We start from the raw sequence: 288358 nt of genomic DNA on the forward strand, positions 1-288358 counted from the left end.
ACCCTTGTGGGGAAAGACAGACCTTGCTGCCCGGGCAGGAAGAGCAGAGGGGACAGAAAAAGTCCTTAAATGTCAGGAATCAACAGCCGAGAGGACACGAGTTCAGCAATCGAGAACCTAGACCAGGAGCGCCCAATCTTTTGGTTTGGTTTCCCTGGGCCACAATGGAAGAAGAATTGTCTTGGGCCACACGTAAAATACACTGACATTAATGATAGCTGATGAGCTAAAAAAAAAAAAAAAAAAAATTCACAAAAAAATCACACGATGTTTTAAGAAAATTTACTAATTTGTGTTGGGCTGCATTCAAAGCCGTCCTGAGCTGCCTGCAGCTGGTGGACCGCAGGTTGGACGAGCTTGGCTTAGATGTTGCTGTCACACGTAACAGAGCTCAGCACCCATCAGCTCAGCCTTCTGAGGGAAAAATGCTGAAGGGGAGTGGGGCAGAGGCAGAGAGATGAGACATGGCCTCTGGAGGAGAGGTGAGGGCAGGATAGTACCCAGTAGCCGAGGAGAGGAGAGACAAATGGGACTGTGAGCCAGGGATGGAGACGCAAAGTCGTGAAGTGCCCCCATCGCCTCTGGGAGGATGGCTGGTGTCTCCAGGGGTGAGCCCGCCTGAGGACATGAGCCAGCGGAACCCAAAGATAGAGCCTCTGGAAAAACTCCAGCCATCCCAGCCCCAGGCCAAGGCCTGGCTCACCTGTGGCTCACCTAAGCCCCAGGCAGCCCCAAGAACCCGATCCCAGCAGCAACTTCGTCGCCACCAGCACCACAGCCGCCATCTTTATACTTAATTTGGATGGACTCAGATACATCAGTTTTTCACTTTATTGTTTGTATTTTTGGGGAATGTTGTTGAAGTCTTTCCCCAGCCCTAGGCCACAAAGTTACCTCTTACATCTGCTTTAGAGTGTTACTGTTCACTTTATTTTATTATTATTATTACTTTTTTTTTTTTTTGAGATGGAGTCTTGTTCTGTCACCCAGGCTGGAGTGCAGTGGCGCGATCTCCGCTCACTGCAAGCTCGGCCTCCCAACTTCACCCCATTCTCCTGCCCCAGCCTCCTGAGTAGCTGGGACTACAGGGGACCGCCACCTCACCCAGCTAATTTTTTGTATTTTTAGTAAAGACGGGGTTTCACCGTGTTAGCCAGGATGGTCTCGATCTCCTCACCTTGTGATTCGCCTGCCTCAGCCTCCCAAAGTGCTGGGATTACAGGTGTGAGACACCACACCTGGCCATTTATTATTATTTTTTCTTATACTTTCAGTTCTAGGGTACATGTGCACAACGTGCAGGTTTGTTACATATGTATACATGTGCCATGTTGGTGTGCTGCACCCATTAACTAGTCATTTACATTAGCTATTTCTCCTAATGCTATCCCTCCCCCCTCCCCCCACCCCACCACAGGCCCTTGTGTGTGATGTTCTCCACCCTGTGTCCAAGTGTTCTCACTGTTCAATTCCCACCTATGAGTGAGAACATGCGGTGTTTGGTTTTCTGTCCTTGCAATAGTTTGCTCGGAATGATGGTTTCCAGCTTCATCCATGTCCCTACAAAGGACATGAACTCATCCTTTTTTGTGGCTGCATAGTATTCCATGGCCTATATGTGCCACATTTTCTTAATCCAGCCATTCTATCATTGATGGACATTTGGGTTGGTTCCAAGTCTTTGCTATTGTGACTAGTGCCGCAGTAAGCATACCTGTGCATGTGTCTTTATAGCAGCATGATTCTGAGGCCTCCTCAGCCACGTGTAACTGTAAGTCCAATTAGACTTCTTTTTCTTCCCTGTCTCAGGTATGTCTTTATCAGCAGTGAAAGCAAACTAATACAGTAAATTGGTACAAGTAGAGTGAGGCATTGCTGAAAAGATACCCTGAAATGTGGAAGCAACTTTGCAACTGGGTAACAGGCAGAGGTTGGGATGGTTTGGAGGCTTCAGAAAAAGACAGGACAATATGGGCAAGTTTGGAACTTCCTAGAGACTTGTTGAATGGCTTTGACCAAAAGCCTGATAGTGATATGGACAATAAGATCCAGGTTGAGGTGGTCTCAGATGGAGATGAGGAACTTGTTAAGAACTGGAGCAAAGGTGACTCTTGTTATGTTTTAGCAAAGAGACTAGCAGCATTTTGCCCCTGCCCTAGAGATTCATGGAACTTCAAACTTGAGAGAGATGATTTAGGGTATCTGACAGAAGAAATTTCTAAGCAGCAAAGCATTCAAGAGGTGACTTGGATGCTGTTAAAGGCATTCAGTTTTATAAGGGAAGCAGAGCATAAACGTTCAGAAAATTTGCAGCCTGACAATGTGATAGAAAAGAAAAACCCATTTTCTGAGGAGAAATTCAAGCCTGCTGCAGAAATGTGATGAGTAATGAAGAACCTAATGTTAATCCCCAAGACAATGGGGAAAATGCCTCCAGGGCACGTCAGAGGTCTTCACGGCAGCCCCTCCCATCACAGGTCCAGAGGCCTAGGAGAAAATGGTTTCATGGGCTGGGTCCAGGGTCCGTATGCTGTGTGCAGCCTAGGGACTTGGTACCCTGTGTCCCAGCTGCTCCAGCTGTGGCTGAAAGGAGCGAACATAGAGCTCAGACCGGGGCTTCAGAGGGTGCAAGTCCCAAGCCTTGGCAGCTTCCACCTGGTGTTGAGCCTGCGCGTGCACAGAAGTCAAGAATTGGGGTTTGAAACCTCTACCTAAATTTCAGAAAATGTAAGGAAACACCTGGATGACCAGGCAGAAGTTTGCTGCAGGGGCAGCTTCTCATGGAGAACCTCTGCTAGGGCAGTGTGGAAGGGAAATGTGGGGTCGGAGCCCCCACGCAGAGTCCCTACTAGAGCACCACCTAATGGAGCTGTGAGAAGAGGAACACCATCTCCAGACCCCAGAATGGTAGATCCACTGACAACTTGCACTGTTTGCCTTGAAAAACTGCAGATACTTAATGTCAGCCCAAGAAAGCAGCTGGGATGGAGGCTGTACCCTGCCAAGCCACACAGATGGAGCTGTGCAAGCCCATGGGAACCCACCTCTTGCATCAGAATGACTTGGATGTAGGACCTGGAGTCAAAGGAGATCATTTTGAAGCTCTAAAATTCAACTGCCCCACTGAACTTCGGACTTGCATGGGCCCTGTAATACCTTCACTTTGGACAATTTCTCCCATTTAGAACAACTGTATTTACCCAATACCTGTAGCTCCATCATATCTAGGAAGTAACTAGCTTGCTTTTGATTTTACAGGCTCATAGGCGGAAGGGGCTTGCATTGTCTCAGATGAGACTTTGGACCGTAGACTTTTGGGTTAATGCTGAAATAAGTTAAGACTTTTGGGGACTGTTGGGAAGGCCTGATTTGTTTTGAAATGTGAGGACATGAGATTTGGAGAGGCCAGGGGCAGAATGATATGGTTTGGCTCTACCAATATCTCATCTTGAATTGTACTCCCAAAATTCCCATGTCTTGTGGGAGGGACCTGGTGTGAGATAATTTGAATCATGGGAGTGGTTTCCCCCATATTGTTCTCGTGGTAGTGGATGGATAAGTCTCATGAGATCTGATGGTTTTATTAGGGGTTTCCCCTTTTGCCTCTTCCTCATTTTCTCTTGCTGCCACCCTGCAAGAAGTGCCTTTTGCCATGATTTTGAGGCCTCACCAGCCATGTGGAACTGTAAGTCCAATTAAACCTCTTTTTCTTCCCAGGCTTGCGTATATCTTTATCAGCAGTGTGATAATGTACTAATACACCACATTTGGTGGGTCCCAAGTTCTTTTCCCGCATCCAAGAAGAATGAGATTATGCTGACAATCAAAGGGTAAGAAGGATTGAGAAGAGTTTTATTAAGAAACAAAACAGCTCTCAGCAGAGAAGGGATGCAAGGGTGATCCCCCACCCAAAGTAGGGTGGTCTCTTCCTCACTGTGGCTTGATCCAGGGCTTTTATGGGCTCTGAATGGGGGAGTACATGCTGATTGGTTTTTGAGTATGCAAAAAAAGGCTAAAACAAAGGCACCATTTAAAGGTGGGCACAACAGTATAAAAAAGCATTTAGGGAAGGGTAGATATACATAAAATAGGTGAAGGGTGGGGATCAATTAGAGGAAAGTGTGCCAAGTGGGCAGAGAGGTTCTCAATCCAGTCCATGGATTTGACTTGTAGCTTGGCTTTCAGGGTACAAACTGCCTGTGGCTTGAAGGTGGGATTTCATCAGTGACTCACCCCTATCTGCCTAGGCATTTGACTACCTCCTACTGCTATCATTTCTATTGATGTATGTAGCTATAGTTAGTTATTCCAATTGTTGTATAGTAATTAATTGCATAAGTATACTTCAGTTTATTTATGCATTTATTTTTGATGGAAATTTGGGCTGTTTTCAGTTTTTGGATATTACTAACAATGAGCCTTCTTTTGCATATTTCTTATACCAGCAAGGGTTTCTTTAGGGTATTTAGCTAGCAATGGAATTGATGATTCCATTCATATGCATGTTCAATTTTGCAAGGAGATACCAACCTATTTTCAAAAGTGGTTGCAACAGTTTACATCTCCTGCCCCCAGTAGTGTATAAAAGTTCCTATTGCTCTACATTCCTGTCAATATCAAGTGTATTAGTCCATTCTCATGCTGCTAATAAAGACATACCCTAGACAGGGTAATTTATAAAGGAAAGAGGTTTAATTGACTCACAGTTCAGCATGGCTGGGGAGGCCTCATGAAACTTACAATCATGGCAGAAGGGGAAGCAAACATGTCATTCTTTACATGGCAGCAGCAAGAAGTGCCAAGCAAAAGGGGGAAATGCCCCTATTAAAACCATCACATCTCATGAGAACTCTCTCACTATCACAGGAGCAGCATGAGGATAACTGCCCCCCATGATTCAATTACCTCCCATGAGGTCACTCCTATGACACATGGGGATTATGGGAACTACATTTCAAGATGAGATTTCAGTGGGGACACAGCCTAACCATATCATTCCACCCCTGGACCCTCCCAAATTTCATTTCCTCATATTTCAAAACATAATCATGCTCTTCCAACAGTCACCCAAAGTCTTAACTCATTCCAGCATTACCTCAAATGTCCAAGTCTAAAATTTCATGTGAGACAAGGCAAGTCCCTCCTGCCTATGTGTCTGTAAGATCAAAACCAAGTTCGTTACTTTCTAGATACAATGGGGGTACAGGCATTGGGTAAATATACCCATTCCAAATGGGAGAAATTGGCCAAAACAAAGGAGCTGCAGGGCCCCATGTGAGTCTGAAATCCAATAGGGCGGTCAATAAACCTTAAATTTCCAAAAAGATCTCCTTTGACTCCATGTCTCATATCTAAGTCACACTAATACAAGAAATGGGCTCTCACAGCCTTGAGCAGCTGTGCCCCTGTGACTTTGTAGGGTCTAGCCCTGCTCCAGGTTGCTTTCACAGGCTGCTAAGTGCCTGTGGCTTTTCCACATGCACAGGTGCAAGCTGTAGGTGAATCTGCCATTCTGGGATCTGGAGGATGGTGACCCTCTTCTTACAGCTCCACTAGGCAGTGCCCCAATGGGGACTCTGTGTGGGGGCTCTGATCCCACATTTCCCTTCTACACTGCACTAGCGGAGGTTCTCCAAGAGGGTTCTGCCCCTGCAGCAAACTTCTGCCTGGACATCCAGGTATTTCCATACATCCTCTGAAATCTAGGTGGAGGGTTCAAAATCTCAGTTCTTGACTTCTGTGCATGTACAGGACCAACACCACATGGAAGCTGCCAAAGCTGGGGGCTTACATTCTTTGAAAGCAATGACCTGAGCTGTACGTCGGCCCCTTTTAGCCATGGCTGGAGCAGCTGGGTCACAGTCTCAAGGCTGTACACAGCAAGGGGGCCCTGGACTTGGCCCAGGAAGCCATTTCCTCCTACCAGGCCTCTGGGCCTGTGATGGGGGGTATAGCTGTGAAGGTCTCTGACATACCCTGGAGATGTTTTCTTTATTATCTCAGTGATTAACATTCAGTTCCTTGTTACTACTGCAAATGTCTGCAGCCAGCTTGAATTTCTCCCCAGAAAATGGGTTTTTCTTCTCTACCACATTTCCATCCTCAGGCTGCAAATTTTCCAAACTTTTATGCCTTGCCTCTTCTTGAATGCTTTGCCACCTAGAAATTTCTTTCACCAGATACTCTAAGTCATCTCTCTCAAGTTCAAAGTTCCACAGATGTCTGGGGCTGGAGCAAAATGCTGCCAGTCTCTTTGTTAAAGCATAACAAGAGTCACCTGTGCTCCAGTTCCTAACTAGTTCCTTATCTCCATCTGAGACCACCTCAGCCTGGACTTTATTGTCCATATCACTGTCAGCATTTTGGTCAAAGCCATTCAACAAGTCTCTAGGAAGTTCCAAACTTTCCCACATCTTCCTGTCTTCTTCTGAGCCCTCCAAACTATTCCAACCTTTGCCTATTACCCACTTCCAAAGTCACTTCCACATTTTCAGGTGTCTTTACAGCAGCACCCTACTACTCGGTAGCAATTTACTGTATTCGTATATTCTCACACTGCTAACAAAGACATACTCAAGACTGGGTAATTTATAAAGGTAATTTATACAGTTCAGTATGGCTGGAGAAGCCTCAGGAAACTTACAATCATAGTGGAAGGGGAAGCAAACACGTCTTTCTTCACGTGGCAGCAGTAAAGAGAAGTGCTGAGCAAACGGTGAAAAGCTCCTTATGGAACGATCAGATCTTGTGAGAACTCACTCACTATCATGAGAACAGCATGAGGGTACCTACCACTATGATTCAATTACTTTGCACTGGGTACCTCCTGTGGCAAGTGGGGATTATGGGAACTACAATTCAAGATGAGATTTGGGTGGGAACACAGCCAAACCATATCACCAAGTATTGTGAAATTCTAAAATTTTGCCAATTTGATGGGCATATTATTGTTCCTTTAATTTTATTTCTCGAGTTACTTGTGTGTTTTAGCATCTTTTCATATGATTATTAGCCAGGCAGGTTTCTTCTTCTGTGAAGTGCCTATACAATTCTTTTTTCCATTTCCTTTTTGGGATATTTGTCTTTTGATACTGATTTATCCTTTACATATTCTGAATAGTAATCTTTTGTCAGTTGTCTATATTGAAAATACATTGTCTCACTTTGTGTCTTTGTCACTTTCTTAATAGCATCTTTCTATTAATTGTAATTCTTAATTTTGATGTGGTCAGAGTTCTCAATCTTTCATAGTTAGTGCTTTTGTGTCCACTTTAAGAACTCATTAGTTTCCTTGAGGTAATAGAGATATTTTTATATATTATCTTCTAGGATCTTTATTATTTTGCCTTATACATTTAGAGATATAATACATCTGGAACTAATTTTTGTGCAAGTGTGAGGTGAAGGTCAATTTTAATTTTTTATATAGATATCCATTTTTTCAGCTTATTTATTGCTTTTATACATGTATTTATTGAAAAGATGTGCTTTTTTCTCTACTTCTCTGTAATGCTGCTTTTATTTATTTATTTTTTTTTACAAAATCAGGAGTCTACATATGCTTAAGCTATTTCTGGGCTTTTTATGCTAGCCAATTGGTCCTTTTTGTCTTTTTTAATGCTAATACCACACTTACCTTAAAACAATAGTTTTATATTAACTCTTGATACCTGGTGGAAGACTTCCTCATACATTTTTCTTCCTCTTAATGGATGTTTAGGTTATTCTTCACCTTTCCCATTTTCGTATTTCCATTTTAGATCCAGTTTGCTAAATTTATGCCCTACCTCCACTCCACATACACACACATACACATAAAATCTTTTGATTTTTGCAATGATCTTATTAGATCAATTTTCAAAGAATTGATATTTTTATAATATTGAGTTTCCAATTATTAAGATGTCCCTAATTTCTCTCAATGTTTTTTATACATGCTTATGAAAGCTTTATGCTGTATACCAAATTTGGAACTGAGAAATTTTATTTGCAGTTTCAATTTCCGGAAGTATTTTTTCAAGCAAACTAGAATGGGATCCAAAGAACTGACTGAGATATGTAATTCAATAGAATCTCTTTCTCTCTCTTTTTTTTTTTTTTTTTTCAATTTTTAGACAGAATCTTGCTCTGTCACCGAGGCTGGAGTGCAGTAGTGCAGTCATGGTTCACTGCAGCCTCAACTTCCTCTGCTCAAGCAATCCTCCTGCCTCAGCCTACTGAGTAGCTGGGAGTACAGGTGAGTGCCACAATGCCAAGCTAATTTTATTTTATTTATTATTTTTTGTAGAGACAGAGTCTCACTTTGTTGCCCAGGCTGATTCCACATTCTGGGTTCGGGTGATCTCTTTGCCTTGGCTTTCCAAAGTGCTGTGATTACAGGTATAAGCCACCATATCCAGCCCCTGATAGGATTTATAATTATAGTTTTCTTGAGGTATAATGTATATAACTTAAAATTCACTCAATATATCCAATGACTTTTAATATTTATAGAGTTGTGCAACTATCATCCATTTTATTTTAGATGATTACTATCACTTCAAAAAGTTTCCTTATGCATGTTTGCAGTCTTTGCTCCCCCTCCCAGCCCGAGGCAATTATTTATCAACTTTCTGTCTCCATAAATGTACTTATTTTTGGAAATCTCATATAAATGAAATTATATAATATGTAGTATTTTGCATCTGGCTTCTTTTCACTTGGCATACTATTTTTTAGGTTTATCCATGTTGTAACACATATCAGTATTTCAGTCCTTATAATTGGTGAAGAGTATTCAATAGTATAAACATACCACATTCTGTTTAACCTGAACTGGTTACTGTGGATAATGCTGCTATGAACATTTGTGTAGAAGTTTTTGTGTGGATGTATGTTTTCGTTTCTCTTAGGTAGATTCCTAGGGGTGAAATAGTCAGATAGTATGTTATAGAGGATATAAAACTTTTCCTCTACCCTCTTAAGTTCAGTGGATGGGAGGCCTCTGTATTAAACTGACAACATCCAAAGTACCATTAGAAATAGTATTTTTAATTTAAAAAAGCAAACTGACAACAGATTAACAGGAGAAGAGATATACAAGTTAATTAGTGTTTAATTTTACATGCATGAGAACATCAGAGAAACAAGAGAATACCCAAAGAAGCAGTGCGATTTGAGAGTTTATATGCTATCTTTTTCCCTCTAAGGGAAAAAGAAGAGAGAAAAGACTTTTTTTTTAAACTCTTTATATTCTTTTTAATAATATTTAAAATATTAGGATACATATCAGGCTTTCTTTTCCTAACTAAATAAAGAATATTCCTTTGATACTTTTATTATTATTATACTTTAAGTTCTAGGGTACATGTGCACAACGTGCAGGTTTGTTACATGTGTATACATGTGCCATGTTGGTGTGCTGCACCCATTAACTCGTCATTTACTATCCCTTCCCCCTCCCACCTCCCCACAATAGGACCCAGAATGTAATGCTCCCATTTCTGTGTCCAAGTGCTCTCATTGTTCAATTCCCACCTATGAGTGAGAACATGCGGTATTTGGTTTTCTGTTCTTGTGATACTTTGCTGAGAATGATGGTTTCCAGCTGCATCCATGTCCCCACAAAGGACATGAACTCATCCTTTTTTATGGCTGCATAGTATTTCATGGTGTGTATATGTCACATTTTCTTAATCCAGTCTGTCACTGATGGACATTTGGGTTGATTCCAAGTCTTTGCTATTGTGAATAGTGCCACAACAAACATACGTGTGCATGTGTCTTTATAGCATCATAACTTATAATCCTTTGGGTATATCCCCAGTAATGGGATGGCTGGGTCAAATGGTATTTCTAGTTCTAGATCCTTGAGGAATCGCCACACTGTTTTCCACAATGGTTGAACTAGTTTACAGTCCCACCAACAGTGTAAAAGTGTTCCTATTTCTCTACATCCTCTCCAGCACCTGTTGTTTCCTGATTTTTTAATGATTGCCATTCTAACTGGTGTGAGATGGTATCTCATTGTGGTTTTGATTTGCATTTCTCTGATGGCCAGTGATGATGAGCATTTTTTCATGTGTCTATTGGCTGTATGAATGTCTTCTTTTGAGAAGTGTCTGTTCATATCCTTTGCCCACTTTTTGATGGGGTTGTTTGTTTTTTTCTAGTAAATTTGATTGAGTTCTTTATAGGTTCTGGATATTAGCCCTTTGTCAGATGAGTAGATTGCAAAAATTTTCTCCCATTCTGTAGGTTGTCTGTTCACTCTGATGGTAGTTTCTTTTGCTGTGCAGAAGCTCTTTAGTTTAATGAGATCCCATTTGTCAATTTTGGCTTTTGTTGCCATTGCTTTTGGTGTTTTAGACATGAAGTCCTTGCCCATGCCTATGTCCTGAATGGTATTATCTAGGTTTTCTTCTAGGGTTTTTATGGTTTTAGGTCTAACATTTAAGTCTCTAATCCATCTTGAATTAATTTTTGTATAAGGAGTAAGGAAAGGATCCAGTTTCAGCTTTCTACTTATGGCTAGCCAATTTTCCCAGCACCATTCATTAAATAGGGAATCCTTTCCCCATTTCTTGTTTCTGCCAAGTTTGTCTAAGATCAGATGGATGTAGATGTGTGGTATTATTTCTGAGGGCTCTGTTCTGTTCCATTGGCCTATATCTCTGTTTTGGTACCAGTACCATGCTGTTTTGGTTACTGTAGCCTTGTAGTATAGTTTGAAGTCAGGTAATGTGATGCCTCCAGCTTTGTTCTTTTGGCTTATTTTAGGAGAGTAGATGGGAGATAAGATAGTTTGTGACAATCTGGATGTGGTGCTGACTTCTAGTCTCTTTCTTGTGTAATACGAGTCAATCCTCACTGGTGGATGAAACTCTCGGGGAGAGAATTTATGATAACCGGGGTTGGTTGCTTTGTTTGAGGGTTTGTTTTTAGGGAGATAAGGGGAGGTTATAGGAAGCTTCTTTCTGCATTTATTGATTTTCAAATGTCTTCAGCTCAAAATAGTCCTTATTCTGGAATGGCATATTTTGGGTGGCATACCTTGATTTCCTACAATGTTAAATTTATATTTAAGTTTTTAAAAACTGTTATGTTGTTTTCCAAAATAGCTATATTTTATATTCATGCCTACAATGTGTGAGGTTCTAGTTTCTTCCCATCTTCATTTATACATGTTATTGTCTCATTTTTTATGATAGCCATTCTTGTGCATGTGTATTGGTATCTCATTGTGGTTTTAGTTTACATTTACTTGATGACTAAGAGCTTTGAGCACCTTTTCCTATGTTTATAATTCATTTATATGTCTTCATAGAAGTGTCTATGCAAATCTTTTGCCACTGTTTAATTTTACTCTTTGTCTTCTTATTTGTTATGGAGTTGAGTTCTTTATGTATTCTTATATAAGTCCTTTATATAATTTACAAACATTTCTCTTTGAGACAGCCAGGTGGCAAGGGGTCCCCAGGGAAACTCCAACCAGCCTGCACACTGAGAGGAATGTGCAATGGGGTGGAGCCACAGAAGTTCGTGCAGTTTGCAGTTGGGAGGAGTCTGGCCCCTCCTCTTCCTGGGTGGAATCTGGAATTCAATCTGTGAGTGGGAAGCACACTAGCAGGGACTTCGGCTGTGTGGAGACTCCCTGTTTCCCTTTTTTTCCGTTTTGCCCAATAAATTCTATTATTCTCACCCTTCGAAGTGTCTGTGAGCCTAATATTGGCCATGTGACAAGGACCTGGCTCTTAGCTGAACTAAGTAGGAAATCCTACAATATCTTGTTGACCTAAAAGAAGAAACTGAGGCAAAATGTAGGGATAGGTTGCATTTTTCCCTTTTCTGTTCTTTGGCATGAAAGGAATGAGGGGTTATGAAAAACTTGTTCATGGGGGAAGACCAGATTCCATCAAGAGACCCCATATAAGTGGAAGTTGCTGTTGCAGGCTGGTATTGATATTGCATAGCCATCTATAGGTGGAATCTTTGTGATGTGGAAGATATAAACTTAATGAGAACATTAAAAAGGTAGAGACCAAATATTAAAAGAAGAATGACAAGGAATAAAGGTATAAAAGAATGGAAGAAGCCATGTGATTTCAATAAAGGTTTTGGTCCAGTCTTGGTTACTTTGGAAAAGTGTGTGTATCAGTTTCCACTTCTTCAGATACATTAATGTAGGTGCAACAAATTTTGTTGATGACAGCACAGATTCCTCTTTGTTCAGCTAGGAGGTAATTTTGAGCTTGTCTATTATGAAAAGCTGTTGCTGCTAGTGAGTCGAAAGACTTTTCTATCACTGATATACTTGTGCCAGTTTTTGCTAAGGCAAAAGGGAGGGAGTACATTCTTGTAGTGTGATTTCATGGTAAGTAAAACCTCCAAGTGGCAAGAGCCAAGATAGTTCCCACAACTATGGCCACAGTACATTCTAGGGCCCTTTTTTTTCTAGAATGAAATACTGAATTGGAGTTATGTTCAAGACAGTGATTTGGGTGGGAGCTATTGTTCCCAAAATACAATCACCATAATGAAGAGAATTATCAAGGTGGCATAGGGCCAAAGTTTGAAAATGGTTTAAATAATTATTGGTGGTACCACAAAACCATAAGATTCCAGGAGGGGCAAGTAATACAGCTTGAGGCTTTTTTGGACTAAGAGGTCCACTGATGCTAAAGCTTTTAAGCAGGGGGCCATCGCTGGGAAACCAAGTCTAAAGTTTTGAAAAATATGTTATAGGGCACTTAGAGAGCCCCAGATTTGGGGCTAAGACACCCAAAGCAATTCCCCTTCATTCATGTACATACAAAAGCAAAAACTTAGTCAGATCTTTTAGGGCTAAGGCTGGGCTGAGATTAAAGCCTGTTTTAAAGTGTTTAGAGCAGACTTCATATCATTAGTCCCTGATAGAGGTTGTTCCTCAGTTCCCTTGAGGGCTTCATATGAAGGTTTTGCTAATAATCTGAAGGAAGTAATCTATATTCTGCAAAACCCAGCCATACCCAAAAAGGACCAAAGCTGTTGTTTAATTACAAGGGTTGTCATTTTAAGGTGAGATCTTTACTGGCACTAGAGAGGCTCATTGACTGGGGGTTAAACTAAGGCCCCAAAATTGAATGCTTTGTGCAGATATTTGTACTTTGGAAGAAACTACTTTGTACCCATAGTTAGCAAGTTTATTTAGTTACTAATACTGTATTTTGTTCTGAAACAGCCTTGTTAGGACTACAGATTGGTAGGTCATCCACATACTGGAGTAACTGCTCTCTGGGTGAGGCTGCAGGGTAGACAGGTCTTTAGCTATGGCCTGTCCAAAAAGGTGGGGGCTATCTCTGAATCCCTGACACAGAACTGTTCAAGTTAACTGTTGAGTTATTTGAGTATCTGAGTTTTACCATTCAAAGGTTAAAAAAAAAAAATTGACTATCTGGGTGTACAGGAATGCAGGAAACAGTGTTCTTAAGATCAAGTACAGTAAACCAAGCTGTGGTAGATGGAATTTGTCCACAAATGGTGTAAGGGTTTGGGACAATAGGGTGAATAGGAATAACAGCTTCATTAATAATTTTAAGGTCCTGTACTAGTTGGTAGGAGCCATCTGGTTTCTTTACAGCTCAAATAGGAGTGTTGCAAGGTGAGTTGCATGAGCTCAATTATCCATGGGCTAAAAATTTTGTTATTTCAGGCTTTAAGTATTTTCATGCTTCTGGTTTCAAGGGATATTGGGGGATTCTGGGGAACTCACTGGGATTTTTAAACTGAATGATGACAGAAACAGCTGATATTGAACGCCCAGGAGTAGTATTCCAAACCTCAAATGGCATTTGTTTTTGAATGTGAGGTTCTATTGACTGCAGTGGCTCTTTTGGTGAAGTGTGAGTTAATACAGCTAGAAGGTAAGGTTTTAACTGTAAATTCACTTGTAATTTTGTGAGTAAGTCATGACCCAATAATGGAACAGGGCAGCTTGGCAGGACTAAAAGGAGTAGTTAAAGGATGAGTTTTCCATTTTACAAGGGAGTGGCAATATGAAACAGCTTCGTTGGGGTTTTCCTTCAATACCCATGAGGAAAATGAAGGACTGGCACATTGGGTTATAATAAATGTTTAAAGTTGGACCCTGTATCTATGAGGAACATTATTTCTTGCTCAGCCACAATTAGATTTCTCTGAGGCTCATCCATAGAAGTGGAAAAGATAGGGGCCTGGATAGCCTCATGGCCCCATCAGTCATCTAGAGGATGACTTTTGAAGGCTCGATCATAGCCCAGGAATAGAGTTAGAGGTGCTTGTCCTTGCCCTTGCCCTACTCCTCGTTCTGCACGAATTTCTCATCAGGTAGGTTGGCAAGGTTGTGGCTATGACAGCACAGAAAGAAGAGGTGGTCCCCTCTCATGAGGGAAAGAGGGACAATCACTCTTCCAATGACCCTCTTGTTTGAAATGAGGACAGGGTCCTGAAAGCGGCTTGTAACCCAGAGGTTTGGGACATTCTCTACTCCAGTGTCCTGGATTTCTGCAGCAATGGCAGGGCTCCATACTATTAGTATTATAGGGATGAGCCTTGGGGTTGTTAGCTAAGGAAAAAGAATGTGCCAATGCTATCACCATGTAATTAGCTTGACAACAGCATTTTTCCTACTCCAGTTGAGCCTTTTTTATTTTTGGTGTTTCCTCCCGGTTATTGAAAACCTTAAAGACTGTATTTAACAACATAGGAAAGGGAGTTTGTGGACCTTGCTCTAATTTTGGGAGTTTTTGTCTGATGTCTGGGGAAGCCTGATTTATAAAATGTATGGCCAGAATGGATTGGCCCTTAGGGTTTTCAGGGTCTAAATTTGTATATTTATTCATAGCCTTCACTGGTCTAGTTTGGAAAAGGGCAGGGTTCTCAGATGGCTCCTGGGCGATTTCTCGTAATTTAGAAAAATTAACAAGTTTTATTACAGCCTTTTTCATTCCTTCCAACAAGCAAGTTATCATATAATCTAATCTGCCCCACCTCTGTTTGGGCCGGCATTGGCATCCTAGTACTGCCAGCTGGATTCTATGTTGTGGACAGCTTCTGCCCTAGCTCTATTATCATTAAGATTACAAGCATGAGCTTCATCTGCTGAAGCTTGAGCTAAGACCATATGCATGATTTTTATTTTGCTTATTTTTTTTTCAGGAGTTTATAAATTTTTTTTTATTTTACTTTAAGTTCTGAGATACATGTGCGGAATGTGCAGGTTTGTTACATAGGTATACATGTGCCATGGTGGTTTGCTGCACCCATCAACCCATCATCTAGGTTTTAAGTCCTGCTTACATTAGGTATTTGTCCTAATGCTATCCCTCTCCTTTCACCCCACCCCCCAACAGGCCCTGGTGTGTGATGTTCCCCTCCCTGTGTCCATGTGTTCTCGTTGTTCAGCTCCTACTTATGAGTGAGAACATGCAGTGTTTGGTTTTCTGTTCCTGTGTTAGTTTGCTGAGGATGATGGTTTCCAGCTTCATCCATGCCCCTGCAAAGGACATGAACTCATTCTTTTTTATGGCTGCATATTATTCCATGGTGTATATGTGCCACATTTTCTTTATCCAGTCTATCATTGATGGGCATTTGGGTTGGCTCCAAGTCTTTGCCATTGTAAATAGTGCTGCAATAAACATACGTGTGCATGTGTCTTTATAGTAGAATGATTTATAATCCTTTAGGTATACACCTAGTAATGGGATTGCTGGGTCAAATGGTATTTATGGTTCTAGATCCTTGAGGAATTGCCACACTGTCTTCCACAATGGATGAACTAATTTACACTCCCACCAACAGTGTAAAAGCGTTTATATTTCTCTGCATCCTTGCCAGCATCTGTTGTTTTCAGACGTTTTAATGATCACCAGTCTAACTGGTGTGGGATGGTATCTCATTGTGACTTTGATTTGCGTTTCTTTAATGACCAGTGATGATTAGCTTCTTTTTTTCATGTTTGTTGGCTGCATAAATGTCTTTTTTTGAGAAATGTCTGTTCATATCCTTTGCCCACTTTTTAATGGAGTTTTTTTTTTCTTGTAAATTCGTTTAAGTTCCTTGTAGATTCTGGATATTAGACCTTTGTCAGATGGATAGATTGCAAAAATTTTTATATACATGATTTTTCTTCACAGGAACAACTAGTTAGTAACACGATAATATCTTGCCAGGTTAAATCAAAGGCAATAGTTAAAGCCTGAAAATTTTTGAATGAATTTAAGAGGGATCCTGGCTAAATGAACTCAACTTAAATTGAATTTGTGAAAGATCAGACATTGGAAAAGAAACATGAACTCGAGTTGTTCCCGAATCTCCATTTGCCACCTTGTGGAGAGGCAAAATATTTTTGGGATTTTCTGAGGACTCTGTACTACTGGTGGCATATGTGACTCCTGTGTGAGTATTGCATGTGGAGGAGGTTGGGGGATGGAACAGATGAAGAGGACATAAGTGCAGGGGAAACATGCTGAGGGGAGTGTGATAGACAAAATAAATGATCATCTAAGACATCAGAATCAGGGAGAGAGGAAGTTCCTTGGAAGCATACACGGTGATTTTTATGTAATTTTGGGTTTTGGGATAAAGCTAAACAGACCTGAACATCAAGTCAGAGGTATGGGACCCCTGATTACAAAAGAAAATTATACACTTCTTTTTTTGAGAGTTTTTGGGTTAAAATGGGACCAATTTTTAAGACTGCAACCTAAAAGCAAGAAGGAATGAATTAAAGAATAAATTGAACCCATGTTGGGTTTTGGTAAGGGACTATAAGATCCCTGAGGCTTTCCTGAGGGATTTGGATATCCCTTTTCCCTTCGACTCACTCTATTTGGGGGCATCCCACCACAAATAGAGGGCCTGTCCTTTCCTGGATGACCAGTCCAAGTGTGTCCTTGTTTGAGTGGTCAGCTCAAGCCTAATGTGCCTGTGATGAAGTAGAATGCAAAAGTGGGTCGGCAACCTGTAGAGTGTCTGTGCAGTGTTCAGATCGCTGCTGCTCATTTCCAAGGCACAGTTTACAGAGTGTTAAAAGTGGACTCGCCACCCTGACAGGTAATAGCGAATTCACTCCTTTGTTATGCCTTCGGGTAACACCAGTTCGGGTAATATGAGGGAGTGCCCTCAGCCAGAAACCCTCAATTGCCAATGAGTACTCAAGCTGGTTCACTGGCAGTCCAAAAATAGAAAAGAAACCTGGCTAGTCCCTCACCCCTAAGGACAACAATAAAGTATAAGTATCCCTTCTCTAGTGCTTCAAGATCCCAGCCTTGGCCAGGGGCCTTCGGTTCCCAAGTGAACCAGACCACTGAGGGAAGTAGGGAAGAAAAAGAAGGGGGAAATCCCAGTAAAGTTCCCATATGGGCCAGACAAGGTGTCAGAGCCCCAGCATTGGGAGGAGTTTGAATCACAGGTTGGTAAAAAGAATTTATCAGCACCAGTATAGGTTTGAAAAAGGGAAGTTTATTAGAAAGAATGTGGCAGAGGAGTGCAGTGGGGTGCCTCAGTGAGAGGACTGAGCATGCTGTGGCGGATTTTTCTCTGGAGAAATTATGGACCTTACAGCAGGAGCGTATGGAGAATTTATGGACCTTAAGGCGGGAGCGTAGGATTGTAAAATGTGTTTCCACATGGCATTCCAGAGATGTATAGGAATTGTAGTTACTTATAAAAGTTGAGAGAGACCTGGAACCACATGCTGACTTTGGCTACCAGGGAAGTTTAATTACTTCTAATTTTCCCCAGATAAGGAGTTTTGCCTCTGGATGGCCTGTTTGATAGTCACCAGGTGGTCTTTGCTCCCTTCTAAATTCCTCAGATGAGGATTTTTTGTCTCCAGGGCCTGTTCAATGATGACCACGTGATTTTGCTCTCCCCAGTGGGTACATGCCTGTGTTTATATATTGTCTACATGGTGCCAAATTGATTTATGAATAAATTAGCATTTATTAATTAAGCAAATAAGCCCAAATGCTTTTGAAGTTCAGTATTAAATATAATTCAGACATTTTCACCTAGGTTTCTTGGTGAGACATATTTATACTCTTTCCACTAGATTTCTTAAGGTAACAGAGTTTGGTGAACAAACACTGTGGTTGCCGCCTGTAATCCCAGCACTTTGGGAAGTCAAGGCTGGAGGATGACTTGAGCCAGGAAGTTTGATACCAGCCTGGGCAACATAGTGAAACTTTGTCTCTATAAAAACAAACAAAACAGGCCGGGCACGGTGGCTCACGCCTGTAATCCCAGCATTTTGGGAGGCTGAGACGGGCGGATCACGAGGTCAGGAGATCGAGACCATCCTGGCTAACACGGTGAAACCCCGTCTCTACTAAAAATACAAAAATTAGCCGGGCATGGTGGCGGGTACCTGTAGTCCCAGCTACATGGGAGGCTGAGGCAGGAGAATGGCGTGAACCCAGGAGACGGAGCTTGCAGTGAGTGGAGATCGCACCACTGCACTCCAGCCTGGGCAACAGAGCGAGACTCCGTCTCAAAAAAAAAATAAATAAAAATAACAAACAAACAAAACGAAAACAAAGACACATACAAAAAACAAACAAACAAACAAAAAAACCCGTTGCTTCTGCGATTCTTTAAATTTTCTTGATTTTTTTTTTTTTTTTTTTTTTTTTGGTGAGATAGAGTCCTACTCTGTTGCCCAGGCTGGAGTACAGTGGCACAATCATAGCTCACTGCAGCCTTGAACTCCTGTGCTCAAACAATCCTCCTGCCTCAGCATCGCAAGTAGCTGGAACTACAGGTGTGTGTCACTATACCTGGCTAATTTTTAAATTTTTTGTAGAGACAGGGTCTCCCTACGTTGCCTAGGCTGGCCTCAAAACCTGGACTCAAGTGCTGCTTCCACCTTTGCCTCCCAAAGTGCTGGGATTATAGGCATGAGCCACTATGCCTGGCCATTTCTGTGATATTTTTGATGCTTGATTTGTCTTTGAGCCAAAGCTCTGAGGGCTGGCTGTTGGGCTTCCCTGAAGCCTTGAACATATCTTACTGTGAGCTTACATCTTTGATTTTGAGCCTTTAGATTCTGGGGTCTAGACAGGTGGCCATGGTGAAGCCTGAAGACATACATATGTCCACAGTGTCTAGGCTGCCAGGTGTAGGGCAAACCCAACGTATCCTCCCTGGCCAAGCTATGCCTCCTGTTTATGTTGGGTAGGGTCGGACCCTCCAGGCATCCTCTTCATAGCTCTGCCCTCTCTCCTAAGCTCTAGACCTGGTATGTAAATTCAGGACCCAGATGAGCTCCACCCTTTACAGCCATCCTGGATGCCATGTGGGTACTTGGGACCCAGGATGACTGAGAAGACAATAGAGAGAATTCCTGTGTTATTTTAAATTTATGCTGTATTAAATTAATAGATAATCATAAAATGTCAGAGTCATTTCTAAGCAAGTTAAAATACTGAAATATTAATCACTAAACATAAGTTTAAGTTTGTCTATTTTAGCATCTTGTTTTTATGTGGTATAGAAAAACTAATTACATTTGTATCTGTTAATTTAAAAATTTATCTACAAATACTGATATAAAACAGTTCAAAATTACTTTCTAGGTTTTTCACTAGAAATTAAGGTTACTAAGAGTTAAAATTATAATTAACATACGTAATTAAAATTACTAGATATAAGTGAAACAATTGTGTATACCATGTGTAAGAAAAATAAGATGTATTTTTGGTTGAAAGGATTATGAAGGAGGCATGAGAATGTGATTTTTGTTAAAAAGAAAGCAATTTTGTTCAGAGGTTTTTAAAGGTTGTTTTAAGTTGAAGAGATTAAAAAAATGATAAAACTGAATGGATATAGAAAACTGAGGAAAGAAAGAAAATTGAAAACAATTATAAGAGTTTATAAAAGGTTTATAGAAATGTTGTGTGGTGAAAGCTGATTGAGAAGAGATGAATTAGCATTTCCATTGTGCATACTACACTCAGACTTCCAGACTGGTGGAATGCACAAATGGGAAAATAAAAAATCAATTGGCAAAGGTTGCAGAAACGTCTTATCTTCCTTGGCCTAAGACTCTTTCATTTGCTTAGCTTAAATTCTACCCTGCTTGAAATACATCAGGTCTCTCCCATTGAAGTGATAATGAGAAGTCCCATGCCCCCTGAAAAAAGGAGCCTACAAACCAGCTCTCCTTAAAGGTGGTTTTCTAAAAAAAAAAAAAAAAAAAAAAAAAAAAAGGTGGTATTTTTAATTATTGCCAAGGCCTTATAAGCTTCTCAATAAAAATTCTAAGTTAACTGAGGATTCTGTTAACAGCTAGAGACATCAAAGATCATGGTGTCCAACTTGGAGACTTTGTTTATTGGAAAACACCATCAAATAAAGCACTCCTTCCAACCACATCGAATGGACCACATCAGGCAGCCCTGTCTGCATGGACATCTTCATCATCGGAGATCTTCAACACCTTGTTCTTCAGACCAGGACAAGAAGTAGATGAAATATTTATTTGGTTACCTTCAGGAACAGGAACACTTTTCAAATTGTTTTGTTAATAATTGTCCTTATTGTTTATCATATTTTTGATACTTAAATTGATAATACCTTATATTTCTGGATGCCTAAGGTTAACAACAAAAAAACCAATCATGACTTAAAATTTTCCAACATAGTGTGGTTCCTTTGTCAGCAGATGGACCTCATGGAGATTCCCTTGGTTTATCCCTTTGTGTTGCCAATGAATTCAGTCTTGGGACCTCACTTTGATTCCTTTTTTATTTTAAAGATGGAGACTCACTGTGTCGCCCAAGCTGGAGTGCAGTGGCACCACCTTGGCTCACTGCAACTTCTGCCTCCTGGGTTCAAGTGATTCTACTGCCTCAGCCTCCCAAGCAGCTGGGATTACAGGCGTGTGCCACCAAGTCCAGCTAATTTTTGTATTTTTAGTAGAGACAGTGTTTCATCATGTTGGCCAGGCTGGTCTTGAACTCCTGATCTCATGTGATCCAGCTGCCTCGGCCTTGCAAAGTGCTGGCATTACAGGCATGAGCCACAGTGCCTGGCTGACCTCACTTAATTCTTAAGCCACACTCCCTTCCCTTTTTCCCTTGACATGGGGCAGATTACCTGGAAATTAGCCTTTCCAGCAACATGGAAGAAATTTAAATCTAAAATATTATGATCAATGCTTTCAGAAGAGAAAGATCTCTATCAAAAGGGGGAAATGAAGAAAGAAACATACTTCAGAGCAGTCTGAGCTATATGAGGTTTGCAAAATGTATCAGGCCCAAAGAGACATGAAAAACTTCAGTCATACCCCCCTTCCCCCCCACCCCCCCACTCTCTCTCTCTCTCTCTCTCTCACATACCCTGAGGGCAGTTGTTTAAAGGCATTTTGATCGTTCTTTTCTTCCCCATAGTTTTCTGAGTAGCTGTCTCATCTATTATCTTCACGTTCCTGGAATATATGATACAAAGAATAATGTATAATCAATCAATAGCTTATGTTATTTTTATATAAATTATTTGTAAACAACTTGACAACTACCTCTTTTTTCCTTTAAAAATCCACTTTTAAGTGGGGCACAATGGTGTGTGCCTGTAATCCCAGCCACTTGAGAGGCTGAGGTGGGAGGATTGCTTGAGCCCAGGAGTTCCAGGCCAGCTTGGGCAACATGGTGAAACCCCATCTTAAAAAAATAATCCATGTTTTACTGCTGCTAACTACAGCATATATTTAAGGCACCTTGAATCTGTGCTCCCAAGTTGTAGTACTCAAATTTGGCCCAAATAAACTCTTTACTTACATTAATTTTGCCTCAGTTTCTCCCTTAGGTTGATTCTCTCAGTGTATGGTTTGTCTTTTCATTTTCTTAATTCTGTCTTTTGAAGCTCAAATGGTTCTAATTTTAGTTAAGTGCAATTTATTTATTTTTTTTCTGTTATGGCTTGTGCTTTTGGTGTCATGTCTAGAAACTATTTGACTAATCCAAGGTTGAGACCATCTTTGCAAAAATTATGACAGTGAGAAAAATCTAACATGACTGACTCTATCTTGCTTCTAACTTCACAAGGTGACCATAGCTGTCTTTGCTTTTTCTTGGGCTTAGGCCAAGCTTACTAATGGAAGAATTTAGTTTGTAGTTTAACCTTAAAGCAAAGATGATAATAGCCCCTTCGGTCCCTTTGGTTCAGGGACCAAAACACCCTTTGTAAAAACTAATGAAAAGCCATAGAATTAGAATTATGGAAGAGGCCTGAATTCTGCTAACACATATGCATAGTTAAAGATAAGTAATCATTGTATACTGCTCAGGAGTCACATGGGGTGGTCACAAGATTGGTAATTTCCCTAATTGCCCCTATAGATAACATTGTTATTGTAAAACCTGAGACTGGTGTTTGAAATATTTTTCAGACTTTGCATTCCAGTGGAACAACTGATGCCACCTGGACTGGTGACCCACACCCAGGAACTGTCTCTGCACAAAGATAGTCTCAATACCTGTCTGATATCCTCCCCAACACAACCAATTAGCATTCCCCATTCTGTAGCCCTCTGCCTGACAAATTATCTTTCAAAAACCCTAGCCTCCAAATTCTCAGGAAGATAAACTTAAGAATTATCTCCTGTCCTCTCACTTGGCTGACCCTGTGAGCAAACTCTTTCTTTGCTGTGAAAATCTGCTGTTCTCAGCGCATTGGCTTTTCTGAGCAGTGGGCAAGATTAATTCCTTGAGTGATTACAAGGTCATGAAAATTTTCTCCTCTAACTTTTTTTTTTAGTGAATTTAGAGTTTTAGTTTCTATATTTAGGTCCATGTAACCCATTAGGGTTAATTTTCTTTTGTATGATGTGTGGTGATGATAGTGGCAGAAGGAAGACAAATCCTAGGCAGACATGGGGTGGGTCCCTGGTGAAACCTGACCTTCAAGCTGAAGACAGTTTAAAGCCCAGCTACAAGTCCTGGGTAAATTCACAGACCAGATTGAGAGCCTCTCTTCCTGTTTGGCATGCTTTCTTCTGATTGATCTCTGCCCTTCACCTATTTTATATATACCTACCCTTCCCTAATTGGTTTTTTACACTGTTGTGCTCATCTGGCCTTTTTTGCATATTCACAAACCAATCAGCATGCACTGCTCCATTCTGAGTCCATAAAAGACCTGTACCCAGCCACAGTGAGAGAGAGACCACCTGACTTTGGATAGGGGACCACCCTTGCATCCTCTCTCTGCTGAAAGCTGTTTGTAACTCGATAAAATTCTTCTGCACCCTCCTCACCCTTTGTCAGTGTAACCTCATTCTTCTTGGACATGGGACAAGAGTTCAGTACACACTCAACACAAGTACAAAGAAGGCTGTAACACTGTGGACCTCTGCCTTCCACTGGCAGAGGGTAGCCTCCCCATGCAATGGTAAGCAGTGGTAGGGCCAAGCCAGCCCTGGAGCCATGGGGCTGGAGCCGGCCAACAGAACAGGGCTGACAGAGCTGTTAATGTACTGCCATCTGTTGGGCTACAGACGGCAGGACTAAAAGAGCTAATTAGCATGCTGTAACATCCCCTCTGGGGCTTTGGGGTTGTGGGCACCACTGCCTGGATGCTACTGTGTTCCCCTCAGTTCAACACACCTGGTCCAGCAACAAACCCTGCACAGAGCCCACTCCTGTGCTGGTGCTTGGAACAGCTGTCCTGACCCCACACGTGCTCACTCACAAACCCCCTTCTTCCAGGGGCTAAGCACCTAGTTGTGGTGGCCATAGGATCCATGCCAGGATGCAAGTCAGGTGTGGCACAGCAAGTCAAGTAGATGGGGCATCTCCTGTGGCAAATCCAGGCCTGAGCAAGGCCTGGGAAGGGGTATTGCTGGCTGGAGGTCTCTGGCTGGCAAAGTGATGAAGAAAAATCTGGCATCAGTAAGGATGTAAGTTCTTCTTCTTCTTCTTTTTTTTTTTTTTTTTTTTTTTTTTTGCATATGAATATCCAATTGCCCTGGCACCAGACCCCATTTTTTGAAAAGACTATCCTTTCTTTGTTGAATTTTCTTGGCACATTTGTTGAAAATCAATCAATCATGAATATAAGGGTTTATTTCTGTACTCTCATTTTTATTTCATTGCTCTATATGCTTAGTTCTGTGCCAATACCACACCATCTTGATATCTTGATTCCTGTAGCAGTGCATTAAGATTTTTTTTGTTTGTTTGTTTAGTTTGTTTCTGTTTTTTTTTTTTTTTTTTTTTTTGAGGCAAGGTCTCACTCTGTTGCCCAGGCTGGAGTACGGTGGCATGAACATGGCTCACTGTAGCCTCAATCTCCTGGCCTCAAGCAATCAAGCGTTCCTCCCACCTTAGCTTCCCAAGTAGCTGGGACCACAGGCATGTGACCCCCTCATCCTGCTAATATTTTTTTCTTATTAAAAAAATTTTTCATGGGTAGAATTGGGGTCTATGTTGCCTAGGCTGGTCTTGAACTCCTGAGCTCAACCAATCCTCCTGCCTTGGCCTACCAACGTGGGGATTACAGGCATGAGCCACCACAACTGGCCTATTTTTATTTTTTTGTAGAGACAGGGTCTCAACATGTTGCCCAGGCTGGTCTCAAACTCCTGAGCTCAGGCCATCTGCCCACCTCAGCCTCCTGAGTAGTTAGGACCACAAGCATGCACCACCCGGCCCACTTTTTAAATTTTTTGTAGAGATGAAGTCTTATTATGTTGCTTAGGTTGGTCTTGAACTCGTGAGCTCAAGTAATCCTTACTCCTTGGCCTCTCAAAGTGCTGGGGTTATAGGCGTGAGCCACCTGCCTGACCTAAATTTTTAAAAATCTCAAAGTGTAACTTCTCCAATTTTGCTTACCTTTTTCATAAATCTTTTGGCTATTCTAGATCTTCTGCATTTCTATGCAAATTATGGATTATCTTGTCAATTTCCACTAAAAAAGTCTAATAGTATTTGCCAAAAACTGAAACTTCTGAGATTTTTACCCTATTGCAAGCTAATACGTTTCAGAAAAAAAGTCTTCAGACCTCTGCTTTACCCTAACATTCCAGGTCCTTATGTTTCAATTTAAATCTACTTTTCTCTTATTTATTCCTTTTAATTGCTCATTGTTCCCCTTATAAAGATACTTACTTTTAGCTATTTGTATGTCTTTGATGGTCTCTCCATAGGAATATTCTTTGCTATTATCTACTTATGTATGAATCCTATTCTTTAAGGCCCACTTTAGACATCATTCCTTTCCTTTCCCTTTTCTGTACTTCCCTGATCTCTTCAGTTAGAAGCATTTTTTTGGTATCAAATTTATCAAAATAAATAAAAATAAGTAATCTTTGTCTTCTCAAAAATGAAAAAATAGAAATAAGTAATCTTATGTCTGGATGCAGTGGCTCATGCCCGTAATCCTGGCAATTTGGGAGGCTGAGGCAGGTAGATCACCTGAGGTCAGAAGTTCGAGACCAGCCTGGCCAACATGGTGAAACCCCATCTCTACTAAAAATACAAAAAGTTAGCTGGGCATGGTGGCACATGCCTGTAATCCCAGTTACTCAGGAGGCTGAGGCAGGCGAATCGCTTGAACTAGGGAGGCAGAGGTTGCAGTGAGCGGAGATTGCACCACTGCACTCCAGCCTGAGCAACAGAGAGACTCCGTCTAAAAAAAAAGATCTTCATCTCTGTCCTCCCATAACACATTATTTCTACCTTTGACCCAACTTAATTTTCCTTTTATTTAGTTATACATCTTATTTTGTCAGAATATGTATAATATCATCTGAATCTCTTAGTATTCTTTTTTTTCCAGTTTTGTAGAGAAGCCTTGCTGTGTTGCCCAGGCTAGTCTCAAACTCCTGTCAAGTTATCCTCCCGCCTCCCAAACTGCTGAGATTATAGACACGTGCCACAGTGCCCAGCTCTTTTGGTATTCTTACACAGGGTCTTGATTAATAAATGTATTTGCTGAATAGGGTTCAAGTTATTTTTGCGGGTGATTTTCCTGTTCCTGCCATTAGATGGCAGTGCTCAAACTTAGTAGTGCAAAGAAATACCAGGTTTTAACAATTAAAAAGGATTCTGGGTCTGTGGTCTTATCTGCTTTGAAACAGTATTGCCTTAGCATGCTATAATACAAACTACCAAATGATCTTGTTTATTCACTACTACTATATGAAACTTCTCTTTCTGTATTGACCTCTTTGGTGTGTGGAAGAAAGACTTTCATTAAAGTTCTGAACCTTAGCCTATGCAGTCAGCTAGCATTTACAAATCATTATGTAGAGCAGATTTGTGATTGTCTAAATTAATGGCATTACCTACCAAATGTGTAACTGTTACTAGTGCTACTACATTAATATTTGAAAGATTATCTTTTTTTTTTTTTTGAAAAGGAGTCCTGCTCTGTCGCTCAGCCTGGAGTGCAGTGGCACAAACTCCGCTCACTGCAAGCCCCGCTTCCCGGGTTCACGCCATTCTCCTGCCTCAGCCTCCTGAGTAGCTGGGACCACAGGCGCCCGCCACCACCCCGGCTAAATTTTTTGTATTTTTAGTAGAGACGGGGTTTCACCGTGTTAGCCAGGATGGTCTGGATCTCCTGACCTCGTGATCCATCCGCCTCGGCCTCCAAAAGTGCTGGGATTACAGGCGCGAGCCACCGTGCCCGGCTGGTTAATTCTCTTTTAGAGCAAAGAACAGTAGAAACTTTATTAGATTTTATATTTTCTCCCAACCCCTATTCTCTTTTTTGAAGAACAGCAGAATGAAATGAGCTCCAGGACCCATCGAAGTAGGGTATGATGGTTTGAACAGATTCCAGTATGGAACAAAGTATCCATATTTTGCCTGAAGTCTTTCATTCATATGATTCTTCTAATGCTTCCTGGAAAATTCCAAGAACTTGATGTGAAATTATGCTTAACAGAGCACCCACTTGGCCTATGACAGGTACATTAGTCCATTCTTGCACTGCTATAAAGAAAAGAGTTTTAATTCGCTCACGGCTCTGCAGGCTGTACAGGAACCCCGAGGGCTTCTGCTGGACTTCTGGGGAGGCCTCAGGAAGTTCAGAATCATGGCAGAAAACCAAGGGAAGTAGGCACGTCCTATATGGCGGGAGGAGGGAGGGTGGGGGAGGCGCCACACACTTTTAAATAACTGATTTCACCAGAACTCCCTATCACCAGAATGGCAAAAATGGGGAAATCTGCCCCCATGATCCAACGACCTCCAACACTGGGGATTACAATTTGACATGAGATTCAGGTGGGACACAGATCCAAACCATATTAGCAGGGTTAGAATAACTTTTTGTTTTCCTACTAAGTGTTGGGCTTATTTGTAGGGTGAGTAGGGTAAGCCAAATAAAACTATAGTATACATCGTATTTTTCATATAGTATACATATTATTTTATATGTAATTATATGAAAATAATGTGTCTAAAGGAAGGTGAGTGGAAACTCTACAGCAAAATACCACTCTTTCTTTAGAAGAGGACGGCTTCTATTTTGATATAAGAAAATGGTTCCTGTTTGACGGACCACATTAGCCCTAACTTGGACTACAGAATGACTTCTTTTGAGCAGAGCTTATAGGAGAAAAGTTTGATAAGTCAAGACTGATGACGTTTTTGTTTTTTGCCTGAGAATTTTCTCAGTTTCTCTGAGAAACTGTATCACAAAATTACTATTAGATTGGTCTTATGTAGACAACTTGAAATTATTGGCAATTTCCAATTTAGCAAAATGTTGGCTATAATAACTTAGTGAATTATGACAACAACCTGTTTCTCTTAGCTTTCTGACATCTAAGGGTTCTTACAGGACAAAGATGAAGCTGTAATTGTCCAGCTCAACTGCTCATCTCCTTAGCATAAACACTGATTTGGAAAATACTTTGCGTATCACACGGTAGGAGCCTGGGAATGTTCTCATCCAAACTAAACAGTGGTTAAAGGTTTTTCAACAAAGTTCTTGCTCCAATATCTGTTTTCATACCCAATTACTCAAAGCAGATCCTCTTCCTCTTTGCTTCCTCTCCTTGCAATGCCCTTCCCTCTCTTCCCTAAACTGGAGAACTTACTTATGCTCAAGATTCAGCGCAAGTGTCACTCCCAGGTGAAGGCTTTCTCAACAAGGCCGCGGGGAACAGCCGGTTACTCCCTATCTCCTCCCAGAGCTCAGGCAAGCAAGCAGCTCGGCTTTTATCAGAGAATAATGGGATTATCTACTTTCCTGTAGGTCTCGCCCCGAGGGTGTAAGCTTCGAGGGCGGAGACTGTGTCTTTTACAATTTTTCCCGTTTTTATTGTCCAGCCAGCCCATGCAGGTGACTCTCGATGTTTCCTAGGCAGCCAAACTGAAGGAGTTTCAGCTGGCATACGGGTTCCCGCCAACCCGAGCGTTTAAAAATAAGCAGCGGGGTACGCTACGGAACAGAGGGTGTCCCTCACGACTACCGACTCTCATCGGTTCCAGCTGGTCCACGCCGGCAGAAGCGATTTTGGAGTTTGCTTTGATGAGGAAAACGCTTTCCCTGAAGAGTCCCTGAGATATTTCTCCCACTCTGTGACCGAGACACTGTCCGCTTTTCTCTAACGGTGACAGGAAGTCAATGGGAAAACGTGGATTTCAAAGGTTTGAAGGTAACAGCCCTCAGCCACTCGGGATCCAGGCTCGCGGTTGACCCACGCTGATGTCTGTGAGGAGAGGTCGCGCTGCGCCTTCCTCTCCGCGCCGCCAGCCCACAGGCTGAGATCCCACCGGAGGCCGCCACTCCCTCAACAGCCTTGTCCCTCGGTACCCCGCCCACTCCTGGGCGGAGAGCACAGTTCTCGCGAGAACGCGGCTGGCCTCGCCTCTTCGGATTGCGCGCTCTCGCGAGAAGAGGCTGAGGAACCGGCCTGCAACCTGCCAGGGCGGCTCTGCTACGCGCAGCCGCCTCAGTGGCAGCTTCCACAGCCACCTCTGGAGGGATCTGGCTGAGGAGGAAGTGGCGGTGTCACTGGCCTCGGCCTTTGCCCCAATCTTCTGTGGGCACTGAAGGGGGACTACAGGTTCGACAGTGAGTGGACTCAGCTGGGGAACTCGACGGGGGCGGCGCGGGAGGCTGGGCTTGGCTGGGGCGAAAGAGGAAAAGGGCGGAGGGGCCAATCTGGGCGTGAGAGCCAGGCTGCTGTGGCAGTGGTCTGGGCGACCGGACCCTGCTCGGGGACTGTGGGTGGCGTTTTGGGCTCCGGCCACGAGCACCCAATTAGGAGAGGCCGGGATAAGACTTGAGTTTTGCGGCTGCTGCTTTTGGGTTGGGAGTCCAGAGGCCTTTCCCCGGGGATGAAGGCGATACCCTCATCCCTTTCCAGGGCAGAAGAACCCCGTGCCCCGCCCCTTTCCTGTCATCTCAGACGAACGCAGTGACATCCTGAGGAGGGCGCATCACAATAGGGAATAAGGTGGTGGGCAGCCTCCCTCTGGGTGAAGAGGAGTGATACCCCACTAATGTGCTGCGTGGTTTTATGCTGTAACCGTTTTACGTGTGGTAAAGCTTTGTTTTCTTAAAACTTGCACGGAAGAGGTTCTGGTCTTTCTTCTTCAGATGCAGGTGCCCTGACACCCTTATCTTTGGGAATGGGGCGGGGGAAGGTGAGACATCGGTTAGTAATTTGTTAGTGTGGGCCAGTGTGACTGTTCCTGGGCCTCACAGATTTCAGCTTCTGCTTTCTCGTCAGTATTGAGTCTGTGATGAAGAGTCAGTAGTCCAGACATGCTGAAAGATAGAGCTTTACTTGCTTGTGGCTTTGTGCACTTAGCAAACGAGATTATTTTACGAAGATTTATTATCTTTCAGAGTTTTCATGCTTTTTATTCAAATTAGCAATCTAAATGAAACAGCACAGGATATTAGTTGTATTTGTACAACTGAGTTCCTTCCTGCCCCTATCCTCCCAACCCCCGAAGTACACAAATTTGATCAAAATGTTTTAGAGAGGGGGTTAGGGATAAATTTTCAATGAAAGAGACTGTAGAAATCGGAATAAGAGATATAATAAAGAATGCAGCCATAAGGGCCAAAAGAGTTTCTGTGTTAGAGAGCCTGTCCAGGATTGAAGTTTAGGCCTGAAACCCAGGTCTGAAGTTGTCATTTGAATATAAAGCAGAAAGCAGTAGAAAATACTTGGGAAGGGATTTGAAAATGAACTAAGACTGGTTAAAAATAAAAAAAAAAAAAAAAGTAAGAAGAATTATTTCTGATGATATAAATGTGTTTTATAAATTTTTCCAACATTTCTCAGCGTGTATGACCTAACTGCTATTATATTAATACATACAAAGTAGGAAGGAAGGTTCTAAAGCGTGGAATGTGGTAAGGAACCACCAGAGAGTAACAGTGTTCAGACAGAAAAGCTTTTAGTGTTTCAACAATGTTTTTGTGTTCTTTCATCTTTTTTCTCACTCCCAAAAAAGCTTTCAGATGGACTTTTAACCCTATGTAATTATGTTACCCTTCCACCAGTCTGAATCTTTCTCACTCCTTCTAAGCTGTGTGAATTTTTAAAATTATTAACTATGGAGTTGCAAACCACTGTGGTCTGCTTTTGGCTTTTTATAGTAGGTGACTTAGGGAAGTATGGAAGTCATATGGAATATATTATGCACCTTTCAAAGCCATAGCAAGAGCAACAAACTCACATGCCTTTGGGTACTAGTTAGATAATGAAAATGAGGGAAATGCACTATGCCTTATCAGAGAGACATCCAAGTCTGAGGTCCCCCTAATCAGTGCCATATATGAATATGGACCCCATCTTCAGCATTCTCAAGAGAAACCAGAAATCTAGATTTTTACATTCAGTGTCTTGCGTCTTAAAAATATTGGCAACTAATTAAAACCATTAAAAATATCATGTGGCTGAATCAAATTCAAACCTGTCTATAGTTGCATTCTCCTTTCCAGTTTAGAAGCTCTGTTATAGATTAAAATTAATAAATTTTATGACTGGAATAAAAGGAGGTTTAAAGCAAGTTTGGAGTTTCAAACTTAAGGGGTCTTGGGAAAAATGTCACGTCTAATTGAAAACAGTAGTTAAATTTAATAGCCTTTAAGTATGGTAGGGCAAATTGAACTGGTATTTACTATAAACATTCTAACTGTGGAAATAACTGAAGAAAAAACATCTCAGTATTTATGGTTTAAGAACTCAGAGTTCTGAGCATAGCTGATTTATAGGTATCTTATACAGAAATTGGATTATTTAGAAGCTCTTTATTGTACTTGCAGCTAATATATAAAATTAAATACAAAACACCATCTATAGTCCATTTCAGGATTTGAATGTTTATTGTTTGCTGTGCTATCCCACATTGTCTTCCTAGGCATTAACTTTTACTGGAAGAAGTACTGATCCCTTGGATTTTATTCTATGCCAGATGGAGATTGGAGGGGTTTGGCAACAGGGTGGAAAGAAGTGGGTGGAGAAATTGTGATGTGAAGCAAACATTCTTGTGCCCCTTCCTTACATTGTTTAAAGGATTGATTTGTGTTAGTTTTTCTTGTAAGAAGGATAGGTACATTAATTGATTAAACTTAGTGCCTTATACATAGTAAAGTATAATGACATGTATGGAGTTGACCTTTGTGGATTAAGCCTCATTTACCCATTAATGTAAAGTAATTTAATCACACAATCTGATTCATACCTAGTTGAGTTATGGGGAATGGAGTGCTAGAGGTCAAACCTAAGTAAGAGGTGGTTTTTAGGCATATAGAGGGCAAGTTGAGAGTCTTCACTGGGGATAAGGGTGAGAGAGGAAGTTAGGTAAGGGAGAGAATTTTGAAAAGGTGGGTGAAATGATTAAGTACCCATTTGTGTATTGTGCAGTTTTACGAAGAGGTCTGCCTTTTGTAGCTAAATTTATCATAACTTGTGCAGAGACTACATAGAATACTGCTTTTTAATCAGGACTGCTTTGGGAATTTGCAGACTTGATTTTCTTCATTTTAGCTCAGTCATCTCAGGCCAAGCTAGGCTAATATCTGTTCATTCAATCTTTGCCTCTCTCTGAAATAGGAAATGAAAGAAGAGGAGATATATATTGTGTTTGTGAGATGCTCCTGTTGAAGAGCACTACTTCTGAGGAATTTGTTTTATATTTGAGAAGATTGTGCTTGTTGAAGGAGGAACCATTATTTTTGTCTCTAGATGTTTCTACCATGACTCATAAAGTAGGAAGTTCTTTTTTTGGAAATAGCTTTCAGCTTCTTCCCATCCCCTGAGTGGCCGTCCCAAAGGAGGATTAGGGGAGGCTAGGGGAAGGGATTGAGTATACTTTTGTTCAATGCCTTATGATTCAATTTTTGGGACTCTCAATTCTTAGGCTATACATTGTCTATTCATTTGTATGTTAGGCTTATCTGAGCAGGCTGGACTACTAATACTATGAGGGAGAAGATAATGGAATGCCTACAGTTCTAACTGGGTAAGTTTAATTTGCAGTTGAAGTAATAAGGGTTTTTGCACATTGGATTCAGTTATATTTTTATCGTCATCTGTTTGGATCTTTTATTTTTTGTTGATTCTGAACCAAAAGTAAGGTGGGTCAGGAAGGTACAGATGTTACCTTGTTTTGTTAATGGAGAAAGAACTATTAAAATATTTCCTCCTTTTTAATAGAGTCTTCATCAGGGTTCAAGTCAATGTTGCATTTCCCTTAATATATCTTATTCTCGTTTACTTTGAGATCTTTGAAACTGAGACCTAGTTTGCTAAAGAATGTAGCAATCAGCCAGCCAGGCGTGGTGGTTCATGGCTCACATCTGTGATCCCAGCACTTTGGGAGGCTGAGGTGGGCGGATCACAAGGTCAGGAGTTCAAAACCAGCCTGGCCAACATGGTGAAACCCCATCTCTACGAAGAAATACAAAAGTTAGTCGGGCGTGGTGGCAGGTGCCTGTAATCCCAGCTACTCAGGAGGCTGAGGCAAGGTTGCAGTGAGCTGAGACTGTGTCATTGCACTCCAGACTGTACGACAGAGTGAGACTCCATCTCAAAAAAAAAAAAAAAAAAGAATGTAGCAATCTATAACTTGAAGATGGAAGGTGAACAATCAATTTAAAAAGATGCTCTCTGAAAGGATTGAGAAATTGTCAGGTAATTGGGAATACAATGAGCTGAGTATTTGAAATAGTAGAAACTTGAACATAAAGAGGAATGATTTTAATTTAAATATGTAACCTTATGTCACAGTAGATTTCTGAAGATTGTAAATTATCGTTGCCAATAAAAGCATCTTTCTGGCCAGGTGCAGTGGCTCACACCTGTCATCCCAGCACTTTGGGAGGCCGAGGCAGGCGAATCACGAGGTCAGGAGATCCAGACCATCCTAGCTAACATGGTGAAACCCTGTCTCTACTAAAAATACAAAAAATTAGCTGGACGTGGTGGCATGCGCCTGTAATCCCAGCTACTCGGGAGGCTGAGGCAGGAGAATCACTTGAACTTGGGAGGTGGAGATTGCAGTGAGCCAAGATCATGCCACTGCACTCCAGCCTAGGCGACAGAGCAAGACTGACTCCGTCTCAAAAAAAAAAAAAAGGAAAAAAAAAAAGAAAAATCTTTCTGCACCCTGTTAATAGTTTAATTATGTTATTCTGTTTAAATGTAAGGTATTTGATTATATGGTGCTTATTTTTGTCTTTGTAGTTGAAATGAGTGATCTATTAGTAATTTTGGTGACAACTTGAAATTATCGTTTAGTATTTAGCTCGGAATAAAAGTCTGTTATAGTGAATCACTGATTTAAGTACTTGATTAGAAACTATGAAAAATACTTTTCTAAGGTTATTTTATTTACTTATTTTGTTTATTTTTCCCTCCACCCACGGAAGCTGTAGGAACTAAGGTCATTTTAAATTGTAATCATACCTTTCTGCCTGAAGTGTCTTATTTAGCATCATTTAGATCTGAGTTTAAAGCCCACTGTTAGCTCTATGACAGTAATGTTCACCTCTCTGAGCCTTTATTTCCTCACATGAAAAATGTATATAGAACACAATGGTCAGGGATGTTTCTTGTTTTTGTTTTGTTTTGTTTTGTTGTTGTTGTTTTGTTTTGTTTTGTTTTGAGACAGAGTCTTGCTCTGTCACCCAGACTGGAGCGCGATCTCGGCTCACTGCAACTTCCACCTCCTGGATTTAAGCAGTTCTCCTGCCTCGGCCTCTCTAGTAGCTGGGACTACAGGCTCACACCACCTCGTCCAGCTGATTTTTGTTGTTGTTGTTGTTTTTTAGTAGAGAATGGGTTTCACTGTGTTGCCTAGGCTGGTCTCGAACTCCTGAGCTCGGGCAGTGCGCCCACCTCGGCCTCCCAAAGTGCTAGGATTACAGGTGTGAGCCACTTCACCTGGCCAATTGTCAGGGATTTAAGGATGAAATGAAATAAAAGTATATAAAAGTGCTATTATAAATAGTAAAATGATGTATACATTGTTAGCACTTTTTTCCATGTTTATGCTCGGAAAATAGCATGCTGGCATCATTGCCTCCTCCTCCCACCTCTCTATCGCCAGTGATCTTGAAACACTTCCATTAGTTAGATTTACATTCACATCTGACTATCTCACTTGGAGAGGACAAGTTCAACTGACTATTTGCAGCCTTGCCAATATCACTCCTCCAATGAAAATTACAAAACTTTTTCTTTTTTCTTTTTACTTATTCTAGTAAGCATTGAACAATAGGAAGCTCTTTTTCTTGTTTTTCATATTGGCATCTATTGGCTGATATCTGGTATTCTGTGTAATATGAATGCTAGTTAGAAAAGTAGGCAAAAGGGAAGAGATTAGAGTGAAGAGAGAGACTGTGTGGCATTTTAAAAATTGTCTTTTGGGATACTGTTATCTACCTTTAAAAAAACCATTTTTATTAATTTAGATTATTTTCCTTTAGCATATTTGACTATTATTGCTTGTAGCACATGAGTAGAAAATTATCTTGGGTTTTCTATTTGTAGACTACATGAAATGTCAGCTTAAAAATAAATGTCATCCTAGGAAATCAACTAGGTTTGGAAAAAAATAAAAGATAAAATAAATTTTAGTGCTCAGATACCTGAGAAAGAATCTTGGGTACAAAATTGTACAAGTGTTGTTATGATTTTCTTGTTTTTGGGTGGCATACAAATAGTGCTGGATTGTTTTAAAGGTAATTACTTCATTCAGGACAATTTTATACAGTGCAGGCTTGAATTTGATTTTTCTCACATCAAGAAAGCAAGCGATATGATCTGTTTCTTTCAGCTCTTCATTTGTTCATTTAGAATTTTCTTGGAGAAGACCATAACCTCCTGTAAGATGGTTAACTGCGAGACATTCTTGTTTCTTCCTTAATTTTCCAAATTGTTGGAGTTTCTCTTTTAAAGGAGAAAATTATTAGAGAGACTAGTGGGATTATGAAACCATAATACTGAAAGTAACTTTAAAACCATTAATACTCCAATTTTTGGAAGAGAAAACTAAAGTGCAAATCAAGCCCCTTAACTGATTTTCATCAAAGATATTGGCAGGCAGTAAGACGCCTAAGACTAGAATACAAATCTACAAGTCTCCTGATTGGGAGTAGTTTGTCCAGTGATCCCACTAGTGGGTTGCATGTGCTTCTGGGGATATATGAAAAACTTGTTCATTGTGGTGTATGAAGAAAATGATAGAACTTCTGTTTATTTTTTACCGTATCCTTTTTAAGTTTCCATTTCATGTGTGTATGTACTATATACATAATACTGGTGTGATAGTATATGTGCATTGTTTATAAATATACATATATGCAGCTGTCCGTGTTACTCGAACTCAACGTATTAAGAAAAGGAAAAACTGCCATATTTTAAAGTGGTATGGCATCTTTGATCATCTTTGCTTCCCTAGTGAATGATATTATTTGACAGTAGACTGGAAGAGTTTTTTGTTTGTTTGTTTGTTTGGTTTTTTTTGAGATGGGGTCTCATTATGTTGTCCAGGCTGGCCTTGAACTTCTGGGCTCAAGTGATCCTCCCACCTCAGCCTCCCAAGTAGTTGGGATTACAGGCACATACCACCACAGCTTGAATGGCTGTTAATTTTGAAATTGTTTTTTAATGAGTACTTTGAAAAATTTCCTATAAAAATAGATTTCTTTGGAGTAATTTCTTTCTGACTATAAAAGTAATGTGCATTATGTACAACTGGGGACATTTAGCAAAGGGCAAAGAAGAAAATGGTACCATAATCCCATGCCTCAATGATAATTGCTTCCAGTCACAAATATATGTGTGTACACAGATACATACATACACACATGAATATTACATACACCCCTTATTTATTTATTTGAAGTATGTAAGTCATTACATGGTTCAGATAGCTAAAGTATATCAAAAAAGAACTCAGAAGTCTTGATTACATCCCTATTACCTTCACCCCAGTCCTACTCTGCCCATATAGGTAACCATTTTGATTAATGTCTTATTTATACTTTGAGTTTCTTTTACAAAAATAAATACATGTATATTTGTCTTTGAATATATGTACATATTTTAAAATTTCCCCTTTATGTCACAAAAGGTAGTACAATGAATATTGCTTGTTCTGAACCTACCTGTTTTTTGCTGTTGTTGTTTAACCTAACAGTGTATTTTTGGATATTGATCTAGTATTCTATTGTGTGGATGCACATAGTTTATTCAGTTAGCTTCTTTTGATGCACATTCAGATTGTTTTAGCCTTTTCCCATTACAAATAATACCACAGTGAATATATTTGCCGATATTTTGTGGAATATTAGTGGACTTGTATCATCTTTGAAGTAGGACTAGTAAGTGTATGTGTAATATTGTTGGATATTACAGAATTCCTTTCTACAGGGGTTATATAATTTGTGTTTTTCCTTTTATTTATTTGTTTATTATTATTATTATTTTTTGAGACAGGGTCTCACTCTGTCACCTAGGCTGGAGTGCAGTGGCATGATCACCCCTCACTGCAGCTTCAACCTCCCAGGCTTAAGTGATCCTCCCACCTCAACCTCCCGAGTAGCTGGGACTACAGGCCTGTGCCACCATGCTCGGCTAGTTTTTATATCTTTTAGTAGAGATGGGGTTTCACCATGTTGCCCAGGCTGGTCTCAAACTACTAGGCTCAAGTGATCTGTCCACCTCAGCTTTCCAAAGTGCTAGGATTATAGGCGTGAGTCACTGCGCCAGGCCGTCATTTGTACTTTTCATTGGCAGTGTATGCCAGTATTGAGAATGCTTCTCCACAGCTTCACCAGCAGAGTATATGGTCAAACTTGGAGGTGTTAATTTGCATTTCTTTTATGAGTGACGTTGAACATATTTTTATGTTTAAGGCCATTTGCCTTTATTTTTCTGAAGATTGCCCATTTCTTTGTGCATTCTCTGTTTTGGAGAAGAGAAGTTGTCTTTTTCTTTCCTTCTTTAAGGAGCTCTTTATATACTATGAAATTATTCCTTTAAAAAAAATTACTTGTTTTTAAAACTTTATTTTTTTCTGTGCTTTTTGCAAGTAGTGGTGTTTTTCATAGGCAAATAGGAAAGGCTTTCTCTCCTTCCCGGTTGTCAGTTAAATCACCCATATTTTTTCTAGTATTTGTATGGTACCAGTTTTAACATTTATATAGATGATTCATTTGGAGTATATCCTAGTATGTGGTATGAGGTATGAATCCAGTTTCATGTTTTCCTGAATGTTTATTCCGTTGTTTCAATGCCATTTATTAGTGTCTGTCTTTTCTCGATGACTTGAGCTATCACTTTATCATATATTGAAGTTCTTTATGTTTTAGGGCTCTGTTTCTGGGCCTTTAATTCTCTTATATTGGTTGGTTTGTCTATTCATGCACCACAGACTTTTAGTTATTGAAATGAGCCTTAATTCAAAGATCTTTGAATATGAGAACATTTTTAATTTTATTAAAATGGAACACTGCCTATAGTACCAAGACACAAAGATGTGTAAAATGTTTCTTTGTGAGCAAGTATTTTGTCTCAGGGCAAATTTTAGATTCCTTAAACTTTTCAGACAGTGCAGACATAGAACATGTCCATTATCACACTGTTGTGATAATGGAAAGTCCTATTGAGCAGTGCTGCAGTCTGGCACTTGAATCATATTTAATAGAGCCGTTACTAGCCTGTTGAATTGATGGCTGATAGGCAAAAATCTGAAAGGAATGGAAGGTAAAGGGAATAATGAATAGGTTAAAATGGAACAGCATAATAAACATTATATGAAAAAACATAAAAAGGCATCATGGAAGGAAAAGTATTGTTTAAAATATTGTCTGACTTTGTTTAAAGGGTGTTGCTTCTTAAGAATTGACTGTAATCTCATTTGATTTAGGCATCAGCTTCAGGAGCATTGCCTGTATTAATTGATATTATGTCAAGATGGTTTACTTCAACTAAGGTGTTTCTGGTTTTGAAGTCAACACTTTTTGGTCATAGTAGAAAAGTAAAACATTGTTATTTCTTTAGGATATTAAAAAATACGCCTTTTGAGTTTTAAGAAGGTAGCCTATAAACTAAACAACGTCTAGTTACTTACAATGCTAATCATGTAATGTAGGTACTTTGTAAATGCTTAAAACATGGAAAGATTTTCAAACATTTATTGAGCTATTTGTGATGGGAAAGAAACAAACGAGTAACACTTCATTTACTGAAGTGTTAATGCCTTAATTAAGAAGTCAGCAAAATTTGAATAGAAATTCTATAAAAGTGATAAAATCAATTAGCACAAAGATTTTATATCCAAATCACCTCTGGAACATCAAGGGTTGACTGAGCTGACTTTGGAAGTCTTAACATCTTGGTGAATTAGAGATCATCCTTTAAATAGACAACAGGGCTGGGTGTGGTGGCTCATGCCTATAATCCCAGCACTTTGGGAGGCCGAGGCAGGAGGATCACTTGAGGTCAGAAGTTCGAGACCAGCCTGACCAACGTGGTGAAACCCTGTCTCTACTGAAAAGAATACAGAATTAGTCAGGCGTGGTGACACACGCCTGTAATCCCACCTACTTGGGAGGCTGAGGAAGGAGAATTACTTGAACCCGGGAAGCAGAGGTTGCAGTGAGCTGAGATTGCACCATTGCACCCCAGCCTGGGTAACAAGAGCGAAATTCCATCTCTAAATAAATAAATAAATAAAAACAAATAACAGATCCTAATTTTAATGGGAATACCATGCAGTTTTATTAAATCTGTTTGTTGGAGTCTCCCTAGCAGTTATCAAAATACCTGAAAGGTGCTAAGTACTCAATAAATAGATTTTGAATGAAAGAATAAATTAATTTTATTTTATTTTTTAAAATCTTTTTAATTTTTAAATTTAATATAATTTTTTATTTTTAGACTTGGGGGTCTCGTTTTGTTGCCCAGGCAGGCCTTGAACTCTTGGGTTCAAGTGATCCTCCTGTCTTAGCCTACCAAGTAGGTGGGATTACAGGTGCATGCCACCATACCTGGCCACTTTAATTTTATGTGGTGAAATTAGATACATACAATTCAATCGGTTACAAAAATACCCTGAATAAAGTTCTCAGCTAAGCTTGTCTTGTTTTAACTGTAACAAATCAGAAAAGGACAAGCCTTAACAATTGAAAGGGCTTCTGTGAGATTTAAATAGGCACATCTTTGAGGAATGTTTCGGGGAAACTTAGGACTTGTTTGGTAATATCTTGAAAACTGTTTTCAGGGATGTGATATTTTCTCTCTTTTATCCCCACTATCTTGATATGCATTTCCTGAGAGCATTAGAAATTGAATTGTTACAGGTTTTGCTTATTTGAAAGTAAGATTCACGTGATTGGTGCTCTTTGCCATAACTAAAACATGAGTACAGGTATATGACAGTATTCTTTTAAGACAAACAACTAAAAGTTAAAGACTGCTTATAAATCTTTGTGATTCTTATTTCCTCTGCACTAGTAAATTGTATTAAGTGAAATGTCCGTCAGTTTCTTTCTTCTTCTTTTTTTTTTTTTTTTTTGTTTTTGAGATGGAGTCTTGCTCTGTCGCCCAAGCTGGAATGCAGTAGTGCGATCTTGGCTCACTGCAACCTCCACCTCCCAGGTTCAAGCGATTCTGCCTCAGCCTCCTGAGTCGCTGGGATTACAGGCGCCCGCCAACATGCCCGGCTAATTTTTATATTTTTAGTAGAGATGGGGCTTCACCATGTTGGTCAGGCTGGTTTTGAACTTCTGACCTTGTGATTCATCTGCCTTGGCCTCCCAAAGTGCTGGGATTACAGGCGTGAGCCACCGCACCCAGCCTCTTTCTTCTTAATGTAGTTAACATTTTGTAAAAGCTTACATACAAATTGTACTAGTCTGAGGGGACACAAACCTGAATCATACTTTGTTCTTGCCCTCAAGGATCTTATAGTCTAATGGGGGACATGTGGCAGAAACATATTCTGTCAGTGCATGTGTAGTGCCTATATTTAAGCAATCCTAAAAAATTTACAAAACTGCACTTAAGCAGTAAAATTAAACAAGGAAAAAAATTTCTGTAACACCATCACCTCGAAACACTTTTTAATAAATCTTCCCCAATATTATCATTGTGAAAATAATATGTAGAAAATTCAAATACTATGAAGAGATACAACAAAAAGTAAGTCTCCTTATTCCAGCATTTCCTCAGAGGCAACTAGTTTTAGTTTTATATGATATTTCTAGACATTTTATCTTAACATATACAAGCATGGATGAGTGTGTGTGTGTATGTGTATTTAATTTTTTAATTTTCTTTTTTCTGTTTTTTTGTTTTTGTTTTTCTTGTGTGTAAATATGGGATTACATAATGCATACCTGTATCTTGCTTTTTAGCTTAACAATATATTTTGAAATATTTTCCGTAACATCATCTATATATCTCATTTTTACTGGTTTCATGATATATTGTGCAGATTTTTAACCTCTTAACTTGATGAACATTTAGATTGGTTCTAGATTTTTCTAGGACAAATAGTACTGTATATCATGTCAGGGAGAGAAAGGAGATGTATTCATTTTGTATTAGTGTAGTGGTATGTGTAATTAAACAAGGGCTGAGCAAAATCTTAAAACCTTTAGGCATGAATGAACTAATGAAATATACACAAAATTTATATTAGGTTGCCTACTAAAGAGAGTAAGCATTGTGCCTAGCACTGTGTTACATAAGGTATCCTGTCTAACACTTTGGTGGTTAAAATAATAGTAGATTTTAACCACCAAATAATGAGAATTGTGTTATTTTCTTCATTTCACATTTAAGGAAATTGGGGTCTTGAATGTCAAGAAACTTTTACAAAGTTATACAGGTTTTTTTCTGATTCTAAAACCTCTTCGTTACTCACTATTGTGGCAGAAGTAGAAATGAAAACTCACCAGTTTTCTTTATCCAAAGTTTATGTATGTCGTTTGTGGCAGTGGAAGGATGGCTGTATGGTAATGGGACAGTGTGATTGGGGTTTTTGATCAAAAAGTGGTTTCATTATGCCTTGCTAATATATTTGATGCTTTAAAGTATTAATTAAAATCATCCCTGGTTTTTTCTTTTAAAATTTAAATGCAATAAAATTATTTCTTTCTGATATACAGTTCTGTCAGTTTTGATAAAAGCATACAGGTGTTTACCACTACCACAATTAAGGTACAGAATAGTTCATCATTCACCAAAATTACTTTGTGCTGTCCCTGTGTAATCTCTTCAGCCTTAACTCCTGGCTGATCTGTTCTCTGTCTTTATAGTTTTGCCTTTCAATGAATGTCGTAGAAATGAAATCATATGGTATGTAACCTTTGAGTCTGGCTTCTTTCACTTATCTAATGCTTTTAAGATTCATTCATGTTTTGTGTGTATTCAGTAACTTACCTACCTTTATTATTAGATACTGTCCCTCCTGTCTCCGAATCTCTTTTCAATTTTCTTCAGTCTTTCTTGCTCTTTATTCTGTGGATTGGTTAATTTCTATTGATCTGTTTTCCAAGTTCCCTGATTTTTTTTTTTTAATCTCCATGTGCCATTGTATCCATCTAATTTTTCATTCTAGTCATTGTTCTTTTCAGGTAAAGCTGAATTTCCATTTCTTTTGACAGTTGCCACCTCTCTACTGAGATGCCCTTTGTGTCAATCATCACGACAGTGCTCTTCTCTTAGTTCTTTGTACAGACTTTTTCTTTAATTGTTTGAATATATTTATAATAGGTGCTTTGAAGTCTTCGTTTGCTAAATCTAACATCTGGACCAACTTGGAGTGAGTTTCTGTTTTCTGCCTTTTACTGTTTTTAATTTTTTGCATGTCTCATAATTTTTGGTTGAAACCTGGGCATTGTAATATTTTTATGAGGATTTGTTGTTGTTGTTTTGTTATTGTTTTAGAGAATGTTAACTTGCCTGGATTCAAACGGCAAACTTGTTTCCCCTGCAGTGTATAGCAGCTGCCATCTGTGCTTATTTCTTACTTCTTCCAACTACTTATTTTTTTAGCTTGTTTTCCTGGGGATCAGGGCAAAGGGAAGGCTTTCCTGCACCTCTGTAATTTGGTGGTCAGCCAAGAATTTGGACAGAGATTATACTCACATTTTGGAATTCACCCTCTTTCTGGGTTCTTCTGGGAGTTCCCTCTTAATCTCCAGTTTACCTGCTAGCAGTGGTCTTTGTCCTCTGATACCCTAACCAGTAAGGGATTCAGCTTTCTGCTGCTGGAAGTGTATACAGTTGGGGAATACATTCAGCTTAGAAAACATCAAAATCATGTCTTGTGCCATGCAGCTTTCAAGGGTAGAGTTCTCTACGGTCTCTGCCTGCTTTTTCTACCTGGTGTCTCTCCCCTACCTCCCGTACATGTGTATTTTAGCTATCAAGTCGGATTTGAGCAGAGTTTATGCTCAGATTTTGGGCCTCACCTTTCTTTGTTTCCTTCACTTCCATTATGTCTACCTGAAATTTCAGCTCTGAGGTTTTCTCTGCCACTTTGAGCTGTGTGGCTGTCTGGTTTCCTTCACCATATTTGTGAGGGATGGGGAGGCCACTCAGCAAAAAAACTTCGAACTGAACTCATGATTCTGTTGCTTCTAGTTGTAGTTTTTCAAGAGTAAGCTCTTTTTTCACTGCTGTCTGCTTTTGGACACTTTCCAGTGCCCTTAAATAGTTGTTTTTTATAGTGTACCCCGATTTAAATAATTGCTTTCTGTTGGAGGTGTGCATGAGCACTTCACCTGGCTGTGTTTGCAAGAAGTTTCTTTCCATCTGTCTGATCTCCTTTTCTTTTAAAAGTTGCTTCCACCTTTTCTTTGTCCTACATTATTATCTGTGATAGTTTGCAGTTCCTCAAGCTCTTTCAGTTCTTGATGTTGCTAAAAATGACTGTTCAGTTCTCTGTCAATTAATTTTTGGATTTATGTTACACTCCATGGGAGAATTTAGAGTAGATTAGCAATCAAGAGGAAATTATAAACATTTTCATGATGGTTATATCCATATCATACATTTTCTGTGTTTTTGGTGGTACAGTCTTTCTTTTGTTCCTAAGGATAGAAGCTCATCAAGTGATCTTTAAGTTTCTGGTCCTTAAAATTCTTCCTTCATGTAGACCCCTCTAAGGCCTTCTTTGTAGTTAGAACAAAATTAACTTTGTGAACATTCAGGTGTTTGCTCTTTTGTCTGCCAGTATCAAGTGATTAATTTGTTCTTTAGGGCTATCTCTCCTCCTTTTGGTCCTTTCCACATAGAGAATGTCACTTTAGGTCATTTAGCTGACTCAGGTGTCATCTTGGCTTCCTCCTGGTCAGTATTTACCATCCACATATTTGGATATTTGGACTTCTGTAGCTGAAGGCAAACCTTGTTGTCTGATTCTAGTATCACTATGTAATTCTATCCTCTTCACTATTCTCCCTCTCTTATCTATCAGGTCTTTCTAGTAATGGCTGCCCTTGAAATATTTTGTCTGCAAAGTTTGAGAGATAAAAATAATTTTACATCAATAGAAAAGCTGTTGCGTAACGACACTATTTAGAGTATGCTATGGTTTGACTGTGTCCCCAAGAATCCATGTGTTGGAGACTTTATCCCTATTGTGAAAGTACTGGGAAGGGCCCAATAAATGTTGATTGGATCATGAGGATGGAGCCCTAATAAATGGATTAATGTAGTTAATTTCAGGGGTTGGTCAGTTATCAAGATAGCTGGTTATTATAAAAGTGAGCCCAGCCCTTCGTGTTTTCTCTTGCCCAAGTTCTCTTGCTTTTCTACCTTTTGTTATAGATGACACAGCATGAAGGCCCTTGCCTGCTGGTGAATTGCTTTTGGACTTTCCAGCCTCCAGAACCATAAGCTAAATAAATTCCTGTTCATTATAAACTACCCAGTGTCAGATATTCTGTTACAGCAACGGAAAATGGACTAAGAGTAAGATTTTAATAGGACGGATGAAGCCACAAGATGGCTGAGGTTTAAAAGGCACATTGTTGGTAATAAGCAAAAATACAATTCTTTTTTTTCCCTTTAAACTCTATTGGACTTGAAAAAAGTACCAATTTTTATATACCTTGCTTGGTACATTGGAAATAACATGGGCTTTTTGTTAGAATGGAATTTTAATCTTATCTCTAAGATTTCCTCATATATGAAACAGGATAATAATATAGAGTTGTTTTAAGGTTTAAATAGGAGAAAATATATAAACTTCCTAGAACATCGATAATGAAAATAGAATAAGTGGTCTCCATACACTGTGCATTTGTCTTTGTTCTTGCATATATCATTACCATTAATTGATACTATCTGGAAATAGTGTCCCAAGGAGCAATTATTTATTTTGTTACTGTAGTTTTGAAGATTCTATCCCGCAACCCCCACCTCCTGTTTGGACAGAATGTCCAAGAGAAGGGGAAGTAATTGCATCATCCTTTTCTCAGTTAACTTTTGGCAGTCTCCTGAATGCCTGCCCCTAGCCAACAGGCCGAGTGGTTCCAGCCTCTGTATAGATGATGTCTAGATTATTTTGAATTTAAATTTATTTCTATCATGCCTAAACGTAGTAATGAATAGTGAGATATTTTCATTTTGTTTTCAGTAGTCTGGTAATTTTGTTTTCAGTAGTCTGGTAATTATTTTTTGATGATTACAAGATCCAAACAACAATAAACTTTAGTTTGTCTAGACATTAGGGATTCAAGTGCCAGATTCTGAGGGACCTTTTTATAGTAAGGAGTGTAGATATAGGAAATGAGGAGCCATTCAGTTTTTAGGAAGGCCGTTCTGATTACAACAAAGCCAGTATGAAATTGAACGGTGGTAAGGAGGTCAGCCAACATTTTTACTGATAGATGATAAGGGCTTAAATAAAGGCAGCAGTCGTATGAATGAAAGGGAGAGGAGTCAAAAGAAGATTCTAAAGTAGACTTGGTATGGGGAAATGAGAAAGAAGTAAAGGATGATTTCAAAGTTTTTAGCTTGATGAGTAGAAATGACATTAATTGATGTGATAGGCCAAGATGATGAGACTGACCATTGAAGTTGGGGTGCCTATTAAAGAATTCAGATAGTAATAATGCAAACATAGATTCTATGTAGTGTATAAATCCTGATGTTTGCAAGGGTTTGGTCCTCATTTCTGTTTTGTTTCCTGTCTCTCTTGACCCAGCAAGTAGAGAAGAGAGGAAGATGGAATCCTAATGAACGCCAAGATTTAATGAGGGTGAAGGATGAGGCAACAGTAGAACTTGAATAGAAGTGCTACAGGTGGGAGAGAGATGCAGGATATGGAATCATGAGAGGAGTCTTTTTTCCCCTTTCCAGGATGAGTTTTTTGAGCACAGGAATAATGTCTAACTTACTTCACCACCTTGCATATTGGCATATTATAGTAAATGCTTGTAAGTGCTTGACTGAATGAATGAATGAATGAAATCAGACAAATATATTGTCACTGAATATGGCACAGAGGATGGTTAAAAATGAAGAGATTATTAGATATTATAAAATAGTATATAACATGTGCCAGTGGCCTTTCAACCATTTACAGTTATAACGTAGCTTATTGATAAAATTTTAAAACACTAGCATTTTTGTGTATTTTTACACAAACATAAAACACGTTATGTTTGTGTAGGCAAACATAGGCATAGTTTTTCCAAACATCTCAACTTGAATTTCACTTATTTTTTTAGTATGCTTGTAACCCTATGACTGCTGGGAGTGAGGGCTGGGGAAAAATCTTTCACGTGGTAATACCTAAGTTTTATTGACAAATGAAATGTGAATATGATTTTTCAGCTGATTTTTGAGCACTTTCATCTGAACATTCTTTACTTATGGCTTGCTGTGAAATACATGCTGATTACTTTAAGTAGGATTGATTAGGAAAACATATAGGTATTTCCCTCCTGCCACCTGTTTACCATCCAGTGTAATAGTGGTAGAAAATCTGAATCTGAATTTGCCTTGTTTATCTGTTCCTCGTAGTTAGCTTTTTGGTCACTGCCACCCATGGTTTAGGATCATTCTTCCCTCAGTGGACATCTGTGGCTATCCTATTCAGAAGAATATCTGATAGTTAAGGATAAGGAAGAGATAAAATGCTCTTCAAAGATATGTTAGTCTGTATTCCCAGATATTCTGGAGGCTGCATTGGGAGGATCACTTGAGCCCAGGAGTTGGAGACTGCAGTGAGTTATGATTGCATCATTGTACTCCACTCTGGGTGACAGATGGAGACCCTGTCTCGAAAGAAATGGCTGGGGGCGGTGGCTCATGCCTGTAATCTCACCACTTTGGGAGGCTGAGGTGGGAGGATCACTTGAGGCCTAGAGTTCAAAGAAAGAGTTAAAGAAAAAAAGAAGAGGAGAGAGAGAAAGACAGAGAAAGAGAGAAGAAAGAAAAGAAAACTTAATCCCTGAAATAGTTTATACTTGAGGATATGTAGAATAAGGAAAAATGTTCTAAATCTCATTCTACAGAATCTACCAAACTTCTACCTCTTATTTTCTCTCATTGTTTCTTTCTGCTATCTTTATACCTTTTGTATCTCATTTGGTGACTACTTTTTTTCTGACTTTCTCCTTTGTTTCTCTGATTTGTTCATTCTCCCCATTTTCTTCTCTTTGACCTCATCTCTTCAGTACGGATAACTAGTCATAAAGCAAAATTGAGGTTTTTAAAAGTTTTTTTGTATTGAATACATTTTTATTTTTATAATCTAAAATTCAGATGAGATCGACATACTTTTATGTACAAAATAATTCATGGTTTTTATATCATCTAATACCTGATTGATTTATGATACAGTCATTCTTAAGGAAATAACAAATAGGAAATAGGGTTCCTTTTCCAGGAGCAGGCAGCAAATAAACTATGTGGCATTTGCTCAGGAATTTGCATCAGTCATTGATTCAAAGGAAGAATTTGAATCAGCAGTTCTTCCTGTCTCCGTCTTTTATTTTTATTTAACTCATGGATCTACCTATATATTTATATATTTATTATATTAAATGAGCATTTAATGAGCATTTAATATAATAAATATATAATTTCTTTGTGAAATTTTACTGCAATACTACATAAAACTCAGGAAAGCAGGCCGGGCACGGTGGCTCAAGCCTGTAATCCCAGCACTTTGGGAGGCCGAGACGGGCGGATCACCAGGTCAAGAGATGGAGACCATCCTGGCTAACACAGGGAAACCCTGTCTCCACTAAAAATACAAAAAATTAGCCGAGCGTCCTGGCAGGCGCCTGTAGTCCCAGCTACTCGGGAGGCTGAGGCAGGAGAATGGCGTGAACCTGGGAGGCAGAGCGTTCGGTGAGCCGAGATCGCACCACTTGCACTCCAACCTGGGCGACAGTGCGAGACTCCGTCTCAAAAATAACAAAAAACTCAGGAAAGTATAGTATTTTCCCAGTTTTGGAATTTCCCTTTGACTTTTATGTACAACTCTACCTCACCTCCCCCCATCAAATCCAGCTTGGAAAAGTATATAGAAGGTATACAGGAGTGGGTGTCAGGAAACCTGAGTTCCAGTCCAAATTGTATAACTTTGTTTAAATTGTTTAACTTCATTTGGTTTCTCTTTTGGTGTCTGCAATTTCTGAAAATCAAATCATCTATTTCCAAACAAATACTTTAGTCTCAGCATTTTTCAAGATCAAGATTTTGTTCTATATAGTGAATTATCATTGTTCTTTATAATACCGTTTAGCAGCATTGTGACCTTTGGCAAAGTTACTAAAATTCTGAGGCTTTCTAGTCTGTATATGGGGATCATAATGCCTACCTTGCAAGATGATTGTGAAGATTAAATTGGATAGTGAATGTGGTTTAAAAGTGTTTAGCTCAGGTATTCTGTAAAGCTGTTGTTAAGTGAGTTTCCTTATCATTTCATTTGACTGTAGTAGAAATAGCAGTTACAAGCCTCACATGTGAAAAGGCATGAAGTATATGAATTGAATTGATAAAAACATTTTTATGGTTATTGCACTATAAGGAAACATCAGAATGTTTACATACATTTATTTTTGAGTAAAAATTAAATTTCTATTCAGAGTTTTTAACTTCATTAAAGAAATAATCATTAAAGAAATAATAACATTGGTTATTTGTTTTTACTATATGCTTTCCTAAGCATCTTAAGCTTTTAGTAATTAGGAAATGTGTTCCAAGTGAAATTTTGTCTAAAAGAATCATTCTGTGAAATTGTTTTTGCCTTTTTGGTACCATAATGATATTTGGATACATGAGGTACCTATACAGCAGTTGTTTAAGTATATTTACTAAATATAAATAGCACATTATTAAACTGTTACATAGTGGTAGCAGATTTAATAGACAAATCAAATGAAAAGTACCTAAAAAGACCTCTGGTGTTTATTTTAATTTGATTTGTGGCATTTGTGTGGTTAGTATTTTATAATCTATTCATCACTTTAAAAATATATCACAATAATAATAATATCAAGTCTGTACAATTCTATGACTATTTTATTCTGCATGGAATAGATTTAAAGGTCAACACTGCTCTTTTATGTAGGTTATGGGTGCTACATGTGTGCTTTCAGAGCAGTAGTGTGAGGAAGCTTGGAGTGGGATGGCAGGACGGCCTCATCCCTATGACGGTAACTCCAGTGATCCAGAGAATTGGGATCGGAAATTGCATAGTAGACCTCGTAAACTTTATAAACATTCAAGGTAGGTAGAAAATATGTATTTCGCGTATGAAAACTCTGCTGAAACTGATTGTAAGGAATACTGCTGCATTTGGTTGTGGCAATTCCTGTCAGAGGATGGAGGATATTTTACAAAACATTATGAATGTTTATCTGTCTCCATAGATAACTGTTGGAGAAACATTTCTTTTTAATTTTTTAATATTTGTATTTCTGTCTCTAAAGATGGTAAAAATCTCCCTAGTTGACCCCATGAATAAATGCTATAATTTACTTAACTGGGGACTCTCACATGACAGGCTAGTTCTTTGTATTTAAAACTCTCTAATAGGAATGTATTTTGTGTCTAAATACATTGTATACCTTACACAGGATAATATATAGATTTATGTCAGTGTTTGCTTCCTACATTTTTAACTATCTGAGTTTATATTGTGTTGTTATCCTTCTTATTAATGAGAAAAATTAATCTTTCTGGAATGACTCCACTGGTTTATTTAAAGTTTGCTGCATGAAATAAAATTCATTTCAAGTTTCAGCCCATCTATCTATTATTTTTAAAACTTTCATTTTCTGCTGTGTAACTTAATGAGGAATACCTCATTTTATACACTTTGATCTGAAATTTTAAGATGTTAATTGACAACTCAGAAACCTCACATATTACAGGTATGTAAGCATGTTTTCATAAAGCAAAATCTTCTATGAATATTATTTAGGGCATATTATTGAGCATTTAACTTACTTGAATATAAATTTCTCCTTACCACTGATAACAAATACCAGCTTTCTTGAAAAAAAAAAAAAGCCGTAATATTGTAATAATGAAATTTTGTGATTTTAAAGAAATAGTTCAGATACTTCATACACTATAGCTAGAAAATTTGAGTGATTGGTACTTTTTAAGTCTCCTGATAATCACCTTTATTGTGGACTTTTAATGTGATGAGGTCTAAAATGTTAGTATTAAGTTGACTTTTTTATAATTCATAAGTCCATGCCAAATGGTATGGGTGTTTTTTTATTTTTTTATGTTTGTTCATTCTGTGTGTGTGTGTGTGTGTGTGTGTCAGCATCCAAACTGGGGCTTTTGTTCTTTTTCTCTATTTCATAGAAATTATTTTGTCATTTAGATTAAAGAGATGTTGGTTTTACCAGGTGTGGTGGTTCATGCCTTTAATCCCAACACTTTGGGAGGCTGAGGCAGGCAGATCACTTGAGGTCAGGAGTTTGAGACCAGCCTGGCCAACATGACAAAACCCCATCTGTACTAAAAATACAAAAATTAGCCAGGAATGGTGGCATGCACCTGTAATTCCGGCTGCTTGGGAGGCTGAGTCATGAGAATTGCTTGAACCTGGTAGGCGGAGGTTACAGTAGGCCAGTGCATTCCAGCCGGGGTGACAGAGTGAGATTCTGTCTCAAAAAAAAAAAAAAAAAAAAAGTATTGGTTTTATCACATTAAATGTGGGGCTGTATTTATATCTACTATGTTATATATATATGTGTATTTTTTTCAAGTGAATTATATAGTATTCATCCTAGTTCTTGCTGTTTTTCTGCTGAGGTATAATACTGCATTATATAATGAAGAGGTGACAAGGGAGAAAATAAGCCATTGTTTTATAAAAGCTACATACATAACAGCAGGAAAAATTTATAAAAATGAACAGTACATTTTTCATTATTGTTTCATTGTCAATAACAAATACCAAAGCTCTTCTTGATAGCTGTAACATCAGTAACTTTTTAGTGCTGTTTTTACTTTTTTTTTTTTTGGAAATGGGTTCTCACTTTGTCAGTCAGGCTGGAGTGCAGTGGCACCATCTCAACTTACTGCAACCTCTGCTTCCAAGGCTTAAGCAATCCTCCCTCCTCAGCCTCTGGAGTACCTAGGACTACAGACATGCACCACCACCACAACAAGCTAATTGGAGCTATTTTTAGGTAGACTGCAGCAGTATTTAGGGTTATTTGAGTGAAGAACATTAAAATAAAATGGAAAATAAATACCAGTGAATTGATTTTTTTTTTAATGCAAAGACTATGAAGTCCTTTAAATGAGTTTATTTTAGCCTCATTCATGGAAAATCTGCTCAAGGAAGAACTTTTAGAGACCTCCTGTCCCTATATGCTTAGGAACGTATAACTTAGGACACTTACAAAGTATGATTTGACTTTTTTAAAGTGTTACTTTTTGAATTATTAGTAAATTAATTGAGAGGTTTTAAAAAGTAATAGCAGGTATTAATGAGAACTTGCCTTCAGTTCAGGAGAGATTCAAAAGTGTACTGTTATGGAATGGTTTAGTGTCAACGTATGGAACTATTAGAGGACAATAAGTCACTTAAACTATGGTAATGAGTTGTAAAATAAGGGTTCAGAGAAGGAATCATTATCAGCTTGAGTAGGTGAAAATGAGACTTGAGCTAATCCTGGATGATTAGAGTATTAGGTAGATGGAGGACATTTCTGGCAGGGATCTTCAGATTACCTTGCCTGGAACTGAAGGTGGAGCTCTGTGGATAGTATTATTGTTCCCATTTGGCAAATGAAAAAAAAAACGAAATTAGTAAACTTGCCCAGGACCATCCAACTTGTAAATAGCAGAGCTGGGATTTATAAACAAGTTTCTCATTGTTTTCTTTTTCAAATTTTAAATAGCTTATTATGGTGTATTTTAAATACATGCAAAATAGAACAGATGTAATGAACCCCTGGTATTCATCACCTAGCTTTAAGTTACCAACTCATGGCTGATTTTGTTTCATCATGCCTCTCCTACTCTCATTCCTTTTTTGAATATTGTGTATTTTATTTAGGTATGTTTGAGTAAAAGAAAACAAGACTAAACACTGGCTGATGTTAGGGGTTTATTTTTCTTTTATATAAGAAATCCAGAGAGAGGCAATGGCAGATGCATGTTTAGTGGCTTAAGGATGTTAGGGTCAAAAATCTCTTATTTTCTTGGCTTTCCTCTCATTATCACAAGGTGGATATTATAGTTCCAGATATCATGTTCACTTTCTAGACAAGAAGGAAAAAGGTTACAATGGAAAAGGGCTTCATTTATATCAGGAAATTAAATTTCTCAGAAATTTCCAGCAGATATCTGCTTATAAACCAGTCATTGGCTAGAATCATGTCATATGGCCATCTCTGGATCAGGGAGACTGAGAAATACGGTTTTTAAATTGGGCACATTGTCACCTTGAACAGTTGGGCATTTAAATCTATAACGTAAGGAAATAAGCATACTTTATTGTTTGGTTTTTATAGATAATCTAAATTTTGTCTTGTTGAAATTTGTGTTTTGTTCTTTTTATGTTTTGGAATAGCCAGACTTTTTCTAGTCTTGTACTTTTGATTTTTTCCCTACTTTTCCTTGCTGGCTAGCATAAAAATAAATTTTTTGATTTATAAAAGTAACAGCAACAGTTACTATCTAATGTGTATTTACCATGAAGGTTTGAGAGTTTGGGAGCATTGCCTTGTGGTTTCTGTTCTATCTAAACAACTTTAGGTACTTTAAAAAATTATTTAAGTATTACATTTTACTTTTGATCATTTTCTTTCTTCTTTTTTCAAAAGATTAAAAAATTTAAAAAACTGGCACATAATCGTGTATATTTATGGGGTACATAGTGATATGATTTGTGTATCATACAGTGATCATATCAGAGTAAGTAGCATGTCCATCATTTCAAATATTTATCTTTTTTTGTGTTGGGAATATTCAGTAAAAGGTGCTTTCTTTTTTAAACTTTTCCTTTGAATGTAGGTATATATCTCTTTAAAAAATTTGTTTACAGTTAGAGAAACTAATCTGAACATGGATGGACTTTTAGGGTGCCTGTGGTCTCTCAGCAGGTCTATATGATTGAATTTGTGTAAGATTTACTGAATTGGTTTAAAATTAGTTTTAAAATTACTGAATTTGTTTATAAGTTGCTCAACTTATTTCTGGGTGAGTAGTTGTATAGTTATATAGAGAGTGCATTAGTTGTATACTTGTGTGATATCTATATAGAACAGTTTGATAGCCTGCTGAAGATGTTAAAGATCATTTCAGTTGAAATGTATTTGGTCTGGTTTTGTGACAACTTCTTTTTAAATTTTGAGTTAGAGGAGTTTTTGCTATTTAAAAAAGAAAAAGAAAAGCACTTTTTCTGTATAAGGAGGTTAAAATGTCTAGATAGATGTTACACTAAAAGCTCTTATATATTTGAATTGGGTGGAATATGACCATATAAAACTCAGGTCTGCAGTCCACTCAGGTTACTAAAGATAAATGGATGATACATTGAGTATGGACTATGCCGCAAGGTTTCATTCCCACATGGAAGTACGCATGCTCGTTTCTCCTGAGACTGCATAAAGTCTGAACGTTCCAGTTTCCCTTTTAAATCACTTCATAGCCCTAGCAGCAGTTTAGAAATGCAAAAGTTTGGTTGCTTTAAAGAATAGTTCTTGAGTGGATTCTTAATTAAGTACAATAATATTTTCTCTTTGATTTTAAAGAGCTTTATTGTCCAGAATGGATACCCAATAAAATATTGAAAGGAAAAAGAAAGTTAGCTGTATCCTAGTTTTCTAAACCCTGGCAAGCTGGCAGAGCTAGAATTAGCTTTACAGATGGCATTTGGCAACATATCTACATATCTCTAAGCCCTCAACTCCTGCGTTTTGTTATGCCTGTCTATCAATTACAATATCCAATCACTGCTCAGAGATGGAGAAATGGGACGATCACAGCTCACACGATGCTGTTTTGTTAGAAACGTCAGTGCTGCACAACCCACGGCTGAGTCAGTGTCTGTGAGAAAATAAACTGAATTAATATGTAGAGGGGGTTGTATCTCTGAACATTTAACGCCTAAATATTGCAACAGCATTATTACACAGTAGAGGGAGGAAGCTAAAGGAAGTCTATGGACAGGTGAGGTAGGGGGAGATTGGGGAATTTTCTGATTGTTCAGAGGAATCTTGAAGATGATGGAAATATCAGATGTGCTAAAGTTTCCTAGTAATGCCCAAGGATGCTGACCTGGCTTTCAGTGCTTCATTGTTTGAAAGAGCAGAGTCCCTTTATACTCTGATTTCAAAATTTTTTTCTTGTTTTTGTGTGTCTACCTTGGCATATACTAAAGGAAGGTGTGTATTCATTTATTACATGATATCTCTGGGTTATAATTATTTACATATATGAATTTGAAAGAAAGATTGAGAGGGATATGTGTGACCTTTGTTTTATTATGATCATTTACATGACTAAAGATAAAAGATCATATGTCTGATTTTCAGTTTAATGACAAGTTACTTAAAATAAATGAAATATGTTTTTATTGTTTTCGTGGGTTTGATGCATTGTGTTTGGTGTTGTTTTTTATGAATATCATTAAAAATTTAAGGAGAGAGTAATTTTGAAATAATATTTTTGATGTATTTGAAAATAAATTCAAGATAAATAAAATAATTGAAATAATTTTCTAAAGAAGGAATTGAATATATTTTTACATTTGGATGAACTAAGGGTTAACTGAACCATTTATGTATAGTATTTTACAGAACTGAATGTACTTAAATGATAAAGCTCTAATTAGTTAAAATGACTTTCTTTCAAGTCAAAGAACCCAGAATCTGAATAGATGATCTAACTACTGCCACTGAGGTTTTGGATTAGTGAATATTAATTTTCAACCAGACAAAATTTCTAAATAAGGATAATGGTTTTTCCTGTGAGATTTTAAATCTTAACAGATGATATTGCTCACTTTATTAGGAAATTTTACAACAATTTAAAACATTTTGAATAATGGTTTTATTCCTTCTGTCTTTATTACCCTTATCCTGCTGATCCTTAATTTTATATGGACTTTTGGGATATACAGCATTTTACATTTACTTTGTTTTTAATGTATTTAAATGGTTTATAACATTCTTTCCTTGAAGTGTAAGGAAGTTCTTTTAATTTCCCCCATTTAATTTCTAAAAGTTTGAATGGTCATCTTATGGTTGTCATGACTTATTTATATAGTTCTGTTCGTGGTATGTTGTATTGACCTTTTTTGTGGCTTAGCGTCTAGAAATGTTTTTCTAAGCTTGTTAAATAGAGTTTTAAAAGCAGAATCTCAAGCCAGACCTTTTAATCTTATACTTTGTAGGATACTTTCCCCTGGTTCTGCTGATTCTTTTAAGATAATAATGTCTGTCTTGTTGTGAAAATGGTACATATTCATTAGGTAAATTTGGTAAGCCCAGAAAAACATATAGAATAAAATGAAAATAAGTTTTTCTATTGTCAAAAGAAAACTAAATATTTTGTCATATAGCCTATTTTTTCTATGTATATATGAAAATATAAAATAACACATATGCACTTAAAAAGACATTACTGTAGTACTGTTATGTAACCTATCCTTGAAAAAAAAGAAATTTAATTATGAACATCCTTTAGTCATGAAGTGATCTTCTATTGCATAATTTTAAAAGATTACATAGTGTTTTGTACATATATATTTTGTAATTTATTTCACCAATCCACATTTTTCTGATAATTGATCAGAGAAAAGATTAGCATGATTTCACAGCATAAATATCTCCAAAAAGAAAGAATGTTGTAAGGAGTTAAGTAAAAATATAATTTTGATTAGTTTTCTGACAGAGAAAGATCTTCAGTGTCGTTACACAGTGAAGCCTTTAAAGACATACCCATTACTTTTAAAACAAAGCAAATAGTAAGATAACCATAATAAAGTATACAAAATAAATAAAAAATCAGGAAAACTAGAGCTCAGATGAACTGAGACTTCAGAAAAATGCCAAGACCACCAAAAAAGTTTTCTTATATTACATTTAATGTAAGAAGAATAATCAAGGAAAGTATAATAATAATGCATGACAATGAGGGGGAAAAATCTTTAGCTCTTGAAGCTTCTTTGTCAAAGTCGAAGAGGAAGCCACCCCCATTTCTAACAGAAATACAAATAAGACAAACATTGGTAGGAAGGACATAAAGACCAATATGAGTATAGAGGTAAAGAATGCATCTGATTAAGTGAGTTGTCTTCTGGGCTATTTAAAACATCTTATAAAAGGAACTGCATGCAACACCTTAAAATTATTGTTATTATGTGTGATCTTTGAAGATTTTCTGAGAATACAAGAACTGCTAAGAGATGGGAGATTCTGGGCTTGATTTTGAAACAGGTAGGAGATTTTGGAATTAAAAATGGAAAGGACTCATTTATGACTAACTTGAAGAAAAACAGTTTAAAAATGATTAGGAATAGGTTTGTTAAAATTAGATTGTCAGACCAGCTTAGATTTTTCTCTGATGCAGTTAGTAGACTAGCAACGCTATGATATATTTGGACTTAAGCTTAACTTTTGGTAAAGTCATTTTGATATCCTTGAGAGTAAGGTGGGGGAACAATAAGTTAGCTACCAGCTGATTGTGATAATTAATTACACCAATTCTGACTTTAAATGATCCCATCCAGAGACTGATTAATCTTGAAAGGTGGCTTTGTTCTTTGCTTTGTCATATTGCTTATATGGAGAAAGCAAATTATCAAATTTATCAGTGACAATGAGGAGTGAGCGATAGTAAATAATACACTAAATGATCCAAAATAATTTTTGAGGCTGAGTTGTACTAAGTTTAGATGAACTTTTTGGGAGTATATTCGTAAGGCCTTTAAAACACCAGGATACATTAAGGTAGCACTGCTCTACAGCATCACATATGAAAAAGACCTGAGGGTGGCTGTTGGCAGTAAACTAGATATAAGACAAAAGTACCATATGGCTTCCCATCTTCTTCCTCACCCCTCCCCTAAAAAATCCATCTCAATTAATGGAAAAGAAGAATAGAGTAACTGTGCTGAATACCAAAGTATTATTATTTTTAGTTCTGTGTATATTCAAAAGGAAGGATGTGAAAAAGTTGGATCTGTTGCCAGTTTAAGGAACTAACAATTTAAGAGAAATCTTGGGCTGTGCGTGATGGCTCACACCTGTAATCCCAGCACTTGGGGAAGCTGAGGTGTGCAGGTTGCTTGAGGCCAGGAGTTTGAGACCAGCGTGGACAACATGGCGAAACCCCGTCTCTACTAAAATTACAAAAATTAGCTGGGAGTGTTGGTGCACGCCTGTAACCCCAGCTATGTTGACAGGCTGAGGCACGAGAATTGCTTGAACCCAGGAGGCAGAGGTTGCAGTGAGCGGAGATCACGCCACTGCACTCCAGTCTGGATGACAGAGTGAGAATCTTTTTCAAAAAAAAAGAAATCTTGTGACAGCTCTGGTTGGATATTAAGGAATGTCATGATAAGAGCTGTCTTCAGATATTTTAAGACTTTTCCTTTGAAAAGCAGTTAGACATGGTTTGAGTCAGACTTGTTTGAAGTTAGGAGCATGAACTCTGAAATTGAACTCCTTGGGTCACATCTCAGATCCAGCACTTAATTAACTATATGATTTCAGGCACCTTGCTTTGCCGCTAAGTTTCCATTTTCTCAGCTGTAAAATTGGGATTGTTTTGAGGATTAAGGTGCCCAGTATTGTTCTAAATGCCCAAGTGTTAGCATTGTTGTTGTTTTTATTTGGTCCCAGCAGGTAGAACTAAGGCAGTTGTTTTCAGCCCAGGTGATTTTATGTCTTCCAGTGGGCATTGGCAATGTCTAGGGACATTTTTGGTTAGGGAGCTGGAGGAAGTACTAGCATACTGGTGGATGGAGGCCAGGGATGCTGCTAAACATTCTGTAATGCAAACAGCAGCCTCTTTACAACAAAGAATAACCTGGGCCAAAACCCTGAACTTGGGTTAGGTAAAAAGGTTTAAGCCTTAATGTTAAGGAAAAACAGCCTAAGAGTCAGAACTTTCCAAGTCTAGAATGAAATTTTAAAAAGAGAAAAGTTCCCCTTCCCTGTCATTAGCAGTAGGTCAGCCAATTCGAGGACACTTTCTAGGTGAAGATTCAGGAATTAGATAAGTGTTTGGACTAGATTTTCTAAAGGGTTTTTCCTAAACTAAGGTTCTGTGTTTCTGTGGATATTTCTTAGGATAGTTAGACATACTGAATTACAAAAACATCAAAGGGCCTCTGATAGAAATTCTCTTAGTCTTTAATTTCATCAATCTAATTACATTATAGATTTTTAATTTTTATTTTGATATTTAGGATTGAATAAAAGGCATAATGGAGAGAATTTAATAGAAAAAGGTTATGTTTTCAAAGGTCATTTGGAAGGAGTGATTGTGGGATGGCTGTGATTTGTCTTTAGAAATCTGTTTTGTGGCTGGGCGTGGTGGCTCACGCCTGTAATCCCAGCACTTTGGGAGGCCAAGGCAGGCAGATCACAAGGTCAGGAGTTCAAAACCAGCCCTGTCAACATGGTGAAACCCCACCTCTACTAAGAATACAAAAAATTAGGCAGGTATGGTGGTGGGCACTTGTAGTCCCAGTTACTTGGGAGGCTGAGGCAGGGGAATTGCCTGAACCCGAGAGGTGGAGGTTGCAGTGAGCTGAGAGTACGCCACTGCACTCTAGCCTGGGCGACAGAGTGAGACTCCATCAAAATCTGTCTGTAAAAGTAATTTATTAAAATATTCACAATCATTTGATAAATATTTTAAAAACTGAGTCTTGTATTTGTACTTCATATCTTTTATACTCCAAAAGTTAAAGAAATTATAATATTTAAAAGCATTGCTTGAAAAATATTGGTTGTGTATGCATGCATTATAATATTCTTCTCAATCATTAACAGTACCAAGATCAGTAACTGGCACAATGTAGTTGCTTAGTAAATATTTATTGAACAAATACTCTTCAGCAGATACACAATAAACCTGTTCAACCATTAATTTAGCTTTGAACAATTTTTAATAGTGGCTAGCTATTTAAAAAAAAATTTTCATGCTAGGAAGTTGCTGAAGAATGTTAAGTAGTGACTGCCAACTCCCAAATTTGTATTTCTAGCCTAGACTTTTCCCCTGAACTTTAGACTTATGTGTCCGTAAGTATACACAGACTTATGTACACTCAGACGTGTAATAAGCATCTCACTTTTAACATGTCTAAGACATACCTACATTTCTAAACCTAGTCCTCTCACCCTCTCACTTGCATTCAGTAAATGGAACTTCCATTCTTCCAGTTGCTCAGGATAAAATCATGGAGTCATCCTTAACTCTTCTTTTTCTCTCACCTCCTACATTTCATCCATCAGTAAATTTCAGAGGCATATTCTTCAAAATATATAGTCTAGTACACTCTTTAACACGTAACTCTGCCATAACACTGGTCCAAGTCACTTTCAGCTTTAGCCTGATTATTTACGGTAACCTCTGAAATGGTCTCTTGGTTTTACCTTTGCCTCCTTTCTCCTATTCTCCCATGGTTTGCTTTGCAGCTAAAGTGATTCTGTTAAAACGTAAATTAGATCATTTAATTCACACTTCATTGCTACCCATTTCACTCAAACAAAAGCAAAAACCCTTTAAACATTCCTTCAAGGCCTGTCATAATCTTGTTCTAGTCTTGCCTAAGAGCTACCTTTTTAACATGGTCATTCTTATTTTCTATGCTCCAGCAACCCTGGGCTTCTTGAATGTCTTGAAAAAGCCAGGGATGATTCTTACCACAGGGCCTTAGCATTTGCTATTCCCTTCTGTATTTCATAGTTCTATTTCTTACATATTTAGGTCTTTGTTTAGACATTTCCCCCTCAGAGAGTTCTACTTTGACCATTCAAAATGGTGACACTCTGTTTTTGTTACCTTTATTTTCCCTTATAACATTTATCACCTTACGTTAGTATCTGGGTCTTCATGTGACTTCAGTTGAAATTTGACAAGATACTCTTAGGCCCTGCTACTGCTACTGCTGCTGCTGCTGCAATGGGATTTTAGGAAGAAGGGAAAGATGTCAGGATTTAGAAATAGTATTAAAACTATTTTTAGGTTATATATATTTCTTGCTGAAGTTGTCTTTGTGGGGGTAATCTGGGATTTAAGTATCATTTGAAAAATATTTTTATGGGAAAAACATATCCAACAACAGACTTACAGGTGATCTTTGAGAATTTAACTAATTCTTCAGTTGAGAACTTCCCTTTTCCATTATTAAGCCTTTGTTCCTTGGGAAACTGACCATATATTAAGCAGAAGAGCAGAAAGTTTATAGAAGGCTAATTGACCAAAAAAAGGAAATGAGAGAGAAATTGTTATCAAATCTATTTAGAAGTTTGATAGCATTTTTTATATTATAGTTACTGACATTTAATATAGGGATCAACAAACTTTTTCTGTATAGGGCTGGATAGTAAATATTTTTGACTATGTTGGCTACAGTCACCGTCCTAATCACTCAACTTTGTCATTGTAGCATGAAAACAGCCATGAACAATAATCATGAATAGACATGGCTATGTTCCAATAATACTTTATTTACAAAATCAGGCAATGGGTAGAATTTGGACCATGAGCCATAGTTTGCTAAATCCTGACTTAACACATTAATGATCCTTATAAAAAGCAAATCAGTTGCTTCAAAAATATATTAATATAAAATCATTTAAAAGCTTTAGTTTAAAAAACTGCAACAGGGGCTATGGTATTTGTTAGAATAGTAAAAAAAAAAAAAAAAAAAAAAAAAGGTCAGCTAATTTTTCTCCCAGAATAAAAATAGGATATAAAATATTGCTTCTTTATTGAGGTCCGACTAATTCAAATGGATAGGAATATTGTCAGTGGAAAAAAAACACACTCAAACTCCAGGGTATGGGGCAGGACACCTTCTGAAATGAGGGGCCTATGGCCTATAAGCAAAGTAGGTCAGGGGATTTCTTTATGGTCAGCTCCATTACAGAAAGGCAGGGGAAGAGTAGAATGTATTTTTAGTTTCTAAGGCCTGCCTTGGAGAGAAAAAGGAGCCATGAAAAGAGCGCAGGTGAAGGTCAGAGAGAGAGATTCTGTTTTCTGAGGCCTAAAGTGCCCCCAACATTATAACAAGGGCAATGGGAGTTATGAGCCAGGAAACATGGACAAAAACATGTATATAGCCTTTTATGGAGACATACATGGTTTTTTACAGAGCTATGTATAGTTTTTTATATTACAGTTTTGTGTATTTGTCAACAGTTTTCTGATATGAGTGCTACTTATATCAGCTACTTATGGAAATTTTTCTTACATTATTTCCTTGAAAATGTGCTCCTGTCTATTTTCTCTGTTCTCTGTAGAACATATGTTAGTTGAATGTTGACCTCCTTCATTAGTTCTCTTTTTAAATGCTTTCTTATTTTCCATTTCTTTGTATTTTTGTTCTTTTAAGGATATATTCAATATTTTCTTTCAACCCTTCTAGTAACCTTGTAAAAATTTCTGCTATTATTTTGAATTTCTCAGAACTTTTTCTTATTCTTTAATTTTTTTAAAATTGCAGCATTCCTGTCCTTATTTTATGGATACCTTTTTATGTTCCTGAATTTATCATAGTTTAGTGTTTTTTTGTCTCCACATTATCACCCCTTTTGTTATATATATTAAGCTTTTTCATTGTGAAATAATTTTAGATTTACAAGAAGTCACAAAAAATCATACTGTGAGTTCCCAGGTACTCTACTCAGCCTCCTTCAATGATAACATCTTACATAACTTTAGTACATTATGAGAACCAGGAAACTGACATGGGTACAATACTAATAACTACATTATTGACCTTTCTTGTATTTTATCAATTTTTACATGCACTTTTTCTTTTTTCTGGTACATAGTTCTGTGATATTTTATCATATGTATAGATTCATGTAACTTCCACCACAATCGGGATATAGAACTGTTCTATCACCACAAAGAAATTCTCTTATGTTACCCCTTTATAGTTACACCCTCTCTCCAACTCTGACCTGTGGCAACCCCGGATTTGGTTCTATATCCCTATAAGTTTGTTGTTTTGAGAACATTATATAAGTGGAATGATATAGCGTATAAACTTTTGGGTTTGGGTTTTTTCATTCAGTGTAATGCTTTTGGATCCATTCACATTTGTTGTAGATATCAATAGTTTTTTTTAAATTGCTGAATAATTTTCTATGGTATGACTGTACTACAGTTTACCCATTCAAAAAATGGCTTGGTTTTTGTTATAAACTTTGCAGTACTGTTGGATTTTAAAAACTCTGTACGTATTAGTTTAGTATTATAAACTTTTTCCCCTTGTAGGAGTATCTAGTTTCATTGAACGAGACCCCTATGTTTTTCTTCAGTTCTTAGGAACCTGCCTGCCATTGAAAACTGTTGCTGTAATTAGAATTTTTAAACAAATTAGGTGACGAAATCATATGCAGAAGTTCATACCAGATTTGCATTCTAAAGTTTGATGTGAATAGATATTTGCTTCTACACTTGATCTTAGTCAAAAGGCCGAGAAGCGATAGATACTTGCTTCTGAGAGTGACCATTTTAATAAGATTTAAAGGTTTTTAGAAACTTTACTGCCTGTTGATTCACCTTATGCTTCAAAGCATTATTTTGAAACAAAGTGAAAAGTTGATAGTAAAGAAAACAGAAGCATTATTAAGTCGTAAAGCTGCAAAATTTAAAAATGGAAATATTTTCTTTTTTGTTTAAGGTGGATTTGTTTGTGTAACTAGAGGTGCTTGGAAGTGATTGATATTCCTCAGTTTAAGAAAATTGTGATCTCAGAGGATCATGATTAAGGGTTCTGATTTGGGCTTTGGTAGTAAGTTTACTGGGTAGTATACGTTGGTTTGTGAAGTTTTCAAGTGGTGATCAGTTGGTGATGGTAGATGTTTTTAATCTGATTGTAGAAATGCTTTTGGTTTCTTGGGACCATGGACCATATTACAAGAAGAGGATGCCAGAATCTATATAGATTGGTAAGAGAAGGAATTTAGTGCACTCTGCTAAGAAAAGTGTGAAAAGAAAGGACTATTAGAAGAAGAAAGGCATGACTTTTGTTACTTAAGTGTAATTGAAATGGTTAAGTATTTGTTTTCTATTATGGTATTCTCAGGCAGCTGTGTTTTGGCCAAGAGGTCAATTCTGGTATACAATTTGGTACATATATATACACCCATAAAACCTTACCATAATTAGGATAATGAGCATATACATCACACTTAAAAACTTCTTTGGTGCCCTTTGTAACCCTTCCCTTTGAACTCTTAATACCCCTTTTTTGTGAAACCACCAATATGTTTTCTGTTGCTCTATACATTATTCTGTATTTCCTAGAATTTTATATAATTTATTTTTTGGGGGTGGGGAGAGATCTGGCTTCTTTCATTCAGTGTAATTATTTTGAGATTGATTCATGTTGTAACTTGTGTCAGTAGTTCATTCTTTTTTATTGTTGAGTAGTATTCCATTGTGTGGATATATCGCAAATGGTTTATCCTTTCACTTGTTCATAGACATTTAGGTTACAAATAAAGTTTTGAGCTGTTACAAATAAAGCTGCTAAGAATGTTTGTTTACAAATCATTTTTATGGATAATGTCTTCTTTTCTTTTGGGTAAATACATAATGGAATGACTGAATCATATGGCTAGTTTATGTTTAATTTCTTAAGAAACAAACTGTTTTTTGAAACAGTTTCTAAAATGGTTGTACCATTTTCCATTCCTACCACAAGTGTATGAGGGTTCCATTTCATACACGTACTCATCAACACTTGATATAGTCAGTCTTTTCATTTAGCCACTCTAATGTGTAATGATGTAACAGTGTCATTTTAGTTTGCATTTCTTTAATGACAAGTGACGCTATCATTTGATGTACTTATTTTTTTATCTGCGTATCTCACATTTTTTCCCGTTATTTTGAGAGTTCTTTATATAGCTTACATGTCAGTCCTCTGTCAGATATATGATTTGCAAATATTTTCTCCCAGTCTGAGGCTTGTGTTTTTAGTCTCTATTATTTATTAATTTTTTTGAAACAGCATCTTGCTCTGTTGCCCAGGCTAGAGTGCAGTAGCATGATGACCATGACTCACTGCAACTTCGAACCTCTGGTCTCAAGCAATATTACCACCTTGGCCTCTCAAGTAGCCGAAACCACAGATGCCTGCCACCACTCCTGGCTAATTTTTAAAAAAATTTTGTGTAGAAATGGTCTCACTATGTTGCCCAGGCTGGTCTTGAACTCCTGGGCTCAAGCTATCGTCCCGCCTCAGCTTCCCAAGGTGCTGGGATTACAGGCTTGAATCACTGCGCATAGCTTCTTTTCATTCTCTTAACACTGTTTTTTGAAGATCAGAAGTTTTTGATTTTGATGAAGTTCAATTGTCGGTTTGTTCTTTTATGCATTGTGGTTTTTATTTCTAGAAGTTCTATAGTTTTAAGTTTTAGATTTAGGTGTGTGGTCCATTTTGAGTTAACTTTTGTATATGATGGGAACTATTACGCAGAGTTCCTTTTTTTTTTTTTCTAGAATTGTTGAACGTGAAATACCTATTGTATATTCATTTGTTCCAGCACCATTTGATGAAAAACTCTTTCTTCTCTGAATTGTGTTTGAGCCCTTGTTGAAAATGAGTTGTCTAGATATGTATGTGAATTCTTTTCTGGAGTCTTTATTCTGATTCATTGATGTATGTGCCTGTCATTATGCCAGTAGCACATTTTACTCATTGCTACAGCCTTTTAATGAGTCTTGAAATCAGATCGTGTTAGTCTTCCAACTGTTCTTTAAAAAAAGTTATTTAGGCTATTCTAAGTCATTTGCATATGCATATGAATTTTGGAATCAACTTGTCACTCTTGACAAGCAAGCCTACTTGGTTTTCCATTGGAATTATGTTGTATCTAGTAGATTAACTTACGGAGAAAATTGACTTGTAAAGATGGTAGGTTTCTCCATTTGTTTAGGTCTTCTTAATTTCAATAATGTTTTATAATTTGCAATGTGTGAGTTTTTCACATCTTTTGTCATATTTATCCCTAAGTATTTCAGGTTTTGGTGTTATTTGTAAGTGGTGTTTTTAAAATTTCAATTTCAGGTTGCGTATTCTTGGTATGTAGAAATAAAGTTCATTTTAAAATACTGCTTTTGTATTCTGCAACCTTGCTGAACTTACTGGTTCTAGTAACATTTTTTTTTTTTTTTTTACTAGAGTCTACAATAGATGATCATGTTTTCTGCAAATAAAGATAGTTTGACATCTTAATCAATCTGAATGTCTTTTCTTGCCATATTGCACTGGCTAGAATCCTCAGTACATTGTTGAAGAAGAGTGACAGTGGACATTCTTATTTCTGATTCTTGTTTCTGATTTTAGATGGAGAGCATTTGGTCTTTGATTACTATTCTTTTTGTATGTATTGCTGGATTTGATGTATTAAAATTTTGTTTAGAATATTGATATTTGTGTTCTAAGATTTGTGGTTTTCTTCTCTTGTAGTATTTTTTCCACTTTCTTTTACGTCAAAATTTTCTGATTTCCTTTTTGATTTCCTTACTGCTCTGTGAGTTGTTTAGGTAAAGGTATTATTTAATTTCCAAGTATTTGGGAATTTTCTAGATATTGGTGTCTGGGCAATGTTGGTCTCATAGAATGAGTTGGGAAATACTATCTTCTCGTCAATTTTCTGGAAGAGCTGTGTAGGGGTAATATTATTTCTGTCTTAAATGCTTGGTAGAATTTGTCAGTGAAGCCATATGAGCCTAGAGTTTTCTTGGAGGGAATGTTTTAAACTACAAATTAAATTTCTTTAGTAAACATAGAGCTATTCAACCTTTTCTTAAGTGAGCTTTTTTGTAGGTTTAAATTTGTCCATTCTGAGTTGTTGAATTTATTGGCTTAAAGTTGTTTACAATATTCTTTTATTATTCTTTTAGTATCTGTAGCCTCTCTTATTTCTGACATTGGTAGTTTGTATCTTCTCGATTTTTGTCCCAAGCAGTCTGGGTGGAGGTTTAACAATTTTATTGACTAATGTCATTTTTCTTAGACCTTTCTTCTTTTCTAGTATAGGAATTTAATGCTATAATTGGCCCCTAAGTACTGTTACAATGTCATACCATGCCACAAATTATGGTATTTTGGGTTTTTTCCCACTTTCTTTTAGTTCAAAATTTTCTAATTTCATTTATTGCTCTGTAAGTTGTTTAGGTAAAGATATTAATTTCCAAGTATTTGGGAATTTTCTAGATATCTCTATCTTTGAATTTTGGTTTAATTCCATTGTAATCAGAGAACATACTTTGTATGATTAAATTCTTTTAAGTTTATTGATACTTGTTTTATTGTCCAAAATATGATCTATCTTGATAAATGTTCTGTGTGCACATGAAAAGCATGAGTTTTCTGCCCTTTTTGGGTGTTCTGTAAATGTCAGTGAGGTCAAGTCAGTTGATAATGTTATTCAAATCTCATCAATCCCTACTGATTTTCTGTGTAGTTTTTCTGTTAAATATTGTGAGAGAGGTGATGAAATCTCTGATGATAATTGTGGAATTGTCTAGTTCTCATAGTTTTATCAGTTTTTGCCTCCTGTATTTTGAAGCTCTCTCATAAGGCAGAAAAACATTTGGATTGTTATGTGCACTTAATAAATTAACCCCTTTATGAAATACATTAGTGATATTCTTTGTTCTGAACTCTGCTTTGTCTGATATTAATATAGCCACTCTTGCTGTCTTTGAACTAGTGCTAGCATAGTGTATCTTTCCTCATTCTTTTATATTGAATCTCTTTGTACCATATAGCATGTAGTTGGACCTGGCTTTTATTATTATTATTATTATTATTATCATTATTATTATTATTTTAAGACAGGGTCTCCCTCTGTTGCCCAGGCCGTAGTGCAGTGGTGCAATCTCTGCTCACTGCAGCCTTGACCTCCGAGGCTCAAGCGATCCTCCCACCTCAGCCTCCTGAGTAGCTGGGACCACAGGCATGCACCCCACACCCAGCTAATTTTTGTATTTTTTGTAGAGATGAGGCTTTGCCACATTGCGAAAGGCTGGTTTCGAACTCCTGGGCTCAAGTGATCTGCCAGGCTGGGGATCTAGTTTTTATATCCAATCTGATAATCTTCACCTTTTATGGTTTAGACTGGTTACATCTAAATGCTAAGACTCTCTGTATTTAATGTGATTATTGACATGGTTAAGGTTAAGTGTTATCTTGTTATTTATTTTCCGTTTGTCCCATTTGTTCTTTTTCCTTCTTCCTCCCAATCCCTTTTTTCCTTTGCCCTCTTGGATTAGCCAAATCTTTTTTTTATGATTTTATTTTATCTTCTTTTTTGGTATATTAACTATAATTTTTTGTTTTCTTATATTAGTGGTTGCTTTAGTATTAACAGTATACATCTTTAACTTATCACAGTATACCTTCAAGTGATGTTATACTGTTTCTTGTGTGGTGTAAAAACCTTACAATAATATACTTCGATTTCTTTCTCCCAGACTTTGTGCTGCTGTAGTTATATGTGTATGTTATAAACCCCTTATTCTATTATTATTATCATTATTGTTTAATCTTTTATAGAGATTTAAACAATTAGAAAAAAATTATATTCTTCCATGCAGTTAGTTTTTCTAGTGGTCTTCATTTTTTTGTGTAGATTCATATTTTCATCTGGCATTAGCTTTTTTTTTTCTCCCTGAAGGACTACCTTTTAACTGCTCTTGTAGTGCAGGTCTTCTCATGATGAATTCCTTTGTCTTTTTTTGCCTGAAAATGTCTATACTTTCTTATTTTTTTCCAACAAATCAGTACAGATCCTTCTTATTTTTGAAAGATGTTTTTAGTGGCTATGGCAAACCTAGGTTGACAGGGTTTGTTTTCATTTTTTTCTTTGAAGTATGTGTGGAATTTGTTGTGCATATTGAATCTGTGGGTTTGTAATTTTTGCCAAATTTGGAGAAAGTTCAGATATTACTTTCCTTTTTTTCCTTCCCACTTCCTTCATGGACTCCATTTATACCTATATTAGGCCACTTGAAATTGACCTGCAGCTTACTCATGCTGTTTATTTTTCTGTTTTCTCTGTCTTTTTTATTTTGAATATTTCCTGTTGCATTGTCTTCAAATTTGTTAATCATTTCTACTATAATGTGTAATCTCCCATTAATTCCATTCAGTGTGCTTTTCTTTTTTAAAGTTATTTTTAATTGATGTGTAACATGTAATAATTATACATATTTAGAGGTACTGAGTGATATTTCAATACATGTATACAGTGTGTAGTGAGCAAATCAGGGTGATTAGTATATCTATCACCTCAAACATTGATCTTTTTTTTTTAAATTATTTTTTGTTATTATACTTTAAGTTCTAGGGTACATGTGCATAACGTGCAGGTTTGTTACATATGTATACTTGTGCCATGTTGCTGTGCTGCACCCATCAAATTTTAAAAAAATGTCGGGAACATTCAAAGTTCTGTCTTCTAACCATTTGATAATATATAGTAAGTTATTGTTAACTGTAGTCATTTTAAAGGGCCATTTAGTATACTTTTTATCTCACATGTAAACATTTTTATCTCTGGAAGCTTGATTTGCATCTTTTTAATCCTGTGTGTCTCTACATTTCTTTTTGGAGGGCTATGGTTATAGTGACTTTTTAATATTTTTAGTTCTCATTCTAACATATGTGTCAGTTCACGTTTTATTTCACTTGATTTTTTTTCCTCATGGGTTATATGTTCTCACTTCTTTGCATGCCTGATAATTTTTGATTGGATGCTATACATGGTAAACTTTACTTCATTTGTGTGTTTGATATTTCTTATACTTACAAATATTCTTGAGCTTTGCTTTAGGATTTAGCTATATGGAAACAGTGTGGTCCTTTTGGTCTTGATGTTAAAATTTGTTAGGGGAACTGGAACAGTGCTCAGTCTAGTTGTAATTATTTCCCATTTTAGAGTCTTCTAATTCTCTTCCCAATGCCCTAAAAATTATTAGGCTTTCCAGTCTGAACTAGTGGGAACAGGACTTATTCCTGGCCCTGTATGAGTGCTGGGCACTATTTCCTCTAATCCTTTGAGTTGGTTTTTTCCCCAGCTTTTCATAGTGTCCTCACATGTGTGACTGGTATCCAGCTCAGTACTCAAGGAGGACTCTGCAAATTTCTGAGGTTTTCTCTCTGTGTTACTTTTCCCTTAGAACTCTAGCCATCTCTTATCCCAGTGTCTCAGCTCCATGTCTTTCACTCACAGTCCACTGGGTTCTGCTTGTGTTTTCCCTCTCTGTGTTTACTTTGCAAATGCTCTCAAGATAGTAATTTGGGACAATTGTTGGGCCTATCTCATTTGCTTTCCATTTTTCAGTGATTGCTCTCCTTCATTGCCTCATGTGCCGTGTCTTGCAGACTATTGTTTCATATATTCTGTTTGGTTTCTTGGGTTGTTTCAGACAGGAGTATAAACTCAGCCCTTGTTATTCTATCTTGACTGGAAATAGGTATTAGGGCTAATCTAGTCTTCATGTCCTTACCTATCCTTAGTTCATGAATCCCAAATGCTTCAATGCAGCCTGAAGCAGAGCTTTCCCCTCTGAACTTGCTCATCCTCATTTTCTTTTGTACATATTAACTGTTTTTGCCTTTAGAGTGCTTTCTTAATCTAAAAGTATTGAATTAAATATAGTAGGACATAATTTGTCTTCCATGACATCTGATTTTGAAGGTCTGATTCAGGGTTCGGTCTATGTGGGAATTAAAAGAAAATATGAAAGTGTATTATGACACCTTTTGAATTCGTTTAAAATCTAAGTGTTTTAGAAATGAAGCCAATATTTTAGCAGTGTCTAGTCTTTCAGCTACAGAGATGTCTGGTGAAAACGCTTTTTTAATTAGTCAGTCTGCTTGGCCCTTACTCACACTGAACATTTAGCTTGTATTTGTCTTACTCGTAGTTGTGCTTGTACCTTGTCCATTAAATTACCAGAGTCACATTTAGATAATGTGCTTTCTTATAGTTTGAAAATGATGAAAACTTAGCCGCCAGAATAATTTGAACAGCTATTTTTTCTATATATGATCTTTGTTCTATTTAGTGTGGATTCCTTTTTTTTCCTACTTTAGAAAACAAGCCAGAAATTCCAGTATTCCTACTCTAACGATTTTTTAAAAACATGAGTGCAGTAGGATCTTTTGATTTGTTCTGTTTGAAAGAAAAGATTTTGTTCTATTGATGCAGCTGTACTCTGATTTTTTTTTTCACTAGAATGAAGGTGGGAGTAGAATTTTTCTCTGTAGGTTTATGAGAAACAAATAACTGATAAAGGCTGTTAGGTTGCCTTTATTTCCCTAGAAGTAACTTTCAGGATAAATACAAAGTCAACTTTATCTTCTGTCCTTGTAGTCTGTTACAGCAAGGTGATGACTGATTTTTGTAATGAAAGAAACCACCAAAATAACAAAAAATATTAAAGCTAATAAAATCAACCAAAGAGATGACCCAGAGACACCGAAAGATTTTGCTTTCTGAATCACCAAGATTAAATTTTAACTCATATGGTTTTGCTAAAGGAGACCAGTATAATATTATGAAAGGGGCACTGGAATGAATCAAAAGGCTTAGGTTATAGTGTTATTAGCATTTCTACTAAATACTATGTGACCCTGAGCAAGTCTTGCAGTTCTGAACTTTAATATCCTCATCTGTCATAACTAAATAAACCAACATTTCTTGAGTAATTATGTTGTGCCAGGTACATTGCTGGTCAGCTTACTTATTATACTTCATTTAATTCACCTATTAACCTTAGAAAATAAATAGAATCTACATTTTACAAATGAGAAACCTAAGTTTCCAGAATATTAAGTATCATTCAAAATGTCAAGCAATAAGCATTAGCCAACAATTTTACTTTAAAGCCATGAAGTTCCTTCTGTTTCTAAAAAGTACTTTAATATTTTTAAACCATAGTGTATGCTAACATAGCAAATTTTCAAATTGCTTAAACCATAGTATATGCTAACATAGTAAATTTCCAAATTGCCTTAGGTCTGGCTTTATTACTTTTACCATCAGTTTTCTTATTTGCAAAATGTACTCTAATTATTGAAATTTTATCTATTTGTCAGGAGCTGGACACTAGTGATACACTAGTGGCCACTCTATAGCAATGTCTTTTTTCTTTGAGATCCTAAAGCATTTATTATCTAATACCCATTTAGTAGTTACGTATTTGGGAACTGTTTAGTAGTTTTATATTTGGAAGTTGGGATAACTCTTGAATTGTTTAAAGTTCTGCATGTTCATCTATTACTGCTACACTTAGAAAACAAGCTCCTGAGGAAGCTTCTTTCTGTTGGCATTTAACATAGCATTGTACATATAGTATGTGTAACTTAATACATAATTGTGTTAAAATATTCTGTAAACTGGACTATTTTAATCAACATTCTGAGTTTTTCACTTCTGGTGGAGAAGTTTATTATATATAAGATATTTTTAAGTTTTTAAAAATTCTGTGACTTTATGTAGTCAGAGTAGGTAGGTTTGTTAGGTTTTTCAGAGAAATACTTTTCTTTCCTTTTTTTTTCCCCTGAGACAGAGTCTTGCTCTGTCCCCCAGGCGGGAGTGCAGTGGCGTGATCTCGGCTCACTGCAACCTCTGTCTCCCAGACGATTCTTGTGCCCCAGGCTCTTGAGTAGCTGAGATTACAGGTGTGTGCCACCACACCCAGCTAATTTTTGTATTTTTAGTAGAGACAGGGTTTTGCCATGTTGGCCAGACTGGTCTCGAACTCCTGACCTCAAGCGATTCATCCACATTGACTTCCCAAAGCTTTGGGATTACAGGCATGATTCACTGCGCCTGGCTGAGAAATGCTTTTCAGAAAAACTTTAAAAAAAAATCATAGTGTTTTGAAAAGACTCAACTCAAAGTTGGTTGATTGAAGTTAGCATGTAGACTTATTTTGTTTGGCAGGGAGACTAATTTATTTGCCCCATTCCTCAGTTTTTTAAGAGTTCCAGAAGCTCTTGCCTTCTCTTTTCCCCCACAATGAAGGAAATCAAAAGAACATTTGAGTAACATTTAAGATATCTGGGTGATCTACTACTATTACTACAACTTCTACTAACTCATATGTTAGTTAACCTTTCTAAGCTTTAGTTTTCTCGTTCAGAAAAAACTGAGTTCAACTATGCAGTCTTCAAAGACACATTCCAGAATTTTTAAAGCCTACAAGTTTGAAGTAAATTAGGTTTCAGAATTAGAAAGTAGCATTTCATTTTTGCACTTCAATATATTAGTTTTATGTTACTCGGGTTTTTCTTTTAAAATGTTTGCAATCTTACGTTCTGCTTTTATGGTTAATTTTCCTTTCTAACTTATCAGTACATCCTCGCGTATTGCTAAGGGAGGAGTCGACCACACCAAAATGAGTCTACATGGTGCTAGTGGGGGTCATGAGAGATCAAGAGATAGACGAAGGTCAAGTGACAGATCACGAGATTCATCTCATGAAAGAACAGAGTCTCAACTCACTCCTTGTATTAGAAATGTGACTTCTCCAACACGACAGCACCATGTTGGTATGTAAAATCAACTAACCTTCCTAACAGTTCTTAAAAACATGCATTTACCTTTTTAAAGTAGTAATGACATTGAATTGTGCCTAATACAGCAGAGTGTAATTAGCTTCTTCTATTCAGTTGTTTCTGTTTTAGTTGAGCTTGGTTCTTGCTGTGAAAGAAAAAACAGCTTATTAAATGCAAAGTGAACGTGAATTTTTTAACCTCCGGTACAGTCTTATAAAATAAGTAATTTGAAAAGCCTTTGAAACTGTGATATATAGATTTTCAAAGTTCTCAAGTTAATTTTTGTCTTATGAAATATATAGCAATAGTTTGTAGTAAATTATTGATAGGAGTTTAGTTATTATCATGCTAACAAAGGACCTGAAAGGTAGAATAGCCATTATGTTATTTATTCTGATTTTTGACAATATCTCAAATTTAATAATAAAAATAGATGAAAGGTGTGATGTGTTTTACTTTGTTAGTAACTAGCTCAGGTCTTTCCCTTCCTTCCTATTCATTATTATAAATGACCGTTGTTATCCCAGGTGAACACATGGTGTGACTATAAAACACCAGCTGAAGAAGAGGTACCTTAGCATGTGAGCTTGCTGATTTTTATTTTCTCCCGCAGAAGGGACAAATTAAAACTTTGACTTACTATATGCAGCAGTAGTTTCTGATAATCTGTTGTAAATAAGAATCATTAATATTAGGGTCTAATTATGAGAGAAGTTGTCAATGTTTCAGTTGATCCTTGAAGTCAAACTAGCACTTACAAGCCAGACAGCAACAAAAGTATAAATTAGAGTTGACAGTTTGTTACATGAAAAAGTCAGTATCTGGGAGTAGAATAGCAGGATATGATACATTATTTCATTAATACTGCTTTAGCAAATTTTGCTTTTGGGATGCTACCAGTATTGTAGAATCAGGCAATAAAAGGGAGGCGTCAGAGTATCTCTGGAGATATGTCAAACCTAATTATATAATCAATAATGCTGTACAGAGTGTTCTAAGTAGTTTGAGTCATAGAGGAATTTGGCAAAAGCTGATGAAACTGATGAGATGGAGGTACATTTTTAGGTCACCTTTAAAGTTTAGCGATCTAGTCTCTAAGTGAAACATATCACAAAATCTTAGTTTTTATTTCAGACTATAATTATAGATCATAAAATTTGTAGCAGTGCTTTATTCAACAAACTTGAGAATGAGAAGAAAACAATATATCATGAGCTACTAAAGCCACTTTATTTGGTAGACATAAAAATCATTAAAAATAAATAAATACTTCTTACTGCCCTTAGTGAATTTCTTTCTTTTTTGTGGGGGATGGGGGCCTTCTTTTTTTGAGATAAGTTGCTGGTTTTAGAATGCCCTTATTAACATGGTGAGATTCTAAAGATTGTACTTTGTGTTCTCAGAATAGTGTTATCCCTTTTAGTAATTAGGACAGCTTAAATTGGTATTCTTATTAATCTTTTACTGTAATAACTTTCAAAGCATATTTATTTTACTTGTGAGAATATTCGGTTCCTTGGGTTTCTATTTTTAAGTGGAGTAAAAATATAAAATTTTCCTTAATCTTGATGTTAGTTTGGGTTAGCATTAGTCAGCTATACATCTTTTTTAAAAGTCTACAACTAAAGATTTTAGAAAGCATTTTGATGTTTTGGGTTTTATTCCTGGAACTAAATGAATGTTTATGGTGTTCTGTTAACATGTTATTTGAAACTGAAAAGTAGAAATGCTGTGACTTAAAACAACTTTTATAAATCAAACATTTAAAAAGATATATATATATATAGATCTTGAATTTTTAAAAGAAAATTTCCTAACTTTGTCTAACATCTTTATTTCAGAACGAGAAAAAGATCACAGTTCCTCTCGTCCAAGCAGTCCGCGTCCTCAAAAAGCATCCCCAAATGGTTCCATTAGCAGTGCTGGGACCAGCAGCAGAAACAGTAGTCAGTCAAGTTCAGATGGTAGCTGTAAAACATCTGGGGAGATGGTGTTTGTATATGAAAATGCAAAAGAGGGAGCTCGGAATATAAGAACGTCAGAACGAGTGACACTAATAGTGGATAACACTAGATTTGTTGTAGACCCATCCATTTTTACTGCACAGCCAAATACAATGTTGGGCAGGTTTGTATTATTGCAGTTATTTGCATTACTAATTATAAGGTGCTTTTACCGCCATTATTTTTTCGTTTAAGTTTTACAGTAATTCTCTGTTGAAATGCAACATTTCTGTTTTACAGATGAAAGAACTGAGCTTTGGAGGCTAAATTACTTGTCCCAAGTTAATATAGCTAGAAAGTGATAGAGTAAGAACTTGAACTTGGTTTTATTTCTAGTGTTCTTTGTAGTACCAGTAGAAAATAGCAAATATATTAGTTATTGAAGTCAGGATACTAAAATGTCTTTACGTATTGAGACTGTAAGTTTAATCTAACCAGGTGAATTTAGCAATGATAATATGTTTCCTGCACTTGAGTTCCCATTGAATCACAAAATACAAACAATCAGCATTGTTTAAAGGCAGAAAAAAAAAACCAATAGGTTGTTTAGCTGTAAAGTCAGCATGAATTGTCGGTTTGATGTAGATACTTAAAAAAAAAATAAAAAAGGAATGTCAACAAGTAGTTAGCAAAATGAAGGAAATAATTGTCATCTTCTGATTTGTGCTGGTCCAGAGTAGTAGATCTATTTAAAGTTTGCAGTTACGGGAACCACAGTCTAAGAAGGATATAGACAATAGAGACTTGATTTTTCCCCATGTCCAAACTATACCTTTTAATTGTAAAATCAGTATCTTTGGTTACACTACTATCAAGTGAAAGGGCATGTGCATGAAATAGAAATTTATATGAGATAAAAACTTGTACTTTACTAGATTGCATATGCAGTGTGTGTGTGTGTGTGTGTGTGATTTATCATTGTCTCATAATACAGAATAAATGCTGCCGTTGTGATATTGTATACATTTTTGAGTAACTAAATATTTTCCTTCAATGTTAACACTATGCTTTATATCATGAAAAAAATATCTTTGAACTATAGGCTTTTTTTGTGTTTTTAGTGTTGTAGGGGAGGATTATCGACAAATTATCAGGAATATGACTTGACACTGTTAATAATACTTTATATTTTTACATCAGATATATAGAAAGAATAAAAAGTACATATTTGAAATTTTGGCTGTTGTATTTTCTTAAAAAAAAAAAGGTTTTTAAGTGTTCATATTGATGTGAAAAGAGTAGCTTTCCCCTTTTGTAAAAAGTTTAAATCATGACATTTGATTCCTGAAAGACTATCTTCTTTTTCTTCTTTTTCAATTAGCAAAGCCTTCTTTTTATGCCGATTGACTAAAGTGTGTCTTTGGGAATGAAAATTAATATTCATGGGAACTGTAAAAAGCAGTTGGCATTCTTTTGGAAACTTTGACATAAAAAAGCTTTGTTGTTCATAGTTTTCTGTGTTACAACGAAAGAGAAAACTATTTGAATTAGGAAACTATTAAGTAGAATACTTAATTCAACCGTACCATAGGATCTAGAGGTTCACCTTTCTTTAATCATGATTTTTATAATTCCTGGAGAGTACTAGAGTACATTTTTTATTGTTAAGGACATATTTTGGAAATTGCACTGTTGAAGGGCCAACAAACATGACTTGAAAAAAACATAAAGTCATTTGTATTTTCTTATGTAAGAGCTTTTTTTTAATTTTCTTAAACTTGCCATTGTCCTATTTCTTAATTCCTGTCTATCCCAGCATTTGATTGCTTGTTTTTCAGTTCCAGGATGCAAGTCTAATAATTTTGAGTAGGATTTGTTACATTTATAGTTAAGATTGTGAAATGTAAAACAACCTGACTTGTCCTGTATCATATCACTTTGTCTCAGGTTAGCCTGCTATTATGTGCTGCATTATGGCATTAACTGTACAATGAAAACAGCAGTTTTAAGGAAAAAGCACAGATAACATGGTTTCCCTTTTTTTTTTCCTCCTGATAAGATTAGTATTAAAAACTCACCTTTTTCCCTTGATTAATTGATTGGTGTTGTTTTCTGAGGAGAAGTGGTAGGAAAGCTCTTTAGCTTCTGAATTTTGTTGTTTATTTTATTGTTGCTTAGAGAAAATCTATACTAGTGTTCCCTACCATCAAAAACAAAATGTTTTTAATATTCCTTCTTTTATGATGTTTGCCAGAATACATTAATGATAAAAATTCTTGACTAATTTAATGATATAATTCCTTTTTACATTTGTACATGAAATCTATTTTCCCTTTTGAAGGAAGTATTCTATTGACATATTTCTCAATTATTTACTATCATAGGATGTTTGGATCTGGCCGAGAACATAACTTTACACGACCTAATGAGAAAGGAGAGTATGAGGTGGCAGAGGGAATTGGTTCCACTGTGTTTCGAGCTATTCTGGTGAGTATTGACTTAATCATAAGACCCCTTCTTAGTAGGTACTTGGATTAGAAGCAGAATTCTATTTGAATATCTCTCTGGAGTTATTCCAGGATATTGTTTTTCCTTAAATACCATTTAATTCATCTTTATTTTATTTTGTTTATATTTTTATTTTGCAATAGGGTCTTCTTGCTCTTTCACCCAGGCTGGATGGAGTGCAGTGGCACAATCATAGCTCACTGTAGCCTCAACCTCCCGGGCTCAAACAATCCTCCTGCCACACATTCCTGAGTAGCTGGGACTACAGGCACGCACCACGATGCCTGGCTGATTCTTTTTGTTTTCCTTTTTTATAGAGACGAGGTCTCACAGTGTTACCTAGGCTGTTCTCAAACTCCAGGGCTCAAGTGATCCTCCCGCCTTGGCCTCCCAGTGCTGGGATTGCAGGCATTGAGCCACCATGCCGTGTTCTCATCTTTATTTTAGTACATACAGATAATATAATAGAAGCAAATGAATTTTATGACCTTCAGGATGATAGGATAGGGGATTATTAATCTCTTAGGTTTGCATATGCAGTTCTTTCAGGTATTTAGTAACATTTCTGGAGTCATATTTACTTCTCTTTCTCTTAAATGCAGTAAATCGATCATTTTTACTATCTGAGAATGAATATGATTACTACTTGATTCTATTATTTTATTGCACATAACTAGCAAACTTAGAAACATTAAAAGTCATCTCCAAAATGTATTTGTTAACATCTTTGGTTTTTTGTTTTTTTCCCCAGACAGGGTCTCACTCTGTTGCCAAGGCTGCAGTGCAGTAGAGTGATCACGGCTAACTGGAGCCTCGACCTTCTGGGTTTAAGTGATCATCCCACCTCAGCCTCCCTAGTAGCTGGGACTATAGGCATGTGCTACCACACCCAGCTAATTTTTTGTATTTCTAGTAGAGATGAGGTTTCACCATGTTGTCCAGGCTGATCTTGAACTCCTGAGCTCAAGCAGTCCTCTTGCCTTGGCCTCCCAAAGTGCTAGAATTACAGGTGTGAGCCACTGTGCCCAGCTGATGTCTTTGTTTTAAAATTTTTTTTGAGGTTTTAACCGGTCTTTTTTTTTTTTAATATTTTAATTTATCATACAGAGCCCCTACTTGTAATTTAAATTCAGTGATTTTGGCTCATAAGGCTGGATGCAGTGGTTCATGCCCATAATCCCAGCACGCTAAGAGACCAAGACAGGTGGATGGCTTGAGTCCAGGATTTCAAGACCAACTTGGGCAACATGGCAAAACCCCATCTCTACCAAAAGAATATATGCAAAAATTAGCTGGGCGTAGTGGCACGCCTGTAGTTCCAGGTACTTGGGATGTGACGGTTACTACGGGACTGAATGAAGGGGGATGAATGCAGGGATGAAAAGAAAGACAACATAATCTGATTTAAAGAAGGGGCTGGGGGCTCCTTGTTTCTAGTGAGCAAGGACCTTGAGCTTCCACAGCCCTTTGTATTTACTGGGGACAAAGAACCGGGAGAAGGCGCTGTTGGTTAGCTGCTTGATTTATCACAGGTTCACATGATTGCTAACAGACTTCAGTTGTGCGTAGACAATCACAAGAAACACTGCATCTGGGGCGTGACTGTCCTCAGCATTAGTTCTGGGCGGCAGATGCAGTTTCAGTTTGCCAGCAACCTGCTTTCATGAGAACAGTTTGCTGTTTGCTCATATAGCCTCCAGTGTATACTGAGTCGGTCACTGCCCTCATTCTTTCGGCCTCCAACACTTGGGAGGCTGAGGTGGGAAGATCTTTTGCGCCAGGAGGCGAAGGTTGCAGTGAGCTGAGATCACACCATTGCACTCCAGCCTAGATAACAAAGTGAAAACCTGTCTCAAAAAAAAAAGAAAAAAAAAGGTTTGATAGTTTGTGACAGTTTGTGCCACAGCCTGAAAATACCGTTTTCTTAAGTAGTTTGAGTGAAGGGAGGATTCTGTGATGGAAGACAGATCGGGAAAGTAGTTGATCTTGATCAGGTGAATATTCATACAAGTACCAGAAGATGTTTCACTTCCATTGAAGCAGCAACCTTAGAAATTGTGTTACTGGTTACTTTGGTTCTGAACCTCAGGAAACTTGAGACAGATCTTTTTGTTTGTTTGTTTGAGATGGAGGCTCGCTCTGTCGCCCAGGCTGGAGTGGAGTGGTGCGATCTTGGTTCACTGCAACCTCTGCCTTCTGAGCTTAAGTGATTTTCCTGCCTCAGCCCTTTGAGTAGCTAGGATTACAGGTGTGCGCCACTATGCCCAGCTAATTTTTGTATTCGTAGTAGAGACAGGGTTTTACCATGTTGGCCAGGCTGGTCTTGAACTTCTGACCTCAGGTGATCTGTTCGCCTCGGCCTCCCAAAGTTCTGAGATTATAGGTGTGAGCCATGGTGCCTGGCCGAGCCTGGTCTTAATTTTGGGGAAAAAGTGCTTTTTTAGCTGTCCATATTTCCCCTTGTGGAATTGAAAAGAATTTTTGTCACTCATCTCTGAAGTAACTTATCTGTGATTCTGGGGTCGTCCTTTAACAACCTGTTACGTAGATTTTCGAAATAATTAGTATTGCTTGTCATCATATGGAATCACCAAAGGGTAGTATTAGAAGAAGAATATCTAATGGTATGTCTTATTTTACATATTTTAATACCTGAATAGGACTATAATTCTGTACTAAAAACCTCAAATTTTGTTAAATTATCTAGGTAGTATTTAAGGTAGCATAATATATCATTCAATTTCCTTACTTTTTTAAAAAAATTTAAAACTTTATGATAGTTTTATAGAAATATAACTTGTAGAAGAAAAATACATATGCATTGGTATAATGCCATAAAGAAGACGTGAATTAGGTAACAGGGAGCCCTACATTCAAATCTTACCTTTGCTTTTAAATAATTGTATGACAGGGTCAGTCGATGAATTCATTTGGACCTGAATTTTCCTTATAGGTAAAATGAAAAAGTAGGTGAACGGAGGTCTCATCTAAGATTAAACTTCCACATTTCAAAGATGTCAGAGTTCTTTACTGTTTCTGAAAATGTTACCAGCTCTACCTTAATAATAAGTTTTGGCTACCTTGTTCTCCAGATATTTTATGCTTTTCTTACTTTTCTTTTTCCAGGATTACTATAAAACAGGAATAATCCGTTGTCCTGATGGCATATCTATTCCTGAACTGAGAGAAGCATGTGACTATCTTTGCATCTCTTTTGAATATAGTACTATTAAATGTAGAGATCTCAGTAAGTATGATGTTTTGTGTGTAAGTGGTTTGTATAATTAGAATATATTGGAACAAAAAGCCTGAAATTAGTGCTATTTACCTAGTTAGACTTAAAGTATTATTTGAATTATGAAGCATTCTAGATTATTAATGAAAGTTTACAAAGACCTTGATAATCTCCTTGTGCAATTTTCCAAATATTTTTTTCAATTTTAATAATTTTCTTTTTTGACAAACCCAGATTTCCTCCTAGACAGTTTTCTATATTATTTATTTGTTACCAGTTTTATCTCCTAGATTTGGATCCTTGGCTTTGGTCAAGTGTGGTCATTTGGCTTCATTTCTTTGATCACATCATCCAAAAATTTATAATTTTTTGTATTACCACATATGATGATATGAGCACTATGGAAAACACAAATAATTCTCAAAAACAATACCTATCATTAAAGATCCTAGATTGAATGTCTATCCCTCATTTATGCATAGGATTAAATGACTTCATCCAAGAACTTCAAATATAGTCTCAAAGCAGTGTGTAGAATGTTGTAATCCCAACTCTGGTTTTCTTCTCTCACCATTTCTTCAGCACCCCTACTCTGATTGTTACGCCAACCCTGAGAAAAGATGTGATTATGCACAAAAAAGTCAAAATAGTGTATGAGAAGTATCAAATGTTGATATTTGATATCAATATTAAGTACCTAGATACTTAAGCCAACACTTAAGTGGTTGGAGAAGTTCAGAGGAAGGGGAAGTCATTGTGGGCTAGAGGACTGTGGAAGAGTTTAGTGGAAATAGGTAGTAAAGAATGAACTGAATGATTTAGAAAGAGTAGATAGTATTGTTTTGGGGAATTATTTGTGTCTTCCATAGTGCCCAGGATATCATCCTACATGGTAATACAAAAAATTCTAAGACCTGAGGTTTCTGGAGTAAAGATGTAGTAGGTATACAGTAGATCCAACATACAACTGTACATTTGAACAACGTTGCTGAGTTTTTGTTGTTGTTGTTGTTTTTGAGATGGAGTCTCGCTCTGTCACCCAGGCTGGAGTGCAGTGGTGCAATCTCAGCTCACTGCAAACTCCGCCTCCTGAGTTCAAGGGATTCTCCTGCCTTGAAGGGATTCACTCGCCACCACACCTGACTCATTTTTTCGTTTTAACAGAGACAGGGTTTCACTATGTTGGCCACATTGGTCTTGAACTCCTGACCTCAGATGATGCACCCGCCTCGGTCTCCGAAAGTGCTGGGATTACAGGTGTGAGCCACCATGCCTGGCCAAAATTGCTGTTTTTTCACATCTTAAAAAATGATTTTAGGGGCTGGATGCAGTGGCTCACACCTGTAATCCCAGCACTTTGGCAGGCCAAAGCAGGCGGATCATGTGAGGTCGGGAGTTCGAGACCAGCTTGACCAACATGGAGAAACCCCATCTCTACTAAAAATACAAAATTAGCCAGGCGTGGTGGCGCATGCCTGTAATTCCAGCTACTCTGGAGGCTGAGGCAGGAGAATTGCTTGAACCCGGGAGGCAGAGGTTGTGATGAGCCAAGATTGCGCCATTGCATTCCAGCCTGGGCACCAAGAGTGAAACTCCATCTCAAAAAAAAAAAAAAAAAAAAAGTTTTAGTTGAAACCATGAGCATTATAGATCTCTGATTTCAAGTTTTGTGTCTTTTCATATGACCATTTAAATTAATCTTTATATAATTTGATGTTGAATTTTGGTGACTGGCAGAGATAGGAAAAAAACTAGAATTTTTTACAGATGATGTGAATCTCTTAGTTCTGCAATCTTTTGTTGTGCATAGTTTACCTTGTCTTAATACTAAGTATCTTTTATTTATACTTAATACTAAGTATCTTTTATGTAAAATATGTGTAATATGATTATCCTAGACTTTTAGCTTTTCAGTAATATTTGTAGTTGTTTTTAGATTACTTGTAATATATGTTACTAAAAATTTAGAGATTCCCAAAGATGTTTATAAAAAAACTACATAGAATTTGAAGAGATGGATATGATCTTTTAAAAATGATCCAAAAGTAAATTTTTTTTTCTTGCTAATATATGCCCTTGCTGAATATTTGGAATGACACTTTGCACTAAAATATCTGGGCTTATGTCTTAATTTAAGAAGAAATTATACAATTTGCTCGCATGTTCTCTCTCTCTGGTTGAGGCACTCTTTTTCAGTTTGTGGCATTAAACTAGTTTGGACTTGAGGGCAGAGACTATATCTTTTTGACTTTGTGTCTATGGTGTGTAGCACATCCTAAGGACTCAACAGAATGTTTGCTGAATTAACAAATTATTGTATTCTCTTGTGTGTTTTTAGGACCCTCTTCCACTGGTTGTCCTCTCTGGTATCATCAGTCTTTCCCTTTCTCTGTGTAGTAAACCTCAGGCTCAAACATACTCAAATCTGACTTATGTCTATTCTAGATGTTCAAAAACATTCTCATTAAAAATAACTCGAACTTTTCATTGGAATCCTTTGAAGTTAACTTTTCAGAAGAATTAACATATAGCTCCAAATGCTGTCTTCCCATTTATTCACACTTTTGTGTCTTTAAGTAGAGTTTTATCATTTTCTTCATATAGCGTGCTCTGGTCTTGTTAATATTTTGTGTTTTTATTATTGCTGTGTGTAGAATATGTTTAACTTTTCAAACTGCTGACTTATAATAAAGTTACTGAATTTTGTACATGTAGCCACCTCATAGAACCCTGTTTGTTTCTAATGATTTTTTACTTCATCTTCCTATATGCCTCATAGTTAATTGACTGTGTTACAAATAACACTTTTTATGTCTTTTTTTTGTCTTGTCAAATTGGCTAGAAGATTTTGAACAATGTTAAGTTTAATGGGAATTCTGGCATCTCTGTCTTTAAAGGCATTTCCCTGGACGTGGGGCTAATGTCTATATTCCCAGCACTTCGAGAGGCTGAGGTGGGGAGGAGCACTTGAGCCCAGGGGTTCAAAATCATCATAGGCAACATAGTGAGACCCTCTCTCAAGAAAAATAAAGTCATTTCTTTTAGGCGTAATTATAATGTTACTCATTTTTTTCTTGACTCTCCCTTCCTTTGGCTTTTTGGCATCCTTCTTCCTGATCCTTGGAATGTGGTTGTTCTCCTCTGTTAGCTACTTTCTCTCTCACAGAATCTGCACGTATTCTAAGTGGTGCTATTCATCACTGTGGTGTCGAATATTATCTTTATACTGGGGATTTCGACCTTTTATCTTTAATTTCTAAGTGTCAGGTTTAATTTTTTTTAATTTTTATTTCAATTGTTTTTGGGATAGAGGTGGTTTTGGGTTACATGGATAAGTTTTTAGTGGTTATTTCTGAGATTTTGGTGCACTCATCACCCGGACAGCGTACACTGTACTCAGTATGTAGTCTTTTATCCCTCACTTCCTCCCAGCCTTCCCCACCGACTTCCCAGAGTCCACTATATCATTCTTGTGCCTCTGCGTCCTGATCAACTATTCATTTCTAGTTTACCATTTAACTTGTCCTTTTGTCCCCTCTTCCTTCTTAATCAAGCTTTTTATGAGTTTCATGCGTATAGTACCTATAGTAATGAACAAAGACAGACATTGTCCCTGCCTTTATGGAGTTTATAGTCTAGTTGGGAAGACAGACATTTAACAAGTAATAAAAGCTGTGAAAAATGCAGTGAAGAAATGAGATATTATTAGAAGTGTATGACAAAGGGTCTGTGGAGAATCATTATCTAAGTGCCATTAAAGCTGAAACCTGAAGGAGTGGCAAAGAGTGGGGGAAAGCTGACCATACAAGCAGTAGAAATGATATGTGCAGAGGTTTAAGTAGTAAGGAATATGACATATTTAGGGAACTCAAAAAAAGGCACGTGTGGCTAGAGCAGAGGAATGGAGTATGAGTGGTGAGGAATAAGGCCTGAGAGGTAAAGAGGAAACAAAATTTATTAATTGAACAAATATTTAATGGCTCTACTCTGTACTAAGCACTGTTCTAAGTTTTGGGGATTCAGCATGAACAAACCAGGCAAAACTTTCTGTTCTAATGGAACATACACTCTATTGGGAAAAACATGTGATAAACAAAGTAAATAAATCATATATGGTATGTTAGTGATAAGTGCCAAGGAGAAAAAAGTGGAGAAGTTACTTAGAGGAGCCAGAGAAACTTTCATTGGAAATAAAAATTTAAATTCCAAGCAGGGGTTGCTAGTGAATGCACACAATGAAGGAGTTTGTCTCGTATATTTGAGAGCAGCAGAGAGGCCAGGATAGTTGGAGTGGAGTGAGTGAGAGTGTCAGTAATATGAGATGTGGTCAGAGAGGTAACAAAGCACCTAGGTCAAATAAGGCCTTTATGTTTTGGCTTTTACTCTGAGTGAGATTGGAAGATATGGGAGAGGTTTGAACAAAAGAGTGATATGATCTGTAAGACTGTCACATTGTACTATTTCATGGGAGCCCTGTTCACACAGAAGTCCATGTAGAGTTGTTAAGTGTTATAATCCTGACCTGACTTAAGGTTTAAAAGAATCACTTCTGCAAATTTTTGCAATCTACTCATCTGACAAAGGGCTAATATCCAGAACCTACAAAGAACTCAAACAAATTTACAAGAAAAAAACAACCCCATCAAAAAGTGGGCAAAGGATATGAACAGACATTTCTCAAAAGAAGACATTCATACAGCCAACAGACACATGAAAAAATGCTCATCATCACTGGCCATCAGAGAAATGCAAATCAAAACCACAATGAGATACCATATCACACCAGTTAGAATGGCAATCATTCAAAAGTCAGGAAACAACAGGTGCTAGAGAGGATGTGGAGAAATAGGAACGCTTTTACACTGTTGGTGGGATTGTAAACTAGTTCAACCATTGTGGAAAACAGTATGGCGATTCCTCAAGGATCTAGAACTAGATGTACCATATGACCCAGCCATCCCATTACTGGGTATATACCCAAAGGATTATAAATCATGCTGCTATAAAGACACATGCACACGTATGTTTATTGCGGCACTATTCACAATAGCGAAGACTTGGAATCAACCCAAATGTCCATCAGTGACAGACTGGATTAAGAAAATGTGGCACATATACACCATGGAATACTATGCAACCATAAAAAAGATGAGTTTGTGTCCTTTGTTAGGGACATGGATGCAGCTGGAAACCATCATTCTTAGCAAACTATCACAAGAACAGAAAACCAAACACCGCATGTTCTCACTCATAGGTGGGAACTGAACAATGAGATCACTTGGACTCGGGAAGGGGAACATCACACACCGGGGCCTATCATGGGGAGGGGGGAAGGGGGAGGGATTGCATTGGGAGTTATACCTGATGTAAATGATGAGTTGATGGGTGCTGACGAGTTGATGGGTGCAGCACAGCAACATGGCACAAGTATACATATGTAACAAACCTGCACGTTATGCACATGTACCCTAGAACTTAAAGTATTATTAAAAAAAAAAAAAAGAATCACTTCTGGCTGTTGTGTTAAAAATGGACCAAAAGGGGAATAGTGCTAGAAGCAAAGAGATCAGTTAGGAAACCATGATCAAAGTCCAGGTATGAGATGGTAGGGGCTTGGATTAGAGTGGAAACAGTAAGAACTAGTCAGATTCTGGGTATATTTGATGTTCAGGTTACCAGGATTTCGTCTTCAACTGAATGTGGAGTGGAAAGGAGAGGAGAGCTTTAACTGGAAGTTTGAGGTTGCCATTAATTGAGATGGGGGAGACTTCATGAGGAGCAAAAATCTAAAAGCTTGATTTTGAACATGTTAAGTTTGAAATACCTGTTAGATATCCAAGTAGAACTGTTAAGTGGAGCATTGGGTATACATGTCTAAAGTTCAGCAGAGAAATGTGGGCTAGATGTAAGTGGGAGTCATCAGTATATGGATAATTAAAGAAAATGTATTAAAGGATTGATTCTACACTCTGATCTGTAACATTCTTTTTCACATAGCAGGGCTTTATGTACCAAGTTGAGGATTTGAGACTTATTTTGAGGATAGTATAAGTCATGAGAGGGTTAGACTAGCAGAGACAATTAGATTTGGCTGCTGTGGGGAAAATGAAATGCAGAGAGGCAAAAGCAGATGTTGGGGGAATGTAATCAGAAAGATTTTGTAGTAGTTTGGGTGAGAGTTAATGATGAACAGAACCAGAATGGAGGCAAGGGGATGGAATATGTTGGGTTAACTATTGCTGTGTAATAAACCACCTCAAGTTTAGCATAAACTATAACCATTTTATTACTCTCATTTGTTCCATGGGTCAGGAATTTATACAGGGCACAGCAGAGGTGGCTTATGGCTGTATCACAATATCTGAGGCCTCATCTGTGAAGAATTGATGGGCTGGGGTGGCTCACAAGGCTGGAGGCTTTATTCACATGTCTGGTGCCAGGACTGGGATGACTCAAAGGCTGGACTCAGCTAGGAATGTCAAACAGAATACCTATGTGTAGTCTCTCCATATGACTTGGGCTTCTCAAATCCTGTAGGTTGCATTCAGAAAGGAAGAATTTGAAGAACAAGCATTCCAGAGAAACCAAGGCAGAAATTGAAAGGCTTCTTCTGACTTAGCCTCCAAAGTCATGTGCTGTCCCCTCAGCCATGCTCCTCTGGTTACAAACAAGTTTGTATTACCAGTCTAATTAAAGGGGAGGGGAACTAAATTCCACTTTTTGGGAAGAGATGTCAAGGTCACCTTGCAGAGAAGTATGTGGCTTAGGAGATTTTGCAGCTATCTTTGGTAAATATCTGCCAAAAGAAGGAAATAACACAATTCAAGTATGTTTAAGAAGACTTGGGGAATTATTTGAATTAGGAGGTAAAGGAGAAATCCAGGATTTATTCATTTAGTATACTAATATTTAAGTTCCCATTTTATGCCCAGCACTGTACTGAGATGGTTCTGAAAACTTGGGTGGATAGTGATGCCATTTACTGATTTGAAAAATACTGTGGAGAGAGACAGAGATGGTAAGTTAAATTTTGGATGTATTGAGTTTAGGGTACCTCTGAGGTTACATCCAAGCGGAAATTTCCAGAAAGCAGCTGAATAAAATGCATCTCGAATACAGAAGACTAAATTAGTAGAAATAAATTTGGGAATTATCAGCATAGGATAAAAGAAGAAAAGAACTTAAAATTGTCCTGAGAAATACCAGTATTTAATGAACAGCTGGAGAAGGAAGAGTTGGCAAAGGTTACTGAGGAAGAATAGCCAGGAGGAGGGAAAAAAAACAGGGATAATGGTATCAGAGATTCTTAGGGGTGAGTATGTTTCAAGAAAGAGTGGTCCAGTGTAGGAGATTTAACTGAGAGGTCACATAGGATCAGGACCAAAGATGATTATTGTCTTTGACAATATAAAGGCCATTTGGAGACCATAGCAAGACATTTCTGTAGTATAGTGAGAGTAGAAGCCAGATTGGAATTGGTTCAGAAGCTGGGGAGAGAGAAGGTGTTGAAATATAGGTATTTGTCTATAAAGATAACTTTTTAAAATGACAATGGGAAATAGCCAGCCTGGAGAGAGGATGGCTAAGTAATAGTAATATAGATTATTTAATTATCTAATCAATTATAATAATTATATAGTATTTATTATATAATTATGGAGACATTTTGTAGGGAGGAAAAGCTCTCCCTTGGGAGACTGTAGGTTTGAGTTCTAGTGTACTCCTTCATCCCGTCTCCAGTTCTCCAGTTTTTACAACACACACACACACACATTCTCTCTCTCACACACACACACACACACACTCTCATGTGTTGCCATGGTTGCTTCTCTGACTTTGCTCTCCATGCTGATGCAGTAGCAGTAGTTCTTGAGATGTTGGCATCTTCAATAGGGAGATAGGACATTGCCAATCAATAGGAATAAAAGAAAAAAGCAGTGCAGGTGAGTTAGTGGCTGTGCATTTAGGAAATTGAAGTTGTTCATTATGTCTGTGCTTAAGGAGGTTGAAGTCTTATCTTTCAGCTCTCTCACTTCTAGTATCAAGTTTGCTGTGGAATTCCTGCATCATGTTGTATTTTGCTTGACCTTTTGCTTGCCTTATTCTAAAGACTGTTGACCCTTTTCACCTCACCTCTCAACTTGCACTGAAATATTAAATTGGTTTGCAACTTTCTGAGAAGCAGAGCATGCAGGAAATGGAATATAAGAACTATTTCAGTTTATGTGGATAACCTGAAAAGTATCTTTAAGATATACCTTAAGACATACTGCGTATACTGATGGAAGATAATATGGTATAGTGAAAAATATGCTAGGCTAGGGATAGGGTTTTAATTCTGACTTTGCAAATTAGTTTTGTAATATTAGGCAAGTTATTTCATGATGTGTAAAATGACGGGGCCTATGTAGGATGCCTTTAATTGGCCTTTCTTATTATAAGATTCTGTATTTCTAAAAGAAGTCTTTTTAGGAAAAGTTTTGGTAAGATATTTTTGTGGATTTCATTTCAGGTGCCCTAATGCATGAGTTATCAAATGATGGTGCTCGTAGACAATTTGAATTTTATTTGGAAGAAATGATCCTCCCTCTCATGGTAGCTAGTGCCCAGAGTGGGGAACGGGAATGTCATATAGTGGTGCTTACAGATGATGATGTGGTTGATTGGGATGAAGAATATCCACCACAGATGGGAGAAGAATATTCACAAAGTAAGTATTCTGGCATGTTTTCTTTCTCCTGAATCATCACAAATTATTTCTTGTGTGTGTAAAGAAAGAGCTCTTCTCATAGACCAGCAAACTATAGCCTGGGGGTCAATCCAACCCATCACCTATTTTTATAAATTAAGTTTTGTGTATTGCCTATGGCTGCTTTCATGCTACAGTGGCAGAGTTGAGTAGTTGCAGCAGAAACTGCATGGCTCGCAATGCCCAAAGTATGTCCCTGTGCAGAAGAATATGCCCCACCCATGCCATACACACATAGTTAGTTATTTGTTGACTCTCTGGAACTTGATAGATTTTTTTTCTTTGTATTTAAAAGCATTCAGGAGAACTAGTTCCTTTATAAAAATAGCTTTTTAAAAAATGAGTTTTTGTTTTTATATACATTTAGAAGCTTTAACTCATTGATTTTGAGGATAACTTGAAGTTCTAAGGTACCCTTTTTAAAAATATCATATATGTTCATCAAGGATACAGTGACCCTTCATAAGCCTTTGTACTATAGTTCTTTTGGGTATTTCTGACCAAAATGGCCTGTCTTGAGCAACAATCACTAACATTTTTTCTTATTTTTTTGTTATTTTTCTTGATGAGCCCAATATTAGTATTTTTGACCAGTTTAATAAATAAGGAAGAATTGAAAGAATGACTCAAGGAATTGAATAAAATAGCCTAGCATCTTCTTCTGTACTATATAGTCTGTTGTCTTGGTAAGGATTAGGGTTTAATATAGAAAGTACCAAAACATTTTGTCTCTGATTTTTCCATTTTACATATGCTTTTCTAAAATCAAAACAAAGCAGACTCCAGATGGCATTCTTTTTTACTTCTAAAGGAGATTTTTGAAAGATTATTTTAACACAAGTTATGGTAGCACTTTTCAGAGTTTGCACTGAGGTATTTCTTTTGCATGATGTACTTAAATGAGTGTTGTGATTCCTTTGTGGATAGTTGTCGTAATAGACATTTCTGTTGCTATTTCCTCAGTTCTAGGCTCTTTGCTGACAATGTTTTTCTATAATATGTGGAATAAAAAGTTGAACAAACCCCAAGAAAAATGAAAGGTTGTCAAAAATAAAAGAGGTATACTAAATTATTTTCTGTTAAGGAAAAGGAATGAACAAGCTTATAACTTATATTTTACTTTTCAAAAGGTTTGACCCCAAGAAAGTACAGCCAACCATAGAACATAGAAATGATATGATGGTGACAAAGGAATTATAATAAACCTGGTGTTTTCTTTTCCATTGTTGAACTTTTCACTTCAATATTTTTTTATTTTCTTGTTTTTTATCTTAAAGCTTAAAAGGCCTGAAAACATTTTTACTTAGTTGTCTAAATATGTATTATTTTGTATCAAGATGATCCAATATAAAGAAGATTCATTTGAGGAGCTAGAGATAGCCTTTTGGCCTGATTTTTCCACATGTGACTTTATGACATATATTGTCTTTTCTAAGATCTAAAATAATCTTTTTCTTAAAATACCAGTAAATCTTAAGGATGTAGTAATAATCACAGATTTACCCCATGAGTAGAGTTTATATACGTATTTTCCTTTTATTGGCTCTTAAACCAGCATGTTTGGTTTGTGAGTGTGTTTTTCTTTTTTTGAAAAAACCTTTGCAGTTCACCTTTTAAGGGAGATAACTCAACCTGAAAGAGAGAAGGCGAGGAATGTCCATCAGTCTAACTCCCTGAAGTTCTCAGCACATTTGGAAGACTCAACATGTTGTCAGTGGAATGTCTGTCCTTTGCAAAGCCAGTTTGCTCTAAACAGACTAACCTGGGCAGAACTTGCTCGAATCTGCCATTTTTAACATCAGTATTAAATGGGGCTGTTCGCCTGAATGGAAAACAGTTTGTGGGGAGGGTCTTTGCCTTTTGGGAAATTATTAATAGTTGCTCAATCCATGAAATGTAAAATGTATCTGTTGTGTACTCTTTGACAAGGCAGTTTTTCCCCCTCTAGACTAGGCCTTGTAGACTTCTTAGCAAAGTCCTTTACTTTGCTTGATAATGATGCGATATTGATATCTTCTTTGGATTATCTTATTTAAAACTTGGGGCAGATCCCATTCCAATAAATGTGTAGGTGATGTATCTTTCAGAAGGAGATTCTTCCTGTGGATTGGGTTTTCTGATTGGTTGTCAAAGCTTTTCTTGTTTCCACTTAAGTAGACATTTGCTTCTACATTAACTATACTGAATACTGCCCTGTCATGTTGGCTAGTCATCCTTTGGCATTACTGCATCCATTATTTGGGCTTTTAGAACTGTTAGGCCCCTTTGATGAGCAAGATAAATTTAAGTTCATCTCTAAATCCTTTAATTTTAATACAATAACATTTTTGTCTTTTTGTTTCTAGTTATTTATAGCACAAAATTATATAGATTTTTCAAGTATATTGAAAACAGAGATGTGGCCAAGTCAGTTTTGAAGGAGAGGGGTCTTAAGAAGATTAGATTGGGAATAGAAGGTAAGACATTTTCATTATTTTCTATTAATTTTCTTTTGAAAACAAAAAGGTTAAAAACAATTGGATCTTATTTAGAATACAGTTGGAATACTTTGAGAAAAACTCTGACAAATGATTAGCACATGCTTATGCAGTAGACCTATAAATAACAAAAATAAACTGCACTTAGAAGACAGATAAAAGGCCATTAGAAATTGTTATTCCATAAGATTCTCTAGTGATAGAGATATGTATTTGTCTTTTTCTGCCCTAGTTTGCCCTAATTCATTTTTGACAAAGCCCATGTGGTGTGTGTAGACATGAATATATGTACATTCCCATAGGATTGGCAGGACTCTTTGCATAGTTGTGGTCATTGAAGCTCAATAGAATTAAAAATTACTTCCTGAAAATTCATGTAACAGCAGCACTACTAATAGCTTACTTAGGTCTTAAAGTATAATAATAGCTTATTTTCAAGGTAAAAACAAATTATGAAATTTCTTTCATCTTATGTAAATGCATAGAGTTTTAGATAGCTTACTTTATGAATTAAAAGAATTTTTCTGCAATGTTTTATCAGATGCCTCTTTTATTTTAAAATACGCTTAAGAAGAACAAAGTGTCTTAATTGATATAGCATGACAATGTAAAGAGTAAAGGCTCTGGAGCCAGATTACTTATGTTCAAATCCTGTGACTTAATAGCTGTGTGACCTTGGCCAAGGCACTTAAAAATTCTGTGCCTCAGTTTCTTTCCTCTAAAATGAGAGCATTAATGAGTACTTTATAAGGTTTTCGTAAGGATAGAATGAATTAATACGTGAAAAACACTTAAAACACTGCCTAGTACATAGTAAATTCGCAGTATATGTTTGTGATGGTGATAATGAAGATAATAGTGTTGATCATTGACCTACCTGGTTGAACTGCTGGAGAATAGTAATGGGCTGCTGAGATACATAGGAAGAATAACCAGAAACAGGATTTTTGTGTGGGAAGGGCCAGAGACTTTGGGCTTAAAAAGCAGTGGAATTGCTGATATATGAAGCATTGGTCTAGTGCCCTAGTCCATTACTTTGTAAACAGTGAGATTTAGCTACTTGGTCTTAGAGCTAGAGAGAAGGCACTGGGAGCTACTTTAGATTGGGAGGACAGGGAAGGCCTCTGAGGAGAGGACACTGAAGGGGAGGCCTGGTGACAAAAATGGCTCTAGAAGGAGAAAATAGCAAGTGCAAAAGTGTTGAGGTAGTAATGAGCTTACTATATTTGTGGTACAGAAAACATACATATGTCTGGTATAATAAATGAGGAGGAGATTTGAAGAGATATAGTTGGTCTGAGAATTAGTAGAAGAGATAAAGTAGGATCAGAAGATGCAGGGTCTTATAGGCCATGGTAAGGAGTATACTGACCAAGTGTCTTAAGGTAAGTCCCTCAGCCTTTCTGAGCATCAGTTTCCTTTATCTTGGTAGTGAGTATAATACTCTGTATATCTTAGAGGATAGTTGTGATAATCAAATATTATTTACTAGAAATTCCTTCTTTCCCACTCTACTTCCTCTTTCTTTTCATGGCAACTATTATTCATCCTTCAAATCCTCTGAAACCTTCTTGGAACTTCTGTGAAATTGTTCCTAAGAATAGTTTGCTATAATATACTCGGTTCAGTCATAGACTGTGAGCTCCTTGAGAGAAGTCAAGTTGCATATTGTATACCTAACATGTGGCCTCGTTCCTAGGTATAGGTGGTTCTCAAATAGTAAATAAAAGATTTATGGAAAAGCTATATGTAAATTAGTTACTGAAAGTGAGGACTTCTTTCTCTGTCACAGGGAGAAAATAGCAGTGCTCTAAAGCATTGAGCCATAACTCTTAAATGAATTTTCATATAATTGTAAGGACCTAGTAACAAGTACTATTTACTATTAACCTCATATAAAATTCATTTAAAATAGTACACTATATGTGTGTGTATATATTATGTAACATATATATCTGTGTATATATATATCTGATATATATGATATTTCACTCCTTAATATTTTAATATGCAGCTCTAAAAAATATTTTAACATACCCTACAAAATTAAGAATACTTTATTTGAATCAATCCACATTAAAATTTCTCAGTAGTCTCCCCAAATTTCCTTTTAGCTGTTTTCTCTAAACCAAGATTCAGTCTAGGACCACATCTTATAACTAACTGCTTGTTTTGTCAAATTTCTCAATCTAGAGTAGTTATTTATGATATTGTCCTATTGAAGAGTCTGGGCCAGTTGTCTTGTAGAAGGTCCCACTTCTGGATTTGCCCTATTATTTCCTTGGTGTGTCCTTCAGTTTAGTAATTTCTGTGAACTGTAAGTTAGATTAAAGGCTTAGTCCGTGTATTAGTCCTTTTTCTCACTGCTATAAAGAACTATCTGAAAGTGGGTCATTATGAAGAAAAGAGGTTTATTTGATGCACACTTCTGCAGGCTTACCAGGAAGCATGACTGGGAGGCCTCAGGAAACTTACAATCATGGCAGAAGGCGAAAAGGAAGCAAGGACCTTCTTCACATGGTGGCAGGAGAGAGTGAAGAGGGAACTGCCACATACCATCAGATCTCATGAGAACTCATCTCATGAGAACTCACTATCACAAGAACAGCAGGGTGGAAACTGCTGCCATGGTTCAAACACCTCCCACTAGGCCCTTCTCCTGACACGTTGGGATTACAATTTGTAATGAGATTTGGGTGGGAACACAGAGCCAAACCTATCTGTGGGTGACAACCTGATCTCTCTATTATAAGATTAAGCTGTTCCTTTGTGCGGTATTTTGACACTAAGAATGTTCAGCTCCCTGCTAATCATTACCTAAAGGTTTTAAATACTAGTTGATAATTTTTGCCTGAATTTGTAATTTCATTAAAGATTGCAAAATGATAATTTTCTAATTTATCATTCCTTTTACATTTATCAGCTGGTATTTTGTAAAACAGAGCTTTCCTCTACCTAATGGGGTTATTTGGTTAGCTATCACTGTCTCTGTTTTTAAAGAGAAAGAAGCTAAAGCTTAAAAGGTTAAATACTTATTGAAGTTTTTTTGGGAATAAATAGCAGAGCCAGGTCTTGAATCCAAGTCTCTGTGATTTGAGTCTGTGAGTGGTTTTGAAATATTATTTTAAGTGGAAATTTTTAAAATTTAAAATTTTAAATTATTTGCCTGTGTACCACAATCTGTGATATTGGGCTTGACTTTGGCAGGACGGTAACTAACCAGGCTCTTCTATTCTTTTTTTCAATAACTGCTTCTATGTACTGAAGCACTCTTTCCTTTCTCAACTAATATGTACACCAATAACCGTATTTTCTCATCAAGTCTATTCCTTTTTCCTCTTGAAAAAATAAGTAGAATAGTCATAACCCCGGCAGAAGTGTTGAGACTTTCTTGGGATGAAAGAAAAAAAAATGAGATTTCCAAGGTAGCCATTTTGTTACTATCCTCCCCCACCATTGCTGTGCCCCGGCCATACCAATCCCAAGTCCCTTAAAAGTAGTTTATTAGAATATTAAATGTGTTGACTTTTATGGGAGCTAGATTGGGTTGGTGTACAAGAGACATGAGGAGGACCAGAGAGAACTTGGATGTGTGAGAAAAGATGATGAAATATAAGGCCGGAAGTATTCAAAAAATAATTTTAGTTCTGTGGTCCCATATTCATATTGAGAGACTGCTATAGTCAGGCCTCTTCTACTTAATTTTAAGCAGGCTTTTTGGGTTTATTGGTGTTGTTAAACACAAACGTGTCATGGGAAAGCACAAATAATTCTTACCTAAATCATTCTTCACACCACAATTCCACCAAAAGGCACGTCTTTGGAGTTTTTCCATTTTGTTTCACTTATCCTTTAATGGAACAGCATCTCTCAACCTCCTAGGGCTGGGTTCTTAAGGCAGTTTAGGATTACTGCTACCCCATCTAGCAGACCATATTGGATGTGGCCTTACTCCCATCATTAGTCCTTGTTCCGAACTCAGTGGAAAGCTCTCTTCTATCAGAGTAATTGGCCGAGACTTAGAAAAGAACCAGAAGTTTAAGATTACAAACTCTAAAATAATTGTGGAATTACAGTTCCCATAGAATACAGGAAATGCGAGACTAAGTAATGAAGTCTTTAATTGGATGGGATTGTGAATTATTCTACCCTCCACATCCTGGGCAGGAATGGCAAGACAGTAGGACTGGCTCTTATCCCTGAAAGTTCACCTATATACAGAACCTCTGATTTCCCAATTCCATGTTTCTGGAACTGCATACAAAATTTTGTTCTCTGCAAGATTTAAACAAACTAAGCTTAAAAAAATCTGAGCTTCTCTTTTAATAAAGAGTATAATTTACTCTTATTAAAGAGTAGAATCTACTCATGGCTGTCCTCCATTTGACCATAATCTGTCTTCTAATGTTACCTCCAGCTGTTTCCCAGTACACTTTTTGTTCCAGTCATACATGTGTTAGGGTCTCCTAAACCATCTTCTGTGTTCCTGCCTCTGTAGCTTACCTGATGCCATTCTCTCCTTAGAATGATACTCTCTCTGCCTACCTTGTGCTCCCCTTGTTCTTGCCCATCCCAGTCTTGCTCATCCATTAAGATTAAGGAAGGCCTTCAAGAAGCTTTTTCTATTTTAGTCCATTGGAATCTCATTCATCTTCTGAATTCTTTACGCTTCCACTATTGCTCTAACACTTTATCTTATGTACATATATTTTGTTTGGAATATTCTTTGACTTTATGAACAATTTAATCACTCTCAGCAGACCATAAACACCTTTAAGGTAGCACTCTGGCATTACAATTCTGTGATGCAGTAACTGCTAAACCCTTAACTGTTGACTGAATAGGTTGGTAAATCTGCAAGTCAGGGGCAGGCTCTATCTATCTATCTATCTGTCTATCTATTTATCTATCTATCTATCTATCATCTATCTATCTTATCTATCAGAAGGAGTCTCGCTCTGTCACCAGGCTGGAATGCAGTAGTGCAACCTCGGCTCTCTGCAGCCTCTGCCTCCTGGGTTCAAGTGATTCTCCTGCCTCAGCCTCCTGAGTAGCTGGGACTACAGGCGCACGCCACCACACCCAGCTAATTTTTATATTTTTAGTAGAGATGGGGTTCACCATGTTGGCCAGGATGGACTCGATCTCTTGACTTCATGATCCGCCTGCCTTGGCCTCCCAAAGAGCTTTTACTTTATTTTTAAAGGAAAAAATGTTCTGAGTAAGATGGATATTGGAAGAGGTTATTACTTGTAACTGGCATGTCCTGGTAGTTCATTCACTCTTTGCTCAAATATTTGCTTAGCACCTGCCGTCTATCAGGTACTGTGCTAGGCACTGAGGATACACCAACAAAGACACTGTCTTTGCCATATAGGAACTCATTATTTAGGTCAGAGAGTCAGACATACAAAAAGGTAATTACAGTTGGGTTCTGTTATGTATTGTTAACATATGGGAGTGCTATGGAACATAAGAAGTGAACGATTAACTGTGTGGAGAATCTTAATGTTTTTGCCAGGGATAAAAGAAGGTGGAGTTCAGGGGTAAGGAGGCTGAGAGGGAACAGGCAGCAGAACAATTTGTGTAAAAGTATGTTTCGGGAAAGCTTAATATGGCAGGTGTATTTAAGAACTCTAGAGTTAGAGTGTAGTATGATAATAGATGACAGTAAGTAGATTGGAACCAGGTTGTAAAAAAGCCTTGTATAATATTCTAAAGAGTACAGACCTTCCCATTAAGCATGAGGAAACCATTGGTAGTTTTTAAGCAAGGATTGTAATATGATTACATTTGTCTAGAGTGGTGATTTTGTGTGGAGGACAGAATACAAGGAGATGGGAATTCTAAAGTCTTTCTAATAGTCCAGGAGGAATCAAGGACAAGGGAATGGAGATGGAGACCTTTCTGATGTCTGGTGCTGCCTTCAGAGGCAATTGACCAAAAGTATGAAATAAAGACATTCTACAGATTTTTAGATTTTTAGCTTTGTTCACCCGCTGCACCTATCTCACCCCCACCACATACACACATACTCCACACATGGCTATTTGTACTAGCTACCAATGATGCCTACATGCATTCCCTATGCAATAATCAGTAATTGATCCCCTACTATGTGAGACCATTCTGTTTTTTCTAACTATGGTCTAACTTTGGCCTATGGGCCAAAATCAGCTCCTTGCCTGTTTTTTATAAAGTTTTATTGAAACATACACATGTGGCTGGGCACAGTGGCTCACGCCTGTAATTCCAGCACTTTGTGAAGCCGAGGATCACTGGAGGTCTGGAGTTTGAGATCAGCCTGGCCAACATGGTGAAACCCCATCTCTACCAACAATACAAAAATTAGCTGTGGTGTGGTGGCAGGCGCCTGTAATCCCAGCTACTCTAGAGGCTGTGGCAGGAGAATCTCTTGAACCTGGAAGACAGAAGTTGCAGTGAGCCAAGATAGCACCACTGCACTCCAGCCTGGGTGACAGAGACTCCATCTCCAAAAAAAGAAAAACATACACATGCTCATTTATATACATATTCTCTGTGGCTGATTTCACTTTACAGTGGCAGAGTGAAGTAGTTCTAGTAGAAACCATGTGGCCTACAAGCCTGAAGTATTTACTCTGGCCCTTTACAGAAAATGTTTGCCAATCCCTGGTCCAAACTAGTTAATTCTTACTAGAAGAAAGAAGGGAAGGTGTCTGTAATAGTTTCTTAAGGACAGTTTATCTTTGGAGAAATAGCCTTACTAGTAAATAATTTTTTGTTTTTTTGTTTTTTTTCAAATCTAGGGTTGTCCTTCCTTTTAAGTGACTATGTTCCAAAAGAGGAAGGTAATATTAGGTATTATTAATCAGGGAACGCTGCTTTGGAAATGTGACTGTAAATTGAATGCTTGGTTTTTGGGAGTAGTAATGTTAAAAATGATATGGGAGGTTAAAATGTTGGCCTTGCTGATCTAGATGCAGAAGTATCAAGAACCACCTGGAGAGCTGTACAGCTTTTTCTTTTAATGAAAAAGGGAAGAAAAAAGTCAGAGCAATATAAAGATGAGATGTAGGTTTAAGGAAACTAGAAGGCTAATGTGTGGCATAATTTGCAGGCCTGTAGGCCAGGTAATCCTGTGACGAGAATATAAGGATACATAGCTAGAGGCCAGCGCGGTGGCTCGCACCTGTAATCCCAACACTTTGGGAGGCCGAGGTGGATCACTTGAGGTCAGGAGTTCGAGACCAGCCTGGGCAACATGGTGAAACTCCCTCTCTACTAAAAATACAAAAATTAGCTGGGCATGGTGGTACATGCCTGTAATCCCCGCTACTCTGGAGGCTGAGGCAGGACAATTGCTTGAACCCGGGAGGCAGAGGTTGCAGTAAGCCAAGATTGCACCATGGCACTCCAGCCTGGGTGACAAAGTGAGACTCCATGTCAAAAAAAAAAAAAAAAAGATACATAGCTAGAGACCAAGATCTGCTCCATACTATTGTACTGAGGACTCATCTCCAACATACTCCTACTTTAAGAATTTTTTTTTTTTGATGGTGGATATATTGAGTAATTGAAAGAATGATAGATTTTGTGAATTACATCAGTAGGGTTTTCATCTCTGGCTCATGAACTGATGAGTAGGTGGATGGAATATTGTTTTCACTTCTTTGTTTTAATTTCTCTTTCTTTAGGATCTATAGCACAAAAGCTTTCTAAGGCAAAATTGGGTGAAAGGTCTGTGTGTGTTTCCTCGGTTTTTAAAATCTTTCTTTCTTTCAGGTTATCCTACCTACAAAGAAAAAGTAAAGAAAAGGCCTGGAGGCCGCCCAGAAGTGATCTACAACTATGTCCAAAGGCCCTTTATTCGAATGTCCTGGGAGAAGGAAGAAGGAAAGAGTCGGCATGTGGACTTTCAGTGTGTAAAGAGTAAATCTATCACCAATCTTGCAGCAGCTGCAGCAGACATTCCCCAGGACCAGCTGGTGGTCATGCACCCAACTCCGCAAGTGGATGAGCTGGATATTCTCCCTATCCATCCCCCTTCTGGCAACAGTGACCTCGATCCTGATGCACAGAATCCAATGCTGTGACGCTGATTTTCCTTGAAACCATAGCATGCTACTCTTCACAGTGACGTTGTACTCTCCTCATTCTGCACTGCAAGGCCACTGTTCTTCATTGTGAGATGCACATAACAATGTTTAGGATATTGCAGTGTAGGCTTTTTTAAAGACCAAAGGTAGCTGAATGGTTTTTTAAAAAATGAGTACAACTCTAGCATTTTGAAGTTCCAGTTATATAAATGTATTTGTTTACCAGTAGGTTTGTGAAATTGGTTCTTTGTATGGGGGACGGTCCTTTTTCACACATCTAGGTCTTTTCAAAAGTGGTGGAAATTGGCAGCTGGAGTACTTTCAGTTTGGATTGATAGCCATCACACCCCAGATAAAATGCAGAGTATTCTATAGTTGCACTTTATAAATGGTGGTTAAATGGAAATGTTCAAGCCATTTTATAGTTGTGATACACAATATAATTTAAGTGCTTCTGTCAAAGTATTCCTCCAGTAAAAATTGTGTAGTTTGCTGCCCGTGATGAGCAAAAAGTATTTATCTTGGGTTTATCTGAATGATCAGGATGAGATTTAATGCCCGTATCTTACCAGTGCAGTTATCTCCAGGGCCGGTTCACCCTTTAGAGTGAGTCACATGCAGGGAGTGTGAAAGTCAGAGGTGGTTTATTATCCAGTCTGCCTTACCCTTAATCTGTTCACAGATATTTATTTACTAATGCTTTTTTTTTCTTAAGAGTTATGGGATAGGAAAATGAAGTGTTTGCTCTTCATTTACTAAATGATTGTAAACTTGAGTTTTTCATCAAAATAAAATTCCATTGTTTTAATGTTTCTGACCAAATTTATAACCACGTTGACTAGATTTTTAGTCTCATAATTTCCCATCCCCTGGTATAAGTATTATTAGAAATAGTAGCTCAAGGAACTTTAACTTATTATATGTGTGATGAGGCATTTAAATTCCCTACTAATTATAAAATATACTATAAATCAAAACAATATTAGAGCTGAAAAGAGTATTTTCTAGTCCAACTTGATATGAAGGGCAAAATGACTTTACTAGTTCATATAGTCACCCTAAGTTTCAGAGCCAGTTTCTCATACTAGTTCAGTGCTTTTTCCATGATACCATGCTACTTTGCTTAGCAAATTATTTATGCAAATGTTATTCTAAATATTCTGTGGTCCAATTCAAGAAGGAATCAAATATTTAGGTGCCTTAGGACTGGGGTCACTTACTATATAACTGAAGTAGTATTAGAAAGGTGCAGCATTAGAAAAGCCAATGTGTTAAATATAATCTTGAATTTATAATTTCAGAGGATTCGATGTTTGCGTGTAAGCAGTAACATCTTTGCTCTCACATAAATTAAAATTGCAACAATTTAGAAATGAACTATTTTAACAACACAGCTAAGCTAGTAGCATGGGGAAATTATGCAAGCCCAGAATTGCTATGAAGGCCAGAAAAGCACCACAAATTTTACTGGCGTAGATCATCCTTGAACATCCACTGTAGAAACTCATAATCCAGCCCTGCAACACATAGGATTTTTTTTTTCTAATTATTTGAAGTGTGAACAGTATTTATAGAACAAGGGAAACATTTATTAAAAATATTTAACTGTCTAGTACGTTATACTTTAACCCATATTTATAGTAAAGGATTCTTACAAGGAAGAATAAACGGCTTTATGATACAATTAGTATAAGAAATATCCACATGGGGGACTTCTTTGTAGTGTAAAAACACCATACATCTGAAATGACCATTTGCATATAAAAGCTACCAATGATGCTTCTGTGCACAATGATTAAAAAATTCAACACAAACAGAATCCAAAATATACAATTAATGCAAGCTATCCACAGCTAGCCCAATAATCAATGATGAGGAAACACTGGAGCAGGCTTAGTTCCACTTTGTCTGAAGTTACACATAGTAAGATTGACTTGTATCAATGGCTCTGAGATGGCTTTTATGAAGTCAGTACATAAAAGCTATTCTCTCCTTATCCAGTAAGCTTCACAGACTGTAAAACTCCACCAGTAATGCACTTTGATACTATAGCTGTTGCCAAAGCAACATGTAGGGTTTACAGTGGCCATGGCAAGTCACTAAAGTCAACAGGGCCACCCAGTCCAGCATCTGCTTCCAAGAGGCTCATGATGACAGCCATTGCTGCCTCATCATTACTGGGACTACTTGATCCTTGGTCGTTGTCAATCATGTCTATACCTATGTGGGGGTTCTCACCTGTGGGAGGAGATAAAGACAGGTCAGTGATTTTTTTTTTTAAAAAGCGGATTAAGTAAGCAATTCCTAAGCACACTTTTAATAAGAAAGTTACATTTAATGGTAGAGTGAGAGGCTGCTTTTTGGGCTGCATGGCTATCTTTTTTTATATTGCTGTTTTTCAGAGGAAAGAACCAATTTTAAAAAAATACATAAGACATAAGTGGGGTTAAGCTGTGAAGAGACACAGCTCTAAGGAATCAAATGATCATTTTAGAAATAAGTAAAAAGTGCTTAAAATTTAATCTTAAAAATATTTGAGTTGAGCTTATTTTAATATTCTGATATAACCAGTTAAGAGGAGTTACAAAAAGAAAGGCAAATAGGAAGGGAGAGTTTAGGGGAAAAAAACAGATCTAGAAAGACAAGTAGAGAAAAAGATGGATGTGATGGGAAAAGCAAACTCTTTTCACTTAATGACTTTTAGTACCTTCTGATATGCTTACTAATCACCCTTCTAGGCATTATCTCTGAACCTTCATTAGCCGCCTCTCTGAAGAGATTATGCCCCACATGGGAGAAAGCCTATGTCTAGGTAGTTGTAGCCTCCTCTTGAGTTCCAGGCACAAATTTGGACCTCCACCAAAACCCAAACACTGAAGTCAACTTTTTAGAGAGTTAAACAAATTTTAAACTTTTATTCTGTTCCTATCAAATTTATCTAGGATTAGCTTGTTTCATACAGTTCAGTTCTTAAAACTATGTCAGATGTTTTGCAAGCTCATTGCAATGGAAATGAATAATAATGCCACTTACCAAGAATAGAAGAACTATCAGAATATGGATAACCTGGGTTCTCCTGAGCCTGGCCTGATAGTAGGCCACTGGAAGGAATGTCTGGAGTCCCTCCATTTAAAATCTACAAACAAAAAGAGGGAAGTGTGAAGTTTGAATCAGTATTATGAGCAATGCCAAAAGGAAAATGAAGCATGTTGGAAATGCATGGGGTGGGGGTGGGGAGAAGCTTCAAATGGCTTCAGTTTTCTGTTGGATGATTTCAAACAAGGAACTGTTAGACATGGTCATAGTAAGAAAAAAACCTCTCCCCCAAACTGTTCTTTTCTCTTCATTTTAGTGAGCTCACAGAGGCAACTTAGAGGCTGAATAAAATCCCAAGAGCATTCAACTGCCTGGAATCATGATGCCTACATATTTCTTTAGGACCAATGCCTAAATTTCAATGAGCCCAGCTAGGTATTTCCCCTATAAGGGAATAAAACATAGTGACAGATATTTCTGAAGAAGAAATAAGTGGAGTTAACAAACTGTGAAGAGACACAGCTCTAAGGAGTCAAATGAACAAAACACTTAAAAGTAAATCTCTTATACTACAGGTGCCAACTTCAGTAACCTGTGGTTTAAGTTCTTAAGACAGGCCACTGGGGAGGATTATTACTGCTACTCAGTAGGAGAATTCTAATTCTGTCTCAAAATCTCCCCCACTCACCCCAGCTGCCTTCCCCTGGCTGAGTATCAAAGAAGAGCATTCTTTGAGACCTATCTGGATATACATGAGGAAACAGTTTGGTAGCTACTGCTTTCAGGAGCAGCAGGGATTTCAGGCCTTGCCAGTAGGTGGCATTATAACTTACTTTATTTCCACAGCAATGTTTTGGTCTAGGGACCCTTTTACACTCTTAAAAAAATTATTGAGGACTCCAAAGAACTTTAGCTTATGTAGGCTGTATTTATCAATATTTACTGTATTTGAAATTAAAACTAATAGATTTCTTAAATGTAAGAAACCCACTATATGTGGACATAAATAATGAATAGTATTTTAATGAAAAATAACTACTTTCCAAAAAATAACAAAAAATTATCAAGAAGGGTATTATTTTACATTTTTGCAAATCTAATGTGTGGCTTAATAATTTTCAACTGGATTCTCATATATGTTTTTCCATTCAGTCTATTTAGATACGTCTTGTGATTCAAGTATATGAAGGAAATCCGACCTCCCACAGATAAGTAGTTGGAAAAGGGAGGCATATTTTAATAGACTTTTCAAATAATTGTATTCTTTTTTGATACCACTTCAAAACTTGACACGTAGAAGTTTCTTAAAGGTGAGTTGCAAAGTGGAATCTGAAACCGTATCAATGAATTTTTTGTACTCTTTTATATCTTTGCACTTAGGATAGATCTTTTACCCTTACATGATTTTGAAATATCTTGCATCGTTTAGTTAGAAAATATTGGTTCATTGAATTATGCATATCTTCTATATGTTGACACATTTCATTATACAGCATCAAAATACCACCATTGTTAATACTTCCTATCTCATCAACAACATTTTTTAAGTTTTAGGAAGATCTCAAGGTCAAAGTAGCAGATACAAGTTTTCTAAAAATTCCAATTTTTGCTTGAAAGCTCACATTTTATCATTGGCAACAAACGTTGTCAGTCATTTTCCTTGAAGTGATAGGTTCACTTCGTTCATTTCCAAAAAAATGTATTCTAAATACACAAAACTGAATGACCATATACAATAAAAATGGTGTCCAATGAAAATAGCAGCTAGTTCAACTCACAACTTAATCACACAAGTAGTTTTTGAGACAAACATCATACTTTGGTATGCAGCACAAGTTCTTTGTGTGTACTTCTCATTTTGTCACAGAGCATTAAAAAGATATGTACTTGAGAATTTTATAAAAGTAATGATGGACATTTTCCCTCCCTCCTTCCCTCCTTGACAGGGTCTCACTCTGGTTGCCCAGGCTGGAGTACAGTGGCACAATCTCAGCTCACTGCAGCCTCAACCTCCCAGGCTCAGGTGATTCTCCCACCTCAGTCCCCCGAGTAGCTGGGATTACAGGTACACCACCACACCTGGATAATTTTTTGTATTTTTTAGTAGAGATGGGATTTCTCTATGTTGCCCAGACTTGCCTCGAACCGTTGGACTCAGTTTGCCTGCCTCAGCTTCCCAGAGTGCTGAGATTACAGGGGTGAATTGCTGCACCTAGCCACGATGGACAATCTTAAATGAAACTGGCTTTAAACTTTTTTTTTTTTTTTTTTTTTAATCGCAAGTGTGTGGTGGTGAAGAATACAGTGACTACTAGTATAGTTTGGTGCCACTTGTCTGATTTTGGTAAAATGCCAGCAGTTTTACCCAACAGTGCTTTTAGCATGAATAGTGCACATTATCAATACAGTGAAAAAATTAATGTCTTAACATTATTAAGAAAATAGCTTTAACGTTGCAGACCCTTAAAAGGATCTTGTGCCCCCTCTTTCTGGAAAAAGACTGCAGGTGACATTTGTAGAAGTGCTGCTTTATCTGAATTTTCCTTAGTGCTTCTGGATGTCTGTACTCTCCTGGGACCTACAGAGGCTCACTTAGGCTTCCTTTTTAGCTTGATCCTGACTGAAACAACTGCAGGCAAAATGGTTCATTTTTGGACCTTCCAAATTTGAAAGTGACTGAAAAGGGCTGGGTACGGTGCACCATTTAATACTGCTGTCAGTTTTAACTGTCTTGTTTAAGCTGCTTTTCTTCTAAGTTCTGCTGCCCAGGATTCATCTCATGAGAACACATCCAAATTTCTTCTCGCAGATTCATTTTATAATCCATTCTTCCCAAAGAAAAGGAAGAAGTTTCATAAGTGCCTCAAAAATAGCTGGAGCTTTATGATGCAGAGCACAGCTTTTGATTGCTGGTAGTTGTTGATGTGAAAAGAATTGGAAGTCATGAGCCCAGGATTGTAGTTTCGGGCCATACTTATAAAACGAACACTGAGGAGCCTGGATCTTGTCACTATAATGTTGTGAAGGTGAGATGAGACAATGTATATGAAAGTTCTTTGAGTAATATTTAAGCCTATACTGGACTGATAACCTTTACAAAACCAAGTAGTAGAATCCCTGGTAATACCAGGAGTCAAGTAAAGTACCTAAAAGTTAACTTGAGAAGCAGAGACTGGAAGACCACCCTAAGAAGATGGTGGATCCAATATGCAGGAAGGACCTGGAGGTGTAACAGAAGGACAACTAAGAAGACGGCTGGCAAGCAGTGCCTGTGTTAGGGGCAGGGGGACGAGGGGCACGGGATGCCAAACCCAGACTTCACCTGTCAATGGGTATTGTGAGCCAAGCACTTCCACATATATTATCTCATAATAGGACCTCATGTGCAAAGATGCTGGCTACCCTAACCAGTATTCGCTCCATTATAAAGAAAACTAGGGCTTGAAAGTTGTACAAGTTCATATAACTAGCACATGGCAAGGCCAAGCTTCGAACCCAGCTCTTTCTTACTTTGTAGTCTTACCCATTAATTTGTTGACTTTCAACCTTTTTGAGGGGAGCAAAACCCTTTTTCAAATAGAAATGTTTGCAGAAGATTCCTATATAAAAAAGAAGTATTGCTGCCCTTGCAGAAGCAGGATTTCTGCCCTTACCTTCTCTCCTTAGCAACTACCCCCACGCCCATCCCACCTGGTAACACCACAGCTCTTGGTAACCTGAACAAACCTCCGGGGAGCTCAGTTTTGAAAATCCTTGCCCTGCTTTTGATGGTTTGTGCCCTAGGAGTCCTGCCTATGGAAATTCCTAATATTCTCTCTCTGTATGTGTTTTAGGAGATGGGGAGGGAAGCCATTGTGTCCAAAATGCTGGCCTTTAAATTGTCCTAAGCTCTACTGACATCAGGCGGTATAAACAGATTTATGATTTACGATTAACGTGGGCCTAGGTTTATAAGTTCTCCGGCAAAGATGAAAACAAATGACTGGTTCCTAAACCTATTTATAGTGTAGTCTTACAGAAAGCTCTTCATGAGGGCTGGTGATTGATCCACTGCTTGGATCCAATGCTGTCACACCACAGGAACCTCCAGGCAGCAGATCCCCAAGTATTCTGCAGCTATAAGGCATGGCTTGATTTCCAAAGCAGTGCTGGTGGCATTGCTGTTTCCATTGCCTGCCCTAGACACTAATATTTTCTCCCTTGAAAACTCCTGGCAGATAATGAGAAACTTTTCTATGTGAGGTACTCAATAATCTTTCCCTCATGGGAACTCTGAATTTGCTCCCTCAATTAACTGAACTGACAGTTCCCCATTCCTTATTCTTTCTCCCTTCTTCCACTCACATGGAAGAAAGCCTCTGAGGATGCCAGCAAGCCTCCCTAGCCCTACCAGTATGCTTTATATCCAGCCTCACACAGATGGATTTACTTCAAGGAGGAAGTAGTCCAACTTGTCTCAGCAGTCACAGTTGCAATTCCATACTCCCACCCCCAACATTTCAGATCTTGGGCAAGAGGCTCTCTAGCTTAGGCTAAGAGTCATCAGTCTTACCTTCTTGCCTCCTGGAGAAGAGGCATCAGGGGGAGGCGTACTCGTGATGTTCAGTGGGCTGGAGCCACAGCTAGAAGGTGATGACCCTCTTATCCTGTCAGAAAAGAGAATTACACTGCCTTTTCTTTTTTCAGTGGAGTGTGTGTGTTTTGTTAAGGGGTAAAGGTGAGAAAGGGGATGAAGATCTAGATTAGGGTTTGGCAAGCTTTTTCTGTAAGGCCCAGATAGTAGGCTCTCTAGGCCATACAGTGTCTGTCACAAAAGGTCAACTCTGCCTCTGCAGCTTGAAAGCAGCCACAGTCATGAATCGGTGTGGCTGTGTTCCAGTAAAACTTTATTTACAAAAAGAGGTGACAAGCTGGATTTGTTCTGCAGGCACCGAATGCAGTCCCTAGAGTCAAGCATCTCACTGACAAAGCCCTTGGATTGGAGTTTGCATTCAGTTGGTGAATTTCAAGTAAGTGGCCAGTTTTATTTCCTCACAGAATCCAGGTGAATTGGAGGAGGCCTTCGAAGATCAACCTGCATTTTTGATCCACAGCAAAAAATTTATCCCCTTCTCCACAAACACTGTTTAGCTAGTGAATACTCTCAGGACATGGAGGGCACCAGGCTCTAAAAGGTAGCCTAGGAGTAGTGATAGTAAGAGCAGTCTTCGAAGGCAGTGGTTGATGAAAAATGGGTCCAGGACTTTCTTATCTAGCATATCTCTCAGAAGATTTATAGAAGGGAAGACTTAGAACTGTAAATCCATCTAAACACTTGTCAGGCTGAAGGACCTCAGGAAAGAATCCATCACTTGGGATTGCAGCTAGAGTTAAGGGAGAGTGTGATGGCAGTTGTGTAACCACAGGGCTCTCAGCTCCTACATGGGTGAATGCAGCTTTTGGGTGACCCAGAGACCACTCCTCCACTGCCCAGAAGTCCTTTGGTTCTTGTATTGCCTCATTCTCTAGATTTGAGAGTGAACAAGTTTTCTTTCTGGATTATAAGCTTCTTAACGGCAGTTTACAACTACGTATCATGTATTCTCAGCATGCACAAATAGCTGCTAATTGCTTACAGAAAAATTGCTGAGTGTCCCCTACCTTTCCCTACTTACGTCTATGAAACCACTATTTCCCCAGGTTTCTCATCTTGGAATTGCTGTTTCATCATTCCTGATTTCATCTTCAAACGCTAGACCTTAGATTACTGATTTCTCTTTTGGCAGTGTCATCTCTGTCGGATAAGGCCTCATTCCTGGGTTATCAAACATGCCCACCTTCATCTCTCCCTATTCCAATGCAACTTCCACAAAGCGTAACACAAGACTTTGGATGCTTGTTCAGCATCCTACAACAAATGGGGTCTTACAGGTTTCTTCCAGTCCAAACTGCATAGTATCATTTCTTGGGTTTCTTAATCTCCCATCATAGCTTTGTGTCTCCTTCCTACACAAAGCCTGCCCAGTTAGGTAGCTTGTTTCTTGACCCTGAATTTGCCACTCACATGCCCACTCAAGAATATCCCTGACTTTTCTAGAGGGAACATCCACTCTCATTGCAAACCCTGGCTAAGGCCAAGTTCAGATCTTTCCTCCTTCGCTTGCTTTGGCCCATGCACTCTCCCTTTTTCCTGTTATCATAAAGAAAATAGACTTCTAAAAGATTTTAAAATTCTTGAGGTCAAGGACTGTTTGATACTGTTCTTGGATGGTCTCAAGCAAAGTATAGCGTATGCAAATGCAAAGTACAGGGTTTGAAGCTGATTACACTGCACACTACCCTCATATCTCCTTCCTGATGCAGAGGTCATACCCACTAACCCTATGGGGTTGGAAGAGAGCTGTGTTACCTATGGGGATAACAGCCCCTTTATGGGCCAACTGGAAAACAGGCCAGCCTCTAATTCTCCTGACAGAATCCAGTCCAGTGGCAGCAGTTTTTTCTTCCTTTTCTTATTATTATGTTACATTAAGTTGCGTTCTGAAGAATCTGGTTACCACTTTCTCTATTCCCCAAATTTGGACAGACTTATGATAACTGCGTCCCTCTCAATGACTGCTCTTTAAGACAGATTTAATTAATTTTTAAGCACTCACTATATGTCAGGCTATGTTCCTGGAGCTTTCCTGAGTGCCCTCACAATCCTAACACAATTCTTGGGAAATAGTGCTTTCTTTTTATGGTTTAAGTCAACAGACAGCAAGAGGTTAAGTAAGTCTCAGCAGAGCCAGGTAGAGAGACAGGCCCAGGACTCACACGCAGGTGGACTGTTCCTAAGCTCCTTCTCTTTCATATGGAAAGGAAGTCTCTCCCAAGACAACTAGTAATAACTAGCTGATCTGCTTGGTCTCTAGTACTAATCCTGGGCAGCTCTTTGATTGAAAAAAAAAATGAATGTTCTGTTAAGGTCCAGATCACTCTGATAGTTCACAGCTCTACTCCTGCATTCCTGTAAAGTAAAGGTACATCTGTCCGCACTGGGAAGCTCCCTGAGCCGTAAGAAAGTCTCCTCAATAATTCTCTTTAGCTCTGGGCTGTTTTGGTTTAGGATCTTTATTTAAGGCAGGATTTCTTTGTTGGGTGGGGAGCGGGGAACTGTCCTATTTACTATAGGATGTTTAACAAGCAGCATCTCTGGTCTCTATTCACAGGACGTTTAAGTAGCAACCTCCCACCCAGTTGTGAAGACCAAAAATGTCTCCTGACATTGCAAAATATCCCCTGGGGGAAAAAAATTCCCTGGGTTGAGAACCACTGGTTTAACAGAGGAACTAGAAGGTGTTACTTGCCTGTGGATTTCCATGATTTCCTCAGCAATCATTCGGCCTATTTTTCCTGCCCCAGCCCGGGTTCCCCCTGGAATCCCTGGAACAGTGGGGTGGGTCCTCTTTGGGCCACCTACAACAAAGGAATCTGAGAGTAGGAAAGGGGAAAACTGAGGAAGAAATACTATTATGTATTAAAGTAAAACGAGTTTATCCCATGATCCACCTGCAGTTCACCATCAGAGTTGTGCCTTGAGGGACTTTAGGGCTACAGCTTGTCAGGAAAAGGCATTCCAGCAGGGAAAGGCTCGTTTCCTTCTAGGATCTGAGGCTAGTTTTTTCCCTTCATGCAGCATCTAATTCCCTTCATGCACTGAAAAAAACATTTATTGAAGACCACTGTATGTGCCAGGGTTACAGAGACAAGTCCCTGCCCTCAAGGAGCTCACAGTTTAACAGGGAAACCAACAGGATGAACACAATGGCTAAAGCAAAATGTCGTTAAGTTTGACAGGCAAGCACAAGGCAACCAACTCATCTGGGGCCAGGTGCAGCTTCTGGAACAAGTTCACCCTGAGCTGAGTCTTGAGAGATGAGTATGAATTAGCTTGGCAGAGAGGTAAGGAGGCGAAAGCATTCCAGGCACAGCAACCAACACGTGCAGGAGCACTGAGGCAGATTAAAACTTGGGAGACTCCTCCAAGGAATTCATCATGAATGCTGATGAGAGCATGATAGATGAAACTGGGGCAGCAGGTACCAATCCGATCATGAGGAGCCTCTTGGATGCCGTACTAACGAATTTGGACAGTTCCCACAAGCGAATGAGGAGTACCAAAGGACGATACACAGAAAAGGCACAAATGAGATCTGGGTTATTAGAAAGTCCACAGCAAGGTGAATGAACTACAATGGAGGATGGGGTGGGGAGAGTGGGACTAGAGTTGCAAAGTGATTTGCAGTGATCCAGGCAGCAGATGAGGAGGGTGAAATAGCAACAGTGGTGATGAAGTTTAAGAGATAGAAGGTTCAGGACTCCGTGTTTGGATATACTGGAGGAGAGACAGCAGCCAGGTTTCTGGCTTAACCAATCAGGTGGGGGAGTGCAGAAAATCAGCTTGGGATATTCTGAATTTCAGGTGCCTCTGGGAATCCAGGTGGTTCTGTCTATGAGGCATTTGGAGAGACAGATCTGGAGCTTGGGAGAGAGACTGGGGCTGGAGATGTGGATGTGGGAGTCATCGATGGAGATGACTGATGGAGTCATTGATGGGGGCTGCAGCCATGCATGTGGGGATGGTCCCAGGAAGGATGAGTCCAGTGTGGACAGCAGGGACAGGGCCAAGGCTGAGCCTGAGAAGGGAGCCCACTGGGTATGGTACACACCCCAGTGCCGAAAGACACCTTCCTGCCAACCACAGGAGCCAGTGACAGTCACCAAAGAGCACTTCACCTCATGGCCACTAGGCAACACAGGAGGAAAGCACAAGGGGAGTACGAAGTTTGCAAGCTCAAGGGCTTCCAGGGGCTGGCAGCTTTGGGAAGTGCATCAGTGAGCTCCTAGTATTCTGGCTCAACAGAAAGTGACATGACAGTGTCCTCGGCATTCATGGGGAAATCCGCACATCATCCCCTCTAGACCTCCCTTGTTCCACGGAATATGAATGGAGGGGACCCTGAATACTTTAGGGGAGGATATTTGACCACAAGCAGCTTCTCACGGGCAAGTCCCAGGGCCCCAGCAGCACATAGTTACCTTCTCCAGAGGGCAGCATGCTGTCCATGCTGTGGGGGGATGCTGTGAGCTGTGGGAAGGTTGGGTCCCCGCCTTCCAGGACGTTGGCTCTGTGAACATCCCAGCAATAAGGAAACGTGAGTCAGGCCTGCTCAGAACTGTGAACCTTTCAACTTGGCCAAGGTGTCCGGTGTCCACTCTGGACCTGGACAGGCCAGAAAATGAAGTGTGTGTCTGAGTGGGAGAACAGGTCTCACTGTTTGCATCCTGGCCTTTGGCCCCACTGCCTGCCTGGGCCTGCCTAATATGTGTGGGACACAGTTCAGCAGAGGTGGTGGCTGCAGTAACCACTGCCAGCACTACAGCACCTCCTCCTGCCAGCCTGCAGTGCACCTAGCCCTGGCCCTTCACGCAGCTCTAACGATAGGTGGGGTTTGGGACACTATGGGGAAGGAAGAGTAGAGAGCAGGCCTGGCCGAAGAGAGGCTCCTTCACCTCCCTCTGCTCCTCTAGCAGGTAGCAGCCTTTTGAGATGGCATTCCAGCTGCCAGTGCTTGGACCCCCTGCCTGATAGATCCTCAGCCAAGGCCAGTGTGAGCTAGTGCCTGTATGAGCCTTTCATAGATCGTCAACCCCTTCCTCCACAGCAGCACAAGTGGATGCCTAGAGTGCAGGGCCTGTGCAATTCAAAGGTTAGCTGCTTTATCTGGAAGGAAATGTTGCTGTTTCCTGGAGCAGTTTCATAAGCCAGGGCCTGCACGGTACAAGTACTGAAGCTTGTCCTTTGTTAACAATCCTTTCTAGCTTCTGCCAGTCCTGAGGCTTCACAGGTATTAGCAAGATGGCATTAAAGGATGTGATACTGGATGTTGCCTGCACCCCATTTTCTAGATAAGGAGCCCTAGGCATCTCTTTGAAGCAAGGGGAGCTTCAGATATAGGAAAAGTACTTACAAAACAACAGTGTTAGTTGAGACAATATATTCTACTTCCTTGGTCCAAGGGTTCATGAAACTGAACCATCGACTCCGTAGTGTGATAAAAGAACCATCTTTGATTTTAAATTTATAGCAATTAGTTGTAATTTTTTCTCTCGTCTGTAAAACTGAAAATGTAAAGAAAACATGAACATTGTTGTTTTCTCAGATGAAAGTATTAAACAGGACATCCAATACAAAATAGTAAAGGTACCTGAGCAATGACATCGCTCTTTAGTAAGCCAAGGAAACCCCAGTGGTCAACACTCAGGAAACAGGTTGTTTCTGAGGGTCTAACTCAGAGCCTTTCAATTCATTTGTGAAGCTGTCACAATTTTCCATAGTCTGTAAAATTGAGGCTCTAGGGAATTACTGACTGCATGTTATATATCTAACTGGAATCAGCTCTAACATGACCACCAGCAGATGAGAAGGCACTGTCCAAAATGTCATGCTTTATCCCAATCACAAAGCCCGAGGGCAATACAGAACTTATTTCTAAGAACATCCAAATCGACAGAAGCCACTCACCTATTCAACCTCATTCTTTCATATAATAAACATGTAATGAGCACTTCTCATGTGCCAGGCACTGGAGATACAAGAGGAGACAGGCTATGACTCCTGCCCTCAAGAAAAGGAGTGAGGGAAGGCTATACAGGAGAAGAGATCAGAGCCTTGAGGGATGAACACGAGTTTGCCAAGAGAAGGAGGGAGAGAAGAACCCAGCAGTGCCTGAGGAGCAGCAGGGTCTGGTCAGGGAGGGGCCAGTGAGAAGGTCAGGGTGCCTGGAGCACAGGCCTCTGCAGGCAGGGATGGGGACTGAAACTGAGGAGGTGGGCTGGGGCCAGGAGGTGGAAAGTCTCACATTTGAATGCCTGTGAAAAGCGTTTGGGCTTGAGTCTAAAGCAGGAGGTTTTTAAGCAGGCTGGTGTTATCAGTCTCAATCTATCTGGGGATGATGGGGATAAATGGGATAACTATGGAAGATGAACTGGGGGTGAGAGGGAGCAGGGAAACCCTGAGAAGTCTATCACCAGGTCTCTAGGTAGGCACAAGGGCCTGAACCAGGGTGATGGCAGTAGGGGTGGTAAAAAGTAGACTTTTGGAAATGCATGTCTGAGGTGAATGAACAGGATCTGTTGGAGACACAGTAAAAGAAGGAGTCAGTGTTGGTCTCTCTCAGGAGGCTGCACATGGAACCACAGTATTAGTCAAGAGAGAAAGTACAGGAGGTAGTGCAGGCTTGAATGGAAAAGAGAATCAGATCAGTCTCGGCCGTACTAAATCCAGGGTCTGGGAAAACCCTCTGAACAAGTGATGTCTTTCAGAAACTGCCATGCAGTCAGCACAGGGCAACTACAAGGGGATAAACAGTGCCTGCAGGCAGCAGTTTCCTCTTCACACAGATGTTCTGACCTGAAGAGTCCTAGGCTGGCTGAGTCCTACATCCTCAGTGGACAGATTTCCCTGGAAGGTCATGTGGACTAGTCTAGAAGCAAGGGGACACTTTAAACTTAAGATCTTTTATACATCCTAGCTTACCTTGCCTATGACATTCTGCAAGATGTCCTATGTCATCTTGGTGAAAGTATTCATAACACGACGTGCCTAGAAGTTCTTGTGGTAAATATGCCAAAATAGCTGTTGCCCTAAAAGGGAATAAAGGAATATTTAAAGAAGAAAAAGCCATTCAGACGATTAATTGCAACTTTGCAATGGATAAACCCTGCTACAGCCTATGAGAGCAAGGTCAAAGCTGCACACAAAAGAGCTGGATGGATTTTCAGAGGGCTCACTGTGTGGATCTTTTTTTTTCAGGCATCTGAATTTAATCAGAGCTATAAAAATAGAGGGAAACAAAGCAAAGAAGCTTTGTAAAGGGACTATTATCACAAGAAATCAAATCTGAGGGGGCTTTAAAAATGGTAAGCAGTCAGGCACAGTGGCTCATGCCTGTCATCCCAGCACTTTGGGAGGCCGAGGTGGGCAGATTGAGCTCAGGAGTTCAAGATTAGCTTGGGCAACATGGCGAAACCCTGTCTCTACCAAAAACACAGAAAAATGAGCTGGGTATGGTGACACACATGTATGGTCACAGCTACTTGTGACCTGAGGTGGGAGGACTGCTTGAGCCCGGGAGGTCAAGGCTGCAGTAAGCCAAGATCTCGCCACTGCACTTTAGCCTGGGTGACAGACTGAGATCCGTCTTTAAAAAAGGAACTACATTAATTAGATTAAAATGTGGTATAAATCTAAATCTCAGTGCAACGCTTCTGGTTTTTGCTGCCTCCTTTTTATCAGGACAACCAAATGCCAGACGCTGCAGCAGCTGAGGCCACAAGACAGCTGAGGCTGTCTCCTTTTCCAGCATGTTGTGGCTGTCTCTAGTAGCCAGAAAAATTATTAGCCTATGCATATTCTGAAGGAAAGCAGTAAATTTGGGACACCTGGGTGCTTGGTCCAGGTCTATTACCAATTAGTTGTGAATCCTACAGGAGACCAGTCCCCAGGCTGGGCCTCCGTTCTTCATCCATAAAATAAGGAGGTTGGATTAGATCAAGGCTGTCCAACAATAATTTCTGTGATGAGGGAAATGTTCTACGTCTGTGCCGTTAGCCACATAGGAGGCTACCATGGCCAATGAGTATTTTATTGGACAACTCAGGACTAAATAATTGCTTCCAAGTCCTAGATTCAAAAGAATTTCAATCACAATAATGGTTCTGGAACATTCCATAGATTCAGACAGCATGCTATCCCTACTATTTTTCTTTCAGCCATGGACATCAAGGCACTCACTTAACTGTCTCTATATGCCAAAGAATGACAGAAAAATCTCTGTATTTATGATGATATCCTATTGAATCTCATTTTTTTTTTTTTAACAGAGACTCACATCACTTGTCTCTTTCTTTTTTTTTGAAACAGGGTCTCACTCTGTTGCCCAGGAGGAAGTGCAGTGGTACAATCACAGCTTACTGCAGCCTTGATCTCCCAAGGCTCAGGTGATCCTCCTGCCTCAGCCTCCAGAGGGTTGGGACTACGGGTATGTGCCACCATGACTGGCTAATTTTTGTATTTTTAGTAGAGACAGGGTTTTGCCATGTTGCCCAGGCTAGTCTCAAACTCCTGGGCTCAAGTGATCCACCCGCCTTGGCCTCCCAAAGTGCTGGGATTTCAGGTGTGAGCCACTCCACCCAGCTTTGTTTCTTTCTTTCTTCTTAGAAAAGCCAGCTGATGGCCCAGTCTTCTCTGCTTTTTAGATCAGGGTTGAAAATCCTCTACCATCATTGCTCAAGAGTAGTATGTAGACTCTTACCTCTGGTCTACAAAAACAAACTTTCCATCTATCGCGTGCCGAGAAACATATTCCATAGATTTCACCCTGATTTCCCCATTCACTGGTTGTGGAACTACATGAGAATGCAGTCGTCCAATTGCAACGAGGCAGCTGAGGTTACACCCCTCATTGTCTGGTTCATTGTCTTCATCCAGCCCCATCTTTGTGGGTGGCCAGCTTTTCAAATAGCCTGTGCTGTGGATTGTGCAGAAGCTTTTTCGATCTGCTAGAAGGCAAAGTTTATGGTTAGTGTCAGCACTAGGTTTGGGTCATAGAGGTGTACGCAGCCGATGGTGGGGTGGGATGTAGGTAGGGAGTAAAAAAAAAAAAAAAAATCAATGCTTCTCTCTCCAGAAGTGAGCATCTAGTGAAAGGGGTAGACAGAAAGAAAAACAAAAACTGTCATCCAGTGTCAGTATGCTTAAGTAGGGCCAGTTATACCATGGGCATTCATTACATATACCAAGGAAGGAATATCTAACTCTTCCTGGGGAAAGGAAGGCTCCCCCAAAAAACCAGTGGAGGAGGTGGGTCAAGAAGGATGAGCAGTGGCTGAGGGACTAGAATGTATAAAGGCTGAGGACATACAAAGGCACAGAGGAACAGCCTATATAGGAATGGCCAAGAGCTCTGTGTGGTTGAAGTGAAATTGGAGGTACTGGGAGTGAGGGGCAAATTGGAAAGGCAGGTTGGGGGAAGATTAAAAGGGCCATGGATCACTTGCTAACCAATATGTTGGTCTATTTTTTTTTAAGGCAGGAGATGGAGGGCCTCTAAAGGTATTTAAGTGCAGAAACAGCAAAATCAAATTGTGGTTTGGATGCTGTAGGAACAGAGTGACGTGTGAACTGGAAGAGAGTAGAAAACACAAGTAGGAATGCTAGTTCAGGGGCCAGTGGCTATAATACAGCAAGAGATGAGCAGGACTGAACTATGGCAGTGCAGTGAAGATGAGAGGGAGGAGAGAAAGGAAGCAGGAGAAATTTCTGAGATCAAACTATTGGGATTTGCTATGAATATCAGGCTTAAGGGAAAGAAACAAATGAAGATGACTCCAACTTTTCTGGATTGGGTGGTTGCTGGTGTCATTCACTGACTCAGAGAAGAGAGAAAACAGACCAGCAGAGAGAGAGAAAAAAAAGATTTTGATTCGGGACACATTAAGTGTAGAGCACTTATAGACTTCACCAACAAGCAAGCCACTATGGAGTGTCTGCCAAGCATGGAGTCTGTGCTGGTTACTGGAATAAGAGTGAAAAACAAATCAGACATGCCCTTGTGGAGTTCACAGCCTAGTGGGGAGCCAGACTTTAAACAAATAATCACACAAATAACTATATAACAGCAAGTACAAGAAAGCACTAGAAAGCAAACCAGCAGGGTGCTATAAGACATAAGGCGGTCTGAGGTTGGAGACAGCCATGTGAAGGGAGCTTATGGGGAGAGGGAAGAAATTCCAACCAGGAAGCGACAGCATGTGCAGAGGCATTGCCCAGAAAGGGCTTGAGGCATCAAAGGAAGTCAACATGGCTTACATGTGCTTAGTGGCAGGGTCAGGGGCTGCATGGTCATGTTAAATATTTTGAGCTTTTCTTCAAGAGCAATAGGGAACACTGAAGGGTTTTTAAAAGGGGACTGATAAAAAGATCATCCTGGCTGCTGTGTTGGAGGTGGGGAACATGTGTGTCAACACTTTCGACCTAGTGAGAGTTGGGGGCAGCTGGGAGCTGAGTGACAGTAGGCAGCATGGAAAGGGACAAACATTTCAGAGAACTTTTGCAGATGGGACTCTCTGTGGCAGGATTTCATAACTAACAGGACTGAGGAGTGGGGTGGTGAGACAGAAGTGAGGGTGCCTCCCCAGCTTCTAGCATGAGCAGCCAGCTGGATGGCAGTGCCATTTATGCTGGAGGAGAGGCTCAGGTGATTACTTCGGCATGTATCCTGTTGGAGATTCCCCTGAGATATCCAAGCAGGTTGATTTAGTAAGCAGTACATTTATGAATATGGAGTTCAAAAGAGAAGTCTAGGCTGGAAATATGAATGTGGAAGTTGTTGGCATTTAAAGCCAAGGGAGTAGATGATGTGACCTACAGAGAGAGACTGCAGACAGAGAAGCAGCCCAGGACAGAGAGGAGCAGCCAGCAAAGGGGCCAGCAAGAGAGCCTGTAACAGCAGGGGGTCGAGGAGGAGGAAGAATGTGGTTTCATGGAATCAAGGGAAGAGAACACTTCAAGAAGGAAGACAAAGGAAAAGTGTGCATTCCATTTAACAACATGAAGGTCACTGGTGAGCTCAGAGTAATTTTGGTAGACTGGTGGGTGTTCATGAGGCAGTTAGGATTGTGGCTGAGAGTATTCTTCCTCAATCGCATTAAAAGAAACACAATTTAAACAGAGGAGTCCTCTCCACAGATCTCTGCCATCAGGCTTTTCAGCTCTCTCCTCTGCTCCCAGCTGCCCTACACACAGGGAGGACTGCAGGGTACTGGCTGCAGCTCTGGGACCTGCCACTCTGGCCAGCCAGAAACCACTGAACCAATGCCCTGCTGAGAGCTCCGCTGTAGAAAGCAAGCTTCACCTGTCACAGGGTTTTAATTGTTACCTTTTTTCTTTGAGCAGGTAGAGGGGAAGTCCTTGTCTTCAACCTTTACTGAAGGCCTGTTACACTTCATCCTACAGAAGAAAGAACGTCGTGCTCCAGAACATAATCGAGATGGCCCAGGGGTTATATCTGTTTTAACTGGAAGTCCAGCTGCAAATCAATACACAAAATGTGATAAACTGAGAGCAGTGTTGTCTGTCAGGAGGGGGAGTGTGACCTTGAGCAAAGCCTTTTCTTGCCTGCCTCACTGTTTTATAATGATGACATGAGACAAATATCTCCCTAGTGTAGGCTTTAACAGATGCAGCATGGATAGGTGTGTTGTCAGTCTGGAAATGTTTATAAATCACATAGAGTGTGCTACTAAATAAATTGATTAGGTACTCTGGGGATGAAAAGAAATATACTATGGGGTTCTTGCCCAACAGAAACTTATGGCTGACAAAGGGGAAATGGACGTGCACCAAGAAAAGATTAATAATAGGACAGGGTGATATAAGATTAGTGCCAAATAAATGGCAAAGACAACCTGTGCTTCCCAGAGGAGAAAGAACTTGGGCTGGCACTGAAGGATGAGTAGGATACAGATATTGGGAAGGAAAGGAGGGAGCAGGACTGCCTTAAGTTCTCAACCTGGCTTGTAGGCCAGAATCCCCTGGATGCGTGATCAACCTACAGACTCCTGGACCCCATTGTAGATCTGTGCTGTCCAATGCATTAGCCACTAGCTGCATGCAGCTACTGAGCACTTGAAATGTGGCTTTTCTAAATTGAAATGTGCTATAAGTGTGAAATACACACAGGATTTCAAAGACAGTACAGAAAAATAAAAGAATGTGAGCGAACTTATTGTTTATAATCATTACATGCTGAAATAATATTTTGGAGTTAATTTTACATTTATTTTTATTTTTTAAAATCTGGCTACCAGAAAATATAAAATTACACTTGTAGCTCATGTTTGTGGTTTGCATTATGTTTCTATTGGACTGTGCTGTCTGGAAAAACCAAATTAGAATCTCTGGGGGTGGAGCATGACTATGTTGAAAAGCTCCCAGGTGATTCTGAGGTGCACACCTCCTTACCAAACACTGGCTAGGTGTCAGTACAGAAGCCGAGGGAAAACACACCCATGGAAATCACGCGAGCAAGTGTGCCAAGGAATGGCTGCTGCCCAGGGCTCCTTCTGGGCTTCCTCCCCTCCCATCTACCTCCCACATTGCCCACTCTGCGATCTCCCCTAGAATGCCAATCCAAGCCTGCCACACCCAACTCAGAGCTCTTCACTGTGTCCCCACAGAACAAAAGGTCTTCATGCTTCAGCCCTTCCCCTCCCCGCATGTTTTGTCCAATAGCAGCAAGCATGCCACGTGGCTCCACACCCCTGCACCTGTCCACAGATGATGTTTCCTCTTCTCTCTTCCTCCCTTCATTACCTGGCAAACATTAATTCATCTTTTCAAACCCACCTCGGTTGTCATCTACTCAGTGATGCCTGTCCTTGCGCCCACATGAGAATTAATCATCCGTTCTCTACGCCTGGCACTATTTCTGTGGCTGCACCTATTACTATGCAGGGTGCTGTCTGTCTCCTCGTTTCTCTGACTATATGCTAAGAGCCTCAAAGGTAAGGACCAAATGCCATTCATATTTTTCTCCTAAGGTCACTAAAAAAATCCAAGGCTAGACTATAAAGGACAACAGATACCAAAGTCTGCACCTTACTTTTAGAAACAAGAGGAGTGCTGTAATGAAGATGATTTGAAGGAGATTCCTCTGGTGGTGTTTCTTTCCAGGGATTAACATGGACAGCTTGGGGACAGGACATTAGTTAGGCCATGACTGCACTGGGCCAACGTGAATGCAACACTGATACTGTTCTTGCTATGTGCTAGGAACTGTTCTGCCTACTTTATATACATTAACACTTTCAATCCTCACAACAACCCAATGAAATAGGTACTCTTCCATAAATGAGAAAACTGAAACAGAGAGAGGTTAAGTAACTTGCTCAAGGTCACACAGTTAGTGAATGGTGGAGCTGGAATGAGCCCAGTAATCTCCCTTGTGTTCTCATTCCTTTTTTTTTTTTTGAGACAGAGTCTTGCTCTGTCACCCAGGCTGGAGTGCAGTGGTACGATCTCGGCTCACTGCAACCCCCACCTCCTGGATTCAAGAAACTCTCCTGCCTCAGCCTCCCAAGTAGCTGGGATTATAGGCATGCACTGCCACACCTGGCTAGTTTTTGTATTATTAGTAGAGACAGGGTTTTGCCATGTTGGCCAGGTTGGTTGCAAACTCCTGACCTCAAGAGATCCACCTGCCTTGGCCTCCCAAAGTGCTGGGATTACAGGTGTGAGCCACCGCACCCAGCCAGAGTCCTCATTCTTAACTGTAGGAGTGCACAGCCTCCCACAGGACTAAAGTAGATGACAGCTACTGGGGCCTTGCACAGGAGTGTGTGCAGTAGCAGGAAGCCGGGGGCAGAGGGGTCGATGTGAATGGTGGTTCCACTACTGCAAGAAGAAAGCCAGGTGGGGGAGCCAACCTAAAGAGGAACACTCTGGTTGAAGAAACACCATATTTATAGTTGACGTTTTCTTTCTTTTATGAGGCTGCCTGTGTGCAACTCAGGTAAATAGAGCCCATTTGTTCTGAGAGAACAAATCAAACTTAGCCCTTTAAACTCAGGAGCATACAACTGGGATTTTCTAGATTCTGAAAGAAAAAAGAGAAGTCTAAAAATCAGAAAGAATCCAGTCTAAATAGCTCTTCTTTTCAATAAATTTGGACACGAGATTTTTTTCTTCTTATGTAAAATAAACCCAAAAGAACATAAATAATTCCATTTAGCCAAAGATAGCTCTGGTGCCCCAGAAAGAGGACAGAGAAGTAGGACTGGAAAGGCTGAGCCCATCACACACACTCACCCTCTGCTCACTCAGGGTTGGCTGCCTGTGAGTGCTGAGGAAATGCGAGGCCTCTGTGGTACTCACTTTTTGCATCTATGAGCCGCTCCCGGGGTGCAGTGTCGGAGGAGGAGAGCTGCTCCTTGACTTTGGCGATATCTTTAGGATGCAGGTAGTCAAACAAACTCTGACCAATCAGATCATTCTGTGGAGATGAAATGTTAAACATGGCAAGTCAACCGCATGCAGAAAATCAATTATGCAACAAGTAAGCGCACACAGTCTGCATGTTGTCTTTGTGTTTTTGTGCATGAGACCTCAAACTTTTCCTATGTGAACCTGTACATATGTCCAACCACTTTGCCTAGACACAAGGAAGGAGACATCTGGAGGTTAATTTTCATAACGTGAGAGGAAAACCCTCAATTATATAGTTCATGCTCTTCTAAGGCAATAATCTTGGAATTCCCCTGTAAGACCTCAGAAGGTGGAAGATAGGGGTGGGCTCTGACTCCAGCTCTGCTGTTCAGCCTCTCTGTTCTCAAGCAAGTTACGCATATCATATGCTTCAGTCACCTTGTCTATTAACAGACAGATAACAGCAACTTCCTCCATAACTTTGCTCTGAGACTAAAAAGAGCAGAAATCTTTGGAAAAATTAAATTTACATTAATTCTAATTTACATAAATGTCATTTTGATTCTTCAAGTCTTCTGCCTACCAAGCTTCCATGCAAATACCAGTGTGTCAGTGAGTGAATGAATAAATGAATAAAAGCTCTGGGGGACATAACAGGTGAAAAGCTCTGTTCTAGAAGCGTTTATAAATGTTACTCTTATTTGATCCTATAGGTTATCATCATCAATTTTTAGAGTAAACTGAGGTTCAATAGAGCTAAGAAGTGACACAGCACTGCAAACACAGTATGGAGTGGATTTCCAAGTGTCGTATTCTCTGTTACTGTGTTACCTGCCTACCCTTCTCCCTTGTCAGATAGCCTCTAACCCTCTGTCCCGCCACATATTGTGGGATATTTATTTTGCAGCAATAGAAGAAAGCCATAAGGCTACTGATCAGATCAGAGTCAGATCTTCCAATGGGGGGAATATGGAACATATTACCAGACTGTTCTAAGTCTAAATTAATTTATCTGTTAAGAAGTTAAGAATTTTCTGGAAGAAGTTCACATGTGACTTGTATACCATAATTATTCTGACAAAATTGAGTGACACTTCTGACTGCTGTGAGGCTGCCCGCCACCAACAGGAGCATGAACAATACCTGGCTGTAGTTGAGGATCTTGAAGACAGACTCTGAGACAAAGAGTATCTTCCCTCGGTCACATCCTACGACAAACAAAAATCCATCTGCTGCCTAATCAGGAAAAATGGATAATCAATTTCTCATGCTTTAGGAAAGATAACTTGTAATCCCCCTGATAACTAATAGAGGATGTGCCTTCTAAGCATCCAAAGCACAGGAACAATCACTGACAGTTTCAGTGATATCCTGAGTGCAGGATGCTGAAAACAAATTGTGTGTGTGTATGTGTGTGTGTTTCTACATATCATCTAATTATCATAGAAAAAAAGTCCAATCAAAGTAAGTTCTATTTCAAAGCAGAATTCAGCTTGTACATATTCTTTTGAAGGTATCATGGTCCAGAGAAATCATGCTTCTTTGCTCTAATTATAACAACTCTATGGAGAGTCAGAATCTGAAATTTGGAAGGACTCTTGAAAAATCCCCTAACATCTCAGCCACCATCTACCTTCAACTTGAAAACCTCCATGTACAGGGAGCTCTCTAAAACAGTGGTTCTCAACATTTGGAGTAGTGTTTTTTGTTTTTGTTTTAATGCTGATGGTCTGGCATGGGGCTGATCACTGGGGCATTTTTTAAACCCATCCCACTTCCACGTTAATGTGATTCTAACGTACACAGGGCTGAGAACTACTACTCTCAAATGTTATCCCTCCATCCAGGGCTGGACTATTTGCATTCCAAGTGCGACAAGAAAAGCAAACCCCTCCACCCCGCCACTTAGATTCTTCTTACCCCTTTCTTCAGTTTAAATACAGGAAAAAATCTAAATGTTCCAATAAAGCCAGTCATTAAGACAGGACAACATTTGGTAAAGAGACTGAAGCAGGTAAATACCCAAGCTATAGTGCCTGAGAGCTTGGGCTGTTTTGTCAGCATATGTGTGAATTCCACCCACTGCCTTCCAGACATACAACCACTCAATTCCTGCTGGGGTCTTCCGGTGACAAGGAGGGTGCGCCCCACTCTGTCATGCCCTTGCTCTTATGACTCAGCCCTCCTTGGTTCTAATACACAGTGGGCTAGTTTCTCACCTTATTCACTGGTCCTCAATCTGTTCTTTGGAAAAATACAGAGAAACTCTGTTCTCTTTTTCCACAAAAGGGCCTTCATGATGTAGTTTAATTCAAGGAACTAGGAAATGAATTAATGTGCCAGAAGGTAAAAGAATAGTGCATGCACTTGTGCTGGGACAGAAGACATGAGTGAGAGGGGAACAGAATCACTGTTGCTGTGAGACCCTGGCAGGCTACTCAGCCAGAAGGAAGCTGGGGAGGAGCCTTTCCTAAGTTAGGTCCCTAAGCTGGCCCAGGGGCAAGGGATGACAGTGAGGGGGAAGTAACTTTCCAAGCACCATCTGCTGGAAGCCTCATTCTGTCAACAAATAGGGTATTAATAACTTCCTCGTTTGCCTTGCAGATAATCTTATATCTCACAGAAGTGTTTTTGAGGCTTTTCATTGATGTGGCAATGTGGCTTGAAAGGTACCTGGACAGAAGGGAACTGTGACACCCTGGAGGTAATGCTGGGCAGGGTCCGGCCTGAACCGACAACATGGGTAAAGCTATTTCAACACTCCAGGGGAAAGCCAGCAGGTTCCAAAGCAGTGAATGCATCAGCAGGGGGAGGCTCTGGACATTCCAACTCCACAGCACCCTGGCTGGCAGACCATGTGTGAAGGAGCCGGGCCCAAAGGACAGCTAAGGAACAGAAGCTGTGAGAACACTACCAGCACCACAGAGCCACAGGGCCAGCCAGTGGTAGGGTCACTCTTGGGAAGACAGTGCTGGTTAATAAATGACACAGAGGCCCTGGTACGGTCTGCCTGGTTTTTAAAACATGAAGAAGTAATGTAGACATTGTAAACTGATACAGTTGACTGATCCCTGACATACACTTTATTAAAGATATTTTGAAAGCACTTAGTAAAGAAAGCAGTTTGTCCATTTTGCATTGCTGAGGAAAAGCAGAAGTCCAGCTCCTGCAACCAAACTGTCTGAACATCATCTGAGTGGACCTGGCTTTCTGTTGAAGCAAGTCCCTGGAACTGGGCCCCTGGAAGTGATAAGGGATTGGACAGCATTTCACAGCCACTGACGTGCCAGAGAGGTGACAAAAGCTTCATCAGGCAAGAGAGATCACTCTTGAGTGCTGCATAAAACAAAGGAGTAGAAAAGACAAGCCCAACATGAAGTATTTAGCTGAGACAGCATTATAATCCTTGTTCCATACCCTGGTAAGTATGGGTATCTGATAGAAAATTATTAAGAAAAGCAATGAAAAGAAAACGATTAAGCATGTGCCATTGCAAAAGGAGCTTGTTTTATTTATTTTTAAATTTGTCCATCCACAGGACTCTGCTTGATAATTATTTTACATATATATATATGAATGAAATAAAGACATAGATTCTTTTTCTTAAAATAATCAAGCCTGTACCCCAGCCTCAAATGTCATTGATTTGGATGTTCCTAGAACAATGCCAAGCCTCTAGTAAGTACACAAAAGTGTTTGTTGGATTCATGAATACGCAAGAATGAAAGAGATAGAGGCATGCCTATTACATCTACAGCTGCAGATCTGTTACCAGTATGGGAATCAGGACCAGTTACATAATTTGTGGGGCCCAGTACAAAATGAAAATGCAGGGATCCTTGCTCAAAAATTACATTTTCAAGATGGTGACAGGGCATTAAACCAAGCATGGGGCCCTGTGAAACTGCAGAGGTCGCAAGCCCACGAAGCTGGCACCGATGGCAGCTCTCGAGATGCTACAGACATCGGTCATATTTTAACCTCAGCAAATCCTGAGAACATAGACATTTTTATGAAAAGCATGGAGAGATGGACAGAGCTGGGTGTTTGAATAACTGTGTCCTGAGAGTGGTAACCAAAACACCATCACTCACTTGTTCGGGAGCCTGGTCCCACCCTAAAGTGTTTATCATTGATTTGGGTGTTCCTAGAACAATGCCATGCATCTATTAAGTATACAAAAATATTTGTTGAGTTTATGAATAAACAAGGATGAAAGGCACAGAGGCATGTATTGGATCTACAAGTCACACAAAGATTCCAAGGGTCATTAATGACAAGCTGGACTGTGGGGCCATTCAACAAACAGGTGTTGACAGGAATGAAAGAGAAGTCCTATCTTAAGTTCAAAAAAGCACCTATACAAGATGTAAAAAACCTGACCTAACAATAACTCATATTCAGGAGAGAAGGGGGAGGGGGCAGTACTGCAGCTGCCCCAAATGATGCGGTACTAATGAGATGGCTTTTTTGGCAAGGAAGGCACTAGCCCCATTCATCCTCAGGCCAACCAGACCACAGTTGACATGCTATATTGGGTTGTGGGAGTCATTTCTGGAAGGAATCGAGCAAATGCATGTGGCTCTGGAAAGTGTGTGTGGCAAACACTGTTGGGGGAGCCAATTCCCAACACCATTCCCAGGCCCCTTCTCTCTTGCCTGTCTCCATCAGGGAGGCTGGAAAATCTATACACACTTGCTTCTGCACCCTGCCCTGCAGCCAGGTGTGACCAAGTGACACACTTTTGGATAAGGTGAAGTCCACTATTGAGTTTTCGGGAAGGTGTATCCTCTCTTGATAAAAAGGACAGCCAGACTAGAGTTTCATTTACCCCTATTTTTACAGTGGGTCTGGCTACTTAGACCTGGCAGAGGTACCCGGCTACATTAAGGAAACAAGCTAGCATGCTAGCTTGGTGTGGCTGAGTGCAAAGACAGAAAGAACCTGGTTCCTATTGACCTCATTGAACCACTGCAGCAACCCCACATAACCTACTCCAGACCAGTTATACTTGAGAAATGAAACTCTATTTATTCATCAGGTCTTCTGGTCCTCGCAGGTGAATGCTTTCCAATTTGAGATAGCACGTCATGAGGAGATAAATAGAGAATGCTGGAGTGAGCAGACAGGCCAGGCTTACAGAGAGCTGAAAATGGATAGTGATGATGCAAAATTCCAGATGGACTACCCTCTACTCCAGGGCTTTGCAAACTTCTGCTCAAAGATGGGTATGCAGATTCTGTAGGCTGTGCAAGTAAGGTCAGCCCTGACTTCGTGGGAGGTGGAAGCAGGTATCCTTCCTTTTAGTTAACGTTTTTCTATTCTTCTGTTTACAATTTGCAAGAACACATTTCTGAATTCAGTTTCTTTCCCTTCAATTCCCAAGTTAATCTCACTTTACCTAGTAACACTACTTAGAGCCCTGTGCAGACCTAATTCCTCATGGAAGACAACAGGTTCCCACAGTGCCACCTCAACCATCTTCCAGCAGAGATTTAGCAAGACAGAGAGCGCACTCAAGTCAAGCAAGTGAAAGCATATACCTCTTGCATTTATTTTTCTTATTTGGACCACTAGTCTTTGGAAGTTTGTTTGTTTCCTTGATTTTTGAGACAGAGTCTCACTCTGTTGCCCAAGCTGGAGTGCAGTGGCGTGACCTCGGCTCACTGCAACCTCTACCTCCCGGGTTCAAGCAATTCTCATGTCTCAGCCTCCCAAGCAAGCACCTGCTACCACACCCAGCTAATTTTTATATTCTTAGTAGAGACAGGGTTTCAACGTTGGCCATGCTGGTCTCAAACTCGACCTCAGGCGATCCGCCCGCCTTGGCCTCTCAAAGTGCTGAGATTATAGGCGTGAGCCACAGTTTTGTTGTTCTGATGGGATTTTGGTGTAAAGATTTAGGTGGACTTTTTTTGTGCTAGTGGTTAAATCAGGTGAAAAGAAAGTCTCAATTGTTGTTGGTTTCAGTCGCTTCCTAAAATCTTCATGCAGAAATGTGATTCTTAAATCCCTCTTATTTTTAATAAATCTTGCCTCTTCTGATTTAAAATTGCAGTAGCATAGGCCTTCCATTTTTGCCTAGATGAGGTTAAAAGAGGAGAATGGTTTTGTGGAAGAAATGTGAAGCCTGTCCAAACAATAAGATAAAGGGAGGGACCCGAGAGAGGAAGCAGGCCTAAAAAAAAAGCTCAGTGTTGAAACATCAAATTCCCACATGCTGCTACTTACTTGAAAATTTATCAAAACAAATGTTGTAAAACAATCCCATAATTGAACATACCCTGAGAATGAGGTGTTTCAATTCATCGTCTGATAGAAAAGTTGGTTTGTAGTTTGCTTCTGTATATGGATTGGTGGCACCTTAGGGGGGAAAAAGAGAAAGTATTGGTATACTTGATATTCAGAAAATGTCTCATTCCAATTTGCTGCCTCAAACCTTTTGCAAGTGGCCTAGTCCCTGTGACCTGGTATTTAAATTTCGTTGTTTAGGCCTTAACTGAGATGAGCCTAGATCTGGCTTTGGACGGAATGCTGTAAGCCAAAGATAATACCATGGAAAAGAGAACACTGTTACCCACAGGAGACCTAACAAGCCTGTTTTTCTCATTACAGGGAAAACCAAGAGATAAGAGAAGGAAGTTTAACAATCTGCTTCTAAGAGAGAAGGCAGCTCTGGAAGTAAACTGGTAGAGGCTCCTCAGAGAGTTCCCTCTTCCTAAGATCTGTATTAAATGGGTTGTCTGGTAGTCCTTCAAATCACCACTCTAAATGTTCTTGGGAACCCATCCAGTCTGCCAGGCCCTGAGTAAATATATTGCGGAAGGCATTTAATGTGAGTTCCTCTTCATCGGGGTGAGTTAAATGAGTGTGGCAATGTGGAGGAATGCATTGCTTCAGTCAGTGCAGCTCCCACTCCCAGGACTGAAAGGGGACAAGACTTACGCTTAAAAGGTTGTCAATCTGGCATTTTTCAGGAGAACAATCACTTAACAGAGAAAAATGCCAGCAGTAAATGATTTGGAGTCTGCAGAATAGCGAGTGGAATAGTGAAAGAATAAAATGAAACGGATCTGTAACAATTCAAAGTGCCATGGGGAGGGAGGGAGACAGGACGTGTTGCAACCATTCAATTGATCCCTATCCCTGCTCTTTATTGTAACTTGAGATTTGCCACTTATTTCCAATTTAATAGAAATTAGTTTATAATAATTTAACCCGTGTTATCTTTGCTAATATGAATTTTTAAATGTCAGTCTCCCAGCACAGGATACAACATTTATATTTTTGGATAATGATCTAAAGTCAGACAAAACCAGTTACTTCTTATTTCTGGTGGCTTTGTGCAAATATAAAAAGACGCAATTCTACCACGCAGGTCAGAGATCTGACTGAGCGCCCACTTTCCAATTTCCTCCAAAAGTCCAAGACTAGCTATGGAAAATTCCAGGAACAGCATTCACTAAAATGCCTGATATATTTCAGATTTCTCTTGTGGTTTGGATAAGTCACTTCCACTTTTCTGCCTCTGTTTTCTCACCCTCCCCACACTCAGAAAAGAAGGAAAATACTGCCTCCCTCACAAAGAGTGGATCTGGTTCGGGAAAATTCCAGGAAGATGAAAATATCTTCAGTGTTCATTCCTGACAACAAAATGCCGCGAGAACCCGCAACCCATGACTCACTTTTCAAAGGAACCATGATGCATTTTCATCTTTGAAACTGACTTTTCTGTGTCACTGTGTGCACCTACATTTCTGCGTGTCATAATTGTAAGGATGGGATCCAGGCACAAACATAGGCAAGATGTGAGACATCAGAGCAGTATCGTGTCTGATAGGCACATAGCCTGATTACATGCATATACAGAGATGTGCAAAGCACATAGTTTCTATGCTCTGAGAATGTGTGACTGCAAAATTGCATGTCAAAACCCACATAAGCTCAATAATCACTTCATTTGGCATCACGGCTATTGCTGAAAAGTAAAGGCATACTACTCAAGGCTACATAATTGCAAGTAATAAACATTTGCCTTAGGGACAGGAACATTCTAGGCAAGGGTGGTAACATTTGTGGGCAAGGACATAAAGGACAATAGAGCCCAGGGTCTCACCTCTTAATGTTTTCATGTGCTGAACAGCCATCCTTAGCACAGTAAGTTTATCTAATTTCCTGGACATTGCGTTGCATGTTGGTACCAAAGAAGCCAACTCATCTATAAAACTGTTCATTTTATCCCGGCGCCGCTTTTCAATCTGACTGTGAGCTTCCCTGAACAACAATATGAAAAACGATTTCTTATAAAATGTAACCAAGCATCAAGAAAAGACGACAAAAATAAATGAGTTGTAACTGTTTTCAATGTTCATCTGACAAGGCAAATTTAGAATCTGCAGAATGTTCAAAATTAGACTTTTCTACTAAAGTCTCCAAGAAAATGGTCTCACTGCCAGGTCAGTATTAGTTTATGTTTACCTCATCCTTAGAATTCAGGAGAAAAGCTACAAAAATTGTCTTTTCAGAGTAAACTGAATTGTTCATTTCTCCTCATTTCTTTTCCTCTCAGCCTTTGCAAAATTGGATTTTGAAATGGGGGTGAAAGGACAGAGAAGGGAGGTGGTGGCTTCATAGCACAGAGCATCCAGAGCCCCGTGGGCTGTCCCTGAGGTCTGTGAGGAGCCTGCTGTGTGGCCGTGTGACCTGGGCAGGGCACCACTTCTTTCCAGTCACAGCCTCACTGACTAGGGCACCCAGTAACCAACACCATCATCCTTGGATCAACCAGGACTCCACCTAGGTGCAGCAGATGCTACATCTGTCCCCAGGAGCCTCCCCTGAGGAATGTCACACTCCTCCCTCCCGGGAGTGGCTGCCTGCTGAGGCAGGCTGACACTGACTGATGTGCATCTGCCATTGGTGATGGTCCTCCTAAGGAAGTGCAGCAACTATGGAAATTCAGTTTGCTGCAGCTGCCACAGATACAGAGCAATGGGAGCTCCTGCCAAGGCTGGCCTCTGAGGGAAGAGCTTGAAGCCTTAGGGCAGCCAATTTCTGCAGCCCCCTGTATCAGTCTGTCATGATGCAGCCTCAGAACACAGCCTGGTACTAACGGCAGAACTGAGGACCCAATGGGAAGAGGTCAGCAAGTGTGGCTGGAGGCAGGAAGGACCCAGGCAGAGAATCTACTAGAGGCACCTAGCGTGCCCCGTGTGGTGCATTCAGTTGCAACTCGCAGTGCAATAGGAGCCCCTGTCAGAAGCAAGTCCCAGCCATGTCTCCTGTGGAGGGCACTCCAGTCAGGAAGACGCAAATCACTGAGCAATGTCTCCTGTAGAGGGCGCTCCAGTCAGGAAGACGCAAATCACTGAGCCATGTCTCCTGTGGAGGGCGCTCCAGTCAGGAAGACGTCCTCTGCTGAAGATTGGGGAAAAACTTGAGCCTTGACTGATTTCTGCTACCTTCAAATCCCCTTCAGGTTAAAAGTGCTTAGACAGCAAAGAGTAAAGGCCAGCCCAGCATGGAGAGCATGGAGGGCAGAAGGCCACCTTGGCCAAGGCCCACTACCTGCCTGTTCCCTGAGGAGGTGACAGTGCCCAACAGGAACGAACATGCAGAGCCTCCTTAGCTGCTCTCTAAGCAACCAGAACTAGAACGCTTTGTAGACAAAACGAGGTCCAAGATTACCTTGCATTTTTTATCCTTCCTTGGTGTTCTGTATATTCTAACCTGGAGGGAGGAAAAAGCAAAAGATAAAAACATAATTCCCTGGAGATGAATGGCAAAGTTACACATTGCTGTTTTCTTCTGCCCGATCCCTGTCATCTCTCTGCAGACACACAAGGGGATTGGGGGTTGAAGGGACACAGTGTGAGCCCACAGGCTCACAGCCTCCTTGCTCATCTCCAGCTGAGGACATGGGTGCTGCCCCAAGTAATAGAATGTGTAACAGTGCAAAGAAAATGGCTATAAGGATGCTGAAGTTCAAATTACTAGGTTCATGGTACCTTCCATGAGGGTCATCTTTGTCTGTGTCCATGCTTTCTCTGAAAAAACAAAAGAGAATGTGACTGCATGTTAATAAAGACATACAGAAGAGCTTCTTATCGTAAGACAGAAGGCTCTCATTTATCCAGAAACCAAACAATTAGAAAGCTGGAACAGCCACAGTATCGATTAATGATGTATAATAAGGGTAAAACAAACAAACAGAAATTAACTTGAACTTACTATAAAACCTGGACCAGCTTCTCAGGTTATCAAACAAAAGTTATCATCCCAAAAGAGTCTGTGTGTTAATAGATATTTTACCATATTCTGATTGTTTGAAAATTGGGAATATGTAGTGTTTATAAAAATGCTTAAACATAGGCTCGAAATATCTCTAACCTCTCATTATCCCCATAATTCTGGATAAATGAAGCTTATTCCATTTGCAAAACATATTGAGCATCAAAAATAAATGTGCACACATATCTATTTGGCAGGGAAGGGGTGAAGTGAGGAGGGTGGAATTAAAGTACCAACAAAGTACTGAGCAGAGCCCCAGGCAGCTTTTCAAAGGCACTGCTGCCAAGTGTTCTGCTTCTCAGTTAGATGGGAATCCCTAGACTTCAGGAATTGGGAGGGAGGGGCGTAGTGGGGCTGAGGGCCACAGAGGGTCCTGGGGTCACAGCAAAGATCTCCCTCCCTTTCACAGACTCCAGAAATCCAAGTTTCGTTGCATCCTGTGGTTCAGTAGAAGAAAAGAGACTGAAATCCCCAGAGGAAGGAGTTCCAAACCCCCCTCACAGCCTTCTCCTATCCATACATTTATCAGGAGGGCATGGACTGCCAGCTGGGCCTCTCTCCTTTTTCCTTTATCCCATAGGAAAAGAGAGATCATGGCCCTTCAAACAATGTAATCCCAAGGGCAAAAATAGCTGTTTCTAGGAGCACTGGATCATATCGTGGGCATTCTAGAACAGTGTTCCCAATCAGATGCCCTGGGGTTCCTCACAGGCAGAAGGTTTCCCCAGCTAGTTCTAAAGTTCAGAGATCATGCAGGCCGCACGGAAAAACAAAAATTCCCCCATCCCTTTTGTCTAGAATTCTATCTGTTCCTTGAGGCCAGGTGATAATCTCAGGTGAGAAAAAGCTCTGCCTGACAGTCATAGATGACTTCAGTTACATTAAAAGATAATGAAAGGGATTATTCGGTTGCTTAATTAATTGAGTCTCCATGAATTACAGAAGATTAGCAAACCAGAGTCCACAAGGGAAATCTTGGGTGGTGACCAAGCTGGAACCCACAGGTCTACATGACAGAGGCCTTAGAACACATCAGTGGCTCCCTCAGCGCTTGCTCAAGACAAAGGGTTTGTGGCCAACATCTCACAGTCTTTCTGCTGGGGAGTTACTGCTATGGAAGAATGCCCTCACAGCCCTCATACCCACTCTCCAGCCCCTGGGTGTTGGCTGTCTTAATCATCTGGGATAACTTACATATTAATCATAGCATCTCCTAGTGGGCATCTGACCTCCAGCCATTGTGCTCCCCAAATTCGACCTGTGAACTTCAGCAGAAAGGACATCTGCTGTAGGGGGGATACCTCCTTGGAGATTTTCCCTCATTAAACAAAAGAAAACCTCTTAAATGGACATTTGGGTAAGATTCCACGCAGGTGCTTCGGCAAAAGAAAATGTGCCTTTGAATGTTCTACACTGCCTTATTCCCGAGGTGTTTGTACATATATAGAAGGGATGACTGTGAATGTGAAAATTTACTTAAATGAAAAGTCATTAAGTCTAAAAATAAACAAAAATACTATTTAATATAACAAGTTCATACTAATTTAAATAATGTTTAAGGACAATATCAATGTTCCTAAATTGTTTTCAGAGAGGACCTCCACTCATTCCTCCCATAAACATTCATTAAGCACCTGACACTTGCTGTCTTCCTCAGAGAGGTCCTCGGGCTAAGCTCTCTTTGAACCCCCTGAGATGACACCCATAGACTTAACCCTCTTGCTCAAAGGAGCAATGAAAGAAGAGGAAGAAAGGGGTAAAAGGCAGAACTTGGCCTTAAGGCTGTTATTTTCCCTGGGTGTAGAACATTTTGGGAATAGGAGGTGGAATTTAAATGCCTCAGTAGTGCTGAAGGCTCCCTTCTTGCTTACAAACTAGGGGAAGGTAAAGCCAAAAACCAACTGTGTAGCCACCTAGAGTTGGGTTTTTTATTCCCATCCCCTTTTCCAGGAGAAACAGTAGCTGGTTGCTAGATGTTCCATGCCCAAGAACTGACACCAAGTTTAACAAGAGGAAGACATGCCCCAAAGGCCTTACTGGTAGTCAGTGGAGCTGCCTTTCCGTTTGCGGTTGCAATCCACACCACTGGTACCAAGAGAGCCGGAAAGCAGGTCAGTGGGGCCCGGGGACATGAAATCACTGATGGTTGAAGAAATGTCCATTCTCTGGTCTGCCATTGGATGATCTGGAATTGTTACAAGAGGCACAAAGGCGTGTTTATTTCGATGAGCTCTCGAAAGCGGTGGAAAACCCAGGGTGGTGCTTGGGGGTTTGGTGGTGGGACGGGCGGGGCTGGGGGAGACCCGGGGCTGGTTTACAGCAGCACTAACGCATCTCTCACACCCCCGGACCCAGAACAGGCATGATAGAATGGAAAGAGCATCATATTTATTTTAAGAGTTTTTGTAGGAAATTTAAGCTCACCCGCTCATTTTTCTGGTGAAGACATAAAAGCCTAGAGAAGCTGAGCAGATTCTCAGTCCCTGTGCTGTGGCATGGAAAAACTAAACCAGAACCAGAAACTCTAGGAGTGACAACCCAGGGCAGTTCCCATTGAGGGGACCAAATATCCCAGATGTTCTCCGACAATGCTAATTATTTTTCCTCCCTTTTCTCCACCAACAAAGCTAATTTTATTTTATTTTTATTTTTTACTTGTTTTGAGACAAAGTCTCACTCTGTCACCCAGGCTGGAGTGCAGTGGTGCAATCTCAGCTCACTACAATCTCCACCTGCCAGGTACAAGTGATTCTCATGCCTCAGCCACCCAAAACGCTGGGAAGCTGGGACTAAAGGTGTACACCACCACACCTGGCTAATTTTTGTACTTTTAGTAGAGATGGGGTTTCACCATGTTGGCCAGGCTGGTCTTGAACTCCTGGCCTCAAGAGATCTGCCCATCTCAGCCTCCCAAAGTGCTGGGATTACAAGTGTGAGCCACCACACCTGGCTGCTAATTGTATTTTCTTCTAATCAATAAACATATGATCAAGGAAACGAATAAATGCAAGTTCCTTATTATCTTTGTACTTCTGTTAGGACTTTTGAGAGCTTGTTTGGAGGTCCTAGCCGAAGAGCGCAGTTACTCATATACCCTTGACCAAAGACTGGTCCTCCTCTATCGGAGATGGTCATCCTTTTTGAGCATACAGCTTTGGGAGGGACGCACATGGACTGGCGAGGGAGGAATGGGACACCCGCCTAGCCAGCCAGATCAGCTCAATCAACCCTGGCGATCAATGGGGTGACAGATGTTGCAGCCAGATCATCCTCACATCCTGTTATGACCTTTGTAAACATTGTAAGAAAGCAGAAAATATCCTTTCTTCCACTGTAAGTCTTACTTGGGAATCAGGAAAATATGGTCCCCTCTATCACGGCCCAGGCAGTCGGCCTGTTTTCCCCCACTGTCAGCATCCTTTGCAAGGAAAGCCATGAATGATGAAATGAAGACATTGTAAAGAAATTTGCAAAACATTTTGAGAACTCATATTTTAAAAGCATTAAGCAAACCAGCCCTTGAAAAGGGCCTAACAAGTGCCTTGCAAGGGACTCTGACTCCAAGCCCAGTTGAAGAGGTTGGGCAGGGTGCCTGCCTACAGTCAGGGGGTCTGAGCTCCGTGAAGTAGGACTGGAGCTGTCACTATCCCCCTCTGGACCCAACTTCCTTCATCTGCAAAACAGGAGGGTGAGTGTGAGCTACTGTTTCCCACTGTCACTGTTCTGCCGACAGATAAGTGAACCAGTTGCCTCCTGGTTAGATGACTGCCATTTTTTCACTTTGATAAGCACTGCTAGGGTGAACATCTTTGTGCATGTATCTCCTTGCATTTGAGTGATTATTTCTTAGAATAAATTTCTAAAGGTGGGACTGACAGGTCAAAAGGGGACACATGTATTCTGGAACATACTGTAACATTGTGCTCCAGAAAAGCGACAATAATTTCTATCCCCAACAAGAGTTCTTGCCAGTCTGAAGAGGAAAAAAAGAAGACCTCGTTGTTTTTACTTGTATTCTTCAGCTATTACTGATGGTGCTCTTCTGTTTACAGGCGTTTCTCTGTCTTCCCTTGTGTCTGCTCATGTCCTGTTTTTCTACCACAATGGCCTCCTACCCCGTGTTCACCTGTGTAACAGGGCATGGCTGGAGAAAACATACCCCTTAGAGGCCTGCATGCCGCCCAGCGATGCTTCATTCCCCTGGCCATTTATTTTCTCATTCTGCTATGAAGGACTTCATACTTTGTCCTCTCTCCTCAAACTTCCATCATCTCCTCAGTCTCCATTCTCCGCTGAGGACTCTGCTTCTTAGTGAACTGAGAAAAGAGGCAGGTGCACACCCACCACCTCCTTAGATGCTCCTACTTAGGATCCCTTCCCAGCTGATGCCTGGATTCTACCTCTCCCACCTCCTCGAGACCACCATTTCAGAACCCTCGCCCCAGCCCAATCCTGCACCATCCACTCTCCCCACGCTACTGAATCATTTCCACTTGGGTAAAAACAAGAGTTACGTAATTCCCATCTTGGGAAAAATAAACTTACTTGAATACCATCCTCCTCCAGCTATTGTCCCATTTCTCTGTCTCCGGTTTTTTTCCTCTTATTCTCAATAACCCAACTCCAATCAGATTCTCTCCCCATCATTCCCACAAAACAGCCCTTGTCAGGCTGACCAGTGACCTCCCCACTGCTAGATCCAATGGCCAGTTCTCTCCTTGCCCATCAGCACATCCAGGAGAGCTGACCTCGCCCTTCTCACTGTCTCATGGCTTGGGAGATCCCCCTTCTTGCAGGATTCCTTCCATTTCAGTGGTCACTCCTTTTTGCTCTCTTTGGCTGGCTCCTTCTCATCTCCCTCAACTTCAAGGAAGGGTCCCATGGATGTCCTGGGCCCTCTTCTCTATCTACACACGCTCTCCAGGGGCTCTAGTGTCATTCCTTCAAATACTATAAACACTGTAACAACTCCCAAGTTTACATCTCCAGCCCAGATGTCACCCTGAATTACAGATTTTTATGGCCGACCACCTCCCTGACGTCCTCACTTGAATATACAAGAAAGATGTCAAACTGAAACATCCATAACCAAAACTCTAATTCTCTCCAAGCCAAGCCTCTCAGTCATTCCTATGTCAATCCTTCTGGTTGTCAGGCCCCAAACCTAGAAGCCATCCTGACTCCTTTCTTTCACAACCTGAATTCAATCCATCAGCAAATCCTATCAGCTCGACATTCAATGACTTTCCCTTTTTCTTCACATGTCATTTCATCAGTGAAGCCCCCTTGAATAGCTATATAATGCAAACCCTGCCAAGCCTCCCTAGCCCAGCCCCCTGCTTAATGTTTTGTCCTTAGCCCTCGTCAACATGTGACCTACCACAATCTCCCATATTCATTGGCTGTCCTCTCCAGCAGGGTCTAAGCACCAGGACAGCAGGCACAGTAATTACTCCCTGTGCCCTTAGTGCCCAGAATACTTTCTAGTACATACTAAGTGCTCAATAAATATATATTGAATGAAAGAATAAATTTGTATACCAAGAATATTAATTTGTTCATCACTGATGTTGCCAACACTTTTTCCACCCTTTTGCTTAACTTTGTTTATGATATTTGTATGTGGCACCAAAAGTGACATGTTTTAAAAGCCTTTTCTTACCCAGAATAATATAAATATTCTCTGTTTTCCTAAGATTTTAATGATTTTTTTTAATTTAATGCTATTTGGAAATTATTTTGATATACTACCTAAGCTTAGGAATTTATTTCCCTCTAATGGATAGGAAATGTTTTCTAACACCATTTGCTAGCTCATACATCCCATTGTCACTAACCTGAAATACACCTTTATTGATTTATCACCTATTTCTGGACTCTCTACTCTGTTCCTCTGATCTAGTTATTTCCATCACAGTACCATACTGTTTTTATGACTGCACTTTAGAATACATTTTAATAGCTAGCAGAACAAATACTCTCTCACCGCTCTTTATTTTCAGAAATTTCCTAGCTATTCTCTCTGATTTACCTCTCAAGAAGTATTTCATGATTATTTAATCATATTAAAGACCCTGTTGGGTGGGTGACATTGTTGTTATTTTGTCATTAACATTTACAGAAGCAGGGCCAGGAATGAGTACCGAGCCCTGCCCTCAGGGTCTTGGTGATTTATGGAGCCCTGGTCCCCTTGGACCACGCAGCAGACATGAAGTACCTCCAGAATCCCCCACTCCCTTTTTTGACCAGTCAAACAACCGCATGAGGTGGAATATCCCAAGTTTCAGAGTTCCTGGAAGAAACTACGCTTCCTAAAGGAAGAACTGCCATGCAAGCTACCAATAATCATCAGTTCACAGGGGGCAGGAATGGGATACTACTTTGTTACCTGAAGTTACAGTTCTTACACCCCAGATCCAGCTTGGGAGGAGTTAGGGGCCTCTGGACTTGGTCACCTCAAAGCGATTTTCATGTTTTATAATTTCTTTTCAGGCGGTCAGCTTCTTCCAAAAACCTACAGTGGGGGCCACAAGAAAAGAAAACCCAGACAGGTCACTTTGAGGTACGTAAGTGTAAAAATCTCTTAGTAGCTAAGGGAGACAGTGGAGATGGTTCATGATTCCTAATTACAGGGAGGAAGGCTGGGCGAGCACGTCACATTCTACCGGCACTTACCACCCCTTGCTGCCTGGCCATCCTTCAGCTTCTTGTTAAAGCTAAGTTGCCAACACATGAAAAAAATCTGGCAGGAGATATTTTCTGTGAAAAACAATGCCTTCAAAGTTACTAAAACTGGATTCTTGGGCATGTCCTTAGAAGAAAGTTAGTTGTGTTTTTTTTTTATTTCTCCTACGGGGTCAAGTAATCATAATTGTGAAAACTTGCTGAGTGTGATTTTGTGTCAGGCTCTATCCTTATTGTTTCATGTAGATTAACTCACTGAAACCTGAAAGTAACTCTATGAGGTAGACACTTCTGTGTTCTCCATTTTACAGAAGAGACTGAGGCACAGAGAGGTGCAAAAACTAGCCAAAGTCACATAGCAAGAGAGTGGTAGCCTCCAGAAGCTACCTCACTGCTGAAGACACCACTTAGCTCTTGCTAGGTTGAAGGTAGTGGCCTGAAGCCAGACAACAAGAACAATGAAAAACAACAGAAAACAAGTCTTCAGAAAACATTAAGCCGAAACATAATGCCAGCAGAGCCAACACCTGAAACGAACTGCTGAAGCAAGCTCCTCGGTCTAAAGAAAATATCAGTGAATCTCAAGTGCATCTGGGCACATACGAAGTTAATTAAGAAAGAAATGCTGAAACAGGGTTCATGGTAGCCACGTGGCAGTGCTGCCCTCCCACTTACTGAAAGGACTGAGGGGTCTCCTCTCCACCCTATGACTCATGTGGAGGATTCCTGTGTCTGGCAGGAACTGGCTCTGAAAGGAAGAAAAGGGTCACCCCACATCCTCCTAATCCATCCCTGCACTGCCTTGAGATGGCAAGATTTAGATTTTAAACAGGGCTTTCCTGACCTTTCTGAAGCAAAAATTTTGGCATTTCAAATTTCACTGGTTAATTCTTGCAGTCTTTGGGGTATCTCTGCCTCGATCGTTATAGAGATCTCCAAATGAATATCTGCAAATACAACTGCTTCCAGCCTCCCAAGGCATTCATTCCCCATTGCAATCTGATTCAAGAAACCTCACTTTCGGATTCTGTTAATCCCAGTCTGGGCACATGCAAATAATGTGACCAGAAATTTTGGGCTTCTCGTTCTTGAGCCTCAACTGGTAAAGCAGCAGCAAATGGATGTGAAATCCCCAGGCTTAATATACGTAATTCCATCTAAATCTGATTCTCTGTTTAGGTCGCACGCTATCCTCCCAGCCCCCAAATTAGCAACCCAGAACCTACCCTGGGCTTCCTTCTTCTCTCCCTCCCACACCCCACAGCCCCCACACAGCCCTCTAAGGGATGGGCCCAGCCACTTCCTTCTAGCTCCTTGTCACTGCCTCTGTTCAGTCTGCTGTCCTCCCCAGCCCCATTCCCTCCCCACTGTGGTCAGAGGCGGGACACCCCCTTGCTCAGACCATTGCAATAGCTTCACTGCTCCCCCTAAGTCTTCCAGACAAAGTTCACCGCCCCCCCAGCAGGAAACATCAGGCCTTGCTTAATCTTCAGCCCAACCCTCCCATCTGCTGCCCAAAGCCCCCGACAGACTGAAGATGATAGTTCCCAGAACCACCTGCCTCTGCTGGGCCCACATTTCTTGGAGGTGTGGCTCCCTTCAACCACCCTGTCACCTGATAAACTCCTACTTTCCTTTCCTGTGCCTGCAGGCACACCTCCTGGAGAAGCCTTCAGAGCTGTATCCTCTCTCCCTGGCTCTCCTGCAGCAGCTCCTGCCCAGGTTCCTTCATGCCCTGTGGCCATTCTCTGCTTGTAGGCGTGTCTCCTCCACCACCCATAAGCTTCAGGTAGGTAGGGCCTTATTTATAGGCATCTCCTGTGCCTGGTCTCATGCCTCACTCCAGGTGGTACTCAACAAATGCTAAATAAATGAAGAACTTCATGTCCTTTCTTGTTCTCTGAGTTCCCTGAAATTTACTTAATTATTTAATTATTTTTTGAGACAGTCTTGCTCTGTTGCCCAGGCTGGAGTGCAATAGCATGATCTCGGCTCACTGCAACCTCCGTCTCCTGGGCTCAAACTTTCCTCCTGCCTCAGTGTGCTATGTAGCTGGGACTACAGGTGTGCACCACCATCATGTCCAGCTAGTTTTTATATTTTTTTGTAGAGAGGAGGCTTTGCAATGTTGCCCAGGCTGGTCTCAAAGTCCTGGGCTCAAGCAATCTGCCCATCTCGGCCTCTCAAAGTGCTGAGATTACAGGCATGAGCCACCAGGCCCGGCCCTGAGTTCCTTGAAATTTAGATGAAGGATCCAAATTTCAAGCACTAAACTCCATATGAAATTTCTCATTTTGATCAATTTTCCCAATATTCAAATTTAAAGAAATAATAATAATAAATGCTAATAGATTTTGGTACTTTTGCAAAACAAAAATCAAAAAGCCTTTTTAATTTTTTTTGAGACAGGGTCTCACCCTGTTGCCCAGGCTGGGGTGCAGTGGTGTGATCATAGCTCACTGCAACCTAGAACTCCTAGCCTCAAGTGATCCTCCCACCTCAGCCTCCCAAGTAGCTGGGGCTACAGGCATGTGCCACCATACGCAGCTAATTTTTTATTTTTAGAAGAGACAAGGTCTCACTATGCTGCCCAGACTCCTGGGCTCAAGCAATCCCTCCATCTCGGCCTCCCAAAATGTTGGGATTATGGGCATGAGCCACCACGCCCAGCCTCAAAAGCCTCTCTTGCATGCTTAGACAAGGTAAGGAAGCTAAACCAGTTGTGACACTTAATTAACATTATTTCTGGGAAACTGTTTTCTGCCCAAGAAGGCATTCTTAGATGCAAGAACAATAAATAAAACAACAAAAGATAAAAAAGAAAGCCTCTTCTGGGCTACTTCCAAAAGGGATTTGAGCCAAAAGAGGTGCCTTTGAGAGGGTACCCTTGCCAACGGTGGGCTCTGAGGGCCGCCCTGACCTGGCCATCCACATGGCATGTGGTGAGGATGCTCTGGGGAGAGTGTGGCCTGTGGTCCTGGAGTCAGGGGCTGCAGGTGTGCCCACTTCTGAGCTAGAGAGCCCCAAGGTGAGATGGAGTCTTGCTGGACCGCCAGAGAAAGCAGGGCATGGAGGGACTTGCGCAGGATGCCTTGGAAGAATGTGAGGGCACCCTCCATTCCACCGAGGAGCATGGCGAAAGGATCTCAGGGGTCCCACAGGAAGGAGCAAGGAGGGTGGAAGAGAAGTCACAGCCCAGCCTGCCCTGCAGAGAGAGGCCTTGGCAGCTGAGAAAGGTGAGGGCATCAACCACTAGAAGGCGTCCAAAGGAGATACAGCTGCTCCTCTGAGCAGAGCAGGGTAAAGCTGAACACTGCCCCTCAAGAAACCCATACCCACTATCTACAGGAAGATGATCACATCCAAGACCCCCAATCCAGACCAGGTGACTCTCCTTTCCCTGGTCCCTGCTCCAGCACCTTAAAAAGCAAAAGAACAGAAAGGTGAGCCTGGCAGAGTGGATCAGTGTTCCAGGCTGAGCTACCCCACCCAGTGGGAAGGTTCTGCACAGCCTGGTGGCAGGGCTGGCCATGTGACTGACCCCGACCAGTGAATGAGAGCAGAAGTCACAGCCACAGCCTTCTAAAGGACCTTTAACATGTGTTCCTCTGTCTGCCCAAGACCGTCAATTTCCCAGATAGAGGCTCCTCCTTTAGCCAAGGCCCTGGATGGACAGTAGCATAACGAAGAAATAAACCTTTGCTACAGTAAGCCACTGAAATGTTGAGGTTGTTTATTACCAGGGTGACCAACTCATCCATTTGCCCGGGACCTTCCCATTCAGCACTGAAAGTCCTGCACCCCAGGAAATTCCTCTGTTCCAGACAAACCAGGATGGTTGGTCCTGTAGTCAGTGCTATTGTACAACTCATCATATGGTGACAGACACGGGCAGGAAGAAGGAAATTAAGACTAGGATTCTACAGCCACAGATCAAGCCTGATCCAAGAGCAGGAACAGGAAACAATGGCATTTACAATAAACAAGTTTAATCTTCACAATAATCTATCCATTCATTGTGATCATTATCCCAATTTTCAAGGTGAGGAACTAAGAACTGAAGAGGCAACTTGTCTTACTTAAAATGACACAGCTAGCAAGTGGGGATGAAACCCAGGTGTGTCCAGCTTTACTGCTGGTGCTTCTAACTACCACATTGCTGCCAATCCTGCCTCCAAAAACCACCTCCCAAAAGTATAATACAGAGACAGAAGCAACACAAACAAAACATAAAAAGCAAGCATTCCTGGAAAAGGAACAAGGAGAATTTATAAGAAAAAGAAATCCTGGGTCAGGAAAGCTACAGGAACTGAGCAAACAAGTTATCTCTGAGCTTCCTGGCAGCCAGGGCAGAGAGGGAAATGCTGGCTCTCACTCTTTTAAGACCTGGAAGTGTATCAGGGAGTTCATCAGGACAGGCCTGAGCAAGGAGAGCTGTCTCTGGGAAGGTTCTCTCTATGGGACCTGAGTAATACTATGCTGAATGGCTTGGGGAAAACAAGTGTTATAAAAGAACAGAGGCCTTCCCCCTTTTTAAAATGGGACCCCAGTGAAGGCCTGCCTCTCCTTCTGGCCCACAGTGTTACCCCTAGTGTGACAGCTGGGTGGAGCTCTGTTAAAACACTTGGTGAAGCCCCAGAATGTCACTTGGGTAGCAGCCTTCCATGATGTGGCGAGCTTAGGAAAATAGGGACAATAGTGAATCAACACCCTTGACGACTCTGTCTGGTATCCGTGTGCTTACTGATCTACTTCTCCACAAAACTCCCAATCCCCAGCAGGGGTGCGTGAGTTGCCACCTCTGCTTTCCCACAACCTACCTACAGGGAGCTGGCCCTGAGCACAGCACATGCTCCAGAAATACTGCTCTCCTTCCCCAGCCCAAACATACATGCAGATGGCCCCTGGCCCCACTCTTCACTACATGGTGCCTGCCCTGATGTCTGCAGAGGGAGTGAACACTGAATTGCTCTGACCTGTTCATGCTCTGATCTGTTCAGAGGGCGGTGCCTCTGAGCAGAGGTGAGAGGCTGATGGGGTCCTGTCCCCATTGCAAGTCCTGCCCGACCTCCATGGTTACTGTGACCGCCTGTGGGGAGCCTTGCTTTGCAACAGATTTAGAAAACCTTCACTGAATGTCAGCAGATGCCTTGAACCTAAGGTAACAGGTGTTTGCACAAGGATCATTCAATAAGCATTTCTCTAGCCCCTAGCAGAAACCACAATGGGGACGAAGACAGAAATCAGCAGTCCTTACATTCAAGATGTCCTCAGTCCAGCTAGAGGGACAAGTGTTTTAATAAGTACATGTCAGCATGACCAATTCACAGGCAAGCCATGTTTACAGCTGTACAAGCAATGCACTGCCCTACTCCAGAGGTGCCTGGGGGTTTAGAAGTGGCAGATATTTGTTGAGTCATGATGACAACTCTCCAGCAGGTGGCAGTCAAGTGTCTTGAGGAAGGCGTGCTTTTTTTGTAGCAGTGGGGCATAGGTAAGGTACAAGAGCAGAACAGATGAAAAAATGATTTGTTTGTGGGCTTGGGTGTGTGTGGAGGGGTGCTGAGGAGGTGTTAATAAAAGGAGAACGGACCAGCGAAGAGGTCTTAGGAGGTGTTGCAGGGGTTTGCCGGGTGGCCTGGCTGGTAGGGAGAATGCCCTGAGCAGAGGACAGCAGTATATGCAGTGGTACTTCAGTCTCAAAGGTGCTGGTTGTCAGGTGTTGGGGTGTGAGGAGGGCCCATTTGTGGCCCTTGGGTACCCAAATTCAACTGGTAGCTCTAGATGCTTGTGGATCCCCAAATTAAACATCAATCAAGGAGACGGCATTTGGAGCTATGGGGCTTGATCAGTTGAGAGGATCCCGCAAGGAGTAAGATTTGTAAATCTGGGGCACTATGTCAATCAAAACAAGGCTGGTCTTTGTGGAAAAGAACCCCAATATCGTTGATAGAGGAAAGTCCACAGAATCCCAGTCTCCCAGACAGCTACTGAGGGTTGGTAGAGGGATTCAGAGATCTAACTAAGTCACCAAACAGGACTAGTTCCCCCAGGGCATGCACCTGGCTCAGTAAAGGCACTCGGTTTGCTGAATGATAAAAGCGATGTCTTCTTAACCCTTTGCCAAGTCCATCACTGAGGTGTAGAAAGAAAACAAGCTACCAACCCACTGGGCATCCTTGGGGGGGACTCTTGGTCCTGGATGTGGAGGTACAGGCCACGGATGAGACAGCTGTGGAAAGTGGCCTGACTCCACCTGACCACTGAGCAGCCGCCCAAATTGAAGTGGCCCAGGATGAGGCAGCAGAGCAAACAAAATGGTCACAATGGGAGCATCTGAGTTGGCAAGCAGATCGAGGAGATTACTCTTTCAACAGGGCTGATTATAATGACTGCAGAATGAGTTGGAGTCCCAGGAACCATCAATCCCCTTAACATTTCCATGAAGCATCTGAAAAGGGAACTGATACCACTTAGTGCTTTTACTGCTCTAGACCCTTTATAACATAGTGATTCAAAGCATGCTCTCTGATGGGAGATGGCGGTCAAGTTTCAAATCCTGACCCCATCATGTATGAGTGCCTAGCGTTCAAATCTCAGGTCCCACATTTACCAGCCGTGTGATGTTGGGCACAACATTTAGTCTGTATGTGTCACTGGTCTCTGACCCGACCTGTAGGATAAGGATAACATTACCTGCCTCACAGTTGTGGTGAAAAGTGAGCTATATAAAGTGCTCAGAATGGTGTCTGGAGCATAACAAGCCCTCTGTAAGTGTCATTATTATCTTCCCATTAACCATCACAACAGTCTCATAAGACAACTAGCTAATGTTTCATCCGCTATCTTACAGATAAGGAAACTAAGTTTGAGAGGGTAAGTAACTTGATCGAAATCAGTGATTTTGTATAATGGGAAGGAAGATTTAAACACAGGCCAGTCCCATCTAAAGCCCATACTCCGTCCACTGTGCAGCACAGCCTCCATGCAAACTAAGAAATGGGCACAGTCCAGAGGGTGCAGGGATTTACAAATTCTTCAAAAAGTACTTCCCAAAGTTCTGCCATGGAACACTAATCCCACAGGATTGTAATGATGTTATCTGGGGGGAAAAATCAGGGGCCAAATACGTATAGGGAATGCTGGGTTCAATAGTTAGGTGTTTCTTCTGCAAGGCTTCTTGGACCTTTAAAGATGGGCCCATGGAGGGTGAAGGTCTAAGGGCAGTGGAGTCTGAGTCCCAAGTGTATGCATCCACACACCATTTATCACCTCACGTCTAACAGCCAAGGGTTCCATGGGGCACACAAGGGGAACCGTGCTCTGCAAAGCCATTCAGGATTAAGAGTCCCCTCCTGTGTGACCCTCCCCGCCCCCTGCTGATTTCCTCACCAGAAAGAGCTTATTTCCCAGCCTCTTGGCTCCTCTGAAAGCAGCCCAGGCTCTGAGGTTCATGTCCCACTTTTTCTTCTGAGTGGTCTCTGGCCACTTCCTTTGCCTAGTGCATGCTCACTGGCCTGGCACTGTCCTATGCCCCTCATGCAGACCCTATGCATTTAGCCCACGGCCTGTCCCAGAACCAGGAATTTTTTGCAAGAGTTTTCCCCCAGCCTAGACCCCAGAGATGGTCTGCGTTACCTGGAGGACGACATGGGATCTGAAGCCACAAAGAGAACTCCCAGGTGCTTCCTCTCCCCAGGCAGGGTCCAGGCCTTGTTCCCCTCTGCACCCCGGCACCTAGCACTCCACATGTGGGGGCAAGGCCGGGGGCAATATGCGCTCTCTGTCTGCCACACGCCTCCAGTCCTGCCGCTTCCACTCTGGGGACCAGGCTGGTGAGGCCAAAGCTCTCTTCCCAACCCTTGGTCTCAACACGCCCCTGCGTTCAAAGAGGGCACAGGGTACAATCCCTGATGGAAGCAAGAAGGATCAACGAGTCATGCTCAAGGACCAGCTAAGTGAAGGCGCATCCACCTGGCTCCTATTTCTTTTCATTGTTTTCCTGCCTGTCCTTGTCTTTAATTGCTACAGAATAAGAGGAGAGAGCCTGGTTCTACAGACTCAGGGGAGGAACACTCCTTTCACCAGCAAACTTACTGCCTGAAGTTGAAGAAAATTCTGGAAAACATCTGCATCTTGTTCTAAAGGAAACAAAAGAATGCACTGCTGTTATTTGGTGGCAAAGGGAGAGAGGCCGGTGTGAGGGAGGGTGGAGTTAGGATGGAGCACCTGAAAGGTGCTTGTGTTTCTGGCTAGGGCTTAGGGTTTGCCAACAAGACAGGCAGGGCCAGGCGGCAGGGGCTGAGCTCAGGGCGGGCTGAGACGCAAAGAAAACCACACGCCTTCTTCGAGAATGTGGGGAGAATGGGAAGAACATTCAACAGCAGAGAAAGGGAATATTATAGGATCTTAGATGGAACGGCCTACACCTTTTACCACAGTAAAGAGCAAGGCCAACTACAAAGCAGGGTGGTGGGACCCCAGGACAGGCAGGAAGGGATGTGTGGGGCGGGAAGCCTGCACAACAGCAGAGCCTCCTGGCAGGGCCGGGCAGCGGGCATGTCTCCAGAGCAGGCCGGCCAGGTATGGGACCTTCTTGACAGAAGAGGAAGCAAGTGGCAGCAGAAGAAGAGGCTGAGGGTTCTCCCCCAGGTACCAGAAAGGCAGGAGAAGTGGGTTTTGACAATAGAGTGAGGGGATTCTGGGTGCCTGAGGAGAGGTAGGGCAGGATGGTGGTCAGTGCAGGGCCTCTCGGGTTCCAATTCCAGCCCTGCCACTTACTAGTTACATGTCCTAGGAAAGTTAGGTGACCTCCAGGAGCTAGAGATGCCTCATCTGTAAAAGGGGGGGATTCCCTGCACTAGATTGTTGCGCAGACCAAATGAGTTGAATATAAGAAAACACCTAGCATGCTCAGTGGTGCCCACTATAGCCATGGAAGTGGATGGCCTTGTGCTGGCTGAAAAGGGCAAAGGCTGGGAAAAGTGATGTCAGGAGATGCAAACTCAGGTTGAAATCTTGGGGATGCAGGAACTCAGAGATGGTGACAGCAGAGGTGGCAAGAGGACATGAAGGAACTTAAAGCTGGAGAGATCCAGGACAGTGACCTCTGGGAACGAGGAAGGAGTCGAGGAGAGTGGCTGCAGGGAAGGCTACAGGTGTCCTGGGGGTGGGTCTGGAAGGCATTCCAGAGGGCAGCATTTTGTAGCAGGAAGCATTGAGGACTCAAAATAATTTGAAAAGTGAATGGAGTTTTAAGAGTCCAACTGCTTTGTTTTAATATAAAACAGAGACAGCTCCGAAAAGCTTGGACTAGGGCAATGAGAAAGGTCAGCGGGATCTGAATAACAGAATTTTGGAGTTGTTCAGGGAGATAAGATGTAGAAAGCAAGGACAATGACTTCCCTAGGGAGACGAAGCCCACAGGAGGAGAAGGGGAACCCAGCAGGGTGACAGCTGCTGCTGAGGGGTGGGCTGCCCCACGGATTCTGGGGTGACACATCAGCTAAGGATGCTGGGGGCATCTGTTATGTCCCACCCAGCACAGGGTTTGGCTGACTGGCAAGGAGGCCTCGGATGGCTACCACTGCCCCAAAACCTTGAGGCAATCCAACACAGTTTATTGAGAACCCACATATACCAGGTAATTTCTTCGGTGAAAGAATTGGTAATTTGAGTAAATTTCCACCACAAACTGCATGTAGTAGCCAAATTTTAAATCGGGACAATTTGGTAACAACGAAGACACTGTTGGTGCGCTGGCCCACGACCACTCATTAATCTCTCAACAAATATGTACTGAGGGCATCCAAGTGCCAGGCACTGTTCTCCACGGCAGTGCTGGGGATGGGGGTAGGGACACAAAAATCCTTGTCCTCATCTGGCACACCTCCTGGTGAGGAAGGCAAGAAAACCAAACAAGTCAGTCGGGTGCTGGGTGGCAGTGAGTGCTCAGGAGGAAAGTCAGAGATGGGGAGGAGGCAGACCACGGGAGGGAGGCAGTCAGGAAGGCCCCAAGGAGGCTGGACAGGAGGAGGTGAGAGGCGACAGAGGTGTTCCATGCAGAGGACAGCTGGTGAACAGGGCCGCAGGGAGCTGCCCAGTGCTAGGGGACCAGTGACTTGTGGGGACTAGGGAGAGGAGACAGCTGAGGAAGGTAGGGGTGCAGTCAGAGGGCCAGGCCTGGGGGCCTGAAGACCCTAGCAAGGATCTTGGCCTTGACTCTGAGTAAAATGGGGAGTGACATGATCCCTCTTAGTTTTTACATCTGGCTGCAGTGGTGAGAAGACACCCTGTGTGTGTGTGTAAAGGCAGGGCAGAAAGCTGAGTTAGGAGACAGCCACAACAGTCCAGGGAAGAGATGCTGTGACTCAGCCCTCAGTATTAGGCGTGGGGGTGATGAGAAGCAGCTGGATTCTAGACATATTTCCAGGGGCTGTGCTGATCAATGGGATGTGAGGTGTAAGAGGAGTCAGTCTGAGTGGCCATGGCGGGGTGAAAAAAGTCAACTCTTGGTATGTTCTGAGAAGTTGATTCTTGGTATGCTCTAAAGGAATAGCCAATGGGTTTCCTGACGGTCTAGACATGGGGGTGACTCCCAGTCCATGAACTGCACAAAGGCCCCCAGCCAAGGGGGCAAAGCCACTTTCCAGGTACATGCCCCATGTGACAGCTGTAGGAAGAGGGCCCTGGACGCCATCCACCTATCCAGGGAGGAGCTGCTGGTCTGGGACATGTTCAGTGTGGGATGCCTATGAGATGTCTAGGTGACACCACAGGCCCTGCTGCTGTGAGTGGAGGTGAAATAGAGCAGTCACCGGCCACCCCCGCCCCTCTGAACACTGACCACGTCCCATTTACTGAGCATCAAACACGTGCCTAGGATGGTTCCTGCCTCGACATGTCTCCTTCGGTCCTCATAACGACCTTTTGGGGGAGGCATCGACATCATGTAGAAGATGACTGAGGCTTAGAGAGGTAAGGCAACTAGTCCAAGATCACACGGCTGAGAAGGGCCAGAGCAGGGACTGGAACCCAGATATGCCCAACTCCGGGCTGGGACTCTGCACATGCTCTGTTGCTTCAGTGACTCAGCAAATAAAAGCAACAGCTCTGTCCCAAGTAGGAGAAAGAGAGCAGGGCAGGCTCATACCCATCCCTCCCCCACCTACGGTGCAAAGATGTCAAAAATCAGTACCAAGGACGTGAATAACCAGTGCGCTGGCGGAATGGCACATCTGTTCAATGGGTTAACTAAAAGCCAGGAGATCCTTTTTGTTTAAACGTCAACAACTGAAAACCTTTCTAAAATGCACTTGTCCATTTGCCTGGCAAGCGCACTTGGAGGAAGATGATGTAATCTATAACGAGTCTCAGGATCTTCCGAGCCCTAAATCTAACATGTTGGTCTGAATGTATCCTGCCTGATCCCAGAAATAACCCAAGTTCCTCTTAATGAAAACGAAATCAGCTTGTTTTTTTCCCTTCATTTGTCTTCTTTTGGCAAGAAGAATTAAAAAAAAAAAAAAAAAAAACAAAACCCACAAACTTCAGTGATTTCAGTTTCATTTTTCTGAGCTTTGGATATAGTGAGTATCATGTTTCTGTGGTTCTGAACAGGCATGAGTCGCAGAGCTCAAGGTCATTTTTCTGAGAAAATAGTGCAGGAATCACAACAAAAATAACAACACAAAAACTAGTGGCAGAAACCACACACCAGGCTTTTTTTTCATGCTAGTCAGTGTTGTTTTGTTTAGTCCTCAAAGAAGAACTAATTAATTCTGAGAGGGGTCAGATAAATCGCCTGAAATTCCTCAGTTCACAAGTAGGAAAGCCAGGATTCAAACTCAGGTCTGTCTGACTCCAAAGCTCTGTGACAACTGAAGCAATACTACCTTTTCTGAGTTAAAACAAAACAAAACAAAATTTCCTATAAATCAATAAAAAAGCAAATACTTCAGTGGAAAACTAAGCAAAGAATATGAATAGGAAACCACAAAAGATGAAACACAAAGACCAGTAAGTATACAAAAACATGCTCAATCTCATAACAGTCAAAATTTAATAGATAATATGCCACTTTCACTGCTCATATTAGCGAAGATTCTATTTTAAAGATAATACCAGTATTAGTGAAGATGTGGTAAATGGGCAGGTCAGTACACTGTATATCTGAATATAAACTGATATACCTTTTGACAAAGTAATTTCATGTCTAAATTAAATTTTATGTTTAAGAATATCATCTCTTACATAGTACTCTTTTAATAGACATGCACTGGTATCTGTTAATATATCAACAGATAAAAATTGATATACATTTAATAAATTTTTATTTAATTAATAAATGATTATTTCATTTAATAATCTTAGTGAACTGATATACATTGATATACATTGGTGAAAAAGGATTCAAACTTATATACACAATATTTCCCAATCTTCTTATGTGTCTACAGAAAAAAGACAAGAAAAAATTCACCAGAATATTAAGACATCTCCAACTGGTGAGATGGGTCATTTTTGTTTTAACATTATAATTCTCAATTTTCCATCTTTTTCTATATTGGACATGAATTATTTATATAATAAAATTTCATAAACACAGAAAGGACTGAAAGGAAGTAAACAGAAATGCTGATGGTAGCTGTCTTTGTGGGCTGAGACAATGGGTAGTGATTTTCATCTTTCAATTTCTCTACCTGTTTCAAACTTTCTCTTATGAGGTTGTGTTACTTTTGAACTAAGCAGAACTGTAAAACTTAGTGGTAAGTATTCAGATTTTCTGTAACTATATCAACATCATAGAAAAGACTTCAACTAGTTTCCAGATAGGAATAACAAAGGACAGGGAAATCACACACCAGCTACCCTAGGTGAAAGCCTTGGGAAATTTCCAACACAGTGAGTGTTAAGGGACCAAAAGCTTACTGCCAGCCCACACATGACCACCAAGGCAGCATCTGACACTGGCACATTCACAGTTTGTGTTTGCCTTTTAGGTGTTGTGTTCAGTTCTGAACGCCTGGCTATCCATGGCATCAACCCAACAGGCGCACAACATTGCTGCTCAGTACAGTCAGTGCTGGGCAGCATGTTCCCTAGTGACAGTTGCTCTCTCCTGGGGACCCTCCTGGATGTCAGACCTTTGTGGTCCAACTGAAGAGCCCTCAGGTTTCAGGGCAGGTAGAGGCCCAGGCTTGAGCAAGATGCTTCTGGTAGACTGACTACACCCACCCAACTTGGCCTACAAGTTACCCCCACGAGAAGCCTCATTACCTCCTTGACTTTCCCCTGGACCTGGCCACAGCTCCCAGAGTCAGTCTGACTCAGACTGAGGTGCAGGTAGAGGCCACAAAACAATCAAAACAAACTTAGGAAAGAGTGGGGAGCCTGGCTGGCTTTTCTTTCTTTAAAAGTCTATATGGGGACTTCTTAAATATATATATGCACAGGTGGGAGGCGTGAAAAAAATAGAGATGGCAAAAATGAAAAAATATGACAATGGAAACTGTTTCAGGCTCTTTTAGGATTATATATTTTCTAAAAGGGACAGGGGAAACATCAAAACACCTCATTTCTCTGACAATGAATGCAGTTAAAAATTTGGACTTCTACTACATATCCTTATGTAAAAGGACATTTCTAAGAGATATGAAACCATTTCTTTTTATTTAAAGTCTGTCTTAGAATTTTTCTAGCTAATTTGTAAGCATGTGTGTGCATGTGCACACTCTCTCTCTTGCTCTCTCATATTTTCAAAGACGCAATAAAAATATTTTAAATATGTCCTTAGCTCTCTTGAAATCTGTAAACAATATAACCTTACAACACTTATAATTCCAAAAATAATCAATATAATGCCCTAACTGTAATACAAAGAAGAAAGGAAATAGAGTTAAAACTAAGACAGGCCGGGCGCGGTGGCTCAAGCCTGTAATCCCAGCACTTTGGGAGGCCGAGACGGGCGGATCACGAGGTCAGGAGATCGAGACCATCCTGGCTAACATGGTGAAACCCCGTCTCTACTAAAAATACAAAAAACTAGCCAGGCGAGGTGGCGGGCGCCTGTAGTCCCAGCTACTCCGGAGGCTGAGGCAGGAGAATGGCATAAACCCGGGAGGCGGAGCTTGCAGTGAGCTGAGATCCGGCCACTGCACTCCAGCCCGGGCTACAGAGCAAGACTCCGTCTCAAAAAAAAAAAAAAAAAAAAAAAAAAAAAAAAACTAAGACAATATGTAAATCAATATGCAAGTATTGAGGCACTGCTACACCAGAAAACATCATGAAAGACATATGAAATGCTTGCACCTATTCATAACAAATAGGCAAATCTTACATACTTGGTAGCTGTGTTCCTAGAAAATTCAGTATATACTAAAAACATGCAAAAATTATTTGTGTTTATGTGTTAATTGGAGTCAGATTCCAGGCTCGGATAATTTTAAGCAGGGTTTTGCCTACATGAATGCACTGAGCATTAGGCAACTGTGCTGGTGTTGGGCAATCTTTTGTTCCCCAAGCATTATATCTAGCACCCCTGCCTTCCCTTCTTCCCCCAATAAAGCCTCGTTTGGGTCGCTGTGACAGCCAGATCACCCACACACATTCCCATGATGTCCTATAGGGGGCGCGACGTACCCACTCAGAACCAGTAGCATTTCTACAGACAAAAAGAGGCAGAGAGGTTAGATATTTACCCAAAACAACAGAGAAAACCCAATGGCAGACTGGACTAGAATAAGAGAAGGAATAGATAGCGGAGGAAGAAGGAAGTTATTATTCTCATATTTATCTTTCTTCACTGCTAGACAATTGTGCCAAGCACTGTTATGTCCATGCAGAATCTCATCTAATCCTCCTGTCAATCTTCTGGGTTAGTACTATTATCATCCCCATTTTTCAGATAAAGATATTACCTTTCAGGTAGGTGAAGTAACTCTCATAGCCCTATTTTTGGCAGAACCAGATTTTACCCAGTGCTTTTTACATTGCTTCAAGCTGCTCCCCTCCAGGTCTCTGAGTCGACGCCCCAGGGTCCCTCACTTTGCTGCTTAAGTCTCTGGAAAATAGTGACGGGAATGTGTGCTATCTGAAAAGCAACTCACAAAGAGAAAGATGGTTCAATCCCAGCATCTCAGCCCTTCTGGTCCTGTCAGTATATGGCTCTGGCCAGAAAAGCCCAGGCATCCCAGAGCACGGGAAGCAAAGACTCTCGATGAAGTCATGGGCCATCTTTCTCTAGACTCCTGGAAGAGCCTGGCTAGAGGCACCAGGGATCATTTCAGGAGAATGTGTATTTGGCACCTACATCCCAGTTTTGGAGGGTAGGTGGTCATCACATCCTTCCACCCCCATAACTGCTGGAGTTGTTCTCTGAGACTGAATATTGGATTAGGCACTTGAAGAGGTGACCCAGTTTTACAATTCTTAGGTACCTCTCTCCTACTTTCTGGCCATAAAACCATGACTAAGCACTTTAAACAAGAAACCTATTGCTCAGGCACCATATTCAGGAAAAGAAAACATCAAGAGCCCTGTATTTGTCACCTCGATCTAAAGTCACCATTTCATGAACCCTGTAGGGCCTGGCAGAGCTACAGGATGAATCCATTTGTTGGGGATAGGGCAGATGCCTCTGCCCTGCAGTCTGTTCTGTCAAAACAAATTCTGAAGGTTTCGTAGAAAATGGTTCAACTAAGGCTCCTGTCAAATGATTTCTTGCAAAATAAGTTAAAGCAGGACCAGCCCAAGTCCAGTGCACCATAGGCTTATTTTTAGCATTATGCAGGAAAGGCTGTAAGATATTCTGGCAACGTAACTAAGAGCATGGGCTCTGGAGTCACAATGCCCAGCCCCAAATCTCTGCTCTGCTGCTTGATTGTGTGGCTCTGGACAAGATGTGAGCCCTTGTTCCTTAGTTGCCTCATTGGTAAAACGAGGATGATGACAGGGCTTACCTCACACGGTGATTTTGAGTCATAAATAAGACAATTCATGTACGGAGCTTAGAACAGTGCCTGGCCCATGGCAAGCACTCTCTGGATACATGTCACCTTTACTGGGATTAATACTGACTGCCATGCCATAGAAAGAATGGCTGAAGGCACTGGAGAACATAAACCTTGTGGAGGGAGATAGAGCGGGTAGAGAGGGAAAGGACGTGGGTCCATGAGCACTACCTTGAAACTTCTAAAGTGGAATTGTGCCATGCCTACGGACCTTTGTTCGGTGTTGCTACAAACAGCAGAACTAGGTCACTAAGAAAACACTGCCAAAAGGCAGATCTGGGGTCAGAATAAAGGAGGATTTTTAAGAGCCAAAGATGTCCATAAAGCGGGAGCAGGATGTCTGGTGCGGAGATGTCCGAGTGGGGCTAGCGGACTGCCTGTCACAGGCAGCCACTGCACAGATGGGATCCTCCTGCACTGGTGGGTGGCTAGAGGAAGTGACCCCTTAGGCCCCTGCCCACTGGACCATTCTGTCACTTTGAAAATAAGTAAATTGGCCGGGCGCGGTGGCTGACGCCTGTAATCCCAGCACTTTGGGAGGCCGAGGCGGGCGGATCACAAGGTCAGGAGATCGAGACCACGGTGAAACCCCGTCTCTACTAAAAATACAAAAAATTAGCCGGGCGCGGTTGTGGGCGCCTGTAGTCCCAGCTACTCGGGAGGCTGAGGCAGGAGAATGGCGTGAACCCGGGAGGCGGAGCTTGCAGTGAGCCGAGATCGCGCCACTGCACTCCAGCCTGGGCGACAGAGCGAGACTCCGTCTCAAAAAAAAAAAAAAAAAAAGAAAATAAGTAAATAAATGCTGATAGCCAGGGTGTGGCTGATCAGCCTGAAGGAAGGAGGATGGACTTTGCACCAGTCTTTACACAACCTTCAAAACTTTTACTTAATACTCTCAGAACCACATCTGGTGGTGGCAGTGGGGACAGGAATGACCAGTAATGGCTCAAAGAACCAAAAGTGTTTCTAGAACACCTGCTGGTGCCCGACAATAATTCAGGGAATGTGTAAAATGACAGGGCTGTGACAAGCTATCAACATTTTCTTACTTTGGACGATTTAAAGAGTATTGGCTGGGCGCGGTGGCTCACGCCTGTATTCAAGCACTTTGGGAGGCCAAGGCAGGAGGATCACCTGAGGTCAGGAATTCGAGACCAGCCTAGCCAACATGGCGAAAACCCATCTCTACTAAAAATCCAAAAATTAGCTGGGTGTGGTGACATGTGCCTGTAATCCCAGATACTCGGGAGACTGAGGGAGGAGAATCACTTGAACCCAGCAGGCGGAGGTTGCAATGAGCTGAGATCACACCACTGCACTCCAGCCTGGGCGACAGACTGAGACTCACTCTCTCAAAAAAAAAAAAAAAAAAAAAAAAAAGACAGTATCGATGACTAATGCCATTATTATCTGGGGGCACACAATATAGAGTGATCAAGTCTGCCAACTCCATGGGCTGTGACCGTGATAGGAAGCCTGGGGTCATTCCAGTTCACAGGCTACTTCTCAGCCTCCTCTCAGGCAAAGGTTTTAGTGTTCTTCAGCACCTCCTTGTCTCCAACCCACCCACACAACCTCTTGACCTGGATCTTACCCAAGTCAGTCTCCTGGCCGAGTCACACACAGGAAAAGTTGCTGGAACATAGTGAAATGTCCAAGAGCAAGAAGTAATAGAGAGAAAGAGGGGAATCTGCTTTGTGAAAATTCATTCAGAGCTGGGGCCGCCTACATCATGAAATAGTGTTACCTTTATTAACTACAGAAACAATTTTAAAACTAGAAACTGTTTTATCAACAAGAAAAATTGCTAGCTTGTATTGAAATTATAATCCAGATCCAAGAAAAAAATGAAATTTCCAAACTAAAGTTCATCAGCCATTTTCCAAGTATTTCCTGTGTAGTTGTTACTGCTAATTTATATATTCTCAACTCTGAGAACTCAAAAGCGGGTAAGTGGCTGTAGGTATCAAAAGATTAGGAAAAACAAATATGTGTAGGTGACCTTGGGGACATTCTGTGGACACACTAATTGTTTCCTATCTGGCAACACCTGGCACCATGTTTGAGAACCACTGTCCAGTCCGGCTAGGAACTCCGTAGGCAGGAAGATGAACCATCTCTTCTCAGAAAGAATGGATTCAATAACCCAAGGGCTCCAACTTTGGATCCCAGCTGCTGGATCTGCCCATAGCCCCAATTCCTCCCTCCCCACCTCTGACCTTCTCTGTAGTAGGTGGTTCATGTCCCAGCATGTCACTGTCTTTTACTCTCTGGTTGGTTGTCTGTCTGTAGCCAAACCCTAGTATATCTTCCTCACCCATAATCATTCCCCCTCACTTGTTCCTCTCCATGCTGGCCACTACAGCCTTAGTTTAGGCCCAGACCAACCCCGCCTGGCCTCTTCACATCCTCTAAAAGCCCTGGCCTTTGGCATCCCAACAGCTGACTTCTCCAGAGGCTTTCACAGTTTGCCCTCCTTAGCAAAGGTTTCCCTTCATCCCTCTGCCCCTCCCAGCCTCAGAAAGAGAAGTAACTCCCCAAAGCCCACTCTGGCTCAGGCACTGTGCCTGACATGTCGCCCAGGGCAAGAAAGATGCAGGTTCACCACACAGGCTGGCACCAGTCCATTGATATTAGCTACCAGAACGCTACTCAAAGATACAGGGGGTCAGAAAAAACCCAAACCCACCATGACCAGTTATTATTCTCCTATCAGGGGTGGGGCCAGAGCATTGGGAACACAGCACTCATGCCACCCACTTGCTTTCCCAGAAAAGGGCAGAGCACTCCAGGGAACTCGGGGTTGCCTGTCTCTGGCCTGTGGCCCAGTCCTATGCTCCCTTTGGTATTCCTATGAAATCACCTCAACAGTCCATTCCCAGGGCTCCTCCAAAGTTGCAATACTTACCTTCACTGCCTCCTGCCACCCACCACTGCATCATGCTTACCTTCCCACTAACACGTGGCAAACGTACTGCACCTTTTTCCATTAGAAAACTTTATAGCATCTACAAGCTTTTCCCAAGTGGGTCAGAAAGCAACTGATGTTACCTTTGCTTTGCTATCCAAATAGATTCCAAAATTCCCCACTCTCATTTTCTCCGCCACTCAACGAATCTGTTATACACACATAACTTGGTCTGCTTATGCATGGGGTGATTGGCCATCTTCGTGTCTGTGTCTTCTAAGACTGTGAACCCCCGAAGGGTAGAAATAAGATCTGTTTAATACAGTAGCTCCAGCGAGCACAGCAGGGCACTGCCAAGAGAAGCACAGAGACTGCCGCCCCAGCCCACCTCTGCCATGACTCTTAATGGGACCCTAGGCAAGGCACTCCCTTGCCTAGGCCTCCGCTTCCCCACCTACAATGAGATGTACTTAAAACTAGTGTCTCTCTGAAGGCCCATCTTGTAGCTCTAGTAGACTATGACAACACAGGCAAAAAAGCACTGGGTTTATGTCTCTTCACGACTATGTGAGCAACAATCACTCAGGGTTAGGCTCAGCAAGATATCACAATACTGCGCCTTTGAGTAGCACAGAACTGCCACTGCAATGTGTGAAAACCCTAAAGTGGATATTTAGTGCAATGGGATAGATGTTTGTGCAGCTAAGTATAATGGACAATGAAGAATGATTTTATCTCCTTTTGAGAACATAAGTATACTATTCTATATTTATCCCTCCCATCTCCTAAATTAGGCAGGAAGAACTTTTTCTGATCGGCACCCACTTGCCAATAATTTCGCTCTACATCTAAATGGAGAACAGGAGTCATATAAGTTCACAGATTGAATGGATGGTTGATTTACGAAGCCCTTAAAATGTGGCTGCAGGCCGATGCTGGCAACCCCATAATTAGATATGGCATGCTCTGCAATGATGTATTTTTTAACTGTTTTTTAATAACTCAGTTCTCCTTCTGGGATGAGGAGAAAAATGGAATTTGTTAAAAATAAATCGAGATTTTAGTGGCTTTTCAGCCTTCTGCTGCTTGTTGCTCAAAATATTCTATAAATAAGAGAAGCCCTGCCCTATAGTGCACTGTAAACACCCACAGACACTCAGAGCCAAATTCTTCCAATTATGACCCTGTGCCTGTTGCCAAGCTACTGCAAGGACCTACTTGAAAGGCGGCCATCTAGGCCATTTCCTGATTAAGCTGCCCTGTAGCAAGGAATCAAGGCCTGCTGCTTTGGCATTGTATCTAGTCTCAAATAATTACTCCGTGTTCCTGAAATTAAGCCCTTTCCTTGTGATAGAATTACAATTCAGAGGTAAGTGAAAGGCTAACCACTCACCCATCTGTCCATCTGCCTAAGTAGTGTGTGCATTTAAGACCCTGAGCTGTCACATGTTGGGCTTTATTTAAATCAGGTAGCAGAAGGACACTCACAACAGCATCTTTAGCTGCACTGAGCAAATCAAGGTCAAACAAAAGTAGGTCAACTATGGACATGACAGGTGAGTAGATGCAGCCTGCCTTTCTGCTTAGTGGCTTCCTGAGTCATCAGTTTGGGTCACCGTTGCCCAGCCCAGCAGGCTGAAATGGTCATTTAAAAATCTGTACCGTACCCCAAGAAGGCAATGCAGTTATGTCAGGTGTAGGGCTTACTGCTCTGCAGTTCAAATGCCAGTGTGTGAGCTGGAACTGCCCCGGCCTCTGTGCTTCCACGCAGCCTCAACAAGCCATTGAAGAACTGCATGCAGAGAATCAGAAGATGACAGTGTGCCACACTCTCACTGAGAGAAATTACTTCCAGCACCTTAGAAACCAGAATGTTCAAAGCAGCAGTGGAGCAAAACGGGCTCTGGCTGGAAACTAATCACCCCCCACCTCCCACTATGAGGCTTTCGCGTCAGCCCAACTGGGTGAGTGTTCAAGAGAAGTGTCGTCCACATTGGCCCGGAGACCTTCAAAAGGTCCTGTGACATCGCTCCTGCCCCAGGAACTCACTCTCTAAATGGGAAGCCCATTAATGAACAAGAGAATATGTGGTCAGATTTTCCAAACTCAAAAGTGAGACCTATACACTTGGAGGGGCAGTGTTTTTAAAAGTAGGAGTCCTGGAAAACTTGGGACCTGGGTGGTCACAAAGCATTGAGCTCCTCAGGGAGGGTTCTGCTGGCCATCCGATGCAAAGGGGTCCTTCCTACGACTCTCATGCTACCCCTGGGTTCTAATTTCTTAATAACTGAAGTGATCTTGTGTTCTTGCGCCTCCTCTGATTAGAATGTGAGCATCATGAGAGCAGAGACACTCTCTGTTTTGCTCGACTGGTTCCAGATCAACTAGAACAGTGACTGGTTCTTAGTAGGTACTCAATTATTAATTCACTGAAAAAAAAACAAATACACACCAGACTCTCAGAAAAGCATATTTATACCAATATCCCTCAATCCCTACAGTAATATTATGAGGTAAAACAATTAGATCTCCCATTCAATGAGAAAATCAAGGCTCAGAGAGGGTGCGTATTTTGCCCAGGGCTGCATCTAATAAGTGATAGAGGTGGAATTCAAAACCAGGTATGGAGTATTATGATCCTCCCTTTGTAACGAGTGTCTATTACTTTGTATAATTTAGAAACAGCAAAAATGAAAAACTCTGAAGGAAAAACTGCTCATCAGAAAGAGCTTTATATCAACTAATCTTATCTGTGATGAATTCAGTTCTGGCACCCAAAATCCAAGTTCCATTTCCATCTACAGAGGACACTGGCAGCACAGCTACAGCAGGAGAAAGGATTCTGGGGCCTTCCTTATGAAAAGATTCGGTTCCTTTCTTTCCGTAGGGCCTCAAAAGCCAGGCAGGGAGTGGAGGGGCCATCGGCACCAGCGATCATCATGCCTACGGCTGCTGGCTCCACGGTTCACTGGAAATGTTCCAAAGAGAGGCTCATAAGCAAGTCTGAGGTCGAGGAGTTAAAGTGTTTGTAATCTGCCTTCTCCCAAACCCATACCTTGAAACTTGGAAGGGGAAAAAAAGCATTTTTTAAAGACTGAAATTTCAAAAATGTTTACAATGAAAAGTAGAGATTTACATTTACCTGAATTGAGAAGATTAAACCCTGCTGAAGCTAAGTTTATCCCCTTTTTCAGTCTATAACTCACAATAAAATTCCTACTAGTCTGATGTTTTGGGCCAAGAAAGCCTCTGCAGTCTATCCTCTAGATGCAGGCAATGGCTTGAGTTTATGTGCAAATCAGCAGGTACATCTCATCAAAATGGCCAGGCCAGTTCTCATGTGTGAATACATATCTCAAATATGGGAAATAAATGCAAACAGCACATAGTATCAATGAAACAGGTATAGCGTTGCCAAGTTGCCCAACAACCCTTAAATACAAACATCCTGCAGAAACATTACACCCTCCATGGCTGTGAATGAGGAGCAGCACAGTGACAAACGAGCACATAGCCTTCCAGATCAGAAACTGTTAACTGGGATCTCTGGGTGGACTTCAGGAAAAACGTCTCATGAAAAATGCTGGGCTTGTATTTGTCTTGTGCATTTTTTTTTTTGAGAGGGTCTATAAATTTCTTCAGACTCACAAAGTGATCTGTGACCCCAAAAGACTAGGACTACCCCTTCTGTTGCAACTCCTGTTTCATTTAGACAATGCTGCTGACACAAACAACTAGACAGGAAGCCCTTTCACAGTAAACACAATGATGGTAACAATCAGAAAAAATTGTCCAAGTTCTTACACAGATGATCCAGCCACCAGAAACTGTTCAGTCAATGACATAAAAGAGGTCAGTAGCTCAAAGGGACTGGAAAACTGCTGCGCCTTAGCTTGAGCCCACTGCCCAGACAGGGACAAATGGCACAATGAGAAAAGCACAAGGAAGTAAACTTAGGGGCCAGAAAGTTTGGGACAGGTGAACTTGGGAGCAACAGGAGAAAAAAACAATCTTTGGAGCCAGGCAGGACCTCACATACAGACTCAGTCTGTGACTTTGGGATGATGATGATGATAATGATAACAGCATCTGCGATGAGCTTTTATTTGCTGACAGCACAATGTCTGGCACATAGTAAGCACATACTTATGTACTTAGGAAATTACATGTTATTTCATTTAATTTTATTTTTCTTAGTTGTTTTTTTTTTTTTTCATAAAAGAGAAGGGGTCTCGCTATGTTGCCCAGGCTGGCCTTGAATTCGTGGCCTCAAGTGACCTCCCACCTCAGCCTCTCAAAGTGCTGGGATTACAAGAGTGAGCCACTATGTCTGGTCATTTCATTTAATTTTTTATCACAACTCCGTATTATCTTCATAATATAGAAGATATATATATAAAATGCCTATATAATCTATATTATCTATCTACATATTATCTTTATCTTCTAAATGCGCAAAAAGGTTAAAAAAATTAAGTAGCATGCCCAAGGTCCCCAGCTAGTTGAGAATCAATCCAGGGTCTGTTTGGCTGTAAGCCCATACTCTTAACTACTAAGCAGTGGCAAGCTTCAGCTTCCTCATCTGTAAAAGAAGATTATAATGCTTACATCCCCAAAGTAGTAAGGATTAGAGAGAATGCATGGGAAGTGCTTACCACGGTGCCCGGCACACAGGAAGCCGTCTAGTGTAGATTCCTATGACATCGGAACCTTTGGAAGGGAGAGGAGAGGTGGGAGGTAAGCATCCAGCTATACAGATGGTACGGCATTTCACTTTTCACTTTGAAGGGCTTGACAAGCAGGATTAGGAATTCTGGACCAGGCTTAAAGGACTGGGATAAGGCTGGTCCAAAGGTAGTGAGTTATCTCCATTGATAGTTCAAACTCCTTGTTCTACTCTTTTTTTTTTTTTTTAGACAGAGTCTCACTCTGTTGCCAGGCTGGAGTGAGGTGGCACGATCTCGGCTCAACTGCAACCTCCGCCTCCTGGGTTCAAGCAATTCTCCTGCCTCAGCCTCCCGAGTAGCTGGGACTACAGGCATGTGCCACGATGACCAGCTAATTTTTGTATTTTTAGTAGACACGAGGTTTCACCATGTTGGCCAGGATGGTATCAATCTCTTCACCTCGTGATCCGCCCACCTCGGCCTCCCATAGAGCTGGGATTATAGACGTGAGCCACCACACCCGGCCCCTTGTTCTACTCTTTCCCCGCTTCTCACTACTGCACTTGACTAGTCTGAAAAAAATAAAACCTAAAAAAATACAATAAAATTTAGAAGGCTGGAATGACACACTCTCAGGGACACAGAGGGGACACACCTCATCAAGATGGGAAATAATGTGCTTACTTAGAGATGAAAGGCTTTTCATCAAAACTTGGAGAGGGTTGAATTTTTGAAAGAAGGAATCATTCAAGCCCCCCCCCACACACAAAAAGGGTCTCAAAAGGCAGCACCAGACAGCATGGCTACACCTGGGCCAGGAATGTGTGCCTGTTGCCGGTCTGCCTCCCTGAGACCCAAGGACGGCAAAGGCTCCTGTGTGTGTTTGTAAGAAGGGAGATGCTGGAGCCCCATTTATCTGTAAACCCCACCTGGAACTTGAGCACAGTCTAGGTGTTCTTTAAAAAAAAAAAGAAAAAGAAAAAAAGCAGCATTTGTCAGAGCAGAATCAAATATGGTGAAATGTACCCACTGAGAGAAAAGAACCAATGATTTAGTGTGGCTTAGAGTATGCAAAGATCAATGGATCCATCTGCGGGAAGAAGACTCCCACTCACTGACACCACCATCTTGACTATTCTCTTATTAAAAAATGGAACAGGGGAGGCTGCGGAGCAGCAGAGTCACTCCCCAGAAAGCCAACGCCACTGCAGAGAACATGCATCCCAGGGCTTAGGTTTGCTTGGTGAGAAAAACACCACGGAGTGTCAACAATCTCTCCCTGGACCAGATCGTCCCCTCCTGCTTTTCTTATAAAGGAATCACTATACCAAGTTATCCCAATAGAAATCAAAGACACTCAGGTACTGTCATCTTCAGGTCCTGTCATCTGTCCCCTCTTCTCCATCCTCACAGCTCTAGCACAACACTCAGCATCAATTTCCTGGACAATTTTAACAACCGCTAAAGTAATTCTGCTGCCTCCCTCCTACAGTCCAGCCCCCACACTGCCACCAGCTGGCTTTCTAAAATAAAAGTGCTGACCACGTCACTCACCTCCTGAAAGATGTCTACTAGATTTGCACTGCCTATGAAATAAACTCCAAAGTCTTCGCTTGCAAGCAGGCATGCATTAATTCAGTCATTTGTCCATCCACCCACCTCATGTTTCAGGTTCACCCACGTGTGCCAGGCTCTGTTTTAGGCCCTAGGGTGCTGAATGCAATAATAAAACCAGGTCCCATCTTCATGGATTTATATTCTCGTGGGGTAAGACAAACCATAAACAAGAAGACAAACAAACATATCATATAAAGTCAGGGAGTGATGAGTGCTAATGAAGGAAACCAAAGCAAGGTAGGACAGAATGGTTGAAGCAGCGGGGAGAGGGGGCAGAATGGTGCTTTTTCAGACAGGTGGGAGAACACTTGAACAGAGGCCAGCATGGTGTGAAGGTGAGCCAGGTGGTGTCTGGGGAAGAGCAGCCCAGGCTGAGGACAGCAAGTGCAAAGCCCATGAAGCAACAAGGGGAACAGTAAGAAAGATGCAGCGGCTGGAATGGAGTGAGCAGAGAGTGCCAAGTGATGAGACCAGAGAAGATGAGCAGGAGGGGCTGGCAGGCCACAGCGAGATGTTTAGATTCCATTCCAAAGATGCCAGAAAGCCACTGGAGAGTTTAGAGCAGGGAAATGACACATATTTGCTTTTTAAAAGATCTCTTTGCCTACGTAGAAAACTGACAGAGACATGCTGAGAGACAGTGGACATTTGAACGCGGGTAGAGAGCAGCGGTCTTGTCTGTTTGGTTGACAAAGAAACTAACAATAATAATAATACGGAGCAGTGGTGGCTTCCAGGACATACAGTAACAGCTGTCAAGAACTGCAATGTTTGAGATGACAGATACGTTAATTATCCTAATCTGGTTACTATAGATTATATGTATGGAAACATCACTATGTACCCCATACATATGTACGATTATTATGTGTTAATTAAAAATAAATAAATTGGCCGGGTGCGGTGGCTCATGCCTGTAATCCCAGCACTTTGGGAGGCCGAGGCAGGTGGATCACTTGAGGTCAGGAATTCGAGACCAACCTGGCCAACATGGTGATACCCCATCTCTACTAAAAATACAAAAATTAGCCAGGAGTGGTAGCGCCACAACTATAATCCCAGCTACTTGGGAGGCTGAGGCACAAGAACTGCTTGAACCCGGGAGGCGGAGGTTGCAGTGTGCCAAGATCATACCATTGCACTCCAGACTGGATGACAGAGCAAGACTCGGTCTCAAATAAATAAATAAGTAATTTTTAAAACCAGTAAAACAAACAAAAAAAGAATTGCAAACAGATGATGTGAAGGACATAGGAGGAAGCAGAATCAAAGATGATGCCCACATTTTAGGCCTGGGGAGCCAGGTGAAAATGATGGGACCTCATAACATGGGGAAGACTGAGGAGGAACAAGGTTAGTTTTGTGTTTGTTTTTTAAAGAACAAATCAAGACTTCTGTTTAGTTATGTTGCGTCTGGGAAGATCACTACACTTCAACATGCAGTCAGCTGCTGAATGGGCAGTGGGTATAGGAGTTGGGGGCTCGGGAAGACAATCTGGGCTGGTAACAAAGATTTGGGACTTGCCAATATATGGGTGACTGCCAAGATGAAGCCACTCAGGTCCTCCACCTCTTGGCTCCAGCTCCAGACATGCACCTAGTGTGTCACCTCCTACCAAGGCTCCAGCCTCTGAACTGTGCTCCTTCCGCCTGGGCCCTTCCTACTTCTACAGCTGATAGACTCCTTCCTACCCATCTTTTAAGACTTGCTCACAACGGCTCGGTGCAGTGGCTCATGCCTATAATCCCAGCACTTTAGGAGGACAAGGTGGGAGGATCGTTTGAGGCCAGGAGTTCAAGATCAGCCTAGGCAACATAGCTAGACCCTGTCTCTACAAAAAATTACAAAAAAAAAAAAAAAAAAAATCAGACAGGCAAGTGGCACATGCATGTAGTTCCGGCTACTTGGGAGGCTGAAGCAGGAGGATCCCTTGAAGCCCAAGATTTCAAAGTTGCAGTGAGCTAGGATAGCGCCACTGCACTCCAGCCTGGGTGACAGAGCAAGACCCTCTCTCCAAAAAATAAAAAAGACTTGTTCACAAGTCACCTCTTCTCTATGAGGTCCTCCAAGAGAGAACCAGTGTCATCCTCTCTTCTCCCACAGCACCTACTGCATACATTGGTGACAGGACAAACCCATGTGTCACTTTATGTATTTATACCTTTCCTCCCTGTGTGCTTCTTGAGGTCAGTGACTCTATTTCTCTCTGAATCCCTTCACCTAACATAAGGCCTGGGCACGATGGACATTTGCTAAATGAATGGAGTTTTCCTCTCTGCAAAGAAATGCAAAATAAATTATATAAATGCAAACTGATTCACACTGCAGCTTCTGTCTGAGGGGGAGGGGAGAAAGTGAAAAAATAAGGTGCTGTCATTGAAGCACTAATAAAGCTCAATGGGGCAGAAGAGTATCTTCCTTTGAGGAGTTTCTTAACAAAAAAGAGCTTCAAGAAATCTAAATGTTGAGTATCTCAGGGTGTTGCGAGGTGTAATGAACCCTGTACCTAATGAAGGTGTTTTGGTTTCAACTGCTGAAACACCCAGTTAGTCCAAAACCAGTGCACTCAGGAGTTGGAGACAGAGGGAAGGAAGCCGACATTCCTTCTCATTCAATCTGGACAGTGATCCTGGGAAGCAGGTCCTCTTAGCCTTCCTTTGCAGACAAGGACAAGCATCAGGGAGTCAGGTGATTAGCCCAAGGTCACAGAGCTGGGGAGTATAGGAGCCAGGATGCTCACTTGGGCCTGCCCAACACCAACGCCGAGCTCCTTCCAGCCTCACACAGTTGATACGGGTTCATGCAGTAGGCAGGATCCCTAGGACCACCTGAACCCCAGACTGCACCAAGGACACACTCTAGTAGTTCTGGAAAGGGAATGTTATTTACCCATAACGACTGAGGAGTTACCAGCAGAACCGAAGCTGGAATCTAAGTTTCTGATTTCCAGGCCAGGCTCTCAGGGCACTGTGTATTCTCTCACATAGTCTTTAAAGGGCAGAGATAAAGCAAAAAATTAAAAAGCTAACAATCTAATCTATCTGCTTACAAGTACCTTAGAAATAAAAGTTGAGAGGAAAGGGAAATTGTGTTTTTTGTTAATTATGACTGATGTGTGACCCTGGGGCCCCACTAATAGTTAGGAAAGTAACTGAGCAGCTGTCATTGCCCCATGTGGGTTACAAAACCAGCAGCACAAATCAAACTGGCTGGCACATGGCAGGCAGTGCTCTCATATGTTCAGACAAACGTCTGCTGTCTGCCTACTAGAAGCTGAACCCCAAGCAAGGCAGCAAAGAGGGAGAAAAAGACCCTGGAGGTGAACTGTGGCTTTCCTACTCACTACATGTATAATATTCAGTATATTAACCTCCCTAAGCCTCAGTTTCCTCATCCATAAGAAAGAATGGGCAGCCCATTTCACAAAGCTGCTCTGACATTCTGGGGACTAAGTGAAATGGCACATGTGCTTGGTACACAGCAGTCACGCAGTAAACATCAAATGGTTGGTATTTTGTTCATTACTGGGCAACTCAGAAGAACTTATATTTACTGTAGAAAAAGGAATGCAAAAAAAACCCCAGCTACACCAAAGTTCTTGTAAAATCTCAGTAGGGTGAATTAGTATCCTCTGATGACTTACTAAAGTATAAAGAAATTCTTTAAGAAATTTTCAGTGGCTGAATATTTCAAGGCAGGGCTGGGGGAGAGGCAGAGTGAAGGGAAAAGGAAAGGGAAAAAGAGAGGAGCTGAATTTGAATATATCAGTGTATTGGCAAGTCCAAAAGAAGTCAACATGTACATAAAAAACAATGTAACTTTATCTCTAGTGGATACAGCTGTATATTAATTATTTATAGTCTGTCTTCTCTGTCAGACTCCTGTTGAACCTTCAATACCCCACCTACTTTTCAACCCCACCCACCTAGAAGGTTAATCTTTCCTCTATTAATTAGTTCCTATTACTGAACACACTATTTGCTTGTTAGGCTCCCGTATCAAATACTAAGCTCCTGAGAATACACATTGTGTATGATTCATCTCTGGGTTTACATGGTAGCCTTCCTCTCACTCCAGGATCCTCAGCCAGTAGCCACCAGCTTGGAGCATCCCCAAGGAACTTTCTCTCTACAGCAGGAAGATGAGAGAGGACTCATATTTATACACTGTTCATTCTGTGTTGAACATCTGAGAGGCACCTGACAAATATTAATTCGTATATACTTCAAAATGCCCCTGGGAAATAATTACTGTCCCTACTTTGTAGAAGGAGACACTGATGCTTAAAGAGGTCAGGTCATCAGCCAAAGGGTCACACTGTTAGTAAATGTGATGATGTCAGGATTTAAACCCAGGTCTGTCTGGCTCCAAGTGCCTCTTTCCACTACGCCAGACTGCCCAGCATAGGTCTGATGAAGCTGAGGGCACCCTCAAAGGATAAATGGCCTGGGCATCAAGTCTACTCAGCCTCATAAAAGTGAGGCTAGTTCTAAGAAGTCAACAAAGGGTAAACTGTTTGCAAATGCCAGATACCAGCTCGGAGCCAGAGAGGAGGGCTAGAGAAGGTAGAATTCAAAATTTCACATGGAGTTAGCACGTGGTAACCTGACCTGTTCTTTCTAAGAAGGAGTCTTGAAACATAGCCTGGACCAAGAGTTCACAACTACCTGTGATCAGTTAAGGCCCCTGGCTGAGAATCTGCAGATCCTTCCCAAATGCTAAGGTTTCAAACCTTCGTGAACATGAGCCTAAACGTTAGCACTCCTGTGAGAAATCCATGAACAAAAGTGACCACCAGAAGTCTGAGAATATCACTTCCCTTTCCTTTCCTCATCTAGCTCAGTAAACGAAAAAGCCATGGGGTGTTGTAGGCAAAAACTTTGTCTCAGCCTCACAGCAGTCACTTGCCATCTCCCGCTTCCCAGGTCTCTGGGGCCCAAGGCCTGGTACTCCCTGGCAGGGTCCCTGCAAATGCTGACCCAGCCTCAGTATTAATGGCTCAGCCCTCGGTGGGAAAGACAAGCCAATCTGGCAGAGCTGTGGAAAAGGAAGCTGTGATTTGGCTGTAATTCTTCCAAAGGCTACCCGGTGCGACTGATATCCTTAATAATTATTTAATAATTGTGTACAGTATTTAGGGAACTTTTTTGTCACCCTGCAGGATGATAACCATCATCAAAGTCAAGACATAAAAAATCATATAATTAAATCTACAGACATATATTTTGAATGCTTTTCTAAGATAAACATGTAATTTTGATGGCATTTTTTTGTGAGGCTTTTAAGATTTACTTTTCTTATACATGTTTAAGCAAAAACTAGATTAGCAAAGCCATAATGGGATGTTCCTAGGAAGAGCATGAATTGGTACAGCCTTTTTGGAGGGTAATTTGGCAATATGGATTCAAACTTTAAATAGTAAACCATTTAAACCGAAAGTCCTCCTTCTATGTATCTATACCAAAGAAAACCTCATGCAAAAGTTCACAGGTGTGCACAAAAATTTCCACAGCAGCAGTGGCTGCAATGGCAAAAGATCAGAAACAACCTGAGTGTTTACCAATACAAAATGAAATTTACTTAACATACAACCATAACATGGAGTACAACTTTTAAAAGTAACAAGTACATTGATCTTTACATATGGACTTGGAAAAATAACCAAAATAATTGACAGCTGTAAAAAGGAAGTTGCAGAACACCATGCACAGGGAGAGTCTATCTTTAGAAAATAAAAGGGAAAGTACCTATGTTGTGGTTGAGGGCAAAGGGTAGGGGTGGAGAGAAACAAGCAAACACGGAAGTCCAGGAGTATAAGAAGCAAACTCTCAAAAGTGCTTATGTTTGAGGAATGGTTGGAAAAGGTTGAGGGCAGTTACAGAAGATTTTGTTGCTTAGGTTAAAGCACTTCAGTGTTGTCTGAATTTATCCCAAGTGTTTATTACTTTTGTGATGACAAAAACAAAAAAGTTTTTAAAAACTCAGAAAAGAGTAATTTTTTAAAATTTTGGTATTTGCAAGGGCCCCCTGACTACAGTGACCACCATGGGAAGCTGAGTCTTCTCTCTGCCCTCTGCATGTGGCCACAGTGCTGAGCGTGCACTAGCTAGCGGGAGGCACAGACTCATCTGAGGAAAGACTCCAGAAGGCAGTGGTCTCAAGTTCTGAGAAGCTCAAACCCCTTGCCTATTTCAACAAAGACTCTGCCAAAGGTCAACTATTTAATTATTTTATTCTAAAAAAAAAAAAAAAAAAAAAAAAAACTAAGTATCTTTTATTTTTCAAATTTACAACACCATAAATTATTGAATTAAAGCAGTTCACTTGTTTGCAGCCTCCCTTCAATAGTAGCTATTAAAATTTATATCCTGCATTATTTAAAATTTTATGTTGATATATAAGCTTTGCTGAACACTTTTTAAAAATTGTTAATGAGGAAATCCCACAGAGAGGAGAGAAGGTAATTCTATTAAATCCAAAAGAGCCTAAAATACTATTATAGCCATTTGAGCTATCATAAGAAAGACAACTTAGCAAGTAAAATATCCTTCCTACCTATGGTCACAGTCGCTAGTGGAAATAATTCTAAATTGATGCACAGTATCTAAGGGGTATTAGTTATATTAAGCAGAGACTACAAACTCAATTACCTACAGGGGCTAAGCAGGCCATGGAAAGGTACAGGGAGGCTGGGCCAGCCTGGGGCAGGCTGGAGAAACAAGCTCCCAGCAGAGGGACCGCCACTCTTCCACACTGCCACAAGGAAGATGGGCCCAGGCCCACCAGACCTTCGATTTTTCACGAAGAGTTGGAAATCTGGATTTTGATTCAAAATCCACCCATTTTTAAATGTTGGCCACTAATTTAAACATCTTAAAACACTATGAGTGCTGAACAAAACACATCTGCAAGCCAGATGCAGCCAGAGGGTAGAGAGTTTTCAACCTCTGCCTAAAAGTATCTATGTGTTTTTCAAATGGTGAATTTGGCTCACTTTTATTTTCAGAAAGATGGGAAGAGACAGAGCAACGGTACAGAATGGAGACAAAAAACAAAACGGTCAAGTAGCTGCTATTAAGAAAATATTTCTAACATATTTGTGAAGACAATGGTAGCTGTTTATATCAAATTCTAAGGAAATTTTTTATATTTATTTAGCTATACAAGGCACAAAACTTGGAGAGGGAGAATTTCTCAGGTCTAGAGTAAATAATAACTCAGTGCATTCCTGACAGTTTACTGTCAATAAACCTCTAAGAACTTCCTATCAGGTATTGTTTACCATAAACATTTTAAACAATAGTGACCATGGAAATAATGGCTCTTCTTTGCCAGGTGCTGTCCAGGCATTTGGTACCCAGGGTCACCAATGTGAGTCATGCATTCACTAGACAAGATTCCAATAAAGGCCAATGTGATAAACCTCTTTCCAAAACAACAAAGGACATAGACTCAACATCATAAAATTGTGCTCCAGCATTTTTTTTCAAAGACAAAACAATAATAGATACACTTGTGCTAATAATAGTATCTGGATATAATGTGCAATTCAAAAAGCAATTTTCTTACATAGCATCTCCCTTTCATCACAGCCTGCATTTTAGACTTTATATCTGCTCCAAAGTCTTCTTATAGTTATTATTAACAACAATACTTTGACAAACAACAACAATAACAGATAATAAATATTTGGTGCTTTCTACATGCCAGTCACAGTGCTAAGCATGTTTTCATTCCACTCTCACAAGAACCTTATAAAGGTTATTCTAATGATTACAATCCCATTTTACAGATGAGAAAATGGAGGCTAAGGGAGCTTGGTGGGTTTGTCTTAAGTCACAATGCTAGACAGACATGGAGCTGACGTTCTGAAGCAGGTGGGCCTCCAGAGCCTGAGACCAGTGTGCTGAATGCCCCTTGAAGGAGGCGTCTTAGAGGCCAGCCGCACTTTATAAGCCCATCTCAGTTTGCTGCTGGCAAATGTACCTAGGGTGTGGCTAACGTCCCCCTTCTCTTCCTCCCACATCCACTTTCCCCATTTGGTCAGAAGCCATTTAAACATTTTATTTTTCCCAGTCAAAAACAGTATGAGTCAGTTGAAGCTCAGCCAGTCTGGCCCTAGAGAGCCCTGGAGGCCTGGTGAGGTGCCCTAGGGAACCGGGCTTCCCCTGCTGCCAGGCCCCTGCCCAGCTGGCTAGAATCTAGGTAGAGTTTTCACATCACTGCAATCTCAATGAAGTCTGAGAAGAGTGTCCTGGTAGTCATAACAACCCTGTGAAGACGCCAAGGTACCAAAGTGAGGGGTAGGGGAAAAGGGAGGTACCTTCAGATCAGGAGGGGAGAAGACTTTGCCAAGAGCTATGATATATCCACTATTCAAAGCCCCATGTTAGACCTCTGAGAGATGGAGATACAGCAGGGGGATAAATAACACAAATAAAAACGCCATGCATGAAAAAAGCACACATCCACACATACATGCACACACACACAAACTGTACCATGAAGCAGCTTCTCTTAAGGTAATGACCTCGGGCTCTCCCTCAGTCTCCTATAGGGCCATGAGCCCTGACTGTACAAAGTACTGCTCTGCCACAGAAACCAAAGTCCAGGGCACACGGACCATCATGACCCGCCATGGGCAGTCATCCTCAGAGTGTGTGCAGATCAAGAAGACCAGGAGAAGGGCAGCTGGTTTTGCCCTGAGAGGCAAAGGGAGCCTCTTTCCTTAAAGAAGGGCAGCAAAGGGGTTGTAAGGTAGAGAAAAGGGCAAAGGGAGTGGGCAGAAGGAACAGACCTTAACAAGGCACAGATGTTTCCTCAGCACAGCTGGCTCTGGTGCAGAACCATGGAAGCGAGGGTGAGGGCCAAACCCCATGCACGTAACCCAGTGAGCTCCAGAAAGGGGGAGGCCTGGGCTGGCTCTTTTATGGTCCTAGCCCACACTCCTGTGATGCAAAAGGCAAGAAGCGGCTGTGGGCAAGTGGGCAGTCCCACAGGCTCTCGGTGAACTCCATGCTGAGCAGCTGTCTAGAGTCCTACGTACTCCCGCCATCCTGGGGCTCAAAGGGGCTGCCCAGCAAGGGAGCGAACATTCATTCATCAAATAACCACATGAACAGAGGTCATGACCTCCGTGACAAGTGCTGAAAAAGGACAGACTGCAAGGACCTGGAGCAGAGGGAACGGTAGTGTAGAGAAGAAAGGGTCAGAGCAGAAATCCACAGCCCAGCATCTGGGATAAACTCCTACTCTGTCACCTACTCAATGGGTCAAGGCCTCAGTTTCCTCACACAGTGTCTTTGGGATAATGATGACATTTACCTCAGCCAACATCTACCAAGCCCCTAATACAAAGTAGTTACCCATGAAGCACTCTAACAGTGCCTGACACAAGGTGAGCAGCCCATAAGCGCTAGATGCTGGCATGAGAACGGTGAGGACAAGACCTAGCCTTCTTATCAGTGAGGTGGGAGGGCTTCTGAGGAGGAGGCAGGTCAATCAGCTGAGTTCCAAAGGGTGAACAGGCATAAGCTAGGCAAACCAGGAGAAAAATGCATTCCAGGCTGAGGGAACAGCGTATGGAAAGTCCCTACAAGGGGAGGCAGCATCACAAGCATTTCCAGCCAAGGAAAGCAGCTCCAAGAGCCTGCTGGAGGGCCCTGGTCTGCAGGACACCTCGGGGCTGAGAATGGCTCTCTTCCGAAAAGCTTTCCTAGATTACTGTGAGCCCCCAAATAAAAGCTGCACTCTTGGCACAACTTCTTAGGTCTCTGGCAGAGTTAGGAAGTGAAGAAGACACAACAAGCATCAAGCTTAAGGCCCTGAATGAAAACATGAGAGTTTATGTGCTATTGGCTAGGTGCATTGTGCTAGCTCCCATGCAAAGTACAGACACTGACTTGGGACCCCTGGGGTCAGAGCTTCTTCCTATTTGTTAGACTCCTCCGTATTCACTGGGGAGTTTACAAGGTTTAAAACAAAGACAAAGAGGCCCTCAGGCACCTCCATGAAGGGCCACTAAGTATACTCACCCTTCAAGAAAAGCATTCTCAGCTGGATTAAGCTGGGAAAAAAGGCTATCAGACAGTGGTTGGCAAGAATAGATATTCTGGCTGATTTAGGAAATTTGGGATTCATCCAGGACCAAGGTGGGTGGACCTCGTTCCTGAGAATTCCTTGATGGATTATTTTTCATTTTGAATTGCTATTAGCGGTCCATCAACAACAAGAGCTAAAAAAATAAAAAGTCAGGGGCAAAGAATACAGAGAAGAGACATTCCTGAGGTCTCAGCATGCTGGGAGACACAACAGGCAGTCACAAACTCAAGCCCAACACAACCTGTCCTGCATTCAAAGCTGACAAGAAGAGCGCCCCAATAAACCCAATGGCCAATGAACTTCCCATTTCAAGTACATTTTATCACATTATAAATCTGTTGCTTGGCTGCACAAACAGACCAGTCCTCACTCTTTCAACAAAAACTTCCTGAGCCAGGTAAACTATGCTGGCACTTAGAACAGAGAGAGACAGAAAGAGAGACGGGGGGAGAGAGAGAGAGCGCGCGCGCACGCGAGAGAGAGAGAGAGAGAGAGAGAGAGAGAGAGAGAGAGAGAGTGTGTATGTGTGCGCGTGTGTGTGTGTGTGTGTGTGTGTGTGTGTGTGGTCTCCACCCTTAAGAAGCTCAGGTTGCTGAGCATAACAGATAAGTAAATCAACAGTAACACCTTATGATAAGTGCTTTGCAAGAGAGAAAGACATGAGGGTGTTCTGGGAGCCAGGAGGAAGGTCATTTCCAGGTCATGGAGAGGTGCTGGGTAGGGAAGGATGGTGTCCTGAAGAGTTGGGGGAAACTGGAGTTGAGTTCCCAAAGTGTGAACAGGGACCACGCCATTCCCAGGAGAGGGCCCAGCACTGCAAAGACACTAGGAGGTGATGGCTGTTGGTAACTGGGCTGAGGTTAGAAATGTGAGTTAGGGAAAAAGGAAAACCCAAAGCGCAGTGGGGGTGGGGAGGCAAAAGTTGCAGGGGGCCAAAAGCCAGATGATGAGAAGACTGCAGGCCCACCGAAGAGGGTTAGCTTTTACTTTCTAAGCAATGAGGAGCTCTTGGAGAGTTTTAAGCAGAAGAGAGCTCTGATCAGACGTGTGTTAGAAATATGTTGATAGGAATGTGGGCAGTGGAGTGAGGGAGGAAAAACATGAACACAGGATGACCAATTAAGAGGCTGTCATAGAACAAAATGATGAATCCTAAACACAGGAGTGGAGAGACAGAGAAGAACAGAGTTAACAAATTAGAAGATGAGCTCTTCAGGATGTGGTAACCAAGGGAATATGAGGGAAAAGACAAGGCCAGGACGACTACTGAAGCAGAAGCAACTGAGGGGTGTGGACCAAGCAGGCAGCACAGGGAGAAAGATGCATGTGGCACTCTGGAGGGGACAGACAGGTTGAGGTGCCCTCAGGGCAGACCACTAGGAATGTGGACTGGGAGGAGGTTCAGGCCGGACATGGAGATCTGGATGTCTTCGAGACAGGGGTGAGTGGTGGATGAGCTCACCCAGGGAGGACGTCAAGGATGACGTGAAAGGGACCAAGCCAAACCAGAAGCTAAGGACAAAGAACCGAGAACCAGCAGAGCAGGCTGTGGAGGCTGGGATCTGAGCAGCTGGAGGAGAACCGGGAGCCAACCCAGGAGAGGCACGCTCAGCAGAGCTGAAAAAAACGAGGCCTGGGGTGGGAGTCCTCACTGCAGGGAGCAATCAACTGGGCATTAGCAATGGCAGCCAAGCAAAATAATTAAATCTGTAGTCACCCCAAGAGGAATTTTATGGATTTTACCCCCAAACAAGCTCACTGTCTCACTTCTTGGACAGGCATTTCCCTCTTCACCCTGGTCTCATTGTCTTTTATTTCAGAGCATAATCATAGCTGATGTCACATTCTACATCTCACACATGTAGACGTCTGCTTCACGACAGCAGAGACCTCGTCCAGTTTCACCTCTACAACCATGGTGCCAAGAGCAGTGCCTGAGAGGCTAAGCACCTTTTACCAAGTCCTTTGGTTCATTTGAAGCAATAAATAATTAGTGAGTACATAACATACTACATGCCAGATTCTGTGCTACGATACTGGGGATACAGTGAAAACCAAGACAAAATAGGAGCCTGCCTTTGGAGCTCAAAGCTGGAGGTAACTGGAGAGAAATGCCAAGAGTTTAAACAAAAATGACATTATAATTGTCATAATGCTAGGACTGGAATCTGACTCTCATGCCTTCTAGTGCTATTTTCTTTCCAAGCCCAAGGCTGCTGCCTTCAACTAAATTTTATCTGGGGAAACAGTTAAAGTAAGTGTTTGAGGTTTGGCCTTAGTCTCTTCCAGACTTCCCACACTTCTTCTGCCCTTTCAATAGACTCCTAAGGAGAGGAAACACCCACTACAGGCTCTGAATATTTAACCTGAGGGACTCAATCTATCTCTAGTTCTTCTACATTAGTAGGAGGAAAAATTCCAGACACAGGCGAGAAAAAGCAGGAAGTAGCATAAGCCAGGGATTATACAGACCTGGGTTCAAATCCCTTGTAACCTTGCATAGGTTATTCAACTAAGACTTATTTCTGGCTGAAATAAGAATACTGTTAATAACTTCCCCCACATAGGTCATTGCAAAGATGAAATGGGATGATACACAATAGCACTTAGCACAGGACTTAGTACATCATGAGTGTTCAATAAATCATGGCTCTAAACCAGTTACACCTGTTGCTTTTATTACCAGCTCTCTAACTGCTATATTCACACAAACCAAGTCAAAAACTACTTAGAATTCAAACCAAAGAAGGTACACTCAAAATACTCAGAGCACAAATTGAAACGTAATTCAATCATGAGTGGAGGAATTATCCTCAAGTCCCCATATTTGGATAGACTCTGCAGTAAGAAGTTTTATTTCAATTTTTGGTCCACTCTATTTTCTCCTCTAACTTATACAACTGCAACTACTCCCCCAACAGATCACATCTTGTCTCATGGCAAGGGTCCAGACATGGGCTGGATTCCGTGGTGCAAGTTGTGGCAGAGTTATGAACACCACACCTCAAAAGGGAGCATAAGAATACAATCACAAGCCTACAGTACACACAAACTCCCAAACACAGCTTGGCTCCAAAGAAGGAAATGAGAACTGGTCACAGCATGCTTTGCCTGCCTCAAAGCTAAAGCAAAGGTTATTCTGACAAGCAAGTATCTAAATCTTATGTATCTCCCTTCTTTTACTACCTAAACCTTCTATGAGTGGTCTATTTTTGTAACATCTCAATTCTTTATCCTTCATTTATGTCCAATTCCATGTAACCTGGCTTCCTCTTTCCTTCCCCTTCTGTGACATTACATTCCTCAAGGCCATCTGCAAAGACCTTGTCACAAATTCAGCAGCCTCCCTTCAGGTCCCTTCTCCTTGGTCTCCCCATTCTCTTCCCTTCCTGGGACTCTCCTCCATGGCCTCTGAGTCTCTTCCATCTTCTTCCTATCCCAAAGTTATGCATGTTCCCCAAAATCAGCCCACTGCTCATCTTGGGGAGACCGTGTTTAATCCTATGGCTTCCATTCTACATCTCTAGACTTAATCTTCTCAGGCTAGGCCTCAGCCCTGCATTTCCAATTCTCTGCTGGACATTTCTTATGGATGATTACTGTTATCTTGAATTCAACATATCTAAAACCAGAAGCATCAGCTACTCCTCTCCACCCCCAACATCTACATTTCTGTCAACGATACCACTGTGAACAAGTAAGTCTAAACTTTCATCCTCTTTGACTCCTGCCTCTAAAGTCTAAGAGACTGAAAACACTACTGGTTCTCCCTTTGCAGTATCTCCTCCATTGAACCTTTGCTTCCATTTTCACTACTGCTCACCACAACACCTCATGCCTGGATGACTGCTGCTGCCTTCCAAAAGGGGCCCATGCCTCTTGTCCAGCTATCAGATGGATGTTCCTAAAATGTAAACATCACTTCTGCCACTTCACTTCTTTGCCCAAAATAACTTCAATGGCTTCCCACTGCCTTCAGGATAAAGTCTATGTGTCTTAGCCAGGCATTTAGGGTCTAGAAAAGGAGTCGGTAAACTACATCCCGCAGGCCAAATCCAGCCCACCACCTGCTTCTGTAAATAAATTTTACTGGAATACCGCCACACCCATTCATTTCCATATTATCTATGGCTGCTTGCATGTTACCACAGCAGAGTGGAGTAGCTGTGACAGAGACCACATGGCCTACGAAGCCAAAAATATTTAGCATCTGGTCCTCTACAGAAAAAGTTTGCTGATGGACTAGAATCGTCAGACGCCAGCAGATTGCACCACAGTTCTTGCCCATGACTCCTTTCGATGAAGATTTTGCTCCTATAGGACTGCTGCTAAGCCCACTTTTTTTATACCTCACCTCTATGTTCTCAAGCCCCGAAAATCTTTCACTCCTCCCTGGAGTTTTTTCAATCTAGCTTGCCCTTCAAACCAGAGCCAAAGCTCCACCTCTCCATAAGGCCAGCTGCATCCATCCCCCGCACCCCTTGGTTCCCTTCCTGTGGCCTCCCTCTCTGCATCTACCACAGAAACCCACAGTGAGATTTCACTTTTCCTATGTACCCCTTCAGCCTGCCCTACAGGCTTCTCCAGGTCCAGGACTGGTAACCTCCACAAAGAACTTGCCAATGATAACTACCTTGCCTTTCATTCCAAATACCAATCCTCGATAGCATAATTTGGTAAGAAGGCATCAAACAAACTTACCAATGAAGGCCCAGGATTCCACATTGGAAAAGTTAAGCTTGGGTCCAAACGTATACACTCTAGCCAGCACCACCTAAAAGCCAATGAAATAAAAGTTTAGCTTTAAATTCACAGCACCCAATATGTTTTGATTTACCATACTCCTGGGATGCCCATTTCTGCTTCTTTGCCTAGAAAATCCCTGCTTGTCCTTTAAATCCATTGGGCAGTTTTTACCTATAAGCCTCCCCAGTGTTCCAGGCAGGCCAGGCACCCCCTCCTCTCAGCACCCATGGAACGCTAGTAGCATGCCTATGGTAACACATGGCACGTTGTGGCATAACTTCTTGTTTAGGAAGGAGAGGGGGTTTCTCTACACTGTAGGCTTTTCAAGAGAAGAGATCTATTAAGTTCACCCCATTCTATACCCCCAACTGCCTAGAACACTACCGGCACTTAGATGTTCCTCAATAAATACTTGTAAAATGGATGGAAAAATAACCTACTCAATTCATTAAAACATGCTTGATATCTAAAATTCTGCTAGGCCAGAATTTTCACCATAAAAATGAATACCTCAACCCCACTGCCTTTAACAGGCAATGGTTTAAACAGGAAGGACTAATGAAATTAATCTAAATACACACCTTTGGAATGACACTCCCCTGGGCAGAAACCACCAGAGGCTCCCAGAATCTAAGAAGGCAGGCCCAACTCCACAGCCCAGGATGCTGGGCCTGCACCAACTGGCCCGGCTGCAGTCTCAGCTTGCTTGGTTTCCCCCGATAGACCCTACTATCCAGACAAACAGGACTGGTAGTTCCCAAAACCCTCTCAGTTGGACATCTTCCTCCACTTTTCTCCACATTACTTCCATCTACTGAGATGGTGCATCCATTTCAAACATCATATCCCAGGCCAAGTTCATGATGGGGCCCCCAAAAGTGCTTTTTTAAAATCTCTCTCCATTTTTAATTGTGAGAAAATACATGTCACACAAAATTTACAGTCTTAACCATTTTTAAGTGTACAGTTCAATGGTATTAAGTACCTTCATATTGTTGTTCAACCATTACCACCAGCCATCGCCAGAACTCTTTTCATCTGCAAAAAACGAAACTCTATACCCACTAGACAACAACTCTCTCTTCCCTCCTCCCCGCAACCCCTGGCACCCAATAAGTTTTTGTCAAATGAATGAATACATAAATTAATGAATATATGAATGAATGTGACTCAATCCTCCCCACAAAAGCCAGAAGCCCTGTTTCCTTCTGCTGGATTCCTATGGTACTATCTTCACATCTTTTTAGATTTATTTCAATAAATCTTAAATGATCTGTTTTTGCAAAATTATATTCTCCTTCTGGAAAGGAACTATGACTTATTTGCAAAGTTAAACTTAGGTCCAACAGCATGCATTAGGCCTGTCTTGCATGTTGCTAGATCCATTGGTCAAGTCTCAGTCCTTACCTTGCAGCTTTGACACCATTTAATCATGCCCTCTAGCTCTCCTGGTTTTCTACCCACCTCACTGGCTGCTCCTTCTCTTTGCTTATTCTTCCTTATCTCCCCACCTCTTATGTCAGAGTGTTCAGTCCTTGTTTTCATCTCTTCTCTGTCACTCCCTTGGTGATCTCAACTAGTCTCTTGAATTCACACATATCACCTCCATGCTGATGATGCTCAGATTTCTCTCCGAGCCTGGACCCCTCCTCTGAACTCCTGACCAGGATATCCAACTGCTTGTGTCAAGTAAGAAGTAGATGGGAGCTTTGTGTAAGACACGGTGAGACAACACAGACCCCTGACCTGCTCCTCCCAGAGTCATATCCGCTTCAGTTTAAGACAATGTTCTTCCAGCTGCCCAGACCAAAAATTTGGGAATCATTTTCATCTCCTTTCTCTCTCACTCTGTATCTAATCCTCACTAAAACTGGTTACCTTTAAAATGTATTCAGAATGTGGCCATTTCTCACCACCTCCACCGTCCCCATCCTAGATTGCTGCGATAGTCTCCTAATTGGTGCCCTGCTTCCCTGCTGCTACTCTTGGAGTCACTCTACCTCCACCCATACTCTATTCTGAACAGGGGAGGAAATCTGGTGCAACATGAATCAGATTGTGTCATTTCTTTCCTTAAATCCCTTAAAAGCCTTCCCAGCAAGGATGATGCCAAAAGGACGAATGTGCCTAAAGCAGACTCACAGGCCTCGGGGCAGGCTGGGGGCAGGAGAGTCAGTCTCCAAGCCAGAGTCCTCCTCTCCCCCACCTATTTCTCCACTGGCAGTCCTGACTGTATCATCTATCATCTGATTTCTCAAAAAAGGAAGCTCTTTAAAGGGAGGGAAATCCAATCAATCAGCTTCCTTTTCCAGCTGGATACCACAAGAAGCCAACAACACTAACACTTCTGAAGAAGCAATAAGGTACGTTGAGTATGCCAACACCTAATAATGTTTCCAAAGATAAGGCTAGCCTTCCAGAGACTCATTCTTTATGCCCTTGGTGGCAGTGGGGAATCTTCCATAAGACCCGCTTCTCCCTGCCTCCATCTGGCCACCAAGTCTTGCCTGTCTAACATCTCTAGGACTCTATCCCTGTCCTCCACCTCACTGATGCTGTGGCTGGAGGTGAAGTGCAAATAAAGTAAGTCAGGACTCTAAGCTAGTTTAGGCATCATCAGTGCTCCTTGGAGCTACAGCAGTGGCCTCCGAACCCATCTCAACACCTCTTATCACTCACTTCCGACCACAACCCCGTACAGTGTCCAAAATGATTTTACTAAAACCTAACTTTGATCAAGTCCCTTGCTTTAACCTCTGTGAAGAGTTCCTACACTGCCATATTATATATTCTTCACAATCTATTATAGTAAGCCATGGTAAACAGTCTTTTTTATCTTCCCTAGATGCATGTTGTCTGCCTTCTCCTTTAAAAGACTCTGGTTGCCCCAGCGGGGGTGGGCAGACGATCCGGCCTAGATTAGAACTCTCCAATCCCTTGCAACAGTGATGGGTCCAAAGGCAGGCACATCACCAACCTGGGCCAATCAGAGTCTTTCCCTTAAACTGATACCTAGATGTAGAGAAAGGCTCTCCCCCTTCACTGGGATTGTAAACTGAGGCTGCTGGCAGCTATAGCCCCTCAGGCAGAGCAGCCTGTCTGCGGTAGAGAGGTCTGATGCCAACACACAAAGAACAGAAGGCAAGGAGCCAAATGGACCGCTGGCAGCATCAACTCGCATTCCAGAACTTCTTTCTTTTGTGCACTCCTACAGCATCCTTCCCAGTCATGGAACCAGTAACTACCCACTTACGCCTCAGCTAGCTGGAGTCCCAACAGGCCCATCACGCCGTTTTCTGTATCTGTGCCTTTTCCCACGTTGTTTCCTCTGCCCAGAAAGCACACTCCCTGGATTTTTATCCAGCAGCCAAACTTCCTCTGTGGAGCCTCCCCTGAGGGGAAGCACAGTTAGTCCAGTCTTCCAGATCTGCTCTACAATGCCTAGAATACACGCCTCTGCCATGCTTAGACCCCTCCCTCTGTCTCTGTAATCTCAGAGCTAGCTAGCTGCTCAAGCTAGAAACCTCAGACCAACCTGGTCTCCCTGCACTTCCTCACTGTCCTGATGGAACTTCCTGTCCTTCCTTTCTGCTGCAGTTCTACTGTCACAGCCAGGACCTCAGGACCTTCTGCTTGGACATAGGCAGCAGCCACCTGGGCTCTCTCCACTCCCCCTCTTCCCATCCCCCTCCCACTGCTGTCAGGGCTGGGCTTCCATGGCCCTCCTGCACCTACAGAATGGAGCCCTTGCATCTAAACTAGCCCCGACCTATATGCTCCAATTTTCCCCAACCACTTCCACTCCCAGCAGGATGGAGCAGGTGCACTTTCACCGATTCCACCTGCTAAGAACAACGAAAATCCCTGGGCATTCTATGCTAGATGACTGTAAGAAGACTCCAAAGGGCAGACTGAAGAAGGTAGACCAGCTGTGACCTCAGGACCCAAGGAACAACACAGTGGTGAGCTTCCTGAATTTCCTTTTCTGCATATAGCTCAGACTTGGAACTGAGGAGACTGGCAACCCAGAAATGCCAAAGAGCACAAAGAGAAAATACCCCAACAAATCTCCCTCTTTCAAGACAGAAAACTTGTAGATAATAACCACTGTATTTCAGCCAAACACCACACACACACACACACACACAAAAAAAACCCACAGTCCTACTCACAACGATGCCAGCAAAGTGCAAGTGGCATCTACAACAAACCCACAGCTGACCTTACACTTCATGGTGAAAGGCTGATGTTTTCCCCAAGACTAAGAACAAAGCAAGGATACGCACTCTCAGCACTCTTGTTCAACACAGGACTAGAAGTCTTCGCCACCACACTCAGGCAACAAAAGGAAATAAAAAACATACAGATTGGAAAAGATGAAATGAAACACTCTCTATTAGCAAGTGATACGACTGTCTATGCAGAAAATCCTGAGGAATAAACAAAAAAAAATTTCTATGACTAATTAGTGAGTTTAGTAAACATGTAGGATACAAGATAAAAACACAAAATCTATTGGATTTCTATATACTAGCAATGAACACATGGATACCAAAATTTAAAATACAACCCCATTTGCAATCAGTAAAGAAAAAAAAGAAATAACTATAATTTCTCTCAGCTAACCATTCTGTGGTTTAGCCACTTGAGGCCGTCTGTGCCATGAGGGCAGGGATGATATATTGTTTTGCTCTCCAGTGAAATAAAACACCTAGCGGGGACGCAGCATCTAGTAGGTGTGCACTATTTGTTTTCACAGCTCATGTCCTGCCATCTCTAAGATGAACCTTCTTCCCCATATGCTCCTAGTGAGATCATGGTCTATTAAAAAGTCCCATCTCCAGTTTCAGCCTTGGCAGGTCATGACTGCCAAAGGAAGTACGTGGGAAACAGTTTCCGCTCCCACTCTCAAACACACGTGGATTGTTACCCTTCAGCCAGGGTGTCACCAGCGTTTGCAGGCACTGGAAGTAGACTCCAGTAGGCATATCTCACCCCCCTAGAGGGCACACTCAGTCCCTCCCATGTCCCTCTAAAGGGGTCCCAAGGTTTGACCCAAAGAGCCCAGAGAAAATGAGACAATTCTCAGTGCTGCCTCACCTCTGCTGTGTGCTAGGAGGGATTCCAAGTGCCCTCCCTGTGTCTGAAAGCTTAGTCATGAATGCGAATTGCCCATCTGTGCCGAAAAAAGTACCGCAGAGTGAAAGAGGTTATGGAGGACAGGTCAGGGCCCAGAGAACACTCAGATATCTGTTTCCAAAAAATTTCCCCTCTTGCTTCTGAGGGTAGGAAGTAAGACTAATACTCATTAGGCAAAGCCAAAACCTCAGAATTATCTTGGCTCCTTTCTTTCCCCCATGCCCCACTACCAATCCCGCAGCAAAAGTTGCTGGCCCACCTTCAGAACAGATCTCAAATCTAATGGCTTCTCCCCACCTCTACCACCCCAGCTCAGGGCCAAACCTTCCGGTCACACACCTGGATAACAACCACAAACGCCCGCTTCTCCCCTGCATTCCCCTTGCTCCCTCAGTCCACTCTCAACACAGCAGCCAGAGTGAGCCCTGTGAGACATGCCTCAGATGCTGTTGTTCCTCCTTCAAAACTCTATGTTCTGGCTCCTCTTGCCATTCCCAAGGCAACCAAATCCTTACAGAGACCCCAATGGCCTGGCCCCCACAACTCCATGCCCTCATCTGCTCCCACTCTCCTCTCCTCCCCACTCCATTCCAGCAGGCTTTGTCTTGCTGTTCCTTTTGCATAAAATGCTCTTCCTCCAGCTAAACACATAGCTCACTTCTCCACCTCACTCACTGCAACACACAACATGCCATGAGTTCACCAGAACTCACTTCCTTTTTTAGGGGGCACATGGCTAGACTTCCTTTGCCAGACTCCCTTGCAGTCAGGAGTGAACATGTGACTGAATTCTGGCCAGTGGGTGGGAGGGAGGGATGCTTCCTCCAGATGGGTCCATAAAGCCTTGCTCACAAACTACCCTCTTCTCTTCTTCCTCACACTCCAGCATTTGAATGGAAAGGAAGCTAAAGCCCTTGAAGAAGGCAGAGACACAAGATAAAAGGAGTCTAGGTCTCTCAATGACTGCAAGGAAGGCTGCCTGCTAACCAGGAGAAGTCACTTTGGAAATTTTCTCCACAGAAGTGCAGTTTTGTTGTGTTGCTACACTGAGATTTGGGGGTTTGTTAACTTAACAATTTGGTGTACTTTCAAAGAGGCCTTCTTTGACCACTCTATTCAAAATCCTCCCACTTCCCATCTGACCTCCATGCTTCATTTTTCTCCATAGTTGTCATTACCACATAGCATAATGTATATGTCATTTGTTATATGATCTCTATCTCCCCAAGTTAGAATATAAGCTGAAGGTGGGAGTTCTGCCTTTTTTCCCTTTGCTGTACACCCTGGGTTTACAACAGTTCTCAGCCTGTTGCAGGCAATCATTTGTTGCCAATGAATGAATGAATGGAGTACATGGACTCCAAGGTTAGAAAGGCTCACTGAGGCCCAGCTCTGCCATTTACTAGCTGTGTGACCTGGGGTAACTTACTCTACCCCTTTAAGGCTCATCTTCTTTATCAGTAAAATGGGAGAAGTAACAGTACCTACCTCAAAGAAATTGGGAATAATTAAGATCATGAACATAATGCCTTAGCTTAGTGCCTGGTAACTGCTCAGGCTCTGTACATGACGACTGCTATTGTTAATCAGCTTGAGGCCAGAGGACAAGACTGGGTTTCGGGTCCTAGCACGGTCAGTGGCAGGGCAACATCTCAGAGAGGAAGAGGCTGAATGGATATTTACATGCACAAACTCTTCCAGAAGAAATCAAGACAAACACCTAGGTAGTGAGATTCAAGAGCTGCTTAAAAGTTCTCAGTAAATTGCCAACAATCAGAGGAACCTGCCAAGTGGGGGCAGGGGCGATGACAAGTGTATGTGGAGTCTGCAGAAAAGTGCTGCTTGTGGAGCGAGCACCACCCAGATAACGAGAGATCACTTTGTGCCTTTTAAGAAACAATTTTCACAGCAAAGCTCAAGAAAAGAGAGAGGCCTCTTGCATCATGGGGACAAGGTAATAAGGCTATAAAAATGGAACTCAAATAAACCACACACAGAGCCCACATGGGCCCAATTTTCCAGGGAAAATAGCAATTGCACAGCATTTAGATGGGGGAAGTCACACTTGTGCCTCAGCACAGCAAACAGCTTTCAAAAATCATTAGGCTGCAGAAAAGTCACCAGGTTTGCCAAATTAGCAGTGCCAGCTCTCACCTGCCTCCTCTGTCACACTCACCTCTTTCTACAGATAAGAGGACAGGGACAGTGATACTCATCAACAGCTATGATCCCCCAGGAACACGCAGCACCCTGCAGCCAGGATAGGACGCCACAGCAGCTCCAGCCTGGGTCACCCTGCTGCCCCTCTCCCGATGCCCTCACAGCTTTCTCCTTGGCCCAGACCTATTCCTCAGGTTTCACCTCCTGGGATTCTCTGCAGCCCTGGGCCTCACTGACAAACTTCTTAAAGCTCGTCTTCCTGTGGCCCCTCACGGCTCTCACCAAACCCTCCTCCCATCCCCACCTCTCCAATCCCCCTCATCTCCAACTCTGGTCTCTTTTCCACCTCTGTATTCCTGAATGTTGATAATCCCAGCCTCTAAACATATGGCATCTGTCCATCTTTCTGGTTCTAGTGACTGTTCTTTCCCCAAATCAGAGGCAGGACAGCTTCATGGTCAGAAGCACAGAGCCTGGAGCCAGATGAAATTGGTCTGATCTTGGCTCCACAGCAGTGTGATACTGGGCAATTAATTCACTGCTATATATCTTAGCTTCCTCATCTGTAAAATGGGGTAATAACAGTACCTCATTTGGTTCATTGCGTGGATTAAGTGAGTTACTACATAAAAAGCTCTTAGAACCATGCCTGGTACCTGATACTCTCCATAAAGTGCTACTATGCCCATTACTACAGGCATCCGATTCTTCAGCCAAATCCCAACACTGCCCCATGTCCTTCCGTCTCTATCTCCTCTACTCAGGCTTTTTACCTTTGCTGAGAATGTCCAGCCTCCATTTCAGCCTGTCCTTCAAGGTGTTGACAAACGCAACCAGTTCCATAAAACCTTTCTTGATTCTCTTGCCTCTTGGCCCCATCCTGCCCAGCAGTGAGGCAGAACTCCTCCCTTCTCTAAAAGGATGGAGCTGACTTCTCCCAGGGCCCCCTTCTTAATCTCCCTTGAATAACCATTGCTTTATCCTTCCCACTCCCTGGTCATGAGCTTCTCAGAAACACGGGTGCATTGGGTTCTTTCTCCCTAAAGTTTTATTCCTTGCAACCTTATATAGTGTAAACATTTGCTGGTTTAAACTGAAATGCAAAGCTTACAGACCAAGTCTATATAATAAGCCACCAGAGACTGAAACAATAAAAACAACAACAGGCCAGGTGTGGGGGCTCACGCCTGTAATCCCAGCACTTTGGGAGGCCGAGGCAGGTAGATCATGAGGTCAGGAGATAGAGACCATCCTGGCCAACATGGTGAAACCCCGACTCTACTGAAAATACAAAAATTAGCTGGGTGTGGTGGTGTGTGCCTATAATCCCAGCTGCTCGGGAGGCTGAGGCAGAAGAATCGCTTGAACCAGGGAGTCAGAAGTTGCAGTGAGCCAAGATTGCGCCACTGCACTCCAGCTTGTTGGCAGAGCGAGACTCCATCTCAAAACAACAACAACAACAACAACAAATCAGCAAGTCAGAGGAAGCCTTCCCCATCGCTCCAAAGCCAACACATACCTCAGGCTCAGCAGTACTGGGGACCAAGTCAGTGCTATTTGTCAATTTCATTCTAGTTATTTCCTAATGACCAAAAAATCAAATCCTTTCAGCAAGTCTACAACCTGCTTCCACTACTAAATGGCATTTCCAGAGAAGCTCACTCGCAATTAAGGAGACGTGTTTTTTCTCGGAAATCTTATTTACTGTTTCTTGTTTTAGGGCATTTCTAAAAATATCCTTAAGAAGAGATCACTGTTTATTTTATTTTGTTATGTTTTCATCAGACGCAGGAATACAGATCTCTTTGATTTTCACAGGTAGATTGCTGCTTCCAAGGATTTATTGGCTCCACTCCACACTCAGGAATAAACAAGTCACGAGTTACTTGTATACACACAGCCTTTCACTTACGACTAATTTCATGTTACTGTTTCCCTGCTTCCTCATTCATGAAAACCCCAACGAAAATGATTCCTAGCATTTTAAGTAAATTTTTTATATATCCTCATGACATTCTTCTTGAAAAAAGAAATTCTGATTCTCTATTAAATCTTGGGCCATTGCCACTAGCTAGACAAATGCCAACTAATGAAATGATTCCATAATACACAGAGATGACTTAATGTAGCATTAGCTGAAAGAGCAAAAATTAGAAGCGATCTAAATGCTCCATAACAAGCTCATGGCTTACTGAAAACATTCCCTTGATAGAATATTATACAGCCATTTTACATGGCCATAAGGAAGACGAGGGACTCATGGAAAAGGGCTGGGGCATAATGTTAAGAGTAAAGAGGCCACGGTGCAAGGGAAAGGCCAAGATTAGGGAAAGGCCAAGGTCAATTCAGAAATTCCATCCCCAAACAGCCAAGAGGAATGGGAAGGGAACTCTTCCTATGTTTGCAGAATGAACCCATCTCTGGATGAGCGAACAACTTGCAGCCCCTCGGACACTCAATGTCAAGCTTGGCACTCTCCAGTGTGGCCACCAAGCTCCCACCTGAAGGCCCAGCTCTTCCCAAGTCTCTGAGGCTAATGCTGGGCAAAGGCGGGAGGGATTTGCTTGCTTGCTGCTAATCTGACAGGTAAAGAAAGTGAACCAAGAAACTGGGCATCTCAGCCAAGGCCTCCGACTACTCAGCCCCTTGTCCTCTGTTGGTTCAGTTGAAACTCTGCCACCCCGAAGGTGCCTGAGAGCATGGGCTCTGCGTGCCATGTGCAGGTCCACAAGACAACTCCACCTCTGGAAGAGAAAATGACTCCAGAGCTTCTCTCCCAGTGCCCTCTCCCTCACTCCACCACAATCCCCAGTGTGGACCCCTCCTGCCAAATACAAGAGGCCATAGTCATTGCCCTGGAATTACAGTCTTCCCCCGACGGCCCCAAACCACCTACCTAACCATGCCTCCCAAGGCACTCACCCCTCCCCAGGTATGGCAGGGGCAGCTCTCCTGTTTCTTCTGCCACTCCCAGAAGCTATGCTCCCTTCACCAACCCAGATCCCTTACAGGCCAGCTCAAGCCTTTTCTCCTGCACCCTCTTGCCCCAGCCACCTCCAAATACATGGGTCTTAACACTGCCTCCCTGGAATGACCCCAACCTCTCAAAGCCTGAGTAGCCAAAAAGCCAGACTCTTATATGTGAAACAATCAGGTCACCTAGATGCTGTCATCCAAGAGACTCCTCTCTCCAAAATTTGCTCTAAATGTACCACTGGAGACTCTCATTTAGGTGGTTGTCAAGCTCTCCCTTGACACTCCTTGGGAGGGGGCACAAACATCAGACGGCAGTGATGCTGGAGCCAGGCCCCCTTGTAAGGGTCCTGATGGATTAAAGAGCTCTTTCCACCTCCCACAGCCGCCAGCAGCAAGCACTTCCTAAGCTCCCACCACATGCCAGCTGGGGGCGCAGACTGCCTGAGATACAAATCTGAACAGGCCAGTCTTTGCCCCACAGGAATTCCAACTGGAACAGGAAAAAGTGTGAGATAAGCCCCACTACTGCAGTGTGATAAATGCCGAGCAGAGAAGGCAAAGTGAAGGGTAACACAGAGCACAGGTGGTGGTGATTTAATTCAGCCTCAGAAGGGACTACAGAAAGGCTCAGAGAAAGCCACATTTGAGCCAGAGCCTGGACAATTAACAGAGACAATGAAAATACTGGCAACCATGTATTGGGTGCTTCCTGTGTGCTGAGCACTGTTTCCAACACTTCACCTGTGTGCATCCAAACTCATTCACTCATGCATCACTGAGCCCCTAATGCCAGGCACTAATCCAGGCACTGGGGATACAGCAGTGAACAAAATTTAACACTGGTGCCTGCCTGCATCAAGCTTATGTTCTGTTGGGAAAAAAAAATAAATAAAAATAAATAAAAAAATAAAAATAAATAAAAATAAATAAGGAAAATGTAAATATATTAGATGGTGATAAGTGCTAGGAGAAAAAATAGAGAAAGGGAAAAAGGGAACATCTGGGGGCAGTGACCCAGATGGAAAAATTTTAAATAGGGTGACATTTGAAAAAAAGACCTGAAGAAGGTGAGCTAACTAGCCATACACACCTCTGGGGGAAGAATGTTCCAGGCCAAGGGAGCAGGCAGTAGGAAGAGCTTAAACAGGAAGCATGCCTGGTGTGTTTGAAGAACAACACGGATTCCACTGTGGCTGGAGCAAAGCTAGAGAGGGGCAGGTAGGAGCAGCATATACAGCTGTGCAAGTTGTGCAATGCATAAGTTGGGGAGGAAGCAAGTGCCACTTACATGCACCACAAGGAGCTGTGCAGAACCCAGCATGATCAACCATACACCATGGCCCTGGGGTGGCAGATGAGGTCAGAAGTACCAGGAAGCTTTGAGGGCCATGCTAAGATTTGGCTTTTCCTCTCACTGGGACAGGAAGCTACTGTGAAGAGGGTTCTGAGCAGAAGCCTGCCCTGATATGACCCTCGGTCACAGGATCACTGTGTAAAGAATGCACAGTAGCAGGATGAAATTGGAAGCAGGAGACAGCTTTGGAGGCTACTGCAATCACCACACTCAACTACAGTCTTAGCCTCATGGTCCCACGCAGTAGGTTCCATGAGCACTCTTTCACAGAATAAGAGAATGAGGCTCAAGAGAGATCTGGTCACTTACTCAATGTCACTCAGCTAGGAGGAAAAACAGGGGGAAGAGAGCATTCCAGATGGAATGAACAGCATAGGCCATGGAGCAGGAGCTTGGCAGGTCCTAGCACACTTGGGAAAGGGCAGGCTCATGGTTTGGGATGCCCAAAACCTCCCCTAGGGACACATGGGGACACATGGCAAGGCCAATGGGCGAAGGCCTATCTGCGGCCTGCCCACACTCACACCAATACCCACCAACAGTCCCCAAGCTGGCACTGCTCCCTGGACCGCAGCAACTGCCTCCTAACCCATCTCCCTGCTGCACTCCTGTCCTCCTCACCGCCGACCCACAGGCAGCCAGAAGAACCCTTAAAAACATAAATCAGGTATTATTTTCTTGCTCACAGCACTCCAGAGGCTTCCTATGATGCCAGGCACACAGTAGACCCTCAACTGATGCTGGACAAATGGGCGACTGCTTCATCCCTATAGCATTCTCCAGGCTTGTCTTGTCTCAAAACCAAGGTAAGAATAACTTCTTCCTTTCCTCCTTAGCGCAGGGAGGTGACTCCACGCTGAGCGGAGCAGGGGTCTCAGACCAAAGCCAGAGAGGGGAGCCATTCAAACGAACTAAGGGACCATTTACGTATTAAACTAATTTTTTAAATAAAATTGCTTACCACAGCGCAAACTAGATGTACTTTACTGTGCTGTGGCTATGTAAGAGGAGGACTGCAGAGACACCTGGGCTGTAAAGACAGCAGCGGGCACACTCTACATGGGAGCCCTGGCACCCTGAGGCCAAGCAGCACCCAAGTACCAATAACTCCTGACAATACTGTCACAGGCAGGGGGACACTGCAGGAACCGCCTGAGGCTGACAAAGCCACAAGCGCAAGGTGGGACAGGAACGGCTTCCCCACTGAGTCTGACTATGAATTTAAGGGGCAGGGCTGATGGCCATATTCTTGTCTGCATGCTGATTACAGTGAGCCCATACTTATCTTAGAAACTGGGAGAAACTATGACACTACGGCTAAACAAAACTTCCCATATTTGAGCCAGAGAAGATTTGGAACAAAAAGAATACATTTCCCAAAGGGTCACTACCACTCCCAGGGTTTAAATCCAGGCCCTCTGAGGGCCTCATTCACAAGGGAAATACAGAAACATGTAGGTACACACATGCCTGTATGTAGATACATTTTTAAAGGAGGGTAATAACAACCAACAAAATGAGATAGTAATAAGCTCCCCTTTCCCAAGAAAACAGAATTTAGTAACAAAGAGTCTTTCTAGTGGGCCTGGAAGGAGTATTCAACCACAACATGAATGACTTACTCTCAGGTTAAAATCAGTCTATGGGTGGGAGAGGAGTGAGGAAAGCTCTAAAAGCCAAGTGATTCTCCAGACCCCTTCAGGAGGCAAAGAACTTGCAGATTCCCATACTGCATTGGACAGGTAAGAGACAAGCTTCAAAGGCTTTGTTCTTTGAAAAGGAAGATGGGGGAAAGGGCTGGGAAAGCCCTATCACTGATGTTTCCAGGAGGAAGGGTGCTGGGTCTCCATGGAGTGAGGGTCCTGAGGGTTCCCAGAAGGAGGGGACAATAGAGCAGGACAAACGGCCAAGCCTCTAGACCTGACAAAGAAGTACAAAGGCAGACTCAACAAGGATGCTCAGGGAAATCGCCTAAGTTTGCCTGACACCAAGCTCCTCTGGGTAGTCCGCAGCCAAGCAGACAGTGCTGCAGAAAGGTCCTGTGAGCACTGGTAATCAAGAGTTTCAGAAAGGCTAACACCAAGGCAAAAATATTCTTATTGCATGCCAAGGCCAGACTCTGAGCCACCAGGAAGGGGTCTGGGGGTGGCTGGGTGATAGGGAGGCAAGGTGGAGTTAATGAAAATTGTTCCCTGAAAACACCAGCCCAATATCCTTGCTGGAGAGGCACTGAGATGCTGGTATCTCATTAAAAGTTGAAAATAATAGGGGAGAAACTATAAGCTTGTCTTCAGACTAAAGCTACAGCATGCATAAATCTGGACTCCTGTATGCAAATTTGCTCCTCATTCTTTAAAAAACATGGCTGTTCACCTGGGGCAGTCTAGAGATGGGTAACTGGAGTGACCAAGAGAGTTAGTCCCTAGTTCAGGCCCTCAACCTTTGCTATCTCCATCTGAAGGCCCCAGGTTGGCCCAGACTGGCTGAATGGGAGAAGCTCAGCCCTCCCAGGGGGGCTCCTCCACCTCCCCCTTCCCACCAGAAAGCCCAGAGGACACAGAAGGAGCCAGACCTTGCAATCAGGGATATAGGTTCCTATCCTAACTCTGCCCCCCTGTAAATAGGTACCTGTAACCCCCTCTGGGACCATTCTTACAACCTGTAATTATCTTCTTCATTGATTTCCCTGCTAATCGTCTCTCTCTCTCTCCCTCTACCACTAGAATGAAAGTCCCATGACAGCCAAGGCCATGTCAGCCTTGGTCATCAGCCAGCATCTAGAACAGAGGCTGCCACATTGAAGGTGTTCAACAGATGAATGCATGCCCTGGGAACTGTCTTCAAACACCAAGCAGCCATCTTCAAGAGCCACTCCTGAGCCTGCCCTGCCAGCTGTGGGCCAACTGCTGCTGGATGGATGGCCCAGTGCCTTCCCCCAGGAAAGCTCAGCCAGCTCAGCACCCCAGCCCTTCCCTGCAGTCTTGATGGCTTCTCTTCACCTCATCCCAGGAGCACTGCTCAGGCCACTCACCTGAGCAATGATAAAGAGGAAGGGGAAGCTGCACAGGGACACGGACAGCAATGTGCTCTCTTCAGTCTACAAGAACACCGGGGGAAGAAGCCACAGCCAAATCAACAATGTTGTGAACATGAACATAGGACACTGGAAATGGCAGGGGCTCAAGACAGCCAAGGACAAAGTCATGCAATCCCAGGATAAGAAAGTCTGGGGACCCTGAGGTACATATGAGTACAGGATAAAGAAAAAAAATGGTGACACAGTGAACAGGGAACCCACAAAACTCATTTCCTTAGGTAACTATAATAAAGGCTAGTCAGATTCCAGGAGGAGAGTTACTCAGGACATCTTTCCTAACACATTACAAGCCCTTGGCTTGTTTCTTGACTTCCAGAAGGAAAGCATCATCTTTATAATAAGTTCCTCAATGCCTCACTCAGAAAAGAATATGGATAGGTCTGAGATAGTGTGACAGTTTATAGTCCAAGCCAGGTTGTGAAAAATAAAAATTCGTGATTTGGCTTGAGAGTGTTAATTTGTGAGATTAATTTTTAACTGGTCTTTCATGATGACAAAAGTAATTCACACTCATTGTTACCAAAACAGAGATATAGACCAATGGAACAGAACGGAGCCCTCAGAAATAATACCACACATCTACAACCATATGATCTTTGGCAAACCTGACAAAAACAAGAAATGGAGAAAGCATTTGCTATTTAATAAATGGTGCTAGGAAAACTGGCTAACCATATGTGGAAAGCTGACACTGGATCCCTTCCTTACACCTTATACAAAAATTAATTCAAAATGGATTAGAGACTTAAATGTTAAACTTAAAACCATAAAAACTCTAGAAGAAAACCTAGGCAATACCATTCAGGACACAGGCATGAGCAAGGACTTCATGTCTAAAACACTAAAAGCAATGGCAACAAAAGCCAAAATTGACAAATGGGATCTAATTAAACTAAAGAGCTTCTGCACAGCAAAAGAAACTACTATCAGAGTGAACAGGCAACCTACAGAATGGGAGAAAATTTTTGCAAGCTACTCATCTGACAAAGGGCTAATATCCAGAATCTACAAAGAACTCAAACAAATTTACAAGAAAAAAAAAAGCAATCCCATCAAAAAGTGGGCAAAGGATATGAACAGACACTTCTCAAATGAAGACATTTATGAAGCCAACAGACACATGAAAAAATGCTCATCATCACTCGTCATCAGAGAAAAGGAAATCAAAACCATAATGAGATGCCATCTCACACCAGTTAGAATGACGATCATTAAAAAGTCAGGAAACAACAGGTGCTGGAGAGGATGTGGAGAAATAGGAACACTTCTACACTGTTGGTGGGACTATAAACTAGTTCAACCATTGTGGATTCCTCAAGGATCTAGAACTAGAAATACCACTTGACCCGGCCATCCCATTACTGGGTATATACCCAAAGGATTATAAATCATGCTGCTATAAAGACACATGCACACATATGTTTATTGCAGCACTATTCACAATGGCAAAGACTTGGAACCAACTGAACCGTCCATCAATGACAGACTGGATTAAGAAAATGTGGCACATATACACCATGCAGCCACAAAAAAAGATGAGTTCATGTCCTTTGTAGGGACATGAATGCAGCTGGAAACCATCATTCTCAGCAAACTATCGCAAGAACAGAAAACCAAACACCACATGTTCTCACTCATAGGTGGGAACTGAACAATGAGAACACCTGGACACAGGAAGGGGAACATCACACACTGAGGCCTGTTGTGGGGAGGGGGGATCGGGGAGGGATAGCATCAGGAGACATACCTAATGTAAATGACGAGTTAATGGGTGCAGCACACCAACATGGCACATATATACATATGTAACAAACCTGCACGTTGTGCACATGTACCCTAGAACTTAGAGTATAATAATAAAAAAAAAAAGTAATTCACACTCATTGTTGAAAAATAGGAAACTACAGAGAAGGAGATGAGAATAAAAGTCACCTAAGTCACCGCTAATTCCATGAGGTGAGAACCACTATTAATATTTCGGTGCATTTTCCTCCATCCAAGCATGAGATTTTAAAAGAGTTTAGAGCACACTGTGAATACAATTTCAATTCTTGTTTTTTTCCAGTAAAGTCCATCTAAAAACACTCCACAGAGTTCCAAGAAAGAAGCACTTTCCTTAGCAAATAAACAATTTAAGTAACAAAATGAATAATACAAACCCTTCATGAAGTTAAAAGAAAAAGAAACAAGACTAATTATTCCACTGAGCCCCCATTTTCCTACCAAAAGGAAAAAAAATCACTAATATTAGGCCCAGAAGATAGAAACATCAAGCCCTTTTTTGTATCCTCTTATTTATGTTACATTTTCTATTAATACATATTGTTTTGAACAAGCCACACATTTTTTCCAAATCAACAGAAGCATTTTATAACTGCATCTTATTATTTTGAAGCAAGAAATCAAGTTTTGGTGGCCTTGGGAAGGTTTCATCTTCTAACCTGCCCATGGACCAAATCATTTAAAAATGACTAGTTCACATCGAGTTCTGTTGCACTCAGTTACCTACACAGAGGAATGAGCAAATGGCCTTGCCAAGGACATACTACATGTCATGTGCTACCCAGTAAGGAGTTGCAGGCATCTGCCCATGTGATTATTGGGGACCTGGTTTTACACACATGTCCAAGGCCTTGGCCAGTGGAGAGCAGAAACTTTCTGCCTGGTAGAGAAGACTGTCCAGGATTAAGATCTCCTTAGTATAATGCATTTTCCCTAACTCTTTTAATAGTTCACACTTCAACAAATACACCCCTGGCAGGCCCTGGGCTGGGCAGACACTGTGTACATCTCCATGGGGCTGCAGTCTACACAGTACTTCCTCACCCTGTGGTCTCACACTAAGCCTGGGAGGCAGGAAAGGCCATCACCGTTATTGCCATTATCTAAACAATAAAGTAAATATTTTTGGGAGTATTTTGCCCCAGGTTACGAAGTAAAAGGGCTGGACTCAAACCTAGGTCTTCTGACTCCTAGTCTAAGTGCTCTTTCTACTGATTCAGTTACATTGGTGAATTTCCTTTTACTGACAACCTAACGTCTTTTGGGTAATTCATATTCCCTTCCATGCTTGGGTGCCCCCCACTGCTTAGTTTCAGAGCCAAGAGCTGCCCTGACCTCTAGATGGCTGCACATGCCCTGGTTTCTGTATGCCTGCTTAGATTCTCACCCCTGACTCAGGCATCTTCCCAACTCTACTGACAACAGCTTCAAATTCTACTTATCCCTTCCATTGCCACCACAACGCAGCAGACTGCTAGTTCTCCTCATTCATTCCCCTCGCCACCCATAAAAACAGAGATTTTGCTAGACTCACGGCTTCCCAACTAAACATATCTCCCAGTCTTCTTTGCAACTATATGTAGTTGCAAGTTCTGGCCATTGGAAAAAGAGAATGTGCGGCTCCCGGGTCTTCCCTTTAAAAATGACTGGATGTGTGCCCCCTTGGTTCCTTCCTCTGGGAGATGGTAAGTTTTTACCTTCAGCCATCAAATGGAAGCCATATGTTAAAGATACTAGGACTGGACCACTATCTACTCGGGACTAGCACATGAGAGAGAAAACTTCTACCTGGTTTCAGCCATTGTGCCTGTGGGTCTCTTTAACAGAGGGACTTACCTGGTATCCCAACTAAGACAAGAAGCTAGAGTGAGACCAGGTCTCCATTCTTCTAGCAAAGCCCCTTGCCACCAATTAAATACTTTAAAGGGGTGAAAAAAAGTGTTCCATTCAGTTTTCTTTCGTGGAAAACTTTTAAAATATGAGATTACCAGGATCTCAAAGACAATTTATGCTTAGGTCACAGGAAAAACTGAGAGGACCCAGAAAAGCAAATCAGCCTCCAGCAGAAATAGTAGGGGAGAGAGCTCTAAGTGACAACCACAACCAGTGCTCTTCTTTCAGCAGTTCACTCCATTCCTAGGAAAGGCACTGAAAGCTGAAATGATGCAAGCCAAGGCTAATGTCTCCATGGAAACTGTTACAATTGAAGCTTGTGTTCCTGACCAAGAACTCAATGGTCAACTTTTTCAAGAAATAATATAAACTCCACGTTTTATCATCTATTAAAGCCTTGAGATTTTTAAAGCTGTTGTACCAATGATATCCCACAAAAGATATGTGTGTATTCTGTACCATACAAAGTGAGTACACATCAATTAAATCTAACACAACAACCAATCATGTGACCTTTTATTGACTCTGATTCAGTAACACTGTATACCACAAAGAAGTTCACTTTAATAATCCCTGCTGACTTCTAAATACAGTGAATCAGAACATTTAAGAACTTCAATAGAGAAAGCAAAGATGAAACTTGAATGGAGAGTGAATTAAGTCACAAAGCTGCCTCCGCCACTGACCAGTTGTAGAACCCTGGACAGTTGCTTAAATTCTAAGCAATTTCCCAGTCCACAAGAGGAAATGTCATAACACCTGTCTCATAGGGTTGTGATGATGACCAAACACGACATTGTATGTAAAAACTACTTGTGAATTACACAGGAATGTTCTATGGTATTGTTATCAGAATCAAAGCACTTGGAAAGGCTTTTATGGGGTGACTTTGATGAACATCTTCACGAAAACTTTAAGCAGAACACACGCTACCAGCCACTCTTCGAAAAACTGACCTAGAGAAATTTCTTTTGCTGTCTTTAAAATTCACCCACACGCACTAGCTGGCAAGAGCTCGTCTTTCTGCTGCATTCACCACTGGCATCCATTTGCTCATCAGCCGGAGTATCAGGAGGACGTCCGTCACAAACTATGAAGAAAAAAGAGCTGTGCTGAGCTGAGCCTCTGTGTGGCAACCAGTCCATCAACCAAAAACACAATCAGAAACCTCAAAACCAGAGACAAGAAGTATTTTGAGGTACCAGGAAAAGACAGAAAGGAGAATATAGCAGTTACGCATCCAGGCACTGGAGTGAGACTGTTTTGAGTTTGAATCATGGCTTTTGCACTTAGCATGTATCATCTGAAGCGCCTTTGAGTTTCAGTCTCTCTAACTAGAAAACAGGACCACTTAGCACAATTGTTGGCATACGGTAAGTAGTCAAAGGTTAGACACTAATATTAATAATAATAACGATAATAATAATAATAAATATACTTGTAATGCTGGCAGAAATTAGGTTTGGCAGATCTCCAGTCAGGCTTTGCTGCCAGGTATTACCTGGACAGCATGCTGGCTCAGTCATGAGTTCCCCCAGGCTAATCAAGGTTCCTCTGGATCACTGCCTAATGCCCCAGGATAGGTGAAACATCCAAGAATGACAGACTGGCCAGCTGGCTAGATTCTGACACTTGTTTTTCTGGTTCACAGCTGCCTGTCACTATCCTGAAAGGTGTTTGCAGATAAGATTCACATGGCTATCCATGCCTAACTTTTCCATTCATGCCCAGGCTTATGGGGTGAAACAATCATCTTTAAAACATGGCCCTATCCCAAAGGATATGAACAGACACTTCTCAAAAGAAGACATTTATGCAGCCAAAAGACACATGAAAAAATGTTCATCATCACTGGCCATCAAAGAAATGCAAATCAAAACCACAATGAGATACCATCTCACACCAGTTAGAATAGCAATCATTAAAAAGTCAGGAAACAACAGATGCTGGAGAGGATGTGGAGAAATAGGAACACTTTTACACTGTTGGTGGGAGTGTAAACTAGTTCAACCATGGTGGAAGACAGTGTGGAGATTCCTCAAGGATCTAGAACTAGAAATAACATTTGACCTAGCGATTTCATTACTGGGTATATATCCAAAAGATTATAAATTATGCTACTATAAAGACACAGGCATATGTATGTTTATTGCGGCACTATTCACAATAGCGAAGACTTGGAACCAACCCAGATGTCCATCAGTGACAGACTGGATTAAGAAAATGTGGTACATATGCAACATGGAATACTATGCAGCCATAAAAAAGGATGAGTTCATGTTCTTTGCAGGGACATGGATGCAGCTGGAAACCATCATTCTCCGCAAACTATCACAAGGACAGAAAACCAAACACCTCATGTTCTCACTCACAGGTGGGAACTGAACAATGAGATCACTTGGACACAGGGCGGGAAATATCACACCCTGGGGCCTGTCAGGGGGTGGGGGGCTGGGAGAGGGCTAGCATTAGGAGATATACCTAATGTCAATGACAAGTTAATGGGTGCAGCAAACTAACATGGCACATGTATACCTATGTAACAAACCTGCACATTGTGCACACGTACTCTAGAATTTAAAGTATAATAAAAACAAAACAAAACAAAACAAACAAACAAACAAACAAAAACCTTGGCCCTATCCAACAAAATAGTGCACATCAGCACCCACTTGGTGGACAGCGCCAGATCCCTAAACACGCCCTGGAAGTAGGGGAAATTTTTCTGGTTCTCCTAGGCTATTCCTGTAAGGGCCACTACGTCTTCACTATTTATTAAAACTGCACTGCTGCTCCCTGCAGCCAGGAAGCAACTTTACAGCTTCAAAATGTCTATTCTTTCCTTAGCTCACACAAGCATCACACATACACTGAAAAAGGCTCAACAAGAATCGTTATACCTGTTCCACAGATAAGGAGTCAGGCTCAGTTTGAGACATTAAGTGATTTTCTTTGGCTATATGGTGATTAAGCAGCAGAAGCAGCCTAAAATGCAGATTATCCGACTCCTCCTAATCTGGTGCTCTTTCCAGAAAATGTGGACATTTGTTTTACAACATTCGACTTCCATAATGGCACTTTCTGTCTGGAGAATTCATTAACTAAGGTATCTTGGTCACAGTGCAGTGCAGAGTCACACACTTGAAAGCCACTCACACAGGCAGATGTTCACCGCACTCTAGAAATCTAAAGGGTGACTGATAACAGCCATGCTAATTAACATAATTGACAATTAATTCCCAGTTCTGGCTTCCTCTCTCTCCTGCCTGGATTAATCTAGCAGTCTCCTGTCAGGTCTCTGCTGCATTTAGTCCTTCATTGCTCCAATCCAACTGGAACACGAACACTGGATTGATGCTTTAGGGAGAAATATTTCATGTCACTAAAATCATGATCATAATAAAACAACTCCAGTGGTTCTCCATTGCCTACCAATCTCTGACTCACTAGGCAAACTCCAACTTGCCACTTAACCTCACTGAGTTTCCTCAACTGCAAAATGAAAGAGTGGGTTAAATAGAGCCTTGCCCATTTCCAGCTCATGACTCTAAAACCCCCAATCTCAGTATCCACTACAAAAAAAAAAAAAGAAAAAGAAAAAGAAAGTCCCCAATCAAGCCCAAATCCTGAATCTAGAGACTGCTGGGAGAAAGCCAAGTCCAGTGCCAGTGGTCCAGAGCTCCCATGGCCTTATTTTAAGCCTGGATCTACCACTTACCAGCTGTCACTTTAGGCAAGTCACTAGATGTCTAAAATGGCTTCAGGTTTGGGCCTTCAGTGATCTTCCAAACTTAAATTCCCACCATTATTTAAGAACCTTCCGTTTTAGGCAAGTCTGTGTACATGAATGCAAACTGGTCCATTCTTACTTCTGTTAATTATGCTATGTTTCCACCCAGCCACTTCCTGGGAATACCTGTCCTCCCCTTGTCTGTGAATTGAAATCCTACCATCCTTAAAGGTAAAAGCCTGACCTGTTCTATGAAGCCTCCTCCCTTCTACAATGCTCACAAACATCTTCCACAAGGCAAAGAAACTGCAGGCTCCTTGGTCACAACAATTTCTGCTCTTCCTTTGGACTAGCAACATTCTTGGCATATAGGCTTACAGATATTTGTTGACTAAATAAATAAATGTGTAGTACTATGCCCAAATAAATATGAACAAGTGTTCTTTTAGTTAATGTGGCTCAGCTATAGATTTGCTGCAGCCTGGAGCCAACTGAAGTTAACAGAAGATGAACATCAGCAGGGCAAGGACAACCATCAGCAGTAAAAGACACTGATATCCGACCAACCTGAAGAATAAGAAAAACACAGATGTCAAAAAGAAATGGTAACCTAAACACCAAAGTATTTTGCAAGATCAACCTCATAAGCCTATACTGTTAGAGAGTGGAGGAAATTAGAGGTTTATCCAAAGCTGAATTCACTTTTTGAATAAATAAACAAGTATTTATTGAGAGACTTTCTTGTACAGACACTGTTTTCATTGCTGGGGATAGGGCAGAGAACAAAAGAGATGACATTGCTGCTGGTATTCCAGCATCCAAGAAGGTAGGCTAGGTATAACACCTCCCTCTAGCTCCAAGGTGAAGTCCACGAAGCAACAGCTTCTTGTACCAACTGCTTGCTATGCCTTCAAGTAAGGAAAAAAAGGAACACACCATTCACGACTGACCAAATAGAGGCAGTGCTAAAAGTGCTCTGTCACTCCCTATGAGGCATTCCTCACCCTAGAATGCACTGGGGAAGTTTGCAGCACGGCACTCTGCGCCTAAGTCACTTGAACACTGCCAATTGAGCCCTGCCACTAGCGTCACTTAAATATCAAACCTCTCAAATGGCAAATGTGGCTCATGATGTCAAAAACAAAACTCAGAGGTGGGAAGGGAGGGTGGTAGTTGGTTAAAAGATCAGGTACTTTTCACCACTGCAAAACCTTAGGTTCCTTTCTTCTTTGGAGCAAAAACCTCTTCTATCCTCTAAAACCTTGAAAAAAAATTTTTCTTCCAGCAGGGTACTGAAAATAGCTTTGCATTTAACATTTAAAGTTGTTTTTGATCCCACACTCTTTCAGCCCTGCTCTCTCCTGCAAACTCATTCCATTCCCTAAGGGCACTTATAAGTATGTTTTATAAGCAGGCAAGCCAGAGTCACCATTTTTATCCCTAAGAGTTAAAAAGAAAAAACAATTTACATAATTATATGGAAGATAAGTTGGCCAAGAACACAGAAATCTTATCTGGACCAAAAGTTCTGGGACAAAATTTCTTTCAACTCATCAAGAAAGATAGCAGATCAAAATCAAGGTTCCTACTGTGAATGTCACTGCAGAGCGCTACACATGGGAACTGCTGGAGTTCCTCATTGCTGAGTGCCATATACTTCTTCAAGAAGAAATCAGAGGCAGCCATTTGAGGGCAGGTTTGAACAATGAAGTATATCTATTTTCCCCTGCTATGGTGAGAAAACAACAGGATTTTACAGTCAAAAAGCACCTGAGAAATCACAGTTCAAAGGGGATAACTTACTCGAAGTTATACTCAGCCAGTCAGTGGCTGGGCCAAGACTGGAGCCCAGGCCTCTCCCAGCATTCAGTCCAGGGTTTTCCCTACTCCCTGCACTACTGTCAAATTTATAACACATGAAACCAAATCTTAGAGATATAGAGGTAAAACATCCCTTCTATAAAAGTTTAACAGACTGAAAATATAGTAGGAGAAGTGACTGAGGTAAATGGGTCCTATGAACGCTAGCAGCAAATCAGGCACAATGCTACTGAGAGGAGGGTCTAGCAGCAGAGGGCTTGGCGACTGCTGATACTAACCAGTATGTTTTCAGCTACAGTCACCACTAAATAGCTTTTGTGGGCTCGCCTAGGAACTAAACCACTATTTAGTTCATTTTTTCCTATAGAAAAATTTATCCCAAGTTTCCATCTAGTGCCTTACAAATAAACTTTTGGAACAAAACCTGTTTTTAAGATGGCTGTGCACATGAAGCAGAATTCTGAGGTCTAAAGTTCTGCACTAAACACAATTAAAGCAGTAATATTTGGTGAAACATGCTAGGAGTGCATTTATAAGAAAACCCTTCAAACTCTTAATTTGTTTATATGCAATATAATGTTTTATTAAAAGCCTTCCAAGCAGGGTATGGTAAATTACTATTTTATAATATATAACCAAGGACAAATGCTATAATTCTGTATGCAAGTATTTACAAGGCCTTTCTAACCCTGGACTCAGGGTTAAAGGGAGTATAAAAGAGGCAGAAAACATGTGTACACAAGCGGTTCATAACTGAGTCACACTAGCCTTTACTTTCCTCAAAGATATCAAGCACCTTTCAACCTCAGGGCCTTTACACATGCTGTTCTCTCTTCCTGGGATACTTTCCCCCAGATCTTTCTGGAGCTGAGCTCAAACGTCACCTCATCAGAGAGGTCTCCCCTGTGATCCAGATAAGGCACCCTCCCTCCCACCATACCTCATCACTACTGCTTTACTCTATTTGCTTGCCATCCTAGCACTCCCAGCACTTGTCACAGCAAAGCATGAACGTGTTTCATTATTAATCATCTGCCTCCTCCTCCTGGCCCCTTGTTTTGTTCACTGCTGTATCCTCAGTGCCCAGAACAGTGCTATGCATCCAATAAACTTCACAGACAGAGTAACTGAGTGAAACTGGAGAGTTGGAAGTAAGCACAGATAATTAGCCATGAAACAATTTAAAAATGAGAGAACTGGCCATCCTGATTTGATATGATATGGTAATTTGCTCATTATGACATACCCTTGCTTCTGAATGAATGAATGGCTGGTAATTAAGAGTAAAAAGGAGAACACACATAAAGGGAACAAATGTCATCAGAGGTACTTCACAGAGAAGTGAGATCCAAGGCAGGCAGGGGCAAGGAAGTGAGGCCTCAAGGGAACAACTTAAGCAACGACCCATCCAGCCAGAGGGAGAGTGTGAAATCAGGAGGCCTAGGGAGGACAGCGGAGAGGCAAGGAGAACTGAACCTCGGGTACAGGGCTGTGGCTGGGAATGGAGGTTGGGTGGGGAAGCAGGGTTGCAGAGGAGGAACAGGACTAGACCCTGGAGAGCCTGGAAGACTGGACACAGGGGTGTCACCTGCATGCCACTGGCAACAGGGCTGTTCTTAGCAGGTAAAGCTGGCGTGTCATGTGGGAAGACTGAAAGGAGGTAAGCAGAGCAGAAAACTAGTCAGAAGACGACCTGGGTGGTCTAAGTATGAGGGGGCAAAAAGAGCTTCTTTCCTCTGCTTAGGCATGAGAAAGATACAAGTGAGCAAGATGTGAAGGCATCTCCACCCCCCCGCCAAAAAAAAAAAGACAATTTCCAGAGCATCTCACAGTAGCACACCATGGCAGATTCAGGCCAACTTCCCATCCGTCCTGCTCTTGGTGCACTCAAGAAAGACAGAGCTCAGGATGAGAGCTCTGAGGGCAGGGCACGTCCTTCCATGCCTCCCAAATCTGAGGTTAATTATATTCAGGACAGCCTGTGTTTATTATCTTTTTATTCTTTGAAAAAAAAAAGTGGTATCTAATTTCACTGTGCAGTATATATTTGAACATTATATAACACATTTTTATGTAACAGGTTCTTGACATAAAACAATGTGTCCCTTACTATCTAAATGTATTTGGGGAACAACTGGCATTAAAAACATATATATATATGCACACACACACACACACACACACACACACACACACCCAAGGCTGTGGATATACCAAGGTTGTGGACGTTGGTCTTCAGGGAGAAAAGGACAAAGGTGAGAGACCTTTGAAAAGGTCCCCTCCTTGGTGAGGAGCTCTGCAGATGGCTAGATGAGGCTAGGAAGTGGGGTTAGTGAGTTATGTTAAAAGGTTCATCTCACACAAGGAGCTGCCTGGGGAGGAGCTGGCTAAGCCACAGGGGGCCTGGGTCAGAGCAACACTGCAGAGAAGGCAGGAGGAGGCCAGAGACAGCCAGGCACAACAGAATGTGAGGAGAATGCTCACAAGCCCTTGGAGCTGCTGCTCAGGTAGCATCCAGGTCCGCGTCCCTTATGCGGAGGGTTTCAGCCGGTCCTGCTCTAAAAGAGGCTCATACCACGTTTGTCAACAATAACACTGGTTCCCAATTGCTGTCGGCCTACTAGGCTCCTGGCATGGTGCGGCTGAGTGACGTAAGGGATGTAACGGGGTGTTTCCTCCCAGTAGGCATCTACTAGGGTGTTACAGGGCAGACTCTGGAGTCCACCGGCACAAATCCTGCCCCAAGCCATAACAGCTGAGTGACCTTGGACAGTTTATAAAACCACCTCATTTGTAAAGTAAGGATAATAGTACCTGCCTCATGGAGTTGTTATGGGGTCTAAATGAGTTAATAAGCAGAGGTGACTCACATATGTGCTGGTATATAGAAAGTGTTCAATAAATGTTAGCTATTACCATAATAATTGTTATTCCTATTTTGCACTCAGAGAAGCTAACTGACTTGCCCAGGTCACACATTTCAAACAGTGGTTGAAGGAATAATTACAAGCCAATGCTTCATTCAGTACATGCACAAAACTCAGTGGGTAGAGCATTAGCCAAATATTAAGTTAGGCAGACCAGCCATCCTTTCTTTAACCAGGCTAGATAAAAATTAGTTTACACTATTTAAAAGGACAGCACGTACTAAGGTAAAAACCATACTCCATTACATGCCAGTACTCAACGTTCCCCTGTAGCGAAGATGACTAAACCTTATCGAATCTTATCTCCCCCTGAGGTTAAGTCCCCAATTCAAACCCTCCTTCCACGCAGACCTAAGTACTCACGGCCTTGTCCACTTATGGCCCTGTTGCACCCCTTGTCAATGCTTTTTCCAATGCTTTAACTCATTTAATCCACACCTCAACTCTTTGATGTAGGGGCTACTATGATCCCAGTTTCACAGATGAGGACACCAAGGCATAGAGAGCAAAAGAAACTTGACCACAAGTCACAAAGCCAGTAGGGAATACTTAGGATGTGAAATCTGGCTCCAGAGTCTGTATGCTAAACTACCCAACCAAACTGCCTTTTAGGACAGCTTGGGGAATGAAGGGATGTAGGCTCCAGCGTGTCATGAGGACTCATTGTGACAGTGCTTGCAAGCAGTCTGCAAACCCGTAACTCCAAGGCCACAAATGCAGGTTACAGGCTGCCATTAATGTCCACAATGGCCTTGCTAGCAGAACACAGGAGACACAGGTCAGGGCTAAAGAGGGGACCCCGGGCCATGGATGGTATGAATAGCAGAAGCTAGGACAGACATTTATCTTTACAGGGGTGCAAGAAGAGAATCAAGAAACCAGCATGACCCAAAGGCTGAGGGAGGAAAGGATTTCAAGGGACAAAAAAACAAGGGAGGTAACAGCTTCAAAGGGGCTGAGCACAGTGGCTCATGCCTATAATCCCAGCACTTTGGGAGGTTGGTGCGGGTGGGCCACCTGAGCCCAGGAGTTTGAGACCAGCCTGGGCAACATGGTGAAACTCCCATCTCTAATAAAAATACAAAAATTAGCCAGGTGTGGTGGCATGCACCTGTTGTCTCAGCTACTCTGGAGGCTGGGACAGGAGGATCACCTGAGACTTGGGAGGCTGTAGTGAGCCATGGCAGGGCAAGAGTGAGACCCTTTAAAAAAAAATACTGCAAAGGGGCCAAGAACAACCACTCAGGAATAAGGATGGGCAGATGGGCCCCAGGAACTCAAGACAAAGTTTTGGAGAAAACTTTGAGAAGAAATATAAAGAAAGGTGGTAGAGAGAGAAGCCAGAGGGCAGGTACTAAGAATGGAGCAGGAGATGGGAGAGTGGGGGAGGCTGGCAGAAGGGAGGAAAGAGAGAGGCATACGAACCTGGGGTACCAAGTAAAGACACATGTAAATTGCCTGGCACACAGCAGGCTCGCCACAAGTGTGTTTCTGCCTCTTCCATCCTTCCTCTCCTAAATCAAGCCTAAGGTTTTCAGGGTGGGGAGGGGGAGACTAAGGACAAACAGCACAAATAATATTCTAGTGACAGGACCCGGGCAGAGGTGAGAAGGAATGGCAGCTGGCACAAAGGAAAGGCTTCCTGTGTGCCAGGCATTTTACATGCACCATCTCCCTTAATCCTCACACAGATTCAATGAGGCAGGCACTGCCATTACACCAAGAGGAGAAGCCTGAGGTCAAAGGAGTCAAGCACACATCCAAGGCCACACAGCCCAAACCTGAGTCATAGATTCTTCTGCCACCTAAGCCCAGGCACTTGCCCATGGTGAGAGGCCAAGAAAAGGAACAGAGGAGGGGTCCACTTGCTTTCTCTGAACTGGGAGGAGAGGAGGGGATGACGGGGATAGAGACAAGACATTTTGGGCAGGAAGCAAGAGATGCTGAGGGGGGTTGGGTCAGAGCAGGTCTTATTTCATGAAGGAGAAGAAAATACAGGGTGGGTATTTGGGATAAATCTGAGTCTTGTGATAAGGTGACAATGAAAAAAGACTGTGGAGAAGGATAACATGCCTGTGTCCCTAGTTCCCAACTAAACCTCAAGGTCTAGAAAGAATATTTTACTTCCCTGCAAATAACTACTTTAGTTATCACGATGCTTCCTAAAATCACTACATGTAATCAGGGGGCTGAAGCTGTTTATTCAATATTGACTTTCTCCTACCACAGTGAGAGTTGATGATGAAATCACAAAGAAAGCTCAGATATATTATAACCCTAACACCAAAGAGAGATATTAACTATCTAGTTTTTACCTTTTCATATGCAATTTTGTTAATACAGCCAAATCTTTCTATGGTGCTTGTCCATCTTTTAGCATATAAATTCCACAGAGATTGTTGTGTGAAGGGATAAATCTGAAAACACGGCCACTTCCTTTTCCTGCCCTGTGGCATGCAAACCTCTTCTGCAAATAGCAGACAAACTCGTGAGTAGTCATCGTTTTATAAATCATTTGAAATGGATCCTTTAAAACACCATCTATTTATCTGCTTAACCTTCTTATGAAAATAGGGCTTCAGCTCAGATATTCTGGAGGTGCCAGGAGGTAAATACCAACCTGAATTCAGATGTATTAAATATTTAGAGACTTACAGAACTTTACAGCAGAGGAACCTTTGAGATCACCTAATTCAACTGTCTTACTTTCCATCAGAGGCAAACACAACCCAGAAAAATTTAATAACTTTTAATAAATTTAATAACTGGAAAGGCCATGAGAGCCCAAGCCTAAACTAGAACCAGGATGTCCAGCTTCTAACTCCCTTAGTGCTTTTGTACGAGACCTGTTTTTTCTTCAGAGGGTAGAATAAAGAACAAATTTAACTACAGTTTTAACTTATTGCTATCATTCACTGGCTACGCCTACAATCAAAACCAAAACGCTTCTACAGACCCAGCTTCAGATGATACAGGCAATTTCAAATCCTGTCCAGGAAATTTCCAAACGTTCTAAATATGTTCTATAAGCGGTTTTAAAGACTTATCAATAAAGTGATCTGAGTAACAAAACATGGACTGAAAGATCGAATTTTGTATTTTCAAAAATATTTTGGAATTCCTTTGATATGGAAATCAAATATAACAGCGGCGATTTTTTTTTAAGTCTTGCAAGCACAGAGAGCATGATATTATTCAAAACTGCTCAAGAGCAGCAATGATTATTTTAAGCTTATGATTCAACGGGTACATTAATTAAAGACACCACCAACCCAAATTGACAGATCTTGATATCAATGAGTCCAGAAGAATTAAAATAATAGTCATATAAAAATAGATTAAAGAGGTGAACAACAGCATATGTCAGAAGGACAAATGACAAGCAAGCAGGTGTCGTGGGAAAGGAATGCATCTAAGGAGCAGCTTTTGTGGATTTTTAATAAAACGACGATGCTGGAAATACGGGTATACGGGTAGTGTCAAGAAAAGCTTGTTCACAAATACGGAATCTGATTTTTGGAAGCTGGGTGAGAAAACTTGGCTAATAATTCCTTACTGAAGAGTAGCGGTGGAAGAAGGGAGAAGAGACCGCAAGCGCCAAAGCGCCAAAACAACGCTAGGTGACCGGGAAGGGGCCGAGGCGGAGAGGGGAGAGGGGTCAGGAGGTGCGGGGTGCGCGGCGGCAGCGGCTCTCTCACCGGCCGGCGAGAACTTGACAGCAGGCGCCGGTGTCCAGCACACCCCTTCCCTCCCCAGCTCCTGCCGGGCGGCACCTGCGCTCACCCCGCAGCCGGCTCTCGCGACCCCTCGGGGTGGCTGACATACACCCCACAAGGTCGACGTTCACCTCTACCTTCCTCGTCTTCTTCCAAGCAAACGGGGACCTCTCTGGGACGTCAACGCCCGGCAATAGCCAAGCGGGAACCTTTTCTTCCCTGACATCTGTCAAACTCGGAGCTGGAGCCAGGCTCGCTGCGCCCTCCACGGAGCTCTGGGGCTCCAAGGCCGGCCCGCACCCGGGCTCCGGGCGACATCCCCACGCCGAAGCGCACCTGCCAGCAGACCCACGGGGCATCCTTGCGGGCCGCCCAGTACCTGGACCGCACAGGCCCCACGAAAGTTCGCAGGCTGGGGTCGGCCCCGTGCCGGCCGGGGATTCCCGGGTGCAGCGCCAGCCCTGGCTACAGGGCCGAAGGGGCGGGCGGACTTGGACTCCCCAAGCCCGACGGAGACGCCCTCTCCGCCCCCACCCAGCCTCGCGGGCTCCCGAAAGGGAAGTGAAGCGGAGAGGAAGGGCAGACGCGGCACGGTTCGCCCAACGCCCTTGGGGGGCAGCCGCCAAGGATGGTCCCCTCGGGGATCCCCGAAGCTCCCGGGGATACATCTACGAGTCCTCCTCAGCCGATTCACTGCCCCCAAGTGCAGAGCTGTCCCTTTAAGAGGCAGCTAGCTGCCCCCTCCCCCCGCCAGGTAGCGATGCCCGCGGAAGGGCGGTGGGTACTCCAGCGGACACTTTCTCGGCCCCTTCAAGGGCTCCTGCGGCACCTCTGCCTGCCCTAGCCCGCAACGGCAGCCCAGGCGAGGAGGATGGGGGCGGACGGGCGCGGCGCCTTTAAGGGGCGCAGCCTCCCCGCGGCCCGGGTGGGGGCAGGGAGCGGTCACGGGCCCTTTAAGGCCGGCAGCGGGCACGTCGGGCAGGGTTCTTCGGCGGCCGGGTTGCCCCCGGGGCGGCGGCAGGGGCGCAGCGCCCGCGAGGGTTCTAACGGCCCCCGACGGGGTGCGCGGGATCGCGCCGCTGGCCGCCGCCGGCCTGACACTCACCGTGGCTCGCCGGGAGCGCCCGCGCCCGCGCCCGCACTCGGATCCCGCGGCGGCGGCGGCGGTGAGTCCGGCGCGGGTAAACAGGCACCTCCGTCCCTGACCTACTTTCTGCCTTCCCTAAATGTCGCACCACTAACCTACTTTCCGACCAATCCGCTCCCCGCCGGCCCAGGCCCGGCCCCCCGCCCACCAATCGCTGTGCCCAACCCCCCTTCCCCGCCCACCAATGGAGGAGCCGCGGAGCCCGGATACCTGCCTCTTCCCGCCAGCCAATCCGAGCGCCCGAAGGGAGCCGGTCCCGGCGGCCGCCACCAGCCAATCCGCGCGCGGCTCGGCAGCCCGCTGGCCAGTTGTGTGGCGGCTAGAGAGGCCGCGGACCAATGGCGAGGCGGCGGGGGCCGGTTTACCTGCTACTTTCCTGCCACCAATCATTTGGCGCACAGGAGCGCACGCCCCGAGGAGAAGACCAATCTGCGCGCGCTCCCTGGGTTTCCTCGCCCCTGCCCTCTCCCTTTCCCCTCAGGTCTCCCACTAACCGCGGCCACTGCGGTGCCCACGCCGCGCTCCTCGGGGTCGCCGGGGATGTCCCTCTTCTCTGGGTCCCCTGCCGGCTGGCGTCTGGCCGTCTGCCCTCACCCCTCCTCCTTCTCCTCCACTCGGGGCATTGCGACGAAAAGCAGCAGTTCCTGACTCCCCTCCCTCCAGCTCCATCTAGGAAACCAATTTTAGGAACATTGAGTGCCAGACCCTTCCTAAAACCCCTGGTGTGCCCAAGTCTAAACTAGAGAACGAATACTCAGTATTTCTAGAAGGTGTTTCCACCCCGAGGACTGCAAGTGTTCTCACGTTCTTTGCGTTCGTCATGACCTCCAAGTGTCCCACTGGAGCTGTCATTCCCGTAGTTCCAAAGAGAATACTCGAGCGCGGAGCGATTCCATTGCCATTTCCTTCCAGTAGCCAGGTTTTGACCACTTGCTGAGGGGTAGACACCAGCCCCGCGGCAGCGCTCTCTGCTGCGAAAAGCTGTCTACGGAGCGAGACGGAAGGAAACAGTTAGAGAAAATAAAAATTTGATAACGACATGCAACTCGGTTCCTGAGAGGACAGAGACACTGACTTATTTTTGCATCCCAGGCACTTTGTAGAGGGCCTTTAGCACAAAGAAATCCCGGCTCTTCCAGATGTTAAACTCCCTGAATAGAAGGACAGCGTCTTCTTTTTCGTTATCCATCGTGCCAGCTCTCCTTTAGCGCCTGCTGGGGTAGGGTGGAGTGGTGGGGGCGGGACCGGCACCCAGCAAGTGCACCATAAATATCTGTTGGCTGGATATATGAACAAATGGAATTAAATCAATTGGCCTAATTCTGTTACCCAGACTGGCCCCCCGTGACTCTAGACTTCTAGGCTGATAAGTTCTTTGAATACAGACACTGCATTTTTTAATCTTTGTAACAGCATTGCCCATCCCCAGCTCATTGACAGGCACGGAGTGCCCAATATGTGCTTGTGGGCTGAATGCTGGCTGTTTTCTAGGTCAACCACCTCGGTCGGTAGCTTGCTATTTTTCCTAAGTTTACACGCTGATGGAATCTTATTGCTACTTTGTCTCTGCCCCAATTTCATGAGAAGATCACTCTAGGTAAGTGGGACTTAAGGGAAGCACTTGACAAGATATCGTGGACAAGATGAAGAAATATGGGATGGATGCTAGTATCATTAATTGGGCTAACAACTGGTTAAGTAACCATAACCTAAAGATGCTGATTAATGAGTCCACGTTGACTGAAAGGAAGATTGCAGGGAGTCAGTCAACATTCCAGCAGCACCTACTACATAACAGACACTGTGCTAAGTACTTTCCCCGCATTTTCTCCCTTAATCTTTATAACCACACTGTGAGGAAGCTTTTATTGCCCCATTTTACAGATGAGAAAACTGAAAGTCAGAATTTAGCTAGCTGGCCAAAGGTTACACAGTAGGTGGCAGAACCATGATTCAAACCAGACTTTTTCTTTTTATTTCAAAGCGTCTATACCACACCAGTTACCCTCAGAATGACAGAAGCCTCTCTCCCAGGTCCAGACATCAGAACTTTTATCAGTGGCCTGAAGGAAAATCCAGAAGATTCGCATCACATGTCCAGATGACACAAAGCCAGGAGGGGAAGAGACGCTATTATATAGCACAAACCACATACAATATTGGAGCAGTGGGCTGACTCTAAGGGTAAATGTGGAGTCTCAACCTGTGTGAAGCCAGCCGGAGGCAGAGGTGTCTTAGATGCTTATAGGAGCAAGATGAAGGGTCTTAGGTGACAAAAAATCTGAGTCCACAGTGAATTGTGGCTGCCAAAATAAATGAATGCTCTTAGGCTGCATCAATGGAAGTCTGACATGTAAAGCAAGATAGGTCTCATTGTGCTACCTAGTGTTGGTGAGTACCCACACGAAGTATTGTCTGCAATTAAGACTTGGCAGAAAGAAATTATCTACCTGCACAAGTAGAGGGACCAGGATGTAAAGAGGCTAGAACCTATGTCGTATGAGGAAATATTAAAGGAAGCAGAAGGTTTTGCCCCAGGGGTACAAGGTAACTGTCTTGATATATGTGAAGAACCGTCAAATAGAAGAGAAATTAAATTTATTCTTCAGGACCTTAAGGGGTTGAAGGAGAACCTGTGGGTAGAAACTCTAGAATGAATCAATATGAACAATTTTCTAACAGCTAAAGCATCCTCTGCCTTGATAAATTGAGTTTCTTGTCACAGAAAATCTCCAAGTGAGAACTGAATTACCATGCAGTGGGAGGGGGGCTGAAATAGGTGTCTTTTTGGACTCCATTCCTCTGAGATTCTCATCTTGTACCCTGGCTTTCCTCTTTTAATGGTTATCACCCTGCCTTATCCTACCCTCAGTGGCCAAGCCACTGTCTCCCCTCATGTGCACCTGTTTTTCCCTATGTAATTACACCTTTCTTTGTGTTTCTCTCTGTTGGAGATCCCAAACACCTCCTTCCACTACTACTTAACTTCCCTTTTCTTTTCTACTTTCCAGGATACTAAACTTTCAATTCTTAGGGCACTGCTAAGGTCAAAGTATTGTCCTGGGCATGAGTAGAATGATGTGGATAAAAGGAAGATAAGAGAGAGCATTTATTTGCACCTACTGTGTACCAGAGGCTTTAAATACATTATTTAATATAATCCTCACATTAACCCTAGCAGTTGATATGCTTGCCCTCCACACTTGCTAGCTGGATGACTTTTATCAAATTGCTTAACCTCTGTGTACCTCAATTTCCTCATCTGTAAAAGGGGGATAATCTAGTATCTACTTTATAGGGCTGTTACACCTGGCATACAGTCAAGATTTAGTACATATTAGGTATCACTCTTAGCAATTCTATGAAATTGATATTTCTTGCTCCCGTTTTACAAATGAAGTTAGTGAGGATAAAGTAGTATAATCTACAGTAGTTTCCCTGACTCTGATCCAATGATTGGATCCATCAGAATTACTTGGAGAGTTTTAAAAATACAGACTTCTGAGTCCCATTCTAGAAGATTCTGATTGCATTTCATTGGGATTTGACATTTGTGAATGGTTTGATCTGTTAACCAAGGTTGACATCTGGGTGTACAAAAAATGGGAATTAAAAAAATCAGGCATTAATGAGTTAATCAGTTTTATAGCTTTTTCAGCTGCTTTTGAAAAGACTTTCTTTGGCTCTTTTTTGAATGAGATGGCCATAGCAGTTCAGAATGGGAGAGCAGTAATACCTTATTTGGAATGTGTCCTAGACCGTGTAATTAGGCTTTAGACTAGATCTTGCTTACAGACATGGCGAAGATTCCAAAGATCTTGGTGCTCAGATGTGAAAGGGGCTTTTCCACTTGGCTAGAGGGAGCTAAAGGACCAGTGGCCACATGGCTTCTCAACAGAAGCTCTGAAGAACAGATAGACACTGTCTTCAAAAAACTGGCATCGATTTTGCCCTGCTTCACTGGGATGAGCAGACTAGAATTCACTTTCTGGAGATATAAAAGAAAGGAAGAATCTCTTCAAGTTAGTATAGCAAAGTGAAGTGTTCAAGCAAGCCATTTCAGAAATGCATTAGCTCAAAAAAATTTACAATATGCTTTTGAAAAAGAAAAGAAGGGATAGATTGGGGGAATTAGATTTCATACATTATCAATGTGTACTATTAAACTGTGGTAATAAAATAGTCTAGTATTGGTATAGAAACAGACCAATAGACGAATTAAAAGGCATAGCTTTCAGAAACAGACCCAAAGTATATGAAAGTTGAATTATAACGTGAATTGGGGAAAAGATAGATTTTTCGATAAATGCTATTGAGACAACTAGCTAGCTGTATGGAAACACATAAAATTTACCCCCTACCCTGTACTTACATTAAAACATAAACCATAGGAATAGAGAATTTAAGTGCATATAATCAAACCTATAAAAACACTAGAAAAAAATATGAGTAGAACTTCTATAATCTTGAAAGGCACATCTAAGTATAACACAAAATCCAGAGGCTATGAAAATAAAGGTGGACTTCATACACCTTTGTGTACGAAACCTTTGCACACACACACACTCTCCATATAAACGAAATAAAGGAAAAACTAGCATGCAGGCCCCACAACACATTATTAATGCGCGATATACACATTCCAGTTAATAAGTCAGCAGCTGGCATGGTGAGATGTAAGCAGTGATGTCATTTAACCTGTCATTGGTAGAAGAATTACTCCTTATAAAGAATTACTCCTTGTAACATTGCCGTACTTCATTGGCCCTCTCCTTCTCGTTTGGTGTTTTACAAACAAAAGTTTATAATCACCAAGCACAATCTCCAGCATCAAAGGTTGTTCAGATCCTCTGCAGTGAACTCTGGGTCCTTTGCTCCACTCACATAAAAGCTACAGACTCAGAATTTACCTAAGGAAAACTCTCATCTTGTACACAGATGTGTGTGCATTGTAAGAACAACTGCTACTCAAATCTCTCCTTTCTCTTTGGAAGAACAAGAACATCTATTGCTTTTTTTTTTTAGATTATGAAACCAATTTACATTTGTGATCAAAAATTTGGAAAGCACACACATAAAGAAGAAAATAAAAATAATCTATAATTCCATTAAGAAGATATAACCCCCATTAAAATATCAATGTATTTGCTCTGTAACTATATCATATTTTGACCTAATTTTTTTCTTTTTCAGAGACAGAATCTTGCTATGCTGCCCAGGCTGGACTTGAACTTCTAGACTCAAGCAATCCTCAAGCCTCAGCCTCCCAAGTGGCTGAGACTGTAGGCATGCTACCACACCCAGCTCTTTTGATCTAATTTTTATCATGTCAAAGTTTTGTCATCTTGCTTTAAAAAATTATCACAAGCATTCTCTCTTGTTACTGAGCCTCCTTCTACAACAGGCTGTCTAATGGCTGCAGCGTTTTTATTGTATGGAGAAACTATACCTCATTATGCAAAACTCTCTCATTGAAAATATTCACATAGTTTCTAATGTTTCTTTATCATACGGATGGCCCTGGACTCACAATGGTTTGACTTAAATTTTTCTAGTTTATGATTGGTGTATTGGGATATTAAATGTATTTTCAACTTTCAATATTTTTGACTTTCCATGGGTCTATTGGGACATAACCCCATCGTAAGTTGAGGTTCATCTGTAAACAGTTTTGAAAAGAACATTCTTTGGGATTTTTAAACCTCAGGGCCCTCTGGAAGCTATAAGCTTATGGGACCGGCCCATAGCTTTCCTACTCTACTTCATTACCACACTGGGTTTCAAAGAATCAGCTGGTATAGACAGGAAATACAACTTACATATTTTTTTCTTATAAGGTTTCAATGCTATCTTCTCCTGCTGCTGCTTCTCTCTCTGCCATAAAACTTATTTTAAAGACGTGGAAAATTATATGCACTTGAGTTAAATACAAAACCACAAGTGAGTATAACTTGATAAGTGGTCTTTGAGAAATTTATGAGCCAAAATCTGTGTCATAAATTGATAGCACTCTAGCTAACAAAATATGGACAATAAAACTTACTGTAAATAAAGCTATCCAAATCTTGAGTATGAATAAAGTCCATTTAGTTTGGGTTGTATTATTATTGTTGTTGTTTTTGACTCCTGTGCTGCATGTACATTTTCTTTTATTCATCTACTACTAAATCATACATTTGCACATTTACCAGAGAAAGACAAGAAAATATAATCAAGTGATATTACTTCTTAGCCCTTGGAAGATTTGGATAGGTGAGAAAGGTGAAAGTCAACAGCCAAAAAGAGAAGAAAAGAAGAAAAAGAAAGAAAGAAGAGAAAGAGAAAGAAAGAAGGAAAGAAAGGAAAGAAGGAAGGAAGGAAGGAAGGAAGGAGAAAGAAAGAGAGAGAGAGAAAGAAAGAAAAGAGAGAGAGATGGAGGGAGGGAGGAAGGAAAGAAAGGTCAGAAAGGAAAGCAAGCTTGCACACTGATCTCCCTGCCTGTAAATTTCCCTTACTTCCATTGCCTTTGACCCATGAATCTGGCTCACACTTGCTTCACTGCTTAAAGGTCACTTCCTCAGGGAAACCTTCCCTGACCTCCCAGCTATAAAAATCTACCACAACAGCACCTGGTACTTCCTCTTTCAAAGCACTGTCTCACTTGTAATTTCTCGTCTTCTCATAAACTCTGTGAGGCAGGTGCCACACCTGCATGGTTCACTTCTGTATCTCCCATAGCTATCAAAGCAGTGGCACATTCATGAGAACAAATATTGTCTGAACAAATTAATAAAAAATGATAAAGAGATGCGAAAGTGAGCTGTACCTATTGCATGGACACACGCAAGACATCACCTTCCAGAGATACTCATAGGATTTAAGCAATGGCTTCAATTACCCCTTCATCAGAGAAAACCTCCCATCCCTTCTGAAATATTACAGCAGCCTCTGCATTTCATCTTTTTACCCTTCTTGAATTTTCTTTTCAACACATATCACTAGCTGACATTTTGTTGTGTATTCATTTATTTATTGTATGCTTCCCACAGTAAGGTCTGTGAGGGGAGGGTTATTTTTACTGCCATGTCTCTCACATCTAGAATAGTCTCCAGCAGGTAGTAGGTGTGCAATAAATATTAGTTAATGAATGAATGAATCAATGAGATTCCCAAGTGCAGCACATTGAGCCATTTGGGCTTTCTAAATAGTCCTATCAACTTCCAGCAAAAAGCAGCTTATTCCACAATATAGGGAAATAAAAGAACAAATAATTTTTAAAATATTTTCCTTTAGTTGAGTTGTTTCATCATTTGTTAGTCAATTTTTAAAGTTGCAGCTATCAAAATTTTTTATGTTTTTCTGCCTCACAGTGGGTTGACAATATGTTCAAATAAAGTATCTCACTGGGTAGAAAAATAAACTTTTTCATAAGCTACAGTGTGAATGTTGATTTTGTTGTTGTTGCTGTCGTTGTTCAGAAGTCCAATAATAAGGACTAGAAAGTTGATTCACTTTTGAGAAAATAAGTAGTTATATCAGCTGGATAAAATACAATGTCATCCTTTAAAATGTTAAACATGACATTAAACCATAAATATATAGAAAAAAGTCAAATAATGTAATATGAAAAGTGAGACTCCCATCGTATACAGAGTGACTGAAATTTTGTAAATAAGATGTTTATACATGGACAAAGTGATAAGTATTCTAGCGGTATCTCACTGATTACATTTTATTGAAGAGGTTAGGGGACAAACTTTCTGCAAAGTTGTTTATAATAATAAAAATAATTTTAAAAGGAAACCAGGAGAGCCAAGTGTCCCAGAACACTTCATGTGTTTTCTGGCACCACTTCATGTTATTCTGGTTTTTTCTTCTTAGTCACCAGTTATCCACCTTCAAATTGAACAGCCTTTGAGATGACTTGCCCTGGTTGGGCTGGGATCCCTGGAAAATTCCAGGGTGATCTGCTTTTATGCCTTGGAGCTCCTTTTAATCTCAATACACTGATAGAGAAATACCAAGAGTTGTATTGTGAATTTCCGGTTCCAAGATGAAATTCAACATGACTTACAGTTTTAGTGGTGCTTGGCATTATTTTTATTTTTTGGACATTCTCCAGCTTGAAGCTCTGCTTCTGGGGAAGACACTCTGCTGCCCAGGAACATTCATAGCTAAAGGACCTCTGCACTGTAACACCACAACCCCACACACTACGCCAGGTCAATGCCTTAGTCGGGAGCCCCGGTCTGGGCCCAAAGTGGGAAAACATAATTTTTTTCCTGAGGCTATGGTCTTCGTGATTTCATGCTTCCCAGGGACAGCAGGCTTTGGAAATTAGAGTGAACCAGCTCTTCTCACATAATCCCCACCTTGTCTACTCCTCCACTCTCTTCCCCTAATGCAGAGTGCAATATTGGCACCTTGGAAGGTTGGCCATGATTCGTGGTCCATTATAAGGTTTAGGAGTTAACCTTTCCAAGTAGATGAAATTAAAATAGTTGGTAACCTCCCTATTAAAATAAAACCTTTTCCCTCACTCCTTCCTAATCTTAGGACTGGAGAATATGAAAGACAAACAGCAATTTCACTGTACCAGGGGAATATAATACAGTAAGACTCTCTATTTAATTCTTCAGACAGAGTTTTAAGCATCCAGCTGTCTTCATTTGCAAGGCATTAAATATTTTCATATTCCACAAATGGGGCTATTGAACAATGATAAATGAAGTCTAATGCAACTATTTTTAGTATGGCAATTGCAATTAAAATGCAGTGGAATAATAATCTTGCCCAAGCACGTCTGAGATCTACTTCCCAGTTTTTTCAAAACAGTGCTTTCTATGTCTGGCTGCAGAGACTTGTTGCTTGTTTTCCTTCTGCTGAAGAATTGGTAACACTTGACATTCTTTCTAAACCAAGTGAATGTGCAGCTGAAATTGTGGTTTTGGCTAGACATAATCCTTCCTTCTTTCTCCATGTTTTCATTTACACAATCTAGGGGATGAAATTTGTTTCCTATACATAGAGGTAAATTACCATGAACCAAATCAGTTTCCTAGGTAACTATTATCAATCTATTTATTTATCTTTCCATCGATCTATCTATTTTTAAACTTAGGAGAGTTCATTATTGTTGTTTGAGAGAGAAAACATACCTAATAAAATAATAATAATAAAAACAAACACTTTTATGGTGTTACCACGTGCCAAGTATTATTTGAAACACTTTATACATATTGACTCAACCCATCACAATTGACACAACTCCAGAGGTAAGTTTCTATGTTATCATTATTTTATAAATGAAGAAACTGATGCATGGAGAAGTTAAATAACTTGCCTATGGCTCCCAGGAAGTAAATGGTAGAGCTAGAATCCAAACCCAGACATCTGACTCCAGAGGCAGCTCTCGGCCCATGTGTTGGTCTCACAGCAGCAATTTTGGGATATAGGCATTACCCCCATTTTATGGATGAAGCCACTGAGGTTCAGCAAGGTAAAGCTATTCACTCAACATCACAAATCTGGTAAGCAGCTGATCTAGGATTCAACTCAGATTTCAGGTGGCTTTGACTCTAATATTTGTGTTTTCTCCAACCTGAAATAGTGCTATTTATTTAATACAATACCTTTTATAAGTAGGAATAAAAAGTTCTATTTTTTATTCCTACTAATACAAGGTAGGATAGTCCTACTTATAAAAGGTATTATATGTCCTGCACCAGGCACAGTAGCTCACTCCTGTAATGCCAGCACTTTGGGAGGCCGAGGCCGGCGGATCACCTGAGGTCAGAAGTTCAAGACCAGTCTGGCCAACAAGGTAAAACTCCGTCGCTACTAAAAATAAATTTAAAAATAGCCAGGTGTGGTGGCACATGTCTGTAATCCCAGCTGGTCGGAGGCTGAAGCAGGAGAATCGCTTGAACTCAGGAGGCAGAGTTTCCAATGAGCTGAGATCGTGCCCATTGCACTCCAGCCTGGGTGACAAGAGTGAAACTCCATCTCAAAGGAAAAAAAAGGGGGGTATTATATGTCCTTTTAAATACATCATGGGTTAACGAGACTTGTGTTAGTATGAAAACACAATGAAAATAACACTTTTTCCCCCTTAGAAAGTATTTTCAAACTTCCAAGGGATCACCTTATAAATGATGGTCTGTAACTCACTACATTTGAAAGTCATAGATTAGTCAAGTTTAGAAAATAAAATCTGATTTTAAAATATTAAGTACCATAGTCTTTTGAAAACATTGTTTCTTATTCTGCAAGGAGGGAAAGGGTCTACTAAGTTGATTGAACTAGAAAAATGCATTTTCTCTTTTAAAAAAACCACACACACACCAAAGAACAAAAAAATTATAATTAATTTTTTTTTAGTTTGTTACTAACCATGCTTCTAAACTGCACTTATTCTCTGCAAGCCTCTGTAAGAGGCCATTACCTGCAATGCAGAAGCCTTATTTTTTAATTTATTTATTTTTTGAGGCTGAAAAGCTTTCAAGTTTCTGTTTGTAGGATAGTCCTTGGTGCATGTTTGAACACACTGGGGAGAATGCACTAGATGAGCTCGCCTTGAGAATGAATCTGAAGATAAAAGCTCCTTGAAAAACAAGTGGTCAAAATTGATTATCATAGAATCCCAAAGAATAATCCATCACTCATCACTCATTTTTTTTTTCCACACAAGAAGACCCAAAGGGCAATATGTTTGTTTTCTATTTCTGTTTCAGCACATTTTAAGCTGAAGTGTGATTTCCAAGTTCAGCATTAATGAGGATTTTGCTGTGCTTTGAAATTTGCTGTCATCCCATTTCCTGTGCTTTACTGTCTTTGAAGCCAATTCAGCAATGACAGGGTCCTGCTTGCTCTGCCCTGCCAGGGTCATTAAAACCAAATTTATTAATGGTATTCTTCCTCTTACTGGGGTGTTGCCCATTTTAAAATATCTATCCTGTAAAAAAGCTTCGTTTTTAAGTAGAAACATTTTAAGTGCTCTTTGAAAAAGTATGCTTGGGAATCCATTGGTAAAGAAATCTTGGAATGAAACATTAAAATGAGCTACATGTGAATTTGAACATTTACCTCATAGAATATAGAGAAAAGAATTGCAGGGCTTCAGATTCAAGAATACCTAGAACATTGCATTAAAACCATTTCAAATCTGGTATATGTTGCTAATGCCAGTGGAAACATTTAGTTCCTATAGATAAGTTGTTCAACAAAGAGTTGCTATTATGTTTCTCTCTCTCTCTCTCTTTTTTTTTTTTTTTTTTTTTTGAGATGGAGTTTCACTCTTGTTGCCCAGGCTGCCGTGCAATGGCACTATCTCGGCTCACCACAACCTCTGCCTCCCGGGCTCAAGCAATTCTTCTGTCTGAGCCTCCCGAGTAGCTGGGGTTACAGGCGCATGCCACCACACCTGGCTAATTTTTGTATTTTTAGTAGAGATGGGGTTTCATCATATTGGTCAGGCTGGTCTCTAACTCCTGACCTCAGGTGATCCCCACTCCTCAGCCTCCCAAAGTGCTGGGATTACAGGGGTGAGCCACTGTGCCCGGCCTATCTTTCTCTCTTAAGTAATGCTATACTTATCCCAAAAAAGTTGTCTATACTTGTGGCCTCTTGTTATACACTCTGAAATCCTTCCTTATCCTCCTATATACCCATTTTCCTGAATAAAGTTTCTTAAAAGTCACCAATGACATCCTAAACACCAATTCAAATGACTTTTCCTTAAGTCTTCAGTCTTCTTGACTTGAGAACAACACAGAGTTTAATGGAAAAATAATTACCAAAGTTAATTTAACATATATTAACTGATATGCAAAAAAGTTACTTCTTAGTAATTGGACATGAATATTAAGCAAGTATTATAAATAGCTTTAACTGACGGTGCCACTTTTTCCCTGCCCAATCCGTTTTCATTTTTTAATTCTTCCTTTTGCTTTATTTTATCAAATAGTACATTTTATTTCACCTTTTCTACGTGCCAAGCACTATGTTAAACATTTTATGTATGTTATTTCATTTAATCCTCACACACATGCAAAGATTAATGTCCTTATTCTACCAATAATGAAAGGAAAGTTCAGAATGATTGGGCATTTGATCCAACATTACATGACTATCAGTGGAGTAACGAGTTCAACCCATTTTGGTCAGACAAGAGAAACCTTGCTCCCAATTCTCAGTATCTACACACAGTATCATTTTGATAGTTTTTCCTGTATCATATAATTTAATACTCATTAAACACATCCATTTGTCCTATCAGTTAGTCTAGTGGTCCATAAACATTCAAGTTTTAACTGCGATACTGAGAGATATAAGATATAGTTCCACCTATCAAGGCATTTCTGGGCTACCAGAGAATATAAGTCAATAAACAAATTTACAATCCAGTGAGATGGTTATCATAATAAAGGGATGTATTAAGTGTGATGCGAGTGAAGAATGGCCAAACTCTATCTGGGAAAGTGAGGAAAGTCATCAGAAAAAGGCTTTGATTTGAATAGAGACTTTTAAGGACAGGACAAAGAGATGAATTGGGATGGAAAGCAAATGGGCCCTGCATCTGGAAGCTGAGGTTGCTGTGCAACTGTTTTGGAGGTCCAGGCAACTGTTTTGGAGGTCCTCTGTACCTCCAAAACATCTTCAGTTTATGAACTTAGCTGGAACAACCCCAGCTTATCTTTATCAAAGAAAACAACACATCTTAAAGACAAGAGGTACCAGATTCTTCTGACAATACTTTACTAATACCCTATTCCCCTTTCTTCCTAATGCTCTATTTCAATGGTTCTCAAAGTGTGGTCCTTGAACCATGAGCAGTAGGAGCAACAGCATCTGAGAACTTGTTAGAAATGCAGATTTCTAGACTACACTCCAGATTTACTGATCCAGAAACGCTTTGAATGGGGCCCAGCAATCAATTTTAAAAAGCCCTCCAAGCGATTCTGGTCCATGCAGGAGTTTGGGAACTACTGCTGCACCCTCCTGCATATACTTTAGAACAGTGAAACTAATTTCCCTAGCAAGCTTTGAGGTGTGGTACGTCTGTTGTATCCACCCTTGTGCTCCCAGCTCCTAGCTCAGCATTGGACACATATGTAGTAAGTATTCAATAAACATTTGTGGAAAGAACGAATGAATAATTAAAAATGCATTTCACAAGTGCATAAAAAGCTATAAATGCCAATACTCCTAGAAGAGATAAAGTCGTTTCACTAATTTCTGATAAGAATAGAAGGTAGCAGAAAGTGAAAGGCCTTGGGAAGGAAGATAATTAACATTTCCGGAGCACTGACAGTGTGCTAGGGGCTTTTCAGAGGCTTTCTGATATCTTCACAACTACCCAGGAGGTAGATATTATCATCCTCACCGGAAAGATTAACAATACTAAGGCTCACAGAGAAAATGTTCCCAATCACCAAGCTGGCAGTAGGTAATACAAATCCAGAGCTCTCCAGCTCCAGGGCCCTACTGTTTTCTCTTCTCCATGGTACCTCTAAGAAACACCACCAGCAGCAAGAAAGGGGCAAATGGAAGCAGAAAAACCCTTGAAGGGAAAGAAAGACTCCATTAACTTCACAATTTTGCCTGGGGTCATCACCATCACCTGTCCATGTCTGCTCATTAATTGGCAGGACACTGCTAAGAGGTATCAGTAACCTGTGAGCAATGTGTCCATAGGCATTTTATACTATATTGGTGTCTTCTTAAGAACCCTGTCCTCCTCTCCATTGGCCATGACCTTACACCATCTTCCATCTCCTGTCTGTCTGAATGTGCCTTCTCATTCACTGACCCTAAATGAAGACAGGAATCTGTCAATCCGCCCATTTCCTGCCTGGGTGAGGTTTCCCACGCTGGGTCAAATTAAGCTTCAGGCTCCACTCATGATCTTGCTCTTTACAGATTCCTTTAAATTTCTGTTTAAATTTCTGTTTTGGGTTCTCCCTAGAACCCAAAGGTCTGATTCCCAGAAGCACTTCTCTTTTCCTTCCTTCCCTGACCTTTAAAGGTTTCTTCCATTCTGAGAGACTAAATACTATTTCATCACTCTCCACCTAGCATCTCCAGCCCTGGTCTGGTCCTGAGTTTTAGTCCTGCATCTTTCTGCCTGGTGGAAGTTTCACCTAGGTGTTCGGCCTCACTTTAAATGCAACATGTTTGAACCAAGCTCTCAATCTACTCTTTAATCTTATTCTCCCTCTCAAACTGTTTCTGTCATTGGCACCACATTCTACCAGTCATTAGACTTTTAAAGCCACCCACTTGAATAGCTGACCTCTCCTTCCTTTGCAGGCCTTCCTTCCTTCCTTCCTTCCTTCCTTCCTTCCTTCCTTCCTTCCTTCCTTCCTTTAACTTCTCTCCTCTTACTCCTTCCACAGATCTGCCCCCTACCCACTTACTATGGCGTATTTAATAAGCACTTACTACATGCCAGTCCAGGTTACTCTTTGCCTTCCTGGAGCCTACAATCTGATAAGAGAAACAGAAACCCACAAGCAAGTAAACTAGTGATAGCTTCTGTCAAGTACAGTGAAATAGACAGAGGGCTGTGTATGGAATAATGAAGGGAGCAGACAAGAAAGGGCTTCTCTGAGGAGGTAATATTTAGACTGAGACCCATGAGAAACAGTGGATATAGGAGGGTGGATTGCCCATATGAGGTCCAGTCGGATGCCAGAGCTTAATGAGCTGGCAGGAGAGTGGATAGACCAGGAAAGAAGTGAGTAGCTGGGCACAGTGGCTCACGCCTGTAATCCCAGCACTTTGGGAGGCCGAGACGGGTGGATCAAGAGGTTAGGAGATCGAGACCATCCTGGCTAACATGGTGAAACCCTGTCTCTACTAAAAATACAAAACATTAGCCGGGTGTGGTGGCGGGCACCTGTAGTCCCAACTACTCGGGAGGCTGAGGCAGGAGAATGGCATGAAACCGGGAGGCGGAGCTTGCAGTGAGCCAAGATCGCACCACTGCACTCCAGCCTGGGAGACAGAGCAAAACTCTGTCTCAAAAAAGAAAAGAAAAGGAAAGAAGTGAGTAGAAGCAGATCTGGAGGGACTAGAAGGGCAGATGAGTCTGACTTTATTCAAAGTGCTTTGGAAGCCTTCAGAGGGCTCAAGTGAGGAGGAGCTTAATCCAACTTACACTTAGAAGAAGCATGGGGTGGACAGTGACCTTCTCAGCTGTTTTCTGGAGAAATGATTGGAGAGAAAGTGGGGAAACCTGTGGGTTTGCCTTTCTCTTCCAAATCTTCCCAATATAATGTTTTTCTAATTAAGACTAATATTCCTCCTTGCAACCAAAAAGGTGAGAGTCACATTCTGCACCACTCAACAGCCATGCTTCAGAGAGGGGGTCTTGGGTACTGGCAATGAGCGATATCAACAATGCAACAACAGTAAAGCTTATGGAGCATGACTCTGTGTACTCAATATGAGTACTTACGTGCATTAGATGTTTTAGTGTACAACAGCCTTATACGGGTGTATTACCACCTTTATCTTTTATTTTATTTTTTTTTTTTTGAGACGGAGTCTCGTTCTGTCGCCTGAGCTGGAGTGCAGTGGTGTGATCTCGGCTCACTGCAAGCTCCGCCGCCTCCCGGGTTCATGCCATTCTCCTGCCTCAGCCTCCTGAGAAGCTGGGACTACAGGCGCCCGCCACCACGCCTGGCTAATTTTTTTGTGTTTTTAGTAGAGAGGGGATTTCACTGTGTTCGCCAGGATGGTCTCGATCTCCTGACCTCGTGATCCACCCACCTCGGCCTCCCAAAGTGCTAGGAATACAGGCATGAGCCAAACCACCTTTATTTTACAGAGAAGGACAAAGAGGTGAATTAACTTGTCCAAGGCCACAGAGCAGCTAAGACAAAAATGAATGAAGAAACTATTTCCAAAGAAATATAGTCAGTCTTTGATTGATTTTTCCTCATGTCTTCCACACTCATTGTGAAAAATGCAAACTGTACAAAACTGCATAAAGTAGAAAGTTAAAGCTCCCTGTAACCCTGCCCCTAAGGTGAGGTTTTGAACTTGCGCTCTGTGGTTTTTCCCCCAGCAGAGCTAGAATACTTCCTATCGGCAACGTGAAAAGCTCTCAGGTACCTGACCTCTACGAAGGGGCTGGTCCTCTCTTAAGCCAGTTTAGAAACAGAAGAATATAAAACCACTTTCTTACCATTTCTGCTACAGAAAATGAATGCCAAACCATTCTGGCTACAAAGAGGGCCACACCCATTTGAAGTGAAAGCTTTCATGAGTTTACATCACTGCTTAGAAGGACAGGCCAAAAACTACAGGAGGAGAACAATGAGAGGTTACCTTCATCCACCAACAATGAAACGAGAACAATCTAGAAGAGAAATCCGGTTGTTCATTTCTCCTCATTTTTATGTCTCATAAGAGAAATCATTTGGGTTTCCTCTGTAAAAAAACAAAACCAAACCAAAAAAACCCTACAGTTTTAGCAGCAAAACTAATCACAACAAAACGATATTCTGGTGTCATTTTATAAATTCTGAATAAAAGCTGGAGGTATTCAAATTTCTAAACCCTGCAGCACAAAAGGCAGCTTTCCAAACAGGGCTAGGCCATGCTAACTGTTGAATAGGAAAACTAATTAGTATCCTGTGTGAACTATCTTGTCTTTTTTTAGGACCGGAAATCAAATGGGAAGGGTTCCCTCCTGTTCCAAGTGAGTTCCAGAAGAATTACTCACGCTCCTTAACCTATGAGTCAGACAGGAGTCTAGGAGAGTGTTTCCAAAACAGGCTGACAATAAGATAAACAAAGCAATTGATCTGTGGCAGTCAGGAGAGGCAGGGCCGCCACTGGTCAAACTGAGGGATCGGGTCGAAAGTGAGAAGATGGTAAACGTGGGATCGGCTGAGTCTCCCTGGAGAAGCCCTGCATGACCGGAGCTCTGCAGACAACCAGCCCGAGCATTTCCTGAAAGTGAATGTCCACAGGGAGGTTTGGTTCAGAACCTTTATTCAATTTCATTGATTTAGTATATGGAATTGTAGCATCTTTCCCCCCATATAACTTGAGGGACTTGTCTGCCATCACACTGCACTGCCTAGCCTGGCTCTCTAAATGCTTTGGCTATCCATGCATTTGGACATCTCACAACACAGGATATTAATCATTTCAGGACTCTGGGCCTGTTCCCAGTGTCCATGTTTGCCACTGTTGAGCTGCAGCCAGAAAAACAGTTCCCAAATGACAGAGACGTTTCTAAACTGGAATATAAAGTAATCAAAACTCAGCTTAGGAAATAACCCAGCACCAAGCAGGTACTCTCCTGGGAAGGTAGAGGATAAATTTCCTCGTTGCTCCCTCTAGGAAATAGTCTGAAGCCAGCTCAGCTCTGTCTGCAGCTGCTACAGACCTACAGGCATCTCCTAATGGAGTGTTTAGGGGTGTGCATGAGGCCTCGTGAGGACACTGCCTCGCTAGCCTGATCCTCCCTTCCAAGAGAAAACTGCAGTATGGATGTGCCGAGGTCGGCCCTGCCATGGAGGAAGAGTAGAAGCTGACTGGTGTTTTTCTCCATCCGCCATTAGACCTATTCGTGTACAGAGGCCAGGCTGAGGTGAGGGTGGGGTGGAGGAGGAACGGTGTCCTAAACAAGAATCCTGTCTCATCTGCTTGCCCTGACTTGCCCCTGTGTCCATCTGTCACGCAGTAGTCAGTGATCTTTCTAAACACAGCTCAGATCACCTCCCTCTCCTGAAAACCTTTGAGGGAACCCTCCCTGAATACACACTTACAGAAATTCCAAAATTCTTCATAGGCCATCCAAGACCCTTCACTCTTTGACTTTCTGCCTAACTTTCAGATTCATTACTAGCCACTCCCTGAGCTTCTAACCACATTTGCCTGCTCATTATTTCCTGAAAACATTGTGTACTTTCAGCTCTGCTTTCTTTATTCATGCTGTTTCTTCTACCTGGAATCCCATCGCCTACTGACTGCCTCCTGCTCAGCCCCGCAATGCGCCCCCCACATCTCACCTCCTTTTGCAGGAGTACTCTTGGCTCCTGTTCCCACCCCTGCTGAGTTTGTTGCTCCCTGATCTGTGTTTGCATGGCACTAGATGTGTGCCTCTCTTCTAGCAGCTATTACCTTGCATGGGATCGGTCCATGCTCTTTATCTTCCCCATTAGACTGTGGGCTCCCCAGGGATGAGTACTGTGTTTGCTCCATCTTAATTGAATCAAGGAGAGTTTACACACCAGCTGTCATACTCTTTGCCATTCGTATAATGGTCAAAAGTTTAAAAGAAGTTGCATTGCAACAATGGTCAATCCTGCTGCTCTCCCTCCGTGCAGCTTTTTGCATTCAAGGTGACTTTCAGCAACATTTGGCTTGCACCAACACTGAGTATTCAGTTTCAAAAGAGCAACAGTTTCAGGGTGCATGATTTCTGCATTTAATTGTTTAAGATAGGAACAGATAGCAGCATACCTAAATTGCACTCCAAGTCTCCCTCTCCCTCCCTCCTTCTCGTCTGTTTCTCTCCCTCCATCTCTCTGTCTTTGTTTTTCATTCGCTGTCTTTCCCTCTGTCCCCACACCCACACAGATACACAACACACAGAGTAGAAATGCCTAAGGATACGTGAATGAAGCTTAGGGTACAAGATTTAGTGTGTAATAAAAAATTTTAATGCCATATCAAACAAAAAGCCCATTAGTTAACAGGTGTTTGCAGAAGGGCATTCCAGGTCCTCACCCCTCAGCCAACCTAAGTGCTATAAAGGAATACCATATTAGGCAAATTCCTGGTATTGCTTCGGAAAATGGTTACACTGACTTTCCTTCCTTTCTCGAACAGACTTTTCCTCTCTCAGCGTTCGCACATGGTGTTCTCTGCCTGAAAAACCTTTGCCCTTAATGGACGCAGTGCATCCATTAAGCGCATACTTTGTCATCCTTCAACTTTCAGCTTAAACAAAACTGCCTCAGAGGGTTGTAGTTATCTCCTTAACCATCTCCATAACTCTTTTCATCGTGCAAAGCTAAAACTCTGTACACATTAAAGAGTAACTCCTCATATTTCCTCTCCCCAGCCCCAGGCAATCACCATTCTATTTTTCATCTCTGAATTTCACTACTGTAATGGCTTTAAAAATAGTGTGCATATAAACTGAAGCATAACTGCCTGGACCCATCTCCCGTATTCTCCACTTCAGCACTGTCAGTATTTTCTTCAAAGCTCTTGCCAATTATTTAATTTTATCTTACTTAAATTTAAATTTAATTTAACTTTTTGTGTGCCCCTACCATTAGACTGAAAGCAATTTGAAAGGAAGAGAATTCATGTAGGTTTTGTTCTAAATCACATAGTAGTTCTCAGTAAATACTTTCGGGTGAAAGAATGTACTCTTTCAAATCCACATTCCACTTGGAACTTGGGTATCTTCTTTTTTTTTTTTTAATCTTCTTTTTTTTTTTTTTTCTAATTTCAAGCAATGCTGGTATAAATCCCGTTACACCTTTACAAATTTCAGTTGCTATTTCTCTGGAATATATATATATATATATACACATACACATATATATATATATATATTTTTTTTTTTTTTGAGACAGCATCTCACTCTATCGCCCAAGCGGTAGTGCAGTGGAACAGTCTCGGCTCACTGCACCCGCTCACTGCACCCTCCGCCTTCCCAGTACAAGCAATTCTAGTGCCTCAGCCTCCTGAGTAGCTAAGATTACAGGCATGTGCCACCACATCCAGCTAAGTTTTGTATTTTTGGTAGAGAGGGAGTTTTGCCATGTTGGCCAGTCCAGTCTTGAACTGCTGGCCTCGAGTGTATCCACCTACCTCTCCTCCCAAAGTGCTGGGATTACGGGAGTGAGCCACCACTCCTGGCCTGGAATATATTCTAAAAATGGAGTTGTTGGATCAAATGGCATCTCATTTCATATGTTGACAGCTCCAGCCTGATTGTCTTCTAAAAAAGCATTCTACTGCCCATTTCTACTTCCACACGTGGTGCATAAGAGTGTCAGAAGCTCACACTATGAGTGGGTATTATTGCTGTATTTAATCTGTGTTACCTAATTGGTCAAAAACTTTCTTGTTTTCAATTGTTGAGCTTGATAGTTTTTGATATTTAACCATCATTTATGTCCTTCATCCATGAACTATTTTTATATCCATCAATCATTTCTCTATAGGAGTGTTCAATTTCATTTTTATTCATTTGCAATGGGTTTTTTTAAAAAAAATTGTGGTAAAAAACACCTGACATAAAAGTTACCATCTTAACCATTTCTGAGTGTACAGTTCAGTGGAATTAAGTACATTCACAATGTTGTACATCCATCACCACCATCCATCTCCATAACGCTTTTCATCATGCAAAGCTGAAACTCTATACCCATTAAACAGTAACTTCTCATTTTTTTCTCTCCCCAGCCCCGGAAATCATTATTCTACTTTTCATCTCTACAAATTTGACTATTGTAATGACTTTGAACATACTATGAATATAAATGTTTATCTGTTAGAGAGGGTGGACATATTTTCCAAAATTTTTGGCTTGCCTTTTAACTTGATAATGCCTCTTGTCATATAGAAGATGCACTTTTTTTTTTAAGCTTTACACTTTTATATTAGTAAATATGACCATATTTTGCTTTTTGGCTTTTAAATTTTATGTTTTTACTTAAAAAGACCTCTTCACTCTAAAATGATAGAAGTATTTTCCTGATTTCCTCTAGTTATAAAAGCACTCTGGTCATGTCTGTATCTCAACACTTCTCCTTCTGTATTCTAATGAATAGTAATAGCTGACGTTAATGAGAACTGTATTCCAGACACCGTGCTAAGTTCTTTCCATGTATTATCTCATTTAATCTTTGCAACAAATTGATGAGGTGGGTCATATTTTTATTTATTTATTTATTTATTTTTGAGATGGGTCTTGCTCTGTCTTCTAGGCTAGAGTGCAATGGAGCTATCACTGCTCACTGCAGCCTCGAACTCCTGTGCTCAAGCAATCTTCCCACATCAGCCTCCTGATTAGCTGGGACTACTGGTGCATGCCACCATGCCTGGCTAATTAAAAAAAAAAATTGTAGGGACAGAGTCTCATCATGTTGACCAGGCTGGTCTCAAACTCCTTTCCTCAAGTGATCCTCCCTCCTTGGCCTCTCCAAGTGTTGGGCTTACAGGTATGAGCCACAGTGTCCAGCCAAGGTGGGTTTTATTATTATCCACATTTTACAATGAAAAAATGAAGATTTATAGAGTTTAAGTAACTGTACTGCAACTGGCAAAGCTGTAGGCTGGGCCTAAGCTATGTAACTGCACTCTAATCACTAAGCTATGAATCTATTTTCTCTGTGAAAGGGTGTTCCCGAAGGGTATGACTGTGTCTCATTTGTATTCCTACTCTAGTATGTAGATCCTCAACAATGATTTTCGGAATGAATTAATTCCTTTCACTTAAACTCAACATGCTATGCACAAGCTTAGACATGGCCATTCCTATCTATCTCTTCCTCCATCACCTCATTCATCTATGAATTCAGTCTTGACTTCTAAGCCCCACAGAGCTGCTGCTTTCTACTGGGAACAAACTCCCCAGGATGTTCAGGGTCTTCTCAATCATCACTGCCACTTTCTCAAGGTGTTAAGTCCCCTATCAAGACGTTGCTCCCCTCACAGAGTTCTCTACTGGGTCTGCTCGTATTTCACCTCTGTCCTCTCAATAAGCTGATGGATTCGCCTATAGCTTACAGACCATAATTCTACCCTTATCCTCAAACAGATTTTCCTCTTTTGGAGTCCTTAAGAATTTTAGCACCAGGCTCACAGCCTTCACCTCTCCACCTCTCTTTGTCTCCCTTTAGAGCTCGAACCCTCATAGTGATAACCCTTCCAATGCCCTGGCCTCAAATCCTCAATTTTCACAATCAAATATCCTTTCTCTCCTAATGTTCGTAACATCAGCCCAGCCTTTGGCCCAGATTCAATTATTGCAAGATGCTGCTTCCTTGTCTTGCTCTCTTTTCTTTCTACTGCAGCCCTGCCTCTTTTACCAATTTCCAGACCTGGACAAACCCCTTCTATTTTCTCTACTCTTTCACATTGCTGGGGAAGTTCAGGAACCCAGGATGTTTGGATCTGTTACAACTTTGGGAGGACTGTCTCCGTGACTTGGCCACTCTCCCATCACCTCCACCTGGCTTCTTCACCTGGCTCCACGCTCTGTAGCATCTCTTGTAAACCTTTCAGTCTCAGCTGGACTCCACTTTCCAAAGATGCCTTTGCCTCTTCCTTCACTGTGGAGGGAAAGCCACCTCACTGGAGCTCTCTCAACTTCCCTACCCTCCACCACACTCCCTTCTTTCACATCTCAGAGGAGTAAAGCTTCTCCACTTCATCCTTTGGGGTGCCCAAGAAGTATAATGGGGAAAAAATGGATTTTGGAAACTGACAGTCTTGGGCTTGAATTTGAGCTCAAGTAGCAAGCAGTTTTATGTCTGGGAGCAATTTATCTACTGTTTCAAGCCTCACCTTTTTCACCCATAGGTGGGGATGACAATAGTACCAACCTCAAAGAGATTTGTAAAGAGGATTAAATGGCTGGATGCATGTGCAACTGAGGCATCTGCCCTGAATTTCTGAATTTTCTTCCCACCCCCACCCCCCAGCTTCTCCATTTGAGTCCCAAATTCCATTCCCTTTCTCTTCGGAGCTTTGCGCCATCAACTACTTTGTACTTGTTTATGAATATTTTGTAATTCCCTTTAGCTAAACTTTTCTTTTTGACTTTAGAAAATGTAAAATTCTTCCTCACCTCAAGAATTCGTTTTGGTGACTCTAACAATTTCAACCTTCATCTTCTCCTTCTCTTCTTAATTTTACTGCCAAATCGCTTGAAAGAGCAGTCTATACTAGCTGATTCTATTTCTCTGCCACCTACTCTCTCCTCAACACCTCTTCTCCCTCCCTCATCACCATATTTAAATTGGGTTCCTAAAGTCACAGTTTTCTAGGCCCTTTGATTGCAGGTTTTCCTTGGTCTTCAGCTTGCCATGTGCAACTGCAGTATTGAACAATGGCAATGCCCTGGATCTACTTGAAAAATCCACCTTGACTTCATATCATTGTATATATTTTTTTGTTCTCCTCCTGCTTCTCTTGTTACTGCTTCAGTTCACTCACAGAACAATTTTTTTTATTTTTAATTGAGCATCTATTTTACACCACAACTGTGCTAGCTGCCAGGATATAATGGTGAACATCACAGGCATTGTCAGTGGCCCGCTAGTCCTTTAAGCTTATGGTCTAATAGAGCAGACATCAGTCATACACACTCTTTCTATCAGCTATCTGCTGCATGTGTGTATTTACATATTTACAATATATTATAAAAGCATATAACAAAGAGGAAGCTGGGAGAGGGGAAGGCAAGTTAAGGAAGAACAGTTTGAGGAAGTGATACATCTGAAAGCTGAGATCTGCAAGATAAAACATGTTAGCTGAGTGAGGAGTGGTAAAGTTGGAGAGGTGGCTTCCAGGAAAAGGAAGAAGAACTGTGAAGGCTCTGGAGTGAGAAGGAACTTGGCAAATTCAAGAAACTGAAAGAATACTCATGTAGCTAAAGTGCAGGGAACAATGGTGGAGGGATGAAGTCAGAGCCACGGACAACGGGCCAGATTATGTGTGATCTTGTAGGGAACATGGAGAGGGTTTGGGATTTATTCCCAAGAGCAATGAGTGGATATTGAAAAACCTGTCTTTCCCTGCCTGCTTCCTCATTTTGAACACACTCATAGATGGATTGTCTACGCTTTTGTCCAGCCAGTGTCATGGCTGAATAAATGCTCTTTATGATTGATTCCTGAGCCCCAATGCAAACCAGAATTCTAGTCCTTTCCTAGCTACCTACTAGGATTCTCCCATGGTATGTCCAGCTGGTATTGCAATAGTAAATGTTAGAAACAGACTTCATCTTTCTTTTCAAAATTCTTTCTCCTTTTGTGTTTCCCATCCTGGTTCATGGCAGCTCTGCTGGCCTCCCATCTATCCAGACTGGAAATGCTAGTGTCTCTTTGACTCCCCCTTTCGTTTATTCATTCATTCCTTCTGAGGATACAGCATGGACCAAAACTGATGGCACTAGCATTCTAGTATGGGTGACCAAGATTAAACTCATCAATATCAATGTATATTATAATGCCAGTTAGTAATCAATAAATACTATAAATAAAAAGCAAATAGAAAGCGATGGGGTGGGGATGCTGCTTATTTTCATCAGGGAAGTTCTTTTTGAGAAGATACATTTGAGCAGGATAAAGAATCAAACCATGTGGATATTTGGGGAAAGAGAACACCAGACAGAGAACGGCATATGCATAGGGCCAGAAGTGGGAGCTTGCTTGAGAAACAGCAAAGAGGTTAGCAGCCGGAATGCATCGAGTGATAGGTTGACAGTAAAGAGACAAGACCAGAGAAGCAGCACCTCCAGATTGTGCTATGAGATATGGAAAAGGGTTTGGAATTTAATTCTAAGTGTGATGAGAAGCCATTGGAGGGTTTCAATCAGAGAAGCAACATTCCTATGGTTTGAATATTTGTCTCCTTCAAAACTTGTGTTGAAATTGAATCCCCAATGTGGCAGAATTGAGAGGTGGGGTTTTTAAGAAGTGATTGGGCCATGAGAACTCTGCCCTTATGAATGGATTAATCTTTTCGTGGATTAATGAATTAAAGGATTAATAGGCTATCATGGGAATAGAACTCATGGCTTTATAAGAAAAAGAGAGACTTAGCTGGCACACACAGCCCCCTCACCATGTGATGCCCTGTACCCACCAGCAAGAAGGCCTTCACTAGGTGTAGACCCTTGACCTCGGATTTCAGCCCCCATAACTGTAAAAAATAAAGTCCTTTTCTTTACAAATTACTCAGTTTTCGATATTCTGTTATAAGCAACAGAAAACCAACTAGGACAGACATGATCTGATATGCATTTCAAAGGGTCCCTCTGGTTGCTGTATGAAGAATAGACTGTAGGGGGCAAAGTGAAGAACACATAGTAATCCATGTCCCCCTGACATTCACAGAGTCTTGCCCACTCCATCCTCCCTTCCCATCCTCACAGCTGCTGCTCTAAGTTAATTCCCTGCATATCGTACGTGAATTATTAGTGTGGTCTCATAAATGATCATCCTGCGTCCTGCTACATTTATCTTCCAGTTGCAGAAATTTGAGCAGGCTATTTCCTTGATCAAGACTCCCATTGTTCCCTACCCTTAAGTTTACATTAAGTACAACTTTTTCAGCCTTATATTTAAGGTCCCTTCTTGCCACTAACTGCTTCTCCAACTGCTACCTTTCACATACCCCAAGCTCAAGTTACACTGAACTACTCAATTTACCATATAAGCTTCTTGCCTTCTCACCTCCATGCTTTTGCTCAAGCTATTCCATTTTCCCATAAAGCCTTCTCTCAGCCCACATCTCTGTAAGGCTCAGATTTCCTGAGTCTTTCTTGATCACCCAGGCAAAAGTGATTCTTCTTACCTTTGGTCTCTTACACTTTCCTAGTGACACTGATCATTCTCTACCTAAATTATGGCTCTTTATTGTACATGTCTTGTCTTCCCCCCTAAACTGTAAATTCCTACAGGTCAGGGTCCAAGTTGATATGTCTGTGTACTTTCCATCCACAGTGCCTAGCCTGAATCTTGTAGTGAGTACACAACAGATATTTGTTGAGTGAATGAATTTCTAGCCTCAGAGGATTTTAACAGTCTATTTAAAGAGACATAACAAGTCCTAAAGCCATGCAAGTAGAAAATATAAGACAGTGTGTAATGGAAGAATACATTATGTGGCACATAGTCTATGGGCTGTAGGAATTCATAAGGAAGGTCAATAGTAGGTGGATTGGTCAAGGAAGAGCTTTAATAGCGAATGTTTCTGGAATGGTGACCACATTCCAAGTTCTAGGCTGAACACTTCACATGCATTACCTCACTCTTCTCAACTCCTCTATTCTACAGGCACCTCTATGATACTTTCTACACTTTAAATGTGTCTCCCAAAGTTTGTGCATTGGAAACTTAATCCCCAATACAACAGTGCTGAGAGGTAGGACCCTTAAGAGATGATTAGGTCATGAGGGTTCCACCTTCACGAATAGATTAATGCAATTATTAAAGGAGTGGCTTTGTTATAACATTGAGCTAAGCCTTGTCTTGCTCTCTTTCTTTCTCTCTCTCACCCTCTCTTCTTCTGCTATGGGATAATGCAGCAAGAATGCCCTTGCCAGATGCCAGAATCTTGATATTGAACTTCCCAGCCTCCAGAGCTACAAGAAATACATTTATGTTCACTATAAATCACCCCGGTCTATAGCACGGTGTTATAGCAGCACAAAATGGACCAAACAATTCTTATGTATAGATATGGAAATAAGGTGGTAAGGTGAAGTTATTTTCTCAAAGTCACAGTGCTATGGAATCTACAGAAGTGGAATTTGAGCCCATGCCTATCTGATTGGTTAGATTATACAAATCACTTCACTTGTCTGCCTTTGAGAACAAAGGAAAGGCTGTGCTTAAAGACAGCATTTGTGTTTTATCTACTATCTCATCCAAAGTGGATCTGAAACAGCTAAACATGAGCTGAGCCATGCCTGAGAAGACTAGGGCTGAAAGATGAGGCAGGTGTTTTGGGTTAAGACATCAGCTTTCTGTGGGTTAAAAAGAGTAAACCTGTTCCTGGATGAAAACAGACTGATCTGGCCAGTTGGAAGATGTGTTTAGGGACTAGTTTACTGGGTAAGTGGAGACAGTGTGCAGAAGACATTGAATGCCAAGTAGAATGGTTGAGTGTTGATATTCCAGTACACAAGAAGATATTGTAATATTTATGAGTAGGGTCAGGACATAACTCTATTCAAAGAACATTCATTGGGAAAGAGTTTGCCCTAAGCAGATGGCTGGAACTGTAGAATTCCCTGAGAAAGCTCTTGCTCTCAAAGAGCTAACAGTCCTTTGGAAGAAATAGCCCATAGAATGCAAACAAAGCACAGTAGAGACAGCTGAAGAATAAGAATTTTAACAAAGCATCAGAAAGAACTTCCTAAAGGCTATGGCACTTGAATTAGGCCTTACAGAGGGGTAGAAATGGAAGAATGGACAATGGGGCCCGCTTCTGAGCTAAGGGAAGGTGGCATTTAGAGAAGATTACCCTGGTAATCGTATACTGGCTGGGCTATTAAGCAGTCTCTAACACGTTGAGATTTCTGGGGAAGAGATGCACTTAAGGCCAGAAATCCATCTACACAGGCAGCAGTTCATGTGAAAAAGACATAGGAGTCTTAGCATTCAGCAAGTTCAGTGAGAGAATGGAGATTCTTCAGTGTCAAAGGAGCTATGCTAATCTTCAGCTGCCTTAAAAGACATACAGTGTTGCACATCCAGATCCCAGATTATATCTGGAGAATTTTATCAGTTTTGGTGGCCGTGCTCTCCACCTTATGGTTCACAACTGGGGGTGTTTTTGACCCCCAGGACATTGGCAATGTCTGGAGACATTTCTGGTAGTCACAATTGGAGGGAGTGCTACTGGCATCTAGTGGGCAGAATCCAAAGGTTTGGCTAAACATTCTATAGTATATGGGGTAGCCCCTGACTCCCCGTGGCAAAGAATTACTTAGGCCAAATGTCACTTGTGCAAAGCGTGAGAAACCCTTCTCTAGTTGATGAGGCAACTAGAGCATGGTTAGTGGAGGGAACAGTTTTTAAAACAGTGTTATTAGGGAAAATTGAAGAAACTGGTGATTATCCTGGAGAAGATTTAGGGACCTGAGAAATATCTTAGAAAAGCAAAAGGACTGAACCATCCAGAGCAACTGCCCAAGTTTCTACCAACATTCACCCTAACCATTGTGATAGGGGTCCAATCAGATCCAATGTTTGGAAAACTAAGGAAGTCATTTTTAATAGCAAACACTTGTATAGCATTTACTGTATTTCAGGCACTATTCTAAGAGCTATACACATATCAACACATTTAATTGTCACAACAAACCTATAAAACCCGTTTTTCAAATGGAGAGACTGAGACACAAAGAAGTAGGTAAGTAACTTGCCTAAGATCACAAAGCTGAGAGCGGAAGAGCCAGAATTTGAGCCCTGACAGCTGCATTCTTAACTACTGTTCAATATTGCTTTGCTGTACTGGAAAGGATGGTAATATAAAGAGACAGACCTGGGCTCAAATCTCAGCTTTGCCACTTACTAGTTTGTAGCCACAGGCATGTCATTTAACCTCTTGAATCAATTTCTTTATCCTGTATGATAAGGGTGTCTGATAGTAACATGATAAACATTTACTAGGTTCTTCTGCACTGTGATGAATGTACACTTGTGTTGTTTAATGACAGAGATGTGTAATTGAGAATAGTTAGGCAATGTTGTCATTATATGAACATCATAGAATGTACTTAAATAAACCGACATGGTTATAGCCTACTACACACCTGGGCTATGTGGAATAGCCTATCACTCCCAGGCTACGCACCTGTACAGCATGTTACTATACTGAATTCTATAGGCAATTGTAGCACAATGGTAAATTTTTGTGTAACTAAACATAGAAAATGCTTAGTAAAAATATGGTATAAAAGATAAAAAATGGTACACATATAAGGCACTTGCCACAAATGGAGCTTGCAGGACTAGAAGTTGTTCTGGGTGAGTGCTGGGTGAGTTGTGAGTGAATATGAAGGCCTAGGACATTACTGTACACTACTGTAGGCCTTATAAACATGGGACACCTAGGCTACAACAAATTTATAAAGAAATATTTTTCTTTCTTCAATAATAAATTAGTCTGTCTTACTGTAACTTTTTTACTTTATAAACTTTTTAATCTTTAAAAAGTTTTCACTTTTAAAAATAACACTTAGCTTAAACCACAAACACATTGTACAACTGTACAAAAGTATTTTCTTTCTTCATATCCTTATTTTATAAGCTTTTTCCATTTTTAAATTTTTCTTTTTTACTTTCTAAACTTTTTTGTTAAAAACTAAGACACAAACATACACATATTTGCATAGGACTACACACAGCCAGAATGTCATCAAGATGTCACTAGGTGTGACATTATACATATATATACATACATATGAAACACATACATATTATATAAATAACATATTCAGATAAAACGTATATATTTTCAGCTCCATTATAAATTCACGGATCACTGTTGTATATTCGGTTCCTCATTGACTGACATGTTGTTATACCACATGACCACATTTATTATCCTCATTTCACACACGTGGAATTACATGGTTTAGAGACATTGAGTGACTTGCCCAGGGTCACACAGCTAGGAATTAGAGGGTCAGAATTTAAATCCGTATCTCTCTGACTCCAGAGCCTGTTTTTTAACCACAAATTCATTCTATTTGCAAGCTTATGATGGTAATAGTACGAGAAGGCATATGAAAATTGCTGGGACACCGTAAGCAATTAATAACTGCTTATTATTAGATTAGTAATCATAGCTATCATGTTTATTACCAGTTCAATCAGGTGTGTAGACAGTAGCACATATTCTAGCTAAAAGGAAAAGATCAGCAGAAAATGGATGATGCAGTAGCTTGTGTGTGGATCACAATCCCCCAGCCAGCTGTTCCATAATCCTGAGCTTCAGTCTTCTGGTGAAATGTTGTCATTTTTTATTCATTCTTCCTGCTGTCTGTATGGTCTACTATTCATAGAACAGGAGTGGGAGGAGCAGGGATAGTGTGAGGCTATTTAATGTCAAGGTTCTACGGTCCATACATTTCATAGAGTCCACTTAGTCATAATTTTTAAAAACCTGAGTATAGTACCTTGAGCAAAACCAGAAAAGTGACCACACACTCACAGACTGCACTGAGAATAGAACCACAGCTCACCTGATGGTTAATTCCACCCAGGAAGGATTTCGTCTTAAAACAATTGCCTGAATTCATTGCAGGGAACACTGTGAGTGTTTTCCACAGAGGGGGTGGCATCTGCCTAGCAATTAGAAATAGGCTAGAGGGTTGGCAGCACCCAGATTCTGCCTGCAGTGGATTCTTAAACATGAAGCTGTGGCCGAAAGGATGTCAGACAGGAAGAGACCAGAGAACTGCTTGGATTATATCTGATGGTAGTAGGTACAAAGGGCACCGGGAGCCTTGGGCAGGGGCCACTAACAGCCTACTTGGTGGCGAGTGATCAGAGAAACTTAGGGAGGGGATATTTGAGCTGGATCTTGATGGATGAATAGAAGTCTGCCAGATGGAGAAAGGGGGAGGGTATAGAGAGAGGAGAGAATGACAATACTACAAATTTATGTGACCTGGGAGAACATGGCACTCCTGAAATGCTTTGTGACAGATGGTGGCAGGAGCCCAAGGAGAGGAGCATGGCATGAGGGGGATGAGGCTGGAAATAAGGGTTGGAATCAGCTCACAAAGGGACTGAAGCCCCACAAAGGCTTCTGGACAGTGAGGTGTAATGGCAAGGATTTCTGGCAGTGCAGTCTGAGGAGAAACAACCCCGGGGGTTTAGAGTGAGTCAAATCTGGTTTTGAATCTGAGTTCCATTACTTACTGACTATGTGGCTGAGGACAAATGATTTTGTTTCTCTGAGTCTCAGTGCCTGTGTCTATAAGATGGGGACATCATGTCCACCTCACATACAGAGGAGTTATTTGGATGAAACAAGGTAAAGTATAAACTCCTAACATAGCCATGGCATATCATAGTTCTTGGTGAATGCTAATTCCCTCTTTGTTTCCAGTTGGGCAGAGTTTCAATCAGATTTCTATTTTAGAACAATAACTCCAGTGGATTGCCTTTGGAGGAGTGGAACTGGGGGACTGGAGGCAGACAGAAGACTCAACTCTGGGAGTGAGTTGCTTTGCTAGTCTCAATCTAATAGCTTTAATTTCGGGAGTTTACATCTTCATTAACAGAACAATATCCTTCTCTAAGAAGACTGGACAATGAATGAGCCAGCTTAGCTGCCTCAATTTTCCCAACGTGAAGAGACCAGTCTGAAGGGACACAGTTAAAGCAAGTTCAAGTTTATTTGGCCATGTGTACTTGATCTCTTGTTTTCCATTTAATTTATTCATTTGTTCACTCATCTAGCAAACATTTACTGAGCACCAACCATTAAGCGGGCTGGGTGGATATTGGGGATATGGTTGTTCACCCTCCCATCTGCGTGATTTTGTATGATGAGATCTTGAAGGAACAGTGATCCCGTCTCTTCCTAGTGCATGCACATAGCTGCGGCTTCCCACTGGCCGGTTAGACACATCCCTGAACTTTGTGGAAGTAATGAGTAGAACAGAGAACATGGCCCAGGGGAGATTCCTGCTGGAGAATTACTGAACCATGCTACACTTTATCAAGCTCTATTTTCTAAAATTTTAGCACAGCATTTTGAATCTAGGACCAGAGATCCTGAACTCTTGTCTTTCTGAGAAAGAGTTCAGAAAAAGATAAATGAAAAGGAATAGTTGGGCCAAGTGCTGGGGCTCATGCCTGTCATCCCAACACTTTGGGATTTCAGAGCAGGAGAGCTGCTTGAGGCCAGGGGTTTGAGATCAGCCTCATCAGCATAGTGAGACCCCCCATGTCTACTTAATTTATAAATTTTGAAAACAAGTAGCTGACAGGCCATAAAAAAGAAGGCAGTCTGGCTTCTTAATACTGACTGAACTTTTGGAAATATGCCCAGAGGGTTAAGTTAATTCCACTATTTGATTAATCCAGAAATCTTACCTCAAGTTAAGGGAATTTAGAGAATTAACCAAGAAAAGCAAACAACAAAACAACAACAACGAACTCTATCAATGAGGTTAAACAGCAGCACCATGACCAAAGCAAAATATGTCAAAACTTTGTGATGTCAAAACTTCCACATCTCATTAAGACATTCTAAAATGCTCTCTTTTCCCTCCTGAATCCATACCACTGTTAGTTCCTCTTATGGAACATTCTAAGAGCCTCCTAAAAGTTCGGCCACTATGGCAGCAACATGCCCCCATGCATACTTTATGGAGTCTTCAGAGTCCCCAGAAGGAGAGATGGACCCTGGCTGCTCCCCAACTCTCAGTCTCCCTCAGAGGAGTGTCCTGCTCCTGGCTGAAAATCAAGGCTGTGCCAAGCCAAGGTCTCTTGAGCTCCACCCGCTAACAGGCCGCCATCGTTTCTCTCAATCTCTGTTTTTCAGCCAGACAGAATGGGGAAACAATGCTGTGACTTTATACCTTGGAGTTATTTCCTTTTCCACCCCCTTTTCCTTCAAAATCCAGCCCAGTTATCACTTCTTCTAGACACAAGTCCCTTGACTCTCTCTCTAGGGGGTTACCCACTTCGACATCTGCAGGGCCACCTCTGTATTTTAATGTTACGAATGTAGCTCTTCCAAAGATGTATTATACTTTATTGTCTGACGTGTCTTTCTCACCTGCTGTGACCTTTACACACAAGGGCAAGGACTCTGCCTTATTATATGTCTCTGTTTCTCCACTGCCATGCATAGCACCTGGCACATAATAGACAACTCTGTATGTGATTTTTTTTCTGGTTAAATTGAATGATGAAATGGAAGGGAGGGGAATAGATGTTCTGAAATAGAAGAAAAGAAAGAAGACCAGGCAAGTCTGTCTCCTCAGCAAACAGTCAACACCACTTTATTGTGAGGGGCTGCCTTGTGCAAGAGATGAGGCATTTGTCCCTGAGAACCACAGAGACTTTGCCCTCCTATTGCTTAAGAGTGTGGACTTTAATGTCAACCTGCCTGGGTTTGAATCCCAGATCTGCCACTTGCTGTATGACCATGGATAAACTACTTAACTTTCCTATGCCTTGGGTTTTTATCTGCAAAATCAGGGTAATGATGGTTCTTACTAGGAAAAGTTTATCATGACAACTAGTGATATAATCCATGTCTTGCACTTACAGCAAGCAGCGCCTGACACGGTGGGCATGGGGTAAATGTCAGCTCTTATTAAAGAGCTCAGTCAAGCAAGCTTGCAGTAACATGAAGATCAAGAGAGTCGTTATTAAGAAAACTTTGTTTTCTTAATAAAATCTGCACACACATCTTCAGAAGGCTTTAGAGCTGTTGGGTAGATTCTTTAATGAGATGTTCAAGACTGAGGCTTTGATGCCAGAGGCATGACTGGGAGAGAATAGATGTAATGGTTGAAATGTCTTTTATGGAGGCTGGGAATAGCTAACTCCCAAATTTTTCTGGGATATTCAAGGCAATGGCTAGAGCCAATTTGTTGAGAACGCCAGGAAGAAATGGGTGGTTTGAAAGAAAGGAAAGAGGGGGCCGGGTGTGGTGGCTCAAGCCTGTAATCTCAGCACTTTGGGAGGCCAAGGTGGGCAGATCACTTGAGGTCAGGAGTTTGAGACCAGCCTGGCCAATATGGTGAAACACTGTCTCTACTAAAAATACAAAAATTAGCCAGGTGTGGTGGTACATGCCTGTAGTCCCAGCTACTCAGGAGGCTGAGGCACAAGAATCTCTTGAAGTTGGGAAGCAGAGGTTGCAGTGAGCAGAGATTGCGCCATTGCACTCCAGCCTTGGGTGACAGAGCAAGACTCTGTCTCAAAAGAAAAAGAAAAGAGAGAAGAAAGGGCTGCTAACACCCAGGGAAAGGGCTTTTGCAAGGAAATTGAGTTTTTAAATCAGCTTTTGATCAACTTTTCTGTCTGGTGTGTGATGCAACCCTCTCCTTAGCCTTTGCATGAGGTCCTCAGTGAAATCTCCCTGACTCTCTTTGCTGCTGGAGTTAGTTTGCTTTCTTTGGGAATGCAAAGAGTCTGGGTTTGACGTTTTCGTTGAGGTCAGTGGTATCCCCGGGATGCCAGCCACATCTGGGCTACAGATCATTACAACCCAGTGGGAGAGGTTCCCACATGAGAAAGGCATTTTGGGTACACGAGGTGAAAAAGGAAAGAGCACCTTTGGGCGCAGCTGGAGAGATCAGTATGTTACAGCTGCTAAATATATAGTGGAAATGTACAATAAAGTCAAGTTCTAGAATCTTACAGCAGCCTGTCCAGTGGGCAGGCACTAGATGAGCTATCTAATACTAAACACTAAGTGTCTCTGGGAAGTTGCTATCATCTCTCACATTAAATTCAATTATGCTGTTTACAGCTGGGACAGGTAAGAAACATGACACCTGCCTGCCGAATTGGCATGAATTGCTCTTTGTGCCTGAAACACCAGAAAGAGCCAAAGGACACAGCATTGGAAACCTCCAGAAGCCTCCATGGTATTATGCACTGGTTAATGGATCAAGCACTTGGAAGACCTAATTCAAATTTGAGTTCAGGGCTCAAAACCTAACTATTTTGAGTCATTGTTCAATTTTTCCATTTTTAGTGGAGTAACTTTGGGCACTTACTACCTGCCAGTTACTGCTACGTGCTTTACTTGCACCATTTCTTTTCATCCTTTCTAAAACCCAGTAAGTTTGGTAAAGTTGTTAGTTTTACATTACAGAAGAGGAAAGTAAGGGTGAAAGAGATTGACTGACTGCTATAAGGTCATACAGCTTGCAAGCAGTAGAACTGGGATTTGAACCCAACCAGGTCTCTTGGACTCCAGAGCTTAAGATCTTAATAACTATGTTAACTGGTTTGGAAAGAACCAGAGATTGTCCAACTCAACCAATTGTATACCTAGGGGGAGCAACCTGCAATTTGGAAGGGCATGCGACTAGGAGTCTGCTCTCATTTCGTCTGAGGCTCTGCTGTGTGACTGAGCAAGTCACTAAATCTTCCAGGACCCCAGTTTTCCTTTGCTATCAACTTTTGATAAACTGCTCTGTCTTCCTCACAGGTTTGTTTTAAGGAACAGTACGTAAAAGCCCTATATAAGAAGTGGAACAGGACAAAAGCCACCCATTTGTCTTACTAAACAGACAGCAGGCATACTCTAGTCCTCTTTTATGGGCTAGCTAATTTCTGATACATCTAGCCAAATGTGATTAACAGGGAAATGTTTAATATAGAACCACTCCCTTTTCTGACTCACTAAGAAAATGACATAATCTTGAATATTGTACTAAAATAAAGAATTTAAAAATTGAGTTTGATATTTGGCTGCTCTATGCTTAAGCATTTTCATATGCATTTAATCTCCAGTAGAATAAAATGAGGCTCCAGATGGCTAAATTTTTTGCCTCCAATCACACACAGCTAATCAATAGGAGAGTAAGAATTAGAAACCAGCACTACCTGGTTTTACTTGCAGGTGATTTTCCATACAGCAAGGGATTGGGTCAGATCCATCTGATTACAGAAGGCAACAACTCTGTCTTCATAGGACCTCATTGCTTCCAATGAAGTCACCATAATATCCCTAGGACTACTCCTTATGCCTCCATGCACCCTAATGGGAGAGTTTTCTGTTTTATCCTTTGCTGTGTCAAAGTCTAAACATTTAGCAAAAATCCAGCCTTATTAACCAGGCTCAAAGCATAGATGAGCTAAAAGAGATAAAATACTATATCATGTGTATCTCTTGATGAGAAATAACTTTCCTAGCTTTGAAGTAAAGGAGGAATTAAATTTCTTGCTAAATTATGGACAATATTGAATTTGAAACTTGTTTAAAATGTAAAAACAATGGCATGGGATTGAAAGGAAAATATGTAACCGAAGATGATTAAGACTCAACTATATGTATGAAGAAGTAATTCAGATTTTAAGAGAAAAAACCCCAAGATCTCAATAGATCAATGGCCAAAGGACATGAGGAAAACATTTACATAGAATAGAATACAAATACTAAACACTTATCCTAGAAAACATTTATCCTGAGTAGTAATCAAAGAATTACAGTTTAAAACAATCTTTATCATTATAATTACACAAAATAATTTTACAGTTTTTGATATTTACCAACTGCTTTACATATATAAGTTCATTTAATCCCTAAAACCACCATAAGAGATAGTGCTATTTCCATTTCATAAGTGAAGAAACTGAGGCACAGAGAGGTTTAGTAACTTGCTCGACTCATAATTAGGGGAGATTTAAATTCAGACAGTCTGGCTCTTACATTCATATTACACTTGGGAAATTAGTAGAAATAAACATATCTAAAAGTAGACTATTCAGTTCTAGGAATGTTCTTGAGAGATCCAGTGCTAGTGCTTTATAAATTGCTACAAGTCTTATGCAAAGCAATATCATGATAGATAGCAAAAACCGTTAAGACTATACGTTTCATTCTAGTAAGCTCACTCACTGGACTGTAGATTGTGGGAGGAATTCAACGGAAGTAGAAATTTATAGGCAGATAGTTGTACACTGAAGTGTCATCTAGGCAAACACTGTTCAATATAAATATAATACCACATTTATAATTTAAAATTTTCTAGGAATCATATTTAAAAAGACAAAGTGAAATTAATTAATTTTGATAGTTGATTTAACCCAATATATCCAAATAGCACAATTTCAGCATCAATATAAACATTTACATTGTTTTTCTTATATTGCCTTAGAAATCTGGCACATATTTTATACTTACATTACTTGTCAATCCAGACTAGCTACATCTCAAGTGCTCCATAGTCGCATGTGGTTAGTGGCTGTCATATTGGATAGCGCTGATTTAGAACATCAGACGATGGGAAATGGACAATAATATCCAGTGATGTAGAGAATGATTTAGAAAAAGTATGGTATGTCAGTCTCTGGAGTTGTATCAGATCATTACCAATAGCAATAATAAAAGCCATTAAGAAATATACAAGGCTGGATGCAGTGACTTATGCCTGTAATCCCAGCACTTTGGAGGGCCAAGGTGGGTGGATCACTTGAGGTCGGAAGTTCAAGACCACCTTGGCCAACATGGCAAAACCCTGTCTCAAAAAAAAAAAAAGAGATATGTAAAATGTTTATGCTACATTAAGTAAAAAAAAATCCAAGAACACAAAATATTAAATTAGTCGATATTTAAAATGTGTTTGTATGCAGGCTGTGACTGAAAAATAATGTCCAAATATTAAAATAGTTGTTAGCATGATGAGATTTAAGGTTGATGTTTTTGTCAAATGTTCTTTTCACGTAAATAGGCATACAACATTTATTTTTATTAATGAACTTTTAAAAACATAAAACAGACAAAGAAAGGATCCTTCATATAATAACAACAATATTTTGGGATTTAATTTTAACATATTTTTCATATACTATGTGTTCTAATAAATTCCACATGCCATATATCATGTGGGTTTACTTATACTTTAGTATTCTCCTGGTAAATAATTCGGAATTTTTGAGTATTGGATTTTCTTCTGTTTATATCAATGTTCTCTAAAGAGTTGAGTTACCTAAGAAAATTATTCACAAGCCTTTGAATAACACATTATTGAGGCAATGTAATGATAGGACCATCCTTTCCTCTTTGTAATATATTTAATATACATTATTGATTGATTAGTTGATCGACTGAGACAGAGTCTCACTCTCTTGCCCAGGCTGGAATGCAGTGGTGCGATCTTGTCTGACTGCAACCTCTGTCTCCTGGGTTCAAGTGATTCTTGTGCCTCAGCCTCCCGAGTAACTGGGACCACAGTTACTCAGCTAATTTTTGTATTTTTAGTAGAAACTGGGTTTTGCCATGTTGGCCAGGCTGGTTAATACACATGTCTAATATTGCATTTCTTTTATTTGACCTATGAGCTATACCGAAAGCTGACCCAAAGATATCCAATTGTTTGGTGGGTTTCTAGAGATAGAAACTAATGAACAAAATCCCAACTACTTAGGAAAAACTTTGAAATTCTGATTTCAGTTTTAATTAACATATTTAACTGAGAATTAGAGAAGCAGAGACATGGATGGGTTAGATAAAGAAGGATGGGATGACCAGAGTCACAGAGTGCTGTGAACCTGAACTTGGAAAGTCAGCATCTGCAGAGAAGAGGGCATGGGATTGGGGTCAGAGAAAACAATTCTGGCCCTGCCTCTGCTACCTTAGGGAGTGCACAGTCATTCCCTATCTGTAGAACTGGAGATCATGAAATCAATCTCATAGGTAGTAAGAATTAAATAAGATAATCTACTTCTCTAAAGATCTGTAATTCTCTGAGGTCATTAAGGGCAATCCTTTATTTTACCAATGAGGAACACAGGTCTAGAATGGCAAAAACAGGTTTGGAATCTGGATGTCTTGTTTGAATTAGGGTTCTTTGAGCACAAAGACCCAGAGCCCAGACCTGGAATCAGGGTCCTTCTGTCACTGTGCAGCTCAGTTCTGACACTGTCACAGTGTCATAACACTATAACCTTGAACAAGCCTCTTACATTCTCTCATTTTCCCTATCTGTAAGGTGGGGAAAATAATTGTGTCTAATTCAAGATTGGTTGTGGAGTTTTTAAAAGTCAAACTACACATTATGTCTGGCACATTGCAATCTCTCAGTATCTGTTATCTGTTATTGACAGTAGCCGTCCAAAGAAACCTTCTTTGGATGCTTTTGGTGTCCCCAAACCAATCCTCACAATTGTCTTTACAGTCAGCATGTATATTTTCCTCATCAATTGGTTGAATCTTTGCAGCTTAAACTCTACAGAATTATATTTTGGAACTTCATAGAAAAATAAAATAGGAAGTTGGGGAAGGGTGGCATTGGCCCACCACTAGGGGGAGTGTTGGTGAAAGTTTATCTTAGACACTCTCAGGCGGGCAGATTCTGCAGTGGGTAAGGATTTGGTGGAGGAAAGGAAGGAAAGAGGTGGGCGTTCAGGAAAAAGCTGGGTGGGACTCAGGAAGGCATGGAGGTGTGGTCCTGTTGGAAGAGGGCTTGCAAGAAGGATAAGAAGGCAGTGTGGCACATTGGTAATATCTCTCACTGAGCACTTGCTGTGTGCTATCTAGGCTCTGTGACTCTCATTATTAGTTTCTGTTGCTGGAAAATGGGAATGCTAATAGTTTCTCCTTTCTAAGAGTTATTGCAAGCACTTTGAGAAATACTATGTACAACATTTTTGAACAATGAGTGCTTGAAACATAAAAGTTTGTTGTTACTATTATTATTTACTACTAAATCCTTCAAAGCTCAGATGAGGAAGACCAGGGAATGTGTTCAAAACCATGGAGCTATGGAGCTAGTAACTGACAGATATCCCCTGTTGCCTGGCAAGTCAAGCAGAGTCTTCCAACCTCCCGCTGCCCACCCTCCAGCCCCATCTCTCAATCTTCTAGTGGTGTTGCCAGGGTGGACCTAGATGGGCTCAGAGCCCCCGTTCTGCCTCTTCGTGGCTGCAAGACTGGAGTAAGTCACTTTGCCTTTCTGCAACTCAGAAAGCAAACTTCCAGTTTGCTCATTTGTGACGTGGGGGTCATGTTTCCTATAGGGATTTTGTAGGAATTCAATAATGTTTTCCAAGTAGAGTGCGTAGCCCACTGTTTGGCACATAATTACTCAAGGAGTATTAAGCTGTTAATGTGAAGTGAGCCCTTGGGTTCTTCCTGACCCAAGTTTCTCTAGCCCATGACGTTTCCATACTTAACCTTTATTCTGGAACAGTCTGGGACAAAAGAAACATATTGGAAACCTAGGCTTTGACAGCCTTCTCTCCCTCTTTTTATAACACACCATTTTCTTAATTCAATGCCATATGAAGCAATACAGCTTCTAAATTCATTGATGGTGTCTGCCGGCAAGGAAATATCAGAGCACTTGGATCCAAGTGTCCCATTGCCGTTCTTTGGCTTTCACTGGGTGAATGGTAACATTTTCAAATGAATAAAAATCTCCAGGCAACATCGCTCTCCTCCCCCAGAGCAGATTTATAACAGAGTAGTTGGCATTTCCACATGCTCTGCACTTGTCAGTGTCAGATTCACATACGTTCTTAGGTCTCTGTACATATAGAAGCATAATTTAAATCTCCGGTGAACAAAGGCTATTTTTCTAACTTGGAGATATTCCAAAAGATCTTTGCATTTCATCTATTTTAAATGTTTGTGTGATTTAAAAGCATGGTGATGTCGAATGGTACAGGGGAGAACTGAATATTCAGCTTCCAGCAACTGATCATGTGCTATGTGTCAGGTACTTTATATACAATATTTCACTGAACTGCACAATACATATGCATGATCCTCAGTTTGCAGAAAGGGAAACTGAGCAAGATTAGTGACTTGCTCAAAGTCACATGTAAGTCACATGAGCTGAGAGTGGTGGGAGTGCAACAAAAATAATTCTGATTCTGTATTCAATGTTCCTGACATTTTATCACAGATGCCTCTGCAGAATAACATGCATGCATTCATTCATAAACAATTTACTGAGCACTTGTAATGTACCAGGCACTATGCAAGGCTCTGGTGATCTAACAGAAGAAAAACTAAGCAACAATTCTTGCTTTCAAAGAGCTTACATTCTAGTGGGCAAATAACATGGGCCAATTCTGTAACTTGGTGAAAATTTCATCTTCATTGGATGGGATGGAGGTAGAAGAAAAAGGTGGAATGCAAGGATGGCTGGGATTATGGTCTCTGTTCCTCCCCAGATCAAGCCAGGGTAAGCATTTGGGGAAGGTCTGAGAATAATGATGAGGCATAAATCTGTGACAATTCCTGCCAGGCCTCTATTCTCATCTGCAACACAAAGGTTGCTCTCTTTGGAGGCACAGGATTTTGACAGCAAACATTGCTGCTCTAGAGCAAGTAGAGATAAAAAGTGGGCTATTGAAGAGAGCAAGGCATGAGGAAGGTGTTTTTAGGGGCAGTAAAAATAGAGAAGGGGATGAAAGTGCCAGGATGCCTACAACAGGCACTCAATAAGTGATAGTAGGCAGACTGTGACCTACTATTACTACTATTCAAAATTTGTAGTGAAATCCATGGAATATTTAAAACATCTTCCTGTTCATTTTCAAAAGCAATGCTGCTAGCTACATTCATTAAGCAACTCCTATGTGCCATTCACTGTACCATGTTTCTTGTATGCATTGTATAATTTAATTCCCAAAAAATGAAGTTGCTGCTCAGAGAAGCTAATGAATGAAGAAACTTGAGTTTCAAACCCAAATCAGTCCAACTGTAAAGCTCTTGTCCTTTTTGTTCACACCAAGCTGCTTCTGTGGCTCCTCAGAAGGCTCTTAAAAGAAAGTAGAATTAATTTGTAACTTGCTCTGCATCCTACATCCTTGCAACTCATAGTATAGTCTGAGGACCAACCACATTGGCACCACCTAGGAGCTTACTAGAAATGCAGAATCTTTGGTGCCACCCCAGACCTATTGAATCATAATCTCCTTTTTAACAGGATCCCCACGCACAATAAAGTTTGGGTTTTTTTTTTTTTTTTTTTTTTTTTTTTTTTTTTTAGAAGGAGTCTCACTCTGTCGCCCAGGTTGGAGTGCAGTGGCGCGATCTCGGCTCATGGGGGTTTCACCGTGTTAGCCAGGATGGTCTCAATCTCCTGACCTCGTGATCCACCCGTCTCGGCCTCCCAAAGTGCTGGGATTACAGGCTTGAGCCACCGTGCCCGGCTGCACAATAAAGTTTAAGAAGCAGTCTGGGCTCGGTGGCTCACGCCTGTAATCTCAGCACTTTGGGAGGCCAAGGCGGGTGGATCACTTGAGGTCAGGAGTTTGAGTTCAGCCTGGCTAACATGGTGAAACCCTGTCTCTATTAAAAATACAAAAATTAGCCAGGCGTGGTGGCACTCAGCTACTCAGGAGGCTGAGGCAGGAGAATCGCTTGAGCCCGGGAGGTAGAGGTTGCAGTGAGCTGAGATCATGCCACTGTACTCCAGTCAGGGTCAAAAAGCAAGACTCTGTCTCAAAAAAAAAAAAAAAAAAAAAAGGAAGCACTGCTCTATATCTCTTGCCAAAAGACATGACACATACACTCCCAAAGGTGGTAAGAGATACTTCTCTCCGGCTCTAAACATTATCATTTCAGGAATTAAATTGATGGCTATTGTCAAACTTAATCAAAAAATCAAAGTTTTAAAAAACCTGTCTGGGTGCCTGTTAAATCAAATTGGAATGGAAGAATCACTGTGTGATCTCAGAAGTTAGCTAAAGTTTCGAGGATGAGTTTCTACTTTTTTTTTTTTTTCTTTTTCCTAACCCCTGAAACCTATGAAAGAGGATGAATTTCTATTTCAAGGATGTTTTCATAGGCTTTTTAGGAAAGGCTTGCTCATTGTTAATGAGACTTTTACCTCCTAGTGGGAATCTTGACAGCAGTTTGGGAGATGAATAAGGGATCCCTTTCTTTTCTGGTGTTAGTGTGTTGAGTACAGCCCATTAATCTGGATATAGGGCAAGGTATGATGGACTGGAACTTTTGCAACAGATTTGTCCATTGATTCTCTCTATGGTCTTGGGCAAATCATTAAAACCTCCCCACGTATCAAGTGATGCTGGCCTGGGGAAAGTCTACAACATCTGACTGTTCTTATGCCATTATAATGATGATAAAAGAAACATGTGTGTGTGTGTGTGTGTGTGTGTGTGTGTGTGTGTTTAAGATAGGGTCTCGCTTTGTCACCCAGGCTGGAGTGCAGTGGTGTGAACATGGCTCACTGCAGCCTTGACTTTCTGGGCTCAAGCAATCCTCCCACCTCAACCTCCCAAGTAGCTGGAATACAGGCATGCACCACCATGCCCAGTTAATTTTTTGTAGAGATGGCATTTCACTGTATTGCTCAGGCTGATCTTGAACTCCTGAGCCCAAGCGATCCACCTGCATTGACCTCCAAAGTGCTGGGATAACAGGTGTGAGCCACCACACCCAGCCAGAGAAATTTGTTTTTAAGGCAGGATATTGGTAGGTTAATATTATGGACTTCAAAAATTCATACGCATTTACTAAAATGCTTGCTAGTCCTTTCATCAACCAACAAACCAATCAATCAAACCATTAAAAAGTACTTATTGGGAAACTACCCTCTGTCTCAGAATACAAAGTGGATAATGCTTCTGGGGCAGAAAATAGTAATTATGAATCACTTTCCACCCATTTTCAGTTCCACAAAAACTAAGTACCATGGTGAGTAGAAAGGGGCTAAGATGACAGAACCTGGGCACAGGGTATTAGGTGGGGGCAGAAGGGCACTGTGGCTCTTTTCCTGTTTACCTGCTCACTCAAGGTGTGCTTCATCTTGCCTGACATCTAGAGCAGAATCTCCAAATCTACCCCTGGAACATGAACAAGTTCAGGTGCCATGCTCCTAAGGCAGAGAAAGTAGAGGCTCAGTCTTGCCTTAGCTCTTCCTCTCTGGCTTCCACATGCAATCCCCAAGTCCTAATCTTTGTATCTCAGTAAAATCTTTTCTACCTGCCTCCACATTCCATTTGTTAGCTCAAGCCCTGTGTTTTAGGTCTTCCTGACATATAGGACAAAGGAGGTCCCTTGTTTCCCCAACAGTCTTGAATGGCAAATGAATTAACCTCTCTGAGCCTGTCTTCTCCTTGATACAATGGGGATAATATTAATGTCTGTTTCATGGGGTCGTTGTAAGGATGTAAATGAATGGAAGTTCAGAAATATGCAGCTACCTCTGTCTTTACATCTACACTTCTGCGACCTTTCCCTTTTCTTCTCTCCACACATCCTCCTTCGCTTTCACCTGACTTCTCATATCAACTTTTCAGAATCCCAACTTTGACATCACTTTTTCCTAAAAGTGTGACCCTCCCATATCTATGGGAGGTGCCTCCAGTATGTCTTCCTATATGACCCCAGCTCTTTTCTGCCATGGTCCTCATCTCAATGTGGCATGCTTGACTTGAAATGTTAGTAACTAGACCAAGAGCAGTAATATTTGTTGAGTTCTTACTATGTTCCAGGGCCTATGCTAGGTACTTTTCATGCACTGTCTTATTCAATCCCCACAATGACCCTAGGAGATCAGTTTTATTATTGCCATTCCCATTTTACAGATGAGGAAACAGAAAAGAATAGATTCAGTAAATTGTCCAAGATCACCCAGCTAGTAGGTTTCAGGACTGGAATTCAAAACCAGTTCTGTCTAACTTTGGGCCCATGTTCATAATACTGGGCTAAATGTCTCTTGACCAGCACATGCCTGTCACACTCTAGAATAGGATAAAAACACATGCACACATATACAACCAATACTATGTTTTATAAAAAGTGCTTAGTAAACTGATAAGTCTTTCATCTTTCCTCCTTTTCTTCTCTGGGGGTGTCTAGGGAAGAGAAGGTTTATCATTATATGGTCTGCATCATGGTTTGGGCTGGGAAACTCCTGCTGCAGTTAACTGAGCTCATTAGAAACCCACGGAAGTGAATTATAGAAACATGACTTGTGCCAGCCTACCTAGTCACATTTTAGGATCCTGAGACATATGGGCACCAGCTCATTTAGAAAGCATTTTTAACAAAAGCACACAAAAAAGATGTTCAGCATATGTTAGAGTAGGTAGGATTCATGGAATCCTAAATCAACTTGCTTTTTATAGCCATTTGGAGGGGGGCAAATTAGTGAGAGCTGGTTTTTCCTTCAGTGCACATTGAGAAGGGGCCAGACTGGGGAGCAGGCGGAGTAGCCAGTATCAGTGCTGGTGGATTGGAGGGTCCCTGACAAGCTCCCAGCCCCCACACTCTCTCCCACCCACCTGCACATTACATGCTCATTCTCTCCTAGCAGTGCCAACTCCAAGCATGCCATAAAAAAGTCTTAAAGATGATATAAGTAACACATGTTAATTAGAAGTAGGTTTAAGAAAAAAAAAATCATCCTTACTCCCACCTTCCTAAAGAAAACATTTTGGTATCTATCCTTCCAGCTTTTTTTTTTTTTTTTTTTTTTTTTTTGGTTGTTGATATTTTATATACACACACACATATATACTTGTGTATATACAAGGGACCTCTTTTGTCCTCTATGTATGTATATATTCCCTTTTACCAAATTGAGATTATATCAAATGTTCTGTAATTTACTCCTTCCCCCTCCAAACTTAACACTACCATTTCAAGTCAATAAGCACACATTTACATCATCATTTTAAATCACTGTATGGTTTATTATAATTTATTTACTAATCTAGTGTTATTGGACATATGGTTGCCTAGCCACTGCTTTTTGTCAACAACACCTCTAGGAACATTCTCATATATACCACTTTGAGCACCTGTCCCCATTGCTCCTTAGGACAAATTCCCCAGGCACCCTGCCTTAAAAATAAATTATCACTCCTTAGAAGCTTGATGTAATCACTCCTTTCTTTATGGTAGTTATAAACCCCGACAAAAAGGGAGGTTTATTGGGTATGAGGGTGGGTGGGTGTTTGAGAGAAGAATGGGACAGGAGGAAGAATGTCTCAGGGGCATAAGACATTACTAGAGGAATGTAGGACTTGGTGCCATGGGACTAATTAGCTATTCTAGGGTCAGACTGAAGGTGTTGGATTAAAAATTGAAACAGAAACCAACCAATCAACCAACCAAACAAACAAAACACAAAGCGGAGATGGGAAGCCTTCAACATTTGCTTCCCCGATTTGCGATTTCACCAACACTGGACCCTGGGCATGAAACCTTGGCATGACCGTCTTTTTGGCCTTTTGGAAAATGTTTTAGCAATCAAGAACCACAAAAACAGTCATACTATTTGATTTAGTAATAGCACTCCTGGAAATATAACCTAAGGAACTAACACCAAAGAAAGATAAAGGTATGTGGACAAAGATGTTTTGCTACTTAAAGTAGCAAAAACTTTTATCCTATGAAAATAGTCAACAGTTAAGAAAATTATAGTACAGCTACATGACAAGACAGCATGCAACCATCTGATCCTTACCAGCTGTGTGATCTTGGAGAAAATTACTTAACATCTCTTAACTGTTAAGTGGGGAAAAATAATCTTTATTATTGCAGGCTTGTCAGGATTAAAAAGATAGTATTTAAAAAGTGCCTAGCATAGTTGTTGGCTTATGATAAGTGTCAAATAAATATTAATAGAAGCTAAGTATACAAAGAATATTTTACAGTCATGGAAACAAATATGATAGGATGAAAAGCAGCCCACAAAAGCATGCATGCACCTGTCAGCCATGGGGAAGCCTGCATCGGGAACTGGAAATATTTTTTTGCCTCACTATGGACTTACTGGATGTGGATCTCCAAGACCTGGAAAATGAGTTTTGTCACAACGGCCAGAGGTGTCAGGCTCTGAGAGGCTGTCTCTACTTAAAAGAAAATTAATGAAGGCCTGACCTAGACATTAGAGTGCCAGTGTATTGACTTAGAAAGAGAAATGCAAATATCATGTGGAACAGAGATACCTGTCCCAGCACTGTAATACTTTCTCTCCCCAGAGGCAAGAAGCAGAGGGAGCCAATGCAGAAGCAGAAGCAGAAGCCCCAGCATATGATAAAATATGAGAAGCATCAAACCCTAATGCAAGAAGCAACAGAATTGTCCACTGTTAGATAAATGCAAAAACAAAACATGGTAAAACATACAATGGAATACTCTATATCCTTAAGAAAGAAAGGTATTCTGAAACAGGCCGCAACATAGATGAACTTCAAAAGCATTATACTAAGAGAAATAAGTCCAGACATAAAAGGACAAATATTGTATGATTCCGTTTATTTATTTATTTATTTTGAGATGGAGTTTTGCTCTTGTTGCCTAGGCTGGAGTGCAATGGCATGATCTCAGCTCACTGCAACCTCTGCCTCCCTGGTTCACAAAATTCTCCTGCCTCGGCCTCCCACATAGCTGGAATTACAGGCATGCACCACCACGCCTGGCTAATTTTGTATTTTTAGTAGAGGCGGAGTTTCACCATGTTGGTCAGGCTGGTCTGGAACTCCTCACCTCAGGTGATCTGCCTGCCTTGGCCTCCCAAAGTGTTGAGATTACAGGCGTGAGCCACTGTGCCCAGCCATGGAGTACCTAGTAGGCAAATACATAGAGACGGAGAGTACAACAGAGGTTACGGGCGGAAGGGGAATGGGAGTGACTGTTTAAAAGGTATGGAGTTTCAGTTTGGATGATGGTAAAGTTCTGGAGGTGGATGCTGGAGATGGTTGCACAACCATGTGAATGTACTTAATTCCACTGAATTGTATGCAAAAAAAGTTATGGTGGTAAATTTTATGTGATGTATATTTTACCACCAAAACAAAAAGAAAAAACCTAATGAGAGAGGCAATGTGACTTGGTGATCTTCAGAGGGCATGAGCTCTGAAACCAGGCTGCTTAGGTTCATGTCCTCGCTTTGCCCGTTTCTAGTCACATGTCCTGGGGCAAATCCCTTGCATTCTTTGTTACTCATCTGCAAAATGGAGGCCGTAGTGGCATCTACTTTCTGGAGTCATCATGAGGATTAAAATGAGTAGATCTAGGTAAAGTACTTTAGTTTTACAGCAATGCTGAACAAATAGTGAATCTTACATAATCCTGGGAAAATTTTTTTAAAGTGACATTCTTGGTTTCTCTTGAGGGAGCATTATGATGGGGACAGAAATACTCAAAGTCAGCGGGACTGACACATTATCTTTGTGCGGGAAGATCTATTGGGAAGGGTAAGCTTGCTTGGCAAACATGGAACCAGAACAAAACAATTAGAGAAATTGTGTATCTAATAGTATGCAGTGAAGACAGCCTGATTTTATCATAGGGATTGTCTTGCCAGCAGAAGTGGAAACACTCAAAACCCATTGACTAAAGCTCTGTGTCTCCCTGGGACTGCGCTGGGCAGGGCGGCCAAGGCTTGCTTTTGTGACTTTTCTTTGCCAGCACATCCAAGGCTGGCCAATCCCTCTCCAAAGCATTCCAACATCCCATCTCCTTTGGGTGAACTGCCTCAATCTGCCCCATTCTAACATGTGTTGCCTTTACTATTTAGTTCCCTGACACTTCTATTTTTTTGGAAGGAAATATGGAAAAATGACAGCAGCCTGATTTATTGGTGGTTGCAGAACTGTGGGTGAAATATTTTCAGTTCTGTTACCGGAGCTATGATGGCTGTAAAATTTTAAAAACAGATTTTAAACAATCATGGTTGCCCAGTGTTTTTGCATTTGTAAGCTCTTTTCTGTTGGATGGGTCTGATTGTTCAGAGCACAGCAGGCAGCAGGAATAATGAGATATGAAAGGGATGCTAGATCATGCTCCTGGGCCCCATATTCATTCCAGCCTGTTACCCGTCTCCCGATTGTCTTCAAACCCTAAGTGAGCCTAATGAGGGGCTTGATGTGGTGTCTGAATTTATGATGAACCCCATTCATTTGCTTTTACACTCCAGTAAACAGCTGTTGAGCTTCTTCCTCTAAGTGGTTTATTCTTAGCCTTATGTGGCTTAAAGTAACTTTAGAAACAGCAATGCTGTGTACACATATGTGCCTGCATGTTAACACCCCTCAGGTCAAGATCTGCCACTGCTGCCTTAGGATTTGATCACAGGTATGGACCCACCTGAATGGATGGGTACATGCCTCAAACGAGTGCCTTTAAATCTTACCTCACTCTAAAGAGGGGCTGGATCTCCCTGGACAGTGTTGCAGTCCGAGCTGATCTCTACTTCTTGTACTTGACTGGTAAGAGGAGAAGGAAGCAGGGGAGGATGGTCTCCCTGGAGCATGGGGTAGCAGATGTGGGCAGTCTGCTAGTCACATTCCTCAAACTGTACTGATCCAGTGTTCATGGGCCAATCTTCTATCTGTGTCTCTGTGTCTGAAGACTTTGTCTCAGAACTGCTGCAAGCTGGAAGTGCCAGGGGAGTTAACACTCCTGGGAGCAGCCTTCAACCAAAGATTCTTGCTAATTGGGGCAAAAATATTCCAGTCCCTTCACCCCTTGAGTGGGATAATTGTGACTCATGTGTTTTATACTGTTTCCCAGATTTTTCCCATGAAATTCAGCTCCAGTTGCCCACTGCCATAGTAGGCTCACTCCACACCCCTGCCTGGCTCCTTCTCTTTGCTCTGTCACTTTCATTCTCCTCCAGTACTGGTCCCTGAACCTCCCAAATACACTTCCTGCACTAGAACCCCTGTATCAAGGCCTGCTTCTGGGAGAACCCACATGAAAACACATGATATAGAGAAAATAGCACAAGGTTTCAGACTAGAAGACACTGGTTTTATCCTAGCACTGTCACTTATGTGTCAATGACTTTGGGTAACTGACTTTAATCTCTCTGAGTTCTAGTTCCCTTAACTATAAGAAGTCAGAGCATAATAAAATCTACCCCATTCATTGGGCCATTCGCAAAGCCTAAGTGAGAATATGTAAGAGGAGGAACTGAATAGGATAAAGTTCTTTAGAGATGTTCATTATGTGGTTACGTGTGGCTCTGCCATCTCCCCTACTGTCTGCAGAATCTAGCCCCACCCGCAGATATTCCTCTACACCATTCTTATTCTGATTCACGCTAATAACCTGTGTACATCTCAGGAGAATTAACATTATGAAAACTTCAGCTTTTGAGCACTTTATGGCTAATTCTTTCTTTATAATTCTTTTTACCTCTGTTAATTACTATTAACATTTTCAAACTAAAGAAGAATTGAAAGAATAGGCCACTAAACCCTTGATTTGGATTCAACAACTTTAAACAGTTTGCCATATTTGCATTATCTGTTGGTCTACGTTGCTACACTGTTTGAAATTAATTTCTAGATGCCATGATGCTTCACCCTTAAGTACTTCAGTATACAGCTCCCAATCTCGCACATGCGCAATTCCCTTCACACACCTAAGAAAATGAACTTGAATTTCATAATATCATCTAACATTCTACCTATTATATTCAAAGGTTCTACTTCTGCCAAGAATGTATTTTATAGCTCATTTATTGTTTAGCTAGGATCCACTCTAGGTTTACTGCAGAATGTCTTTGCTTAGAAACAACCATTCTGTCTCTGACTTCTGACTGTGTGTGTGCATGTGTGCGTGTGTGTGCACATACCTGAAGTATGTGTTAGAGATGTTCCCTGTGCATTCTTTCTCACTGAAACCAGATCAGCATTGTGGCTCTCTGGTCCTTGGGTGACAATGGGACAACCTGAGCCTTGTCTAGACGTGTGATCTTGGCTGGGCTGGTGGCCTCCACCAGCAGCAGAGGGTTCTAAGTGGGCAGTGACTGGCAAGTCTGCCTGGCTGTCTGTGCATGTCAGGGCTGCACCAACCACGTCTGTGGCTTCCTTCAGTGGTCACCTGCCAGATGCTTACACAGAAGTGCTGCCAGCAACGTCAGCTGTCAGTTGAGGAAGAAGGCAACCTGCCCACTGATTTAATGAGAGATGAATTTTTTTCCTTTTGGGAAAAAAAAAATAAAACTATTTGGCAGGTAGAATGCCTGTTTAGACAAGTCAGTAAATGCTCTTATTCTAAATGGATGAATGTTCTTCTATCCCTCCCTGTCTTCACAAAGATGTTGAAAAAATAGAGACAGAGGTTGATGGAGTGTGTTTAGAGAGCAAGAAGCACATGATTTGCAATAATAGTAATACATAGAGTCCCCAGTAAATATGTACTGAGTAAATACATGAATAATACAAGCAAGCATTTATAGGTCTACTATGTGCTATCATCTCGTTTATTCTTCATAGCAACATTGTGATATAAGTGTTATCTCCATTTTATATATTAGAACCTGGGATTACTAACTGACTGAAGACCACACAGCTAGTAAGTAACAGAGCCATGATTTGAACGCAGCTGTCAGATTGCAACAACTGTGTTCTTTAACCAGAGTCCTAAGCAGTCAGTGCTATGCTCAGTCTGTACATTAAGCATCTCCAACCACAGACACTGCTACCACTTCTTGGTTAACATGCAGTACAGTGCATGGTACATTACAGTTGTTCAGGTAACGTTTATTGAATAAATGTGTAACCCAAGATAGGCATACAAAAGGTGACTATCAGATTCTCAGGACTCCCATTAATTTCCCAATGATCATATGCCTCCACCTGATTTCTCTCTCTCTTTTTTTTTAATCTTCCATGTCATTGTCTCTGTATGTTCTCCCACTAGCCCCAATTCTTCCCCCCAAAACCCTCTCCAGCCAGCCCAAAGCAGCATTCTTTTATGTTGCTATTTCCTACAAAAATGTAACGAGTCCCAAATGCACTAGGTACTGGCATTCCTGGGTGTTTTCTTTCCCAACAAGTCGTTCGTAGAGAAATGCCTTCCTGCAGAAATTAGAAGGGGAGGTGCTCTGCAGCTTCTAGAGACTGTGCTCTTTGGTTGTCTATTCTCCCAACAGGTACCTTTAGAGACTTACCAGAATAAAATGAAAGGTGCTGACATCTCAGATCTGGAAAGTCTACCTTAAAAACCAAATTTCTCCAAGGGAACCAATCAGGACACAAACTCTGCTTCATACTTTAGACCCTATGAATTCTGCTCTGCCAGGGAGTGAAGGACCAAAATAAAATAAAATCTGAGGGACCCTAAGAGTCACCAGTACATTCTCATTCCCTTTGGAGGTGAGAGGCGGCTCTGAGTGTCACATTCTTTTAGGTTGGTGAATCATAAGTTGTTTGGGACCTCCTGAATTCCCCATTTCCAATCTTTATCTCTTTCTACTCCAATTCAGGCTGGCACATAAGGGACCAAAGGGTGCTTGGTGCATAGGCAGGTTGGTGGATACGTACCTAGGGCTGCATGTGGGAGGTGACACTAAGGCCTCAAGGGTAGGCTTAGCACTAGCCTAGGAATGCAGAGGGGAAAATGACAGGATGGAGAGATATTACCCTGTGTTCAGAGGCATGGCCTTCACATTCCTGGGGCTTATGGGCTGTTGGACAAAAGATCAGGCAATCCCAGCAACAGGGGATGGTGCTCTGCTGTGACAAGGAGGCCAAGTGCCATAGAAGAGCTCTAGGAGAGTGACATCTAAACTGGCAGAGGAAGGATGAATAGGCATTAATCAGACCAAGCCAGAAGACTGGAGAAGAGGGGAAGGATGGCCCATGGGAGAGGAAGCATGATGGAGAAAGAAGAGGGGCATGGAGGGAGCCGAAAGAAGTGGTGGGAACATAGATTGTGAGGCAGTAAGGGCCATATGATGAAGTTAGAGCAGGAGAACAGGACCTCAAATATGAATGGCCCTGTGGGCCTGAGGCTGGAGGTTTGGAGGACTGTTGGAGGTGATAGGGAGGGAGGGATGTAGAGCAGCTGAGTTCTGAGAGCTGTTTCGCTGCCCTCTCCCTTGTCCTCCACTAGGCTGAACATCTCCATCTAGATTTCCACAATTATTGTATCCCACATGGTCAAAGTTAACTTAAATCCTCCCTACCAAAGCTTTCTTTTTCTTTACTATTTCAATTCATGACAGCACCATATAGTCACTCAAAGTAGAAACCTTATATCGCAAATGACAAACAGATTTACATTTGGCTATCAACTCCAATTACTATGTAATAGTGGCCTGATGCACTGTGTTGAGGAGGATTCCAAGGCCAAGTCATGCCTCAGAGGGAAGGAGTACAGGGTAACGAGCCTTGCAATGGGCTGGGGAAGGAGGCTGGGGACACTAGGGCCGTATGTTTGTTAGCCGAGCCTTAGAGTTACCTAGACTTTTTTCTCTTCCCTTTCACATGCAGTAGATCCCAGAGTCCATTTCTCTCATTCTGACTCCTTTCTCTCCATTTCTACTCTCCTTCTCAGTTCTGGTCTTTTTATCTTTCAGTCGATCTCTATCACCAGGTTCCTAAGTGGGCTCCCCGCCTTAGGGCTCTTTCAGCTCTAATCTATCTTGCCCCTGGCCACAGGGCATGGCAATTTCTCCAAGCATAGTCTCACATTGCTGAAAATGCCCAGTGTTCCTGGAATTACTTTCAGTTCCCAATAGGCCATGCTTCTCCAGGCCCCCCAACCCCAGCTTTTTAGCCTATGCTGTTTCTCCTCTCTAGTATACCCTTCTTCACAGTCCTGGCTCCACAGCCTCATCCTATAATGTGCTGATATGGCATAGCCTATTCTGGAAGGTTTTTCTGCCTGGCAAACTCCTCTCCTTCACCTTCCCAAAGCAGTGTGAGTGGCTTCTTCCTCCATGTGCTTCTGTAGCATTTTGTAGATTAAACTATTACTTGTTACTTCACTGCATTTGCACTTATGTGACTATAGAGTCACTCAAAGTAGAAACCTTATATCACAGATGACAAACAGATTTACATTTGACTATCAACTCCAATTACTATGTAATAGTGGCCTGATGCACTGTGTTGAGGAGGATTCCAAGGCCAAGTCATGCCTCAGAGGGAAGGAGTACAGGGTAATGAGCCTTGCAATGGGCAGGGGAAGGAGGCTGGGGACACGAGGGCCGTAGGTTTGTTAGCCGAACCTTTGGTGGTTCACTCATTTATTCATTCGACAGATATTTATTGAGCAGCTTCTATACACCCGGGGCTGCAGATAGAGTGATAAACTAAACAAAATCCCTGATCTCAAGAAGGTTACATCCTTGTATGTGTGTGTACATACAATATAAAAATAAACAAATACATAATTTAATATCAGATGAAAAAGAAAACAAAGGTTGAGAGATAGTGGGGTGCTGTTTTAACTAGGGTGGACATGAAAAATATTTTTAATCGAGTGACATTTGAGCAGAGATTTGAATGAAGTGTCAGTAAGCCAAACTGACATTTGGGGAAGAGAGTTGCAGGCAGAGGCAATGGTGTGCAAATGTCCTGAGGCACTTATGAGGGATGTATGAGGAATAGCAGGAAGCAACTCTGGAAATGACTGAGTGAGAGGGAATGTGTCAGAGCTGAGGTCAGAGAAGGAGCAGAGATGGGACATAGCACGTTGGTCCTTTGGAACATAAAGGTGTTTGGAATTTAACCTTTGTAAGCAGGAAAGCATTTGATGCATTTTGAGCAGAGGAATGAAATAATCTGCTTCATCCTTGAAAAGGTTTGAGCTGGCTTCTGTAGTGTTGAGAATACATTACGGGGACAAGGGCAGAAGTAATACTCAAGGCTGAGATGATAGTATGGACCAGGGTGGTAGTGGTGGTGGTAGTGAGGAGAGAATAAATTTGCAATATATTTTCAAGATAGAGCCAATAGGATCTCCTGACAGATTAGATGTGGAGAGAAAGAGAGAATCAGTCAATCAAGGGGACTGCAAGAAACTGCATCTTAATGATTCAGTCTCATGTCAGTATCTCCTTGTAGACCAATAATTCTTAGCCTACTGCTTCCCAATCCCATTTGTTTTATACTCTGGATGTCTTTGAGAATCTGATAAGAGCTATGAAATTTTCTCACTGAAAAAATTCACTGTCTGTATATATATACAGATAGGGTGTGTGTGTGTGTGTGTGTGTGTGTGTGTGTGCATGCATATGTGTGTGTGGGCATGTATATACACACAAAATTTTGTCTATAATTTCAGGAGTCACAGACCCTCTGAATCCTATTCACAAATCCTGGGATCAATGTCCCTGCCCCAACCCTTGAGCTCCTTGAGAGCCAGCCATGCCATATTCATCTTCATTTCCTTGGCAGAGTAACCTGAACACAGTCGCTGCTCAGTAAATGTACTGAAATGAATGAGTGAAAAACAGCTGCTTCTTTATTTTAACTCTTGATTCGTCCTGGCAAAAAAGAAGCATGTCCCATTTACACCCTGACTAGTAACTGGGGCTATCATTGCAATGCAGTAACAAGCAAACCAAGCCAATAAACAAAAGCTGGAGAAGGGGGAGCAGGAAAAATGAGGCAAGAGAATTAAGGCAGAAAAGCGTTTTTAAAAACCTGCTCAGTTCAAAATGCATTGGCAGAAATACACAGGGAGAAAAACATATGAGTAAAAATGTAATCATTTTACTGGTAACATTGGGACATTTTCCACCTCAGCTGCAGGCAGAGGGAGTGGCTTGTTTCGAGGTTCCAGGGTCTTGGTTTGCAACCAAGCACCTAGGGAAGATACTCAGAAGGAGTGGAAGTGAGAGCTTCATTCTAAGCATCCCAAACTCAGAGGAGCATCCTTAGTTCAGAGCCTTCCTGGGATGGGGGTGGGAGTATTAGAGAAAGGCCTGATGGAAAGGTCTGATAGAACCGAGGACCAAAGCACAAGCATGTCATCTAAACCCCGAAGCAGTGCAGTTTGAAATGATCACGCTGGCTCCTGGGAGCCTGAAAATTAACCTGGTTGTTAGGACAAATTGATCATACAAGCAAGTGGCTTTCTAGAGGGTGCCAAGAGGATATTGTCTAGATGAAGGACTTTCTCCTTGTGAATTGAACAGAAGAATTTAACTTATTTAGAAGTTGAAGAAATCCAGGAGGAAGTCTCCATCTCCTTTTAACTCCTTTTAACAATGGAGTTAGAAACCATAAAAATAAAGTAAACTAAAAGCAACCCTGAATAGCACAAATTTAGTTGGTTGTAATAGACTCTGCTGATTTTATACAGTTAATGATTCAAATTTAGCAGGTATTTATTAAGTCTGACCCTGCCCTGTGTCATATTTGCTTTAACTCAGATAGTGACCCGCTAAGCTGGTATTATTCCTCTTCTCCTTTCAGGTGAAGGATCTAGTGCTTGGAGAAGTGTACACTGCTATAAAGCAATAGTGAGAACCAGGCCCAGACAGGGCTGACTCCAAGTCCCTACTCTGTCATTCACTAGGCTGCCTTTTTCATTGTCTACATATGCTCATCCAAAAGAAAAACAATTAGCGCTCTTTTGTTCTGTGAGTCAGAAGGGAGGATGGAAAAGGCTGTCTGCTCACCCTTCCTTCCAGGTTACACATCGCAGGGAAGAATGCTATGTATGGGAGGCCTGGCCCTGGGGGAGAGCCAGGCCTGGGCAGGCAGTTACCAGGGAACTGGGCTCCATTGTCCTGGGTTCTGTTGCTGGTGTCTCTTTGCATCTTGTTTCACAGCTCCTGCTTGAGAAGCCAGCTTGGAATGTGTTCCAAGCTGAAATTTCAGGAGAAAAAAAATGTTCCCCGTCTTTCTGGGACAAGGTGGCTGGCCAGGTGGAGATATATAGCAATCAGGACTGATTAGGTTCAGATCTTGTTCATTTTCCTACGTATGCCCAGGAGCCTGGGGGTTGGTTATCATTTTGGTCTTTGTTTTCAGGAAGTTTTGTTTTGTCTCAAAGTGTGAAAAGGCCATGGACTCTCTTATGATCTGCAACAAATAGCAAGACAAGGTAGCAGGGGCACTTGGGAGAGAAAGCAGCCTGTGTCTCTAATGTGTCTCTTCCGAGCTTCTTATGGTAGAGAGAGCAGAACTCCCAGTCAGGGAAAAAAGTCTTAAGAGGCTCTTAATAGGAAATATGCTGCCACTTGTTATCTACCCAATGGCTCCTAATCCTCTTTTGTGAGCTGAAATCCCCTTGAATTGGATTATAACATTCCTCTTGGTAGAAGGCACTTCACTTGAAAATGCAAAGCCCTTGATAGTGAAAGAAAAACAAACACTAATTTGAATTTTTTTTGCCTTAGGAAACAAAATATGGGTAGAAGCCTTGAAGGAGCCCTGCTCCTGCCTTTTGAACCCTCAGTTGCCCGATGTGCAGCATGCGCTGAGGTCTCAAGACAGAAGGCATCCTCCTCTCTGCCAGCTTCAAGTCAATTGACATTTGCATGGGTCATGCTTACTTTCACTTCCTAAAAAAAATATTTTAGGGGGGGCATGCCCAAGATGGCCGAATAGGAACAACTCCAGCCTCCAGCTCCCAGCATGAGTGACACAAAAGACGGGTGATTTCTGCATTTTCATCTGAGGTACTGGGTTCATCTCACTGGGGAATGCCAGACAATCGGTGCTGGTCAGCTGGTGCAGCCTGACCAGTGAGAACTGAAGTAGGGCGAGGCATCACCTCACCTGGGAAGCGCAAGGGGGAAGGGAATCCCTTTTCCTAGCCAAGGGAAACTGAGACACACAACACCTGGAAAATCAGGTAACTCCCACCCTAATACTGTGCTTTACCAAGGGTCTTAGCAAATGGCACACAAGGAGATTATATCCCACACCTGGCCCAGGGGGTCCCACACCCACGGAGCCTCTCTCATTGCTAGCACAGCAGTCTAAGATCTAACTGCAAAGCGGCAGCCGGGGCGCCTGCCATTGCTGAGGCTTAAGTGGGTAAACAAAGCCACCGGGAAGCTCAAATTGGGGGGAGCCCACCACAGCTCGAGGAGGCCGGCCTGCCTCTGTAGACTCCTCCTCTGGGGACAGGGCATAGCTAAACAAAAAGCAGCAGAAACCTCGGCAGAGGTAAATGCCCCTGTCTGATAACTTTGAAGAGAGCAGTGGATCTCCCAGCACAGAGGTTGAGATCTGAGAATGGACAGACTGCCTGCTGAAGTGGGTCCCTGACCCCTGAGTAGCCTAACTGGGAGACATCCCCCACTACATGCAGACCGACACCTCACACCTCACATGGCGGGGTACAACCCTGAGATGAAGCTTCCAGAGCAAGAATCAGACAACAACACTCGCTGTGCAGCAATATTCTATCTTCTGCAGCCTCCGCAACTGATATCCCAGCAAATAGGGTCTGGAGTGGACCTCAAGCAAACTCCAACAGACCTAAAGCTGAGGGTCCTGACTGTTAGAAGGAAAACTAACAAACAGAAAGGGCACCCACACCAATACCCCATCAGTACGTCACCATCATCAAAGACCAAAGGCAGATAAAAACACAAAGATGGGGAAAAAGCAGTGCAGAAAAGCTGGAAGTTCAAAAAATCAGAGCGCATCTCCCCCTCCAAAGGAACGCAGCTCATCGCAAGCGAGAGAACAAAGCTGGACAGCGAATGACTTTGACAAGTTGAGAGAAGAAGGCTTCAGACAAAGCTGGACAGAGAATGACTTTGACAAGTTGAGAGAAGAAGGCTTCAGTTGATCAGACTTCTCAGAGTTAAAGGAGGAACTATGTAACCAATGCAAAGAAACTAAAAACCTTGAAAAAAGAACGGATAAATGGATAACTAGAATAATCAATGCAGAGAAGACCTTAAAAGAACTGATAGAAATGAAAACCATAAGATGAGAAATACATGACAAATGCACAAGCTTCAGTAACTGACTTGATCAACTGGAAGAAAGAGTATCAGTGATTGAAGATCAAATGAATGAAATGAAGCGAGAAGAGAAGTGTGGAGAAAAAAGAGTAAAAAGAAATGAACAAAGCCTCCAAGAAGTATGGGATTATGTGAAAAGATCAAATCTACATCTGATTAGTGTGCCTGAAAGTGATGGGGAAAATGGAACCAAGTTGGAAAACACTCTGCAGGATATCATCCCGGAGAACTTCCCCAACCTAGTAAGGCAGGCCAACATCCAAATTCAGGAAATACAGAGAACACCACAAAGATACTTCTTGAGAAGAGCAACTCCAAGACACATAATTGTCAGATTCACCAAAGTTGAAATGAAGGAAAAAATGTTAAGGGCAGCCAGAGAGAAAGGTCCGGTTACACAAAAAGGGAAACCCATCAGACTAACAGCAAATCTCTCGGCAGAAACTCTACAAGCCAGAAGAGTGTGGAGGCCAATATTCAACATTCTTAAATAAAAGAATTTTCAACCCAGAATTTCATATCCAGCCAAACTAAGTTTCATAAGTGAAGGAGAAATAAAATCCTTTACAGACAAGCAAATGCTTAGAGATTTTGTCATCACCAGGCCTGCCCTACAAGAGATCCTGAAGGAAGCACTAAACATGGAAAGGAAAAACAGGTACCAGCCATTGCAAAAACATGTCAAAATGTAAAGTCCATCGATGCTAGGAAGAAACTGCATCAACTAGTGAGCAAAATGACCAGCTAATATCATAATGACAGGATCAAGTTCACACATAACAATCTTAACCTTAAATGTAAATGGACTAAATGGTCCAATTAAAAGACACAGACTGGCAAATCGGATAAAGAGTCAAGACCCATCAGTTTGCTGTATTCAGGAGAACCATCTCACATGCAGAGACACACATAGGCTCAAAATAAAGGGATGGAGGAAGATCTACCAAGCAAATGGAAAACAAAAAAAAAGCAGGGGTTGCAATCCTAGTCTCTGATGAAACGGACTTTAAACCATCAAAGATCAAAAGAGACAAAGAAGGCCATTACATAATGGTAAAGGGATCAATTCATCAGGAAGAGCTAACTATCCTAAATATATATGCATCCAATGCAGGAACACCCAGATTCATAAAGCAAGTCCTTAGAGACTTACAAAGAGACTTATACTCCCATACAATAATAATGGGAGACTTTAACACCCCATTGTCAACATTAGACAGATCAACGAGACAGAAAGTTAACAAGGATATCCAGGAATTGAATTCAACTCTGCACCAAGTGGACCTAATAGACATCTACAGGACTCTCCACCCCAAATCAACAGAATATACATTCTTCTCAGCACCACATCGCACTGATTCCAAAATTGACCACATAATTGGAAGTAAAGCACGCCTCAGCAAATGTAAAAGAACAGAAATTATAACAAACTGTCTCTCAGACCACAGTGCCATTAAACTAGAACTCAGGACTAAGAAACTCAATCAAAACTACTCAACTACATGGAAACTGAACAACCTGCTCCTGAATGACTACTGGGTACATAATGAAATGAAGGCAGAAATAAAGATGTTCTTTGAAACCAATGAGAACAAATATACAACATACCAGAATCTCTGGGACACATTTAAAGCAGTGTGTAGAGCGAAATTTATAGCACTAAATGTCCACAAGAGAAAGCAGGAAAGATCTAAAATTGACACCTTAACATCACAATTAAAAGAACTAGAGAAGCAAGAGCAAACACATTCAAAAGCTAGCAGAAGGCAAGAAATAACTAAGATCAGAGCAGAACTGAAGGAGATAGACACACAAAAAACCCTTCAAAAAATCAATGAATCCAGGAGTTGGTTTTTTGAAAAGATCAACAAAATTGATAGACTGCTAGCAAGACTAATAAAGAAGAAAAGAGAGAAGAATCAAATAGATGCAATAAAAAATGATAAAGGGGATATCACCACGGACCCCACAGAAACACAAACTACCATCAGAGAATACTATAAACATCTCTACACAAATAAACTAGAAAACCTAGAAGAAATGGATAATTTCCTGGACACTTACACTCTTCCAAGACTAAACCAGGAAGAAGTTGAATCCCTGAATAGACCAATAGCAGGCTCTGAAATTGAGGCAATAATTAATAGCCTACCAACCAAAAAAAGTCCAGGACAGCCGAATTCTACCAGAGGTACAAGGAGGAGTTGGTACCATTCCTTCTGAAACTATTCCAATCAATAGAAAAAGAGGGAATCCTCCCTAACTCATTTTATGAGGCCAACATCATCCTGATACCAAAGTCTGACAGAGATACAACAAATAAAGAGAATTTTAGACCAATATCCCTGGTGAACATAGGTGCAAAAATCCTCAGCAAAATACTGGCAATCCGAATCCAGCAGCACATCAAAAAGCTTATCCACCGTGATCAAGTGGGCTTCATCCCTGGGATGCAAGGCTGGTTCAACATATGCAAATCAATAAACGTAATCCAGCATATAAACAGAACCAAAGACGAAAACCACATGATTATCTCAATAGATGCAGAAAAGACCTTCAACAAAATTCAACAGCCCTTCATGCTAAAAACTCTTAATAAATTCGGTATTCATGGAACGTATCTCAAAATAATAAGAGCTATTTATGACAAACCCACAGCCAATATCATACTGAATAGGCAAAAACTGGAAGCATTCCCTTTGAAAACTGGCACAAGACAGGGATGCCCTCTCTCACCACTCCTATTCAACATAGTGTTGGAAGTTCTGGCTAGGGCAATTAGGCAAGAGAAAGAAATAAAGGGTATTCAGTTAGGAAAAGAAGAAGTTAAATTGTCCCTGTTTGCAGATGACATGATTGTATATTTAGAAAACCCCATTGTCTCAGTCCAAAATCTCCTTAAGCTGATAAGCAACTTCAGCAAAGTCTCAGGATACAAAAATCAATGTGCAAAAATCACAAGCATTCTTATACACCAGTAACAGACAAACAGAGAGCCAAATCATGAATGAACTTGCATTCACAATTGCTTCAAAGAGAATAAAATACCTAGGAATCCAACTTACAAGGGATGTAAAGGACCTCTTCAAGGAGAACTACAAACCACTGCTCAGTGAAATAAAAGAGGACACAAACAAATGGAAGAACATACCATGCTCATGGATAGGAAGAATCAATATTGTGAAAATGGCCATACTGCCCAAGTAATTTATAGATTCAATGCCATCCCCATGAAGCTACCAATGACTTTCTTCACAGAATTGGAAAAAACTGCTTTAAAGTTCATATGGAAACAAAAAAGAGCTTGCATTGCCAAGAAAATCCTAAGCCAAAAGAACAAAGCTGGGGCCGGGCGCGGTGGCTCAAGCCTGTAATCCCAGCACTTTGGGAGGCCGAGACGGGCGGATCACGAGGTCAGGAGATCGAGACCATCCTGGCTGACACGGTGAAACCCCGTCTCTACTAAAAAAAATACAAAAACTTAGCCGAGGTGGCGGGCGCCTGTAGTCCCAGCTACTCGGGAGGCTGAGGCAGGAGAATGGCGTAAACCCGGGAGGCGGAGCTTGCAGTGAGCTGAGATCCGGCCAGTGCACTCCAGCCTGGGCGACAGAGCGAGACTGTCTCAAAAAAAAAAAAAAAAAAAAAAAAAAAAAAAAGAACAAAGCTGGAGGCATCATGCTACCTGACTTCAAACTATACTACAAGGCTACAGTAACCAAAACAGCATGGTACTGGTACCAAACAGAGACATAGACCAATGGAACAGAACAGAGTCCTCAGAAATAATACCACACATCTACAGCCATCTGATCTTTGACAAACCTGAGAAAAACAAGAAATGGGGAAAGGATTCCCTATTTAATAAATAGTGCTGGGAAAATTGGCTAGCCATAAGTAGAAAGCTGAAACTGGATCCTTTTCTTACTCCTTATACGAAAATTAAATCAAGATGGATTAGAGACTGAAATGTTAGACCTAAAACCATAAAAACCCTAGAAGAAAACCTAGGTAATACCATTCAGGACATAGGCATGGGCAAGGAATTCATGTCTAAAACACCAAAATTGGCAACAAAAGCCAAAATTGACAAATGGGATCTCATTAAACTAAAGAGCTTCTGCACAGCAAAAGAAACTACCATCAGAGTGAACAGGCAACCTACAGAATGGGAGAAAATTTTTGCAATCTACTCATCTGGCAAAGGACTAATATCCAGAACCTATAAAGAACTCAATCAAATTTACAAGAAGAAAAGCAAACAACTCCATCAAAAAGTGGGGAAAGGATATGAACAGACACTTCTCAAAAGAAGACATTCAGACAGCCAACAGACACATGAAAAAATGCTCATCATCACTCGCCATCAGAGAAATGCAAATCAAAACCACAATGAGATACCATCTCACACCAGTTAGAATAGCAATCATTAAAAAGTCAGGAAACAACAGGTGCTGGAGAGGATGTGGAGAAATAGGAACACTTTTACACTGTTGGTGGGACTGTAAACTAGTTCAACCATTGTGGAAAACAGTGTGGCGATTCCTCAAGGATCTAGAACTAGAAATACCATTCAACTCAGCCATCCCATTACTGGGGATATACCCAAAGGATTATAAATCATGCTGCTATAAAGACACATGCACCCATATGTTTATTGCGGCACTATTCACAATAGCAAAGACTTGGAATCAACCCAAATGTCCATCAGTCACAGAGTGGATTAAGAAAATGTGGCACATATAGGCCATGGAATACTATGCAGCCATAAAAAAAGGATGAGTTTGTGTCCTTTGTAGGGACATGGATGAAGCTGGAAACCATCATTCTCAGCAAACTATCGCAAGAACAGAAAACCAAATACCACATGTTCTCACTCATAGGTGGGAATTGAACAATGAGATCACTTGGACACAGGAAGGGGAATATCACACACTTGGTCCTATTGCGGGGAGGCGGAGGGGGGAAGGATAGCATTAGGAGATACCTAATGTAAAAGATGAGTTAATGGGTGCAGCACACCAACATGGCACATGTATACATATGTAACAAACCTGCACGTTGTGCACATGTACCCTAGAACTTAAAGTATAATAAAAAAATAAAAATAAATACTTTAGGCCAGGCACTGTGGCTTATGCCTGTAATTCCAGCACTTTGGGAGGTGGAGGTAGGCGGATCACCTGAGGTTGAGACCAGCCGGACCAACACGGTGAAACCTCATCTCTACTAAAAATACAAAATTAGCCAGTCGTGGTGGCACATGCCTGTAATCCTAGCTACTTGGGAGGCTGAGGCAGGAGAATCACTTGAACCTGGGAGGCGGAGGTTGCAGTGAGCTGAGATCACGGCATTGCACTCCAGCCTGGGCAACAAGAGTGAAACTCCATCTAAACAACAACAACAACTATATATATATATATGTGTGTGTGTGTGTGTGTGTGTGTGTGTATGTGTATATATACACATATACACACACATATATATGTGCATATATATGCATATATATATATATAAAAAACACTCAACAATGGGAAAAGAAAATCTTGTTTAGAAGCCAAAGAGACCTTTGAAAAGACCTATTAATTACCTCAAAGCTTCCCTCCATACAGGGATAAATGCTTGTAACTGGCTCAAGTTTGTAACCTGAAATTGGATTGACAAGTGTCAGACAATGAGGTCAGGTGCAGTGGCTCACGCCTGTAATCCCAGCACTCTGGGAGGCTGAGGCAGGAGGTTTGCTTGAGCTTACGAGTTCAAGACCATCCTGGGCAACATAGTGAGACCTCAACTCTACCAAAAATAAAAAAATTAGCCAGGTGCAGTCCCAGCTACTCAGGAGACTAAGATGGATAGCTTGAGCTCAGGAGTTGTAGGCTGCAGTGAGCTGTGATTGCACCACTGCACTCCAGCCTAGGTGACAGAGCAAGACCTTGTCTCAAAAAAAAAAAAAAAAAAAAAAAAAAAAAAAGATAATGACAAATGTCTGTGACTTGGGGAGGAGAAGGGAGATAAACTGGTGATTATAAAAGATTGGTGAACAGAAGAAGTGCCATTGCTAGAAGCACATATTTCTTGCTGATTGTAACTCAGATTTCTCTCGTATAGACCACAGCATTTTTTCGTAGACCCACATCCCACCTCTGGCCTGTTCTTTTGCCTTCACTTACCTGATCCTGCACCCTCTCTTGCCCGTTGGCTTGGCAGTCACGTACCTCCGTTTTCTGAATGCTGCTGCAGGGGCAGAGGTGGGCCCTGGGGCTTTGCTGTGGTTGGGGGTGCAGAAAGGGGCCTGGGAAGAGCCAGGCCTTGGTGAGGAGCAGAAAGGGGCCCCTTATCAGCACCAGGGCAAGCACTGGGGCATGGCCTGTGGGATGTGATTAAAGATCTTGGCTCTCAGCGGTGCTGAGAGTCACTTCTGTTTAATCACTTTGCGCTTAATATTGTGCAGGGTTTAGAAAGGTCTGGCAAGTTCGTGATTTCTTCAGTCCACTGTGGGAGGGCCTGTGAAAACTGTAGCAGTTTCCATACTCTTCGGAGTCTTTTAATCAGAAAGTAACAGGAATTGTGAATACTACAAAGCAAATGAGTGAAAGGGTCTCACTCCCAGCCTTACCCACGCTGCTTCCTGCCCTTGCCTTAGACCTCAAACCTGGCAAACCTTCTTAGGTAAGGAGCTGAAACCACCAGCTCATGGTGACACAAATTGCTTTTGCCTTATCTGGGTAGGGATGAAACATTTTCTTCCTATTTCTCAAAAATTTAAAAGCCAAGCAAATAGGATTTCTAAACAAAGAGGGACTTAAAATGGGAGACTAGCTGTCATTACCGGTTTTCTTCTCCCAAAGCATATCCACAATTGCTCTCTGGGAAAAGTGGTAGACCTGCTTGAGGTGGCTAAGGAACCATTATGTCTGTTCCCCTCAAGGAGGAAAACCTTATTTGGCAGAGCCAGGAGATTCTGGACTGTAGGTCGGGAGATTCCCAAGTAGCCCGCTCAGATGAGACAAAATAATGTAAGGAATATAGGCCTTATCTCCATTTTTCACTTACTTTTAAATATCTTTCATATTTTATGAATGGGTAATCTATATGCATGATACAAAATTGGAGAGATCCCAAGAGTAGAAGTGAAAAGTCTTTTTTTTCCCCCCTCTTCTGAGCCCTGATTAATCTCTGTGGAGGCAACAGCATGTGGGGGAGATTGGAAAGAGGAGACAGGAGTCAGGCACTCGGCTCAAGTGCTGGCAGAAGAGCCTGGGAGGGTGGTGTGGAAAAGAATAGAGGAAATCGGCATGACTGTGTCACTGAGGAGGAATGGGAGGAACTGGGAGGTGTAAAATATCAGAAACGGAGGCCTCTTGAGTGGAGAGTCTGTGATGGAGGAAAATGATGAGCCTGTTTCTTTTTTTTTTAATTAAAAAAAATCCTTTATTTCAAATATTTTCTCTATTTTTTTTACTTTTTTTTTTTTAATTTTACTTTAGGTTCTGGGATACATGTGCAGAATGTGCAGGTTTGTTACATAGGTATACGTTTGCCATGGTGGTTTGCTGCACCCATCAACCCATCGTCTAGGTTTTAAGCCCTGCATGCATTAGGTATTTGTCCTAATGCTCTCCTTCTCCTTGTCCCCCACCCCCCAACAGGTTCCAGTGTGTGATGTCCCCCTCCTGTGTCCATGTGTTCTCATTTTTCAAATCCCACTTATGAGTGAGAACATGCAGTGTTTGATTTTCTGTTCTTGTGTTAGTTTGCTGAGAATGATGGTTTCCAGCTTCATCCATGTCCCTGCAAAGGACATGAACTCATCCTTTTTTATGGTTGCATAGTATTCCATGGTGTATATGTGCCACCTTTTCTTTATCCAGTCTGTCATTGATGGGCATTTGGGTTGGTTCCAAGTCTTTGCTATTGCAAATAGTGCTGCAATAAACATATGTGAGCATGTGTCTTTATAGGAGAATAATTTATAGTACTTTGGGTATATACCCAGTAATGGGATTGTTTTTAACACAGAGATTTTATCTGTGTTCATTAGGTGAACTCCCCTTAAATTCCCCTTTGGGCACCTCTTTGGTGACATTTTCTTTATTCTTCTCTTCAAAAGTTCAACCTTACCGCTATGCTTTGACATACCTTCATTTTACAACTTAGTTCACCATGTTGTCATTATCCATTATGCTGGGCTTCCTAGAGTGTCTTTCTCACTTCTCATTTTCACATTTCTGGCACCAACAACAGTAATAGCAACAATAACAGAAATTATCTCATTAAATCCTTTCAATTCCCCTGTGAAGTAGATACCTATTTTGGGGGGCTTTTGTTTTTGTGTTTGAGACAGGGTCTCACTCTGCCACTCAGGCTGGAGTGCAGTGTCCCAGTCACAGCTCACTGCAGCCTCAACCTCCTGGGCTCAAGTGACCCTCCTACCTCAACCTCTGGAATAGCTGGAACTACAGGCACACACCAACACTCTAGGCTAATTTTTGTATTTTTTGTAGAGACAGGGTTTCACCATGTTTCCCAGACTGGTCTCAAACTCCTGACTTCAAGCAATTCACCTATCTCAGCCTCCCAAAGTGCTGGGATTACAGGCGTGAGTCACTGTACCTGGCTTAGATACCTATTGTTAGCCCCATTTTATAGATGAGGAAACTAAGACATAGAGAAACTAATTGCCAGGGTGGCATTGCTGGTAGTTTGACTCAGGATTGGTATCTGAGCATTCTAACTACAGAACTTACACTCTGATCCTCCAACCACACCGTTTTGATAATAGTGATAACATTTGGGGGCCATTTAGGGGAAACCAAGGACTAGACAAACCACCTTGGGAGGTTAATCTCATTTTTGTCCCCTTTTTGCCAATAAAAACAAGTCTTAAGTCATGCCCAAGAAAGGAAAGGGTCTGGATCCATGTCTTCAGACTCTCAGATACTGTTCTCTACTCCCAGCATGTGTGCTTATTAGATATTTATAGAACAAATATATGAATAAAATAAAAGGAGAGAGTGGGTGAAGAAAGAAGAAAGAAGGAAGAAGAGGAAAAAAGGAGCAAAGGAAGTAAAGGAAGAGAAATCAAACAGAATACTGCACTCAACTATCTCTTAAACTCAGTAGAAGCTTGCTGGTAATGCAAATATCGTAATTCACACAGTGTACTGTGTGAACATTTTGAAAGAAGATTCTAGGAGTGAAAGCTTTAAATCAAATGAAGCCTCATTAATGTGAAATATCAGAATATCACACGCTGATGGGGAAGTGCTTGAGGATAACAAGGACTTCCCAGATCCCAGGTATAGAAGCCAGCAATAGATTTACTCCCACAAGTCTGATACAATTGCTTGGAATAGCAAATTACATGAACTGTTGGTTACTTCAAAATCACCCGCACCCGAGGTACCTTCTTTTAAAGCATTTCTTGGTGTTTGCTTGTCCTTAAGCTACACCATTAACCTCCTCTATTATTCTGTGACCCAAATGGAACATCAAGATGAATGAAAACTCGAATTTTTTCACCGAGATTTTTTTTTTTTGATCCTATAGACACCATGTGTGTCTGTGTGTGTACATGTGTGGATGAGTATTTTCTGTATTTCTCTGTTGCTGCCTGCCTCAGGAAGGACACTTTCTGCAAGGTAGGCAGCCATGCTGGAGGTACTTTTCTTATTAGGTTAATATAGCCATGCCTTGTGGATTTTTCTACCACAGACAGGAAGGCCTCAGTTTAGCATATTGACAGTAACCAAATTTTCCAAACCCCAAATAGGGGCAGAGCGTCTGACCAAGGACTGAGTTCTGCTTATGAATGTGGTCATGTGAACTTCTCAGCAAGGCACAGAAATGACATCATCTGTCATTAGCCATTTTATGAATTGCCTTTATAGAAGGTAAAGTGGCAGGACGTTGGGTGCACCCAAGGGCACAGGAGCTAGCGGCCCTTGGACCCCTCTCTGGAGTCAGTGATCTTTGTGGATCTTTAAGGATAGCCAGTGATCTTTAAGATAGTCCAGTCCCGGACAGGGGGCCTCTCTGCCCCACAGACAGAGCTGGCTTTGGTGACACGGCATTGCTCAGGATCCCTGTGGTTATGAGCTCACCCTCGGGCCGCCGGCTGGTCTGCTGCAAGCTGCCAGCCTCTTGGGCAGTGAGTCAGCCATGGGCTGTCACTCCATCCCGCCAAGCCTCGGAGCCCTCAGAAGCCTGCCCCAACACAGCACTGCAGCCTGGAGCCAGAGCACCACAGGGAAGCCTGCCCTGCCCAGCCCCACTGCCGCCCCAGCTTCCCCTTGCTCTGGTCCCTGGCAGGCAGGGGAAGCAGCACGCGATGATCCGAATTCAGGGCATTGTTGAGAAGCCCCCTTGTCACACCCACAGCAATCCCGCCCCCGCCAGAGGAGGCTGCCGAGCTTGAAGGGGACTCGCCGGTACACACAGTGTTTCTTTGAAACACTCCAGAGATTTCACTGAATTAACCTCCTTTGTCCTTCACAGGATTCCAGTGAAATTCGTCAGCTTTAACGGGTAGCATCTCATCCTACTTCCCTTTCTGCCTGGGAGTACACCCACTAGCTTCTCCCTCCAAATCCTTTGTTTTTCAGCTCTCAATGGCTCTTAGGTCTATGAGTTAACTCTCAGGGGACCACACTGAATGCTGAGGCAGAGGCCGGGGAATGTGCATTGAGGAGCATTTACACATTTTATCCCACTGAATCTTCACCATCGACCTTAGGTAAGATTTTTTTAAATTTTGTTTTGTTTTTTTGAGACCGAGTTTTGCTCTTATTGCCCAAGCTGGAGTGCAATGGCGCCGTCTCCGCTCACTGCAACCTCCGCGTCCCAGGTTCAAGCGTTTCTCCTGTCTCAGCCTCCCAGTAGCTGGGATTATAGGTGCGCGCCACCACACCCAGCTAATTTTTGGTATTTTTAGTAGAAACGGGGTTTCACCATGTTAGCCAGGCTGGTCTCGATCTCCTGACCTCAGGTTATCCGCCCACCTCCGCCTCTCAAAGTGCTGGGATTATGGGTGTGAGCAACCACGCCTGGCCATCAGGTGGGGATTTTTAGCCCCTTTTCTAGATGAAGAAACTGAGGATCGGACAAATTATGTAGCTCGTTCAAAGTCATAAAGCTGGTAAATGGATCAGAGATTCAAATTTGAGTCCATATGACTTTTTCACCCCTGCTAATGCTATTAACCAACAAATTGGCAAAGGAGTTGTTTGGGGAAAATCTCTTTCTCACAATGTTTTCGATTTTTTTTTTTTTTTTTTTTTTTTTTTTTTGGTAAAAAATGAAGAATTTCTTCCCAAAGCCATTCACTTTAGGAAACCTTCTAATTGACTCCATGACTCAGTTCTCAGTCATGGAGTGATGGAGTGATGTTTGGCAATGTCATGACAGTGTTACAAACTGCAGGCAGGGTGCGGTCACCCACTTGACCAAGCTTCATACCAGTGGGGATAATGCAGAGATCCTACAGAAAGCTGACCATCGGGTCCTTTACCTTTGCTTTCAATCTTTTAAGTCCAAAGAATAGTCACTTTCCAAGTTGATCCCATCTACCTGCCCCTCACCCCCACTGCCCTGACCTCCTTCTTGAGCTCTTCCACCCTGGCCTCCAGTTTCTCTCCCCTGTGCTCTTTTGCCCATGCCCTTCTTGCTGGAATTTTCCAAACCAAAGTGTACCTATACAGCATCATCTTCTGCTTAAAAACCTTCCATGGCTCCCAAACCTATGGAAAAATGTCAAAACCCTTCAGTGGATTCTACGAGGTCCTTCTCACTTGGCCTTTTGCCTAGCACCATCTTCAGATGTTTCCCTCTGTGCACCAGCTACAACGGGCTGTCTGGCCCTAAGGACACCACACACCCCTCTGCTCTCTAAGCCACTGCAGAATGTGCACCAGTCTCCAACTGGGCAGTACTTTTTCAGGCCTCTAAGCCTTAGTAGATAATCTTTCTTCTACCTGGAATGGCCTTCTCTCCAGGTCTGAACACCAGCCTCCCTCAAGAGCCAGCTCAAATGTCAGCTCTTCTGAGAAGAAATGCATTCTCCATGACCCATGGTGCACGTGTGGATTGTGCTCCCATCACACTGAATTGGTGTCTGTCTTCCCCAGGAGGCCAGCAGCCCTCAACATCAGTGGCAGGATTCACTGGCATGTTGCACTCAGGCCTGAACTGTGTAGCAAGTAATTCACACTATTAATAGTAAAAGCACCAAAGTTTTCAAATGAGCTGCTTTTGTTATAAACTGGAATGGATTCAAGGTTATTCTTATAATAACGTCATTTTCACTCACTTGCATGTTTTCCTGAGTGGGTGAGAAAGGGGTGGGGTTGCAGCTAGCTTGCTAATTGTTCCAAATGTTAAAGAGAAAAGATTCAGAAAGGATGAACAGATCTCGAGATACATTAGTGGGCTGTGGATAATACGTGATGCATTAGAGGTGCTCTGTTCTCTGCATAGAGAATGTCTTTGTGTGTGTGTGTGTGTGTGCACATGCTTGTGTTGGGGGCAGGAGTGTTTAAATGTTCATATGTTACAAAAAAAATCCCCAGGCGAGAGCAGCAATTATTCACACCATACTGAACATTAACTATGGTTAAGATGGAACGATGTGGAAAATACTTGATGTACTGCTAAGAGGGGGAAAAAAGGCAAATATCAAACTATGTATACATTATAAGTACTGTACATAAAAAGTCAGTTCAAATCTGGAAGGAAGGCAAGCTAAGAAACAATGAAGCTCTGACTTGTAGGATAGTAGGGTTGTGGTAACGTTTTTTAAATTTCATGGTTTGAGCATTATCTCCATGTTATTATAGCTTCTGGGGTCTACCATCACCTGGGCTGTGTGGTATATGGTCAGCAGTCCTAAGGCTGTTTTCAATCTGTCTAGCTTGATGTTCCTAGAGCTTCCTGGAGTAAGAGACCACCCTATCTGCAGCCAGTAGACCTGTGCACACACCCTCCTCAAAGAGACAGTTGATACAAAATCTTCCATGCTGGCCATCCCTGTTTTAATCTGCCAAAAACCCAAGCATAAATCCTCTCAGCTATCCCTTCCCTAATGATGCATCCTTTATTTTTTTAATTTTTATTTTTCTTATTTATTTATTTATTTATTTATTCATTTATTTTGAGATTGAGTCTTGCTCTGTCACCAGGCTGGAGTGCAGTGGTGCAGTCTCGGCTCACTGTAACCTCTGCCTCCCAGGTTCAAGCGATTCTTCCGCCTCAGCCTCCCAAGTAGCTGGATTACACGCACCCGCCACCACCCCCAGCTAATTTTTGTATTCTCAGTAGAGATGGGGTTTCACCATGTTAGCCAGGATGGTCTCGATCTCTTGACCTCGCTCTCCACCTGCTTTGGCCTCCCAAAGTGCTGAGATTACAGGTTTGAGCCACCGCACCCTACCTTTGCCCTAGCCCCTGACCTGCCAAGCTCTTAGGACTGAGCCCTCTGGAATTGCTTTTTCCATAACCACGAAACCACCCCTAAATCTTCAACTTTTTCTCTGCTCCTTCCTGATACAACAGGCTGGCTTGCCCTAAGGACACCACGCACCCCTCTGCCCTCTACAGCCATAGATTGGAAGGTGTTTTCACTGTCCCCCTGGTTCCCAAATGCTGCATCCACAACATTGTTTCTGTACCCTTTGAAGATCATGCTGTTTTGCTGTCTTGTCCTCCACATTGCCATCATCTTCCTGCCCACCACCACCTTTATGCCACTGAAGACTGGAGCACCTGACTTATGGTCTTCCTTTGCATCTGTTTCTTCCAATTCCTTCCCTGTGAGGCTCCTCCAAAAAGCTGTCTCTCCTTACTGTCTCTATTTTTCATCCTCTCTCCCTCTCCCCTCAGCCACTTTGTGCAGGCTGCTGGTCCCACAGTCACCAAAACAGCTCCAGGTTAGGTCACTGATGACCTCCATGTCATCAAATTCAAGGGACATTTTTCTGGCCTCATATTCCTTGCCTTCTCAGCAGAGACTGCTAGTGTTGATCATTTACTCCTTCTGGAAACATTCTTCCCTTGACTTTAAAAATGAAATGTTCTCCTGGTGTCTTCCCTGGTTTTCTTGTATCCTTTGCAGGCTTACACGTCTCATTCTCATCATCAAATGAAAAAAGAATTTCATTTGGTATTTAATTCTATATAATTTCATTTGGTATTATAATTCAGAGTAAGAAATCCCTTTTCTTACTCTGTAATCTATTCCTAGGTGATCACATCCTCACCCACAGCTTCAGATGTCTGTAGAGAACTTAGACGATTGTATTTCCAGACTCAACCTCTTCTCTAAGTTCCAGGTGTGCAGATCCAATTTTTTATTTGATATTTTCATTTGGAAATCCGAAAGGCAGATCAAACTCAACAGACCCCAAACCAAACCCACAATCTTTTATCACATACCTGCTCCTCTTTCAGAGTTCTCTGTCTTAGAGGGTGGTACCATTGTGCATCCGGGTGCACAAAGCCAGAAATCTAAGAGCCGTTGCTGTTGTCTCCTTTTTTGTACATCCTGTCTTCAATTTATCACCAAGGGCTGTTTCTTTTACCTCCTAAAACTTTCTCAAGTTCACTGTTTCTCTTAATTTCTCTTGATCTCCAACAAGTAGAAGCCTTCGTCCAAGTCAACATAATTATTTTCAGGGACTATTGCTATCACTTCTCAACTGGGCCATCCTGTATCTAATCTGAGTCCCTTCAGTCCAGTCTTGAGAGAGCACCTTTGGTTATCTTTTTGAAGTAGCTATCTAATTATGTCATCCTCTGCTTAAAACCCATGATGACTCTTCATTTCTTTTAGGACAATGACAAAACCTTTAGTATTGCCTATAGGTTTCCTCTCACTTTTCTCCCCATGTCATTCTCTCCTCTCTAGTCACTCCAGCCTTCTATCCCTTATTCATACTCCCCTATTTTCCCCTTGCCACAGGGCCTTTGCAGAGCACTTCCTTCTACCTGGAATATTCTTCATACCCCTGGTTTAGTCAACTTCTACTTATGCCTCACGTATCATTGCAAGCATCACTTTCTTAGGGAAATCTTTCCTTATTTCCCTGAAAAGGTCGAATTTATCTTTTATAAAGTTTTGTAACATTATGCATGAACTTCTTCATGGAACCAATAGCAATAGAAAATTACATTATAGTGTCATTATTTGAATAGTGGTTCTTTCACTGACATTAGAGTCCCAGGGAGGTAGGAATCATGTATGATTTTGAATTAACATTGAGTCTCTAGCATAATTAGTACTTGAGCACCCAATTAAAAATAACAGCCTCCATCATTCTTTATTTTTCATAGTTGTATTCTTTTTTCTTTTTTATATTCTTTTATTCTTTTTTCATAGCAGTTATAATCACTTGCCATATATGTGTGTATGTATATGGCAATAATATATATGTATTTATTTACTTTGTTATATTGAAACTCCGTGAGGGCAGAGAATTTGTCACTGATGTATTTTTTCCCAGCACCAAAAACAACACCTGGTACTTGATGGTCATTTCATAAGTAGTTTTTGCATATGTCGCATTTAATAAATATTTGTTCAAAGAATAAATATATTCTGTGTAATAATAATAACAGCCACCCTCACCAGCAATATGATGGTATTTAATTAGCCCACCTAGCCTTATGCAGTTATATGCCTATATTTACCATAAATTTATTATGTAAAGTTATAATTACCATCAAATTTATCAAAATAACTACATTAGTATACAAAATTCAACTTTTACTATAGTCAGTAGTCAAGGTAATTTGTTTATCTGCTCATCTACCCTTAAAAATAATTTATGACTCCATTGCCCCAGAAGAGGAAAATCAAATAATGATGAACATCTAATCCATGATTGCAGTTAACTCTGTTAAGGAATTATAATCTGTTTCCTCCAGGATAAGTGTTCTTTCGATCAGCATTGCTACATTTCCCTTTGAAGAGGTCTCACGAATATTCACTGCCACTGGTATGAATGGAAATGCTCATTTTCCTCAAAAAGGAAGGCAGGTTTGCAAATAACAAAATTGGCAATAGTAAGGATGGACTGAAGAGGGTGGAGGATGGACTAAGAGGTTGAAGGATGGTGGTTGGAAAGGCAGATGTCTAGGACTTGAAATCCTCACAGGACTGCCTTTATGTCTTGTATTGCAATCAGGCAGGCAAACGAGTGGCTTGGGATGATGCTCCCGCGAGCTTCCGTTTCTCCAAATCCTTACCTCTGCAGCTTCCTTCTGCAATGGCCTAAGAAATCTAGGTTACTTGTGCCACCTGCTGCCCAGATTGTGGATGACTTGCTGACATCCATACATACCTCTTGGGATTTTTGTTTGTTTGTTTGCTTCAAGCAATTTCTACCCTGCTCACTCCTTATCCATGACTTTCTGACTTTCTTGTTTTCTTTTTTTTGTTGTCGTTCTTTACAGAGATAATCAAGGTAAACTGACTTTCTCCTCCTCTTGTCCTTGGAGCACACCTTCTGAGCTATGAATACACATGAAAGCATGGTCTGGGAGGGTGCTTTGGAAAAACTGGGGCTCACAGCTTCCATATGCTGCTCTCATTTCCGACCATGTTTTAACCTCTTGTTTCCTTTCAATGCACTAATGGCCCTAGGTAGGCCCTGCTGGAACAAAGATGAATGAGATGTGATTCTGCTCCCCAAGCAGTTCATAGACTACCGGGAAGGGGGAGTGTTAGATACATAAAGAAATAATTAAAATTCAATGTTATGATAGAGAAAATACAGACATGGAGGGAGATGTAAAGTCCACTGATGGGAACCAGGAGGGCTTCAGAGAGGAGATGCTGCTTACCTATGCTCTAAGGGCTGGGCCGGGGTTCACAAGGTGGAAAGGAAGACTGGCGTTTTAGGCAGGTGGGATGGCATTTGCAAAAGTAGGGGGAAAACAGCCTATTCAGGGAGTAGTGAGAAGTAACTTGGTAACCAATGTTAACATTTTCTCATAGGTCCTTCCAGGCTTTCTGACATGCATTTTTCCTGTGTATATTTGTGAATGGATGTGTGTGTGTGTGTGTGCGTGTGTGTGTGTGTGTGTGTGTGTGACTTGCCTTCATTTCACTAAACACTGTGTTAGAAATCTCTCTGTGTCAGTAAAGAAAAGCTCCTTCAGTTTTTAAAACTTCTGCACAGTGTTCTATTGTATTGGGCTATTATAGCCCCTCTTTAATAGACCATTTGGGTGGTTTTTCACCTCCTATGTGTATCTTCATGAACCAATATCTAGAGAGGAAGTTGCTGAGTTAAACGGTGCCTACATTTAAATATTGACTGCTATTACTTAACAACCTCCAAAAAGGTTTTACCAATGTATACTCTTCATGGAGTGGCTAAAGCATGTCATGAGCTAGTAAGTCTTTCACATTTTCACCTTTCTGCCTTAATCCATGTGCATAATTTTCCTCTTCCCTAAAATAATGATCCTGACAGCAATCCTACATGTATGGAATGAGTTGCCCCCATTTTACAGATGACAAAAAACGGAGGCTTAGAGGAGTTGGGTCTTACCCACATTGCCCCAAGGAGTCAGAACCAGAACTAGAACTCGGGCCTTCAGAATCCTAAAGCTCTTTCTACTATGTTGCTAGGCAACACTTCTCCCTTTCGATTCTTGTGCCAATGCTACTTGTTGCCATGGTACTGCTGGGACAAGGAGCAATAAGTTGTAATTAAGCAGTGAGCTAGAATCTTTGCTCCTAGCAGAAAAGGTTTTGTTTTGCCCTTATGTGTGGGTGGACAGGAGATAAGGCCACCAGGGCTGCACTTGTGGTGCAGAGAGGGGCAGTTGGAAGAAGCCAGATGATTATCATGTGGGTTTCGTGTGAGGGCAGATGTTCATCTTCACTTTGCCCATTTGAAACCATGTTTGCCCAGAAATGCCAGAATGGGGGTGCTGTGTGGGGTCCCCACCTACACAATGGCTTGTCAAAAATTAGCATCCAACTTCAGTGTGTGCCTTCTCAGTCTAGAAGAAATCAGGGCCTCATTGTTAAAAGCACCATTCTGGAATCAGACAGGCCTGGGTTCAAATGCTGGGTTTGCCACTTACAGCAATTTACTAATATTTTCTGATTCTCAATTTCCCTGTCTGAGTGGAGACAATCAGGGCGACCTCATAAGGTGTTCTGTGCATTGAGTGAGAAAATGGGGCTAATCACTTAGCCAAATGCCTGACATTAACTACCGTTTGTTAAGCGATCAGTGCATGTAGCCAATGCTAGCGTTTTATTTTTACCATTCACCCACCCGTTCTTCTTTGTATGCTTTGCAGTAATCAAAGGGTTTCCAAAACATCTTTAGTATTCCATCACTCAATGCTGAGTTGAGGGATTACGAAAGCTCATCATGTTTTTCTCTTTAAAGAACACTCAAAAACAGATTTTCAAAAGATTTGATGTAGTGAAGTTCTGCACCTCAGAAATGTGTGTTATCTGCCCCAGGAATGAGTCATCGGTAGTAGGAGGAAAAGTGAAACTGTTTTTCAAAGGCGACACAATGGAAATTGCACAATTCAAATTACTGCAATTGCCTTTTCAGCTGAATCCAAGGAAATGTTTTTTTTTTCTTTTTTTTTTCCTTTTTAATTCATTCACTTGACTTTTTGAACACTCCTATATGTCAGGCCCCAATGCAAGAGGTGAAAAGATGAATAGAACATGGCCCCTGCCCAGAGCGCTCACAGCTTAGTAGGGGAAGAGGTATTTGAAATAACTACAGCAATGAGATAGCTGCTGTGGTGAGGTCTGCGATGGCATTGCGGGGACACTAGAGCAGGAAGTCCTTAACTCAGGGAGAGAGGGAAGTAGGAGGAGAGAGGAATATTGGGAAACACTTCACAGAGCTGGTATCAGCTGAGCTAAGTCTAAAATGATAAAGGCAATCAGCAGGCAGAAGGCACTTGGACAGAGAAAATGGTGGGGAAGCAGGACAGAGCATGGAGCCTTCAGATCTGGGTGGGGGAAAAGGCTGAAGCAGCAAGCACCTGCACCCACAGGCCTGGCCCTGTGCTGCATAACTCACCTCTTCTAAAAGCACCCCCTCCTCCCTCCCATTCTTGCAGTGCTCATTGCTTTCCTCCTGCTCCTCAGATTTGTTCTGTCTCTGCTCTTACCCCTCTCCCCTGCATTCTTGCCCCAGGCTTCATCTTTCTTCCTGTCATACCTGAAACTCCAAACCCTTCTTACCTTTTACATCCCTTGCAAAGATGTTCCACTGACCCTGGATGCTACAGGGGTAAATATTTCACTTGTTCTGGTCTTTTGTGCAACCCTCATCAGGCATAGAACTTAATTCTAGATTTGCACCGATTAGAATATGAATCTCACCCCAAGGTAGCCAGGAGGAGCTGTCTCCATTGCAAACCACACTGATTCCTTTATTCCTTGTCCTAGGTGTGTCCTGAGGACATGGCTCAGCTACTAGACATTTTTTGGCTTTTGTTTGTTTAATTGTTTGTCCTTTAGAGATAGGGTCTCTCTCTCACAGTCAGGATGGGGCAATCACAGCTTACTACAGCCTTAACCTCCTGGGCTCAAACCATCCTCCCACCTCAGCCTCCCAAGCAACTAGACTTTTGATGTAGGAGAGGCCTGGTCATTTTCAAGTGAGGCAGAGCAGTACCATTTCCAGTCGACCACATGACCTAGGAGGTAAAGACCCAGGCAATCCAAGTATGATGGGGTTCCAGCTGTGCCTGAGGTGGGGAAGTGACTTAGTGTTTCCCCACCTCCGATTAGTGGG

General features: G+C 41.5%; 3 protein-coding genes and 1 long non-coding RNA gene across 70 annotated transcripts; 2 read left to right on the forward strand and 2 right to left on the reverse strand.

Moving 5' to 3' along the window:
- Positions 1-20310: 20310 nt before the first annotated feature.
- Positions 20311-28187, reverse strand: LOC102145948 (uncharacterized). Of its 6 annotated transcripts, XR_010580880.2 has the most exons (4): positions 28049-28155; positions 26967-27070; positions 21339-21427; positions 20311-20443 (listed from the first exon to the last, which is right to left on the reverse strand). It is a non-coding gene; the product is annotated as an uncharacterized lncRNA (long non-coding RNA). The 6 variants fall into 6 exon arrangements; XR_283987.5 differs by lacking the exon at positions 26967-27070 and having other exon boundaries at positions 28049-28187; XR_012423387.1 differs by lacking the exon at positions 26967-27070 and having other exon boundaries at positions 20311-20487; positions 28049-28187.
- Positions 28188-28845: 658 nt separating this feature from the next.
- BTBD10 (BTB domain containing 10) lies at positions 28846-100505 on the forward strand. Of its 13 annotated transcripts, XM_005578578.5 has the most exons (11): positions 28857-29028; positions 32368-32438; positions 49029-49186; positions 63004-63072; positions 72505-72701; positions 74549-74834; positions 77035-77137; positions 80285-80405; positions 88906-89103; positions 91488-91598; positions 99384-100505. In XM_005578578.5, the coding sequence occupies exons 3-11, from the start codon at positions 49086-49088 to the stop codon at positions 99692-99694; spliced, it is 1497 nt and encodes a 498-aa protein (XP_005578635.1). In that variant the 5' UTR covers positions 28857-29028; positions 32368-32438; positions 49029-49085; the 3' UTR covers positions 99695-100505. The 13 variants fall into 13 exon arrangements, with proteins under 13 accessions (XP_073870351.1, XP_005578634.1, XP_005578636.1 ...); XM_074014250.1 differs by lacking the exon at positions 63004-63072 and having other exon boundaries at positions 28846-29028; XM_005578577.4 differs by lacking the exon at positions 32368-32438 and having other exon boundaries at positions 28846-29028.
- Positions 100506-101264: 759 nt separating this feature from the next.
- BMAL1 (basic helix-loop-helix ARNT like 1) lies at positions 101265-211703 on the reverse strand. Of its 50 annotated transcripts, none has more exons than XM_074014229.1 (22): positions 210467-210600; positions 178722-178794; positions 162290-162344; positions 146814-146857; positions 138421-138546; positions 136192-136348; positions 134070-134217; positions 131750-131788; positions 131430-131471; positions 129859-130016; positions 128026-128105; positions 122886-122978; positions 121692-121809; positions 118696-118845; positions 116071-116317; positions 114294-114400; positions 112726-112876; positions 111794-111882; positions 110062-110170; positions 107286-107379; positions 102731-102833; positions 101265-101935 (listed from the first exon to the last, which is right to left on the reverse strand). In XM_074014229.1, exons 6-22 carry the CDS (start codon positions 136238-136240, stop codon positions 101775-101777), a joined length of 1938 nt encoding a protein of 645 aa, XP_073870330.1. In that variant the 5' UTR covers positions 136241-136348; positions 138421-138546; positions 146814-146857; positions 162290-162344; positions 178722-178794; positions 210467-210600; the 3' UTR covers positions 101265-101774. The 50 variants fall into 50 exon arrangements, 45 of the variants coding, with proteins under 45 accessions (XP_073870330.1, XP_065384566.1, XP_065384572.1 ...); XM_065528494.1 differs by having other exon boundaries at positions 110062-110185; XM_065528500.1 differs by lacking the exon at positions 178722-178794 and having other exon boundaries at positions 110062-110185.
- LOC141408476 (uncharacterized) lies at positions 209004-216593 on the forward strand. The gene is made up of 2 exons (XM_074014251.1): positions 209004-212105; positions 215702-216593. Exon 1 carries the CDS (start codon positions 210233-210235, stop codon positions 211154-211156), a length of 924 nt encoding a protein of 307 aa, XP_073870352.1. The 5' UTR covers positions 209004-210232; the 3' UTR covers positions 211157-212105; positions 215702-216593.
- The last annotated feature ends 71765 nt before the right edge of the window (positions 216594-288358 follow it).

Source organism: Macaca fascicularis, chromosome 14, assembly GCF_037993035.2.
Source record: "Macaca fascicularis isolate 582-1 chromosome 14, T2T-MFA8v1.1".
Taxonomy (NCBI): Eukaryota; Metazoa; Chordata; class Mammalia; order Primates; family Cercopithecidae; genus Macaca; species Macaca fascicularis.

Coding starts and splice junctions, on each gene's coding strand:
- BTBD10 (XM_065528526.2), top strand. CDS start 54,194: ATGCCCAAGGATGCTGACCTGGCTTTCAGTGCTTCATTGTTTGAAAGA. Junction 74,835..77,034: donor CCAAATACAATGTTGGGCAG/GTTTGTATTATT, acceptor TTACTATCATAG/GATGTTTGGATCTGGCCGAG. Junction 91,599..99,383: donor GATTAGATTGGGAATAGAAG/GTAAGACATTTT, acceptor TCTTTCTTTCAG/GTTATCCTACCTACAAAGAA.
- BMAL1 (XM_065528501.1), bottom strand. CDS start 136,240: ATGGCCAGGGGAATGAAGCATCGCTGGGCGGCATGCAGGCCTCTAAGG. Junction 122,979..128,025: donor TGAAACACCTCATTCTCAGG/GTATGTTCAATT, acceptor TTTCCTGATTAG/GCAGCAGATGGATTTTTGTT. Junction 110,186..111,793: donor CATGCTGCCCTCTGGAGAAG/GTAACTATGTGC, acceptor TCCTACTCTCAG/ATTCCTTTGTTGTAGGTGGC.
- LOC141408476 (XM_074014251.1), top strand. CDS start 210,233: ATGGGGGCGGACGGGCGCGGCGCCTTTAAGGGGCGCAGCCTCCCCGCG.